At 37.9% G+C, this 288,358-nt stretch overlaps 4 protein-coding genes and 1 long non-coding RNA gene across 14 annotated transcripts; 2 read left to right on the top strand and 3 right to left on the bottom strand.

The window, feature by feature from the left end:
• Nucleotides 1-12,829: 12,829 nt before the first annotated feature.
• LOC129724995 (uncharacterized) lies at nucleotides 12,830-15,080 on the top strand. The gene is made up of 6 exons (XM_055680343.1): nucleotides 12,830-13,064; nucleotides 13,126-13,297; nucleotides 13,358-13,460; nucleotides 13,518-13,727; nucleotides 13,978-14,624; nucleotides 14,691-15,080. The coding sequence occupies exons 1-6, from the start codon at nucleotides 12,906-12,908 to the stop codon at nucleotides 14,894-14,896; spliced, it is 1,497 nt and encodes a 498-aa protein (XP_055536318.1). The 5' UTR covers nucleotides 12,830-12,905; the 3' UTR covers nucleotides 14,897-15,080.
• On the bottom strand, nucleotides 14,921-97,416 carry LOC129724993 (uncharacterized protein DDB_G0271670). 5 transcript variants are annotated; one of them, XM_055680339.1, is made up of 7 exons: nucleotides 97,251-97,416; nucleotides 96,278-96,734; nucleotides 71,252-71,715; nucleotides 61,666-61,919; nucleotides 61,485-61,593; nucleotides 41,103-41,723; nucleotides 14,921-15,564 (listed from the first exon to the last, which is right to left on the bottom strand). In XM_055680339.1, the coding sequence occupies exons 2-7, from the start codon at nucleotides 96,302-96,304 to the stop codon at nucleotides 15,312-15,314; spliced, it is 1,728 nt and encodes a 575-aa protein (XP_055536314.1). In that variant the 5' UTR covers nucleotides 96,305-96,734; nucleotides 97,251-97,416; the 3' UTR covers nucleotides 14,921-15,311. The 5 variants fall into 5 exon arrangements, with proteins under 5 accessions (XP_055536314.1, XP_055536313.1, XP_055536316.1 ...); XM_055680338.1 differs by having other exon boundaries at nucleotides 96,278-96,705; XM_055680341.1 differs by having other exon boundaries at nucleotides 96,278-96,645.
• A 32,584-nt stretch (nucleotides 97,417-130,000) lies between these two features.
• On the bottom strand, nucleotides 130,001-130,405 carry LOC129726080 (uncharacterized). Its single transcript, XR_008728238.1, has 2 exons — nucleotides 130,279-130,405; nucleotides 130,001-130,194 (listed from the first exon to the last, which is right to left on the bottom strand). It is a non-coding gene; the product is annotated as an uncharacterized LOC129726080 (long non-coding RNA).
• Nucleotides 130,406-130,529: 124 nt separating this feature from the next.
• Nucleotides 130,530-284,946, bottom strand: LOC129719478 (chondroitin sulfate N-acetylgalactosaminyltransferase 1). 3 transcript variants are annotated; one of them, XM_055670838.1, is made up of 6 exons: nucleotides 284,096-284,946; nucleotides 258,712-259,137; nucleotides 181,829-181,924; nucleotides 140,308-141,600; nucleotides 140,083-140,231; nucleotides 130,530-131,882 (listed from the first exon to the last, which is right to left on the bottom strand). In XM_055670838.1, exons 4-6 carry the CDS (start codon nucleotides 141,518-141,520, stop codon nucleotides 131,334-131,336), a joined length of 1,911 nt encoding a protein of 636 aa, XP_055526813.1. In that variant the 5' UTR covers nucleotides 141,521-141,600; nucleotides 181,829-181,924; nucleotides 258,712-259,137; nucleotides 284,096-284,946; the 3' UTR covers nucleotides 130,530-131,333. The 3 variants fall into 3 exon arrangements, with proteins under 3 accessions (XP_055526813.1, XP_055526814.1, XP_055526815.1); XM_055670839.1 differs by lacking the exon at nucleotides 258,712-259,137; XM_055670840.1 differs by lacking the exons at nucleotides 258,712-259,137; nucleotides 284,096-284,946 and adding an exon at nucleotides 255,537-257,679.
• Nucleotides 146,770-221,374, top strand: LOC129719479 (synaptobrevin). 4 transcript variants are annotated; one of them, XM_055670841.1, is made up of 4 exons: nucleotides 146,770-146,954; nucleotides 169,078-169,117; nucleotides 169,439-169,755; nucleotides 221,166-221,374. In XM_055670841.1, exons 2-4 carry the CDS (start codon nucleotides 169,089-169,091, stop codon nucleotides 221,192-221,194), a joined length of 375 nt encoding a protein of 124 aa, XP_055526816.1. In that variant the 5' UTR covers nucleotides 146,770-146,954; nucleotides 169,078-169,088; the 3' UTR covers nucleotides 221,195-221,374. The 4 variants fall into 4 exon arrangements, with proteins under 4 accessions (XP_055526816.1, XP_055526818.1, XP_055526817.1 ...); XM_055670843.1 differs by having other exon boundaries at nucleotides 146,779-146,954; nucleotides 169,472-169,755; XM_055670842.1 differs by lacking the exon at nucleotides 221,166-221,374 and adding an exon at nucleotides 180,795-181,689 and having other exon boundaries at nucleotides 146,779-146,954.
• Nucleotides 284,947-288,358: the final 3,412 nt, after the last annotated feature.

The following is a 288,358-nucleotide window of genomic DNA, read 5'->3' as shown; positions in this document are numbered from 1 at the left end:
GTTATGATAATGTTTATTCTGTGGTGATCAATTTGGTTAAATCGTTCGTCATTGAATCATCGGATACAGTAAAATCACGTTTTATAGTTAGTAATCAGAAAGTAGAAAGTTAATAATGCATACTTAATCGAAACATTTCTTCAGCCCGAAATTACATCTAAAAATCAAAACGCTAACTCAGAACGTAAAAATGCTCGAAAAGAGAGCCAATGTTAACAGAATAAAAATACATTGAGAGCTAACGCTCAGAAACTAGAAAAAATGTCAGGGCAATGATAAAACGGGTTTCGGAAGCTAAGCGGTTTCTTTTATGTGGGTTTTTTCAAAAAAAGTCGTTTTTACGCGGCATATTTTTGGTGGTTTTTCATTTTCTAATGTTGATTCAGAGTGTCCGATGAGAGTACGCAATCCTATTACTGAATATTCACTGATTGGGTCTAACCTTTCAATATATTTTCTTGATATTCAGCTCGATTCGCAGATAGAAATAACACTGCTATTAATTCTTTTTTAAAATTATTTAGCAGAAATGATTAAAAATGTACAAATGAAGTTATTTTCACGCGGATTCAGAATTTATTCAGTGTATATTTAGAATCAAGAAAACTGATTGTAAAGCATATACCTAAAAACAGCGTAAATGAATGCGAATATTTCAGAGAAGAAAATGTAAAAAAAGGTGGGATTAATTGTTAATGTAAACAAGCAGTCAATAACTCGAAAACTAGCTCTAAAATTTATATCAGAAATAATTCCTTATTCCTTGGCTTCAAAACACAAGAAACTCAAATTTCTTGTTTTTTTGTCATTCCCAAAACATGCAATCGCTTGGAAATGTCTTTGCGGGTAGCTCCTTATATCGAGTCGAGGCAAGCTGTTCCTGCGTTTGACATGAATCTTCATCGAGCGATTCCTTCGATACAGCGTTTTTGGCCTTCTTTCACGCATCATCATCGAATCAAAATCAAACATTTTTACACACTTTTATTAGAACTATTTCTGCTCTGCTCAACCTGTGCAAAAAAAAAATTATAACCGGTGTTTTAGACTGTTAATCGATTTATTAATTGAAAACCATTGTCAAAGAGCATGAATAGCATTGGTGGAAAATATTTTTTGGTCTGGTCCAGGATAATAATCACTGATTTGTTTGGAGTTACCATCTTGTTCTCTGTTTTCTCTAAAAAACATTTTAATATGAAAACATAGCACAGGTATTTGACTTATAAAACAAAATAACTTCCGTGGGTGGACACATTTTTCAAAACTCAAGAGCAATTTTTTTGAATGGACGTAAGCATTTTAGAAAAACTGTCAGAAAATGAATTGAAGGAAACTAATAACGCCGTATCGAAAATTTCACGTAGAACTACGTCTCTCAGAAAGTTTGGCTATGTAGTGGTGTAAAATGTAGGGTGTTCGATAAAGCACCTTATCTTCTGTTGCTTAGAATAAGATTTCCGAACCTCAACGAACGCAGCGCGTACGTGCGTATCGGCGGAACGTGTTCTTCACCGTTTGCGTTACACTCGGAAATGCCCCAGAAAAGCCACCTTGGCCCGCTATTATGTAATCTTTTCTTAACGATTTGTGTTCAACCATACAGTCTCCTGAGTACATGTTTGCTGACGCTCTCAAATTTTTTCGAGTGATTACATCTACTTTAGACTTCTGTGCAATCCAAGCTGATATCGACATATTGTTAAGCTGGTTTAACGGAATAGAAGTAAATGTGCGAAAGTGTAATGCTGTTTCATTCTGCAGAAAGAGACAAGTTATGATTTTTGACTAAAGGATGTCCACTGCCAGCATCAACCGAGTCAACACTGTGAATGATTTGGACATCCTTCTTGATACCAAGTTGAATTTTACTCTGCATGCAGCTACAACATATGCTATATTGAGGTTTATTAAAAGAAACACACAACAATTTGATGATGTATACTGTTTAAAATCACTCTATTGTTCTCTTGTGCGTAGCATCCTGGAGTATGGAATGCTTGTGCCGCAAAAACCAAACAAATTTAACGAGTACAACGTCAGTTTCTTCGTTATGTAGATAGTCCAGAATTTCTTAATCTCATTCGATTTACCGTACCACCAAGACTCACAAGACGAAGTGATTTTTTTCCAGATCGCTAGACACCGCACTCTTTTTGTTGAGAGCAACCCTAATGATGTTTGTTGTCGTAATTTTAACAATGTTTCGAACTATTATGACTTTAACTTGTCCAAATCTACCTTTAAACATTAGAATAGTCTGTACGATTTTTTTCGAAGACTTATAAATAAATAAATAAATGAAATGAAAATTTTAAAACAGAAAAAGGGAAAAATATGTCGGATTTCAACTGATAATAAGCCGATTATTTTTCAATGGATTACCTTCGTTCTAGCAGCAATAGATTGGAAAATCATCTATGACTCCGCCCAATTGCAGAAAATTAGAATTATTCGGACTTTTGTACTATTAAAATTTGTCAACCAATCTTTTTATTAATGTATGGCCACTACTGGAACGGTCTTTACAGCAGCGTCAGCGGTAGGAGCAGCGGCACCACTTCTTTCTTTAGTAAAAATTTGTCTTCATGCGCTGGCGGTATCATCAGCGATTGGTAAATAGGCCAGCCATTTTCTTCAGTGGACAGTTCAGCCGTATTTTAGTGACACACAAACGTTTTTGTGATGCTAGTAAGCAAAGCCAAGTGTCTACTGTGTTATTAGAGGAATGCCGTATTCCCACTGTCGACGACATCACAGAGCATCATATCCAATATTAAAAAGAAAAAACAAATTGTCTTTTTGAGGACAATTTTAATACTTCATTGAAGAGCTCATATTTTCTGGGGACCAGTAGTGATAGTGTTGGTTGCAGCATTAGCGGTAGGTTCAGCGGCACTCTCTTTAGTAGAAATTATTAGAAGGGTTGTGTGCAAAGCCACGATCGCAAGATTGACGTAGAATTACATAGAGCTGCACGTTGCAACACTTGCATTTTCTGAATTCAAGAGTGATCGCGAACACAAGATTACGATAGACTTTCTTATCTCAATGTTATTAACTTTTATCTAACACTATTTATTAGTGTAATTCTCTGCAAATAATGTGGTGGCCCTGAAAAAATTTAAAATGACAATTGAGGTTATCTTTGCCTATTTTCAAGTAACCGGAAGTCAGCATCTTGGATTTCGAAATGATCGTAAGCCGACCCCGATGCCATTTTGAATGTAAACATTGTCATTACATTATTTTCAAAGTTATTTTATTAGTTGTTATTGATTACTCTCGAATGCAACAGTGCATGTTATGTAACAAACAATCTTATGTAGTTCTACATCAACCTTGCGGTCGTAGCTGTGCACGGTCTAACTCAGATTGAAGGAAAGTCGAACTGCTCACCTCGACGGTCGACCAGAGATACGCTGGAAGGTCAGGTCAGTTCTATTAGATAGTGGTCCGACGATAACTTCTCGAACACGACTGGAACCTCGGAGACGGCCATGTTGGACAGGAAGATGTGCCAAAATGTTGTAGTGTTCAATCACAAGGTCATTCCGGTTTTGCCCCACACCTCGGTCCGAGCGTTCAAGTTTCCCGCTATGCTGATGAACCAACCGAAAATCGGAAAAGAAAACATGCAGCTCAGGTTTGAGATACTTATCAGTGATGGTAGCAGTGTCTATTTGGGATTCGTTGAGGAAGTCAAGAAGCTCAGAATACTTGTTTCTAATGGAACAAGCATTCTAGTTAGCAATTTTGATGGTTTCACGGACCGTATTTGAAAGCGATCAGCACTGCAGATTGCAGTTGCTCAGCTAGGCTTTTGCAGATCCGGAAAGTATTGATGCATTCCACAAGCAGTGAAACGTATTGCTTCATGGTGAGCAAGAGCTCGTTGTCAGCTGCTCCGGTTGCAGCTTGAGAGAAGGTCATTCCAGGCGAGTATCCTTGGAGACCCGGTGTTTCAGCATACGTACAGGCACCTGTGACGGGGATGGTGTTGGGTTCAGCGGTAGCGGGCCGAGCAACGAGATGGGGTGACAGGAGCCATCGACAGGGAACTCCGTCTTGTTGTTTGGGGCAATGAGGTACATACAGGTGAGAAAGAAGAAGACATTTGTCTATATTAGTAGCAAAAAAAGGCAAAAAACACGTGCTTGTGGGTTGTGACGTAGATCTCGGTCAACGGGCAAATGCCATTCGAAACGGTATTCCGAATTGTTCAGAAATTTTCAGCTTAAAACTTTCACAACTTGTGCAAAAATCTTGAAAAAATCAACCGAACAATGTTTTTTTGCGACAATGTTTTTGGAGTTCTTCGTTATCACAATTAACAGAAAAAGAAGCCCTTTGAACCTGAGCCTCAAACCATCTCCGTACCTTTTTATATTCCATTGGTTTGGGGGCACCTTACGGCAACCTGGCTGATTGTTGGTGGAGGCCCGCTTCCGAATTTCGATGAACTCTGGTTCGTAGCGCTCTCAGGCTACAATGATGTGAAAAAGAGCTCAAATGGACTACAGTTCCGCCAGGCATGTTGCATTGTTCTCCAGGTTTACGAAATACAACTGATCACGATATTTCCGAGTCTAACTGTGACGCGTCATTTTATGAATTTCAATTGGCTTGAATTCCTTTGCCTTCAAGTTCTCTAACAAAATGTCTACTGCCATATCAGGAATACAACGAAGGACTGCCTTGAAGGGTTTATACCTCAATATCGTGGGAAAAATATTTCACCTTATGTTTCTGCATGAGCACTTGCACCGCCTTGTAGTAGTTTAACACCTGAGTCATCAGTTTATAACCTTCAGTTCACATGCGAATATTGCATTCCAATCCATTATCTATATAGAAGTTAATTGCTTCAAGAAGTTCTTCCTGAAAGCTCTTAATTTAGAAGGGCAGGCTTTCCTCTTGTTCTACTATTTCTGGATCATCGGCGTTTTACGGACAGCGAAAATACATACAAGAATGGCGACAAATTGGAATCCGAGAACTACTGAGAGTTCATGATTCTCAACGCGACCTACAAAGTGCTTTCACCATCTCTCGCCGCTAGCAAAAGGTCTATAGGGAGTTATTAAGCCAGACCAACACTTAACACTTAACACTTCGGGCGATCCTACACAAGTGTCGCGAATATCAAATCTCTACGCACCACCTAGTCATCGATTTCAAGGTTGCTTATCGTGAAGAGCTAATGGTAACCGTGCGAAACTGACAAGACTGATTAAGGCCACGAAAGATAGTATACAGCGCAGTATGCAGAACTCGTATGTATGTCCAAGCCCTTTTGAAACATGAAAAAGACTTCATCAAGGCGACGATCTTTCCTGTCTCATTGAAGACGACAATATGTACTACTATCTGTCAAAATTTGGTGATGGTAAAATGAAAAACAATAAAGTTATTAACGTTTGAATATTTTATCATTTTCCCTCAAAACTTATTTTTGAGGATTTTTTTCTGTTTGTTGTTATAAATTATCGCTAAGAGCATGATACAAGTCTAACGCGGTGTTTTTGTGGTAAAATTAACTATTCAATCGATTGTACCTACCATGCTATCATACCTACCTATATTATTTCCCAGCCAAATAGCTGCTATAACTACACTCAAAAGTTTAACTTATTATTAGAACTTAATTTCTATTTTTAACAACGGCTTTTACCCGTTAACATTCAAGTTCATTAAGGAAACAATGTGTGCAGTAGAGAAAGCGAAAAATAAGCTAACTGGAAATATGATACAGATTTGGAAAAATATATCGCTTCCCGACGGGACTTGAGCCCGCAATCTCCCAACTTGAACCCGCAAAACCGCAATCCTGGATATTGCGGGTTCAAGTCCTGTCGGGTTGTAGTATATTTTTCCAAATCTGTATCATATTTCTAGTTCGCTTTCCCTACTGCACACGTTGTCTGCTTAATGAACTTTAAATTATTACTTAGAGAGTAACAAAAAAATAATTTCCTTCATGTAATAAATCTATTATTTAACAAGTAATAAAATTCTTCTCGTGTTGAGTAATAACCCTTGTTGTCATATAATTTGCACATGTTGCATGATCACGAGTAATCTAATAACGTTACAACTACTTTCAAAACTTTTACTCACTACTTGAAAAGGAAAATAAAAAATTATCCTCATCTCCAGTCGATTTACAACACACACTGTCGTGACTTGAATGAATCAGATCGCTGCATCAATACAAACACAGCAGATGATGTCTCGCTTACACATGCAACGTGGCTCTTGCTTGTATGTTCCCCTGCAAAAATGCATACAAGCGCGTAACTTTATTACTTTTTGGTTATTGGCATTTTAGCAGTAGCAACAACTACACTGAAACAGTTTTGAAGTGAATAAATAAGTGGTTAAGTGAAGTAACTGTTGGTGTTAAGGTCCAGCAAATAACATGAATGACACTACGTACAAAATTAAATGTATTCGACCTTCCGATGGTGAAAAGTGTTCGAAGCAGCTGCGGAAACTATCGGATAATAATATCTAAAACTTGAGAACGATAAAGTATTCCAAGTCATCGCAACTAACCATCGAAATCCGCATTTGTACGTTATGCATGTAGAAAAACTAGCTCTCTCTCTACGCGTCTTATTTTTGAAACCGTCTGATAGCGGGAATCGTCGTTGAGTTACGCATATTAGATTTCAATGGGGCCAGTATCAAAATGATTGATTATGGTATAAAAATAGCGAGTTGGATTTGTATCATGCTCTTAGCGATAATTTCCCAATCCGCACGAGAGTCACAATTAAAATAGGACTTTTTTCTTACTATCGTCTCCCGAACGTTTTAAAAATGATATGAAAATAGTTTTCGTAATCGAGTAACCATTACTTTTCATAGAAAAACTTGTGTTTATTTTCTCACAAAAGACACTAAGGCTATGATTAGAAAACAAATATTTATTTCATTTTGTCTCTGTGATAATTGAACTACAATTTATTTATTTTTCCCAGAAGGGTCACAGACGAAATCATTTTACTTGTGGAGCGAAAGTATTTTTTCATTAAGTAGTCACGGTGGTAATTAAAAGTACAAATGGCCTTTTGTCTTAGAATAGTCACCAAGAAATTAAGAGGCACATTTAAATTTTTCTTATAAATGCATAGTGACTTTTCATAGAAATAGTTTCCCCAGTTAGTCACTGTGACTTTTGTAAGAAAATATTTGTCAAAAGTTTTGTTTAATGGAATTTGTGTCCTTTTGAAAAAACTTATAAGTTATTAACATTGTCACAGTGATTTTTGAAATTATTTTTTTTTGGTTTAAATAAATATCAGGAAAAGTAGGGCTTTGACCAACCATGACCAACCACCAGCTTTGACCAATATGATTTAGACGTTTTCCTTGAAAATTTCCATTATTTTGTAACAAGATTACAACAGGAGTTACTTATAAACAGACATTTGCCTTAAAAGATCAACAAATTTAATTTTTCGTGTTTTCAAAATATTAAAAAATTCACATATACTATCTTAAACTTAATTTTTTTGAAGGCGCATGAAAATTGAAAGGGGTAGGCGCTATACTTTCTCCATGAAAATGGGATTGCATTTGAAAATAGCGCTTGGCATTTCATTTTTCGCAATTTCAACTTGTTCTATGGTATTACTTATATGTACACATTCAAGCATTTCTAAATTTCGTCGGCGAAATAAAAAAAACTAAAACATCAATGTTCGGGAGTTGGTCACGAATAGTATATTTTGTTTTAGAACTTCGTCACGAAAAATATTCATGAATGTGTTGATAAAAATATGTCTCGCGGTGACAATTTAAAACAAAAACAAAAACGCTTCTGGTTTCTCCTATAAATATCACCAAGTAAAAAATATGTAAATGTAGACAATTTCTAACAAACCACTTTGTGACAATTACTTAAAGTTTGTATAAGGCTCTAAGCCCCGCCTTATCGACGCTTTTTTAGCATTCCTTACCATTTACAGAACATATTCCTAATACGAGTAAAAATCTTCTCTTAAAGATCACCAACATATCATTTGTGCGGACTAGGTTATAACAATAACAGAAAAAAACACTCAAAATAAAAAAAATTCTGAGTGAAAATGACAAAATATTCAAACGTCCATAACTTTTCTGTTTTTCATTTTACCATCATCAATTTTTGACAGATAGTAATCGAAGTAGCGTGGACTTGCTCAGCAGGAGTAACCGAGTGCGATAGGGCTCTCATAAGCAGTATCGTAGCAATTGAAGAAGATGGGTTCGAGGTGGTGCTCCTCGGATCATTGGAAGCGTCAGATAACAACTGCAGCAGAGAAATTTGCAGACGTATTGTAGCTGGAAGTCGTGCCTACTACGGACTCTTTGAGACTTCGAGATCTAGTGAACTTCGCTTCCGTATCAAGTGCACCATGTACGACCTATACGGGCATGACACATGGATGATGCTCGAGGAGGACGTGCAAGCCCTGGCCAATTTCGAACGACGCGTGCTTAGTAGAGATGGTCGGGTATGAGAAATTTGTTACCCGTACCCGACCTGTACCCGACTCATCGAAAATTTTCAAACCCGTACCCGACCCGAACCCGAAAAATATCTATTCTAACTACCCGTACCCGACCCGTACCCGATAGAAAAAAACGCCGAAATTGCCGGTACCCGACCCGTACCCGACCCGTCCTGGTTTTTTTTTTAATTTTTTTTTGTTCAACATGCCTGGGTACCTCGTACATTTTATGCACTGATTGTCATATGTGGTTTCTCGAGATGATGGCCGGAGCCAGGCTAGAGCCGAGTGTGCGTGTGAACGAATGATAATGAACCCAGAGTTTCAGGCGGGTGGTCCACTATAAGAAATCGGTCCACTATGAAAAGTGCATGTCTGGTAAAGTTTAAAATAAACGACGAGTTTTATAAACACATTAAAGGGTCAAACGAATTTTAAAAGGTCAAAATTAATATAGTTTATAACTTGAGAAAAATTTGATAATTCACTGCATTTGCCAAAAACCTGTAATTTTGAGTATAGATTCGGTGTCATTGATAAATTCTAAAAATCAGTAAAAAACAGATATTAAATAAATAAATAAATAAATAAATAAATAAATATTTAAGAGCTTAAGTCTAAAATATGGGTGCAATACCATAGAATTTGATTTTTTATAACTTTTCAAAACTCGGCATACTGACGTTTTTTTGACATATTTAAAAATAAATATATCATTACTTTGAAACGCTCTGCAGCTTCAATGATAGCTTGATTTTTTTGGCCTCGAAGAAAAAGTTGATTTGTAGTTAGTTTTTATTACCTATTATAATATATAATATTGTTTTAATTTTTATAAAAACAATTTTTTTTGCGAAATTTGGTTGATTTGAGGAGTTGTGCAAAAACTACGTAAGCTGTTTTTGTAAAGAGGACGCCCTGTGGCGTTGCTTGTGGTTGAAGATTATATAATTCTGTTTAATAAAGAAGTTAGGGGAGAAGTGCTAAAAAATCATGAAAAATTAAGTCACGTGCTTTATGAACGTCTCCAAATAAAAAGTGGAATGGTGATTCGTGTTCAGTACCCCAAAATTAAGTATATACCATATTTTTGTCGTATTTATCGACACTTTTTTTTACTTGGCAAGCATTTGTATTAAGTAGCCCCACTATGCAATGCTCCGCGGTTTTCCTGACAGTTATGAAAAAAGCCCGACAAAAATTCCATTTAAATCAAAACCGTTGCAGGAAGAACTATTCAATCTAACATTAGAAAGCGATAGCATGATGTCATTCCCTTGGTGCATAGACTGCCGACAACTGTCAGAATAGGTATTGGGCGATTTCTCGTTGAGTGATGATGGGCGATTTTCTCTCCGATCTCACCGATTATCGACATTAAGAAAACACCCAGGCTTGAAATGATAAAAATTGAATTCTCACAATGCACGAAAATTGAATTACCCGTACCCGACCCGTACCCGACCAATTGAGAATTTTTCTAACCCGTACCCGAACCGAACCCGAAGCCTTGGTTTTTTAATTACCCGTACCCGACCCGAACCCGTAGAATATTTTTTGGCGTTACCCGAAACCCGACCCGAACCCGTCGGGTACGGGTCGGGTACGGGTTTCGGGTAAAAATACCCGTACCCGACCATCTCTAGTGCTTAGGACCAGTTTAGGCAGTATATATGAAACACGCAAAAGTTGGAGTGTGTGTAACCAAATCATTTATGAGCGAAATTAGCGCTTTTGCTGATTAAATTTGGAACCAGTACAACGCATGTGCGTTGGGAATAACGCATTTGATGCTCTAGCGTATTTTGAATGTATTGCATAGCTCCAAACCACTACACTTATAAAGCATCAACCGATGTTCAGTAGGCTGGCATCGTTAAAGCAGTGCAACCAACAAGCAATACTGATAAGTTGGGTACTGACTAAATTGAAGAAATTGTCATCTGATCGATTCACTTTCATAAATCAGGTAATTTGAAAACATCATTCAATCATTAACAATAAACAAAAACATTAGATTTGTCCAAAACATTTTGCATTTATTTATGACTCTGGTTTTATTCACATGCGTTCGGTTCTGTGTTACTGGCACCAGCGTCAATAACTTCTGCGGCAACAAGGCTCGCTATTGGCTGTTTCGGTTGCTGATGATTTTTAGGGATGCACGAGCTGTTGATACGCACCGGCTCGCGAGAGTAAAGAACGGTTTATTGAGCGCCTCGAAACTGATCGTTCGCCTGAAGTTGAAGTTTACCGAGACATTACGAGTTTTGTGTACATGATACATATTCTGATTTTGATTTCTGTCAATGTATTCCTTGAACAACGTTTGCGTTATGCGTATCACGCACTGGTTGTGCGAAGTCAGAGTAAATTCTGTGCGAATTGAAAGGACACATTGGATGATTAAAGCTTGAATTTTTGCTTGATAGAGTCGAAGAATAAACCACGAGCTGGCGCAACTCTACGGTGAACCCAGTACAGGTTACACCTCGATTTCACGCACATTCTCGTTTTTGAAATGTGCGTGAAATCGAATTGTGCATAAAATCGAATCAAAATTTTGATTTTTATAGCTCAAAATTAACTTTTGTGATCGGAAATGTGCAAGAAAACATGTAGGGGTTATCCAATTAGTATGTAACGTTCGAAAGGGGGGTTGAAAAGCTTGACAACTCATAGAAACAATATTAAGGGTCTAGAAAAGAGAGTGACATAGGAGCGGGTCGGAGAAGGTAATTATTTGCGTTACGTAAATAATAGACGTCCTCTAATGTGCCGTGGGAAACTCACCCAGAACATATGCAAAATGCTTGAAAGGAATTACTTTAAACAATGAAATGGGCGTGTGTGTATGTGAGTATATATGTGTATGTGTGTGTATGTGCGTATATGTGTGTGGATGTGCGTGTATGTGTGTGTATGTGCGTATATGTGTGTGGATGTGTGTAAGTATGTGCGTTTATGTGTGCGCGTATATTTGTGCGTATATGTGTGTGTATATGTGTGCGTATATGTGTGCGTATATGTGTGTGTATATGTGTGCGTATATGTGTGCGTATATGTGTATGTGTGTCTGTGTGTGCGCGCGTGCGTGTATGTGTGTGTGTAAGTGTGTGTGTGTATGTGTGTGAGAGTATATGTGTAACTCACAAATTTATTTTTACCCACATACTAATGCTAAGGAGGCATTGAAAACATCTCCTCTATCTTGTAACAGTACATGTTTTATATTAAAGTTTTAGTAAATTACTCCAAAAGAGATTGTTTGGGTACGACGTCAAATATTTTACGCGTTAGACACGTATACAACCTTGAAAAAGTTCGCTGTTTCGCAAAAGAGGTCTTGTTGTTACTGTCTCCCGGTTTTCGGCAGATTTCCCAGTCTATACGGACGGCTTCTTATTAGTGAACCATGTCTAATATATATAACCCTTCATTGCGCACATTTTAATGAAGAAAACATACGAATTTAAAATGTGTTTCAAAAAAGTGTGCGTTAAATCGAGGTAAAATGTACGTAAAATCAAAGTACGTAAAATCGAGGGTGCGTATAATCGAGGGTGTGTATAATCGAGGTACAGGTCGGAATCGATTAACCGGAGCTTTGAAAAATATTTCGCTCCGGATAATCGAATCCTCCGGATAATCGAGCCATTTTAATTTTTTAATTTTTAATATACCTCATTTGGAACAGTGAGTTTTCTATTATAGTGTGTTGTATACAATACATGTGCCGATGAAATTAATTAAAAATTGTCTTCAGACTGTTTGTCGGCGTTTGTTATACATATATACGTAATAATAAATTATGTTATATCGATTATCTCGAAGATGTAAAAACCAAATAAAATAAATCAAAACTACCATTTGAAAGACAGCTTTGCTTCGAGATATTAAAGGAAATATTTTTCAGGAAAAATAATAGAATTTGTTTTGATTTAGGTATTTTTCTGTTTTATTATCTTAAATGTTAGGAAGAAGAATTGAGGTGCTACATATACAGACCCTGTTCGATTTTGACAACACTCAGGATTTTTTTCTATTTCCTAAGTGACCTATAACGACCTAGACGCTTGATATGACCACTAATAGACTACTTTGCGGACTTCAAACCGTTATTAATTTCGCTTGATGAGTTTTGGTTCAATAATCCATGAGTATCCGGAACACCACCCCGGATTTTTTTGCCCGGATTTCGGTTCCCCTTCACTCGGAATGCAAAATTAACGATGGTTTTTTAACGCGGATTCCGGAATGGTCTTATCATCGCAACAAATCGTTATCAGTTACGTTTCAACCGACCAAGTGACTAATAAATCGATACCGTTTATCGCATTGTTTCGTGTACGTACAGGTAGGTACATTAATTCGACGACAGTCTGCTGCAACCTGTCAAACATAATGCGCGATAACATCAAATACTCTTCTCTTAAGTCGAAGTCAAAAATTTCCTTTTTCGCCACCCGATTGCTGTCGAAGTCGTTCTTTCGTAAGTATGGCATCCTCTGCGGTTTGCTACTGTTTGGACTTATCTATCTGGGCTATCACAGGGTATCGCATGTAAGTATGACCTTCGATTGAAGTGTACACTAGTTTTAATCAATTTAAAATTTTGCTTCAGCAATTTTATATCCACCGAACGCTTCCAACCTATCAACAGAGCATCCATTTTCAGCTGAATTCGAAAGCTGAACGGGAAAATTATCAACCGGACCAGTGGCAACCAATTGGCGATCCGGCACTAAGATTCCAAATCTATTCCGCCTACTTCGACGACAGGTTGGAAATTGTGGGTTAGTAACAGAAGTGACGTTTGGAGTTAGCGATCACGTTGATATTTTGTTGTGTTATAGAAAATTTGCCGGTTCCGAAAGGAACACTTCCGTTTGGGAGTGTTCGTGTGATCGCAGTTCTACCGTTAGGCATTCGAGGGAACAGTGTGTTTTGCAGCTTTCGGTATGTTGCATAGAGTGTGGGTCAAACAAAATTGATGGTTGTTTTTAAATTTTTCAGATATGAAGGGGAAGATGAAACCTACCAGGCACGAGCGGATCAGGTGGAAGCGATCCACGAGCACTTCAATATGCCATTCGCGGCCACGTTTGTTGTGTGCGTGTTAAGTGGGGATGCGACAGCAATCGACGTCACGCTTCCGAATGAGGTTGGTTTGAGTTACGCCCTGGAACCGAGTATGGTCAACGCGACCAGTTTCGTGAAGATTCAGTAAGTATGATTGCGAATACGGTATTGTGTATTCAACTCCTATACAATCAAATAAGTAGAAATTTGCGCTCGAGTGTGAAGAATTACAAATTGTTTTGGCTGGCAGTCATATAAAGTTCAGAATTTAAAATTTTTAGTCAATAATGCCAACTGTGAAAATTTGCACAACACGACACGTAGTATTGAATAGAAAAAGTAATCTCAAACTCGTAGAAACTAATTGATAACATTTTTTCCATCCCCCCTCTAGCTACAACAGGTTTACGGTCATACCTGAAGGGTATCCGAACTGGGAGGTGGCCGTCTGTGTCGGTCCGCTTCATCACAACTACAGTAACGCGGCTCGGATCGTGGAATTCGTAACATACTGGCGGATGCTGGGGGCGCAACGGTTCTATTTCTACAACAAATCCATCTCCGCCGATGTGAACCGAGTGCTGAACTACTACCAGGATCGGGACGAGATCGAGGTGTACCAGTGGAATCTGGAGGGCTACCAGTTCGAGCAGGAGCTTCGCTACGAGGGTATTTTCGCTGCCATCAACGATTGCATGTACCGAGCCACGATGCTGAGGCGTATCACATACACAGCTGTGGTTGATTTGGACGAATTTTTACTGCCAGTCGGGAAGCACGTGGGGGGACTGGAAAATTTAGTTCAGAGCCAGGACCGGTACGATGTGCACTCGTTTAACTTCCGGGCAGTGTTTTTCTACGGCAAGTACGAGGAAGACTTTTCCACTAAGCCCGATTGGGCCAACAATACCTACCTGTACACTCAGGTGCGGAACCAGCGGACCAGCCGACCGCTCGAGTACCACAACCGGAGCAAATACATTGCCAAAGGACGCAACGTTATCGAGGCGGGGAATCATTTTGTGTGGAAGGCTCTAAGCGGTATGCGATTTTTTTTGGTTCTACAATTTTTTTTTTTCGCCTCAATTATTGACGTAATAATCTCAGGTACGAAAGAGTATCGCATCCCACCAGAGAAGGGTTTACTCTTTCACTATCGAGACAACTTTATCGGGGACGGTGATGAATTCTTCGTTGAGGATAATACTGCTCGGGAGGGCGGGGACTATATTTGGATGGCCGTCGATTCCATTTGCCACAGAATTTTCACAGAAAAAAACGGCCGCTGTCCTACGGGCGAGGATGATGACTAGGGGCGGCACAACAAATTCGGTTGGTCTCATCGATTTTTATTAGTGATTCTAAGGTTCGTATAAGCTAGCTTATTACCAATATTGTAGACTTTAACTTATACTTTAGGTTGTTTTGCCTAATGCTAAAAGTAAAAAAAATTGAAAGCAAGAATACACTTTTTGGTTCTGTTACGCCCCTGTCGTAGCAATTTAGCTTTCCTTTCCTATTAATAATGTCTCATTCTCAGCAAAAAAAGCATCATCTCCTTCTTAATTTATTCGACTTTTTTTTCTCGCTTCATCGTAACCTTATTTGCCACTAAGTTTTTGCTTGATTTCATTTTTCACCAAGTCCATTGTTCATTTCGCCAGGATTAAAATTTCATTTGTCAGGGCTGACCGTCCGCCGCCGTCGCCGCCGTTGAGAATACATTGTTCAATGTTTTTCGACTGCTTTATCACCAGTGGTTTTCCCGGATGTTCCGTTGGCGTTGTCGTGGGAGGAATTGGAATTAGCACTACCACTCTCGGTAAACCGATCGTTAGCGGGGACGGAAGCGGGGGCAGCTTTCAGTTCACTAGCGATGGCACCATGCAGCTCTCCCACGGAATTGCCACTCTCCCGATCCAGCAGGTAGCTGGTGGCGCCTAGACCCGTCGGGGGCCTGGGACGTGGACTATAGGCAGCGCTAGAAGGGGCGAGAGAAGCAAAGTTCTGAATTTTAATGGTTAGGAATATTTTGATCGGGGTAAACGCACGGGACGAGGGGTTAGAGGAAGCTTAAAAAGCAACGTTAATTATGTCTTTGCTTGTTTTGCTGGCAACTCAAGGGACGAACTGAATGGTGGCAATTGAACAATTGAGGTGACGATTAGAGAAGTAAAATATCACCGTTTAGTGAACATCGTCGACAAATTAAAGTTATAGTAATAATGAGCTTTGAAATATAGCAAAGTTGTCAACTGTTATCATTTAATTGGGTAATTATTAAAAATTTATATAAATTATCAAAATGTGAACAAAAATAAAAAAGAGTAAAACGATAAAATAATAGAAATGACAGAAATTGTTAAATAAATGACAAAATTGACATAAAAAAATAAAAACTTACAAAGATTACAAACATGACAAATATAACCTTAAAATCAGAGAAAGGATAAAAATTAAGCAATGTCAGAAGAAAGTGACGACCCATAAAACCATAAAACTAAAAAAATGACAGAAATGATAAAGCTGGTAGAAACAATGGAAATGTCAAAATAACAGCGCAAGACAAAAGTGACCAAAAATTCTAAAAATGAGAGGAATCACGGAAATAACCAAAATTATAATAACAGACAAAATGAAAAAAGCATAAATGTCTTGAATAATGTAAATGACATAAATGGAACAAATAAAAATAATTACAACAATGACAGAAATGACGAAAAGTTACAAAAAAAAAACACAGAAGAAATAAAAAGCAAAAGTAAATACAAAAAAGATAAAAATGACAAAAGTTATACAAAAAATGTTCCATTAGGCAAACTAGCCGCAGACAAAACGGATTAAAAATATAAATAAAAAAAAGGTCACAATTTGAAAAGTATTGCAAAAATCACAAAACATGATGACCCCTAAAAAAAAGACGGAAACGACGAAATATGTAAAATAAAAGACTGAGATAAAAAAATAATGAAAACGACTAGAATGAATATATGACTAAATCAGAGGAATGAGGAAAATGACCAAAACGATAGAAGAACCCAAAATAGACCTAAATTGGAAAATCGACAATAACTCAAATTATCAAAATGACGGCAAATACATAACCGATGAATATCATAAAAAATTACCAAAATGTCAAAAAGTTAAGAATGACAAAAATGACGCAACTGACAAAAAACACTTGAACAATAAAAATTATATAAATAACAAAAATGTATCAGAAATTGACACGAATCGCGTATATTATAAAATAGGACAAAATTGACAGAAATGACAAAAAACAACGACAATGAGACAATAAACGTTATGTACAAGAATATGACAAGCATGATAATAAACAGAAAAGGTCCAGAATGACACAAAAGAAAAAAAAATAACAAGATAGATGAAAGCAGTAAAATAACCCAAATGATAATAATGATAATTTCTAATAAAAATCACCAAGGAGACAACAACGACAAAACATAATAAAGGCAAAAAAGACAAAAATCACAAAATGACCAAAACACAAATGACTAAAATTACCATATATATCATATGTGACAAAAGTGGCAGAATTAACATAAATGGCAAAAAAAACAATATTAATGAATCGTACGACAAATATGCCAAAACAGACGGAAATTACTAATACCACACCATGGACAAAAATTGTAAAACATACATAAATGACAAAAAATGACAGATGACATAAAAACTACAAAAATGAAAAGAACAAAGGCATTGGGGTTGTGTTCTTCCGGCCCATAGTGAAGGCATAACCGGTATTACCAAAGTACGCCCGAACAAGCTGCGTATTTTGGTGTCCGACTTCAAGCAAGCAAACGACGCACATAGGAGTATTCGACTCAAAAAACTGGCCAAAAGTCCGACACACAAAATACATGATTTCCATTATTTTGTATTGATTTCAGTTAAAACATACCCTCATGCTATCCAAGAACTCATCGGTGCCTTATCACATACACCAAAAGGTTATATTCCAGAGTTATTCCACAGGTAATTGATTAGTTTGAAAACTACGTGCCATTGTTCGGGTGGCATGTAAAATTGAAAAATTTTATCAAATAGTTATTTTTCTCTCACGGGATATAATGTGCAACATAAGTAGAATGTTTCGCAATACTTTAAACGTTAAATGCATAAAATAATCCCAGCTTGTTTACAAAAAAGTAATAGTGAAAACCGACCGGGAAAATATTGTATATAATGTAAAATTAATCTTATGATTTGGTAACCTTCCGGGCAAGTCCCGTCAAAACTTTATTTATTTACAGAAAGGTCAAAGCCTACTTAATATATACGGATAAAAAAATCTTCCTCCTGGTGCCTCTTTTATTTTATTGACATTTTGATAAATAAAGATTTATATTAAAATTGTTGAAACTTTGTCATATATCATGTGTAAAAAGACACTAAAAAATGCAGTAAGCGAATTTAAAGTGATTGTCATATCATTGGATTTTATATTGGAGGTGTGTCATGACGTGACGTACTTCTCCTAATAGGGGTCATTGATGTGTGACAACACGTGAAAATGAAATTTGTTCAAAATTTGCGTGACGTACTTGATGGATGTCACCTTGTTTTGTACTTTATCTAGTTTTATTGGTTGATTATTCGAAAATAACACGTTTTTGATGTAAATAGATCCAATTACTACCAAAATAGAGCGAATTGGACTTTTGGCCAGCTTTTTGGTTCAAATACTCCTATGTGCGACGTTGCTGCTTGTAAGCTCTTCGCGTGGGAGTACTATAGCTCAATCGGCCATGGAGAAGTAGTGTCTCAAAGCGGTCAAAGTTTCATCTTTTCGACGTGTTCCTATGACTCCAAAGAAAAAAGAAGAAGGTTTACCAGTGTGCATATTCTTAAAAGACGAGGAGGCCAATGCACTTTTTACTGCGGGTTTCAAACATTGCGTTTTTTTAATTTTTGATTTTTTTCCTCGACGTGTCACTTAAAGTTAGAATTCTTTTCTTTCCGATTTCTGACAGATTTTAGGGAAGTTTTTCTGCTTAAACTTTTGTATGCTTTCTTTCTACCTTTGAGAGATTTTTCAGGTTGATTTGGGATAAGTTTTTGATATTAATTTTTGGCCTTTTTCCCATGCTGCTATTGTTTCGAATTTTTCTGTGTCCCTGAGAACTTGTTTAACTGAAACAGTTTGATTGTCGAAACGTTTCATTAGAGATGGTCGTTTGATGTTTTTCAAACCCGTACCCGACCAGAACCCGAATTTTGTTTTCGGTTAAAACCCGAACCCGAAAATTTCATAGAATTTTCATAGAAATATGAAACCCGAAGCCGACCCGAACCCGAGATTTCATAGATTTTATAGTTTGGTTTCAAGTTTTCAAACTTAAGCCGACCTGAACCCGACATTTTCAAACCCGAATCCGAATATTTTTTTCCACCAAACCCGAACCCGACTCGTACCCGACACCCGAAAATTTTCAAACCCGAACCCGACATTTCTAGTTTTCATGTATTTTGAGTTAAATTTAGTTTGTTGTTTTTTTAATCTTTTCTAACTAGTAGATTTTTTTTCATCTTCCCAGCTTCTTCAGAAGCTTTCAACCATGTTGAAGTTGAATCCTTTTTGTTTAAGATCTTTTATTTGATTTCTTCGAGCGGTTCATTACTTCGTTAGAAATTATTTTTGTTTTGCACATTTCATGGTTTCACGAATTTTTTGAATTATGTTTTGACGATTACCTGGAAGCAGCAAGTCATTTTAAAGTAGATTATGGAGCCTATTGTTGTATTTTTCTCGCATTTATGAGTGTTATCAATCATTACAAGCATGAATTTGATCATATTTCTTTTAGTTTCTTCTAGACTATAAAGGCGTTTGCAGGGATTTCTACGATGGTTTGAAGAGAAGTTTTTTTGGCATTAATTAACATTTCAGCTCTTTTTTAAAAAAATTTCCAGCAACTTTGTAAATTATTTGTGTTTTTACAGCAAAATTGAGAATCTGTTACTTCTGGTGCGTTTTCTGTCCTTTTAGGCCAAATTTTGACTAAATTAAATTTATCAATTGCTTTTCTGGTCTGAATCTGTAATTATTTTTGTTATTATTTTGCTGGCATTATTAATGTCTAATTTAGGGATTAGACCACAACACCACACAATTTTTTTTTTTCATTTTTTTTGTAGAAAATGTCTACGTGAACAAAGAGGAGAGAGGTGGAGGGGGTTTCATCAATATCCACGGTTGTCCACAAGGGGGGTGGTGGGGGTTCAGGGGAATTTAAAACGATGATTTTTCTGTCCACGTAGAAAGTGGCCGGCAAATGCTTAATCTGGAACAGGCTTTTTTAAGAATTGCAGCCATTAACTGGAAAAGATACTGGATTGCATGCGATTGCATTACTTATGTACACCCATCATACTCTTTTCTTGTGACTTTCGCTGGGTCTGCTCTGCCGAGTTATGTGCTCGTAGATAAGGTGCGCTTGTTTGTACCTCGGGTAATGAATTGCCTTAAATGCAAGCAGTTGGTCCATGCGGCCATCCATTGTGGCAATAAAGCACGTTGTGACAAATGCGAAGAGCAACATGTGGATGATGTCTGTGATAAAAGTGCTTAAAAGTGGCTCTATTATGAGTAGGAGGTGGCTACACAGGTTGTTGGTTTCAGGAGTTGGATGTAGGACAAGATTTCATTCCCGTGATTATGTCTAACAACTATGGGCTAAACGCATCTACTGCGTATTGGGCTCACGAGCAGTAATGATTGCGTTTGTGGATTGAGGTATCATCCCGATCAGAAGAGCATAACTTAAAAATTACAAAATTCTATCAGCGGGAGATACAAATAACAGATTTTGATACGATTTTGTATGTTCCCATTTGCTTTTGATAACAAAATTGAATCTGAATGAGTTATAATGACAAATCCTGTAATGAAGTTGTTCTGAAACAAGTCTAACTTTTTTTTTCTCTATCAAAAGCTGTTTCTTCTAACAATGGTTGTTATCATACTGTTCTATCTTATTTTGTTAGAAAGCTGATCCGTTCGTAACAAAGTTTGATATGGATTTAATAAAATAAAAAATTACCAAATTGACAAAAATAATAAAATAATAGAAGTGACAAATATTAGAAATATAACAATGGTTACAGAATGATAAAAATGGCAAAATCCTCAGATGAAAGAATGACAGAAATGTGGCAGAAATTTCGTTGAATCATTCAAAATATAAAAATATGCAAACCATCAATTATTTAGGGATGCTAAACGTTATAACTAATAAGTATTGAAAATTTGATTCCTGAATCATTCTTTTCATCATTATTGTCGCAATTATTTCGATTATTAAATATTTTCAAACACAAACGATAACTATTCGATCTCGGTTTACTCTCTGCAATAGCGCTACTGTCAATCACTATAAATTACAGCGGTAAGATACACTGTACATTCCCTTAACTATTCCTTTTGGTAGTTCAACCACTTTCGGTCTGTATATGAAGAAGGCTGAAAATTTGTAGAATGCACACTGCTTTCGTTATTAAGTAACCCAATCGATGCTCAGTGGAAAATAATTTACTTTCGCTTTGAATAGTTTTGCCAAAACGAGCGGCAGTAAAGAAGATGCAACCAAATTAATTAGGCCATTCGAAGTTCTTATGTTGGTGACAAAATGTCGGCTCACATCCTTCTTGTCATTGCATCGCGTGTGTGTCGCGCGCGCAGATGTTATTCTGTTTTGCAAATTGATTTCGAAGCTCGAATGGCTCCGAGTTGTATTTGACTAGTAGAGTGCTTCACCGCCACGTATATGCACAAGATACTAATGTTGCGTCGAGTCTTTTAAATTGCGGCCAGGGTTTAGCAAAACAATTAAAAGATTTTCTCGAAACTCCATTTGCCTGCCTGTCTGCCTGTTGGTGATTGCTTTGGCGCAGTCAGTCAGCATCGCTCTTCTGCAATCTGAAACAGAGACAGAGAGACAGACCGGAAAACAGAGACAAGAGTTTTTCCCGATGCCGTAAGATAGAGGCACGGCCATCGCCACCAGCACCAGATGCCAGGGTAGTTTTCCAGTTGAAAAAGTACCGAGGATTACTGCTTGTAGAGAGTTAACTGGAAAAGCTGGGTTCTTTCGCTCTGCTAGCCTGAATTGATGCTACACACATTGTGCGCGACCGAGAAAAGGGCAACAGGATCCTGATGGGATAGATCATTGGAACGGAAAATGAATGCGGAAAATCAATCTTAAAATTCCGCAGCGCTACAAATTGCCGGTGGCAGAAAGCGATTTGTTTGGATTCGGGTCGGATTAAGACATCGCTGCGGGATAGTTGCCACGTTTTGCTGGGTTCGGGTGAGAAATGGTTCTGGAATGGAAATGTGGGATTGAATCTCGAATCCCAAGAGGCAACAAGAAGAATATACCCCATCTAGGTGGGCCGATTGTGGAGACGCATGGTGATTTATATGTTACTTATTTCATACTCGAAGAATAAATGTTCGGAAAAACTACGGTCCAATTGAAAAAAAAACCGAGAGGAACTTACGAACAAGTTAAAAGGATAACGATGCCATCAAAGTGAAGAATCAACTAAGATACTCATAAATATTTCTGGTGCTGTAGAAATCATCTGGACCGAGACTTTGTCCTAATTGCTTTGAGTGTTTGCATGAGATGAAAGTTTCTCTTCTTGGTAGAAGAGACTGTGCAATCAATGTGCCGAATTCAGCTACCAGTAACTAGATTGAACGAGTGATCTGTAAGGCAAAAAGCGTCACAATTTCTGATTCGACATTTACACTCGACGAAAATGTCAACCGAAATTACCATCCACTTCTCCTTTCGCAGCGAATGTGTTGATTTTTCTCAGTCAAGCAGGGGCGAAAATTCGTACCAAAGTCGATGACATCCTCGAATCTGTACGCTTCAGGTTAGTCATGGCAAATATCCGGTAGCAGAGGCGAAACAGAATAAATCGTGTTGTCATACCGGATCCCCGTCTGAAGCTCAATCAAGAAGCATTGGTTAAGGTTTGAAAGAACGTCACCTCGGCTAAAGCAAACCTGCACACCACTCGACATGCATACAAATGAGCACTCGACTTTCCGTAGACTCCCATGTATTTTTTCCCTACGATTATTGGCACTTTGGAACTAGTTACGTCAGCCGGAGTAAAATATGCCTCTTTGAGAGGGAAGAGAGATGAACAAAACAAAAACACTAATCACCATTTTTTCACAGCAACATAATTAGGCAGGACCCAAACTTGGGTAACCGACATCGACGGTAGAAAGAACGCTGCACATCTCTGTTTTCTCACCCAATTCGGGCGAAAATAATGTTTCCGGTCGGTGCAAACGGACAGCTCGACAAATATTTACCTTCGTTTCGCGTGCACATTTTACTGCAGTCCGGGATTTCTGTCACTAGTCACACTATACAGTGCGCTTCGGTAAGCGTTGCAGGTTGGTGTGTACAGATTCTTTTCACCCACATCAACGTCGTTGCCAGCATCTGGACGGAATGAGGACTATAGCGAAAGGGGGGGAAGTACATTCGGGCTGCCGGAATTTGCTCTTTGCTGCATTTTTTTTTCGCCCAGTTTCGGCATTACTTGTCTCGCCACTGGTGTGCAACGTCGACGACTGATCTGGTGCAGCAATGTAAGACATTTCGGTTGGAATGGTGGCAAAAAGCTAAGGGCCTTTCCTTATGGTTTGGTAGTAAAATTTTTGGTATTGTTTTCTTAGAGTCTTAGATAGAAATTGTTCGGGTTTTTTTTTCGCAAATGATTCTACCCGTGATAAACTGAAAATGTCGTAAATCTCATTCAACCGTTTTCGAAATCAATAAAGTTAAAGATTTTTTTTTTTTTGCAAATGGCAATAAGTATGAACTTTTACAAGCAGAAAATCTAGTTAACCTTAGATTGAGTAAAAAAACTTTCAAAGAATAAGTGATACAGTATCGAAAAGTGTTTGTAAAAGTTTGAACTGGGAGAAAAATCAAATAAAATCCGTAATTAATGTAATATTTCGCATGTGGTTATGCTGCCTGTGTAAAAATATATTTCAATTTATGTCCGGTTAATTTAGTAAAACTAGCCACAGTGCTAGTGGATAACCTCCCTTACCGGCAAATGCAACTTCGGCCCGCATCAGCAACATCATCAACAACAACACCACCAGCAACGAAGTGCAAAAGTAAAGAAGGCATCGTTGTAACAAAACAAATTTACATTTTATCTCGAGTGATAGGAAGCTCTTGCGGAATTCGGCTATTGCTTGACGTTGCGGTATTGCAAACGTCCTGAAGTAGTTACTGACTGGATTCTCCGTATGTCCGTATGTACATACAGTACGTGTACTACGTAGATCTCTAACCCAAGAGCTCTCGAAAGCGGGAGCGGGCGGGAAATCTAAATTCATTCTGTGGCTTCCGTCTTCTGTACAAATACTATCTGACGTTGTTGGTCGGAAGGTCGGTCCGTCGGTCGGTCGGTCGCTCGATGTCAGAACGACGACACACTGTAACTTTTTATCTTCACCTTGCAATTGCCGTCATTTTCTCTATTTCATAGAGTTGAAAGAAAGTAGACGAGGGTAGGTGGAACTTCCGAATCAGCTAATGCTGATGTCGGCCGGAATAGAGGAATGCATTTTTCAATGTCTCTATAGACTCTTGTGTGGTTTACCTACACCAGGAGAGCATCGAGTTCACAGCCTCAGACCACAGCTCGGGGTTTCTGTTTGAGTTTGAGTTTGAGCGCTACAGTTGCATTTTCCGCCTGCGGCGGCGGCGGCGGGTAAAGAAGTCGTACAAACAAGACGAACTGCACTATCTACAGGAGAAACACGTGTTTTCTTCTGCCTGCCATGTCACTTTAGCCGGAATTGAATTTATTAGCCCGAGTTTCTGTGCAAAGAGTTCCAACAATGACGTGTGCAATATTTTCTCCAACGAATGCAGCAAATCAACGAACGGCGGAAGGTGTGTTAGCTTTTGAGCTGCCTCACAAACAGATTTACATCTTGCATGGAACGATCTCATAAAGAAAGCATCCTTTGGGCTACTGGGCTGAATGCCACTGGTTTGGAAAGCTCGCCTTCTGAAGGGTATCTTTCGAGAAGTTTTTTTACGCAGCGTCGTCCGGCTTAGGACCGGAAAAGAACGTAAAGATGTTGAGGTACTTACTGTTTAACGTTGTAGATAGGAAAAGATAGTTATTTAGGTTTATATCTGTAATATTTCTTTAATCTTGAAACAGGTCTATTGAGTTCTTAATTGTTAGAACAGTCAAGTATTGTTACTAAATCGTTAATTGGGGAGTATCGTTTTTCAAGATGTTTTTAAATTTGTTTAATCTTTGAGCTCTGAACAAGGAGTCTTGGTCCCATTTCTAATGCTTGTTTTTTATTATACTTCTGTTATTATTTGAAAATGTTGTTTGAAGATGTTTACAAATAAAATAGAGTCTTGTAAACAACATATAAATAAAGTATCATTTTGCAATGATTTCACGAGAAATTTGATTTGAGATTTGTATATGAGACACAACTGCAAAATGCAGACGACGCAGGATGATTTTTGTTTTATAATTATCTCTACCAGCGTTTTTCGCCAATTTCAGCACTTCTGCAGCAAGATACTCCATTCTGGCTACCAAATCGACAGGTACTCCAGCACCAACGTGCATAATTTTCACTACGCAACAGTCGATGAAATCAACCTAAGGCGAGTTTGAGCCCAACCCGAGATGAACGAGACTTTGTCTTTACCCTGACTTTGCCTTCTTTGCAGAGCTGGTAGCGTCTGAGTGACTCGGAAATAAGAATGTTAGAGATCAAATGCTTGCAAAAAAGACCAACTTGAGACAAAAAGGAATCAAAAAGAGAGCAGGTTTCGACTATTCGTTGTTAAAAATTGTCCACGTGGACAAAGAAGGAAGGGGGGAGGGGGGTGAGGGGGTTTGGTAAATGCTTGTCCACGAGGGGGCACGGGAGGTCTACAAAGACGATTTTTGGGTCAACGTGGAATGTAGACGGACCCTAAGGTGTCTTCGACAAAGTTTATTCTTATAAAATGTGCTACCAGCAGGCTTTGCTTTGTTAATCTTCATCTTGAAGAGAAAACAGTTTTTTCCCTCTTAACTAATGTGAGCTTACATTCAATGTGCATCACACCATCTGCTGTAGAGAGAGCGCAGAGTAATAGTTTCTCTGGCGAAAAAACGCTCCTAATTTGACAGAGCAAAAACCCAGTGAAACTCTTGTAAATTGCTCAACCGCGCACGCAAGGAAAATGAAATAAACTGCTCGGCAATCAACTGAGCATTGCGTTACCGTTCTCATCGCTCCGGGGTGCGGCAAAACAGTATAAAATCGAACTTTCTGCAGAATACGCAACCGTGGTGAGTTGTAAATCTTCCTATAATATTAAATTCGAAAACGGTTAGGATATAGCTTCAATGTGGACCTTAATGTTTTGATATTTGGCCAAATTCTCTTCTCGTAAAGGAGAAACTAACGAAATCTACTCCCTCTTAAACTGAGAGAGCAAACAAATGTTTACCCCTAACACGCGATAAAAGGAACTCTGCGACTGAAATGCTCTACGCCTAAATGTGGATAGTTACTCTGTGTGAGAGACAGTCTAGTTCTCCAGGGGGTTTGGCAGGTGGCGAAGGAAATTTGAGCAAAATTCAAGAGAACGGAATCTACCTTTTTAAAAATAAAATTCGTTTCTTACTTTTAGATTTGGTTCAAACTTAGAACATTCTCAAACTTCGAACACTTCAGAATAAAAGTCACATTATTATAGCTAGAGTAATCAAACGTATAATTACTATATGCCATTTCGTTCCTTGGAATGTCCTTTACCCAGTAATGTATTGTATAGCTCTTCACTGTAGGACCACTCCCAGGGAACCAGCAGGTGTTGGAAAAAGTGACAGTCAGTGTTGAGATGGTTTACCTATCTATTCCTTAGTGATTACATTAAAGTGTTTGAAATTTAAATCATAGCCGAGTTCTGGATTTTTGTTAATTTTATAAACAATATGTTTGAATCTATATAAATAGCACTTTATTGTAACAACAATTAAATAACCAACATGTTAAATCTTCAAGATTTACGAGAACATTCATTTTTCGTTGAATTTTTAGTGCAAGAAGTTACATCATAGCTTAGGTGTTCAAAATTTGATGCAGTACGGTATATTTATCACAAATTTCCAACCTTAATTAATCCACCTAGCGGTCAGACCCAGCCTTTCTCATTCAATTTTTCATTTGAAAAATAGATTTACATGAACGCTTCAATCCAATAAATGTATATTCACTCATTAGGTTCTAAAATATTGATGTTGTAATCTTTACATATAAAAATGCAGTCAAGTCTGTCTGTCTGTCTGATCCATATAGGCCCGAAAACTATCGAACCGATCGACGTGAAAATTTGTATGTAGGGGTTTTTGGTGCCGATAAACGTTCCTATGATAGTTTAAGACCCCTCCCTCTTCTGGAAGGGAGGGGTCCCATACAAATGAAACATAAATTTCTGCACAACTCAAGAACAAACCAAGCAAATGAAACCGAATTTGGCCTGTGGATGTTTTAAGGGGTAACTAAAATGTCCATAATAGTTGGATGAAACACAAATTTGTGCACATCTCGAGAACTAATCAACCAAATGGAACAAAATTTGGCAGGTGAATGTTTTTAGTGGTAACAAATATGTTCCATAATCGACCTCAGTCAACATTTTGGATTGTAAGATGACAACTTCCGGTTTCTGGAAAACAGCCGAAAATGGCCGATTTCCACCCAATGTAATAATATCCGGATCTAGAATAATACACAGGAGCTAAAATCGACCACAGATAGCATTTTAAATTCTAAGATGGCGACTTCCGGTTTCTGAAAATAGCAGAAAATGACCAAATACCACCCAATATGAGTTTTTCTTTAACCAGTATGCCGTTCAAAATCCAGAAATTGTCTCCAAATGCCATTATGAAATCCAAAATGGCGACTTCCGGTGCCGGAAAAACAGCGGCAAATGACCAAATACTACCCAATATGGGTATTTCCGGAACCGTAATGATGCACTGGAGCCACAAATCGATTTCAGACAACATTTTGAATTGTAAGTGGCAACTTCCGGTTTCTGGAAAACAGCCTGGAATGGACGATTCCGATTAAATATTAGTATTTCTGGAACCAGAAAGATGCACTGAAGCTAAAAATTGATCACAGACACAATCTTGAATTTTAAGATGGTGACTTCCGGTGTCTGGCAAACAGCCGGAAAAGACCAAATACCATTCAATATGAATGTTTTTGGAACCAGAATTACGCCCAGATGACAGAATTTGATTTCACAGGCAATTTTAAAGTCCAAAATGACGACTTTCGGCTTCTGAAAAACAGTCCAAAGTGACCAAATATCACCCAATATGAGTTTTTCTTTTACCAGTATCCTAAATACCATTTTGAAATCCAAGATGGCGACTACCGGTTTGTGAAAAACAGCCTAGAATAAACAAACACTATACAATATGAGTATCTCTGGAACCAGAATGATGCAAGGAGCTAACAATTGACCTCAGGCACCATTTTGAATTGCTAAATGGCAACTTATAGGCAACAGTCGGAAATGACCGAATAATACTCAATATGGATATTTCCGTAAACGTGATGATGCATAGAAACCAAACATAGACCCTGGACACTATTTTGAATTTGAAGACGACCACTTTTAGTTTCTGGAAAACAACCAAAAATACCTCCCAATATGGGTATTTCCGGTGTCAGATTGATGCCAGAATGTCTGCTGATAATGACAGAATACCACCCAATATGAATATATTCAGAATTAAGGCGATTTACAGAAGCCAAAAGACGAGGATGTTGTCATTTCGATAAAACCAATCATTTCAAACGATTTGTAATTTGACTTTGATCATATTCTATGGCCGATTCGTCGTGCATTTGCAGACTTCAAACAAACCACAAGGAATCAATGAACTTGGGACGTTCAAATAGTACGACACCACATTTAAATCATGTGGAGGTCACATATATCGATCAAAGCAGGTATAGTTTGAAATAGTCTTTGAATTTCTCTTCTTTCCATAACTTTTGAGCCACATATCAAATTGTTATGAAGTTTGTTATTTATAAGTTTGAAAGATGACTCGTTCGTATGACACTAGTTATGTTCAAATAAGTCATGTAATCTTTGAGATAATAGACTTTCGATGTTTTATTAACAATTTAATACATAACGGTTGCTCAAGTTCGATTATAATCAAATGAAATGGGAACGTGTAGGGCAGCCAAACTTTGAAACCACGTGTTCAATCAAAATTCATCAGTTAACCCTTAACTAGCCCGCTCATCTGATAATAATAATCAAATCGTTTGTGTAGTTTCTGAGATAATGAAGTTTCGGGATTTTCACAAGTCGGCACATTACAAATGAAGTTACAGTTCGATTACAGTAAAAATCAATAGGGTCTTCTGAGGCAGCTAGACCATTCATTTGACACTAATTTTGTGGAAATCGGGTCGGCCATCTCTGAGAAAAGTGAGTGAGTCCAAGTAGTCTTCGGAATATGTTCCTTTGCATAGCTGAATTTCACATTTTTTAACATAACAGGCAAAGTAATAGTCCGACTGCCAAACAAATCAATAGGGTCTTATGGGGCAATTAGACCTTCCATTTGACACTGATTTTATGAAAATCAGTACAGCCATCTCTGAGAAACATGAGTGAGATTAAACAGTCTTTAGAACACGTTTCTTTTCATAACTTTTGAACCACAAGTTATGAAATTCAAAACTTAAGAGTTTTTTAGGTAGCCCGTTCTTTTGAGACCAATTTTGTTCAAATCGGTTGTGTAGTTTCTGAGATATTGATGTTTCATGATTTTCACATTTTTAAACATAACCTCTAAACTAAAAATCCGATTATAATGAAATTCAACAGGATCTTATGGGGCAACAAGACCTTTCATTTGCAAATAATTTCATGAAAATCAGTCCAGCCATCTCTGAGAAAAGTGAGTGAGAATAAAAATCTGCACATACACACACACACACACATACACACACACATACAGAAAATGCTCAGCTCGTCGAGCTGAGTCGAGTGATATATGCCATTCGGCCCTTTGGAGTACTTTTATACTTTCGGTTTTGCAAGTGATTGCTATACCTTTCTAGGAGAAGGGAAAAAATAAACAAATAAAACAACTTTTCAGAAGACACTACTACTATTAGTGCGTTATTTTGTAGAAATCGTAAACAACCAAAATATGCGTTTGCAACCAGGAAGAAGACACTTCAAAGGATTCAGAATAAACTTTTGAAAATGATTTTGAAGCGTCCTCCCTGGTTTAGCACGAACGAGCAACATAGGTTCACTAATGTAGAAACATTAGAAAATATGTCAAGCCAAATTATCAACAAATTCCGATAAAAATCGTTGGAATCCTCAATTGCAACGATTAGCTCACTTTATAGTCAGTAAGATTGTTTTAAGTTTATTTTAAGTTTTGTTTTATTCCTTTTTTTCTCCTTGACGAGTAGGTTTAATAATTTTCCTACAATAACATTAACTTAACTGCGAAAGCTAATAACATTCAATGATATAAAAAGACCGTACAAATATATATAATAGTGTTGATATGTTACCATTTGTGGCAGAACACACAATATTAATTCTGAATAGATATTAGTACATAAATAAATCACTACAAACATTCCTCCCCCCCTCTTATTGAAAAAAAAAAAAAAAACAAAATATGCGAGATGAAAATGAATTTCTTTCGAAGAAATTGTTTTTTTTTCATCATAGCAAACAATCTGTAAAAGCTTATGACCACTGCTACCAATATTTAGATGTATTGTGCTAAAAAAATAAAAAAAATAAAAAAAAACAATAAGATAGAACATTGAAAAATTGTACGAAATCACTATAAAAGTTAAATTCAAAACAGTTGATATTCAGGGCTAATCTACAGAAAAGTTGACAAGTTCATACCTACCTACCTCGTAAAAAAACCGCGTGATGAAAACCGCGGCAATTCAAAAATTCACGTTACTTCGAAAATCTACGTAAGAAAAACTGAATACATATTATTTGTGGAGTAATGGCCATTTTCCCGAAACGTTTTTTTTTTTTTCAAAGGTTTGCGGTGTTTACTATAGAGACCCAGCAGATCAACCGAAATCAAAAAACTCATATTATTCCGTTGGTTTAGAAGTGTGCCGGGTATCTGAACGATCATATTCATAAGTATTTTGTTTTTGATGCGAACGGGAACGTTTTTCCCGAAAAAACATGTTTTGAGCGCTAAAAATTGCATTGGACGCCATCCATAAATTACGTAACGCAAAAAACCCGATTTTTGGACCCCCCCATATGTAACGAAACGTAACGCCAACATCTACCCCCCCATAAAAATTACGTAACGCTGCAAGGGATTTCCTTGATTAAAATGCTCGTTTTTGGAGAGTCTCTGCAGAGATATTTTGTTACGTAACGCTGAACTTACCTCCCCCCCACCCCTGTGTAACAAATTGTAACGCTCAAGGATACCCCCCTCCCCCCTATGAGCGTTACGTAATTTATGGATACCGCCTTAACATTTTTTTTCGCAAAGTTGAATTTCATGTATCAAAAAACGATCGTTCAACGACTGAGGAAATAAACAACAAATATTCAAAAAACCTGAATTAATCCGCCTAGCAATGCAGAAACCTTCGTTATACTAACTATTACTACATATAAATTTATTATGCCAGTAAACCAAAAATCGTTTAAAATTAAATTTAAGAGATAGTTTACCAAAGGGTGAACCAAATACGATCATTGAATCAAACCTCGACGTCGTTTTCACAAATGGTTTAAATGTTATCACTGGAGTATGAGTTTTATTTTTCCGATCCCAAACCAATTTTTTTGCTGCTGGATAGAATAGAAACAACTGAAGAATTTTTGACATAATCGGACAGTAACGATAACAAGAAACATTCCAGAACAGCGAATATGTCTGTCAATTCATACTACATATTGATATAATTACCCATAATCCACTCTACTATTGATCTGATAATCCAAGTTTAAATACCACAACGGCTTCGTTTTCAAAAGTCGCAAGATCCAGAAAAGAACATAATAACTATAGATTATGGATTAGCATCGAATATTTTCTACGAATTGCAGCAAAGTTCTACAAACTTGCCCTCAAGAAATTATAGAATTATACTGGAACGCGTTAAATGCTTTGTTACCATATAAAAGTTTCTTGAATCATACGTATGATTATTTAAATAAATCAACAAAAATCTCAATATAATCTGTGAGGATCAAGTGCTGTTGAAATGCCGACACCCAGTACACATCAGATGCTGTTGATAGTTGTTAATTTAATTCTATTTTGAATGCATTTTTTAAAATGAAGGCTTCTCGCAAGACTCAAGGATTTTGGCTGTTTGAAGTGTACTCGTATCTCTTTTTGAAGACCTAGGCTATATGGTAAAATTTAGGTTAGTAAAAAGTAATTGAGGATAAAAGGTTCATTAATTTACGATCAGTTGATGAACTACACATAGTATGGAAATTATGCCAAATGACTTTTACTTTTGAGAAATAAATAGCAGTTGAAAAAAAAAAAGAGAGCGAGAGTAAGGGAGAGAGATAGATGAAAAGGATAGAGAGAGAAAAAATGGTCCAAAAAGTAAAATACTCCATCTCTAGAAATTCTTTGGTAAATAGTCTAAAATTCAAGCAACCAATAAAAAAAACTCGCTCAGTATGATTTTCAAAAGGCTGTGGAGCTTCCATTTGTACATACTTGTAAACACTAAAATCAAATAATGCGTTCAGTAAAAAAGGTGGCGTTTTTTTGTTTTTTTGTTTGATTTTGATATACTACACATATTTACGAATACCTACGTACATGCACACATACACACATACACATGTATACAGACAATGTTCATTTAGTCGAACTGAATCGATTGGTATACAACACTCGGACCTTAACGGATTCATTTTGTGTTCAAAGTAAAATATCCTATGTAAAAAAATACACGCAAAAGTTGAAGTGTGCGTAACCAGATCATTTGTGAGCTTTTTCAGGCATTCAATGATCTATTTTGAAACCAGTACTACGCATGTGCGTTGGGCATAACGCATTGGATGCTCTAGCGTATTTTGAATGTATTTGACAGCTCTGAACCACTTCGCTACGAAACGTCCTGGACCTGACAGAATAGCTCCAATTTTTCTGAAAAACTTGGCAGAAGAACTATCTACACCATTACAACACCTCTTTAATATGTCTTTAAAGAATGGAGTTTTTCCAGAACTCTGGAAAACTTCCTATTTAGTGCCAATTTTCAAATCTGACGCTTAATCTGACATTCGTAATTATCGTGGAATTGCCATTATTTCATGCATTCCAAAATTATTTCAATCAATAATTAATGAGAAAATCTTTCAGCAAGTAAAACACCAAATTACAACTCAACAGCACGGCTTTTACAAAGGCCGATAAACTATCACAAATCTTTTGACATTCATAACTTTGACTGTAATGGACAACGGCAACCACGTAGAAGCTCATACCTTTATTGCTCTTCAAGCTCGAAATATACGGAACTGAAACAAAATTTTTGGAATGGCTGCAGTCATACTTAACAAAACGAACACAAATAGTCCGCTTCCAAAATTCCTTTTCAAACCTAATAGAAGTAACTTCTGGGGTTCCTCAGGGTTCTCACCTGGGCCCTCTTCATTTATATTATACGTAAATGACATTTTCTTCTCCTTAAGTCAATACATATGCTTGTATATGCTGACGACATGAAGCTCTTCATAAAAATAATCAATGCAGAAGACTTCGAAATATTCCAGAATGAAACTAATGTATTCTACACTTGGTGCAACAAAAGTCTACTACAACTCAACATTGGAAAATGTAATTCAATAGCCTTCAGCAAAAAAACAGTAACACCACCTACAAACATTTTCTTAGGAAACCAACCAGTAGAAAAATGCAAAATCGTGCGGGACCTAGGCGTAGTCCTAGACTCCAAACTTACATTCATAGAACATTATAACACAATAATCAACAAAGCAAATAATATGCTGGGCCCTGTAAAACGCTTCGGCCATAATTTTTAGACCCATATACAATCAAACTATTATATATTACATACGTCCGACCGATTCTGGAATATTGTAGCATTGTATGGATTCCCTATATTGTCACACATGAAGAACGCATTGAATCTGTCCAAAAACAATTTCTTTTGTACGCGCTTCGTAAGCTAAATTGGACAGCATTACCCCCATCATCATATAAAGCACGCTGCATGCTTATATACATACAAGCACGTAAAGAACGCCGCGAACTATCAATGCTTTATTTTATCAATGACATTATTTTTCAACGCGTGCAATCTTCTAAATTATTATCGCAACTAAATTTATATGCACCCAGTCGTCAATTAGGAAATCGTAAAATATTTTCGGAAAACTCTCACAGAACAAACTACTCAAAAAATGGCCCAATAAATCGCATGATGCGTCACTATAATCAGCACTGCGAAAATACCGACATCACTATGGGCAGAAATTAAATCAAAAAACGACTAACTACTGGAAATAATGTAAAGAATATAAGAAAACATTGTATTATTTTAACTGTAGTCTACATTTGCTTGACGAAAATAAATAAATAAATAAATAAAGAAGCATGCAATCGCTCTAATTTTCTCCCTATTGCTCAGATCATTTTGAAAATTTGTGAAAATGTTCTCAAGAAGCTTTTTCGAAAACTTAAAAGATATATAACCCCTTATGCCATCCATACGTGGATGAAGCTCAACCGCTCATCGATCATATTTGATCGAGAGAAATAAATCAGACAAAACTGAATTCAGACTTCCCGAGCACGCGCTTTTATTTCAAGCGACGAGAGAAATCTTTCTCTCGCTCGTAGAATTTCCATGCATGTGCTACGAGACGAGACACGTCACATGCAATTTGCAGGTTGCTCTTTCGCTTCTCTTTCGGTTCGGATTGCGATGCGCAAGGCGATGTTTCATCGCACTACGAACTGAGCGAGACGCCCGTACTGTACATACTTGATACAGCTCGTGCGCTACAGCTCGTGAGACTTTCTCGTGTACACAGACTTCCTGTACACGCGCTGAAACGACGAGAGGTTTCTTTTCTTTTTTTTCTTCGGTAAGAGACTGCGGCGCACCACACGTTGTCTTATCGCTTTACGAACTGAGCGAGACGCCCGTACTGTACCTTAGTGAAACTGTATATTAGAGAAATGACAAAGCACTCGTCGTTGAGGAAACTGTCAACATCAAAACGGGCGAGCTGTATAATTTTGCATTGCCGTTATCCGTTTTGATGTTGACAGTTGCCTTAACGGTGAGTGTCTCTGCGTCTCTCTGGTGTATAGGCTGCCTACACCAGAGAGACACTCACCGTTAAGGCAACTGTCAACATCAAAACGGATAACGGCAATGAAAAATTATACAGCTCGCCCGTTTTGATGTGTACAGTTTCCTCAACGGTGAGTGCTTTGTCATTTCTCTAATATACAGTTTCACTACTCTGGTGTATAGGCTTCCTACCGTACCTACATACGATATATGCCGTCAGACCCTTGAAGAATTCACAAAACTATATTACTACGATCAGATTATCACGAACCTTCAGAACCTGATTTGCAATATCTATACACTAAGGTCGCTTTTACGCGGTTTTTTACGTGGATTCCGGAATTTACGCGGTATTTTTTTTTTCTTGCGGATTTCGGTTCCTCTTCACTCGGATTGCAGAATTTACGCGGGTTTTTTTTACGCGGATTCCGGAATTTACGCGGTTTTTTACGCGGCATGTATCCCCCGCATAAAAAGCGACTTTAGTGTACTCAATTCGAAAATTCTATCAAACATCAACATGTACTAGAAAATATAAACAATTTCAATGGTTTTACTATTTTTAACTCCCGAAAAACTTATGTTGTAATTTCAAACCACATTTTTTATCCTTAGAACTACAAAACAAAGTTCTATCATAAGATAGTCAAAGACATCTAAACCGACGAAAGGAACACTTCTGTTAACCAACGTAACACTCTGCATCCGGTGCATTTTCGTACCGTTAGCATAATAAGTATAGTAACAAAACGTTCTTAATTCATGTTAACAAAAGTCGGATGAATTAATCATAGAATTTTGAATTGATAAATAAATGAACTAGGTTATATCATAGATAATTCTAACGGTGTTTTGATGCATGCTGCTATAACACCGTAAATGAAAAAAACATAAATTCCCTGCCTGTTTCCTTCTGCGCAAAATCAATTTCCTTCTCGCACCATTAGCGCAAAGCAACATGCGAGGCAAGCTCGCGAGACGAGCTCACGAGAATTTGCACGCAAGCTGTCTCAAGTACGCGACGCCCATGCACCGCACTCGTTAAGTTGAGAGACGAGATATCTTCGTGTACGTCGCAATAAAAATTCCCATGCGACGAGACATGGCTCGTACGAATGGTAAGTTTTCTCGCTCGCACGCTGCACACAGCACGAAGCGACTGAATGAGAAACGAGTCTTGTAGCGCAAAGCACACTGTCTCTTCTTTGTGAGAGCGAGATTTCAGGAAGTCTGAAACTGATACATAAGGCCGTTAAGCTCTGTTTCGAGATTAGTCCCAATTCCCATAGAAATCGTGTAAAACAAATTCCCACGAGGTTCGCATTCAAAAGATTAGCCTTATCCACTATTTTGATCGGCGTAAACTGAGAAAGGCTTCGGTTCTGTAGTAGAAATCAGCAATAATTAAAGAAATGTGAGTTATAAAAATAAACTTCCTTCGTTGAAACTATTCGATTTATTATAAGAGTCATCCACAAATTATGTAAGGACTTTTTTAGAAATTTTATAACCCCCCTCCCCCCCATAATAAGGCTTAGTAAGATTTTGCATTACCCCCTTTCCCTCCATAAGTTTTATGTAAGCTTTTCTTTTTCAGGAAAAATGTGTTTATGAAGAATTTTGACTGAGATTTTTCTACATATGGCGTATTTGTGAAAAAAAAACAATATCATGTTAAATTAATAAAACAGAAAATTAAGTGAACGAAGTAAAATGCATAATCATTCAGCTAATGTGATTTCACGCTTTCCCAAGGTGAAAAATAGTTCAACTAATTTGATTTTTTTAGTTTTGTAAGTTTTTGTTTGTATTTTAATTTTTTCAATCTTCCGTAAGATTTTCTCGAATTCCCCTCTCCCCCTCGTAAGCATTCGTAAGAAATTTATCGCATATCTTCAGCAACTGTTTTCATCCCGAGAAATTCTAGTTTTCCAAAATTTTGTATTTCTACTGACAAAACTATAGGTATAGTTAGAAGAGCGCTTTTCCAATGGATTCAGTGAAAAAAAAACCTTAATCTCATCTGCTGAATTTCTAATTACCACCATTCTCTAAGTATTTGGATTCTTGGAATAAATTTAGTTATAACACACAAAACTTCACAAATAGTGTGGTGCTATTAGTAGTCTTATTCCTAACCAAACTGTCCATAAACCAAAATCCTGACATCTCAAACAACTTCAATGAAGACCAAAGATTTAGAAGCGGTATAGTTCACGAGATTAATTTAGTGCAAAATACTCGAAACTATAAACTCGTATGAAACTATATACCAACTAGATAGCCAAAAACCAGAATTGTTTTGGGAAGCTAGATTCGAGAGTTGAATTATGTTTGATATACTCGAAACAACTTTACTAAAGATCACAACTCCCTGGGTTATCGAAATCACGAGATATTGTGGCATACATCTGCCCATTTAGGATGAAGCTGCATCATTCCAACTGAGTGTTGCAATACTCGGTGCTCGGTGAAGCGATTTTGAACTCACGGCGGGTAGTATAATTCTACGTTAAAACTAGGTCAGAACTCGTGAAGGGGTCATCCACATACCACATGGACAGCTTGGAGGGGGGGGGGGGGGGGTATCTGTCTGTATAATGCCCACGATCCATCCAAAATTTTTTGAATTTATATGGGCAGTTGTCCACGAAGGGGGAGGGGGGGTCAAAATCGTCTAAAATTTGTCCACGTGGAATGTGGATGGCCCCAAACGGATCACTTAAAATCGCGATGTCTACTTTTTTCATATGAGTATTAAAAACTTCAAGAGTTAGTGGTACTGCTCGCTCCCTTGTCGCTTGAAAATGCGCTACGCCACCAACTTTGAAACAAAAAATAACACCAACTTGAAACTTTCAGGAAAATTTCGAAATTTTGTCAACAATCCTTGGGAGATTTTCAGATTTTTAAGTAGCCCGGAACATAATTTTTCAACATATTGTTTTAAACTATTACTATTGTACAAATATTTTTTCTCCAAGAACAATATTTTTATAAACTACAACTAAGAATGCATCTGCTGTGACAATTTCATCAAATTCGATGCACTATTTTTAAAGATATGTTTATTTAAAAAGAATATTGACCTAAATTTCAATTGACAATAACAACTTGAAAACTTACTCAAATTCAATAAAAATCCGTTGTTACCAGTCTACGACGAAATCGGCGCGTTTTGTTTTAAAACAAATAGATAATATTTTGAAGTGAAGCTTCGTCACACTTTTGGTTAACATTTGAAGACTCAACTAATAACGCATGGTGAAAATTGCACGCAAGGAATAAGATACTACTACACTTGTATCCGCAAACTTGCGTGCAGATCGCTCACATTGACTTTCTTCGATAACGCTGTGTTGCATACTTTGATGCAAGTCGAAAGTGATGGAAAATTGCATTCAATGAGGCGATAATCAGAAATGTTTTCTTCACATTTCTGATTATCGCCTCATTGAATGCAATTTTCCATCATTCTCGACTTGCATCGAAGTATGCAACACAGCGTTACCGAAAAAAGTCAGTTATTGTGGTCAATTTTCGTGGAATATTATGGAGGTGGAATTACGGGAATGCTCATTACCATTACATTATAAAAAGCTTCATTACTAGTTTTGATTGCTTTGATGCAATCCATCATGAATTCATTGATACCTTGTTTATATTCTTCAAATGTACGACGAATCGGCCATAGGATATGATCAAAGTCAAAAGACTAATCGTTTAAAATGATTGTTTTTTTCGGAATGACAACATCCTCGACTTTTGGCTTCTGTGCATCAACTTGATTCTGAATGCAGTGCTGTTTTCCTAGCATCAATCCGACTGGAATACCCTGGAAATACCCATATTGGGTGGTATTCAGTTATTTTGGTTATTCTCCAGAAACTGAAAGTGGCCATCTTAAAATTCAAAATGGTGTCCAGGGTCAATGTTTGGTTTCTATGCATCATCTCGATTACGAAAATCCATATTGAGTATAATTCGGGCATTTTCGGCTGTTTCCCAGAAGTTACCATCTTACAATTTCAAAATGGTGTCTGAGGTCAATTTTAGCTCCTTGCATCATTCTGGTCCCGGAGATACCCATATTGAGTGGTGTTTGGTCACTTTAGGCTGTTATCCAGAAACCGAATGTCGTCATCTTGGACGTCTGTGCATCTTTTTGGTAGGGAAGTTTAACCATCGTGAATATTTTTCTCTTGCTCTCAGAAACCTCAACATATCAAATTTGTTTCCATTTACTTGATTATTTCTCGAGATGTGCAGAAATTTGTGTTTCATGTGTAGGAAACCCCACCCTTCCAGAAGAGGGAGGGACTTCAAACCATTATGGATATATTAGTTACCCCTAAAAACATTCAAATGCCAAATTTGGTTCCATTTACTTGGTTAGTATTCGAAATGTTCAAAAATTTGTGTTTCATTTGTATGGGACCTCTCCCTTCCAGAGGAGGGAGGGGTCTCGAACTATCTTAGTCACCTTTTCCGGCCCCTAAAGCCCCAGTATACAGAATTTAACGCCGATCATTTTAGTATATACAAGCCTATAGGGATCAGACCGCCAAACAGACAGACAGAGCTGTATTTTTATATGTTTAGATGTTGGCTAAGGTTGATGCAATGTAAAGTATCAACCACACCACCAAGTGCTCGGCTTAAAAAAATTGTCTTATTTTTTCGTAAATTTTGGCATAACCTAACTGAAATTTCGGCACAAAATTTTACCGAGCTATCACTACCAAGAAATCGGATAATTTGTGCCTAAACTTCAGTTAGGTGAACCGAGATTTATTAAAAAATGTGACAGTTGTCATTTTTTTAAACGAGCTCTCAGTGGTTCTCGGCAATAAATTATCGATATTTGGCAGTAAATTTTAAGTGTGCCTTTAATTTGGATTGATTGAAATTACTTGAATCCACACTTCAATCTGAATAGCAAAGCTGTATTTCGGTGAAGCGTGAAAAATTTTACTGCCAATTTATTAGATCCCCATCAGACGAAAGTTTATGAGGTGATAAACCGATTGCAAAAATAATGAAACTCTATTGGCTCTGGATTTTTCCGATCTCGAACAGATGGTACGAGTTATTTTTCTTGAACGCAAAACGTAAGTGAGATGGACGAACTTTTCCGTTCGTACTATCGAATTGCATTTTGTCTTGTTTGTCAGAAGACTGCCACAGTTGATGCTTCATGCTTTCCCATTACTGCTTAGGTAGGGAGCCGTTCCTTCAGTGCAAGGTTGCAGAAATGTTTGTTCGGTGTGCTTTTGAGAAGTCAAGTGGGGCACTGTGGAAATTAAAGTTGAAGCATGGATATTTCGGTAGGATTTCATTAATGAACTCACTTTTCACTGTGTCTACCCCTTCATTCTAGCAAGAAAAATAACAGTTAGGTGTCGCTGGGCGCATTTTCCATCGGTAAAAGGAAAAGAAAAGTGCCAAAGTGATGTGCTTTGCCAGCTTCAGCATTTGTGCAATTGAGTACGATGTTATTTCCGCTCGTATTTTTTCTTCTTCTCTGCACCAACCGGTCCATTCCGCGCACACACACACCCACATCGACATGCATGCAGAGCCAGCAACATGCAATTTTCGAACTGCACTCTACGGCTGTCATGCAGCAAAAAGAAATCCTAAAATAGGATTCGTTCTCGGCATGGCAGCGAGTATTTCCTCACGCCTTCGAATATTTTTCCCCTGAGGGTGTGCGATGATGTATTGTTATGGAACGCCGCCAACTCCCCTCTCTTCCATTCGACTCTCATCTGCGTTTTTCAGTGGGTGGCCGCGTGCAACGCCATTAGCAAACGGCAAATGCACTTTTCTAGCTGGTGAAAGCAAATGTTCTTTTCTAAACGCTGCACCAGCAGCGAGACCGTTTTCAATGTGCAATCGTTGTACCGATTGGATAGGAATTTTCAGTAGATTTGATAAACGCTTGTGGAATTATTCGGGATAAGCTTATACTATTGTGCAGTTAAAAATATCACCATGCACATTCACGGTGCGCTGAAAATTCAAACGATTTCAACAAGAAAAAAAACTCTACTCACTTTTGCTGCCGATCGCCTCCCTCCGGCCGCTGGTATTCACCCCGATTGCCGTAGTTCTGGTTGCCCTGCGGATAGGACGACCCACCGGCGGCCGAAGAAGCCTGATGGTGATAGTCCTGGCTGCCACCACCACCACTCATGTAATTCCAGGAGCCCGGTCGGCCATGATCAGGCCGATCAACGGCTCCACCAAACTGCCCTGATGATGATGATGACGACGACGACGATGAAGACGACGACGGCGGGTAGGAAGGTTGTTGCTGCTGATGGTAACCCGGTCCAGTTCCGGTTGGTCCCGACGGGTATCGACTTGGGCCACCACCGGCCTGCGATGAGCAACACTCCGAGCAACATGGCCGATCCCGACCGCCGCTACTATGGTGGAATCCGATTGGTTGACTAGTGTGCGTTCCGCCTGCTGATCCCGTTGGACTGTCCGGATAACCGAAACCGCCGTGACTGGGCTGGTGATAGTGCGAGGACGAGGATGATGATGGTTGTGGTTGTGAGGGGTATTGCTGTTGGTGGTGGTGCGCGCCAGGTGCAGATGATGGTGCCGAACTCGGGGGCCGGCTTGCAAAATAATAACCACGTCCAGAATTATCAAAACCGGATGTTCCTCTGAGGAGGGAGTTTTTGTATGTGTATTTTTTATGTGTGTGTGTATGCGATTTGGAAAATGTTTTGGACGGTCCGTACGAGAGAAGCAGTTTTTTAATTGTAGTTTGATAAAGAATTTTTAGGTTCAATATAGCACGGTTAAAGCTTTGGCGTGCAGGCGAGGCTCTTTTTAGTGAATGCAAGTCGGCAGTCGTTAAAATAATCTACAGTTGCAGTGCTAGCTAACAAAAGCATTGATTCCCTTAAAGCGTGCGATTCTTAAACGTGCTGGTCAAATGTTTAGTGATTTTCTTTCTATCAATTTTTCAGAATGTTTCCAATTCGTTTCTAGAGTGCATTTTCAAAACCAATAAATTGTTTCTATTTAAACTACACTACAACAACAACAAGGTAGTACAAACCCCTCTTTTAATTTTAGGGACGAAGTTTAGAAAATTTAGAATTAAAATATATTGTTTCATCATCAAGATGTGGTGGCGTGGATGTTTCTGAAGGTAAAGCTAACTCGAAAAGAATGGGCATCATTAAATCCAATTTTCTCCAAATTCAGAAAGAACAAGAAACATTGAAGAAAAAATTAGTGACTTGAAGGTAATAAAAACTCGCAAATTAGTTAAAATTTAGAGGAGTACATTGGAAAACGATAGAAAAAACGATAAAAAATAACGTTACTCATTATTGTTATAAAAAATTCGAAGTTTCAAGAAGTGATTAGAAATTTGAAGATGTTTCGTTAAGGTAACACAACACTCGAAATGAAAAATCACAATTGTATTTGAAATAGACTCAAAATCAGTGGAATTATTCCAGCCAAAATCATTCCAGCTACAAATGTTCGTTTTGAATAAGGGGGAAGTTGTTGCAAGCATTTATTTTTGAATCAAACAGCAGGCAGGCCTTATCGAAACATTAAAAAAGTGGCAATAAAAGAAAAGAAAACATCAAAAATTAAACAAATTAAGATTGTTAAAAATCTATCCACGTTGAATGTGGATTACACCCAAGCAGCACGGCTAATCTTGTACATGCTAGAATTATCTGTTCAATCGATATTTGCATACATATTTTGTTTCAGATAGTTTTATCCTTCAAGTGGTGTGATTCGTGTAGAAAGCGACTGCAGGTTTTTGAGGCACTTGAGTACGAGACAGATTCAGCGAATTCATTAAGATAAGTGAAAGTTTTGTTTTGAATATCGGATTAGGGTGGGTTTTTTTTAAACTGTTTGCGGAACCCGGTTTTCCCAGACAAAAAGATCTCCTTGAGGTTCAATAAGCAACATATAAAAAATTTGATGAATTTCATGAAGGTCTAGAGGTGGTGCAGAGGGCCTAAAGGTCCAATTTGAAACGAAAGCCATTTTTCAACAAAACAGATACCTTATCGTTTTTGAGATATTTGCAATTTTAGTGTACACGCTTGCCATCTCGGAGTAGGTGATTATAAGGAAATGCACAAGGTGCCTGTGTAAGTGAACACGTTATGCCCCCAATATATTCTTACAATAGACATCATTGTTCCTTCAAAAAAAAAAAAAAAAAATCAAAAGAGAAAAAAAAGAGATTGGGAATAGGGAAAATATGAAACGACAAATGCTTTTTTCAGATTGAATACAAGCATTCGACGTTTCATATTTGTCTTTTTCCCATTGATTTCTTTCTCTTTTGCTCTCTTTTTGAAGAAACAATGATGTCTATAGTAAGAATATATTGGAGGGCATAACCGTTTTTGATATGTTGTTGGTTAACAACCTTGGTTTTTACATACTGCAAACAAAAGCGTTGAGAATTGTTCAAACTATTGATGACCAATAGATGAAATCAAGAAATTATGAGGCAGTAAATAAGATATAGTGTCGTTCCTGATTCACTGGCAAAAAATTAGAAATTGTTGCTTGGGATAAAAAATGTCAAAACCTAGGATCCTTTCTTATGTTTCACTACTCATTTATTCATATTAGATTTCGAAGGTCGTCTGGGGTAGATTTTCGGTCTCTGGGCATCCTGATTCCAGAAAAACCCACATTGAGGTATGTTTCGAAATTTTGGGCTTTTCTCAGAAAACGATCGTCGCTATCAGGGCTTCCAAAATGGTATCAGAAATTAGACTTGAACCTCTGTACACGCTCCTGTTTCCTTAGTGGTGCTGTTCTCGGCAAAAAATTGCCGAGACCCGGCAATAAATTTTAATCATGTCCAGTCTAATACACTTCAAAAACTAAGAAAAAAAAGTGCCAACTGTATTACAAAATTTTGTTTTTATATGCAAAACAAGAAGAGGACCCGAACGAACACATACGATTCGCATAGATTCTCTAGGATTCCTCACATTGGATTCGTGAGCGTTCTTGAAAAGGATTCCTGAAAAAAGAATCCTCAGGAATGCCCTGTGTATGGCTCTCAAATTGATACAGTATTTGATACTTTTCGGCGCTTTAGCTTGAATGTGAAAAATAGCCACCATAAACGTTGGTGCAACCATGAAATATTTCACTATCATGCATTGTTTAGTCTCCTTTTTTCCTTTATTCGTAAAAAAAATCCATCAGTCGCAATGAAAACGTGTTCGTTTGAATTTCATCGTTTCAATTTTTTGAAAATTTATTACTCTGAGTTCTGTTTTGTAAACTGTAATTTTGTAATGTCAGTTTGCGTACTGTACAGTAAGATTACGCGACTAGTAATGGGAAAAATTGCGTGACCGTGAACGATGGGCGTGAAATATTTCACCAGAGTATGACAGCTGTAGTAACGAGCTGTTTATAACCTAATGCATCTGAAATGGTGTTGAATGTTGAAAATGATTGGTTGTAATTTGTGAAGAATTTTATTAGTGAAACTGATTTTTACCAGCACTGATCCCAATAACGACAAAAAAGCAATTACATTTCTTCCAAAGTAGCTAATTATAGCATAATTATTGTCACTCGAACGGGGTTTTCCGTCGGATCCGTAGTATAAAAGAGACATCAAAAATTGCAAAAAAATCGTAACAACACAATATGTAGGGTCGGAAATCGTGAAACGGATCACCAAAAATCGCGATGTCTAATTTTTTCAAAAAATATTAAAAACTTCAAAAGTTTCACTCGGAAAGTTGATTTAGCAATTTTTATTGAATTTGAGTAAGTTTTTAAGTTGTTATTAGCATTTGAAATCGGAAAAAAAATTTTTTTTTTCAGGCAAAAATCAAAATAATAAATTTTGATTTACAAAAAAGAGTTGAATTTTTTTTATATTTTTTTAAAAAACTTGGAGTTATTACACAACTTTTAAATACTACAAGGTATACAGCCCTAGGGTTGTATGAAGTGGTGACGTGGGACTAAACACTGCAATTACTGTAATTACAGACACAATAAATACGTTTGTACAGTGATTTGCGTATTTTAATTCTTCAGCCTCCCTTTCGTTTTTCCAGAAATATATTCAACTACACTCGGAAAAACTTCATATACACTTGGTGATGTTGTGCCTGTAGTGTTTTTTTCTTGTGCAAACTATGATTAACAATTACAACGAAGTTAAAGTTCAAAAAGTTTCATTCTTGTTTTTTGCCTCATAAGTTTGTTTCATTTGCCAACAATTATATTTACTGTATCACGAAGACAACTAATATAAGAATAATGTTCTAATTATTATTTTATTTGTAAAGTTGAAATAAAAAAATATCTAACTATATTGAAATGTAAAAAATAAGATTCTGAATAAATCTTAGTAAATGGACAAAAAATTCACAAGCACTCGCCAGCTCTTACTCTTCTATAAATTAGTATTTTTAAGAACTTACTCATTCGGTATTATGTCGGTCATGGTTATCTAGTGAATATCGAGGATTAAAAATAAACAAAAACAACTTATAACCGTTACAAAAATGTTCAATTCTTGTTGAGTAATTTATGGTTTTTATGGTTAGCATATTCATGAGATAAACTACCATCAGTAGCAGCATTGCAGTTTCGATGGCACACGAATAAAAGTCGTACCAGCTACAATGATAGACGATGAGAAACTAGCGACGCTCATGTTTTCTTTCAAGACATCAGTTTCTATTGCGCTTTAACAGCAGGTTTAGAATATGTTCAAGAAACTTTCCGAAAACCTTTACCTTCGAGACATTAAATTAATCCAGGTTCATGAAAGCAAACATAAGTTGACCTCTTGGAACGGGAAACTCTGTCATTTTTTTGGGTATTGATGCAGGCAGAGAAAATCACAGGGAATGGTTGTCATCTATTCATGTCGTCTGTGCTAGGAATGCTCGCATGTGAATGGTTCATTGTTCGCGTAAATTTGTCCTTGACACGTTTTATCGATAGGCGGTAAAGCCTTGCAATAAAAAAATAATGATAACTAGCATATTACAAAATTGTTCAACATTTTATCTATCCAACAACATATTGGTTATTGTTATCCATCATGTGGTTGTACTGTTATTATCCTTTGAAATCTGACACAACATTTGCCAATTTCACTTACAATTTTACAGGATGCATACCTGTATAGAAAACAAGACGTAGTCCCACGTCAAAAAAAGTCCAGGATGGAGAAATGAAAAACAAAATTCTGAATGATTAAATCTAAAAAAAAACTCTAATTTCAACATGTTTTGAAATTTTTGTGTTCTAAATGACTTAAAAAGATTCGGACCGTCATTAAAAATTAAAACTCTCTTGGAACTGAACAATATAAATGCATCGGTCTGGAGTTATTTTTAATTAAAAAAAAAAAACAAGAATTTAAAAAAAAATAACTCGAAAACCTGCAAGTATGCACCGGCATTTAGAATGTTAATTACCAAGAGCTTTTTGAAAAATGGTGAAATCAGATTTAAAAAAAAAAATCTTCCGTAAAAAATTTAATTTTCATTTCTTCATCCTGATTTTTTTTTAAATTGCGTAATAACTTCAAGTTTCTTTGAAAAAAATTAAAAAAAAATGAACTCTTTTTTTTATATGGAAAAATTAGTGTTTATTTTTCTAGCCAAAAAAATTTTTTTTTTCACAGCGTACATTTTTATCAGGGTACGACTACCGGGAAAAACCGGGAGAATCAGGGAATATCAGGGATTTTATTTTTCGATCAGGGAAATCAGGGAATATCAGGGAATTCGAAAAATAATCAGGGATAATTTCAGAGGCTTGGGATTTTTTCACAAAGTATTTATTTCAGAGCATTCGATGTGGACGCTCACCAGCATCCCTACAACAACACTCAATAATAATTAGATTACTTGATTTGCTTTTTCCGACCCGAAAACGAAAGTAACAATCAATGCCAAATGAGTTCAAAATATGCAAAAAATAATCGATAATTTTAATTGACCGAAACTATGTCCTCCTACTTGGTTCAGCATACTAAGTATTTGTTCTTGGTAGAAAAAATTGTTGTACAGTAAAACATTCTGAGAATGTAACCTTGTACATGGCTCGTAACGGTTAGACAATGCAACGGTAGTGACTTTAGTGACCAAAATATCAAGAAAAAGTTACTTTAAATTTTTCGAAAAGTATCCAAATAAGTACTAACAAGTCATTCAGTAGTGCGCGCATTTTATGCTAATTACTACATTTTTGACGTAGGACTACGTTTTTGTTTTCTATACTAGATTACACTTTGTGAAAATAAAAATGAAACTAGCAAATGTTGCGTCAGATTTCAAACGGTTATAGCAAGCGAACGACTTAATGCATCTTAGTCATTTATATGTCGGTGGATAGATAAAATGTGTAACAATTTTTTGATATTATGTTCAACATTGTTGCTTTACTGCTTAATGGTGGAAAAGGTGAAAAGTTCCAAGGTCAAGCTTTCCCATACATTTCCCTTGTTCTTGGCTTGCTTCCCAAGCACAGATAACAATAACATGGACGAAATAAATTCCACTGCCTACTTATTTTGACTCAACAAAGTGTTTTGGTTTGTTTCTCTTTGTCTAAGCTGCGTGGCCACGCCTTAATGGTAAAAATCTACGCTGAACTCGATACAAAAGACTGCGTGTGGAAAATTCAGCTTCAGTTTAGTTTGTTCCACAATAGCGAGTGCGGTGCAGCTGTTAAGCTTTGCGACATTGAGAAACGAGAGCTGCATACGATTCAACTTCCAGGCACCGCGGAGCATGTTACCTGTATTCAGCACACGGCAGCAACAATAACCATCGTACGCTGCAGGATATTTTGCTGGCACAGCTACTGGAGGGCACAGCGGAGAGCAAATTTTATGCGCGGCCAACAAAATATTCATGGTGCGATTATCAGCGTTCTGTAGCACGAATTTCTAACTGAATATTATGGAATCGGTTCTTTTCAGAGCTATAGATGCTTGAAGATAAGAGTTATGAGAATTTTCGCAACTACTACTAATGTAAAATCTTCATGTATTCATGCATCGTTAGTTTTAAAATAACGACTATCAAAAATAAACGGTAGTGTTACCTATGAACAGTTTAGCGCAGCATATAATAATATTTAGTTTAGCATATATTATATATTTAGTCCTACGTCACCATTTCATACAACCCCTAGGGCTGTATACCTTGTAGTTTTTTTCGTAAAAACCAGTGGTTAGAGGAGATTTTTTTCCAGTTTCTTGCACTTCATCATCATCACGTTTACAATTCCTTCAGAACTTTTGACACACCTTCTAACATCGCCTGAGCAAGCTTCACCATCGCCATTGTCATATTCCAGTAATCAAAAATGGTGATTACTTTCTTGCAACCAATTGACAGAAGACTCAAAGACTTGCTCAATAGTTTGAATGTGTTCATAACTCGGAATATAGTGAGTCCAATTAAAGACGAAGTCACACGTTGATCTTTCGAATTAAATTTCTATTTTTAACAACGGCTTTTACCCGTTAACACATAAGTTCATTAGGCAGACAGTATGTGCAGTAGGGAAAGCAAAAAATGAGCGAACTGGAAATATGATCACACGTTGATGTTATCAAGTTTTTTTTTAGTTGGATTTAACTGGAACTAGCTTAAATGAGATTAAATCTATCATAAAAATTTTCAAAAATACCAAAGCACCTGGTGACATTTCAATTAAAGTTCTTTTTGAGAAATGCTCAGAAAGTGGTATCAAAAGAACGGGCTTGTTTTTTGAACCATTTGTAAAATAATTTTTTAAGGATCGGACATGTGGTTTAAAAGTTATGTAAAGAAACGTGTTTCAAACACTGTTTAAACTCACTCACTTTTCTTAGAGATGGCTGTACCGATTTTCATAGAGTTAGTGTCATATGGAAGGTCTTGTTGCCCCATGAGACCCTATTGAATTTTATTGTTATTGGACTTTAGCTTTGTCCGTTATGTATAATAATGGAAAATCAGGCTATGACAAGAAAAATGTTTCTAAGACTGCTTGAACTCACCCACTTTTCTCATAGATGGATGGACCGATTTTCACAAAATAAGTTGCAATAGAAAGGTCTAGTTGCCTGATAAGACCCTATGAAATTTTATTATAATCGGACTATAACTTTGTCTGTTATGTATCAAAATATAAAAGTTATGAAATTCCATTATCTCAGAAACTACACAACCGATTTGAACAAAATAGGTATCAAATGAATGGACTGTCTTCAAAACCCCTAAATCACGAATTTTATGGTGATTGAACATGTAGTTTGAAGGTTATGAAAAGAAATGTGTTCAAAAAACTTTTTTAAATTCACTCGTTTTGCCAAAGATGGCATGACTGATTTCAACAATCTTAGTTTTGAATTGAAGGTTTAGTTGCTGTATTGGTACCCATTACATTTGATTATAATACTGGTTGACAAAATCGAAGAAAACTGCTCTAAAGCTCACAATAGTTGCCCTAGAAATAAAAAGATTCACAGGAAAAAAATATTGAAAATCTATTCCCTTCTCTCAAAGATTTTACGACTTATTTCAACAAAACAAGTGTCAAACGAACAGGTTGTTCCTCAAACTTACAATTAAACAAAACCCAAAGGCTGTTTAGAATTAGCTGCTTTGATCAAAGTTCGAAATTAGGAGTCATTATGATAAGAAAACTATTTAATGAGTACAAATATTACGTTAAATTTCAAATACTATGGTCCATTTATTTCTTCAAATACAACATCAATATTCTAAAATCCAAAGAGTGGATATACCTTTATTGGATTATATTTGACAATTGAAGGATGTTTTCCAGAAACCGGAAGTCGCAAATTCGGATTTCAAAATGAAGTATGGAGCTGATTCCTGGCCTTTGAGCATCATCCCGGGTACTGAAAAACTCACATTGCGTAATGTCCCTTTTAGACTGGTTTCCAGAAACCGGAAGCTACTGTCTAGTAATTTAAAATAGCGTCTGAAGATGATTTCTGGCCTCCGGGTATCATATCGCTACCCCAAATCGTATTGGATGATATTTGTCACTTTAGGCTGTTGATCGGAAACTGTCGCCATCTTCGCCACCGAAATACCCAGATCAGGCAGTTCGGCAATTTTATGATGGATTTTATGATTATCAGGCTACCAGATGTGGTCATCTGGACTAAAAATACCACTGGGTATAATCCAGGTCTCAAGAACCCATATTGATTGGTATTTGCCCATGCAGTAATGTCAACTGCGTTAAAGAATTCAAATTAATGTATAAGGAACAAGATTTAATTATAAATTATTTGAAATCTACTGACTAAAGTTGACATAAACAATCTAAATATTTATACGCAGTATATGAGTACAAATCGTTTATACCACGATCAAAACCGAAATCGCATCATATATTTGAAAGGATTTAATGTTATTTGCATGTATATGTGTTAATGTATGTTGTGTGAATGTTATATTTTAAATGTTCGGTATAGTTGTGTTAACAAAAAAAAAAAAATAGAATAACAAATCCAGCAGAAATTATCAAAGTGTATTTTCTAAGTGTTGGTGTAAATCTATTAAAACAAATAATAAGCTCGAATGAGAAAGGCTGGGTCTCACCACTAGGTGGATTAATTTAGGTTTTTTTCAATTTTATCAAACTGGACGTGTTTCTCAAAAAAATATATTTTTGTTCAAGATTCAAGTTAGCGAGAGCGAAGCTAAACTGTTTTAATTACTGGTGAGAATTTTGGCAGGAACCAGTTTAAGTCTGATCCGTTTTAATTTATTGATTTAGGTGAAAAAACCTATGATAGTCGTAACTTAAATCAGTTTAAAATAAATTTGAATAGTCAGGGAAAAAAATTTGGAACTTTTTTGGGTATTTCCAGGTCGTTTGAGATGATTTTACTCTTTCATATCCTGAAGTCTGCTGATCTGTTGAAGACTTCTTAAAGGAAAAGATGTATGAGATTCTATGTACTTCTTAGGAAAAATTGCACTGGAAGTAATCATAATGAAATTCCCTTAAAAAGATATCGAAAACCAAAAATAAAAAATAAAAAAACATGTTTTCTTAGACTTCACGAAAAAACATTGCAACTTTATCAACAAAAAGTTTTCAAATGTTGTGTTTTTAAATAAAATTTATTAGACTCTCATTTTGTATCCGAACACGGCAACATTCAAGCTCATTTAGGGAGACAGTATATCTCCATTTCAAGTGTGCAAAAAATAAAAGAAATGTGTTAAGTTTTATGGAATGGTTGATTCAAGGTCATTATGCAAAAATCCCAATTTTGGTGCCGATCGGCTCACCCCCCGTCCTGTGAGACTCTCCCCTTTTTTGAAAAAAGTGCAATTTTTTGTCAAAAAGTCTCGTTTTCTGTTATTTATAGCTTCAAAAGCAAGATTTCTAGAAATAAATTGATACATGAATTTTGAAGAAAACTAATTGAGGATTCCAAAAATATATCAACTTTGAGCAACAGTGTTGCCAGAACTGTTGTTTTTAAGTTGAAAAATTAAATCGCATTTTCCGGCCAACAAGTATACTTTGATTTCATCAAATTCGACAATTGCATCGTATTGCTGAGAAAATTTTACCCTAAACGCACCTATTACTTAGAGGTATTATGAGAAAAACTCATGTATCAATTTATTACTAGACACATCACACTTGAGATGGAACGATTGAATAAGTAGATTTGAAGCCATATTTAATGACAAAACATGTTATTCGTAGTTCCATTCTGGAAAATTACACTTCCATTCTGGAAAATTACACTCGAAGATAACCAGTCTTACGAAACATGAGCCAGTTAGATATAATTAGATATCTAATTATAATGTAAGTCAATATTTGTTGTGTGATCCGCCACAACTCTAGAATATCTGAACCAATTTCTGCCAAACTTGGCTTATGTGTTCCTTATATAGAGTAGGTGGTCATAGAAGTATTAAAATAAGAAAGAACAAACCTTTGATAAGAAAGGGGTCTTAATTGATAAGTTTTTTTTTCAATCGATGAGTATGCATATTTTCTGGAGACTGGAAGTCGATGTCCAAACACCAGAACATAAATTTTAAATCTGAAGTAACGGGCTCTGGAAGGCTGTATAAAAGTGTGGAAAACGTTCTAAAATTTTCCAATATAGGTGAGAGAAAAATTTTGATCAGGAATCAATTGAAAGAAAAACAATTTTGTATAACCATAGAAACACGATTGCTATATACAAGGTTTGATATATTAATTTTCATAGGACGATATATTTTTGGAATGAATAAAAGTTATTAGGTATAATAAACTTTCAATTTATTTTTTTAAATAAATTATTCTCCTGCATGCTGGAGAGCCATCTTCAGCAGTTAATGATTCTGCTTAAATTAAAATCGGGACAAAAATTCTTCCTTGACATTGAACGGATGGAAACGGGATTTACGGGCCTGTTTTCATGTCACTAATAATACTATATCATATTCAGCCTAGGGGAACTGCTCCATTATTCATCTCAGCCCATATATTCATCTCATACAACATGCAAACATAATTGAAAACAGGAAAAAACGCATATTTTCTAACTAAACCAATCTGCTAATCCATGGAATGAATTCTTCTTAGTTCACTATAGATTTCTCATAAAGTAGAATCCCCAAAAACTCACTTAAAAGCTCTAAATTTGATATTATAGTCGGGCATCTGCACTCGAAAACTTATTCAATTCAATCATCCACCGCTACAACGGGACTCACTCAGCAGCCAACCAAAGTTTTTTCATCTCTAGCGGTCCACTTTTTATTCTAATCACTAAACAAAATCACTCACTTCACCAAGAATACTTTAATCTTTGAAATGTTCACCTTAAACTTTCAAGCAGAAATATATGAGATGTATTTCTACAATTCCTAAATTTCTGTAAACTGTATGTATTTTCATCCGTTTTCACTGCGTTGAAGAAAATCAAAAGTTGCCAAATCAGTTTCTGTTAATACGACAAAATCATACTGAAAATGTTGAATTATTCCGACATAATTGACATAAATCGACAGCACTGCAGTTGTTACCTAGGATACCAATTTTGTACGTAAACAACTACAGCGGATATCTGGGTAACCTACTACGACGGTCTACGGCTACGTTCATTCATGTTAATGTGATTTATTCTTGATTAACAGTTTGATGAATATGGGGGTGTCGTGAAGTGAATAATTGAGCAGTTATTCAAGTTTTGAGATGGATATGGAAGCATTGGGAAAAGTGGTTTGTTTTAAAAAATTCAGAACAAATCTAGCTAACCTTACTAAATATACAATGCAGAATGATTCCATAAGAACACGTATTTGTATTTTGTTTATTTGTTCAATGATTTCATGAAATTTTGGTGTTTAATCCGTGCGTTCTTCGTGAAAATCGGCTTAATAAGATGCATCGAGCAGTTCCCCTATTTAAATTTTACTTGTTCCTGACTGTGAAACAAGCTTGATTCAAACATGTTTTAAACTGAAGTTTTATTAGAAATTCGGAACCCTCTGTTTGGTAGAGAAGTATAGAAGCTTATTAACGTAAAAAGTAGAAGTGAATAGATTGAAAATAAACCGCAGTCAGGGTTTGATAATCATATATTGGCGATTATCAAATTACCACTGGAATTTGGAGTTTAAATAAATATTTTACATAAACACTGCTATAAATGACTTTAATATATTGGCCATAACATTTTGTTACCCTTAGAAAATAATTGATCGTTTTTTGGTTTTGTTTTTCTACTCGCTTCGCCTAGTTAGGTTCTTTAATTAATTCCGATAATAGCTGCGAGTAATTTCGATGCAATTTCACAAGTCTCCTATCACCACTTTCTACAGAGCAAGAACATTTCTGTAGCAGCAGAACTAGCAACTGCGATAGGGTCATTTCGATGCTGAGTAATTGGATCGACTTCAATTATTTTAATTAGGCTAATGGCAGGCATACTTCGGTCCAAACGTCCAGCAAATGCGTTAAATGAAACGAACTAATTTCAGCTTAATGACCATTTCGCGCTATCCTATACGATGAACGCTCAGTTACCCGCTCGCGTTTTCTCTTCGTAACATTAGGAAATGGTAATCCATATGGAAGTGGGCTTCGCTTGGATGGTATGTGGGTTGCAATCGTTCTTCTGTTACACGTTGGTTAGAATAACACAGGATAATTTACTCATTGAATGGTAGAGTATCGAGCGATTCGAGCATCCGTTAATCAGGTTTGGCCAGTGTTTGATAAACGAGCTCATGGGTTTCAGCTTTTTTCACATTTCATATTTTAATTTCGCTATCAGATATCATTTCATCGCATCAATACTTCCTATTTGTTCCCAGTTAGGTTTCCTCAACTGTTCGTTGAAATGAACAAATTACAATAATGTGTGGTTTTAGATGAAATTGATAAAAAAGCTAAATAAATCAATATAATTATAAAAAAATTTCAAATATGCCTAAAATTAAAGGCCCCTTTAGAAAGTAAAGATTTATAGCTTGCTTTTTCATAAATCAGTTTATTAGGCAACTATCACAAATTTCGAGAGCGTTCATAGTTAAACCGTATGCTATCAAAATGATGGATGCAAATTTTGCTTGATCGTCGCCTGGCCGTTCTAAAATTTTCGGAACCAAACCAATTTTTATAACTTTAGAAATTGCACCGTAAAGTGTCGCTTTTGCGCCTCGGTTCCAGCGAAACCACGAACAGGCTGTCATCGGCCGGAGAATCATAAAAAGTTTTAATCGTAGCGGAAGACTGTAAATTATGGGGGAAAATTAACGGCCCTCGACACCGCCAGGCCGGGCTTTGATTGGCACTACCAGAGCATTCAATTACGTGCCGAATTATCGTCGAAATGGGTATTCATTAGAAACTTTCAGCGAATTTTCATCGGAACAAAAGCATGTCATTAATCACAACCTGCTCGGGAAGTATTGATCTTCTTTGTGACGAGATCAGCCAGAACTGTATTGGAACTTTTCAAAATAAATAAGTATAAATCAAATAATAAATTAATATAAAACTGTTATACTCTAGCGTTATTCCCGACGCGGCATCACATTGTGTCGACAGTTTCCGCACTAGTTCCAGCAGGTAGAACCACTAGCCACTAGCATACTAAACATCACATTGCCAACTTTTCGCTCTCGAGTTGAATGAGTCAAAAGGGAAAACTTTCGACCATGCCAATTTCATCGAAAAGCTGTTATAACCTCCGACGTTGTTCTCGTGGCGGCCGGGTTATAAAACATGCGATGGGGCGGGAAGGGATAAAATCGGCGAAAGTTTGATCATTAAAAATGTGTTCGCAGCTTCCGTGTGGTGGCGCCGGCGATACTCTCCGTTGAAGAATCTCTTCCAGGTGCGCGCCCGCGCTAGAAGCTAACTAGCTTTAGTAGCATCCGCTTTGGAGTTTAGATAGTGTAGTTTGATGATTCACTTTTGTTTTTTATTGTCGTTCGCTGGAATGGGTTGGGTAGTTTTTTTTTCCTTTTTATTTAGCCTGTTCAACGCTTTCAACAAGCAATCGCCGCTTCTAGGAAGTTATAACTGTTCGACTTAGTTCGAGAATGAAACTCGGGTTGATTGAATCGTAGTGGTGAACATGAAGAAAAGAAATTTTAATTTGTTGAATTCATGAAGAAGCATGTGTATAATGATACTTTGATAGTTGAATATCTTAAATTTAATTCATTCTTATTTCCACATCTTTAATCTTAAATAAAATTTAAAGGAAAATAATTCAAAATGTTCATATGTTACTCAATTTGAAACATCATCCCATACTTTTTTAAAGGTTTGTTTCTCACTTATATTTTTACTTTTCAGTAAAAAAAAAGAAGAAGAAAACATAAAGTGCTGCTAGAAAAGTTCTTAAAATATTCTAAAACCAAAACGCGCCGAATGCGGAACCATATCGTTAAACGAAAATTACATTCAATTGCAATGTCTAATAAAACACGAGAATACAACATTGGATTCGAATTGACATTTCTCGCGTAATTTTTCAAAGGGACCTAAGTAACAATGACAGATTCTCTCATCCCTCACTTTGTTTCGTTAATTACGTCGTCATTATATATATATTTTCTAAGCTTTCTTCCCCTTAATCGAGAGATAGTAATACTGTCTTGCTTACTATGCATTGAGTGTTATGAAATATGGAAATAAAGCATTATTATTGATCAAAGAAAAAAGTAAACAAAGAGAGTCTCTCAATGTTAGATAGGTCGCTTTGAAAAATTACGCGAGATTTGATATGGATTTTGGATTAACGACTGAGGTCAAATTTAATAGGAGTTCGTATTCAGGATTTAATTTGAAATTGAGTTTCAGGTTGGATTTAGCATTTAAATGCAGATTTTCAGAACCAGTTAAGATTTGATTATATTAAAATAGGATTCACAGTTGTTTTTAGAACCTGGTATGAGACTGGGTTTTGAGCTGGATTGGATTTCGGTTTGGATTCATTATTTGTAAATTTAAATTAAGTTCAAAATTGGATTACTGTGTGGATTCTGTGTTGGTGACTCCACATATTGTTCGTCGCTCATATCCTGTTCCCATTTTGATCCTCTTGCTCTTCACCGTTTGATAGCACCTGAAAGTGATCTTTCCAAATCGTCGCAATCGTCGGTTTATTCGTAAGCAGGATGCCTTTCTTGTCATGACCACATGACCGGCACAGGAAAATTCCTGGTTCTGACTGTGTTGACTGGTCTTTAGAAGCTCTGCTCGTCATTCCAAGCAAAGTTATCTTCTGCGCTGGCGATCATATGCTCCTCGTGCTCACACTTCCTACGATGGTAGACTCCATTTCCGGCAGCTCTTCCCTGTTATGATGTCTAACCACAGTGAGCATGCGGCTCAATGAACGGTTCTTCTCGCCCGTCGCTCTCTGGCACTCAGCATCGAACCAGTTGTTATGCTGTCTTCCACGTGTTGTACCTACCACCTCTCTCGCACTTATTCCAATGGCACTGTAAATACTACTCAACAGCCCATCTATGTCTTCCACTTGTTCCTTCTACTGTTCTGCGATCCGTTGATCCAGCTCTCTGGCGTATTCTGCTGCCACGCCCCATCAGCTTTCAGCCGCTGAATGTTGAAACGTGTCGTCCTCTCTGTGCGAGATTTCAGCACGTTCGACAACCGTGTGCGGATCTTACAAACGACGAGATAATGGTCAGAGTCAATGTTTGGTCCCCGAAAAGACCTAACATCAGTAACATCCGAAAAGTGCCGACCGTCAATCAGTACGTGATCGATCTGGGAGCAGGATTCTCCATTTGGAATGGAGGAATGGCCATATGTAGTTCCTGTTTTCCACGTTTCGGAAACACATCTGGAGGCATCCAAATGGCCGTGGAGGAGGCCTTCGTACCTTTTAAGAGGGAAGCAGCGAGATTGGGGCTTGTCATTAACTCTGCCAAAACGAAGAACATGGTAGCTGGCAGAGAACGTGAGAGTCCCCGTGGTGTTGGTGCTAAGGTGGAGATAGATGGGGAACGATTTGAAGTGGTTGACGAATTCGTTTATCTTGGTACGCTTTTAACATGTGACAAAGATATGAGCCGTGAAGTGAAACGCCGAGTTGCAGCTGCGAACAGGGCCTTCTACGGACTACGTAACCAGCTAAGGTCCCGTAGTTTGCAAACTCGAACAAAACTAGCGCTGTATAGACGCTGGAGGAAGCTGATCGACGAGTGCTCGGAGTTTTCGAGCGTAAAGTTCTGCGATCGATACTTGGCGGTAAACTGGAAGATGTAGTGTGGCGCATACGCATGAATCACGAGTTGTACCAGGTATACAATCATGCTGATATAGTGAAGGCAATACAGCGGGGTAGGCTTCAGTGGGCTAGACATTTAGCCAGAATGCCTGACGAGAGAGCCGCCAAAACTATCTTCAGTAGAGAACCAGGAAGAGGCCGTCGACTCCGTGGTAGGCCCTGCACGCGGTGGATGTGCGCGGTGGAAGAAGATGCACGATCTGCTGGTGTACGAGGAGACTGGAGAACGGCTGCCCAAGACAGAAGAAGCTGGACATCTCTAATTCGTTCGGCCCTAGACCGGTGAACGGTCCATTAGCCAAAAAAGTAAAGTAAAAGTAAGAATGGTTTAAATTGTATTGAATGTTGCATTGGGTTTGAAATTAGATTTAGTATTCCAGTTAATATGGTTTACTGAACCATATTGCTAAATAAGATTTAGTTTGAATTTGAATGTAATTTAAGCAGTGGCAAACTCCGCCAGTTTGGAATTGGTTAGTAAAACGATGTCGTTTAGAGGATTGGCCTTTGGAGGGCTAATCATCAAATTTGCGCTATGTATAAAAGTAATGTTCACTATAAATCTTTTTCTTAATTTCATTTCAAATCCAACTCTAAATGTAATCTCAAATCTTGGAATAGAATCCAATCCTCAATTCAAACCAGAATAAAGACTCAGTTTTAATGCCAAATGCAAATTCTATCTCACCACAGCATAGTCGCAGTGGTTCAGTCTCCCAAAAAAAAAAAGTTAGTTGAATGATTGCCCAATTTCAAATCAAATCTCAGAACCAAGTACCATTTATAATCCACTCCCGCGCTTAAATTTCATTCTCAGCTCAACTCTAAACCCAATTTCATATCCGGTGCCGAAGCCCAAATCCAATCACAATTTCAATTGAATGTTCAATTCTAAATGCACAACCCTAATTCCAGCCCAAAAGTACTCCAATGAAGTTCCAAACCCATCCGCAAGTTTAAAATCGCAAACTCAATTCCATTCCAAGTTCAAACGCAAATTGAATTTACAACTTTGATTTGTCATTTTTAAATCTAAAATCAATTTCAATTCCAAATCCAATATAACAATAAGCTCATGAAGTTTAAAACCCAAATCCAAACCAAATATCGAATCAATCTCAATCCAACACCAGAAAAAAAAGTTTCTAATCGAATCCTAAATTGATTCCTAAATTTTTACCCGCTGGCTGTAATTGTTTAAAATCACCAAACATAGAATTTTCTGCGGAATCTACAAGAAATAATGTATTTAATACAGTGAACTCATCTTTTACTGCATAAATTAGTACTAAAATCAATTGAGCGATCACTAAAAACAACATGATTGAAAAACAATTGGAAGCGGTATTTCCAACAATCGAGAATTACATAAAATATTCTTTAGCCTGTTTCAAATAAGAGAATGAATTACATATTTAGGGTTTTATAAAAGAATGAAATACATATTTAAAGTTTTGTGGTAAACTGTGGTGAATGAAAGAAATTAAATTAATCGAAAAGTATAAAGCGATATTTCTGAGTTTATATTTAAAAGAGTATAAATTGTTGATAAGGTTAAAGATTTAAAATGAGATTGGATTTACCATTGTATTGGAGATTGGATTCAGAACAGTGTTTGAAACTGGATAATGGATGATTCGGGATTCGATTTAGGTTTGCGTTTTTCACTTCATTTATAATTATATTTTTATGGTTGGATTTTAGTTTAGAATGAATTTTGTTTAGAATTAGATTTTGGATTTGTGCGAGATTAGGTATGGATTGGATTTAAATGAGATTTGGATTTCAATCAATTTTAGTTATATATGGTATGAACATCATTAAATTTATTTGGATTCAGTATTGGGTTCGGAATTAAATATTATATAAGAATTTGGCATATATTTGACGTTAAAATGGGATTTGACTTGACTTAGTTTTTATAAAAATAGGAACATGGTTCAATCAAAATTTAAAGAATTTATTTGATTTAGGTATATAATTTGGAATTAGATGACCGATTATACTTGAGATAGAATTTGTTACCGATTACTAGCGTGTTTTTGGAATACACAATTGTTTTTAAAACACACTTATATTTTTTTTGAAAATTGGACAATGGTTTTGTTGCGAGATTAAATTTGTTATTTAATAAATCATTGAGTTTCAGATTGGATTTTGAGAATTGATTCAGGAATTAGTTTGGGGTTCTGTCGTGGTCTAGATTCTGGAGTGGATCCAGCATTGTATATGTAATCAAATTAAGGATTGAATTTCGATCCAATTTTAGATCGATTTTAGGATATGAATTTTAATGGGAATTCACCTAAGATTCGAGCATTGGGCAAATTTTATCACATACCAATCGTAATTTCAAGTTTCTTTTTGTTTGACAATTCATTTTTTCTCATACCTCACGTTAGATACAGAAAAAAACTTCCCATTTGTGCGTGCACCAGTTAGTAACTTTGTGAGTGTGACCACGAGTCGTGAATTAATAAGTTTTTCCGGTCCATTACGGCTTAAAGTCTATTACAAAACTTGTTTACCATCTACTCACCGGTCATGGATGCAAATGTATTTTTTGAATGGAGTGGAATAATCAACCTGCTGTCATACTGTCGGCATCAGGCCCCCAGAAATCTACTGGACTGATGTGATTTATGATACCATCAGCAAACAACAATGGGTGCCATCACATGAACGGATCCCAAATAGGGGTATTCTTCGGAAGATTTCACCATATGTTAGGGTGGGATGTAATTTTAAAAAATATCTCTTATAGACTATCGAAAGATAATCTGTTGTTTACGAAAACACCTTTCAAAATTGTTTCAGGAAAATAAGCTTACGACTATACTCTATCATTCAAAGCACGGATGACGGCAAAGCTTCTCTCCATACCAAAGGTTTCGGTTGATTCCGGCAGACAAACAATTTTTTTCTATATTTCAAACCCATCATCTACTAATAGTATCTACATATGGTACGAAATATTTTCAGGGATAAAAAAAACATCACTATGCCTATCGTCAGGGGGAAAAAGAGGATCCCTCTACTCATAGTCCTACAGATAGGCCGGTCGGCAAGTGACATCCGCCTATCAGCCGGCCGTGATGCCGACTGGCGGCATTCTCGGTCCCGTATGGGCAATAAAAAACGTTATCCTTCTGGTTGGTAGTGCGGTATAAGAGGAAGCAACTTTTAAAAGCACATCTTTACACTCTAACTAGCATACTGTACACAGCAAGGATGTAGAGCAGGTCTCATCCAGCGCAAGCAACCTTTAAAAGCTTACCCTGTCTACGCTACTGCTGCTACGTATAGAAGCATAATAATACTAGACTAGGATAGAAGGGGTCTGCAGAGAAATATATTTCTATAGAAGCACACTCTGTTGAATGAAGATAAAAAACAGCTATTTGGGGAAAAACCAGAAGGTGGATAGCTTGAAGCTGCGGTTGAAGCAGGTCCGGTTTCCCAACACGCTGAATTGCTACAAATTTTCCTGCTTATGCGGGTAGGATTAGTCACCAGCAGCGCCAAGCGAAGCTCTCGGGGCCATAGGAATTAGCGGGCGAGAGCTGAAGCGTTTTTTCGTTTCTCTCGTGGTTAGTAATAGTAGTGATAATACCTGTACGTTTCGTCCCAGGGCCGGAAGTTCTTGTTGTCGTATCCATAACCACCGCGATTGCGATCATCATAGCCAGCACCGTATCCACCGGATGATCCGTAATAGCGATCTATAATGGACAGAATTAGAGCGAAATGAGGTCAACCGTTGAATACGCGCAACCAAATCGATCAGTTCTAACCGCGATTGTAATTGGTGCCAGCGGGAGTTTGTCGGCCGCCACCACGGGCAAGCATCATGTAGTGTTCAAATAGCGGATCGAGATTATCGTAACCATTACCCCGGTAGCCTGGGTAGCCGCCGCCTCCCATCCGCATGCCCATATCGGTCGGGTAGTAACCTGGTGCGCCTCCGCCTGCCCTGTTGTCATAGTAATCCCGGGTCGACATCGGATAGTATCGGTCATCGTTGCGCTTCATGAAGCGATCGTCGTATCTGCGGGAAAAGAGAAATTATCATTAGCGCCGCGAAATGCATGGATGATGGAGTAATTCAGCATTCATTTACTTATTACTTAGTTGGTCAGTAATCGTTTATACAAAGTCACAAATTTCACTGTTAGAAAATGTTTCAAAATAGTGTATTCTACCCTCATTCCATTGTAAAAAAGTAGGAGGGTGGTATTCAAGACACGACCGCATGTCGTTGACTACCGTATTCTTAAAAAAAAAATATTCCATTGAAGCAAATAGTAGAGGGAATTGCAACGCTTCTTTTACAAAACTTCTGAAACAAAATTTCGAGTTTCCAAAAAGTACCAGTTTCCGATTATTCTCGTCCAGAATTCCAGCCATTTTAGTATTTTGCAGTAGCCATTTATTACTAACAGCCACCAGCATAACCGGTGAAACCGGCACGAGATAACCGGTACTATTTTGTCTTTCCTCCTTTCAGCTGCTAACACCTAGCGCTGTCGTGAAATTAACATCAACATAAACATGCATTTTTGCAAGGTTTTTTCCGCTAGCAACAGCAATTGTAAAACATAAAATTCAACTAACCGCTTCTATTATAAAACTGCTAGGCACCAAAAGGTGCCAGTTGCCGATTTCTTGTTTACTGGTTTCCGTCCAGAATTCCAGCCATTTTAGTATTTTGCAGTAGCCACCAGCATCACGGGTCAAACCGGCACGAGATGACCGGTACTATTTTGTTTTTCCTCCTTTTAGCTGCTAACACCGAGCGTCCGTATGTACCCGGTACGGTTTAATAATGAAACTGATGGGGTGAAATGTTCGAACGATACGTTTTATACCAAGGCTTCGTCAGATAATTAGAAAAAGGGAGGGGCTACATAGATGATGGAATGGTAGAGACAAATGTTTCTTGAAAGCTGCGCCGGCCGCTGTCGTAATATTAACACCAACACAAACATGCATTTTTGCAAGGTTTTTTCCGCTAGCAGCAGCATTTGGTAAAACAGAAAATTCAATTAGCCGCTTCTGTACCAAAATTTCGAGGCACCAAAAGGTGCCAGTTGCCGATTATAGTTTCCTGGTTAGTCCGTCCAGAATTCCAGCCATTTAAGTGTTTTGCAGTAGCCATTTACTACTAAAGCCACCAGCATTACGGGTGAAACCGGCACGAGATGACCGGTACTATTTTGTATTTCCTCCTTTCAGCTGCTATCACCTAGCGTCCGCATGTCACTGGTGCGGTTTTGGAATCAGAATGATGGGGCGCCGGCCGCTGTCGTAAAATTACCACCAACAAAAAGATGCATATTTGCAAGGTTTTTTCCGCTAGCAGCAGCATAAACATCGGAAACAGAAAGTGACAACAACAATAACAACAAAGTCAGATCGATTGTATCCGTTAGTGTCGACTGTGCTTGGGAAGAGAGGTAGTGATTGGCTGCGCGGTATGATTTAGACAACCGATATTAATTACCAATTTTTCAATAGTGTATCTCAAACAATAGTTTGTTTTTGTTACATAAAGTTAACCGTAAAAGAATTTCTGATCGATTGATGCCAAAACCTCGAAAATCTGATTATAGATGACTGCAAAATAAGCGCTCAAAACCTGACCACTTTTCTCTGGTTTTCCCTGGTTGAATTACTAGATTTTCAAATTCAGGGGCCTAACTTCGATATAGACGTTAGTCAACGTCAAAAATTCTTATTATTGACCCTATCCCGGCGAAGAGAAATCAGTTTTTACCTTAAAAAGTAAACTTCAAAATCTTATTACTCATCAACTATGTGTACACTTGACACAAACTGTATTGTATAATAAAGATCAATCTGTTCTCTAACCATACTCAATAGTTTCATAGTGAAAATTATCAAGTACAATTGTAAAACTCAAATCAAACTTTGAATGTCAGGTAATGATATACGGCATCACCCGCCGAATGGGAATGGGTTAACTTGAATTTAACAGCAAAATTTTGCGTTTTAAAGAGGCTCTCTTCAGTACTTTTACTTTTTTCGCAATGTATCCTTCAAGGTGGATAGCTCTTTAAACCTTCAGAGAAATGTGATGGACAGCTGACAACTGATGCATGCCAAGTGAGAGATAATAGAAACCCAATGACTAATTTTGAATGACGGATAAAGCTTGAATGATGAGAGAAGGATGATGAATGGCGAATATTTTTACGCATCAGTATTTATTTTTCTGCTCTCATATTTCAATCCTCAACAACCGTATGTGAAAAAACAGTGGCTTTTGTAGAAATTTACTCCTTAGTAGGATTCTGAACTATGCATTCTAGTTCCTGAGATTTGATGTTTTTCTTTTTTGAATCCATGGCATGTACAGAAGGGCGTTCCAAAATTTTCTTCGGAGGTAGCTCTATGAAATGATAATAATTTTTCATGAAACCTAATCCTTTTATATTTTTTGCAGGATCCTCTGGGTCCAAACTACGAGAAAAAAAATTGTTTCAGTTTGTTTATTGTCAATGTATATTCCTGAAAAAAATTCTATCCATTGAAAAGGAAATTTTTCAAGTCCAATCTGTCATTCAATCAACAAAAGTGGGTAACAAGCCGAATCCTTCGCCAACTGAACACCGTCGAAAGATGGGAGTGACTCTTGAATAACGTGATTTTGAGTTATACGTGATTTTCTGTGGAGAAATAAATTGCATTTTATGTTTTCCTATGCCAAAATGTTTATTTGCGGTATCAGATAGTAATATAAATTCAACTAAACTCATTTTTTTAACTCGAAAGCAAAAACAGTACTAATAGCCGAGGTCAGATAAAAAAATAATACAATAAACAATATCAAGTTTAGTAAAGAGGACAATGTATGTAATTTTACGAGAATGCGAAAAATTAACAAGGGCAGAAAGTGTGACTCAAACTTAGAAAAAAAAATCTTTGCCAGACGGGACTCGAGCGTGTTTTGGCCACGCTCCGGGTCTGCAGGCTGTACTTAGGGTATCTTCCGAAGCTCCATGTTAGCCTGGTATTTTTAAATGAAAACGTTGACTCGAAGAGGAAGATGGTACAAAACTTGAAAAAGAAAAACAATAAAAACGACATTTCAAGAGTGAACAAATTTTCGTATGTGAAGAATTTAGAGGATCACATCACGGAGAAGTCATTACAGTTTTTACAGCTAGATAGATTTTTTAAACTAGGAAGATCCCAAGACCTGGATAGAGAGAAATTATTATCAGTTATCAATAACCCTGCAGAACGTACCCTTGGAGTAGCAGGAAATTATAACGAATTTGGTTGTAGCAGAAAACCACAAAATTTAAACTAATTCACCAAACGTTTAATTGTTGGTTACCTAACTTTTTTTTTATCTGACCATAGTTATTGTTACAGTTTTTGCTTTTGAATTTTAAAAATCACGTTTAGCTGAATTTGTCATACTATCTGATACGGCAAATAAACATATTAGTGTGAAAAACATAGAATGCAATTTTTTATTTCACAGTAAATCACGAAAAACTCAAAATCACGTTATGTTGGAGCCATGCAGACTTTGACAAAGTTTTTCTCCATAAAATATATAAAATATATAAAATATATAAATTATATATTATATATATATATATATTATTATATTATATAATATAATAATTTATATTTATATTATATTATATAATAATCATATATATATATATATATATATATATATATATATATATATATATATATATATATATATATATATATATATATATATATATATATTTTGATGATATTCAGTTGGTGATAGCATTCGGCTTGATACCCACTTTTATCGATTAAATGTCAAAATATACTTGAAAAATTTCATTTCCGGAGGATAGATTATTTTTTTGAGAAAATAAATTGATGATTAACAAACCGAATCAATTTTTTTGCTTATAGTTGAGCTCTCAAGGAATCCGCAAAAAATATAAATGGATTAGGTATCTTGGAAAATAAATTCCTAGACATGTTTTTTGGATTAAACATTCCAGAACAACCGCTTTTTACAAAAAAGTCATCATCATCAGTCAACATCATTTTCTATAGCTGCCTCCGAAGAAAAGTTTATTCTTAACACCATTTCCCATCATATAGATGGATACCCCAGGATTTCACCCTTGGTGCACCCTAATGTACAGTCATACCTCGATACAAACTTTTTTTCCTAACCCTCTAGTGCCCAAGTTAATTACTAGACGGGCTTTGGAAAAATCACTATGAATCATAATAAACACTTTTCAAGTATTTATTGAAGCTTTTTAGAGGTTTGACTGAAGCCCGCCAAAAGGCGGCATTGGGCACTAGAGGGTTAAGTTATATCGAATTAGGTTGTATCGAAGTATAAACAAATTGTTTTCATTGATGCAAAATTGTTGATTGTTACTCAAAGGTTGCCAAAGGACTTTAACATGGGTTTATTCTCAGGCTCTCTACTACATACCCTTCCTTCAAGCTGAATTCTATAGTACCCTTGCTGACTTTCATCCTAACAAAAAAGTCCCTCTTATAATAAAACTGTTCTGAGTAACTTATAATAGTTCTCTTTAGAGAATTGTATTTATGACGCGGTCTTGGCTGGAGGAACGAGGTTTCGATAAGACTCCTTCCTCTTGACAAAAATATAAGTCCTACTAATAATAAACCTGCCCAGAGGTGTAGCATTGAGTGCATCTTCAGGAAATTGTGATTGTGACGCGGTGTTGCTAGGAGGAACGAGGCTCGATAAGACTCCTTCCTCTTGCCAAAATAAGTCCATCTTATAATAAAACTGAAGGATTAGAATATTTACCCTCTACAGGGAATTGTAATTGGCGATATTGGCACGAGGAACGAGGTTTCGATAAGACTCCTTCCTCTTGACATAATAAGTCCCTCTTAGAATAAACCTGGCCAGAGAGGAACGTTAGGTGTAGCCTCAGTTCAGGGAATTGTAATTTGGCGATATTGGTAGGATAGAAAGAGGCTCGGTATAGTAAAGCAGTAAGCTTGAAATGAAAGGGTAAACTCTCACACACAAGCACGGATACAAATGAAAAAGCGTATCATTCACTGCAATAGTGATACTGCCAATAATAAAAAAGTGCGGAGTTCAGAAAACACCTGGGCAATATCACAATAGATCAAAATGTCTCTGGTCGCAGTGATGAGTCCACACAGAGGAAAAAATCACCAACCATTTCTAGTTTTTAATGTAACATGGGGAACTTTGAATTAATTTCAAGGCTTTTCCAGAATTGGGGATAACCAATTTTTAGACTCTGATTTATGGTTTCCGGACTCTAGAGTTTGAGTTTTAAGTTTCTAGTTCCTGATTGTGGATTGAATTTTTAGATTTTAAATTTGAATTTGAACTTCTTAATCTAACAGCCACAAATTGGCAAAGGTGCAGTCCCCTAGATGTGGAGTGCAGATTTATTATTTTTGATTCCGGATTTTAGAGCTTGAAATATGAAATTTTTATTGCAAAGTAAGACTGTGATTCGCAGAACTAATTTTAAGTCTTGGTATGTTCCGTTCATACATTTCAAATCTGAAAAAGATTTTTTTGCTGAGGTACAATATTTGATTTAAACTTTTACTGTTTTCATAGGATATCGTACTACTTCAGAAGCGGTTTTCTTTGACAGGTTTTGCATCAGAATGCTGTCGAAAATCCGTTGAAATGAACCGCTGCCCTAATAATCCGAAAACCTATGCAAACTGGTGCTCTCAAGAAGTATTCTGATTTTGTAATTTATTTTTTATAAATTCTATTTTGATTTTCAGCTACAGCTGAATAATTTGTTTTATGTACTGCAACATATATTTAGGGTTCAGGATTCTTCACTGTCGTTGGTGGATTCTGAATATTATGTATTAGAATCAGTATTTCTGGATTTAAGCTTTCTTTACACGTGAACTCGGCAGTTGAGAAGCAGAATATGGAGGTCAGGATTTAAATACTAGATTCTGATCCTGCAAAAGTGGAAATGAATATCTTCATTTAGTTGTTAACGAAAGTTGGATTCAAAAATATTTAAGAGCCAGTTCGCGAGAGGCGCAACCGCGTGATGTTTTGGTGTTCTCCGATTAGGCTGAAATTTTCGGCGTTTGTTTGTCTATTCAAGGTAGGAAGTTTTGCAAAATTTCTATTTTTTTCATTGAGGTTAAGTTGGGTAAAACGGCCTTTGAAAATGATATGTCCAAAAACGTCCGAATACTTAAAAGTGCAACAACTCCTGCTAGACTTGATGGATTTTTCTGAAAATTTGTGTTATTATTCTACACTAAGAGTACTTTAAAACGCTTGGCCACAATATATGGCAAAGAGGTAACATGACGAAAAAAATGCATTATTCTTTTAAAAATTGTCAATTTTCAGGGTCATTCTACTCTTCTCAACATCGCTAGAAAAAATATCTGAATATATCATTTTGTAGAGCAACTCAAGAACTTTAATGTCATGTATAAGCCAAGTGTGCCAAATGGGGTAAAACGGCCCTAGAAGGTTTTTTCAAAAAACCGTCAAAATCACTATATTTCAAGCTAGATTTAATAGATTTTTCTGAAAATTTGGACAATCACTCTACCTTACCAGAACTAAAGTATTACCAGGTAAAGTATTACCAGAAGATACGCCATTAGGTTTCGAAAAATGCCGTCAAAATCACCAAAACTGCAAGAGCTCGGGTTAGACTTGACAGATTTACTAAAAATTTAGTTCATCACTCTAGTTAAATACGAACCCTTAGGCAAGATGACAAAAGTGACAAATAGATTTACATGACGAAAAAAATTTTCTTGGAAAATACTTGGCGATTTTCGGGGTGCTATTTTCTCTACTGGAAACAGTACAGAACCCGAAGTTAGCATTTTATAAAACAACTAAAGAGCTTTTATTTGATATCAAATCCAGATGCATCATTTGGAAACTGACTAAAGATGACTGAAATTTCTCTTGATTTTTTCACTAGGTTTCAAGAAAAGCATCAAACAATGTAGAAGATATCTTCGATATGACTTTTCCAAAAATAAATAATCGAGTAAGAATACCCCCCGTAAAAGAAGGAGAGTCAGGTAAAGACAAATTGTTATTGTATCTTTGAGTATCAACTACACTCTTGATATTACATTAAACTGTTTTCATAAAAGTTAATCTAACGTCGAGAAGAACCTATTTTAGTATTGTAGGGGCATTGGGGCAAAATTGATATGTTGTTTACATTTTTCGTGGATCAGACACCAACCAATCGATTCCTGAGACTTCTCTACTCAATATAAGACATAATTTGACTACCACTTTTAGATATTAGCGCATTACCAATAACGCTCAGACATACTCGATATTATTTTGCTTTGTGAAATATACTAAAACTATGCCAAAACCGGTTCCGTAGAAGATGCTATTATGTGGACAAACTCTTAGATTTTTTATACTTAGTCTTAAAACAAAATGTCGTCAAAAAACATCGAAAATTTTCGATTTCTTAAAAATTCAAAATGGCGCCGTTGTTGCCCTTTAAGTTGAAATATGTTCAAACTCGGGGGAGTTTGGTTTTGCATCAAAATACACAAAAAATTTATATAAAAACCAAGTCAGAAATAAGTCCATTTTTGTTGCACAGTGTTATTTATCGTTGCATTTTCAGGCACCCGTCTACCTTTATAACAAATCTTTGACAGCAAATTATTGTCGGAGTCTGTCGGAGTGATACGAATGTGACAGATGAACGATAAATATCAAAATATGCAGTCAAATCCCTCTATAGCGACACTTTTTATATAACAAATCTCGCTATAGCGACATTTTCAACAGTCCCTTCTGTTTTATACTAAAATTCTTCGTTTTATTGCGACATTTCGCTATCACGACCTTCCTCTATAACGGCATACCAAAACTAAAGCTTGTCATTCTTTATTGCGACAATAGTACAGTCGAATCTCTCTATAACGACATTGCTGAATCTATAACGACATTCTCAACGGTACGTTGTGTTATACATATGCAAACATTCTTCGTGTTATTGCGACATTTCGCTATAATGACAGTCCCTTGCGATTTCGCTATAAAGGGATTCGACTTTATCTACCAATATCGTATAATATTACCGAAATATTTCTCTTAAAAATAAAGTTGTCTAGCCCCTAGATATAGGCAGTATCTTAATGATTATTGTGACAGCGTGACAGGAATCCAAGACAACTATATTCTAATAATGACTAGTTCGGCACTTTGACAATAAATTTATGCCTATCTTTTGATTAGGGTTTCCACCTCTCCGGGTCTCACCCGAATTCTCCGAGTTTGGGAAGTGATCTCAGGGTCTCCGGGTGAACGCGAATTTTCTCCGGGCCTGGCAGGTAGTTTCCGGGTCTCCGGGTAGAAGCAAAATTTCTCTGAGCCAGCGAAATCATTTTCAATTCGCTCCGGAAACGGCATAAGTTCAAATGCACTTAATTGCCAAAAAAAAACTCAGAAATAAAGCAAAGTATCTCAAGAGTTTTCGGAATTTTTTAGGAATTTCGTCTCCCAGCTGGTCTCGATGTACGATGTTGGCCCAACAAGTCAGTCGTAGTATGTTCGAGTCCCAGCTCGGGAGAGACTGTTAGTGTCAGTAGGATCGTATTAAAACAAAAGTTCGAGTTCGAGTTTTGCTTTTTTGGCTTTGCTTTTGAGAATTTAATTCAAAGGAGATTTTATGGCTGTTCAGTTTACGGCGAATATTTATCATTTGAAGGCTTGCATACATGTCCGAGTTGACTGACAGTTCTGCTGTTTTCTCCGTAAATGCACAGCAAATAAATATCTTTTTTTTTTGTTTCAAATAAACATCTGGAATAAGTTACAAAAAAAAAAAAAATATAACACTGGTCGATAAAATCCAAAAAAAAACTTGCTCTACCGTTAAGAAACGTTGCCCTGAAAAGATAACAGCTTCTCAATCATCTTTGTGAATTTTCGTGTCCCTAATGAATGCTGAAGTGCATCAAGGCCGCACAGTTGTGCCGTGTCTAATAAATGTTGTGAAAAAAAAAGGCCGCACAGTAATTAATAGGTGGGTTCGCTGCTTCTACGTTGGTTTACTGGAAAACTCATTGAAATTTTTGAAAAAATTATCTTCGCTAAGGGTACCAAAACTCACAGGAATGGTCAAAAAGCTGTAATCTTCAATAATTCTCCAGTTTAAGGGCAAAACTTGTGTTTACCAGAGTAAACTTTCGTTTTTATCAAATTCGAAGTCTAGGGCAAAACTAATTTGCTTTATTTTCAATTTAGATTTGCGCTTCATTTGTAAACAGAGTCACGAACTATTCATTCTTATTGCGTTTTATGGCAAGATTAAAAGAATCCTTAGTTTGTTTACTCACCCCATCATCATGCCCATATAGTTCGGCCGCATCGAGTAGTACCCATCTCCTTCCCGATAGCTGGCCCGATCGTTGTACCCTTCCGGCCGGTAGTACCAGTTGCGATCGTCGTAAATCGACCCGTGGCCTCCATAGTAACCGTAAACTCCAAGTGGTCTTCCACCACCAACACCACCACCGCCGTACATACGCATTTCCCGATCGGAATAGCCAGTACCCCCACAGCCACCACACCTTTGATCCCGTCCGTACCGACCATACTCGTCCCTAGCGGCGCGATACAAGCTGCCAAACGTCGGACTGGAGGCCAATTGCTGTGACGACAGTGATGATGACGACGATGATGACATGCCACTACCACCGCCGCCGCCACCGCCACCAACGGTACTTTCGCCGGATAAGGCAGCACATGAAGCGGGTTGATGGAACAACGTCAACGAGGCCACCACTGCACAGGCGACGAGCTGTGAATTGAAAGAAGACATGATAATGGGAAAATTTTAGTATTAAATAAAGCTAATCGAGAGTTACTGAATGCCCGGGTGAATGAATAGATTGATTCAGCCTTCCCCCTCTCTCCTTGCATCCACCTGATTACAAGGTAGCAGCAGCACTTGACAAAACTGTCTGTGCACGGAGAAAATGCTATCCACTGGAATTAGCTTAACTCGATTTCGTTTAACAGTTAAATGGTTTATTCATCGCTTCTCACAACATACGGCCACAGGGTGGCCCTTCGGAACTTTGAATTATCAAACACAATCGGATCGAGTCGGTCAAAACTGGTGCCACCCAATTGCGAGCGATGGCAATTTCCCAATGCAATTACACTTCCAGCTTAGTGAGCATCGGCTCTCGGTTGGTTTTCAACAAATGCAGGTCAAAATAGTAACATGAGCGATTGTAATACGAATAATGCCTACCGAACCGTCCAGCAGCCGCGGTTGCTGTTACATCGCTCGACCGAGAACGTGATAAACAGGAAAAGCACACACCATGTGGAGAATGTGGGGGAGAATGAACATCGCAATAAATGAACGTCGCATTGAATTCCGACGATGCAATTACAGGTGCATTTAGTGAAAACTTTTCTTGCTTGATGGCTGCATTCTGTTGATGTTGATTCCGGTAGGGAAAGGTGTTGTCGTCTCTCCGGTCCGGTCCACCGCCGAGTGGGAAGAGGATTGACGTGCGAAGCAAAGCGAAAGTGCGAAAGCTGCTGCAGCCGAGCGGCTGTGATGCTTTTGGTGGTGGAGACGCTTGGTAGTCTGTACGCGATATATTGACACAATTTTCGATTGACCGGGAGGGAATGTGAATGGGAATGATAGTGATGTTTTGTGCATGCGTTATTGTATAGATATGAGAATGACAAAAGTTTGTTCGGTGTATGTGTGCACAGGAAAATAATTGCCTCAGATAATGAAAAAAGTGCAACTTGATGGTTGTCATTAGGTCAATGGGAAAATTACAGGTTGGAAGTTGGCCATTGCGATGGTGTAATAAAGGGTTAGTACTTGATGACGGTATGCATTTGATGGTTGGAAATTATGTTTAGTGTAATGGGAATAATGTTCAGGGCCATAAACATTATCACCGGTTTGTGAAATAAACATAGAATAAGCTGTTTTAATTTTTAACTTTTAGTGAAACTGTTAAAAGTTGAGTGAGTCGTATTAAATGCTTTTGAGGCGTGAAACGTATAGTTTAGGTCATTTTGAGATCTCTGGAATGGAAAATGCCAAAAAAGGAGGTTTTCCAATACAAACCTTCATACAAATTTGAAATGCAATTCAATAATCTTCTCCGAAAAACGAAAACTCCTAAATTGGAAAAGTTCCACCGCATGACCAATGACAGAGCAAACGTGTCGCTTTTAATTTTTCTCCAATAGACACAGTGTTTTCCCCGCAGACTTACCGACAAAAAACCGAATGATCAGCTCGGTATTCTGGCAGATTTTTTAACCATTACCGTTAATTCTAATTTGCGGGATTGTTTCCCCTGGCAGTGATTGCACTAAACTCGCTTCGAAAGTTGCTTAAGCAAGGTCGTAACCTCAAAGCACTCGTCTAATGAAATTGTATGTCGAAAATCAACTCAGTACCAACAGGCCTAATGTACGCTCCGGGATGGCTTGGTTAAAAATTAAATTATACGAATTTGTTAGCAGATTAGTTATACGATTTGAGCCTCCCGGATAATTAGGCCCATAGCGTTGATTACAAATATTAACTCATGCGAGAAATCAATTTCCTGAACGTTTTGCTACCGTGCGATTAAGTTTGCAATCGGCTTAGAAACGAGTCCATCCTTTCCCCTACTGCCACTGGTGTGTATGTGCTGCCTACGATAGAGCACCTTTCGAGAGGGAGCAATCACGACACATGAGAGTGTGACGACCACTTGGAGCTCCTTAATACCAGGAGTTCGTCATGCAAATGGCGTGCTGACATACGTTTACCGACTGAAACACGCTGCTGATAAAAGTTGTTATAATAGTACTGTGTTACTCCGCTTTGCGCTATGGGGTCGGAAAAGCTGGTGGTGGCGGTGTGCCGGTAAGATCAGATTATCCACATGCAATCCGTCCTACCATCGACCGACACCCCGAGCATCGGTCTGATGTTTCAGTGTGACCGCAAAGACTGAAGAGTCTCGAATGAACGTGTTTGAAGATCATTTCTTGGAAGTTCTTACAACAGATTTAATTAACGAGCGCACGAACTACACAATCTTACAGTACTAGTCCTCCTTTCGAAGCTTTTGTTGGGGCTGCTGTCAGCGTGTGTGAGCCCCGACGGCAAAAGTGGGGTAGGAGGTGGTTCGGCAACCGACTCGTTGCAACAATGTCGGTAGTGGAAACTTAGAATACCCTTAGTAGTGCTGCTCCCTGCTATACTCAGCAGGTGGTACGTTGTTTCAAACAAACAAAAAAACCGATGCGTATCCTCTAGGGAACAAACTCTAGGGAACTAATTTCATCACTTATTCAACATCAACCCCACACAGTAGCGCAGAACCTCTACGCGAATCGAGAGAAATGCTAGCTGCTTTGGGAAGATTGATGGAGATACCTTTATTCTTTGACGCGTCGGTCGCTGTCAGCGAAAATATTCGCTTCGCATTGTGCTGTGCAGTGGAATAAAAATGAATGCTTTTTTTTGAATATTTTTTAACCTGTTTATGAATTGTGTTGAAACGGTTGTATGCAAATGATAACAAAAAACTGCGGAAAATGTTTTCTACTTTTATAGCATTTATAGTATTCTAGGAGAAAAATCGAATGAGTAAAGCTTCTCTCGGAGGGAAGTTTCAACTCGAGAGGAATTTAAAATGAATATACACATTCAATTTATATTAGTTCGAATTCGAAAAAACGGAAAAATAAAACTAAATAGAGCTTAAAATATTTCTGAAGGTAAAACATTAGCAAAAAAAATCCTTAAATTCATGAGATATGAATTCAGCTCAAAATGTTAAAAATTGAAGAGAAATGATATGAACCCAGTTTTAGCTTAGAAATACAAATCATGATTCGAATTGTCGAAAAAAGTTGATTCTAAATTGAACTCAATATAGCGTGAAAAATTGTGGAAAACGCCTTAAAATACCAGAAATGGATGGAATGGAGCAAAACAATCTTATTCAAAAACGGTCCAAAATAGTAAGAAAAATATATACAAAATGCATATAAAGGCCAGCGAAGGTCAAATGAAAAGATTCTTCGAATTTGAGCCAAGAATGGCTAATAGCTTCGATTTAACAAGTAAAAATATAAACTTGAGCTCAAAGCACCTCAAATGCCCAAAAATTCGGGAAACTTTTCCGAAGATTTGAAAAAAAGAATATAAGGTGAATTTTTCACGAAAATCAATAAAAATGATTCATGATTCCAAATTATATAGACTTAGCAAAGAAACATGTTTGATTGTAGCCAAAAATTCCACCTTTGATCACGCCTTCCATCGCATGAGGAAGTAAAGCCGTTGGCGCCGGTCCGTTAATAAACGGGTCGTGAGTTAGGGTCCTGGGTGTGGAGTCACCTCCCTGGGCGTCGGTGATTGGCCACAACAGTGGCGGAAATAGACCGACGAAAAATAAGCGAGAATAAAAAAAAAAGTTCCTATCTGCTTTGATCGATTTTTTTATCGACCACTTTCATTCAACCACCACAACTCATTAAAAACCTATATTATAGACCGTTCCGATAATTATAAATACACTTACGATCAACCGTCATTTCAAATAACGTGCAGTATGCAACCAAACGTTGGTTGCGTCCTGGTGTTTACATCCAAAAGAAACAGATGCTGTCATTTTTTCTAACATTTAGTGTGAAATTTCGAAAATGCGTGGCATTTCTCCCGAGCAAAGAAAGCGAATTGTGCACAAATGGGGCACCGTGAGTGGTCTTTCTATAAGAAAATTAGCCAGAAAAGAAGGTATAAGTGTCGGAACAGTTCAAACCGCATTGCGGAAGTATTGTGAAGAGTGCACATTTACTGATGCCCCAAGACGTGGTAGAAAACCCGAGCCTGTTGATCCCACAATGGACAAAAAGGTTAAGGAATACTTCAAGCGGCATCCTTCAGTATCAGTACGAGATGTGGCGAGAAAGCTTGGATCCTCGGCGAGTAACGTTATGCGTGCCAAGGGAAGAATGGGTCTGCAGACCCGTCGGAAGCAGAAGCAGCCAAAACGAAATCCAAAACAAGCTGAATCTGTGAAACCGAGAGCTCGGAAGCTTTATGACAAACTTCTGACCAAAAAAATGGGGTGTGTTATCAAGGATGACGAAACCTACATAAAACTGGACTATAAGACTCTGCCAGGACCGCAATTTTATACATCACCTAAGGGAAAGGATGCCCCTGGACCAGTGAAAGCCATTTACACCGAAAAATTCGGCAAGAAGGTAATGGTTTGGCAGGCCATTTGTGAATGTGGGAAAATATCTCGTCCTTTCATTACGAATGACAAAATGAATGGTAAAATTTACGTGAAAGTGTGTTTGCAGAAAAGGTTGTTACCCATGGTTAAGCAGCATAACAATCCTCCAATCTTTTGGCCCGATCTTGCTTCCTGCCATCACTCTAAGGATGCACTAGGGTGGTATAAAACAAATAATGTCACATGTGTCCCAAAGGAGATGAATCCTCCAAACTGCCCTGAAATTCGCCCTATTGAAACTTTTTGGGCTTTGACCAAGGCAAAGGTGAGGAAATATGTCAAACCAGCGGACAATGTTGAAAAATTTAAAAAAGATTGGCTTGAAGTGGTAAAAATCGTCGGAGAACACACTGTGCAAAAGCTTAGGAGTAGTGTTAAGAGAAAAGTTAGAGAACTCGCGTATCCTACGAAAAATAATTCCATCTTGAATTGAAACTGGAAAGAAAACACTCATTATCTATATTTCAGAATAAAATGACCCGAAAAACCCTATATTTTTTGTTTTATTCAAGAAAGAAGATGTATTTATAATTTTCGGAACAGTCTATATTACAGGTTATTTACACAAGTTGATAGCGGAGGGATCCCGCTAGCCTTCTGAACAAAAACTATGCTTTTGAGAGGTACTAAAGCCGAACCATTACCAAAACGAAAAGACGCTCCGGAAAAACGATGAAAGCAGATAGGACCTTTTGAAATATTTATCTAGAATTGCACATAAAACGGGCAACCAGCTCTTTGCAACTCTTTGACTCTCTGCATAGATGTTACTATGGGCAAATGATGCCATTTTGTGCTCTTGGTTTAATTTTTTGGAACACGACTCATTTCTGGGAAGCTTTTAAAAAAATGCTATTTTGGGATGGTATTGATGATTACCGTAAACTGGGGTGACTTTGATGACTTTTTTGAATATATCTTAAATATTAAAAGAAGGTACTGAATATTAAATTGTTTGATATTTTTAAAATGAGTACTGGCAAGATCCAGTCACTACTTCAAAAGTTTAGCAACAGTTCCCTTACTAACACGCAGAGAATCCTGAGTAAGAATCCCCAGGATACCTTCAACTCGGTGACGGAATCGTGAAAGGTATCGCAAACACGATCCGGAGGAGGAAATGGCTGTCTTACTAGCGCAGTGTTGTGTTGGTGACATTTCTTAAACGCGTTCGTGTTCATGCGAAGAGTGTATTGTGTCTAAAGTTCATCGCAGGAACCTCTTCTCGAGTGCTACGCTGTACATATGCTTGTCGCGGATGGCCAGTTCTGCTGAGAGGCGGGAGCCGAGAGAGCGGCAACTGTAATCATGGAAACGGTTTGTTTGTGCTCGAGTGCGAGCGCGTTGGTGTGCTTGAATCATTGAATGCTGCTTCGGTGTCTAAGATAAGTGCATACATTTACAGACATGTTCATTTAACCTTCATTGAACCCTTGTGTGGAAAACCACACAAATGAATTTTGTTTTGATTTTTTTTCGAAAACTTCTCGATCGATTTTGATGAAATTTCTTGACAATTCCTAAACCATTAATCTTACACAAAATACATTTTCTCCAAGGGAAAAATATTTTTGGTTGATGAGATATTTAAAAACTTACGTGGTTTATCCTGGTGTGTGGATTTCCACACATACATCATTCGAATTTATTTTGGACAAGAAGCAACTTAATTTTGCCTCAAACATATTTTTTTCATTGAGTGCTTTCATACCTGAAGCTATAGGTACCAATTAATCCTGTTTCAAAAATCGAATAAGGTGTGTATGTGTGCGGAAGTATGTGTATGTGTGTTTATTTTCATTCATACGACCAACATATCTCGATTTTCTCAGCAACGGCTGAACCGATTCGATTGTTCTTAGTCGAGTTTGAAAGAGCTTAAAGTCTAGTTAGTTGATGGAAAATATCGTTTTGATCCGAAGGTTCATTGAAAAATGACGTAACAAAAGGTGATCAATTTATATGGAAACTGATAAACTAATTGATTTTTTTTTCAACAGTTTGACTGATTTTAGAAATGTATAAAGGTGCATTCTTGTAATTCGCATCAAAATCAAATCAATCAAAAGGCTACGTGGGACATGTGTAGAAGTATGTGTTTATTTGTTTCATCCCAGTGTGAGAATTTTCACACATATGGGTTACGAATACGCTAATGCTAAAAGTACCTATTTATTGTTTGCACAGCCTGGTTGAGCAGTGTTCAACATTTACACAGTTTTATGTCTACTGCAAGACAAGTATACTCGCACTTTTAGGTATATTGAAATAAATTTAGAATGGATCTCCCGAGATGGTCTAACAAGCCAGTCGTCGTGGGTTCGAGTCTCGGCTCGGGAGAAACTGTTAGTGTTAGTAGGATCGTAGCGCTAGCCCCGCAGTTGTTCGCAATTGTCCGGAATGTAGCACCAAGGCTTTGCTTACTTTGCTCAGCATAGATTTCAGAATATTCTTACGAACATTCCTAGCACCAAATTGCTTCATTTGGTCAAACCGATGTTAGGATTTTTTTTTGTTCAATTGCTCTCATAGCTTGTTTAATTGGTCTCATATCATGTAAACACGTTTTGTTTTGTAACTTTTGCATGAACCATCGGATCAAACAAATGTCCGATGATGACCTAATGGCCTTCAAGCCCTTCCGATTGCAGCCAAGGAAATCAAATCAATACATCCATTGTTGAGATAATCCAAATGTATTTTTCAAGATTGTTTTTGTATTTCTATATCCTTATTAAAAGACTTCCCGAAAACTCTTTAAATATCTTGGTAAAATTTTTTAACAGATGCTTCGCACTAGCACATTTTCCTACGAAATGGAAAAATGCCAAAGTCACTCCAATTTTAAAACCCGAGAAGAATCCAGCTGAGGCATCAAGTTATCGACCAATTAGTTTACTTTCCTCTATTAGCAAACTTTTTGAAAGAATGATACTCAATAGAATGATAACACATATTAATGAGAACTCAATTTCAAAAAATCGGTTAGTTAATCAGTTCCTATATAAGCTGACCACATTTCGTTACGTCATTTCTGAATGAACCTTCGGATCGAAACGATATTTTTCGTCAAATAACTAGACTTTTAGCTCTTTCAAACGCGACTAAGAACAATCGATTCGGTTCAGCTGATGCTGAGAAAATCGAGATATAATGGTCGTAAGAATGAAAATATACACACATACACATACTTCCGCACACATACATACCTCATTCGATTTTCGAAACAGAAACTCAATGAAAAAAAAAGGTTTGGAGCAAAATTAAGTTGTTTCTTGTCCAAAACAAATTAAAATGTTGTATGTGTGGAAAACCACACACCAGGGTAAACAACGTAAGTTTTTTTTGGGATGCAATGAAGGTTAAACTGCTGGTGGCTTCCGCGTGAGTGTTTTATCCCACGATTTCTTGAGCTAATTGTGTGCTGAGGCTAGACGGCGCAAAGTGCAGCGTTTTTATATATTTTCTCATTGTGGATATTCATATTTCTTACCTGAGAAAAGACGCGTGCCGCACAACTTGTTTGTCTGTTTCACGATATTTTTGCATTGTTAAAATGTTCTGAAATTTTGAACTTTAAATCTTATTGAAATTTTGAACTTTAAATCTTATTACTTTGTTTCGATATTCATTGTTTTTTCTTTGCTGTTAATAACTTCTCTGGCTTTTGAATGGTTATTTTTAGCTCCAAGCTAAATTTTTGTTATATAATCAAAGACGCAACACAATTCATTTTGGACGTTTTGGTTTAGGTGTGTGTGTGTATCCTTTTTTGACAAAATTTATCTTTTTATCTTTAATTAGGTATTTTTTGCGTTAACGATTGATATTAACGGCGAATATTCATATAGTTTTACCTACATATCAGCAGGCTGGATGTGACAATACCCGCGTTTGAAAATAATTTACTTTTCACAACTCGCATTCGAATATAAGTCACATGTCAAATGTGATGACGATAGCAACTTTATACCGTATAGTGGCCGCTTCAAACAACGTTATCGCGATATATATCGAATGTTCACAGTATTGTGTTTTATTATTAAAAATATCAACTTTATTGATTCTAAAATAACAAAAAAAGGAAGATAGGTTTTATTTTTAGTATAGTGATTAATCGTGTAAGTTCGGTTTGCTGTGACTGGTGATCTGGAGATTCGTATCGCGTAGCTTACTCTCACAGCACATAAAATAGGTGTCTGCGAATCAGCTCGTTGATTCGCGTGCGGGATTTAAAAATATCTGATCGTATTGCCTACCACGGCGAATCCTGATCTTTCCTATCCCATCATACTAACACAAATACTCTTCCTGTGACATCCGTAGAGATGCAGAGGTTAACTCAGTCTCATAACAACGATTGTCGAACTAACAATCCTCTTTCTATTTTTCCCCAACGACTGTAAGGACGTGTCCGGCGCCGTTATTGATCTTTTTAAAGTGAGAGTTACTGAATTGTTGTACATTGAAGATGGTATAACATCCCAAAAACTATCTATGTGGTTCTCTGTGCAACTTCACTAGCTCAGGTGAATCACGGTGGAGCTACTACGATATGTACGGTTGTCAATGCTCATGCTCATGCTCATGAGAAGCAATTCAGGAGCTATTTACATTTCACGTCAATAATCTTTATTGGCGGATGTCCAAGATTCATACAACATTTTAGAATATACACGTAGAGGAAAGGGGGTCTAGAATCACCAAAAACTAGCCCACGTGGAAGATGGCTTACCCAATATTGGAAAAAAACAAGTAGACATTCTGATATATTTGATATCTTGTGACAATTTGAAAAATTTGGCACAAAGAAAGATTTTTTTGCCAGTGTATATTTTTTTCTACAACCGCAATTTTACTACCTACAACCTTGCTGAAACACCGTTTCAATCAAACAAGGAAAGTAATTCTTATCCATTTTGGATAGGCCCTGTCGAACCAGCAGTCGTGAGTCTACATGAAGAATTGATATCATAAACTGTGAAATGTTTCAGCGAAATCGGAAATGACATGTCAAAAAAAAATTTACCTATTTTCCATGGAATGCCCCAGCTATAAGCATTTAGTATTCCTTTACAATGTTATTCTTTCGTCCATTTCTAAACTATGCATAAAATTTACACTCGAACTTACATAAGAGAGAAGAGAGAGATAATAAAAATTATACAGTGCAATAGAAATTTACTGTTCCTCCTGTTTCGGCTTCTTTGTATGATTTTTTGATCTATTTTGATGCAAAAATGAATTCGGATCCACCACAAAATTGTGCGGAAAAAATCCATCGGCCAGTTTTGCCTCAATGTTCTACATACTTGATGAAAACTGTAACTGTATTGGTAGAAACACTCCCAAGTAACAAAACTGGTTTTATCAAAGTTTTCTAGCGCTGTTTTGGCTATATTGAGCGCTATAAAACTTTGATAAAACCAAGATTGTTACTAGGGCTGTTTGAAGGTCATGTTGTGTCCGATTTCACCTATTTTGTTTAAAGATTGATAGAAAATACCATTATGTGGAAAAACTCTTAGAATTTCGATATTTGGTTTGGTAACAAAATAACGTCTAAAAAACATTGAAAACATTCGTTTTCGCAAAAATTAAAAATGGCACCATTGATGCCTCTTAAGGCGAAATGGGTCCAAACTCGGGAAAATTTATTCTTCCATCAAAACCCATAGAAAAATCGTACAAAAAAGGCAGAGTAAAAAAATTGTTACATTTTGTTATCAGATCAATGTTTTGGGGAGGCAGTAAAATTTAAATAGAATTGATATCGGAATACACAAATATTTTAATAAAACTATAAAATTTAGAAAGATAAAACTAAATTCATATAGAAATCAACAGTAAAAAAAACAGTTAAATAAACATAAAAATATATCGAGAAGGTTGAAGCCATGCAAAATTATCTAGTTATAATTATAAAGACATTAAGAAATGATTGAGAAAGGCTACCATGGAATAAGTCTCATGTTAGGTACGAAATATATGAAGTAGAATTCAAATGACTCTCATTCATTTTAAAACTCATTTCTGAAAAACTGTTTCAAACCCTATTTGGAACCCGTTCGAAATTTCATTTAATGAAAAAGTATTGGACTATTCAGTCTTGAAGTCACACCATTTAGGGCAGCCAAATTTCTCTCATTTTTTATGAATATAAATGTGGCTGATTCGATACAAAATGGTATCGATGGATAAAAACACAGCTCGTTCATAGTGTTCGTTCGTGGAAAAAAACAAGTTGAAAAACGGATGCTTTGGCTTAGAAATAATAGTAATTTCACACAAAGTGTAGCATACATGTGCTCAACGAGTAGCATACATGTGCTTCCTAAACGAGGAATATTTGATCCCAGCATAACAGCAATGCCGTCCTGTAGAGGGCTTCCTTCGCCAAGCTGGCGTAATTAATGTTCCATAACGGCATCAATTTCCTTCTGCTTATGTACGTGTCAAAATCAGGAAGCTTGGTTTACCTGCAACTACAACAGCAGCAAGAACAACAGAACAGTGACAGCCTTGTTTCACCCTCCCATAATGGCTGGCTGTTTTCCTTTGTTCTCTTTTCCACCATCAAAGCACGAGATGGGTTCTGCAGCAGCTGCTGCTCTGCTACCTACTGCTGGGTGAGAAAAGCCTTTTCGACAAACTTTGTTGTGGTTCACTAGGTGCTGCTTTTTGTTTCGTGAACCTCTCCTAAACGAGCGAATATGGTAAGAAAGAAACATGTTATTTTTATAAGCTGTCAAACTGAACTAAAGTGATCAACTTCTTGTGAGATGACTTTTAATTTTCTTTACCCGTACTGAAGAGCATACCCTTTGTGTCTCGCCCTGCTGTTGTACATTGAATAGTGATTGAAACTAATCACATAAAACATGTATTAAATTTTAATTTAGTTTCCACTATCAGAATAGATGAAGTAAATATTTTCTTAACAACAATATTTACTTGTCCATTCAATCCTGATGTTTGGTATAGTTTATGTAGTAACGAGAATTAAGCGTAAAGTTTCAAGCTATTTTACAGAAAAAATTTCAAATTGTTTTCGCTGTTGACGAGAAAATTGAACCAAATTTCTACAAATTAAACGAAGTTTCTGTCAAAAACAAATTGTTCACCCACCAGATCGTCACTAACAACATCCAAACTGGCTGACTTGTTACCAAGAAAATTACAAATTATATATGACATTGTGGAACTAATTTTGAAACAAGTTAAATTGTTAACGAGAGTTGGCAGTTAGTGCTTACAATGTACAAATGCAAGTCACAATTGTACATAATTCATCTGAGTGCTGATGCGCACCAAATAGCTTCATAACTGTAGGTGCGTGAACAATGATAAATTTGTTAGGGCGGAAAGCGTAAAATGAATGTGGCATTCTTTTTCTGGATGATGTATAACAGTCCGTACTAAGTGCTAGAATGTAACATCATATTGCAGTACTAAACATCGCACACAGTTAATATCCAGTAGTAACGGTACACCTCGAGCAATCCTTTCGCAATTGAATATTTAACGCATTGCACACATACACAACTTCTTGGAAACCATCCATAAAGACATATCCCATACGCTTTCCTGCTAATGGCACTCATCATGCTGTTACGATCCGGAACTTTCTCCAGTTGGTGCCACGTTCCGTGAGCTCGTGAAACACAGCCACGGTAATGCTTAATTTTACGAATATGTTGCACTTTATATCAGCACCGCCCGAGGACACACATATAACTGCCTTACTGGACCCAGCGGGAAACCGGATGCGGACTTGAAACTAGTTGCACTGTTTTGTGGTGCGAACACAACCAACCGAATGCCAGGGCCAGTGATGCCAACTGGAAGCACTTCTTGCTGGTGGCTTGGCCACAGCGATTCGTACGACGGACGGTCACGCTTTATTAACCATGCACAGATCCACGTACAACACGTTCCATCGGAGCGGCGCGCGGTGGCGGTTGCGTGAATGGGTTTTGAACGTTTGAGGAACCACATGGAAAGCACGATTGTGGCATGTGATGTAGGCCGAAGGTGCTAATGATGGGCTATTTTTCTTCCCATCGAACGATGTGATGAAAATGGGGAGCGAAAGAGTTTTCTTCCGTTCCGTGGGTGTGCGTCTGTTTTCGACTTGTGAAGGCGCAATTTCAGGTCAAGTTATGTTCAGAGCGGAGTAAATGTATTATTTTGGAAGGACGCCGGTAGAATTCAATTAAATTCTCTGCGTGTCGGCATTGTATTACGCTGATAAGAAACGGAAATCCAATCCTTCACCTTCGCTATCAACTGTCAGCAACCAAACGAACGCTTCTATTTACCATTTACAATCTAATCCAGGGCTCCATGGGCTGCCAGCAGCTGCCAGCGTCATTTGTATCCACACAAAAGCGTACAAACGATGCCTAAAGGCGAGTCCGGAGCATAGTCTGATGATATATTTCCATCAAGGACGAGCCATCATCGGTCATCCAACAAATGAACCATCGACCCAGAAGCATTTCGATGGATGGCATCAGATCGAACCGATGAGCTCGACGCTTCAGACCCAGAATCGAAACTCGGGTCAAAGGATTTCGTTTGCAAAAGGTATCAATCCAAATTGGTGTTGACTAGACTAACGAACGAACCACCGCTCGGTGCCTTGTGGACGGGTAAATGAGCACCACCGGTGGCACGTTTCACTGCAAACGCTAGCATTTCCGGTTCATATAGGATGGGCAGACTAATCCATCTCTTAGATTAAACGCGATATGAAGGAAATGTCGAGGCGCAGCAGATGAGCTATCGTTACTTTTACGTTCACTGGTATAAAAAAAAACCATCTCCATCACCATGATCATCTGGAATGAGTATAAGTCACGTCAAAATATAGGCTCCACTGTTTGAAGACATACTTTTACTAATCAGTCTGAAAGCTGAAAATCTCAAGAAAAAAAATCAATTTGAGTTATCAGCTGAACGTTATATTCAATTGGTTTGACATCGTACTGTGTGTTTTACAGCTTTATAGTAAATCTTGATTTTTTAGTATTTTATGGATCTTAGATATTGTTTTCTGTTGTTAATGGTTATTGTCTTAGATTACTTAAAAAGATGTTAATATGGAAACTCATATTATAAAACTCAGATGAACTCTTCTGATTGAAGAATTTTGATTTGTATTAGTGAAGTGTTGTACAATGACTTGATTTGTTTGCATCCAAAATCCTATCAATCGAGACGTGAATTTTCCAAATCACATCACTAAAAGTCTCCTGTACCCCTGTACCACATAATAAATTCGCCTTAAAAATCAACGTTTTCTCTAATGTTAAAAACGATGTATGCTTTATTAAGATTTGTTATGAGTGCAACATTGATCAATTATGCCGTTTGTTTAAAATTAGTTATTGCGACTGTAACCAATGTAGCATTTTTTAGATTCGAGCAAAATAGTCCAATGGATCTCAAAATTTCGTTAATTTTTCTCACAGTTAAAACAAAGCGTCCTCTGTATGAAAATAATAACGCGATGAATTTTTCTAACTTACTTCAATAATTCATTGAACAAATTTTGCACAATAAGTAGCGGTGGAATATACTCTGTGTTAGAAAGATATATTATTTGTGACAATTGTGAGAGAAAAAAGCAAATAAACTATTCCAAAGTCATCTATGACAAAATTTTATCAAAATGATTTTTCCATGTGGATTTTATTTTCCCTTTTTTTTAATTTTTGTTCAATAAAATCAACAGTTTAGCTCTGCTATGGTATGCTATGCTAAACGAAAAACTAGTTATGGTAATCTTTATGCAAAATCTCTTCGAAATTTGAAAAAAAAAACTCCAGGCAGAACCAAATAGAAATGCTTGCAACACCTCCCCCCTTTTTAAAAGCAAACATGCTGATTTTCACTAGTTTGAAACAATTTTGGCTAGCATTGTGATAACTTTACATGATTCTATGAATCATTATGATTTCAATTTATTGTGATGGTTAACGGTACTTCATAAATTTTCTAATAACAAAAACTTGGAAGCTGTTTTTACCACTGGAATTTAAATTTTAAATTTTATTTCAATTATTTAAAGACTGGAATGCTCAAAAATTCTTCAGTCAAAATTCTAATTACAAAAATCGTCTTATTTTTCTTTTGGTAGTTCAAGACATTTATTTAAAGGAAAAAATGCTCGTTTATTCTTTTGGTTTGCCAATTCCGAACAGCCGTGCTTTCCGCTTAATCCCTTCCATTGAATTTTGCAATTTTGCTGCCGAACGCCAGTAAAATTTTGACTGCTACTCGTTTTTCATGGATTTATTAATTTGTTTTGAGATTCCGTTTAAACAAGGCCCTATACGTTTCGTTAGGGCAGAGTTCTGAGCTGTTGGGAGGGTTTTTGTCTTTGGATAGCACAACTACTGGATTGCCTTCTTTCCATGGTGCTAGTCGCCAATTCCGGCCAGGGCAGCATAGGTCTATTAAGAGCCAGTTCGCGAGAGGCGCAACCGCATGTTGTTTTGATGTTTTCCGATTGGGCTGAAATTTTCAGCGTTTGTTTGTCTATTCAAGATAGAAAGTTTTGCAAAATTTCAATTTTTTTCATTGGGGGTTAAGGTTAAGTGGGGTAAAACGGCCCTTGAAAATGATATGTCCAAAAACGTCCAAATACTAAAAAGTGCAATAACTCCTGCTAGACTTGATGGATTTTCCTAAAAATTTGTTATATTATTCTTCACTAAGAGTACTTCAAAACGCATGGTCACAATATATGGCAAAGAGGTAAATTGACGAAAAAAACGCATTTTTCTTTTAAAAATTGTCAATTTTCAGGGTCATCCTACTCTTCTCAACATCGCTAGAAAAAATATCTGAATATGCCGTTTTGTAGAGCAACTCAAGCTCAAGCTTCCGCCTTAATGTCATGTAGGGGAAATAGGGGCATTTTGAGCACCCTAACTTGGTTGCTGATTTAAGCTTGAAAAACGACAAAAAATTTAAGCTGTCTCCAGTGCAAAACTTGAATTAACTATCTATAATTAAAGGTACACTATTCACAAATTGAAAAGATTATCGTATAATGGTGAAAAACACAAATTAGATTCAGAGTACGACCTATACGTCATATTGATGTGTCTACATACTTGATTCAGCCATTCAAACGACCGTAGAAGCTTATTTTGTAGTGCGCAATAATATTAATTTACCAACATCCGGGGACCAAGTTGGTTTTTTCAATATATTTCCTTATTTAAACAGATAAACCACTTTTGTTCTACAAAAAGAGATAACTACGGAAGAGTTCCACATACCGTATTAAACAATGCGTAGTTTCGCATAGAAAAGGGGTGCCCATATCGCCACGTGTGCTCATAATGCCCCTAATCCCCTTATAAGCCAAGTGTGCCAAATGGGGTAAAACGGCCCTAGAAGGTTTTTTTCAAAAAACCGTGAAAATCACTAAAATCACTATAGTTCCTGCTAGACTTAATAGATTTTATTGGAAATTTGAATTATCACTGTACCTTACCAGAACTACCTACTTCACCAGAGGATACGCAATTTGGGGTAAAACGTTCCTTGAAGTTTTTTTTTCGGAAAAAGCCGTGAAAATCACCAAAACTGCAAAAACTTGTGTTAGACTTGATAGATTTACTGAAAATTTAGATTATTACTCTAAGTTAATACGAACTTAAGGGCAACATAACAAAAGTGACAAATAAATTTACATAACGAAAAAAATATTTTTCTTGAAAAATACTTGGCGATTTTCGGGGTGCTATTTTCTCTACAGAAAAGGTGATTCTAAATCAACCAGTTGTTGCTTTTAATACAAAGTTTAACGTGTGCGTCAAATTAAATGATGAAACATTACGTTTTACTTCTGAATAAAATATGCGCCATTCATTCGATATTATTGATGGATTTGTCAATCAGTGGAAAATGGATTATGCATTACAGAATGTTCACTGATTCATTTAATTGCGAAGAGTCAATTTAGCTCACCACCGCATGGGCGTAATTCGTAAATAATTATCCGGTATCTCTTTCTTGCTTGCGTGGTAAATCGCAATGTCGTTTTTTTCCTGGGTATATCTGCACTGACCCAGTGGAATATAGAAATTCGCGCACTCGTGGGTCAGAATTCGCCAAACAAAGCGCATGCGCAAATGCGTTGCTATGACAACATTTTCCCAGCGCATGCGCAAATGTGTCGTTATGCGCAGTGCAACTAGTTCGATGATCGTTTTTGTCAGTGGCACTTTTGATCAATTATAAATTGATGATGAAATGCAATGTTCATCCTTTCAAGATGAATTGCTTCTGTCGCTTGAATAATCAAATTGTTTTCGCATAGTTTCAAGGTTATCTAGACATGAAATATATCAAAACTAGAAAACGTTGTTAGAAATACGGTAACAAAAATTGGGTGCACTGCATGCGTTTTGTTTACCTTTTCATGGCGTATTTTGACCCACCTCAAATAGTTTTATTTAAATCGTTTAAAAAATTACAATAACAATTTGATTAAGTAATTTTATGCTGGCTCCTGAATACCAATCATGGGAAAAGTACTTCACAGGTACGTAGTATTGTTATTAGGCGCGTATTATTGAACGCGCGTGGCTGCCCCGGCTGGGCATTTCATAAACAGTTTTTTTTAATACATAGTGCAAACTTCTGGAAGACAACTTAAAGACAAGTGTCTTTTGAGTTTTTATTGTTGAGTTTTTTATTTATTTTATTTCTTTTGTAAAGCAAATTTAGACTACAGTTTTAATAATACAATGTTTTCTTATATTCTATTCATTATTTCCATTAGTTAGTCGTTTTTTGATTTGATTTCTGCCCATAGTGATGTCGATATTTTCGCAGTGCTGATTATAGTGACGCATCATGCGATTTATTGGGCCATTTTTGAGTAATTAGTTCTCTGGGAGTTTTCCGAAAATATTTTACGATTTCTTAATTGACGACTGGGTGCATAAAAATTTAATTGCGATAATAATTTAGAAAATTGCACGTGTTGAGAAATAATGTCATTGATAAAATAAAGCATTGAAAGTTCGCGGTGTTCCTTAAGGTGAAACCACATTGCATCCAAAAATGGCCGACTTCGAGTCACCACTTCGAATTTTCGAAAGCATAAGACTCGGAAATAGTTAATGCATTCCCTGTGAAAATGCTATTTTATGTTTGCTGTGGTGAAGCAAACATAAAATAGAATTTTCATAGGGAACGCAATAAGTATTTCCGAGTCTTGTGCTTTTGAAAATTCGAAGTGGTGACTCGAAGTCGGCCATTTTTGAATTCAATAAGGATTCACCTTAAGTGCTCGTATGTCTATAAGCATGCAGCTTGCTTCATATGATGGTGAGGGAAATGCTGTCCAATTTAGCATACGAAGCGCGTACAAAAGAAATTGTTTTTGGACAGATTCAATGCGTTCTTCATGTGTTACAATATAGGGATTCCATACAATGCTACAGTATTCCAGAATTGGTCGGACGTATGTAATATATAATAGTTTGATTGTATATGGGTCTTGAAAATTATGGCCGGAGCGTTTAATGAAACCCAACATACTATTTGCTTTGTTGATTATTATGTTATAGTGTTCTATGAATGTAAGCTTGGGGTCTAAGACTACGCTTAGGTCCCTTACAATTTTGCATTTTTCTACTAGTTGATTTCCTAAGAAAATGTCTGTTGGTGGTGTTACTGTTTTTCTGCTGAAGGCTATTGAATTATTTTAATGTTGAGTTGTAATACAGTCCGCGAAATAAATATACCGTACATGCGAAAATTTTAAATATTTTCAATTTGGGAGTAAAACCATACAAAACATTATATGAAAGCGGTTCTCCACACTAAAATACAAGCACAGAAATTTATTTTATTTTATTCCAATTTCATTTTGTTATTTAATATGAGGTTTACGTAATCAATCCATACGAAATAAATAAACCGTACAATTCAAATTGTCTGCGTTTCCTCTACTACTCGTTCGTGAAACTAGCGTTAATATTTTGTACGTCCACCTCTGACTTTAGCTACATCTGCCAAACGTCGGGGCATAGAAAGAGTCAATGATTGAAGAGAATTAATATCGAAATACCCATTCTTCTTGAATAGTAGTCTTCAATTGTCCAAGTGATTCATACTTACGTCCATGTGCATAAGCTAACTGTGACAAGAACTCCCAAAGATTCTCGATCGGGTTTAAATCGTGGCTTATAGCAGGCCATTTCAAAACAGTAATGTTTCGTGATGTTAGAGATAATGTTGTAAGTCTGGAACAGTGGGTCTCCGCGTTGTACTGCTGGAAAATCCAATTTTCACTCCACAAACTATCACCAAAATTGATCAAAACGTTGCCTAGCAGATCAACATGCTTCTCCGAATTCATTTCATGAGAAATAAAACAAATTGGTGTCTTTCCGAAATGCCCGAATGCGGCCCACACCATAACTGAACCTCCCTGAAAGTTTCTGAAATGACGAGTTTCGGGTTCTCGGCGAATATCCCTCCAATTCATTTGGCAACCATCAGGACCACCCAGGTTAAACTTCTTCTCATCGAAGAAGATGACGGATTTCCACTCATCCTCCCAAAACATGTCCCGTTCCGCAAACTCAAATATCGCAGTTCGGTTCGGTGTTTTCAAACGTTGCTGGTATTGAATGTGAGTATTTTCTTTTAAAATCTGTAGTATTCTTCTCTTAGACACTGAAAAGACATTGGAGCCTTAATCTGGCATGTACTCAAGTTTTTATCAACAGACAGGCGAGATATTTGGCTTTTGTTTCGAAGATTTGAACCAGATGGACGCCCGGATCGTTTGTTGAAACCATAGTTTTCGGGATCCTTGAGAAAATTTACTATGGTACCTTTATCACGGTTCAATTTCAGAGCTATTTTGCGAATATTTAGTCGATATTCTTTGAAAGCCGTGATTTTCGCTCGCCCTTCCAAAGATAATGATTTGCCTCTCGACATTTCCAGCAAATAAAACGAACAGCGATACAGAAATTTATGAAAACTATTTCCGATAGATGAGAAAGATTAATTTTAAAGACGGCTATCATTATATACCATGCAAACATACTTACTTTTATACTTTGTATGGGTTATAGCTGATTAAGGCACATGTACGGTATATTTATTTCCTTCTACAAATTAAAATTGTTTCAGTTCACCTTAAAATTCACCAAGTACAAACATGTAAACAAACATTGCTATTGTTTCTTATTCGCGCAATGCACTACTGTACCGAAAACCATAAAATGTTGATAGAAATAACCTTGTGCATTATTGTAATAATACATGATAGTTTTGTACGGTATAATTCTTTCTCGCACTGTAGACTTTTGTTGCACCAAGTGTAAAATACATTAATTTTATTCCGGAATATTTCGAAGTCTTCTGCCTTGATTATTTCTATGAAGAGCTTAATGTTGTCAGCATATACAAGCACATGTATTGATTTAAGAAGAAAGGAAATGTCATTCACGTATAATATAAAAAGGAAAGGGGCCCAGGTGAGAGCCTTGAGGAACCCCAGAAATTACCTCTATTGGGTTTGAAAAGGAATTATGAAAGCGAACTATTTGTGTTCATTTTGTTAAGTATGACTGCAGCCATTCCAAAAATTTTGTTTCCATTCCGTATTTTTCGGGCTTGAAGAGCAATAAAGTATGTCGATTCTGTCAAATGCCTTGCTAAAGTCCATATAAAGAGCTTCTACGTAGTTGCCGTTGTCCATTACAGTCAAAGTGAAAGTTATGAATTCCGAAAGATTTGTTATGAATTCCAAAAGATTTGTCTTGTGTTATAGTTATTGTTTGTTTAACTCGTGTTATTGAAAAACATCTCCAAAACCAGGAAAAATTGAGTTTGTGTTCGAAATGTAGTTGAATTATAAATGAAAAACAACTTCTCACAAATGTTGTATTTTGAGTTGTTTTCTGTACTGTTTTGATAACATCATAAAGACGATTTACAGATGAGCAGCGGCAGTTTATATTCAATCACCTATAAAATACACTTATGCTATAGAATAACTTCTCGAGAACAAGAGTATAACAACACAAGTTTTCAATTGCGCTTATAGTACTCTTGAATGACTACTGTCATTGTGAATTATTTTCTAACATGTTTTGTGTGTTACTTGGGCGAGCTCTACACTCTCTTCGTTTTAAAGAAAGTAATTTTTATCTTAGCAAATCACATTTCAGGGAATTTTGTAAAACGTTCAACATTTTTATTGATTTGCTTTTATTATAGGAAATATTCGGGGTTATTCCGGGGCTATGATAGCCAGCTCAATTCTGTTGTTTTTTCTGAGAAGCTGAGAAAATTTCTCAATCAATAGTGTCTTAAAAACGTCAAACTAGAGAAATAAGAAGTGAAAGAAGAACTAGAGAAAGAAGAAGTACAAATGCGAAATCAATGTTTTTTGAGAACTGAAATGCAATTTTCTCTCTGAAATGTGTGATAAACATGGGTTTGGTTGTTAACCAAATTAAAAACTGAAGTCTACTCTAGAAGTCGTTCTTTAACACCAAGCACCTAACTTTTTTTAGTTTAGCTGCAATTTCACTTTAAAAGCAATAAGCTACGCCTTTATTCAACGACACGTCTACGTAAACACAGTGAAGCAGAAAATTGTGTTTTTACAACACTGAATGAAGGTGCGACTTATTGCTTTTAAAGTGAAGTAGCAGCTAAACTAAAAGAGTTACACACCCGACGAAAACAAAATTCAAATAAAAGTTTGGTCGTCAATGATATTTACCAATTTTTTCGAGCGATAATTGCTTCAGAAGTTCAGTATATGTATTTGTTATAAATTTTACTTTCCTAAGAATCCGAAAAAAAATTCAGACACATTTTCTATTTAAAAAAAATTTGAAAGGAAAAATCGGAAAAATTAAAAGTAATGTACCGTGCTGGATCGAAACCCGTACAGTATCGAAATCCGTACACCTTCATGTTCTCTTTCTAAAAATGAAAATTCATATGATAGTTGCATGTACATATCCGTTGAGCTGTTGGCATTCTGTTAAATCAAACTATGCGCCAGTAGGCCATGAAATAAAAATATTAATAATGAAAAATCAATTGTGTATCGGTTTCAGTTGTCATTTCGTAACATCGTTAGAGGATTCACTAAGGAAACGTTCTATAGATAAAAACGTTTTTCAAGTGGGATACCGTGCTGGATCGAAACCCGTACAGTATCGAAATCCGTACACCTTGATGTTTTTCTTCAGTTTTAAGCATTATAAAAATGAAAATTCATATGATAGTTACATGTACATGTCCGTTGAGCTGTTGGCCTTCTGTTAAATTAAACTGTGCGCCAGTAGGCCATGAAATAAAAATAATAAAAAGAAAAATCAATCGCGAATCGGTTTCAGTTGTCATTTCGTTGTATCGTTAGAGAATTCACTAAGAAAACGTTCTTCAGATAAAAACGTTTTTCAAGTGGGATATAAGTGTTTTACTCTGTGAATCTTTTTGAAATTGATAGGAAAGGTAAGTCTTTGTCATTTTCAAGCTGTATATTGTCTGGTAAATAGTGAAAACTGTATTTATTCGACAAAAACTGTGCCGTACGGATTTTGATCCTTATTAATTGCTTGAATAGAAATCCGTACAGCGTGTGTATCGTGCATATACTGTTGAACATTCTTGTTGTTTTCAGCGTATAATGGAAGAAAACAAGTGTAAATATACGGCAAACAATTTCGAAGGAGCTGTGACTGAGGTGCGCAAGGAAAAGTCGTACCAGAAAGCTTCGAGAGGTTCCGGCGTTCAGGTTTCTTCGATAAGGGGTGCCGCAACGAAACGCTACGAAGCATGCACTATTGCAGCTGATATAAAAAATGAGAAAACCGTATGAAACTTTAGGAACCAATTGGTCCTCAAAATATATTTATTCGTAAATTTGAAGATAAGTTATAAATAAAAGATGTTCATTTTTGTACTTCTATATCCATACGGATTTTGATTCATTGCTTTATGGAATTTGATCCAGTCTATATCGCGTGTGTGCGGATTTCGATTCAAAAGTGTACGGGTTTTGATTCAGACAATAAACTGTGTACGGATTTCGATTCAAAACATGTTCTATTTAAACATGATTTTTTCGAGTTTCAGAGTGACTTAAATCATTTTGCTTGAAAATACTGATAAAATATAAGTAGACCTATAAGTAAACTTGTCAATTTAAAGCAATATGTGATTTCTTAATTTTATATTGACCGTCGAAGATTATCATGTGCTTAGGTGTACGGATTTCGATCCAGCACGGTATAAGTGTTTTACTCTGTGAATCTTTTTGAAATTGATGGAAAAGCTAAGTCTTTGTCATTTTCGAGCTGTATATCGTCTGGTGAATAGTGTAAATTGTATTTATTCAACAAAAACTGTTCTGTACGGATTTTGATCCTTGTTAATTGCTTGAATCGAAATCCGTACACCGTGTATATCTTGCATATATTGTTGAACTTTCTTCTTATTTCCAGTATATTTTGGAAGAAAACAAGTATAAATATACGGCAAACTATTTCGAAGGAGCTGTGACTGAGGTGCGCAAGGGAAAGTCGTACCGGGAAGCTTCGAGAAGTTCCGGCGTTCCTGTTACTACGATAAGGGGTGCCGCAAAGAAACGCTACGAAAATTGCACTATTTCAACTGATATATAAAATTAGAAAACCGTGTGAAACATTAGGAAGCAATTGATCCTCAAAATATATTTATTCGTAAATTTAAAGATAAATTATAAATAAAAGATGTTCATTTTTGTACTTTTATATCTACACGGATTTCAATTTATTGGTGTATGGACTTTGATCCAGTCTATATCGCGTGTGTGCGGATTCGATTTAAAAGTGTACGGGTTTTGATTCAGACAAAAAACTGTGCACGGATTTCGATTCGAAACATGTTCTATTTAAACAAGATTTTTTCGAGTTTCGGAGTAATTTCAATCATTTTGCTTGAAAATAGTGATAAAATACAAGTAAACATGTCAGTTTAAAGCAATATGTCATTTATTGATTTTGTATTGACCGATAATTGATAATCTCGGCACATTTTTCTCCACTTGCGCGGGAAACTCCACAACAAACGACAAAGGGGGAGGAACACAATCAAACTGCTTTTGTGCGGATCCGTGTGTGGTGTTGCTGATTTATTGATTAGATTATCGACAAATGGTGACGGAGTCAAGAAGCATGACTCCGAAAGCGGAGAGGTTCAACATAAAAATTGTTATTTGTAGCATCGATCCTTCCTGTTGCTGTTCGCTTTGGTGACTATTTCAAACTGTTGCTCACACATAAAGTGGGTGGTAAAATCTAGTACGAGTGGATTCACGTTGTTAGAGACAAAAAAGAGTGTCCAATAAAATTAGATTTGAGCTTTAGTTCCTGTGTGTCCTTATTGGTGAGGCTCGTGTACCGCAAGTGGGTGATAAAGTGGTAGAGAAGAGGGGTTCTTTTGTTGGTGTGCCGATGTTAACCGAGAATTATTATTTAGAGCTGCTGTATATCGTTCGTTTTTATGCCTACCGGAGAGATTTTGCGAAGTCAAGCTTTTATGGTATAAACCTGCTCGCAAAACAATCAACAGTCATGTGGTGGAGTGGGGTTTTGTTGTTTGAGTGAATTTTAGTGGGTTCCACTAAATCAAATGACGATGGCAAGCACAAATTTGTTTGACAAAACACATTTAACGATGCTATCTGGAGCTCGTTAAGTTTGAAATATTAGTAATCGAGAACGCTTCAAGGTAAATATTTAAATATCTGACCTGACAATGAAATCTAATCTACAGCTTTGAGGCCAAGCAATTGTTGTGTACCGTCATAAACGACAACCGACAATAATAATGTACAGATGCCCAGTTGTAAAAGAACACCAATTTTCTAGCAGCAATGGTTCCTACCCTGGTGGGAGTCCAAAACATAAACAGAAACAGATCTGAGCACTTGTACGGCGCCATGGCACCTTCACTTTTTCACTGCTAATTGCGCTACCAACCGGTGGTAATTTTCCCACATATAAAAAGAAGCGCACCTACCTTTCCGAAAACTACATCGACAGCCATTGTGAACGGAGCTGTGTAGAGATGCTGGAGATTGTGCCGGTTGCAGACTGTTTTTTCGGGTTCCTTCCGTCCTTATTTCTGCTTCTTTTCCCTCTGCCGGTTCGTCGCTTTGCGAGCGAGGGTATCAGAGTTTTTCCACCGGCAAGCGAGTCACGCTAGTCACGGCACCGGTCCGACCCGTACGATATGATATGATGGGAATAAGATCACACGAAAATATGCAACACTTTCAATGTTAATACGATATCACTTCCACCGGCACGTGAGGCGGTTTTTACACTGAGGTTTGTGCTGAAACTGACGTTGAATTCTACTAGAGACTTGCCGTCTACGCGGGGATGCTTTGAAGTGTGTATTGGAGGAAATTATAAAATCCTTTGCAAAAAGCCGCTATTCGTAAACTGTGATGAAAAATTTATCAAAATTCCCACTAGAAAAAAACGCGTCAAAGCAACCCGCGAGGGCGGTTGATGTTTATTAATTTTGGGAGATTTAGTGTTAAGAGGCAAACCCGAAAACTGCTGCAATTTCAATACGTTGCCGAACCGAACAGTGAGCAAAAACATAAACGAAACATTCCGAGCGTTCCATAAATAAAAAACACAATCCTTCCAGGCGACCCTCGTCACACGAACTGACCGCGGGTGTTACATAAATGACCCTCGGGACTATTTCACGCCGATTGTCCCCTTATTTCATCGGTTAACTAATTATTCACAACAGCAAAAAAATTTGAATGGTCACTTTTTTTTCGTAAATGCGAGGCAATTGTTTCAATTCACTAATGGTTCTTTTTTGTTACTGTCATTTTTTGACTGCTTCAAGGTGAACTTTGTTTTGTTCTACACAGGTTCAGTTCCAGTAACAGCGCAACCCACAAAGGTTACTAGCACAGGTTTTTTGTTCGGTCGCGAAAAATTTGAATTTCAATTGAAACCGTCACTACCTTCGATTTGTTTGTTGGTCACTTTGGCTAGTGCTTTTTCACCGGTTAATTCTAACTCGAAAGCCCGATAACAAAACCACACCAAATAATGTTCACCATCCACTCAATCTGGCGAGCGGAGCACGAGTGAAACCAGAACTTTTCCACCAACTCTATTTTATATAATGGATGCTTTTTTGTTTAGAAGAGTTCCATTAAAGCTTTGCACTGCTTTTCCTACGAGGCTCCAATCGTTTGAACTCTGGGCGGTTGGGTCGTGTCCGAATGGAACAGCGGGGAAGACTGGTGGTCAAATACCTTTTACCTCTTCAGTACCGTAGCCGAGTTCGAACTCGAAAACACCAACTGTGCGCTTGGCCACCCACTAGTGATCATCAGCTCATAGGTTCGTAACGAACACGAGATCATTATTATTATTATTATCATTAACCAGTGTTGATGCTACCTGCCGCTGCCTGGTTTAATGATGGTTTGGTGAATTTGTAATTCCATCCAGCTTCGGTCGCGGTCTGTTCTCTGCACGGTACGCAGAAACAGCAACGACAACCTCCGAGAGCAACATTGTACCAACATTCAGCAACAACACCCGGGATGGAACAAAAATGGGTGTTGAATTGGAATCGCGTAATTAACGCATGGTGACTTGCAGTTGTTATTTGCTTTTTTTCGCCTTTAGCTAGAGAAAATTGGGAATGTTTGAAATGTGATTGTCGGCAGACAATATGTACTTTTGTACCGGGTATCGGAATCAATGACCTTCCTTTCAAAAAAGATTTATTGAAAGGGGATTTTTACTAGTATTCGATAAACTTTTTTTAAATGTACAATTCGTGCATGCTTTTGATTGTAGTTCTAGTCGACTGATTGCGGCGTCACAAAATGGCATGATTTTTTTGATGTTTTATCGTAACTTCCCTAACATTTATCAGATTTTTTTTTCAAATTCAAATTTGGGCTTATTTAATGTTTTTGACAGACAGAATTTTTATATTCTTACACTTATCTCATCACTTGCTCTGAAAAAAGTTTGAAAAACACCTATACTCATCTCATCACTCCGAATTGATTATTTTATTGTCAAATTCACCCAAATTTTCAAGGTGAATGTTTCTACCTCTCGATTTACTCGAGTAGACGGAAATTTAACTTATAAAATATGATAAAATTTGACGGTTTATTGGAAAAATAAGAGTGATGAGATGAACAGAGGTGTTGACATGAACATAGAAGTGATAACCCTATTTCTGATTGTCTGTTGACATTTTCGTTATTTTTGAATATTTATTTCATTATTATATTCATGACATTCAATATAATAGTAATTTTAAACTTTTTTCATTTTTGAATTTTTATTTCGTTCCTAGTATTCTTGCCATTGGAAGTGTAAATATTTACCACTCGCTTCTTGCCCAGCGTCAGCGCTGCGTGTAGCAATATTCGGATCACACTTTTTGCTTCTGTTTTGTGCTGTGTTTCTGCGGCTCGCAGTAAAATTGTTACACTTGCTGCTTAAACCACAGCTGAGCGAAACGAGTGGTGAATTACTCTAGTGAGAGTACACGCAAAAGTTCAAGCTTACATCATCCGATGTGTCCTCTCAAAATGCACATTGAATGCTCAGGCTATTACACAAAAAATGTATTAAAAGGATAACGCAACAGTTGCGTAATGAATACATTTACAGAGATTGGAATCAGAATATGTATAATACACACAGAATTGTAGTGTACGGTAGACTTCGGTTCCGAGAAAACGATCAGTTTTAGGGCGCTCGAAAAACCGCTGGTTACTTTCGTGAGTCGGTGCGTATCAAAAGCTCGTGTATCCCTAATCACCGTCTGCAACCGGAACAGCCAACAGCGAGCCTCGTTGCAACAGAATTTACTGACGCTGGTGTCAGTAACGTGGAACCGAATGCATATAATTAAAACCAGAATCGTCGTTGGGTGCAAAATGTTTGGAACAAATCCAATGTCTTTTTAATTGTTATTGATTCGATGATGTTTTTAAATGACCGGATTTGTGATAGTGAATCGATCAGTTCATATTTGCGTTAACCTAATCAGTACAAAAATCATCCGTATTGATAACTTCTTGCACTGCTTTAACGATAGCAGCATTCTGGAAAATATTAGCAATACCAGTACGAATCATCATGGCAATACTAGCACCGGTTAATACTTCAAAAGTGTTTTGATTTTGATCCATCCAATACATTGAACATTCGCTAGAGCACCAAATGAGTTATGAATAACACACATCCGTTGTACTGGTTCCGAAACAGTACAGAAATTGGTCTAAAAACACGCAACATTGATGTAGTTACACACAGTCCAACTTTTGTGTGTACACAGAAGTACACCGCCGTGTGCACTGCTGAGATAAATTCGATAGCATTCGCAGAGCAAACGTGCGTGACAGGCGGCTGGTTTTTTTTCAGTTTCAAGATACAAAGCGCACAACGCAATCTACTTTTATACCTAGATGCTCTCTTCATTTCATATATGCCTAAGAGATACACAAAAAAAGCATTATAGAGAACTTTGTTATGTAGTTATTGATCGTATTGTCTTTCGTGTGAGAAAGCGCACTTTAGTTTACTAAAGAGTGCGGCAGGAAAAAATGCGAAATTGTCGATTCGTGTAACTAATTACTTATTTCTGTTGACAGTGTGTTTGGTTACGTTTATTTTTAAGTGGTGCATCAGAACATCGGAATTATTTTATTGCAAATTTGAGAAAATGAGCGTCAAAGAAGGTGTTACGAGTTTGCTGCTCGCCCAGAAGACGCCGAAGGAAGTTTCCAGGGTAATAGGATGTCATTTGGACATAGTATATCGCATCAAAAATCTGTACAGAATAGTCCTAAGCATGGGAACCTGGAAAGTGAAGGTTCGCGGTTTGCGCGGACGTCAAACGTGATCAAATACGTGCGCACAAAGATTCTTTACAGCCCGGTACTTACCCTAAGGAAACTTGCCGAAAAAATCCGAGATTTCTGTAAAATCGATGCGATGAATCATTATATAAGACTTCATGTATCACATCATCGGATTTAGAATTAAACACCACTTCAGTGGGTAAAGTGGCTAAAAGTGACTCTTTCATTTCAATGAAGAAGTTTTCGGATATTCCGGAAAAAGTGGTATTTAGGTTCCAAATCGAACATCCGGCGGCTTCCATAATGTGTTGCTTGATGGTGTCCAACGGTTAAAAAATGCCGCCTGTTTTTAATGATGCTAGTTTCAAAATCAAAACCGTAAGTATCGTTTTTTGAGTGCTACCCTGCGTGACAGCCATCTTTGCTTAGGATCAATACGTTGTTTTATAGCAGGATGGAATGCGTCAAATCGCACCCAACGATGACTGATGGAAAACATCAAGTATTGGTCCAAAGATTTGGAGCTGCCTACAAGTTCGGTACGTAACCCGTTGGATTATTCAACTTGGGCGTATGTTGTAACACAAACGTGCAAAACATTTCATTCTAATTTGAAGGCTTTGAAATCTGTCATAACGCGCACGGGGTTGTCAATATCGGAGGACTGGGTTTTAAAAGCATGCTTTTTATCCGGCGTTGTCCTGAAGATGTCATTGATAAAGATTTAGGACACATCGAGTACATTTGTTTAAAAGAACCGAATAAAGATAACTTAACCCGAAAATTTTGATATTATTGTTGAAAATAGTTAAAAATGGGATTTGAAGTTGTGTTTCACGCATTTTCGCATTTTTTCCTGCCGCACCCTGTATCTCTGAGATTCCACCACGATGTTTTTTTTTGCACGCTCCTTAGATACACACAATTCGTTGCTCTCTTCACGCTAAGTGCGTCGTTTTGCCCACCAGTGTGAGAGCAGTTGTTTTTGCACTGAAAGATATTCTCATATACGCTAGTGATTCTCTGAGGAGAAACGACAAGCCTGCTTCTTGGATAACAACTTGATCTCAAGACTTTCGGTCTTCTTGGTTTCCTGTCTTTTTAAGTGTTTAACATTTTAGTTTTTACAGTTTCTACCTGTTGGCTTCTTGCTTATATGGATATATGACCTTCGATTTTCGCTTTTTTATTATTGTTTTGCCTACTCTGTAACGTTTTGACTGTTTGAATTTTCTGTCCTTTCTACTTCCTGAATTTTTGACATTTCAACTTGTCCACTTTCTTCTTCGTCTTTCAGCGCTTCTATGCTCAATTTGGGATCATTTTCTCTTTCGCCTTTTTCAGCAATTCTGTGTTTAATTTGGCATCGTTTTTTTTTCAACTTTTCTATCCTTTATCTAGCTTTCAGTAGGGGGTTTCAGCAATTCTGATCTCATTCTGGGATCCTTTCCTTTTGTGGCTTATGAAGGGATTTTAGCTATGTTGGGCTCTATTTGGAATCATTTTCCTTTTTTAGCTTCTAGAAGGACTTTTTAGCGATTTTGAGATAAATATGGGATCATTTTCTATTACGGTCTTTTCTGGTCTTTGAAAGCACTTTTCAATGATTCCAAGCTAAATTTGGGATAATTTTGTATTTGGACCTTTTCAGGCTTTCAGAAGGGGGTTTCAGCAATTCTGAGCCTTTCAGACTTTTCAGTTTGACTTATCGATTTTTGTGTTTTATTTCATGATTTTATGATATATTTTTCACCTTATGAATTTTAGAAGTTTCAACCATACTTTTTATCCTTAAAAATGTCAAACTTTTTGACATGTTGACTTTTGGGCTTTTGATTTTTTTAACATATTGATTTCTCGAGCTTCCAACTTGTCTGCGTCGGAAGGAGGGAATAAAGCGGTCGGGCATAATTCTTCGGTGTAAACCGCGTTTCCGGCTCGGGAGAGTTTCGCTCGTATGAAAAGTTTCGGAATGTAGTAATTTCGCGAGGTGTATCCAGTTATTTGTTCATACCAAGTAACAAAATAGGTTATATCTAAGTTTTCTAGCGCTAGATACAACCAAACCATAAAACCTTCAATGCCGACCACGCAGTTATAATAACCCACTAACAACAGCTATAAACATGTGTCATGGCTAGTTGGCCCAGCTTTATTGAAGTCATCAAAACTTCATATGCGCTCTACTATAGGACCAGATGTTTTCAACAGGCCGATTTGTTCACCATAGAATGACCTCGAAATTTTAACTAAGATATATTCTCCAAATTCAATGTCAAGCAATAAATCTTATCTTGGCTTTCTTTTCTCAATGACAACCTTATATTCCGACAGTGTCGTGAGAACAGAAACGTGTGAGTTTTCTCTCTATAATGATTAAATATTATAATCATTCAAATCGTTTTCGTGCATGTAAAAATACATGCCGTGAAATATTTATGGTGAAACCAGTCACAAATTTTATCAAAATTTCTGCGCGCCGCCGTCATTTTGTAGAAAATATATATTTAATCAAAATTTAATTCCTCTGAACTAAGGTGATAAGTAAATAAATGCCATGATTTGTCATGTTTTGGTAAATATATGACCTTATTCATCATGCGAATTTCAAAACTGGTATCGAAGATATTGTAAAATCAAATGCTGATAAAGGATTGAATTTCATAATGTTGCATTATTTCATTCAAGGCGACATATTGTTTTCGGATAAACCCTCGAACGCACTCTAAATTCTCTATCATAACTCATTCTCTTAATTTGATCAAAATATAGCATATATTAAACCAAGTAAGCCTATCATGGTATTAATTTGACTAAGCTACGATCATCAAGTTTTATTTCATCCACAGTTATAGTCTGCAGGTTTTTAGTTTTATTTCATCATCAGAGGGACTATCAAACAACTTCATGTGTATAACGGTTGGCATAGGATGGCTGTAAATGATACTTGCGGATAATATTTTATGGCTATCAAAAAAAACTTCAATGACTTCAATTCAAGTCGATATAAAACAAAAACAAAACAATCCAAAGTCTTCGAAGCATTTAGATTATTATTTGGGATGTCACACTATGACCGTTTAGCTGAAGATCTCGTTCGATCGAAAAAAAACGTGATGTATACCTTTCAAAGAACTGCGTCGCCGACGTGCATTTGCTTCCTCGAATGTACTCGGGATTGACAATGATTACAAGTGGCAGAGGCTACTATGCGCGCATCGTACGCAGAGGATCGCGGTGTTTGGCAAGAAAGATACTCATGGTTCGTTTTTGTAAAAATGCTAGCTTCACGTGCTGCATTGTTATATTCCGTCATGACGGTGACATGAAAACACAAACCTTCCTTTCCACCGCAGTCGCGGAGATGCAGAGATAAACTCAGTCTGACCAGCCGAAGATCGCCCCGTTGCTTCTATAATAGAGCGTATATTTTTCAAAGGTTCGCGCCTGTCGAAGTGCATCTCTTTCTCAAGGATACTCTGGAATAGTAGTAGAAATATTTCGCACCACGGTTATACAACTCTTCTTTTCCGTCGCACTCGTGGAGATGCAGAGGGTCCGACTCGGTCTCCGACAACAACGGCTGTTACATCTCCTTTCTTAAAACATCCTTCCATATCTAACGATCTTAAGAACATAAAAGTTTTCGATCCATACCAAGCGGTAGCTACTGAATTGTTGTATACTGATGCACGCAAACCAATCACTTGTGCAACTTGATAAGCTCAGATCGGTCACAGAGGAGCAACACAATGTCATCTCACGGCAGTAGAGAGGTATGTGTATTTGTATATGTATGTATGTATTTGTGTGTGTGTATTTGTGTATTTGTGTGTGTGTATTTATGTGTGTGTGTGTATTTGAGTATTTGTGTGTGTGTATTTATGTGTGTATGTGTGTGTATGTGTGTGTGTATGTGTGTGTGTGTGTGTGTGTGTTACCGCTTAGTATAGCATAGCATATTTGATCGCCCGTGTGTTGCCCGCGATTGTCCAGAATCAGCTGAAATTGCACAAAGATCCGTCAAGATGATGCTTAGGAGTAGCAAGCCATTTTCAGTGTACAACTCCTGGTGATCTTTCTTTCACTGGTCAATAACGTAACTGGGCACGCCCAATGCAGATCAATAGAGGAAGAGAAATCGGGAATGTTAGTTCAATACTTGTTGCTACTAGATTCTCTGCATCATTCACAAGTATCAAAGAAAGGAATTAGTGTTAGAGGAAAGGAATTGATCTGGATCCATTGACGTTGATGGTGCGATCTACAGAAATTCGAGCACGATATGGTTACTTCTCATCTCCCAGATGGTCTCGAGGTACGATACTGGCTTAGCAAGCAAGTCATCGTAGGTTCGAGTCTCGGCGCGGGAGAGACTGTTAGTGTCAGTAGGATCTTAGCGCTAGCCCCGCAATTGTCCTGTACACTCAACAGTTGGCTGCGAAGTCCATGTATAACCAACAGAAGGTCAAGTTCCGAATCGGAATGTAGCACCACCAAGGCTATGGTTACTTCTCGGTCTCTGGGAAACCGGCCACCAGGAGACGATATAAATAGAACCACGCCACAATCGCTGAATCGACATACAGAAGAATCGAAGTTTATACACAGAGAACAGACATTCATGTTCATATTAAGAAATTTGAAAATCGTGTGTAAAAATTTGAATCAAAATACGTTAATACACTAATGACATCTGTCTTGTGGTGCCCCAGTTGCACTGCATAAATATTGCCGTATCGATATTAGTGCTTGGTTTGTCAGTACCGTGAGCGCCACACAGCGGGAGCGTTACCACTCACAGTCAAATGACGGTTGCAAGTTTTTACACATCTTTTTAAAATAAGATGAAAGTCTGTTCTCTGTGATTTGTAGTTATTTTCGGCATCTTACCAATCGTTAACAGTCCGTATAACACAAAACTTCGCTCTTCATCCAATTAACTTTTTAAATTTTCCTAGAAACGAATGGATTTCATAAAACGCAACAACCGCACGCCAAACGCAAACTACGCAAAGTACTGGTACCATCTCAAATAACCGATAGAGCGAGTAAGGGAGAAAACTCTCGCGAGCGAAGTTTCTGACCAGAGAGCCACAACGAGGCACACCCAAGCGTTATACGATGTAATGTTCATTGATGCGTGGTCATTGACCTTCAAAACCGCTATATTACAATAGTCACAGTGAGCGCAGTCAAAATAATGGGCGCGAAACTGAACTGCCCTCTCAAAAGCAAACAGGAGCGTGCCGACCACTGGTATGACGAAAAAACCAAAACACCCACTTTATTAAAAAAAGGGAACCGGCAAAATTCCACGTATCCAAAGCCCAAAAACCCTTTCAAATAAAAAAAGGAGAGTGCATATATACACAATAAAACAAACCCAGATGTCTATTCACAAAATAAGGTGCTCTAAGAATATCAAGTTACTAAAAATCATGTGTTCTTCTGAAATAGTTCGAAACTTGAACACGAGTATAATTCCTCTATATGTGCAACATTCAGTTCAGTTCAGTTTGACGGGTCTGCTAGCTAATCCCAAGTAACAATTTAAGTCGTGTATTGCATTCTTTTAGCGGCTTTCATGACCAATTTCGCAAAACTGCTGTTAAAACTAGAAATACTATCAGAACCTCCTGATAACCGCTATAGGTTTGCTTTACAGCCAGGTGGCCCACCCTTGCCAAGCTTATTGAAGCAATTATAAGAATGGCAATAAAACTGCTTTAAAATCACATGGACAGAGTACCGCATACTCTAAGCAGCTGTCATTACCTCTTTAAGAGCGTAATAAGTTTGGTTGCATTACTGCGCTCTGCTACTTGCCAGAATAAGTCCTATTCAACTTTTCATTGCTAGACAGCAACCGTAATAAGTTGATTTGTTGTGCCGTTCCTGCACACACACCAGAACAGCACGCCACTCTTTTTAACAAGAAAATCTCTCATCGCGGGAGAAATGTTTCACCTGTGTTGGTTATCATCGTGCAATCGATTTCATTTGAAGGTGATATTGTAGAAAAATAAGTAATAAAGAGGGGTTTATGGTAGGTTTCGTAGCTCTCAAGCATATGCGCATGAAATTTTGTCGTGCATTTTGAGAACATAGACGCTTAAAATTTATGCGCCATCAAAATAGTAAGGTGCGGCAAAGGTTGGATGCCTGTATTATTAGAAAAAAATATGGTAAATCCCTGGGGCCTAGACAACTTTATTTTTATGAAAAATCTGACATCACACCGACGATAATGCTAAGCTTTGATATAGGAGCAACGATACATGCTTAGTTTAATTGAATATTGAATATATTTCGAAATATATCAATAGTATCTTGCCCCTACCTTATTTTCAAGGACGCATAATTTAACGACATAGGAAATTATTTTCAACCGTAACAAGACAAAACTGGCGATAAAATTAAAAAAAAAAACTACCGAACAGTACTAAGTACTAATACTAAGTTTGCCGTGTTACTTTATTAGATTTTTGGAGTTCTACGTCATCAAAGTTCACAAATGTGCTGCAAGATGCTCTAAAGCATTTTACACACATCTTACGGAGACTGCGACAAAATTCTGCATCACACTAAACCAACTAAGTCGCTTTTGTCTCACCTGAATGTATGTCATTGCCTGCATATATTTGTTTACAAGTTTGTCAGGTTAAAACTGGGCACTTATTACAATTTTATGAGATATTTTTCATAGCCAACTAGTAGTTTTTTAGATTTTGAATGACCGCAATAAAACTGGTTCCTATGTTATATGACAGCAAGCTGGAGTGGTTTTATGGGGCAATAGATAGTAATAATAAAACCAATAATAAGGCAAAATCGCATTGACTCTTGCCGGTTTTATTGTAAGTTTTATAAGAGTTTTGTTGACAGTTATCAGTGTTCATTACGACTTGCTATTTTTGGCAACGGGTTTAACCGCCATAAAACCGTTGGTAATATTCGTTGCTGTAATAAAACCGTTAGAAAACCAAGTAGCTATAGAATTGTTACTTGGGATATGTATTCCATTGCGGCCAGTTAGTAGCTTTGTGCAGTATCTGAGGTCCTAAATATTGTAAATGTACTGGTAAGAGCGGCAAACATAATTAGTGGTAGTGTAGTTTCATATATACAGTGTACGAGACACCCGACTGGGCGGTAGTTGCGACGTCACAATCAGAATTTTTGTTCGGTAAGTTCGTGATGCAACGTCATCACTTTCCATCTCCGGAATTCAAGGAATTGATGTCTGACTAAGCTTGGTGTGGTAAGCGGATTTCCAACAATCAGTATACACTCAACTCTCCTTCACTCGATGTTATGTGTCTCGATAATCTCCTTATTTCGATGGATATCCAGAGTATTTGGGTCACTATACTCATATTTTTTCCCTTCGAAATCAAGTTAGGGAGAGTTAACTGTAATACCATGGATGTTTACTTGTATGAGTGACACAAGCGATTTCACAAATTTCTACTCATATTTAAATATTTCAATTAAAACGGAACAAATACTGTTTCATTGCATCATTGTTTACTTTCAAAGAATGTTTAGCAATGTCATTCGTGCTAACGGAATTTCAACGTGGCCGCGTAGTCGGCGCTCGTGAAGCGGATGCTACGATTGCCGAGACCTGTAAATTGGTTGGAGTGTCGAATGCTACGGTTTGCAGAGTTATGCGAGAGTTCATGAAAGGGAAAACATACCGTTAGAGGAAATTCGAAGACTGTACGAATCGATCCCTAGGAGGATTCAAGCGGTCCTTGCAGCTAATGGTGGACCTACTCCGTACTAATAAATAAAGTACAGTAATTTGAGATAGCTCCTTTGCATATCCGAAATCCTAAACACATCCGCTCCTCTTTTCAGAAATGGTTTTTATGGCATACTACTTGTACAGAGTAGTGTTTATTATTTCCGAAAATCTTTCTTCCACACAAATGGTTACATCTCGATGGTCCTTGACGGATTTTCAACCTTTGGGTTCCAATGAACTCGGAATTAATTCTAGTTTATTGGCAACATATAAACCTACAAGAAACTAGATGTCAGAAAAAGTTCTAAGCGTTGCAAAAATGAACATTTTGACACACTCCTAAAATCCGGAAGATTTCCGGTGTCCATTGGCCGCATCAAGTCCTCACATAATATTTGAAAAGAAGAAGGATAGTTTTCCAGTGAAATGAAACCTGTTTCGTCGAAATTGATTCATTTTTCGTAAAGTTCTGACCTTTTGAAAGTTGATAAAATTTTGCCTGTCTCAATGCAACTTTGTCCGTTATGTACCAAAATGTAAAAATCACGAAACTTCATTACCACAGAAACTACACAACCGATCTAAACATATTTGGGATCAAATAAACGTTTTCAAAACCCTTAACCAGTGAATTTCATAATGATTAAACTTGTAGTTGAAGCACATTAGAAATTATGAAAAGTAATGTACCTACTGCGAAGACTTCTAAACTCATTCTCTTTTCTCGGGATGGCTGGCCCGATTACTGCGTTCTTAGACTGAAATAAAAGTTCTAGTTGCTCCACAGGTCCTTGATTGTTTTTCACAGTCAAACTTTTACATTAATCATTATGTATCAAATTGCAAAAATAACAGAAGTTTCTTAACTCAAAAATTGCATAACCTTATTTGAACAAAACAGGTGTCATACGAACGGGCTAAATTAAGAAGTAATTTATTTCATATTAATTTAATATGTGGTTCGAAAGATTTAGAAAGAAACGAAACCCAAAGACCGTTTAAAACCAACTGTTTTGAACAGAACATGTGGCCTCAACATCATTTGATAGTGTACTAGTTGAACGTTCTCGGCATTGCTCGGACTTGCATTGTTCGAAATTAGTAATCATTTCATTCATTTTACTACTTCTTTAGCACAACTCACTTCAAAAATATAACGTTAAATTTCACCCATTATGCCCATCATTATGAATTTTATTTACTTGAAGCGCAATATCTCTATTCTTGGAACGCTAAGAGTGGAAATACCTTTACTAGGTTGTATCTGGCAATTTTAGGATGCATTATAAAAGACGCAATTTCGGATTTCAAAATGAATTCTGAAGTTGATTCCCGGCCTTTGAGCGTCATCCCGGTTTCTGAAAAATTCACAGCGTAATATATTCGAAACATATTTTTTCAAATGTAATTGGAATGTGTGTGTGTGTGTGTTTTTGTACATGTTTGTATGTGTGAATGTATGTTCGTATGTGTGTAAATGTTCAGTTTAAAACGTTCGGTATGAGTCCATCAGAAATTAACAAAACGTTTTTTTTTTATTCAAATTCAGTTTTTGGCAAATCTGTTTCAACGAATAATAAAATACGAATGAGGAAGGTCAGGTCTCACCGTTAGGTGGATTGATTCGTTTTTTTTAGCATGCTCGTGTCTATACGACCTTTTTCGGTGATTCGGAATTTTGTTAGTGATAAATTCTATTTTTGCATTTTTGTTGGTGGTATTAAACTTATTTTTCAAAAATTAAATATTTCCACTTGATATGTTTATTATTTCACAAGTTTTAAAATAGCATTGACACGGATAAAAATGTTGTAAATATCAAAAAAAAAAAAAATGAGAAAAACATTAGCCCCCTCTAGATTTTTTATAGTTACGCCAAAGATCACTACGTGTCCGTCTGTCTCTCTGCAGCTAGAGGTTTGTATTCCGGTTGTGACTTTCCAGCAAAGTGCTCATCCAAAGAGAAGAACTTGTACATAGTTCTTCTAAGTCCAGTTGACTGCACACGGGGGTCGTTGTCGTCACTGCCAGCCATTAGGCCCGTTGTCGACACGAATTGATTAAATATTTATTCAAAATTCATCCTGTCCATTCGGCAGCCCTCCGGAAACGAGCAGCCGAACGAACAAAGGTAGCAGCAAAGCTCTATGGGGGCTATTTCCGGTTCTGATTCTAAAGCGACCTATCTTCTTATACTTGCTTCAGTGCCGGCCGTATCGTGAGGAGGCAATGTCCTGTGGCAGGCTTTGTTGTGTAGCAAATCTGTGGTGTGGTGAGGTGTAGCGAAGCGTCAAGACAAGACAAACAAAAGTTGTTCTTTTTGTAGACGCAGCAGCAGAAAAGAATACATTGTAGATACCAAGTTCCAGCGAAACGCACAACAGCTTATTTATGCTTTTCTATAATAAAGAGTTTTGCGATGATGAAACGCATTAAGTAAACCTAATATATTTTGAAAGTAGATTTTTGCCTCTTGGTTATTCGCTGTTCCGCAACGTTGACGCCAGTCGATGATGATGCTGATGATGACAAAGATGACAGCAGACTTATCGGCAGGAGGCACGCGTCGATGCCATTATTGTGCAAAAACTTCTTTATGACATGTAGATTGGCCTGTCTTTTGAACTCAATCAGAACTTTTTCCCAACACAACGGGTACGGAAGTGGGAAAATGGAAATTTGTTACTGATGGGTAATACACGATAGGAAAAGTTTCCATCCTTTGTATCCTTTGTGGGTCGCTTAGAAGTTAAAGTGTAATAAAAAATCTCTGCTGAAGTTTACAACAGTATTTAGCTAAATTTGGCACAAATGTGTAACCTAGTCATCTCTTGGTGATGTCATTTGTGAGAAGCAAAACCAGAAAAAAAGCAAAAAGCAGGAAGGCTTATTATGTCGCACGTTGCTATCTCTGCAGTCTCTGCTGTTGTTAATTTAGAACTCAGTTTCATTATCACATCGGAGTTCATCGGAGCGTACCGTGTGGTTGCAGATGAGTAAACTTTTCAACACGTAGCGCCGCGTTCCCACCTGTTGCTGATGACCTGTGCTGTGCCGCTGGATGAAGGCGTTTTTTTCACGCGCTTGTTTTTTACATATTCTTATTTTGTCGATTGTGCTTAGCTGATAACAGGAGGGCGAGAAGCGAATTACTTTTGTTAGAACCGTGACTAGTGACTCCGACGGTACTGGGGTGCTTATCGACGATGGTAACTTGTTTAATGCCCGATGCGGCGCGGAGACAATAAACCACCGGATGTTGAGCGAGTTTATGGAGCTTGGTTCGTAATCATTTTTAACATTCGAACTATTTTTATCTCTAATAATATCTATGTTATAACCCACTCCAAAAGCGCCGGTGGGAGTCAGTATGGCCCAATCTAAAAAGACTTACATGCTAGTGCTGGCTTCGTGTAGTAGGCCGGTCAACAACGGACCAGATCTTTAATTTTTTGAAGAGTTCACACTAAAAACTGAGCTTGAAATCAAATCTTGCCCAAAAAATTTTTTCAAATATGTAAAATCAAAGTTAAAATTAGAAAATTTTCCTTCGGAAATGCAACTGCATGACAAAGTCGAAGAGAACTCGGCAGACATCTCCGATCTATTTGCTGATTTTTTTCAACAAAATTATACAACTTTTTCAGAATCTGATCGTGACTATACATTCTTCACCAACTTTCCTGAGTTCCCAACTATTTCAATATTGAACATGTCAGCGCACGCGAAATTGAAGATACTTTAAAAGCTTTGGATGCGTCTAATGGTCCGGGACCAGACGGAATTCCGCCAGCATTTATGAAACATTTAGCTAAAGAGCTAACTTCCCCACTGTTCTTGATTTTCAATATGTCGCAGGAATCCGGTTGCTTCCCGAAATTCTGGAAAAAAATCATATCTAGTGCCTGTGTTCAAATCTGGCAAAAAATCTGACATTAGCAACTATCGAGGCATAGCCATTCTTTCTTGTATACCTAAGCTTTTTGAAGCAATTATAAACAAAAAGTTATTCCATCAAATGAAAAAAAAAAAAGAATTACTCCAACGCAACACGATTTTTTCAAAAGGCGTTCAACCACAACTAACTTACTCGAGTTTATTAACTTCTCTTTGAACGCAATGGATAAAGGAAATTATGTTGAAACCTTATATACTGACTTCAGTAAAGCTTTCGATTGCATTGATATACCCCTGCTTCTCTTCAAGTTACGAAAAATTGGAATTCATTCACAATTACTCAAATGGATTGAATCATATTTGACAGATCGTCAACAAACAGTCAAATTTAAAGGTAGACTTTCGAAACCTATTCAGGTAACCTCAGTAGTTCCTCAAGGCTCTCACTTGGGCCCTCTACTATTTATATTGTTTGAAAACGACATTTCCTTTATTCTAAAACATGTAAAAACTCTTATTTATGCCGACGACATAAAACTTTTCATTGAAATTAAAAACGATGATGATGTAAACATTTTTCGTAACGAGATAAAATATTTTTATATTTGGTGTAAAAAAAAAACCTTTTTCAGCTAAACTTAAAAAAAAGTAGTTCTATGGCTTTTAGCAGAAAAAGAAACATACCAAGCATTACTATTTCCTTAGGAGATCAGGTAGTAGAGAAATGTGAACGAGTTAGGGACTTGGGAGTCATACTCGACTCAAAATCACCATCCACTGATTATTACAATACAATTATCAATAAGGCTAGTAACATGCTCAGTTTTATAAAACGTTTCTGCTATAACTTCCAAGATCCATACACAATAAAAACACTTTATAATTCCTATGTCAGGTCTCTTTTAGAATACTGTAGCATTGTATGGTCTCCGTTTTCTGCAACACATGTATACAGAATAGAATCAGTGCAAAGACAATTCCTGTTATATGCACTTCGTAAACTACGATGGACGTCATTTCTCCTACCATCATATGACGAACGCTGCAGACTTATCGTCGTGAATTCGCAATGATGTCATTTGTTAACGATATCGTATCTCAGCGAAATATTATCAAAACTCAATTTTTATGTGCCTTCTAGAAATTTACGAGCTCGGACTTTGTTTTCTTTAAATCATCAACGAAACAATTATGCTAATTACGGGCCCAATAGTCAAATGATGTTAGTGTATAACCAACACTGTGAAGCAATTGACTTCTGTATGTCGAAAACTACATTAAAACAATATTTTAATTCAACGCGCCATTTATATCGGTAGAAAATAATTATTGTAATAATTCGAATTAAGTGAAGTAACCATTATTCACCATTAACCATTGACTAGTATAAATAACATATAGCATGTAATTAGTTATAAATATTTGTAGTCTACTTTTGTTTGACGAAATAAATAAATAAATAAACTCTATGGCAGATTCTTCCAAACGTGCCGTGTGTCCCTACGCACCATCTATTCATAGATTTTAAGCCACATGTGATCATGGAATAGAACGGGACAAGCTCATTCGAATACCGCAGAGGACTTCGATAACCGATCCTGCCAATTTATCTACTTTGCCGATGACGTAGACATTATCGGCAGAACACCTCCTGTCATCGCCTCTGACAGAGCAGTACACCACACTGAAATTCGAGGCAGAAAAGGTGCGTCTGAAGATTAGTATGTCTAAAACGAAGAAAATGCTGGCTGGCGGAACCGAGCACGGCAGGGCTTGCTTAGGCAATAATGTGTCGATCGACGGTAATAAGTACGAGGTTATTGAGGAATTTTTTTTGTGTTTGTTTATTTGACACGGCACAATGCAACTCGGCTTAACGGTGCCAGATACAAAATTATAAAGAATGCTGCTGTTTATTCGAACGGGCTAAAATTTTTTTCCGGGGTGGCGAGGCAGCCTCTGCCCTTACTACCTCAGAAAATAGGATATCCGAGTTCACGCTTTCATCTTCACTGCTCTCTGGTACGATTTGCGGTGGTTTCCGCTCTTGCCCTTGTGTCTTCTTTGGTCTGTTGTGTTTTTTGTCCCCGGTGGTGAATTTGTCGGTTAGCTGTAACGGGTTCGTTCCAGCTGCTGCTTCTGCTACGTTCGTCATTGTTGGTGTCTCCGCTAATGGTGGTGTCTTTGCTGACGACTTCGCGGTTGGAGCCTCGGCTTCGTTGTTGGTACCGGCTAGTTGAATGGGAGCGGTTGAAGTGGTGTTCGGTTGCACATTGGATGGTAGTGGTGAATTGCCTTTCGCTGCTTCAGTGCAGGATTTTCCAAAATGCACCTCCTTAGTGCAATATTGGCAAGTTGCTATCTGATTTTCGTAGGAAACTCGACTCAGAAATGGCTCCGAGAAATCATTTAATACAAAGCCAACATAGCTCGGGATTGGTCGGTGTAAGCGCATTCGTAAAATACGTACACCGCTGTAAACACCACCAAAAAAGTTTTTCCACTTATCGTATCTAGTAGATACAACTTCTCCGTATGCCGCCATTTGCTTACAATTCGCGTTTGATTCGACATGAATCGGCAAATCGTGCACTCGAAATTCGATGGCATCGTCTTCAATGTGCACTGGGATGGTAGCGATAGCGTGTTTAAAGCTATTCAGCTTCACGAACTGTTCGGCTATTTCACGTCCCCCGTGGAACCTTATCAGAATACAGTGCCGTACATGGTGCATCTGTATCGCCTTGCACAGACTAAAATCCTACTTCATTCTGTCTCTGAGGAGTTTTTCTACCTCTTTAATTGGCGGTCGTATTGGGCATACTCTGAAATCGACACAGTCAGTATCCCCGCGCATTTTTTGACTATTGTTCACTTCCATACTGCCGTGAGATGACATTGTGACGTAGATCCAAGTGATCAGTTTTTCAGTACGGCCCAAAAACGAAAGAATTCTTCGTCACTTTTGTATGGAAATGTGTGCCAACGTCACTTTGTTTTTTTGATTTTATGCAACGTACAAATAAGTAACAACGAATAGGAAGATACCAAAAGATAGGTCTTCGAATAATGAACAAATTGGTATCAAAAACTCATATTCGAGAAAGTGGCACTTACGTCACTTTGTCATCTCACGGCAGCATAAGTCACACGCGGCGAGCAAACCACTGCGAAATAATAGCAAATATAGTAACGTACGGCAATCTTAATCGAACAAAAGGGTATCGAATGCGTATTGTTCTCGCGATCAAGAGCACATGCGTCTGTTCTGGCTGGAAGATGAGCACGAACTGTTATTGAGGAATTCGTCTTCCTTGGCTTACTGGTAACTTCGGACAACGATACCAGCCTTGAGATACGGAGGCCTATTTTCTCAGAAGTCGTGGGCTTCACAAGCATCTGTAATCGAATAGACTAAGCCCTAAAGTGTATTCTGTACAACACGCTCATAAGACGTGGGTGTGGACAGTGCTCGTGGGGGACGTGTTTTTTGAGTTTTAGAATTTTTCGTTCAGATATCGTCGGATTCTTTCCAATATTCCTCTTTTCTAATAATAAGCGAAACTTTTTTATAGAGATGCCCAGCACGAGAAAAATGGCTTCACAATACCGATGAACTATTTTGAAAAATCAATCGAAATGCCAGTAGATGTTAAATGGATTCAAAAAAAAAATAGAGAGAAAGCAAATAAGGATCAGAACTAATAAATCACTCCTGAAAGCGAGTAGAAGCTCTAGTACAAAGTGTTGTTGAAGTTGGGTCGAAATTGTCAGAACGCTTCCAGACGCATAAAAAAACGTAAAAATAAACACTTCCGAATACCAGTTAGTAGAAGAGTGGCAGGGTCGGGGGTTGATGTGGGAAGTATGGAAGTAGTAGTACCCACTCGCAAAATATCCCTGTGGGTAATTACTGCTACTTACTTACTCTACTTTGATGGCGACAGATCGTTGAAATCGTATGCCGACTCCAGAATACGCCTCCACAAAACTCGGTCTTGGGCTGCTCCTCTCCAGCGCGTCCGAGGTCTGCCTCGAAGTCGTCGGACTTTATCCGGTTCTCTGCTAAATATTATCATTGCCGGTCGCTCATCCGCCATCTGTGCTACGTGGCCAGCCCACTGTAACCTGCCGTGTTTCATCAGCTTGACAATATCAGCGTGTTTATATACTTCGTGATTCATGCGCCTGCGCCACACTCCATTTTATATTTTTCCTTCGAGTATTAATCGCAAGAATCTACGCTCGGAGACCTCAAGCGCTCGTCGATCGGCCTCCTTTCACGTCCACGATTCATGTCCGTAGAGCACCACCGGGAGGATCAGAGTCATATAGAGCGCAAATTGCGTAAGGACCGGTAGGATACGGGACCTAAGCTGGCTACGCAATGCGTAATAAGCCTTAGTCGCTGTTGCACTCAGTCTCTTCACCTTGCGGCTCATCTCGTTGCCACATGTCACGAGAGTACCAAGATAAACAAATTCGTCGGCCACTTCGAAAGTATCCCCATCTATCTCCACCGCAGCACCAACACCCGTAGAACTACCACGCACTCTGCCAACCATCATGTACTTCGTAGTTAACGTAGGACTGCCATAGTTTTATCGCTATCGGAAATATTTTGGAAGAGTGATATTTCTGATCCGAATTTCTGATCGATTGATGCCAAAACTTTGGAATCTGACAGTGATGACTAAAATATTAGCGACCGAACCCTAACCACTTTTTCCATAATTGTGTTGCTAGGTTTTCAATTTGTAACCCTAACTTCCTTGACTTGATGTACTTCTATATTTAAAAAGTTTTAAAAAAAACTGGTCACCAATTAGTTGGAAAATGGATACAAAATGCTTCTAAAAGTCAATAGAACCAATAGAAAATAATCTAAATTGGGCTTGAGTGTATTTTTCAGCAGTAATAGTTTTTTTTCCTTTGGTGCTACATTCCGATTCGGAACTTGACTTTCTGTCTTTTTCGCAGCCGACTGTTTAGTGTACAGGACGATTGCGGGGCTAGTGCTACGATCCTACTGACACTAACAGTCTCTCCCGAGCCGAGACTCGAACCTACAACGACTGGCTTGTTATGCCAGTATCGTACCTCAAGACCATCTGGGAGATCAGTAGTAATAGTAACGGGGCTAAATCAGTTCTTCAGAAGCCGCTGCATGACCATTTCAACAGTATTTTAAAGCAAGTAGAAATTATAAACATAACCAGTGTAAAACTATATATATTCAATATTTGAAATTCTAATATTCTATATTTGAAAAAAGCAATTTTAATTCTACAAAAAAGAAGCAGAAATATAAATGGGTATCAAATTGATTTCCGATTTACCGAAGAAGAGGTTCACAAGGACGAAGAAGTTACAAAACCTAACAAATAATATCAATTCTTTTTTTTTTTTTGTCGCAAAACATTTACAATCTTATTTTGAAGATCATAAAACTTTGCAGAATGCAATAATGTGCAATTAGAGTTAAAACTACTGAGAATAAGTCCGAAAAATGTTAAAGTGCTTCTAAATCCGAAAAATGAGAATGGCTTCTAAAGCCAAAAAACATGGGAAATAAGCTAACATAAAACTACTAAGAACGAAGAAATGCATGCAAATGCAAATCGGTAAAAATCGGTAATAAAATCGGTAAAATCACTTGAAAGGCCAGCTATTGAACATAAATTTGCCTAGTATTTCTCGAAAAAAAAAGCAAATATCAGAGAAAGCCAAAATTAAATTTATTGTTCGTTTAAAATTTTTTATGAAAGCAAATAATAAGAAACAATGCAATGGATAGAAAAATGATCACAAATGATGCTTAAATAACTGCCCAAAAAATCTTAAAGGTTGAAACAAAAGGAAAAAAAAAAGATCGTCGGTTTTGCTAAAAACCAAAAAGTCACCAAATATCCACCAGATATCAAAAAAGCCAGAGCCGTTTCTGAATTATACCTCCACAAAACAGGCTTTTACTACACCCAACGCAAACGGGGAATATTTTATTACTTTTGGGCAATTTTTTATTACTTTTTGTGTCTTATGACTGCGCATTATACACAAAAAGTAACAAACAAAAAGTCATAAAAATTATGACGGCCACACGCTTGAATGTGTTTCTGCAGGAGAACATACTGCCAAGCACCGCAATGCATGTGTTGGCAAGACTTAACTCGCTGCATTTGTATTGATGCAACGATCTGGTTCATTTTTGTCTCCCTTCATCCACACATAATCAGAATCTCAACAGTCAACCTCAAATGTCCAATTAGAAACACTTTCGTTTCGTCCCCCAGTGTTTACTTGAAATGGAAATATGTAATACTGTCTGACCAGAGTTGTCGAAGTTGCGAATATTGTTCTGGATGGGCACGAGTTTTGTATATTCAAACAGGTCCAAATGAGTTTCCATGAACCAATGATTATGTGCTGTTAATAGCTTGCAAGAAAGCGAATGTTTTTCTTTTTCTCTAACGCAGTTTACAGATCGTGATGTCATTTTAAGGCGCATTTCAAGTCTTTGAAATCATCAACGTTTGCATACTCTATGACGGGGAAAATGTTGCTTGGCAGCTCTTGTCATATTTTTTCGCTACTCCGTATGCATACAACAAGCGAACTAATCCACGCCCACCGGATGAATTGGAGATTGAAAAAACTTGTAACATGTGCAACTTATGCGACGGTGTGTGATTTTTTTTGACTTGAGGTGGAAAGGGAGCATTTTTCGACAGAAAAAACGTTGCATTTTGAATTTTGAATTTGTTGAATTTTTTTGAATTTTGTTGCTTTTTAAGTAATGAATTTGTTACCTAAAAGGTAATTTTGCTATAGCTATAGCTTATAAAGGCCCGTAAAATCCCAAACAGAAGATGATCCTTAGTTAGGTTTGTGATTGCTAAAAATTGTTCCTAGAGACCAGAAGATAAAGAATAAAGTTTTACATCGATAAACGACAACATTCAACATTGCCGATAAACGGCAAACAAATTAAATTACGAAACTTGCAATGGGCGTATGAAAATTGTAAAGAACAGAGCAACAAATTAATTAAGGTCAAGACCACTCAAAACGTCTCCACAAACTAGAAAATGGAAGCCCTAACCACATCTTCAAGAGGGGTCTAAGATTGCTAAAAACATTTTCAAAAACCAGATTAAAAACAGCAATTCCAAGCGAAATCGTTCTGAACATACTGGAAGTAAAAACGAACATTTTTGACTCTAATGAAACATAGTTTTCCACTAGAGAACACATGACTTATCCTCAGGTATGTGCACCATTTCACCTCGAGCGTTATTTTATGAAAGTAGGAAGATTTTTGTTTCAGCAGGAGAAATCTTTAAAAAATATTTCTCAAAAGCTTTGATTTCTACTAAATGTTTTCCAAGACCCCCTCTATAGCTACGTCAATGGAAGTTAGTTGAGTGGGAAAGAATATACTTTCGTGGACAGACAGAGCCTAGATAAATCGTCATCTATCGTTAAAAGCTCAAAGTCTGACCAACCGGCACTAAACGGTGACCCAATTGTTAATTCATCCAGCAGCGATTATCGGCTCTCAGGTCGTTGACTGTCAACATGAATGAGCACATTCCACATTTTTCAAAACACCTCCCAATATGTACTCAATGAGTGTGCAGAGTGGAAAACTTGCTTATCATTCATGCAACTTTTTATTTATTTTACAGCTGCAATGTCCACTGGTGGCAGTCAACATCCGCGTAACGTTAAAAATCGCCAGAAGTCACGCGATAATCGATTCCACGGTTGACTGAATTCGCACCTATTGACGCCGCCCGAATCGAACGTAACGTGTGCGTGTTTAAAATGAGTGAACACTTTCACATTGGGAAATCAAAGCATGTCGTAATCACTCCGAACGAAAAAATCCGCTGATTATCCGTAGTACCTGTCGGGTGAAAAAAAAAACATGATGAGCTTTCAAGAAGTAAATTGTCCAAAGTGTCATCCTCTGATGTGATGTATGACATTTTCCCAGAACCTTGAACACATCATGTTGACCCCCACGCAATCGTCCAGTAATTCCGCGCGTGACGGACGGTGACTGTGATGCGCGATGTTGATGACCTTCGCAGAATAGTTTTTATCTTTGCTCTGAATTTCAATTTTCGGTCATTTAATTTGCCGTTTGCTTACAGTAGCGGAACGGAAACAAAAGCCGATCCACCGGAAAAATTATGCGCTACTGGTAGCGCGACAGGTTTCGACGCGAAAAGTAGGCACTGTGTTTCGGATTAGTTTATCTCGCTCAACGATCGCCGTTGGACTGGGTAGAGCCTTAAGTCCGGTAACGTACCAGATAATGCTTAAGCATAAAATAGTCATATATCACCTAAAATGAGTATTACTGAAACACCAAAATCGTCTTTGTGTTTTGTGGAAAACAGTCTAAAATGACCAAAACGAACTACAAAAAATCACTTCCAACAAAAAATCAGTGTGCATCATGTAGTCACGATAATAATAAATATATTGCATTGAAAAGTCATAACACAACAATATTATTCCTTTCTTTCTCAATAAGGTGAGGCCTTCAAACCAAACCAATCGAATATAATTGCGCTGTATTGCGTGTTTTTTGCACCATTTATTGCAATCGTGACCAAGTATGGCACCGTAAAGATTATTCCACCTCACGATGAAACTCATTCTTCTAGTGGATATCTGCATATAAAAAGGACCACTGCCGGTAGTCTGTCAAACGAGAAACATTCTCTGGAAGTTCGAACTAGAAACACAGGAAAATGGCTCTAAAAATGATTCTTCTGTTGGCACTTGTTGCCACTTTCGTTTTGGTTATTGATGCACAAGGATTGTCGAAGGTTGGTGACGGTCTCAAAGATACTACAAAAAATGCCGGATTGGGAAAAGTTCTCGGAGGAACAGGTGACGGGTTTGGTGCTCCACCAGTTGCAGGTGGTCTGCTAGGTTGAGGAGGATGAACACCAAATGGATAGAAAGGATGAACACAATGTAACAATCTGCAATGTTTCTGGTACCCGAATGAATAAACAATATTTAGCAATTGGATTTAATTTTTTTCTTTTTTTTGTCTATTAGATATCACAAAGCATCCGAAGTTCTCTTATCATATCCAAAAAGTGAGTTGTAAGAGTAAAATAATCCTGAATACAAGACGTTTCAGCGAAATCATTAATTAATCAAACATTATCTAACGAAATTTTGCTGAAATTGTAGTGAGACTGAAAAAAACCTTCCTGAGCTGAGATACATTTGGTAGAAACGAGCTGTTGTTCAATGAGCTTGCTTTTTCTTCTCTTTTTACCTAAAACAATATGAAAAAAGTGCGTGCACCATGTCACATCAGAACAAAAACTTCTCTACTTCTTTTGTACACAATACTTGTAATTATAAAAAACTTTCAATTTCGTTTTATTTTTATTCACAACATCAGTAGTTCATGTCCTATCAATTTTTTATATACTTTGAATTACGTTGCATATCGATATATATAAAATACACAGTGGTGGGCACCGTTCCGCTAGTTCGCTAATCGCTAATTAGCGACGCTAATATTTGGTTAGCGATTTAGCGATTTCGCTAATTTCTGAGCTGGTTAGCGAACTGATAGCGTCGCTAAAATTTTGGCCTTCGAAGCGCTAATCGCTAAGTCGCTAATTTTGTAGTGAAGCGACAAAAAAAACTATTTACAAAAACTGTTAGTCGCTGATGGCGTACATAAATTGCTCCAATTGACGGGCATACTCTACTGTGAAAGTTACTTTTGGAACATATGTTTCAATTAAACAACGTTCAATTGACTTATTTGTTTAGAATTCCTCTCTTCACGACACAAGTGCATGTCAGTCTTTTTACCCTAGAATGGGGTTTCAGTTATCGCACAAGTCACAGGAGCACTCTGAAGAACAAGCTGCAATTGCAATGCACCTTAAATTATGACAACTTCGGTTCTACTTTTCCGATTTGAATAATATTTGTGTTTTTGTAAAAACATTCCTTAAAGTATTCATTCCACAAAAAGGCAGAACCACTTTTGTTGCTCCTTGTTTTCATAAAATTCTCAAGTACGAACACCGTTTTTTGAATTTTGAACCTCTTATTGTGAATATCACTCAAAAGTAAGCATTTACGTTTGTTTTTATCAGAAATAAACATAACTATATGACAATCTACGTATTAATAAGTTAGCGATTAGCGATTAGCGAAAGTTCCGCTAATATGGATTTAGCGTTTAGCGATTATCGAGCTAAATTTTCCAGTTAGCGGATTAGCTATTAGCGTCGCTAAATTTCCAGTTAGCGATGCCCACCACTGAAAATACAATATATACTACAGACGATTTTAGACCTCTGAATATCATCCCAAAAAACATCCATAATGGGTGATATTGAGCAATTTTGAACTGTTTTTTTCTAACACTGACGCTATATTGGATTTGAAAACGCCATATAGAGTTGATTTTTGGCCTCTGAGCATCTCAGTTCCGGAAGCACCGATATTGGATAGCTTTTGACCATTCAAGGTGGTCTTCCAGAAACCGGATATCGCCATTTTGGCTTTGATAATGACATGACTAGTCTTGGTATTCGCAATATGGCAATGGATGCTATTTGGCCATTCAAGGCTGTTTTCAGAAACCACCCGCATTTTGGATTTTTAAAATAGCACCAAGGATAAATTTCTAGCCTTTGTGTATCATCCCGGCTCCGAAATTATCCTTATTGGATGATATTTGGCCATATTAAGCTGTTATAAATGTCTATAAACTGGAAATCGCCATCTTGAGTGTCGAAATGGCGTATAGAGTGGGTTTTTGGCCTATATTTATTATCTTGATTCCTGCATAGCTATTTGACCATTTCAAACTGTTTCCCAGAGAGTGGATATCGCCATCTTGAATTTCAAAACAACATTTGGTATCGAATTTGGGCGAATGTTTGATGCTTATTTCAAATCAATTTTCAAAATAGAATGGCGACTTCCGTTCCGGTTTCTAGAAAGTAGTATCGAACTGTACGAAACATTCATAAATTCTTCAAGTAATGGCACACTAAAGTCTTTTTAAGTGGTTTTTTTACGTGTCTTCTTTACAAGGACTTCGGAGTTTACGTGGTTTTTACGCAGGTTTCGGGATTTATACGGATTTCCCAGAAAAGTCGTTTCTCACGCAAAATGTTTTACTTGATGAGTTTACTTCATTCATTTACTGAATATTCACGGATTCAATTCACATTTTTTTCTTCATTTTCATTTTGTTGATTCGTTTCTTGAAAGTATTTAGTAAATAAATGATAAAAAACATTGAACAAATAAAAAACCCCTCCTAAAAAACTTTAGTGTGCTTGGTTGGCGCTTAGATACCGGAAACGGTTTCATGAAGGCTTGGTTGATTCGATGATAAAGCTCAAATACTTTTGTCTACTGTCTACCGGTATCTAAAAAGCTATTAAAAGCTTATGAGAATGTAAAATGCTAGCCAATAATTATTTTTACAGAGCGAATAAAATACCTTAAAGTGAAAATTGGTGTCCGATGTAATTTTGCAGTCCGAGATAACGAATCCACCTCCTAGAGCCTGAGAAACAATGCCTAAGAGATTGATAGAGATTGTGTAGACAAATTCATCGCACCATTTGTACGAAATAATTTTCTTAGAAGAGGGTTTTTATTCAAAGTTAAACATTTTCCGGTATTCTGCATACATAATGAATCACCGTTGTTTCTATTGGTGACTATTGTATATAGAGATTAATACTACACCCAACGCAAACGAGAAAGATTTTGTTACTTTTGAGCAACATTTATTACTTTTTGTGTGTTATGACCGCGCATTAGACACAAAAAGTAACAACAAAAAAGAAACAAAATATATGTGTTTCTACAGAAGAACATACAACCAAGAACCGCAATGCATGTGTCATTGAGACTTCACTCGCTGCATTTGTATTGATGCTACAATCAGGCTCACTGGTCAGCCCAATATTCCAGTGTTTACTTCAAATGAAAGTATGTAATACCGTGTGACCAGAATTGCAGGAGTTGCTAATGTTGTTCTAGATGGGCACAAGTTTTATATCTTCAAACAGGTCCAAATGAGCTTCGTGAAGTGTGTGTGTGTGTTTTCAACTGTTTTGCAGTGTGTGCGTTTTCAATTGGTTTGCATACTCTTGCAAGAAAGCAAATGTTTGTGTTTTTCGCTAACGCAGTTCACAGGTAGTGATATGATTTCAAGGCGCATATGAAGTCTTCGTAATCATCAACGTTTGCATACTGTGTGACGGGGAAAAATGATGCTTGACAGCTCTTGTCATATTTTTTCTCTACTCCGTATGCGTACAACGAACAGAGGGGAACTGGCAGCACGGCTACATTGATTGTACGTGCTCTGAAACTGCTCCTGCAAGTTATTGTTTTCCATGTGATTTCTGTTGGCAAATTTGCTGAAAAGCGAAAATAACTGTTCTTCGATACTTTTTCTACATGATAAAGTGAAGTTTATTAAACCTTATTAAGAGAGTGTCCTTTACATGAAAGTGATAGATTTATTTATTGAAAAGCCAGCAGGGTTGTGTGGGTGTGAGTGTAAGCGTCGCGTTGGTTAGCGCCAAAGTATTTTGAAGTTAAAAGCAGAGTTGCCAAAAATCTGTGAAAATCTGTGATCAGAGAAAAACAATCTGTGATCATATCGGGGATATAAATATTTGTTTAAAAACAAAGCGAGATTGATTGAAATGCTTTAAATTAACATTAAATTTTCCTCCACTCGATTGAATTAACTATTTTGCTTTTAAAATTGCATTGAAACTTACTTCTCAACGAAGTGTTTTTCAGGTTGGCATTGAGACCAGATAAGCAGCGTATCAGAGAAAGTGGCCATGATTCAGTCAGAAGAAACTCATTCATACGTTAGATACGGTAAACGTCAAAGTATCGTAAATTCAATCATAATGAGGTGATTCAAACAGGTCACCTCTCTGCTCACTTCATTGAGTTAACTAAGCAGCATATAGCGCGAAAAACTAGCATTCTAGATAGAATCAATTGTAAACAATTTCGAAATTTGAGAAAAGAATGACTCCGGATAGTCGCACTATTTTCTACGGATGAATATTCGAGCCTCCGGAAAATCGTACCTTCGAATTAATGAGTTTGACCTGTAGAAAAAAATGTAGGTAATTTGTTATTTCCGGAATTTTTGGGAAAAATCTGTGAAAATCTGTGATTTTCCAAAAATATCTATCATCTGTGATCACAGATTCTGTGATTTGAAAAAGGAAAAAAATCTGTGATTTTACAGAAAAATCTGTGAAAATGGCAACTCTGGTTAAAAGGTATGATCGACCGTACAGTATTTCACTAACACCAATGAAATTGTTTCGCCAAGCCATTCAATTTTCAATTTGAGGTGACAAAATTGCAAAATTTCGCGCCAAATTTGAAGTGATGACCTTTTTGCGGAACAGAGAAAATAAAATCTGGATCATTCATGAAAAATCTGGATAATTGGACATTAATTCTGTCTACCTGGATACATGTTCAAAAATCTGGATAATCCAGCTAAATCTGGATACCTGGCAACGCTGATCACCACCGTCAATGTTTAATCACAACGTTTCAGATGAGTATTAGTACCGCGCTACGAATTGTTTCATAGAGAAGGGGAGAAGTAAGATCAGCGTTCCGTAACAAAATTTATTGGTTGTGACTGAAAGAAATAATGGGTTAAGGCTAGCGACCAAGAAAAAGACAGATGACAAGAAAGAGAGAAAGAAAGACAGCAAAGAAAAATAGAAAAGCAAAAAGTTGAAGTAGAAGAAAACCAAAAAGGGATCAGGAAGCAAAAGCGACATGATTAAAACCTAGGTTTGGGTAAAAGAGATAAACTAACAGAGAGTTGAAAAAGGATTTTTTTACCCTTATTTCACATTGATGATTTTCAATATACCTTGCAACTTGATTCGAATCGGAATGTAGCACCAAGGCTTTGCTTTTTTTGGAAACAAAATGAGAAATACACAAAAAAACGATCAATAATGAAAACACAAAAAAAAAACAAATCGTCGGTGTGCAGCTAGAATCTGGAAAAAGTTGAAAGTTTTTTTTTATTTGGCATGAATGTTAAAAGATTCCTCAAGTTCGACTCGAAACTTATCGAATTTCATGTCCAGCGACAGTCGATTTTTCTCTCATGCCGTACACAATTTGCCCTGACATCGACTCTAATCTCTATTCCGTCGCAGCTAAGATTTGTCGTATGTTCAGAGCGGTCATGGGAACGCAAGAGCTGCCGAAATGAGTGTTCGCTTTTGGAAAAAGTGCGAGAACGATGAGCAAGTGCTCTCCAGCGCAGAGAACAGTTAGGCGGCATCTTTGAATTACGCAACGCTTAGAGATGGAGACCCCTACCATTAACCTTAAGGCAGAAAATATACCGTCTGTAGGAGGAATCATGCATGATTTTGAAAAAAAAAAAACAAAAACAATCAAGTTTTTTTTCGTGAAATACACAACAGGGATCATGGGTAGAGTAGCTCTGATAGAAAAGCAAGTAATCAGGAGTCTCACCTTAGGTGTCTGGTAGTCTGGACTGATAAAGACTCCAATATAAACCATCCAGGAAACAAAGCGATAGGCAACTTGTTTCTGGTGATCATAATAAACAAACATATAGAAGCAGTAATTCATGATTCATATAATCTAATGTTTTTCGATCATTTGAATATCTCGTTTTGAACAAAATGAGCTTTTTGATAAAGAAATGAACTCAACAACATATGTTACGTGGCAATCCTATTTTTTCAGATTTTAAGGGGGGTTCCTTTACAGTGTTACATAAATTTTATGGAGGGGGAATAGATGAAATTTTTTTTGTGTTACGTAATTTATGGATGTCACTTAACGCGAAAAACGACATGCAAGATTTCGTAGCACCGATAATGCGACGATAGCTGTCAGGTGAAAGACTAACTTCCATGTATCGATTGTACATTCTACGAATCCAGGGGTATGAACAAATTCCAAACGACTGATTGGAAGGCCTAATTTGTCCTATCTGTAAGAAGGAACATCGACTAGACTGTAGAAAACATAGAGGTATCACGTTGCTGAATTCTGCGTTCAAAGTGTGCTCGCGTATACTGTCAATGAGATTGAGACCGTTAATGGAACCTTTTCCCGGTGAATACCAGGCTGGTGTTCGAGAGGAACGCTCCACGATAGATCAAATCTTTACCCTGTGACAGTTCCTAGGTATATTCCGGGAGTACAATCTGCAGACTCCCCTTCCTAGTGTGGATTTTCAAGCAGCCTACGACTTAGTCAAGCAAAATTAGCTGTGACAGATAATGCCAGAAAACGTTTTTTCGACAAAAGTGATGAAGCTAATTCGAATGACGCCGGAGGGATGAATATCATGCGTATGAATAGTGGACGAGACATCAATCACTTTTGTGACATTGGATGAACTAAAGCAAGGGAATGCGCTGTCAAACCGTCTGCTCAACATTGCCTTGGAAGGTGAAGTACGAAGAGCAACAATGGGAACAAACATCTCGTCATTACAAATTACTTTGGCGTCGTGCACAAATTACGTAGCTCATGAAGAGGGGGAAAGGGGTTGAGTTTGCGTTACTTATTGTTACATATGGGGGAGGGGGGGAGGTCATAGTTGAAACACGTAACTGTAATTTTCTTTCAAAATCTGAAATTGGGGGTATAGTGTTACGTAATTTCAGGGAGAGGGGTCATATTTAAAGTTAGTTATCGTTACATAGGAGGGATAGGGGGTCTAAAATCTGGATTTTTAGCGTTGTGTACTTTGTGTACGATGCCTAACTGAAATGTATATGTAAACAATTTAAGAGATTGTGTTACTAGAGAGCCTATACACTTGAGAGCCGACAAAGATCTCACTATGTATCTGGCTCAGTTAAACATATAATGTATCGTGCCGTGTCAAATATACTATTATTGATTAAACAAAAAAGATCTCACTAATGCCCTCTAAAGGCTTGAGTTTGCTAAGGCATATGGGTCATTTCATACGAAGTGTTCTTATCAGGCTTTGAAAAAATTCCTATTTCGATGTCGATTGAAATACCCTCCGCTCTGTGGCACCCCCCTTCCGTTGCAAAGAAGCGCGTTTTTTGTTCAAAACTTTATTTTCTTTTAAAATTCAACCACGTAAGACATCCGAGAAATACTGATAGATGGTTTTTGAATAAAACAAAATGAGAAATCCAGAAAAAGCTTCGACCGGCTGCAATTTTCTGCAAGTACAGCCATTCTCATTTGAAATTTGATAATTCCATCGTATTCTTTGTAAAGTTTCACGTGAGAAACAACTATCATTCCAAGGTAATATGAATCAATCTCGAGATGATTTGTAAGATTTTTCTGGTTATTGAGGAATCTAAAATATCTTTCCTTTTTTGCAGCATAACTTTTGATTAAAAAATTTTATTTCTCTGGAAATAAATGAAAGAAAAAATGGTATCACGTTGTTTGGAAAAAATGTAATTGGATTTCTTGAAAAACAGACAATTTCTAAAAATCATTTATTGGTTGTTCTTTGGATAAAAAAGTTAACAGACATATTCCAATAAATATGATTGTTTGATGGTACTTATGATGAGAGTCATTTCACGGTGAAATATATTTTACTCACACGCTCGCTTCACTTTTTTAAGCCTGTTCCCGATTCCACCTAAAGTGAGCGACAAAAATTAGCTCCGTGAAGTGAGATTGACAGTGAAGTGAAAATGAGAAAAGGACAAGTGAAATAAAAGAGTTTCCTAGCCCAAAATTTCTAAGTCCCTGAAAGTCTATTGAGCTGAAATTTTGTATGAGGACATTTTTCGAGAAGGCCAAATTTTTGAGCCCTGCCGCTAAACGAAATTCGAAGGTAAACTTTTCCCCTTACCTTCCATTGGTCGCAGCTAAAAAAATTGTAAGTCCCACAAAGTCGAAAAAGGATTCGTCTTGTTACTGGGAAATAAATCCGATATATTATCATTAGATCATAAACCAATCGATTTTTAAACCTTCCCCATCTTCTTGGAATCATTTCACCGTTCAAAATGGTCGTGAAATAATTCCGAAGCGAAACGTCACTTTTTCCGTTTTCACTTCAGTGATATGACACTCATACGCATATTTCACGGCAGATGTCACTTTGTGACATTTTTCTCACTTACGTGAGTCCCGTTATAGGGCTGTGTTCACTTCACTCTGATTTCATCGTGAAGTGACTTCCGTAATTAGCACCGATATAAAATTGAAAAATTCCATACAGGTTTCGTAAAAATGGTATCTCGAGATTGACTTATATTACCTCGGGGTGATAGTTATTTCTTAAGTGGAATTCTCCAAGGAACAAAGTGAAATTATCAAAATTAAAATAGTAATGGCTGCATTTGCCAAAAAAATGTAGATTTGGTGGATGTATCTGACAACACTTATCGGGTTCGATTCCCGATCAGGTCGAGGATCTTTTCGAGCTGGAAATTTTCTCGACTCAGCACTGGGGCACGGTGTATCGTTGTACTTATCCTACAACATGCAAAATGTGCCAAAAACAATATCGATAACGAATTCTCTCAACTAATCTAGTTGATCGAGACCGCATTAGCCCCCCAGGCTAGCGTGCGATATTGTATTGTATATGACAACACTTCCGGTCAAAAGTTGTTCAGACATCTTATGCTTATGAATTTTAGGGAAAAGAAAAAAGAGGTTTGCAGTAAAGAGAGGAGTCCCACAGAACGAGGGTATTCCAATCAACACCAATAGTAGGATTTTTTTCAAAGTGGACATAGATGAATACTTCTTCCAACTTTGAGCCAAATCCGTGATGTTCGATGTAAAGTTTGTGCGTTTTCATGGTCACTTCGTATGGAATGCCCATACGTAAACAAACCGAAAAAATTTTGAAACCAGGATGCAACTAATATCAACCTTTTCGGTTCAGATGGAAGACACATAATGTGAAAACTTGGTTCCTATAGTAAAACATGGCGGCGGCAGTCAGATTTTTTATGATACAATAGTAGCCTCCGAAACGAAAACTATGGAGTTCATCGATTTGAAAAAAAGACACTAAATGTGAACTCTAATTCAGCTGAACGTTAGCCGTGCCGTCAGAGTTCCTCGAAACATGTTTCGAAATTTTTGTATTCCATTTTTTCAAAATAAATTCATAATCGAAACAACTTGGACATATCGTGCAGTATATTTTAAATATTTATTCACTTTTTCAAAGAATATACCAATTGCCTCTTCATATCTGACATGTGAAGTGCATCCTGAAGTACCCTCAAACTTGAGATTTTCAATCATCCAGCTATTGGAATGTCCACTGGTATGGTTTCTGAAATATGCGCAGCTGGTGGAGTATCGATGATACCAGTATCGCTAATTACATTGAGAATGTAGGTACATAATTAAAAATTATAGTAAGGCAAAATTACAACAATAACTTTAGGTTCAAATACTTACGTATCAATATGCGGTCTCATGGAAATTGGTATTTGCGCTGCGACAGGGCTAACCACCGCCAGGGTGGCCACTAGTGCCAACAATACAATAGCTTTAAGAAACATGTCTCAGTTTTGCTTGTGATGATATTCTTTAGCAGTGCTCTTCTTAAATAGTATTCTTAAATAGTATTTTTTACGTCATCTCCGTCACGAAGGTCGTGATGTTGTGTGGCTGTCATCATGTCAAGTGTGAAAAAAAAATTCAAGTCGTAAACTTTTGATATCTCGAAAAATTTATTACTTCTCTACCGAACATGTTCCGTCACGATTGCAGTGATCGTTTTAACGGCCTTTTCTGTTTGATAACAGACTCCTTCGTACAGTCAATATAGAAATCATTCATTAACAAATCATACACGTTTTTTGGTCATAATGGAACTAATCACTGCTCGCTTCAGGTCACCAGAAAATGAGAATGGTAGTAACAGAACAAATTAGCCTATTTTCTACGTTCTAGCAAATAGCCTAATGACTCTCTCTCTGCTCTATTTACAACCGTAGCTTGAACTGATCATCATAGTGTAACAATCAAAAATAGATGGTTTTGGGATTTAACTTACTAAATTGCGTTCAGAACAAATAACAAGAATATGCTGTACGCTCTTAAGTCTCAAATATGCTTTGAGCAAAACCCTCTGCTCCGTAGGATCGTGGATTGTACTTAATATGTTCTTTAGATTCTACCGTTCAGTTCTAACTGTCTCGAATATCTTTTCTTTGAAGACTCATAAAGGGAAATTTCATTTCTACTAGTTTAATTCTATAATATATACAAAAAGGTTTTATTTTGTAATGTTACTTTTACAAATTCTAGCTTTAATCTTCATGACCAAGTCATGATCGTGTCAAAAACCAGTCAAATAATTCATTCGATTCCAACGGACTAGAATCAAACGGCAAGCTGAAACCTTGCCGCCAGTATTCAGGAATGCATGCACCAATTCAAATTTCCTACTCACTACTAGACTAAAACTCTATCCTCCAAATACTTTCCTGATGGTGTATCATAAAGGATCATGTACTCTTTCTGTTCGCATCGGTAGTTGTAACTTTCTTCGGCTCTTCATTTTTGTGCACCGTTTTGCTGGAATTGGCAGCATGCTTCATTCCACCGAGCATCTTACCCTCGTTCGCGACAATATCATCCCGGAAGGCCAGAAAACCCAGCTGAGCATGAGAGGCCTCATTGAGGGCCCGCGATCGTATGCACGCCCGGTACTGATCGACCGACAGCTTCTGGCCGGCCGCAACTCCGGTGCAAACCTTCGGATGCCAGATGTGGAAAATGCCTGGATCCGTCGCCCGGATAACCTTGATATGCGATCGGACATACTTCCGGTACAGCATAACGTCTTCGCCACCCCAGCCGATGATTTCCTCGTCGAAGCCACGCACTTTGAGGAAGTCGGATCGGTACTGGCAGGTCATGCCGTATCCGAAATCCCGCCAAAAACCAGAATCCTTCGAAATCAGCAGCTGATCCGTTTCCGGTGGTACCTCCTTGCCCTGCAGGGTGTACACTACGTGCGGGTTGTACAAGCTAAATACCACCGGGTAGTAGACCTGTGAAAATGCAGAATAGAAGAAAAGAACAAAAGCTAAGTATGTTATAGTTAAAAGTGTTTTGAGGTAATGTGCTGAACAATTTTGAAAAAGACTAAAAATCAAAATTATTCCACATGAAAATCTGTCGGAAAATAAAAAATTTAGGTCCAGCGAACAACAACAATAATATTGCGCTAATAGCGGTTTCGATCTACCGGATTAGTTGAGAGAATTCGTTGTCGATATTGTTTTTTTGGCACATTTTGCATATTGTAGAAAAAGTACAACGATACACCGTGCCCCAGTGCTGAGTCGAGAAAATTTCCAGCTCGAAAAGATCCTCGACCTGATCGGAAGTCGAACTCGCCATTACAACCGTGTGGGAGAGCTAGCCGACTGACATCGCTAACCACAGAACCACGGGATCCAACGAATCAAGATGAAAATTAGGGGAAAAATTACCATTATGTTCATTTAGTTCAACTAAATTAGTGTTTATTAATAAAGTTGATGTAGGAGAATTTATTAGACGCAACTGAATAGAAGTTTTTTTTCACTCTATTACTCTATTCTATCATATTTTTTATCATAAGCATCATATTCCATCGTACACTATCATGTTTCATTGTTGTTGAGCTTAAAAACTTTTCGAAAAAAAAGTATTCTCTTCAATTTTTTTACATTCGCGTGTTGGTACTTTGTCGAGAATACATACGAAAAATCATGTTTTCACTTGAATTACGAAAATTTAAGGTACGAAAACGAGATAACTACCTGGAATCTAAAAAAAATCTACTCGGAGATCGAAAACTGAAAAAACTGCATTTCACCTCAGATTCTAGATACATAGATATCTAAACCAAACAATAATATGGGCACAGATCTTCGCATAAAGCGTTTGGCCTAACCTTACTTTTTGACAGTTACGGAAGATTTGTTTTCAAGATGTTAAAATTTGTAGCAATAAATCGTTTTTTTTTTGTTCCTGCGAAAATTGGAATTAGAAGCGCATGAGAAACTAGTTATATTAAACACATTTCTATAGGAGTAGGTCAAACCCTAAAAGTACTAGAACAAGAACCACTTGCGGTTCCATAGAAAATCTAAGTCTGCAAAACTTACTTTTCAGAACTGTCAACTAACGCCACCGTGCAACGATCCATAGATCATCAGAGCATGAAAGCTCGTTATAAGAATGAATAACTAGTGTATCTAGAAAGATGCTGCCTTTGTTGGAAGTGAAATCTGAAATGGATTGGTTTAAATACGGTTGTTTAGCTATGTACAAACTTCTGACTTTATACACACTACTGAGCCGATCGACGTAAAAAATTGTATGTAAGGTTTTTTGGGGCCGGTTAAGGTTCTTATAATGGTACGAAACCCCTTCCTCCGGAAGAAGGGAGGTTTCTCATACAAATGAAACACAAATTCATGCACATCTCCAGAACTAATCAAACAGACAGAACTCAATTTGATATGTGGATGTTTTGCGGGTAATAATCTTTCAAATGATGGTTCGACACCCTTCCCATTTCTGGAAGGGAGGGCTTCCACACAAATAAAACTCAAATTTCTACACAATTCGAGAACTAATCAAGCAAATAGAACCTAATTTGGCATGTTGCGGTTTCTAGGGGCCAAAAAATTTTATGATGGCTCCACATCTTTCCCCCTTCTGGAAGGGAGTGCTTGGTACACTTGGTGATTGGTACACAGATTTCTGCTCAACTCAAGAACTAATCAGGCAATTAGAACCAATATTGACACGTGAAGGTTTTTGGGATCAAAAAATATTTTTATGATGGTTCGACACCCTCTCCTCATCTAAAAGGAAGCGCTACTTTACAAATCATACACTAATTTCTGCATGACTCGGGAATTAATCAAGCAAATGGAGCCGAATTTGACATGTGAAAGCTTTTGGGGTTGAAAAATGTTTTCATGATGGTTTGACCCCTCCATAGTCTGGAAAGAGGTGACGCCATACGGCGAGGATGTTCTCATTCCGATTAAACCAATCATTTCAAACGGTTTATTTTTTGAGTTTGAACGTATCCAATATCCGATTCGTTGCCGGGTTTTACTCGCTCTTTCTGATTTTTATGTATCAGAACGAATGTAATTTTCAATGCAAAACGTAATTTTTCCAAAATGTTTATCATTGTCCTTCGATTTTTAAATGAAGGATTAAATACTGCTCGAAATGTTTTCAATGACAATTCACCCATATATAAGGCAATCTACGGGTAACGTTTGATTGCTTGTACGTTTGTTATTGCTGTTTTTCAAGTTGCAAAACCACAACACAGCCAAACACGAGATCTTTTAGTGTCAGAAAATAAATCTAAAGGGGTATTTTTTTGTTTGTTTTTCACGCTTTTCGATCCGGATTGCATCCACGTTGCGACCGTTCGTACTTCGTACAAACCTGAAGCTGTCAAAAGTTAAAAACAGACTGAAATTAGCTGATCGCAACTAGCAATACTCAGAGGGAGAGATTACAGACGGTGTCGGAAACTCCAAGTGAACCGTCAAATCGAGGCTCCAAGTGTGCAAAATAAACAAACTCAGACGTGTTACTTTTCGTACTGAATGTGTGTTGCAATCAGTATAAATGTTGTGAATCACGTGCAATTATGGTATGAACGGAAAATGTGTTCGTTATGCTCGTATTATGAGTGATGTATTGAAAATTAAAAAATTGCATGAACAAGCTTTGAAACTCAGTAATATATCCCTACAAAGTTTCGGAATTTCATTACACTTTATTCGCGTTGACGGTGTAGCTGATATTTGTTTGGTTTTTGCGTGTAAAAAAGAAGGAAGGGCGAACAGCCTTCAAAATCTTTTTCAACGCAAATAAACCGAATAAATAGTGCGTATGAAAAGTCATGCGAGATTGAACGTGGTTGCAAAATTTTTTGAAATAAAATATTAATAAAGGGTTGTCATGTTTACTGCTTTTCTTTTTGCGTATCTCTTTATAATACAGTCTCTAGAAGGGATATGCGAAGAGAATGTTGTGAGCTAAACGAACATGTCGAAAGCTGAGCCAAACGAACAAGAAAGCTAACACATTGAAAGGTGTTGCAATCAGGTACAAAAATTGCTTTATCACAGTGATTTTTAATTGGTGGTTTACGAACCTTTTGTATGGTCAACAAAATAATGATCAATTATGGTGAAAGTTTATAACATTAAACATAAACATAAAATTTAACACCTTCTCGGCTTTTGTAATGCACTTTATTATACCCCAGGACTTCCACCGTCACCATCAGTCATATGAGTCGAATGAAAAAGTTAATCAACATTGCGCTCTGGGAAGAGATCTGGCACCTCTGACACGTGAAACCTAGTTGCCAAATTGACGGTTTTTTTTCATCGCTTATCTCTCTTTCTCTGAGTATCTCTGAATGCAACTGTCTCGTGCAGGGGGGATTTACTGCTGTCAAATTACATATATGTGTGCGTTATCACAGATCAACTCTAGTCCATGAAGCTTGTTGGTCCATGAAGTTTGATAAATAACCTGTGTGTCGATAAAACTTCATTACTTTTCGCCAAATACAGGTTACTGCCACAAAATTTCACATTCAATAATAAAAGCTTTTCGCGATATCTCGAGTTGTGCCAAAAAAAAGAACGTTCCAATTACATTAAATTTTAGTTCGATCAAAATGGTAAAAACCTGGGAGGGAGAAACGAATACTACACTCAAAACAGAGAACACGCACATGCGTCGTTTTCTGATAGCGTGTAACTACCTTCTTGCAGTAACGCATGCATGACTCAAAAGAAGGAATACCTTATGTGCAAATATTACAGACTAATTTTTCGAGTCTGTGTTTATTTCAATTTGCCGTTGTATAAAAGTTTTTCGAGAGGTTTGAGTTCGACCGTGATGAAGTGTGTTCGGAATTGTAACCAAAGCGCAAGTTTAATAATCGAAGTACGCTAGCATTATTATTACTTAAAGCTTATGAAATTTATTATTTAAAAACAAACCAAAATATTTTGTAAAACGACAATGAATACAAAAACTGTTTGCGATGAATATTTTTTCGAGCAACGCGATACCTTTCAGTTATAACAATACTCATCGCAAAAAATGCTTTTTTTTTCCTTGGTTCAAATTGACAGTCAATGACAGCTCATTCTGGTTCATTTTGACACTCACACAGCTTCGTATCCGTTTCTCCCTCCCAGGTAAAATCCAAAACAAACAGACGTCTTATTACCATATATGTTGGTCACGGTTACACGTTATTTGACAGAGAGACTACCCCTGGTCTCGTGTATCAATACTCAGAGGGAGAGATATGCGAAGAGAATGTTGTGAGCCAAACAAACATGTTAAAATTCGAGCCAAACGAACAAGAAAGGTAACACATTGAAAGGTATTGCAAACAGGTACAATAAAGGATATATTTATTTTCACACGTGTTTCATGTTCTATTGCTAAACAATGAATTGGAAATGCTCCGAAATTGTTTAATCACAGTGATTTTTAACTGGTGGTTTCAAAACCCTTTGTATGGTAAACATAATAATAATCAATTATGCTGAAAGTATACAACATTGAACATAAACATTGAATTTAACACCTGCACGGTTTTTGTGATGGACTTCATTATTCCCCAGGACTTCAACCGTCACCATCAGTTATAAGAGTCGAATAAAAAAGTTAGTCAACATCGCGCTTTGGAAAGAGATCTGGCACCTCTGACATGCGAAACCTAGTTGCCAAATTGGCGGTTTTTTCATCGCTTATCTCTCTCTCTCTCTCTCTCTCTCTCTCTCTCTCTCTCTCTCTCTCTGAGTATCTCTAGTCTCGTGGATAGACCCAGAGGGGATTCACTGCTGTAAAATTTCATATATGTGTGCGTTATCGCAGATCAGCTCTGGTCCATGACGTTTGTTGGTCCAGGACGTTTGTAACTATAAACAATAAGGGGGGGAAAATCACTACACAACGTATTATTCATAAAAGTTTTCCGCGATTTCTCGAGTTTTGATAAAAAAACGCTCCAATTCTATAACATTTCACATCGATCAAGTTAATGACCAAAAACCAGAACAAGCAGACGCAATGATGCCAAATATGTTGGTTACACGATGTTTGACAGATAGATCCCCCCTGGATAGAACATTTTAAGAACTGACAGGTGTCACGGATCCTGCTGATGATTATGTTTTTTACGTGCGTTGTGTCAGCGATTCGTAATAAATTACCCACCCTTTTGACAACTCTGCTTACGTCAGTTTGAAGTCTTCATGGAGTTTATCAAAAAAGAAATATATCTGGCAACATTTTTGTTGCCAATTCAGCAGAACACACATCACATATTACGAACACATATTATAGCGACCGCCATTGGCTCTGACGACTCTTTGATATTGGTTTGGTTTTTACTTGCGAAAGTGAAGGAGGGAAATATTTTTGCTTTTGTTTTCACACATAAACAGACAGTTGCATATGAGAATTCGCGTAGGTGCGAACAGCCTTAAAAATCTTTTTACTTGTGTCAGGGCCAATTATGGTGGGTAAAAAGCTGGATTGCCCACCCCTTTGGTATCACGCCATGTTTCAAGGGCTAACATCTCAACATATGGGGCCATCCACATACCACGTGGACAGCCTGGGGGGGGGGGGGAGTTGTGTAATGTCTACGGTCCTTACAAAAAAAAAAGAATTAATATGGGTAATTGTCCACGGGGGGGCCTTAAAATCGTCAAAAATCTGTCCACGTGGTATGTGGTTGGCCCCTATGTGTAAACGAGTTGGCATAACACCGCTTCTTTTTATACATTACAGTTTATTGTCATTGCCTCCCCAGCTGGTCTCGAGGTAAGATGCTGGCCTAACAAGCCAGTCGTCGTAGGTTCGAGTCTTGACTCGGGAGAGACTGTTAGTGTCAGTAGGATCGTAGTGCTAGCCCCGCAATTGTCCTGTACACTTAACAGTTGGCTGCGAAGTCTGTGGTATAGTAAACAGAAGGTCAAGTTCCGAATCGGAATGTAGCATCATGGCTTTGTTTTTTTTTTCATTGTCATTCACTGTTACTCGGTATAGGGATGCCAAAGGTTCGGGATTGCCTTATCGTACCAATGAGGTATATACAGGTGGGGAGAAGAAAACATTTGGCTGTGTTAATTGTAAAAAAAGGCAAAAAATACGTGCATTTGGGGTGTGATGTAAATCTTGGTCAACGAGAAAATGCCATTTGAATCGGTATTTCGCATTGTTTATTGGCACAGGAAAGCATATTCAGCTTAAAACTGTCAATACTGGTGAAAAAATCTACCGAACGTTGCTTTTTTACAATGTTTTTGAAATTCTACGTCATCACTGTTAAAAAAACCCCCGCGAAACCAAAGACTCAAACCATCTCCGTACCTTCATATTTTAATTAATACCGTGCATGGGCGAACTGTCATTTAACACATTTCGAACAGTTTTTTATTCTTTATATAAAAATCAAAGGACAACGATACATTTTTCAAAGTCACATTTTGTTCAGAAAACGCATCTTTTTTAAATGATATATAAAAACTGGTATAGCTTTGGAACCCAATTGCTTAAACTTGCTTAATGACTACGCTCAGAAAAAAATAAACACAAGGCAGCAGTTGACTAAAGCGCTAGAATTGGGTTTTTTAGCTATTAACGGATTTCTGATTTTTGTATATCAGTTAAAAGAGTGAAATTTTCTGAGCAAAACGTGATTTTTAAAAAAAATTTATCATTGTCCTTCGATTTAAAAAAAAATCGTTTTGAATCGCTACAATGACAGTTGGTATATGGGCGAACTGTCATTGTAGCGATTTCGAGCAGTTTTATTTTGTATTTTATAAAATGAAAGTCAACGATAGAAATACTTTGAAAATCACGTTTTGCTTAAAATATGCAGCACTTCCAGATGATATAAAAAACCGAAATAGCTAAACAACCCAATTGAGGTTTGGTTTGACTGAAAACTCAAATCGCACTCGCATTGGCCCTGACACAAGTAAGAGAGATTTTAAAGGCTGTTCGCGCCTACGCGAATTCTTATATGTAATTTTCAATTTATGTGTAAAAACAAAAGCAAAAATATATCCCTCCTTCACTTTCGCAAGTAAAAACCCAACCAATATCTCTATTTCAAGAAGTAAATGTGGAGCTGACGATTGAAAAATGTACTAACTGGGGAAAAAAATAATTGAAATTTACGAAAAATATAGTCCAGCAGGTGGGACTCGAACCCACAACTTCGAATTTCCGGTCAGATGCGCTTCCGATTACACCACCGCAAGACGTATAAGCCGATCTCGCTAAATAGCTATTTTGTATCGCTTCAAAATGACAGTCGAGAACTAACAGCTGATTATGTTTTATTTTGGAATTTTCAAATTTTTCCAATCCTCTCTCCCAGTTAGCTACCATACATCACTCCCGCTGTCACTGGAACCCGAAAACTGGTCAATTTACTCTTATATTAATTCGAGTGAAACAACCAATCTAGCTTAGCTTAGCATAGCTTGAGTGAATCAACTGAATTGGGTTGGAAGTGACCAACCATTTCCATTGTACAAGTTTCAGTGACTCAATACTTTAAAGGATCAATAACGGCGCTGACCACGTCCTTGCAATCAGGTGAGAAGAAAAAAAAGATGTAAGCGTGACCTTTGCTAATCGGACTCCGTATTAACCTCTGCATCTCCACAAAGGTCACAGGAGTGGAGTTTTTGTTAGTAGGGAAGGGTACGTTGAATCAGGATTCAGCTATTCAGCTATTCCCGGAGAAGCTTGTATTTGGTACCGATTTCGAGTAAAACAACCAATTGTTGGCTAAAGTTATTGAAAACACTCAGATAACTTTAAGCAGATTTTTGAAAGTTTTGAATGTTTTTTGTCAGTTTTAGTAGGAATATTTATTTTGTCGTAATTCCAGATACAATTTCATGAAAAGATAAGGGCAAAAAAGTTAGTCACGTCTTCTCGAAGGTTCTCAGTACTGAGTGTCCCCTTTTTCCATAATACAGTGGAATTTCGATTTTATCACGGTCAAAAAAACACTTTCCGGTAAATCTAACGTAACTTTGGATTCGAGGAAATAATGAAGGTTAGTATTTTTTATCATTTAATTTTTTTTTTAATTTTGATCAAAACAAACTACTTCTTCAATTGTTTCAGTAAAATTGACTATAACAATATCCAGTCGACACTGACCTTCTTGTTGGGTTTGGTATTCCAGCGGCATCTATCTAAAAATTTTGCACTAAACACTATATCTACATCACACATGAACAGCAGCACGTCCTTCTCCTTATTTACATTGCTGCTCCAAACTTTTTCAGCACCAACTCGCAGGGCTTTGGCTGTTGAGTACAAAAAAAATAAAACATAATTAAATCAATCGTCCCGGTTAATGTCAATTTCAAAAATTAAACTCACCTCTCGAAAACGTCTCATTCAGTGCGAGCAGTTTCAGATTGGACGAATTGCCGCCGGAGTTCTTCATCCCGATCACCCGGCTCATGATGGACCGCGCCTCCGAGAGGCCTTCCTCGCCGAAGTACACCACCGTCAGGTGCACCCGTCTGTCGTGCTTCAGAGCGATCTTCACGTACTTGTCCATGAAGCTCTGGAAGGTTGATGTTCGCCCGGACAGGGGCAGAATAATGTGAATCAATTCCTTCTCCTGCTGTTTGGGAAACGCTTCCATCTGAACCGTTTGCAGGGGTGCAAATGGTCGCATTATGATCAACTTAGTCGTTCCATGATTGCCATGGTCGTGGTGCTGCCCGCTGCCGGAACCGGCTTTGCCAGCTTCCTTGGTGCGAAAGTACAACTCATATTGCGTACCGGTAGTCGGTTCATTGCGGTATATTCCTTCGGTAAAGTCATCCAGCGTGTATTTCAACATATTCGCACTTATATTGCGGTTAAGCGTTTCAATCGCTTTGTTCAGTGCGCCTAGAATATCTCGGCGTTTATAACCAATAGGTTTTTCTACAACTCGCTTTCCCAGGCCTAGTTCTATAGGATAAACTCTGCTGAATGTGAAATGATTGAACGGAATTAGCTCATATTCGTTGTTTAACGGAAGACCATGCAGAATTTCAGCCGATCCGACCTGTCTGCGGATGAAAGCAGAGCAGTCATGCACGGTTGGTGTTTGTGGTGAATTTGATCCACTGACCCCGGCACTGGTGTTGAGCAGTTCACCCGAAGGAACCTGCTGTACAGCAGCCTGGACAAGAGCTGCCGCAGCCTGAGCACCATTTTTGAGCTGCAAAATTTGTAGCTTCAACGCCTTGATCTCGGCCGTCAACTTCGCTACCTCCTTAATGTTTTCCTCTTCCCGTTGCTGCAACATCTGCAGATAGCCATTCTGCTGTTCATCATGCGCCAACCGATTGGATGCCGACAATGCGGCGACTGCCGCTGGTTCTCGATTGCTGCCGGAACTGCTACCTCCAAAGTCCCCCTCATCAAGTGCCGACGAGCTTCCCGACGACGGCACGTTAACGTTGACGAAACCGTTCTCGGTTGCAATCAGACCACCGAGACCGCACCGGGTTAGGGCCAGCAGCGAAATAAGCGTCACCGACGAGATCAGCAGCAGCAGTCTGGCCAGCAGTTTAGATCCCGCCATACGAACCATGCTGCCCAGCAAGAAGTGATGAGGGACGGGACGCTCATCGAACAACACCAGCGACGGTTTGCGGGGGCATTAATTACGGGCTGCAAGTGGAGAAGAAAAGATTCTCAGAATTCATCATTTTATCATACTATTTAAAAAATAAATAGGAACGGACATGTACACTATATGGCACCCGAAATAAATTTGTTTATTCCCTTTGGATGGTTGATCTTTCTCGGTGAAATATACACACTATGTTTGTTTCAACATGACGTTTCGGCATACTGTTATTCAGCCATCGTCAGATCTAAAATTTTATTTCAACATTAGTTACACAACACGTACTACACAAATTTTTTTTTTAACTTTAACTTACATGACAAAACAACATTCTTCTTCCAGTGCATATTATTGCATATTAACCGTTCTCTCGTCACCCACCCGCCGTATGTGAAACGCCTCCGGTGGGTGACGAGAGAACGGTTAATATGCAACGCGAATGTGGGGGGATGGATTCAGCCTACAATGGTTTAGTGAGTAAGATCCGAGCAATATCTCATACCGTAACAGATAATTAAAAGTTACCAACACAGGGAAAGTATATGAGTAATAAATTCAAAAAAAAAATTGTAACAAAAAAGTCAGTACGCAAACCACACTGGTGGAAGAAGAATGTTGTTTTGTCATGTAAGTTAAAATTAAAAAAAAAATCACAGGAAGGTTGTATGCAAAGCCACGACCGCAAGGTTGAAGTAGAATACTTTTACAAGAAAGATAACCCGGCTTCTTGCGTGTCAGTCATTTTTTCTAGTATATAAACATTGACCGTTCAGTGGCAGTATTGTAATTTCTTTTTGTTTGATATTTTGAATGAAGTTCATTGAATATTTTTAAATTTTGTGCAAATGAGAAGTTGAGGTGCTGCCGAATTGTAATATGCACATTAAATACGACATCATTAAACGGGAACGGAACAAAGGCTACGGTTATGCAGAACGCGAATGACGGCGCGATGCGATTCGCCTTACCGTGGTGAAATGTACAGCTCTTTTTAAGGCGAAGTAGAGCTATACATTTCAACACATTTCTTGCCAAATCGCATCGCGCCGTTATTTTCGTTCTGCATAACCGTAGCCAAATACTAAGCGACGCAAACACGTAAAAATAGTCAGAGTATGCATGTAGATGACGATAATTAACTTTGGATTATAGCGCGAAACGAGAAAATATTAACTCTTCAAATATTTATTTGTGTTCTTCAAATTTCAGTTGTTCAATTTAATATCCGATGAAATGTCTGTGTTTCATATCAATGAAGGATGGCCCAATCATTCCAAAGCAATTAATGATCCAGTTGTCCAACAATTCTATCGCCGAACATGATGCAACCTTGGACGATCAGCAGACTGTCTCGGCGGATAAAGAATTGTTGGACAACTGGATCATTAATTGCTTTGGAATGATTGGGCCATCCTTCATTGATATGGAACACCACCGACTGGAGAACAGGATCTTTCGATGTTTCAGTAGCGATCATTTCAGACGTCACAGGTAGACTTGAAGTAGAATCACTGAGAACGGTGTTGACATCGGCTTCCATTTGGACAGAAGCAATGACATACTCTTCGTCAGTTGTTGAATGGCATTTCATTAGTCGTGAAAGGAGGTCAGCGTGTCCAAAGTCTTCAGTGCGCACAAACTGGATGTCAAAATCGTACAGCATTAACGTAAGCGCCCAGCGTTGAAGCCCGTTAGCCGTGTATACCGGAATTCCTTTTTTGCTCCCGAACACCTTAAGAAGTGGTTGGTGATCAGTCTGCAAGGTAAACTTCCGGCCGAATACCATCTTATGAAACCGTGTTACAGCAAAAACCAGTGCCAAAGCTTCTTTTTCTATCTGGCCGTAATTTTGCTCCGCAGGAGTTAGAGATCTTGAAATGTGCGAAATAGCCTTCACTGATCCATTCGGAAAACGATGCATAATAACAGCGCCCAAGCCATTTTTGGATGCATCACCTGCGACGATGATTTCTTTGTTCGGGTCAAAATGTGTCAGCAACAAGTCGGAAGTGAGCAGCATTTTGAACTTGTCGAACGACTTCTGACAGTTCGCAGTCCATTCCCATTTCACGTTTTGTTTCAGTAAATAATCCATGGGTGCTGTGCTCTTAAATCTTTCATCTGCTTGACAAAACGCCCATAATAATTGATAGCTCCAAGATACGATCGAAGCTGTGATACGTTGGTTGGAGCTGGCATTTGCGAAATCGCGGTTGTCTTCGCGGGATCAGGTCGTAAGCCGTCTTTGTCGATGATATGGCCTAGGAACTTAATTTGTGATAGACCAAATCGACATTTTTCGATCTTCAGATGAAAACCGTACGTTTTGATCCGCTCCAGGACCTCATGAAGGCTTCGATTGTGTTCTTTTTTTGTCTTACCAGAAATCATGATATCGTCTAGATACGCAGGCTTGGTGGAAACAGCGTTGACGACGGATTTTTCCGGAACGGGCTTCTCTACCAACTTGATGTCCTGCTTTAGATTGTTGAACCGATGACACTCCTCGACGAGATTTTCCAAGGTTAGCTTTGTGCCGTCTGCTGGCGGAGCATGCTCTTCAGCTTCCAATTTGCCGATCAATCGAGTTCGGATGTCTGCATCGCGGGGAGATTGTAGACCGCAAACAAAACGTAGCGCCTTGAATTGGTCATCGGTGAGCTTGGTGAGTTGGAATGCTTCGCAATGCTTGTTCACAGAGGCAGCATAACTTGAAAAATCGTCTGCTTCGTTCTTAGTATACTGAAGACAACGGTAACGATCGTTGAACAGCGAGGTTTGATGACCAAAAAGTTTCTTAAGTTTCTTCACCGTTTTGTCCAGGCCAAAATCGCGGGGATGTCTTGGCAGGATACTATTTACGTATCGCTCGTGGAACTGGGTGCCGATTTTTCTTAAGAGTAGCCTCACCTTCGCTGGATCGTCTAGATTCTTGCCGTCGACCTTGAAGACATCTTCGTAGCGAGCAAACCACGCGTCGAAGAACACTCCACCGTCAGGATCGTAGTAAAAATCTTCAATTCCCGTGGCCAACGATTCGATTATCTTCTCGCTTCCCGGTTGGCTGGCTTGACCGGTTCGCTTGAGGAGTTGAATCTGCTCTTGTTGGCTACCAGTTCGGTTAGTCGGAGAATCGCGTTTTTCAAATCCTGGTCGGACATCTTGCAAGAGTCTTGAAGCAGCTTAAAATTGTCCTCGTCGCCAAGAATTGTTGTAGTCTCCAACAAATAAAAGACTAGTTGTAGCTTTAACGTCTATATTCTTTGGAGGTTGGAACAAATATGAATAGAGAAAATTGTGCTGTCAACCAGCTTAATAATTCACAGGCTTCTTAGTTAAAAGTCTTCGAGTGTAATTGCTATGGAACAGTCTGTTTATTATCTGAAGAAGCTCTTATATAGGCTAAATGATGCATTCCCAATTTACTAGGTCCATAACTCTGCCGACCGCGCTTAAGAAAGCAATCGTATAACGACCAATCGGAGGTCGAATTTTGTGTTTTGACAAGGCTTAAGAATTTTCAATAGTACAATAGTTCGAATAATAAAATTGCAATTTCATGCATTTGGTAGAAATCTTAGAAGATTTTCTAATCGATTGCTGCAAAAACGAAGGAAATCCATCGAAAACTAACCGATTTATTAGCATTTGAAATTGGACATATTTTTCACTTTTTTCAGTTTTAGATTTTCATTTCACATCCCTATGTAACCGAACTTCCTGAGAGAAGTATTCTACTTCAAAATTTGTGTAGTACGTGTTGTGTAACTAATGTTGAAATAAAATTTTAGATCTGACGATGGCTGAATAACAGTATGCCGAAACGTCATGTTGAAACAAACATAGTGTGTATATTTCACCGAGAAAGATCAACCATCCAAAGGGAATAAAATTATACGGTGACTAAAACCTCAAATAAATTTGTTTATTATTCATTGAAAACCAACTTTCAATTTCATATCAGTTTTCAATATTAATTGTCTGTCGCAATTTGATCAAGATGCAGATAAACCCAAAACAGTACCACGTGATATAGTAGGAAACCAGTTATTCAACAGAACAGAAATAGCCAAGCCCCAGTATTAGATCCACCCTATGGTGCTTCAAACCTCTCATTCAGAATAATAGTTCGCTGCGCTGGTTGCATAACTATTAGGCTAATGCATAAAGGAATTCAACGAGCAAACCGTCGCCGCCAGATGTTTACGCAAGCGCTAACTGACCCGTTTCAACCGCTATTCGACCGGTTCAGCCTTTGACAGCCGAACCTGCAGCCATCACCACTACATTTATATTACACTTAAGCGTGTACACCCGTACCCAAGTATGATGACAGTTCTACAAGGTATGCTATTCACGTCGATGCATTAGTATTAGTGATCGTTATGAACTTATTCCAATTTTGTATGAAATTTCTCGCCAAACATGTGAAAAGGGCCCATGTGCCATATGTAAACAAGCCAAATTTTCTCGCTTTTTGATCAATACAAGCGAAATTTACTCTTACCAATAAGATTTATTGATGAAAGAATTTACCCTTAATCAAACAATCTAATTTGTACGAGTAGATTAAGCTTGTATTCATTGAAAAACGTGAAATTGTGGCTTGTTCACATATGGCACATGGGCCCTTTTAACATGTTTAGCGAGATTTGAAATGATTTTGCATTTTAAACTAAACTTATAGAACATACTTTCCTGAAATGTTATAGAAATGATGTTGAAACATGTTTTATTTGTGGGGAATACATAAACATGCTGCGGTTTAGGAAAAATATGCTGTTTTTCATCAATTTGCCGGTAACCATTTTGCACTTTTCGTTATTTTCTTGTACTCTAATAGCGCTTCTAAATAGAGTCGCTCATGTTTCATACAGTAACAAAAGTCATGAGCTATGACAATGACTAAGATTATGCTCCAACTATTAGAAATATAGCATTTTTATATATATTATTTCGACATATTGTCGCAATTTTTCACACTAAATCTAAATTAATATCAATTTCTAGTGTGTTTCAACTGGAGATTTACTCTCCAACCAAAAAAATCAGATATAAAACAACATAAAACGAGAAATTTCCAAAAATGTTCTGAATTCCATACAAAACGCGAAATTTTTCATAACGAGATTTGTTTGTGTGCGTGGATAGACAAAAATGTAGCATACCTTGTAGAACTGTCATCATACTTGGAGCAACAGTAACGCAGCAGATAGTGTGTTTCTGTGTTTGTGTTCGTGCACAAAATCTTCCCGTTCCGTCACAGAAAAATAGCCAGCAGCTTTCGTTCGGATTGTGCAGTGATAAATAATTTGATTAAGTGCATCGTTCGAGACCGATTACCGTCCAGAACCAGCAAAACCAGTTGCATTTAGCTCGTCCTCAAACGCTCACGGTAAGAAACATTCCGATTACTTCCGCTAGCCGGTGAAAATTCACCGTTTTCTCTTTCGGTGCTGCGCCACTCTTGAGCTGAGTCACTTTGTCATCATCGTCGGAGTGATGTTTTTACGTGTCAAAAAGGTACCGTTTTATCTTGGCGATCCGCTTGCTTGCCTGCATGACACGATGTTAGTTTTACCAAATAAAACCGTAAGGCTGCACTTTGTGGGAAGTTAGTAATTGATTGCTCTACTGTTTTTTTTTTTTTTGCATCGATTGCCATCATCGGGATGCGGTAATTCTAATTACGCTATGCGCAAGGCAGTATGCTAACAGGTCGAAAGCTGCTGCTATTGTGACTGTTGATACTACCAGGGCAGTTTTTCGCCGGTATCACTGAGGCCCGCAGAAACGGTGCGGATGTTAACTTCCAAAGATTCTTTGTTTAGAACTTACGAAATGACTCATCTGCTAGATTGTATTGTGCTCATAAATTATCATAATTTACAGGCTAAATGACTTTAAACAATGAAATGATAGGCAACAAAGCCACTTCGTAACAGCATATCTATAAAGTTCACTTTCGGCTGATTGAATGGTATGATGTGACGACAGCATACCTAAGTGACCTTCCAATTAAGAACCTAATGCGTATAGGCATTTACTCTGCCGGTGAATTACATCACTCAATTAGCTATCGTTTCGATACCGCACAATGTAATGATGCGTGTCGATTATAATTGATTTGTTGTGCGTACATTCAGCAATTTAAAACCAATATTTCAATTTTAAACGTGGAAGGCTCACTTTCATCAGGTGAAAGTTGCAATGAGGTTGTTCAGTGGTATTTCATAAAGTTTAGTAAGGCCAAACAGTTTTTAGTTGAAACACATTGTTCTAATCTAATCTTCCGCCTAGTCACTCAATATATCATCAGTACTGTATTAATATTTACTTTGCACTGTACCTTGTTATGGAGGTTTTTAAACGAAATGAATATATTCACCAGCTAAGCAACGATTACAAAGAAGATGATTCATAAACAAACAATTCTCTCTATAGATTGCCTTGACTTGAGCGTTTTCAGTTCCAGTTCACATTTTGATAAATTTCCTCTAGGTTCTAGACTATTTCATTGTTTTCATTTCGTGCAAAACTAAACACTTCCTGCGTTGTCTAAAATGGGCAAACACTGTACTGATATAATCGCAATCGTTAGAAGTCTCATGCTAATGAGTTAAGTCACACATCAGACCAACAGAAGTAGCACTTGAATGGGTGCTTGGTTAGAGTTATTGATATGAACAATCGTAGCAGAATCTTCAAAGTCCAAATTCAATTTTGGATGTGGCCATAGAAAGTAATGAACCGGATCCGGCAGAGGCCGGTTCAATTGCGACAATAAAAATGATCATAAATTAGTAAAAAAGACCTGCACTGTTTTAGATTTAATAAAACAGTGTGAGGTAGATTCGTCAGATCACGTTTAACGTCTACCTATCTGACTTTCAAGAAATTGAGTTTTCCAATAAGCAATTCCGCAATTGAAAATGCTAAAATCTGGAACAAACATTCTTGATTCTGATGAAATTGCATACATTTTCTACTAGATATACATGACAGACGCTGAATTCATTGAGATTTCAAAGTTGCGCTCATCTACGTTGCGCTTTTTTGTACCGAATACAACAAATACAAAAAAAAAAAGAAAACCGTACCGAATACAACAAATGCAAACCCTCCCAGCTGGTCTCGAGGTACGATGCTGGCCTAACAAGCCAGTCGTCGTAGGTTCGAGTCTCGGCTCGGGAGACACTGTTTGTGTCAGTAGGATCGTAACGCTAGCCCCGCAATTGTCCTGTACACTTAACAGTTGGCTGCGGAGTCTGTGTAAAATAAACCAGAAGGTCGAGTTCCGAATCGGAATGTAGCCCCAAGGTTTTGCTTTGCTTTTTACAACAAATACAAATATCAGGATAGTTATTGTTATATTCTAGAAAATATGGAAAATCAGGGAGTTTTAACTTAAAATCATTGTCGTCGCCCTGTTGATATTTGTGCCATGGTTTAAATTTAAAGTATCGTGTGGTGCCCGTTCACCGCTCGACCTTCTTCACCGCTCACTTTTCTCTTCAAAAAGTATTTTAAGAGAAATGTAATGCATTACACTACATTCATTGCATCAATCGATCGTTTGGAACGTCTGTAGTAAATCTCGTGTCAAAATACAGCGGTATTTATCTTCAAAGAAGCGGACAATAATAAAATTTGATGTCAAGGTTTGACGAAATGTCATAATTTTGTTATTGTTGACATTGCCGACAAAAAAAAATCGTGTTTTACTGGTTTTTTCTAGCAAATCATCAAAATCAATAATTCTGATAATTATTATTCAATATATGCTGAAAACATGGGTTTCAGATTGACTGAAAACGAGAAAATAGTTAAACTAAACCCAAATTGCAAGAACTAAGAAAAAAAAGAGAGCCTAAACTGGAACAGCGTATATGTAGCACCTCTATTTGGTAAGACGTTTTTCATGGTACTAAAATTTGAATAAAGATGTTGAACAATTTAAAATACCATTTGATGTCGATTTATATCGTGTGAACCATAACTTCGGGCCTTTTTGCCTTTCTCCTAGAAAGGTATAGCAATCACTGAAAAAACCAAAGGTATAAAAGTGCTCCAAAGAATCGAATTTCGTATATCAATCGACTTAGTTCGACGAGCTGAGCATTTTCTGTATGTTTGCGTGTGTATGTATGTAACGGTCTTACAATCTCACTCAATTTTCTCATAGATGGCTGGACCGATTTTAATGAAACTAATTGCAAATGAAAGGTCTAGTTGCCCCATAAGTCCCTATTGAATTTTATTGCAATCGGATGTTTAGTTTCGAGGTTATGTATCAAAATGTGAAAATCACAAAACTTCATTATCTCAAAAACTACACAACCGATTTGAACAAAATTGGTATCGAAAGAACGAGCTTATCTTTTGAACAATTCGTAAAATAATTTTATAAGGATCGGACATGTGGTTCAAAAGTTATGTGAAGAAACGTGTTTCAAGGACTGTTTGAACTCACTCACTTCTCTCAGAGATTGCTGGACGGATTTTCATAAAATTAGTGTCATATGGAAGGTCTTGTTGCCCCAGGAGACCCTATTGAATTTTATTGTTATTGGACTTTAACTTTGTCCGTTATGTATAATAATGGGAAATCAGGCTATGACAAGAAAAATGTTTCTAAGACTGCTTGAATACACCCACTTTTCTCAAAGATGGATGGACCGATTTTCACAAAATAAGTTGCAATAGAAAGGTCTAGTTGCCTGATAAGACCCTATTAAATTTTATTATAATCGGACTGTAACTTTGTCTGTTATGTATCAAAATGTAAAAGTTATGAAACTCCATTATCTCAAAAACTACACAACCGATTTGAACAAGGTATCAAATGAACGGAATTTCTTCAAAACCCCTAAATAACGAATTTTATGGTGATTGAACATGTAGTTCGAAGGTTATGAAAAGAAATGTGTTCAGAAAACTTTTTTAAATTCACTCGTTTTGCCAAAGATGGCATGACTGATTTCAACAATCTTAGTTTTAAATTGAAGGTTTAGTTGCTGTATTGGTACCCATCACATTTGATTATAATACTGGTCGACAAAATCGAAAATAAAGCTGCTCTTAAGCTCACAATAGTTGCCCTAGAAAGAAAAAGATTCACCGGGAAAAAATATTGAATATCTATTCTCTCAAAGATTTCACGATTTATTTCAAGAAAACAAGTGTCAAACGAACAGGTTGCTCCTCAAACCTACAAATAAACAAAACCCAAAGGCTGTTTAAAATTAGCTGCTTTGATCAAAGTTCGAAATAAGGAGTCATTATGATAGAAAAACTATTTAATTAGTACAAATATTACGTTAAATTTCAAATACTATGCTCCATTTGTTCCTTTAAATACAACATCAATATTCTAAAATCCAAAGAGTGGATATACCTTTATTGGATTATATTTCGCAATTGAAGGATGTTTTCCCGAAACCGGAAGTCGCAAATTCGGATTTCAAAATGAAGTATGGAGTTGATTCCTGGCCTTTGAGCATCATCCCGGGTACTGAAAAACTCACATTGCGTAATGTTTGTCTCTTTTAGACTGGTTTCCAGAAACTGGAAGCTACTGTCTAGTAATTTAAAAAGGCGTCTGAAGATTATTTCTGGCCTCCGGGTATCATACAGCTACCCCAAAACGTATAGGGTGATATTTGTCACTTTAGGCTGTTGATCGGAAACTGTCGCCATCTTCGCCATCGAAATACCCAGATCAGGCAGTTCGGCAATTCTATGATGGATTATATGATTATCATGCTATCAGATGTGGTCATCTGGATTAAAAAAGCCACTGGGTATAATCCAGGTTTCAAGAACTCATATTGATTGGTATTTGCCCATTCAGTAATATCAACTGCGTTAAAGAATGCAAATTAATGTATAAGGAACAAGATTAAATTATAAATTATTTGAAATATACTGACTGAAGTTGACATAAACAATCTAAATATTTATACGCAGTATATGAGTACAAATCGATTATACCACGATCAAAACCAAAATCGCATCATATATTTGAAAATAAGATTATTTAGTCCCTAGATAAGTAATGTCGCTGGCGTCGCTGGATTTTTATAGGTTATGCATAAAGTTGATCTGCTTGGGAACGTAACGTCAAACGTCGTTACACTGAACGGAATCGTCGAGTCTTCATTAGAAAATTTATTATTCAGAAGTATCAGACGGGTGAAATTGAAAAAGTCATACGATATACTCGATGCACTAATAATTCACGTTAAATGATATGATTCGCTATGCACACTTGTAAAAAAATATCATCAATGAAATATTTTGCATTTATATTTTCAGTGATAGTTGTTGATAATTTACAACATGAATTCAAGCGCATATGTGAAAGAAAATCATCCATGTCAGCCCCATCAACCCATTCCCGGCGGGTGATGCCATATGGCAAGAGTTTGAAGGTCATTTTTCGAGGTAAAATCTGATTACTCTCCGCCGGGAACAGGTTAAGAAAATCATATAGAGCAAAATCATTTCAAATCGCCTGGAAATACGCGAAAATTTAATCGACCATTTTTGATTCGAATGAAACTTTGCACAAGTATTTGGCTTAGCAAACTGAGCATTTTTCACAGGTGGAATTTTTTACAGCCATTAGTTACATTCTAAAAGGGCGTATGTCTTTTGGCATTGGTTTTATTCGAAGCATTGTAGCCCAGAAACCGTTGCTTGTATCGAAAAACTGTCTGAGAATAAGTTGTAGCGAATCAAAAATGAATCATAAAAAAAATATCCACTGTACAAAAAAAAAAATTTATTTGACCAAAAAAAAAAAATAAACATAAAATTTCAATTTAAAAAAAAAGAGTTGAATTTTTTTTATTTCTTTTTTAAAGAAACTTGACGTTAATACCCAACTTTTAAAAAAAAGTCCAGGATGGAGAAAAGAAAAATAATTTTTTTATGGTAGATTATTTTTTTTATGAAAATTCTAATTCAAACATTTTTCAAAATATTTGTATTCTGATGATTTCAAAAAATGCAGAGAGTCATTTCGAATCAAAAAGCTCTTGGTAGTAAACCTTCTAAAGGCATTGGTTTTCGAGTTATTTCTAATTTAGGCTCGAAAAATTAAAATTATTTAGGAAAATACACGTTTTTCTTAATTTGTCCATGGTTCTCCAGCAAAAACCATACATTCATTGAAATGCTTGATTGAAAATATATATTTCATTCTTTGACAACAAAACGATTGGGCGAACGGTTCTCAAGAAAAGAGTTGAATGTTCTAAGTGATATAAATATATATAAGAATCAAATATTTATTTTCGAGTTTTATTATCTTAGGAACATATTTTTTAATGACATAGATACTTTACAGAACTAGCTTCACTTTATATTTTATATACATCATAAGTAAATGATTCGTCATCTTTTGAAAACAGCTTCGTTTGTATCTTATTTTCTGAAATCGGAACAAAAGAGTAATACTTTTGTGTGGCAACTATTATTATTGAATTTTTAAAAATATTGCTCCATTCTGTTACTCCTTGTTCATATTCTTCATATGATACCCAACTAAATGACATTTTTATGAATTTTTATTACTTTTCTGATTAGACCAATCATACAATTCTTTTGCGCTTGCAATGGGATGTTCATGTTCTTTAGCTAAACTTGCGTTTCCTGCCATTCGTTTTAATATGCCACCAATTGCATCGCATGGGCCTTTACCATGAGAAGTCGCAAAAAAATGCCACTCTGCATCGACGTTATATTTTGTTGCAAAGTTTTTTCTATTTTTATATTGTGAGGCAGCTCCATCAGACATTAACACCGCTTTTTTCAACTCTATCGTTGTTTTCAAAAAGCTCATTAATTTGGCAATGAACACCTGAACCGCAACAGTATCATGATGGAGTACTTCCGATATTATGATGAAGCTGATATTCTTAAATGTTCCAGATTCTGAATAGTAAACAACGAAGGGATGAATTGTGGCTTGACTATTATTCCAATAACTACACGAATCGCAAATTGATAAAGACTAGGGTGGTTTACCGGTAAAACAAAAACCGGTAAAACCGATATTTTTTTCAATACCGAAATACCGGTATTGGAGAGGCAAAAATACCAGTATTTTCGGTATTTTCTTTAAATTTAAAAAAAATCACCAAAATAATTGTAAGGCTAATGAATGCCACCCACTTAGATAGGCATTACAAATCACATGACGATGTATATAATAAATACATTTAGACAGAAGCAACATTGAATATGAATTTACTCTCACCTATTTATCAATTTTTGTTATCTTTTTGCTTGTTCTGCATGGATTCAGACGATGTGTTCATGTGTACCGATAATATGTCAAAAAACTTCATATTAATAAAGCAAAACATTTTTTTTTTTTAGTAGAACGGATAATCTCTTTACACTCACATACTCACAGAGGCAACTCGTAGGTATTGAACCTACCAGTTTAACTACAAATTATGAAAATCAAACTAGGCAGCAGTAATCACAATCATGTCAGCGAAAATACATAAGTCATTATTCATTTTGTGCTGTTTAAAAATATAACTAAAAAAATAATAAATAATTATAAATTTGGATTGGGAATTTTTTTTTGTTGATACAAAGTATTTACAGGATGAAATAATCAACCAATAAAGAATTCATCCTAAAAACTACTGTTTCTTGAGAAAATGAGATATTTGAATAGATGATATTTGAACAATGCTTCGTCGCCCATACCGCAGCGGGCTTTTATTAGCAACTAGCTGAATGTTCCCGGATTTGCTCGTGTTCAAATTTCTGCTTTTTCTATAGTTTCCTATATTTTTATATATTTTTGGCCAACCTCTCATTTCAAATATTTATTTCTATTTCAGTTACAAACTTGTGCATATGCCACATTTTTCGTTTCTCCATCAGGAGCTAAAATTAATAAAATAATTATAATAATATATAATGTTGACGAACTGCTCGAAGAGCATCGAACAGAATATAGAAGCATTTACCTTCGATTCCTTCGCAAAAAGTAAATTCTTGTCTGATCGTCATTTCTTTTTATTTCTTTTTTTTCTTCATTCATATACTCTTCTCAACAGTTTCAAATATTGTTTTTCTAAGAATTTTAAAGTTATTCACTAATTTGAAACTAAGTTTTGCGATGTGAATGAAAATTGAAATATAAATCTGCATGTTATTTTTGTTGTTTTTGAGTTTCAAAATTATGTTCTTCGTAATCATATTCATTCATTAGATTCATTCATTGAAGTTTTTCAAACACTGTTAAATTTTTCCATTTGTATGTGGAACTTATACCACAAGAGATCAAAACAATGGTCGCAGAGGTCCAAATCTTACATAAAAACTGGACCGTAATGAAGTATAGGTACTCATAAATGCAAAAACATAATTATGCAGCGACACGTCCATACATAGATGCAGATGCAACCTGAGACGCTAAGCAAAAAATAAATTTCAAATACAAATTAGTGTAGGTTACGTCTTCGGCAGGTTTTTCCATAAAACTGCGACAGTAAACCGGACGAAGAAAACCACTGCCGGAGACGTTCGACACCCTATATCTTTGATTATTTTTCAGTTTTATTTTTAAATAGTACAGAGAGAATGACTTGCGTTTTATCGCGGACAATCATCATTACTTCCCCAAGATATGATTTTAAGAATTTTGTGGTTGGAAAAAGTTGGTGGTCAAAGTCCACGAGTCACCACTGGTTTGTATTAATCCAAAAAAAAAAATTAAAAAGTACCGGTTTTTTACCGGTTTTACCGGTTTTTATTTTTATGAATACCGAAATACCGGGTTTCCAAAAAGTCGGTAATACCGACCACCCTAATAAAGACGTATTAAAATGAGCTTGACTGTTCAATATTTTTAATTTTGCAATAACGTTTTCGTTTAATTTGCGTAAGCTTGATGAGCACCGATGATCAAGAACCCTACAGCATTTGGGCTTGGTGTATTCCATTTTCACTTTATTCATCTTCACAAAATGCAAACTGTTACTAACACATCTGGAGTAGTGCAATCGTATTTATATACGAAAACAGATATTATAGGTAACCCAGTAGTTATTGGTTGCGTACTTTACAAACAGTTATTATTAGTAAACAAGCAAGTAGTGTTGCACGACAAACATATTTTTTTATAAAACATTCGGCAAGGGGGAACGTGTAGGTGGGCTAAGGTTTAGCGCTTGAGTTATTTATCCAATCGTTTTGTTGTCAAAGAATGAATTGTATATTTTTGATCAAGCATTCCAATGAACGTATGGTTTTTGCTGGAGAACCATGGACAAATTAAGAAAAACGTGTATTTTCCGAAATATTAATAATTTTTCGAGCTTAAATTAGAAATAACTCGAAAACCGATGCCTCTAGAATGTTTACTACCTTTTTGATTCAAAATGACTCTCTTTTGTGCACTGTATATTTTTTTTTATGGTGCATTTTTAATTCCCTACAACTCATTCTCAGACAGTTTTTCGATACAAGCAAAGGTTTCTGGGCTACAATTCTTCGAATAAAACCTATGCCAAAAGGCATACGCCCTTTTAGAATGTAACTCATGGGTGTGAAAAATCTCTCTATCTGTGAAAAATGCTCAGTTTGCTAAGCCAAATACGTGTGCAAAGTTTCATTCAAATAAAAAATGGTCGATTGTCGACCATAGGTCATTTGGCGCGATCTTGCTCTATACAAACATGAACTGTTTTACGATTCAGTTTCACACCGTTTCACTTTCGATGTGCTCATCTATAATCTTTCCCATAGTTGATAACAATCATTTTAACTGTTTAGTGTTGCCCTTATTAGTTTGAACTGCGCAAGCAAAGGGTGATAATCAGTTCTAAAATGATATACAATCGTTAAAAGCTAAAGTCAAGCAATGATAACACATTTATGTGCGAGCAATTTGGTTCAGTGTAGTCTGCTTTTTCTTTTGGCAGTTTTGGCCCATAACAAGGCTCAAAATAGAGGTAGGTCTACTAGATCATGATTCTAAAAGCAGTTTTCAAGTCGAACCGCGACAAATCGACTCTAGTGCTTGGGATCTTTTGTGCAACATGATTTGCCTCGAATACAATGGGCACACTAGCGACATTACTTATCTAGGGACTAAATAATCTTATATTTGAAAGGATTTAATGTTATTTGCATGTATATGTGTTAATGTATGTTGTGTGAATGTTATATTTCAAATGTTCGGTATAGTTGTGTGAACAAAAAAAAAAGAATAACAAATCCAGCAGAAATTATCACAGTGTATTTTTTAAGTGTTGGTGTAAATCTATTTGAACAAATAATAAGTTCAAATGAGAAAGGCTGGGTCTCACCGCTAGGTGGATTAATTTAGGTTTTTTTTGCAGAGGCTTGCGGTGATCCTGATAGAGACTCAGCGGGTCAACTGAAATCAAAAAACTCATATTAATTCATTAGTTCAGAAGTGTGCCGTGAACGATCGCTTTTATGAGTATTTTGTTTTCAGTGCAAACGGGAACGTTTTTTCCAAAAAATGCACGTTTTGAGCGCTAAAGATTGCAATAATTTTTTTTTGCGGCAAGATGTAACTGTATGTTTCAAGAAGTGATCGTTCATAAACCGGCGAATTTATTAACGAAAATTAAAAAAAAGATGAAGGAAATCGGTTTACTAGTTTTCCCGCAATCAGGATCACGGCAAAGTCATTTTTTGAGAAACACCATTCCGAGATAAACGCGTATAAAGTTTCAAGTTTAGCTTATGCGGCCGTGGCGAGGCGCGCTGCAAATCGCTTTAACTTTCTCCTTATTGCTCAGATCTTCATAAAAATTTGTGAAAATGTTCTCAAGATGTTGTACTTCAAGATAGTGCAATAAAAAAAATTCGATTTTTTGGAAACTAAAAAGGTATATAACCCCTTAAGGTGATGGTCTTTCATGCCTACTGTTCAATATTACCCTGAAAGGTGTCATTAGAAGAGCGGGGATTAACACGAGAGGCACGATATTCCAAAAGTCAGTTCTACTGTTTAGCTTTGCCGACGGTACCTAAATTCTGGCTTGGGCCTTTGTGAAGATGGCGGATACGTACATCTGACTAAAGCTGAAGTCAAACGGATTGGGCTGGTATTCAACGTATCGAAGAGGAAGTACATAAAAGGAAAGGGCTCACGTGAAAACAGTGATAACCTCCCACTCTGAGTTCAGGTTGCTGGTGATAAAATCGATTGTCTACGAGTTCGTGTACACGCAAAACTTTTCCTTATTACTTGAAAAGCAATAGCGCAAAATTGCCGTTTGGGTAACAAACCTATTACTTTAAAGGCAATAAAATTCTTCCCCAGTCAAGTAACAACACATACTGACATAAATTTAGCACGTGTTACGGGAGTACGACTATCTAATAATGGTCGTTTCAACCACATGCAAGATTTTTTCTGTCGAAAACTGCTTACTTTCCATCTCAAGCAAAAAAAAATCACACACCGTCGCATATGTTGCACATGTTACAAGTTTCTTCAATCTCCAATTCATCCGGTGTGCGTGTATTAGTTCGCATACGGAGAAGAGAAAAATATGACAAGAGCTGCCAAGCAGCATTTTTCCCGTCATAGAGTATACAAACGTGGATGATTTCAAAGACTTGAAATGCGTCTTTAAATGACATCACGATCTGTAAACTGCGTTAGAGAAAAACATTCGCTTTCCTGCAAGATATCTAAAACACATTGGTTCATGGCAACTCATTTGCACCTGTTTGAAAATACAATACTCGTGCCTATCCAGACAATATTCGCAACTTCGGCAACTCTGGTCAGACAGTATTACATATTTCCATTTCATGTAAACACTGAGGGACGAAACGAAAGTGTTTCTAATTAGACATTTGAGGTTGACGGGTGAGATTCCCATTATGTGTGGATGAAGGGAAGCAAAAATGAATCTGATCGTTGCATCAATACAAATGCAGCGAATGAAGTCTTGCTAACACATGCATTGCGGTGGGTGCTTGGCTGTATGTTCTTCTCCAGCAACACATACAAGCGTGTGGCCGTCATAATTTTTATTACTTTTTGTTTGTTACTATTTGTGTATAATGCGCAGTCATAAGACACAATAAGTAATAAAAAATTGCCCTAAAGTAATAAAATGTTTCCCGTTTGCGTTGGGTGTACCTGGGCTTACTGGTAACGCTTCGATAGAACAGAATTTGCCGTCGCGCCAAGTTAACCATCTACAAGACGCTGATCGGACCGGTAGTTCTCTATGACCACGAGACATAGACTCTTGCGGTCTTAAAGCGAAAAGTGTTTTCGATGGATTGCAGATGGAGAACGGAACGTGGAGAAGACGAAGCCGCTGCGGGATCGTCCACACTGCAGCAATGGACCGTCTATTTAGACTGACGTTTGGCCTTGTTTCCAGCTCTGATTGGTCGAAGCTTAAGTTTAACAAAGCTCTACATTTTTTAATAGTTCAACATTTCGCGGCACATAAACACAATTTATAGTCTTTTGATGGCCGCACAGCTAATTTTCCAATCGATTGTTGTAAAACAATCCGTTGGAAACTGACTAAGTTTTAAGCATTTGGAAGTTGACAATTTCGTGATGCTTTCTACGTTTTAGGTTTTCATATTTGCACCTTTATGTTGCCGTAAGATGTAGTTCTAGGTCGAAAACAATAACAGCAAAAAAATCCGAAACGGGTAAAGGCATACGCAGGATGTCCTGATTTCCTGAATAAGTCTGTCGAGTTCGAGTTGATGCATTTTTATGGTTAAGCTTCACTGGACATGTCTGAGGCTACTGAAATATACCCGATTATTGCAATCAGAGACCACTCTCAAAATCGATGTTACATGCAAAAGTTCAAGTCTTGTACAATCACTGTACTACCCGATTCGCACAAATTTTACACTAAAATCGCACAAAAAATGTGTGAAAAGGATAACGCAACAGTTGTACTGCGAATACATTGACATAGATTGTAATCAGAATATGTATCATATATCGACACTTTATTTCTCACATCGAGTGTATTAGTGACTGCTACTCATAGAACAGTGCAAGCAATGAACAACAACTTGTGAACTTACTAGATTTATATAGCTGAAATACTCGATCGACTTATCTCGATGCATTTGGTCATTCAAAAGTATCATTGAATGAGTTGCAAAAAATACAGAAACAAAATTCTGTTCACAACATTTTGTAATCAACGCTAGCTTCACCGAAAACCCTCTATTCCACAAAGCCTCAAAAGCGTTGCTGATTTTGTATGGAAACACTTGTAAACTGTATGTAATTATTATTTGTCATCCTGTGCACGCGGTTTTTTTTTTCAAGCGACGAGAGAAATTTCTCTCTCGCTCGTAGAATTTCCATGTAAGTGCGACGAGACTAGGCACGTCTCATACAAATTGCAGGTTTCTCTTTCGCTTCTCTTTCGGTTCGGATTGCGACGCGCAAGGCGATGCCTCGTCGCCTTACGAAATGAGCGAGACACACGTGCTGTAAATACTTGATACCAGTGTTGTTTGTCTCACTCATACTGTCGGTGCGTGCTTGCTGCTACTCAGGGGAATGCATGAAGAAGAGAGAGTAGAAGCAAGGAGGAAAGGGCAGAAAGGAGGAGAAAGGTTTTGCTTCCTGCTCGCTTTGCAATGCTTCTTGATACCAGTTGAAACTGTTTAAGTGAAGTAGTTTAAAGCTGCCAAATACATTGAAAAAAATAAAAAACGCTAGAGCATCAATTGCGTTACGCCCAACACGCAATCATTGTACTGGTTCCGAATTACATCAACAATTGCGCTGAAAACGCACAATTTTGTACTGGTTTAGCACCATTCAACTTTTGCGTGTTTGTGGTGTTCTTTTCTTTTTATTTATTTTTTTTGTGTGGGGGGGGGGGGTGGAAGAAGGGACATCAGGTAAAACATTCCGTATATTCGATACTCAACTGAGTTATGGAACAATTCAGTTTCGGAGCTAAGGTTATGACTGACTTGTTAGGGGTATTTCGGGGCATAAGGATACTCATCAAATAGTACGGATTAAAAAACGGCCTCGTTGGCATTCGGCCATTTTGCAATGTTTTTCAGCAACCTGAAATTGCCATCTTGGATTTCGAACTGGCGCCTGAGTCGATTTCTGATCCCTGGGTGTCGGAAATACCCTTACTGACGTTCGGCTATTTCAAGGTTGTTTTTCAGAAATCGGTAGTCAGTAGCAGAATTCAAAATGGTTGACTTTCAAGCCTGCCTTTCAATCACTCACCATCTTTGGATTCAGAAGACTTTACTCTTAAAATGTAGAGCTTGAAGATCGAAGAACTAAGTTAAAAAATACCGTGGGAGACTGCTAATATCAGGTTTCCCTGAAAATACTACTTTGGTGAATTTAAATTCGGTTTTCTCAAAATCTGTGCATGGTAAAATGAATATTCCAACGAGTATGCATTAAGGGGACCTTATTCTAAAGATGTAGAGCTAAAACTTGAAGGACGATTCTGTTATTTGAATATCTTGAAAAATTCGTAGTTTTGTGATTTTGTATTGAAATAATCTGGAAACTTCACTAAATTCACTCTTTTATCTATCATGACATGATTCGGTACATGGGGTGTTTGATACGGATTAAAATTCGCAGCGTTTTCTCAATCTTTTTGTAAAATTAGAAAAAACACAGACATATTTGCATTTCACAAAAACAGGGAGCGGTATCTCTACCAAAACATAGAGTAACTATAATATTTCAAGTTTTCCCGTATTGGCCGTGGTAGTGCTGAGCATGACTATTTTCAAGAAAAAAGTTCCATCCTGGGTCTTTACGGGTTAAACAAATGATGAAGCAGAAATGTGAGATATATTATAAAGACAGAGATGTTCCAGTCATTGAAGGTTTAGTTAAGAGCTATAATAAACCATCTTCAAAAACAGAGCAGTTTTAAATCCTAACTTATTCAACCTCCTCTTAAAATAGGCAGAACATGATCCATTGAACCGGATGTAGTAAGTGTACTACTTAGTATTTCGTTTATTATTCGAGACCAAACAATTATTATCCTACCTTGTACGCTGTTAGAGAACATCCATAAATGACGTAGGTTTTTTTCAGGGTATTTGACACCCCATTCTCCCACCTGAATTGTAGTATTGCGTCACGAAATCAGACAACCCTCTAGAGTCTAGACTCCCCCCCCCACATGACACTTTTTTTTGCAAATTTTATTATCAAAAACAGGAACTTTTTGCTAATTTTAAAGAACTGCTACAAATATCAATATTGAATTTTCAGTTTTTGCGAAACTTTGACCACAAGAGCAGGCATCCGAATGGTACAATCTTTTTTACTGTCGTTTAAGGATACGTTTTCTGTTGCTGTTTGTACTTGATACCTACCGCGCTAGCAGTCCGGTAGTCGCATTTAGAACGTATTGGCAACAGAGCATCACAAAAGGAAACGGAAAATGTACTTTGTGTGTCGATTCGGCATTATTTGTAGGATGTCTTCGGAATTGCGAATATAGAAAAGAGAAGAAGCTGTTTTTTTATTTTATACAAACGTTTGTGTCCGCACCATATAAACAGTGCGTTAAGGTAGCAGCCCGAATCCACCGGAGACATTTTCCCTCTCTCTTTTTTATTTGCCTATGATTAATGTCGGGTTACGGCTGGTAAAAAAGGCTGTGGGATGAAAAAGCGTAAGGAGTAAAATACAGACTACTCGGCACCTTACCGACAGCCTTCGTGCAAAAAAAAGTAAACTCAGCGTTAGAGCGGCTGTGCACTGAAGGATGTGTGTATTGCTTACCGAATGTTATGTAAAACCCAGGGGAATGGCAACATGCTATCTCTTTCTATGTTGAATGAGTGAAGAGTCTTCCCGACTTAAGTGAAAAGTATATGGAACTTTTGCCGGGCGCCTGCCTCGGGGCTTTATTTTCAAATAAAGCCCCAATATGTTGGCTAATGTCAAACGTGTAGAGTTTAGATAGGGCTGCCATTCCCTTGGTAAAACCATACATGCTATCGTCGACATGGGAATAAGGTGAACAGCAAAGAAAAAAATCTTTCGTGTATGGAGAGGCAGAGTTATAGTCGCAATATATTTTTTCTGTCGGCTATCTTTATTCTGCCAATACCACTACTGTCATTGAGGGACCAGGGACGCCCTCGGATGTCATCAAAACACTGTCATCGCTTAGTACATTTTTTTACGGTACGCACACAATATCTGTGTGCAGACTCCAGAACATCGAATTGTGTTTTCATGCTGTAAAAGTATTAACAACGAAGAAGGGTATATTTTTGAACCAGATAGTTTTTATTCATTTCTTAAAATTCTACACAATGCTATTTTTGGAACGCGACAAATGTCCTGATATTAATGAGTTGAGTAATAAAATGTTAAACGTTTTGAAAGTTTTCTCATTGGAGTCATCAAATTCAAAAATTGGGTACAGGTCGAGAATCACTATCAACTAGTGCAACAGAACTGTTTATCTGAAGAGTTCATAGACGTAGTAGTTCACTGAAACAATTCTCATTCTCTCCCTCATCACTGAACTGATTAGCATAAACAAGTTTGGAATGATGATACAATTCCGTCATAATAGAGAAACACACAGCGAAGACAATGAATTCCGTCCAGTTATCTACTTTTGAATTGACATGTATGTTTCTAGTGGCTATACTTATTATCCAAACCCATCTCATCCATCTCATTTTGTACGACAATTTCTTACTCCACATTGCCAATGCTAGTTAGTTTCAAACTTGATGAAACAAAATGTGAAAGTAGTATCTGTAGACTTCTCTCCCCCACAAACCTTGATGATCCCGGGGTGACATGGCATCGATGATTATCGATGTTTTCACCAATCTGTATTTTCACCGACTTTACCACCCATTGCTACTCGGTTGTACCCATTACAGTTCTAATTTCATTTTCAGTCGCAGCCCAACTTCGAAATCAAAGCAAAATGATCATGAGTTAACATTTTCCTGGGCCATTGAAACTAATACTCGGCTTGAATAAATTTCCTTTTTATAGCATTCGGCATAATAAAGACATCGCAACTTGCGCCAGCTCAGAATTTTCACCTCGCGGACGAGAACATTTCCAAGCCCGTTTCATAAAATGTAAGAAATGCTAAATTATTCAAAGCGCCACTTGTATACTTAACGAATCACTGCGACGGGAAAATCCGTTGCCCACGACAAGCAAGAAAGTGCAACGATAAAAAAATATAAATAAATGAAGAAATCTCCAAAACTCCTCGAGCGTCGCGAATTCAAGAGAAAAAAAACCGGGAGGTATTTTCGACTGACCGTCCGTCTGCTGCCGCGGAACCACGCCAGGAACGCTCTTTGCCGGAGAGAAAATGAAAGCAGGAAAACGGAGGCGCATAATTAAACCGGAATAAGCCTGCTGAAGTCATTTCCTCTCGGCGTCCTTGTTTCAAGGACGCGAGCGGTACGCTCGGTGGACCGGCAAGGAAAAGCTTGATTGTTCACGATCTTCGCCGAAGGAGCAACTTAATTTGGGCAAAATTTATCATTATTTATATTGCACGCCATCTGTGAGCAGGCTGATGGAAGCGGAATTCGCGTGGGGTTCGGGAAGGGTTTTGTTTTGTTTTTCTTTGTCTTTTTGTCAAGGTTTTCCCTCGCTGTCGGGATTTCAGCGGGCTCCTGTCGCCTTGTTATAGACTTGTAGCTACAAGTTTTGCTTTTTTGCCTTCACGCAGGAAAAAGTTTTTATTTGTCGGTTTCGGAATCCTTGTCAGTCAATTTGAGTCGAACTTGGGACGGCCGGATTGATCAACTTTTTGGGATGATGCGAAATTTAATTGGTGAAATTGTTGGCTTTGGGCTGCCCCAACTTTGCGAAAAACACGAACGAATTACACGGTGATTCTGTCGATAAAACGAGGTTAGCTCCAATACCGGATTAAGCTTTGGGATTTCCTTGCATCGGGTGGTAGTTTTCAGCCAGGGTCAAATTGTGGGACAGCTTTCGTCCCGGTATGACTAAGTGCCTGGTTTCAGCACTGTGTCCACGGGCTGAAGGTAAACTTGCGTAAATTTTATGACCTTCCCCGTTAGGGGAACAAAGGCGAAAGCGGCTTCATTTGGCCGGGATGTGCAGAGAATTAATGATGAGCCATAAATGATAATTGGGTTTTCGCTTCTATCAACATTCTGAGAGCAGCAAGAAAAAAAAAAACCGAATCCGTGAGGTGAGCCCGCCGAAATAAATCAAGCGGAGGAGGCTCGAGGCTACTGGCTAGTGGTGAATCGGAGGAACATTATCCCATCAGGTGACGAACGTGACTTCATTTTGGACGGCAGAGTAATTTATAATTCGAGCATTTTTCGATACTTTCTGTTGACATCGATTTGATGATGATGATGGTAGGTGGGGGACCGAATTTCGAATTTGCCGTGAGCGAGTAAGTTGAAAAAGTGCTAATGACAAGAATCGTCCATGAGATGATTGTTTGGTAGCTTGGAAAAACAATCGATCCTTCACTTTGAATGTTTTACTTGCTAGTAAATGTTGGCTAACGAATAAGTTTCGATTTCTGTTTTTGGTTAATTTTTCAAAAGCTGGTTAGATCTTTTCTTTCTGATTTTAAACGACATTTGGAGTCACTTCGTTTACATGTTCAGATCCTCAAAACCATAAGCCTTCCAGTGACTTGTGTCATGATTTGGAATCATTTTTTGTTGTTTTCTGTCAGTTTTAATTGGAGAAATATTTTTCCTATTAATGCTTTTGCTGAGCATTTTGGATGTTCTCTGTAATAACCAGTCAGAGATATACATTGTAACTCTCTGTTTGCTCGCCTATACTATCTGAACGAAGTGAGTAATTGATTTTCGCACATTCTCTATTTATACTAAGCCAGCAAGCAGGGGAGCTGCGTAGCCGCAAGGTTACAGAGTCCGCTTTGTCAAGCGAATGGTCATGGGTTCGAATCTTAGTAAAATCAGGCCATCCGATGTCAAAAAAGACTTAAGCATGGGTTTATTCTCAGGCTCCCCACCAGTTACCCTTCCTTTACGCTGACATCTACGAATACCTTTGTGTGACTTCCACTTAACAAAAAATTAGTCCCTCTTATCAATAAAACTGGCCAGAAGGACGCACGACGAAACTTCTCCAGGGAATTATAATTAGTGATATTTGGCAAGAGGAACGAGTATCGGTATAATAGAACAGTAAGTGTGTAAGGAAGAGTAGCACATTACACACAAGCACTGATGAACAATAATAATAAGCATGCCACTTCTCAATAGAGGTATTGCTATTAACAGAAGTGCGGGAAACAGCAGGCACCCGGGCATATCTCACAATAGATCCACGATTCTGATCGCAGTGAGGAAGCCCATACAGGAAAAAAAAGGCCAGCAAGCAGTCGAAAGCAAGCGAAGGGGAAGCGAGTTCATGATTGGTTGAGAGCTACTTTCCACTAGTTTATCAATTGGTGGTCAAAATCCGTTTAGTGGTATTAATATAATATGCATTGCCACCCGATTACGCTAGAGTCCTAAATTAAAAAAAAAAACTTACCAAATTAAAAAAAAAATCTTACATAGAGATCTTCGCATCGATTCCAAAAATATACGGTTCGCAGGCAAATCTGCACATCTAGTATTCTTGATTCAGCCACCCTGTCACCTAATCCTCCTAAGAGTAATGGAAAATGCACATGAGCAAAATGAAGTGGTGAAGTCTCAGAAGTAATAATCTACTGTACTTCCGAGACTTTGTCGCTCTTACAGACATAATCAGGGCTGTCAACCATCCAATCTAAACTGGATATTTAATTTTTTTTTCGGGTGATCCAGTCAAACAGTGGAATCACAAAATCTCCCAGTTTTTCTATGTTTTTGTTGGTTTTACACAAATTTTTTGACTGCTAAAATGTTTTTGTTTATTAAGAAAATACGTTCTTCCAACTTATTCGAAAAATTTATTGGCATTTTGATTAAAAAAATCAGGCTCCTTTCATCAATAATTCAAATTCAGAGGCGAAGTTTTGACGTAGAATTACGTCTTACGGCAACATATACAGGGGACCAATTTCAATACAGGGATCCAATTTCAAAAACCACAAACAACGAGAGCGTCACGAAAATTGTCTAATTTAAAACGTTTTAAACTCAGTCAGTTTCCAACCGATTTTCGTCGTTTTTGCAGTAATCGATTGGAAAATCAACTAAGCACCCGTTCAAATGCAGAAAGTTGTAATCTGATTGTTCATCATTCATTTTTGTACATCCGTGTTACGGAACTGAGAAAAACTGTAGGAACTGGAAATAAAGGCGGGGCTTATCATAAGATTGCTCTAAGCCAGAATGAATGAGATGTATTTTTCGTACATTAGTATTACGACATACGAAGTAAATTTTTTCGAACGTTGTAGAATAGTGTAACTGGAAATAATTAAGTCACACCTCTTTTTCCAGTTAAATCATTCCACAACGTTCGAAAAATTTATTATGTCAGAGCGGATATCGCACGCTATCTGCCCATGAAGCATTTATGCGATAATTGAATGAAAATTGCAATTGCAGCTATCAGTCTTTTTCAAGGCTACTAAATATATTTGGAAAAGCATGAGGAAGGGATATTACTAAACTGCAACTGTGGTTTTGATGCTGCTGCAAAGGCACAGCAGTGTGATGTTTATTACGATTTGTTGATACTGCGCATAACAAGCGGTATATACGAAACTATTCCGATTTCAAACTGAAAAGTTCGGAACATTCTGCTCACGATGGTGAGTCCGTTTTAGAACATTCACAACACTTCATTAACATGGATGTAACGTCCTGAAGAAGACGGTTATAGTTCGACATCACAGCAGAACTTCGATCTTCATACTCATGTAATAACATACGAAAAGTATACGGAAAAATATACCGCTTCACACCATTGAATTGATAAACCCTAATCGAGTGTATTTCCAAAGCTATTGCAAAAAATTTATTGACATAAGCCAGGCTGCCGTAATTCTACGTTAACCTTGCGGTCGTATCTTATAAACAACCTCTTTAACTTTTTTCAAAGATTGTCGATAGGTACATGAATTTCAAATATTTATTCCTATTCGAGAACAAATCATGAAATGGATCCAGATGGCAAGTTTCTCTCGATCATAGACGTATTTTTGAAAGTTAATTGGTAATGAGTGTTTTCTTAAAATATAATAGAACTTTCTGATTTGTGAATATTTAAAAGATTTTAAGTAATTTGATAGACTTATCAGGCATGTCAAAAAAGGTACCCAATCATTTCACCACATTTTCGAACTGCTCCAATTAAGGATACATAATTCTATCCGTATCCGCTATTTTTTGATTACAAATTTATAACACATATTTTTCTTCCAGCATTATTCAGCTTGACAGACTCGACGCAACGTTTCAAAAGACACGTCTTCAACGCCCCCGAGGGTTCACACCGGCATGATTCAAAGCGACACGGTAAAGCTGCAAAAGGCAAAAAACATAATGTCGAAAAAAGTCTATAAGTACCCAAACGAAGCGCGTAATATGATGGTGAGCGTGGGGCAAAGAAAAAAAAAGACGAAAACGCACCGGAGCGGATGTTCTCTATTTTCGGCTTCCGATTCTTCGCATCCTCAAAGACTCAAAGACAGTGGCGTGAAAAAAAGTAGGCTACCATTTAGGTGGAAGGAGTCATGGGGCACGATTGGCGATAAATAACAGCACCCCCACTGTGGGGAGTGTCATGCCCCGTAAGTGACTGATTGAGGCCTATTCGACGCAGAATGGCTGCTTCAGAAAACAAGACTCGAGCAAAGTGCATGATTAGGGATAAAATTGGTGTGCTTTTATTTCCGGGAACTGGCTGGTGTTTGTTTTAAGGATGGAATGCTATCCGAGTTGAGTGTGAACTTGATTCACTACTGCTGAATCGAAATTGGATCTCAAGTACCGGCTGCTGACGTCTTTTGCGCCAGTGCCTGTTGGTACCCTTTTTTATTTATGGCGTCGTGTTTCCTTCAGATTACGGATACCATCTTGACGATAGGAGAAAAAGGATCGTAATTTGTAGCGTTGTAGGAATATAAATCACAGCCATTTTATGAGCACGGTACATGTAGTTAAATTGAGCGCAATTACCATTAATTATCCTATTATTTGCCCCAAGTCTAGCCGTTCATTCAGGCAGTCTGTTGGGGCGAACCTCCTTCGTACGGTTGCTGGGCAAGGAATGGCACCGAAGTAACATATTAGAATTATGCCGAATAGGTTATAAAACAGTGACGTGGGGGTCTGACTTGATGAATAATTTGCTTCTTGCGCGTAGCCAAAGAGTCCTTTCTTTAGTGGAGAAAAGTTGGCCCGGTCATTACTCCCTAGTTGAACTGGGTTTTAATGGTTTAACAAATTTGCGATAATCTTCTGCATACGTCTGTGCCGATTAAATGTCTGCTACTGTGTTTCTTGAATATTAAATGGTTTTGTTTTTTTTTTCAATTTATTTACAGATTCTTAAATAATGTCTGCTCCAGAAGGAACATCAAACGGGTATGTATTTAACGCAAGCTTTCATTGGCTAGCTTCCCATCTCATATCAGTGCAGCACTATCAGTTAACTCTGAAACTAATCCCTTTCATGGCACTAGCTTTGTGCTGTTGATAGAATAGAACTCTCTTGCGCGTTGCTTTTCTCATCCTAGTGAAAAGTAGCCACAATCACGACCCTATAAAGCTTTACACCATAGTTACATACGTGTGCCTGTTGAACTTATCACCACCAATAATCAACTTAATAACCGACGGCCCCGTTTATCACCTACCAAAACCACACAAACAAAAACACTCAACCCGCCCGAAACTCACACATAGTTTTCCTAAATTACCACCCCCGCCGACCGGTAGCACCCAGCCGACCGGAAGCGCCAACAATGCCACCGGCAACCGGCTGCAGCAGACGCAGGCCCAGGTCGACGAGGTGGTCGGCATCATGCGCGTCAACGTGGAGAAGGTGCTCGAGCGGGACCAGAAGCTGTCGGAACTGGATCACCGGGCCGACGCGCTGCAGCACGGAGCTTCGCAGTTCGAGCAGCAGGCCGGCAAGCTCAAGCGGAAGCAGTGGTGGGCCAACATGAAGATGATGATCATCATGGGCATCATCGGGGTGGTTCTGCTGATTATCATCATCCGTGAGTACTAACTACAGAGTTTGCAGATAAGCTTGTATGAGCCTGCATGTGTGTGTGTGTTTTTTATTTTCTTGTTTTATTTTCATTTCTGTCACTAACGCTTCTCGCCGGCTCGAAACGGCAGCTGGGCTGACTGTCATTAGTGGATGTAATGTTCTGCTCGATGGGCTTTTTTTGTTGCTCGGAAGTATCTAACAGAGGGGAAAAAGATGACGCTTTTTAATTAGATGCATGTAGCAAACTAATGAATTCGCCCTGATTTCCTTAGCTTGGCAGCAACGCGATCTGCGTCGTCGTCGTCGGGTTGGTAAACAGCGAACTTAGGAATATCCTTTCATTACTTTCAAGCGCTCTTCTGTCCCAGGGAAAAGGTGAAAAAGGCATAGGACTCGCTCTCTGAATGACAACTATTTTTTCTCAGGTGTTTACTGAAGGAAATTTGTGCACAAGCGTGAGTGAGTGTGCGTAAATAGTTTACAGTTTGCTCATCCCTATTACTTTTGCCCAGGGAAAATTAAAATATTTTCAATATCGTTAACATTGTACAGATCAGCGGCAACTTGTTATCGTGCAGTCAACCTGTTTGAATTATTAAAGATGAAAATAATTCCATTATATTATTTATCCATTGTGCCCTTTCTTGTTAAGCTACTTGATGGTGAAGCTGATTATTTCCGGCAATGGCCACTTAATCATCATTTGAATAATCAGGACTCTATTGGGCGTTACTTACAGCTTTACCCATTTCATACCCAACAGTAAAATAACGCGTTTTTTGCGAGCTTCTTTTACGTAGTGTGACGTTAGTATGTATAAAAAAAACGTTGGTCTCAATGTGACTTAGGCTTTTTTGCGAATTACGCGGTTTTTACGTAATATTTCATGCTAAAAGGACTCAAAATCAAAAACAGAAAAAGAACGAAATGAGCAAAATGTGATCTCAAAAAATTTTAAGAACAGCTGGAAAATATCGGGCAATGAATAAAAACTGGAAAAAAAAGAAAAAATACTGAATAATAGGAATTTATAAACAAGCGAAAGGGGGGTGTCTTAACTTATTCTAACTTTTATATGTATTTCATTGTTGCTATCAAAGAGCATTCTGCCAGAACATTTCAAAAACGAACAACCATTTTAATTGACCATTCTTGACTTCCTTGACAGATTTTCCTATGGTTATAAATTTTAAAAGGATGAAAAATTAAATTTTGTCCTTTCAAAAAAAATATATACCGCTGGTCAACTTTGTCAAACAAAATTTTGTCTGCCCCTGATTTCATCACCTTTCTAACTTGAATTTGTCATCATTTATCTTTTTTTTTTGAGAATATGTCAGGGTGAACTGTTTTTATTTATATTCAATATTTTAGCGCTTTCGCACAACTCTGTATAGAATAAAATCATTCTGGATGTAGTGTTTTTTTGGATTAATTTACCATCTCCATTGTACGTATAACAATTCAGTAGCTTCTGATTTTTGTAAAGATCTATAACAGCGCCGGCTACGTTCTATGGTCGTATAGGGAAGGATGAAAGGAAGTGTTACAAATTGTTATTACCAGAAACCAAGTTTAGCACTGCATCTCTAACGACTGTTAAGGAAAGGAAGGAACTTGATAAGTAACGGATTTTTACACTTTTATGACTTCCCTTTTACGATGAAATTACATATTGCTCTTCATTACTAAGCCCCTTCAGTTTCTCGTTCCAAGTATCGGCAATTATAACTGCCTGGAGAGGATTTTAGCGTGAGGTTAGAATCAAAGTGGTACACTGGGGAAGAACGTGAGAATAATCTCATGCCTAAAAGCCCCTCTGACACCGAACTCATGATTTAAAATGTTTTAGTCTCAAGCGAAAAGTAAATAATTTTAAAAATCATTTATCATCATTGGAACACAGATATTCTTGAAAATATCAGAGCTATAAAAATGATCCGGAGCACAATTCTCAAAAATAAATTGTCTCACATTTCTCCATCCTGGACTTCGGCTGAGAGTATTAATATTTATAGGACGAAGTTATACAGGGTGGCGAAAACCTGGAAAATCAGGAAATGTCAGAACAATTTTTTTATAGGCTAATGCGTTTGGTTTCATATCCTATCGAAAACTTTTTCACTGGTATTTCAGAGTTGTGTTAATCCACGTTGCACTTTTTTGTGCAGAATGCTCAAAAACATCAGAGAAATTAATTTTATATTTCAGGGAATATCAGGGAAAATCAAAAAAATTATTCTCAAAAAATCTCCGCCACCGTGTTATATTAACTGTCCGACGTTTCGTCACTGATCAGTGACATCTTGAGGGGACAGAATATTTAATTCTCTCTTCGTCAAGGTAGTTTACAAGCTTATCGTCAACATCAATGGATACCATCTAATTTATTCATCTGATACTTGTGAAGGTGGTTACAAATGTTATTTGTATCTTCATAAATTTTTTTTCGTTTTTATGAAAGCAAAACTTGAATTCTCTCATAATAGTAGAAAGGTGGTATCCAAGACACGACCGCATAGTTGACGTAGGACTTTAATAATTTTATATTTCCCTTTGAGGCTCTGTTTGATTTAAGCTCGTTTTACTTTTGGCTTTTGGTTAGATTATGTCTAATCACATTTCTTAGTTTTCTTGATTATTTCAACCAATTTAAGCTCAACATCCTCCAAAAAAGGTATTTGGGTTCTTTATGTTGCCGAAGCGGATGACCGGAGTCGGTAAAACGGTTCCTGGAATATGAACGGAACATTTGCCGGTAATATAATGATCAGGATCTAAGCAGTACTAAGCCTCTAAGTACTTGGGTAGTAATATCAAGTATCTAGGTCGTCAGCCTTAATTCATAAAACGACACCTCAAATGAATTGGAACTAAAACTAGTTCATTGGTGGAAATATCTATGAAAAAAGTCATGAAAAGAGAACCGTTCATTTTTGGCATGGTTCAATCTTGGCATCAGAAAAATTCTGCCGTGTCGCAAAATCGAACGGGGTCTGTATTTTGATTATTTATTTGCAGCACTCTATTTTAGAAGAAAAAACATTCTCTTTAACATTGATGAATACCATTCATTCTAATACAGTCAATTTTCTTCAATACGCGAAAAGGAAAGCTTCTATACAGACCCAAATTGAATACGATTTAGTAGAAATTAAACAATATTTATTTGTCTTGTGAAAGATGGCTCACTCTCCGATCACCAAGCGGCAAAGATGTCACATAATAAAACTTTCCTGCAGTTACAAGTTCGTGGACAAAGTAAAGTAAAATAAAAGTATATTCACAGAAAATTTGAAATGGACATGAGAAAAACAGAGTGTAGAGTTCAAAAATAAACAACGCATTTTATCTGTACAATGAACCTGATTTATATACCCTGCTATCTGCCTCTACCGACACGTACAGAATTTTGCTGTCCCCGGTGGCGCAGCGTGTTTTGCGGCACCTAAATAATCATATTGAATTCTGATATTTGCCACTACATATACGAAACAAGAAAAGAAGAAGACAATTCAAATGGCAATTCGATTGTGTTCCAGATCGCAAAACGAAACCTACGCGTTAACCCAACACGCCCCACTGTGCGTCGACAACGGCAATGTAGTCTTCACTTGGCTTGGCTGTACACAAATGAATATCGAGTTCTACTGCACTGATAGACAACGAGGGACCAGCGCTCTATTCATACATTGCTCGGTGCAGTGCTGTTGCCTGTGCCAGCATGTTTTCCATCAAGACATCAGTTTTAATAATATTTTGACAGCAGAACGTTAAACTGTTTGATAGTGGAAATGGTTACGAACTTTCCGAAAAAGCTTCACCTTCAAGACATCAATATAGTCTAGGCTCATAGAAACAAACGTTAGTTGACCTATTGGGACGGGGAGATTCTGTCAAATTTTTTTTGCCACTGCTATACAGGATATCACAGCAAGCAGTTGGTGTCTATTCATGAAGTCTGTGCCAGAGGTGCTCGCATGTGATTGGTACATTGTTCGTGAAAATTCGACCTTGAAACTTTTATGAAATTTCCACTGTTCAACAATGAAATGATAATGATAACTGAGTAATCACAAAATTGTCCATCATTTTATCAATCCAACGACATATTGATTATTGCAATCCATCATGTGGTTACATTAGTATTACCGTTTGAAATCTTCCATTCCAACGTTACACCTTGGTTTTAGTTTCCGCAGAATGTATCTCGATATAGTGCGGTTAGACGTAGTCCTACGTCAAAAATCAAAAATAGTCATATATAAAAAATATGCTCTTACAAACTCATGTTTTTTTTTCTTTTTCTGTAAATGTCTTCCTGAACGTTCCCAATTATGACTTTTTCAATAATTGAAGAGTAAACTTTTTGGCAAGCTTTCTCGAATAAAAATTAACCATGACTGTAACGTTTTTTTTACGCGGTCGATATGTAGCGCGTAAAAAATATCGTGTAAATTCCGTTATCCGCGTAAATCTGAAATCCGCGTAAGAAAAAATCTATTTGTAAGTTTTTTAATCATTTTAGCTAAATACTTTCGAAAAATAATCAGTGGCAGTGTCATTTTCTCCTGCAAATCCTGAACTGAAAAACAAGAAAAAATATAAAAAGGTTAAATCAAATCAGTGAATATTTAGTAATTGGATTAAGTAAAGTTATCGGACACGCTAAAAAAACCCATTGAAAATATGCCGCGCAAAAACGACTTTTCGTGGAAATCGCGTAAAAAACTGCGTAGAAAAGACACGTGAAAAATGCGTAAGTGTATATACTAGAATCCATACACCGCACAGTACGTTGAATGCGTTGAATGTATGGGACAAAAATCAAAACTGCATAATAAGATCGCAAGGGAGTCCTAATCACCAAATATTTAATCCTACACTTGAAACCATTTATTGTTCTATAAAAGTTATCCAAACTAATGAAGCCCTAGTTTTTATGTATTACAGGTCGGACTCGATTATATATGATTTGATATACAGGGTGCTATGGAGCTCACCTAAAATCCTTTAAGGGGTGAAAAAGGATCCTATTTGATGAAAAAAATCTTCTATGCATACGGCCAAAATTTACCTACTGCAGAGTTATTCACTTTTTTCAGTTTTCGGTTATGTTTGCCTTTAACGAGGTCTGTCTTGAGGCTCCCCATCCCAAAGTACAATTGAGCTGAAATTTAGCATGGAAACTTTTTTCGGAGAAGACGAAACTTTTGAGTCCTTCTGCTAAACTAAATTTGAAGGTCAATTTTTTCTCAAACATCCCATTAATAATTTAATTCTCTTCTTGTCAAGGTGTTAATAGCTTATCGTAAGCTTATTGTAAACAATAATTGGGGCGCATAAATTATTATTTAAATGTTCATGAATTACACATGTCTTTGCCAAGGCAAAACTTAAACTCTCTCATAAAAATCAAAACGAGTAACATATTTAAAAAAACTTGCCAGCATCGTACCTCGAGACCATCTGGGAGATGAAGTTGACTAACCATTGATCATAAAAAAAAGTTATTCTTACTCCATGATCGGACATGAAAAAACGAGAAAAAAAGATAAAATTCTCAAAAAAAAATGTTTTTTTGAGCTAAGAGATTTGCTAGATTTATGCGATGTCTTCAGCAAAGTTGAAGATTGTGTTGTAGTATCGTTCCAGAAAAAATGTACACCGAAGTTTTTTTTCTTCTCAAAGAAAAAGTTTGAAAAACATTGAATTGAATTTTTCAAAAAACTCGCTTTTGATGATTTTTTGATTTTTTTTTCACAAGCACTATACAATGTTAGCTAAACATTGGTGCATGTTCGTACCTAGAGAATAAAAAATAGAGAAGTATTCATTCAAAAAAAGCGTTTTTTACAGTGTATTTATATATTTTTCTGAAGGACAAAATTATCTACAATTTCACTGAAGACAATATATCAATAAATAAACCGGCGCTCGGCGCAAGATTTCAAAAGTTCCGAACTTGCCAGGGGCACCAAAATTCTCAAAAATGATTAACAAGCTTTTAAATTTGATATATGCAGTCATACCTCGATATAAGGCAACTTTATTTTTATTTTCGTTACGTTATATCGAGTTACGTTATATCGAAGCACGAAAAAAATTATTTTTTTATTGATGCAAAATTCTTGATGGTTACTCAGAAGTGCGCAAAAACTTATTTCCCTCCACCTAAAAGTATAAATGAACCTGTATTTTTTCGCTTTAAGCCAATTTTCGTAGACAAACATAATCAGTCACAAAACATTGAAAAAAAAAGTCAATTTTACCCCATTTTACGGTACTTATTGGTTTCGAAATTTACTTAAAACATTTATTCGGAAATTATACATCTCAAAAATAATGGTTGTACTTTAATTTTGGGAAATTGAAAAAAGTTACGTTATATCGAGGTAAAATTTACGTTATATCGAGTTACGTTATATCAAGGTTGCCTTATATCGAGGTTACCTTATATCGAGGTATGACTGTATTTAGTTTGAGGTCAAGGACAAAACTTGTGTTGAACAGTGTTATTAACAATTTTTAGTTATTTTTACGGTAAGCTTCCAAAATGAACACTTCAAGTTTTCAGTTAGCCCTCACGATTTAAATTAACGTGATTTTTTTTCGACATGAGACAACACAAACGGGGTTTGATTTGTCATATTTCACGAACAAAGCCTATCATGATTTCGAATCTCAGTAGAATCAGAACGTTGGGTGTCAAAGGGGCTCCCTTCGATCTCCCTACTTGACCTTTCTCTCAGGCTGAACTCGAGAAAAACAGTCACAAAATATAATGAATATTTAGCACCAATATTTAGCAGGTAACTAATGAGGTTTGGTAAGAGTAGTACAGTCTAGCTAGATTCAGGTGTGTAGAGGGAAGGGTAAAAATATGAAAATCCGTTTCTGATCACAGTGACAATTAACTTTCCTTTCCGTAAGGGTCGTTTGAGATGCAGAGGTAAACTTGGTGTCTGGCAACATTTATCAAAACACTTCCCTCTTTTCTTCCCTAACTGACCGTAGGGACGTAACCGGCGCCGTTATCGATCTTCGCATTTCTGTTTTCACATTTTGTCTAAAATATCGATATCGAATCACATATTCTAACTCGAAGTTTCGAAATGCTCTATAAACAGGTTGAACATGTCAACAAGTTGCCATTGGTACAGCTTGAAAATTTATACTTGTCTACGGAACAGTGTCCGGCAAAAACTGTAAAAATTGGTTAATTTTGCTTCTTTCAAAACAAAAAACACGTGATAAACTAAATTATTGCCATTTCATTTTCACAGTATACTAGTAAAGGCATTCAACCGCACCGCATCACGATTTTGCGGTCAAGCAAGGTAACCGAAGACTGAAATTAAAGTTGTTATTTTGTGTGATTGCAAAAATGTGTGGTTTGAGCAGGGAGTGTGTGTGAGCGAGACTTTGATGGTGAAATTTTTTTTCAGCTTTTTTGAAGTTTGATGAACGAAATGTAAATATCGGAACCGTTCAGTTCTAGTTTGGTAGATTGAATTTAGAGTATTTATTTAAAAATTTTAAAAGATTGCACCAGAGCCTAACATTACAGTTTTTATTGTTTCCTCCTGCTTCTTTCCTATCTTTTATTCTATCAACTTTTTAGTTGTGAGGTGAACCAGACAGGCTTTTGACGTAGGATTGCGTTTTTGTTATAACATAATACGAAAAATGAAACCACCGCAGATGTTACATCAGACTTTAAACGATGATACCACTTTAACCACATACTAGATTGCATTAATCTTTCCCTCGATGGATTGACGAAATGTAGAACAATGTTTTAATACGTTATTTATCATTATTTCTTCACTGATTGGCAATGAAGTTCATGACAATTTTTAAGGCCGTATTTACACATGAATACTAGGGTGCCAATCATCGTATGGGAAAAAGTGACCAGAGAATTAAAAAAAAACCTATACAAAATGTTCACCTGCTCGAAAAAATACCCTGTGTAAAATTTCAGCTCAATCGGACCTAAAATGGGGTGGCGCAAAGCGATTGAAGTTTGGCTTTTTTGAAAACCGAAAAATCACCCAATAAATGAATAAATGAATCACCCTAATGAAACATAATGTATTCGATGCTAGTTATAGTGTATATCATTAAACAAGCTATTTCGAGAGAATAGTGGTCAATTTCAAAAGATAAATTCTAAACATTGTGAACTCCGCCTTCCACAATTGAAAAAACAACTAAGTCCCAGTGAGTAGATTTTTGCAAAAAAATTTTTTTTTCAGATGACACCAATTCTCGACGTTTCATGCGTTTTCAAGTCATTTGGCATCGAAAAAAAAATTTCGGAAACCGAAATTTCACGTACCCCCCCCCCCCCTTGGGTGATTTTTCGGTTTTCAAAAAAGCCAAATTTCAATCCCTTTGCGCCACCCCATTTTAAGTCCGATTGAGCTGAAATTTTGCACAGGGTGTTTTTTCGAGCAGGTGAACATTTTGTATAGGGTTTTTTTTTAAATTCGAGATGACCATTTTGGCTGGCACCCTAATGAATACCTATTACAGTCAGGCTTTTTTAACGCGGTTTTTTTATACGCGTTTTTTACGAGGTTTTTTACGCGGACTTTCTGAATTGACGCGGTTTTTTTTACGCGGATTTTTGAATTAACGCGGTTTTTTTTACGGATTTTTGAATTAACGCGGTTTTATTTTACGCGATACCGCGCTAATTCAAAAAAATTTTTACGAATTTCCGAATTAACGTGGGTTTGGAACCAGAAACGTTTAAGTGTTTATCTAGTAAAAGACTTAGTCCAAAAAATACTCTCCGCCCACCGAAAGATTCGGAATGACCGTCAAAGAGGACAATTAAATACTGTATTAAATACTGGTTCTAGAGAGTCTCGAGTTTTTTTCTAAAGCCCTTCTTGCTGGACTACTTTACGCAGATTTAAAGAAAAAAAACGTGTTTTTTTACGCGGATTTTTGAATTAACGCGGTTTTTTTCACGCGGATTTTCGAATTAACGCGGTTTTTTTTTACGAGGTACGTATCCCCCGCGTAAAAAAAACCTGACTGTATGTAGAAATGTTAATATGTATGTAGTGAACTGTATGTAGTTCAGAAAGGCAAAGATTGCCTGTAATAGTGCTCCAAATATTGGTTGAGATGTCAGAGCATCAGTTTTAATCTTGTTCAAATAGAAATTTCGACGGATTTAAAATAATGATTTTTAATATAAAAGGAAACTGATTTTTCCTACCCAACCGTAATCCTACGTCAAACTCGCGGTCGTATCTTGAAAACACTATCTTCTAAATGTTTAATCCTACTGTAATAACTTCGATTTCATTCATTCACAGGTGTAGCAATGAAATACGTGTCATAATTTTAACAACTACTTTTAACCGCCTAATACAATTATTTTCATTTATTTTTTGTTCGCAGACCCATTTTATCAAGTTAGTTTTGTTCTATACTTGCACTTGCTCAAATACTTAAACAACCAAAATTGTACCTAAATTGTTAGAAAAAAAAATCATTGACTATTTATAAATTGATTTTCATTATAACCTCTAACAAGCGATACTGTAACAATATTTTTTACGCTTTCATAACTTCTGCATATTAACTCCAGTGTACAATAAATATCGGAAGCTTCATCGAGTGGATTGGAACATTTTTTTACGAATATTTTATAAATTGCTAGAATTTAAATCTTTAAACGCAACTCAACGCCACTTTATCGAAACGCCTCCTGAAAAATGCTTTTTTGTTCTCCTTACAAAAAAAAAACAACCCGTTGCGAGAAATCCTTGTAATTATTTTTTCGTTCGCATCTATTTCCTGCAGACATTTCTTTGCCTGCCTGCTCGGGATTTCTTTCAACACCCGGCTTGGTACATCACAGCAGGGTGGATTAATTTACATTTTAATTAATGTGATTTTTCAAGTGTATACTTGCACAGTGTGCCGCTTTATTTTTTTCCTACTCGTTTATTGTAAACTGATGCTTGAGCAGAGCAGCAACTTGGGTGTTAAATTCACTACAAAAAGAAGTTTACTGTTTGTGTAGTTCCGTTTACTGAATGTACGATAAATCGTACAGTTTTTTGTGGATTTCATTGAAACGTTCAGCAAAATTCACTGAATTGATTGGTTTGACTGCGCTCCATTTAAATTAGAGGGTCAACTTGGGGCAAGAAGTGCCTGCCGCAGCAATCTTACTTGTTTTTTCGTTTCAGCCAAAATCGATTTGGCTGATTTTCTTGTTTTCCGTTTACAACTGGGCCAACAGTGTTGCAGAAAGTTAGCCTCACTCCTAGCTATGGAAAAGTTTCGATAGTCATAGACAACGCAATACATATAAACTGTTTTACTAAACTGTGGATCCTGTAGTTCCTAGTTAAACCGATTGCGAGTTGCAATTTTTTGATTTTATCTTTCAATAAAATATGGTCTGTATTTGGGTATCATACGTGACCAAGTTTTTTTTCCTGCTTTCAGTTAGTGTTTATATTGAGAAGTTAGTCTTCCGATTCCGACAACTTTTCGACTGCGTTGACTGACAAAGCTCCGAACGCGGTTCGATTTGATTTGCCTGCAGCTGTTTATTCGAATGAAGAACCGTTTTTTATGTGCCCGTCGATTTACTTTTCCCCGGGACAAGTGATTTTGCACGAAAATTGGATTGGAACTTCTGCATGAAACGATCTTTTTTATTGATTTTCAGTTCATCACAGTACGTATAGCGAATTAAATCGACGAGATTGCATTTAGCTTTTTTATAACCTATGAAAAGGAAAATAATATATTTTACGCCCTGCTAACCTAGCTGTAAGTCAGTTATCGTGCACGCTTCTAACCTGGTTGTGGAAATTTTTAACTCGCTGCATGAGGATCCGGCAATAATGTTCAGCTGCTAACTAGTGTGAGTGATCAAACCTAGAATTTAGTCCTAGCACTGGATTGGATTGCTAACGGTGGAATAATGCTGTTGCTAAAAGCTGTGACATTCACGGAGATTGATGTACTTTCTTACGCTCTTTTTCCCGTCTTTTTTTCTAGTTTCTATAATTTACTAGACCTTTTCCAGTAGCAACAAGGTCCCCTCCATACTTCAAAAATGAAATTGAAAACACCAACCGCTCTCGTCCCGCCCATTGACGATAAAAATCTTCACTCAGATATTTAGCATTATGCGCCGTTTTGAAAGCAATTCTAAAGAAGAAAAATCGGACCCATCTATCGTCACGTTTCTATCCACGAGGAAAAAGCAACAAAATATCCACAGCAAAATAAATATAATCCTTCGTCGTTATCACTCTAAACACCCACGGGTAGACTCTTGTCCTTGTCTTGTCACGATAGCAGCAAAGAGGAGGACGTTGCTTTTGTTACTGCACAAACTCCGAGGCAAAGGGAAAATATCCTCTTTGAAGATGATGGCACAGAATCGCGTATACTCTCGAATGTAGGAAATAACGAAAATTCACCAGTCCCACTCCATATCCTTTCCTCTCTTCTGCTAGCTCCACTCAATGGCGGATATCACAACACTACGATCCTTGTTTCCACCACCCATTCTCCCTTTCGACATTCCACCCGATTAGATAGTGGTTTCCCTAGCAGAGCTGCAGCAGTAGAGTTTCGTCGTTCCGATTTAGGTCGAACGCAGGAGTACACGTCCTGTTCAAAACAGTTTAGACCTGCCTGTTTCCGGCTTGGATGTGGTTAGGGTGTAAGTAAGTAATGCCTATGCAATCGCGCACACACAGAGTTTACAGACCGTAGGTCGAACTATTATTCAACTTATCACAACAGAATATCTTCGGTATCGTTAGGAAACCAGAAAAGAAAATCTTCGCTTTTTGTAGACTTTTATGTAATTGTTATACATACAAAAATAATATTACCATTTATTATATATTAAAACTAATTATATGATATATTGTAAACCGAAGCTTTTGTGTTGTCTTTCTGCCATTTGTGAATGTTCCCCCACGCTTTGTACATATCGCTTAAACATACCCGAAAGCCCGTATTTTTTGAGTTTCTGGATGCTAACTGCTAACTAGGCGGAAAATAATGCACATACGTACCAGTTATTGACGATCCGAGGTAATTTTGTTCTTTAGGATCCCTCACTATCGATGTTCATATTCGACAAACACAATTGGAGTTGATGTTTAAATTATCTGTAAAGAAACAAGAAAGATTTCAGTTGTTTAACCGTTGTTTTACTTTATTAGGTAACAAGACTGAATTTCAACGCTTTATGTTGATTGATCGTTACTAAGTTACCCGACGTCAGCGACGACGGAATGAACGCGAAGTTGCTGCACAAAAATATTTGCAAAGCAACGAAAAACTAATATCTCGCGTGATTTTTCAAAGGGACCTAAGTAACAATGACAGATTCTCTCCTCTCTGACTTTGTTTCGTTAATTACGTCGTCATTATATATATTTTCTAAGCTTTCTTCCCCTTAATCGAAAGATAGTAATACTATCTTGCTAACTATGCATTGAGTGTTATGAAATATGAAAAAATAACATAATTATTGATCAAAGAGAAAGTAAACAAAGAGAGTCTCTCAATGTTAGATAGGTCGCTTTGAAAAATTACGCGAGATATGTCTGTTTAGACGGCATTGGACCTCCCATCAGAATAGTTCACGTTTTTCGGTTGATCCGGGGCAGGCATGAGTGGTTGTAAGTTATGGCGATTTGTTCGCATTATTTTGCACCGAAGAGTCATTGAATTTCCTTAATCGGCTGATTGGGTGTAATGTTTCCGTTTTGACCTGTCTTTTTGCTGATCTGCGAATGTATTCGAGGAAAACGATAAAAAGGTAAAGATTTTTCAGCCAGAATAATCCGATGTAATCTCATAATTTTGAATCCGCTGAAACTTTGCAAAGATGTTCCTATGGGCTAAAGATGTCGTTTTGTGCTATTATTATTTTTTACAAATTGAAAAACCAAAAACAAAATAATACTCGTATGTATACTTACAAACAGTCAGCATACGTCCCAAGAGATGAATGAATTATAATTTAGCATCTCTTTAAAATAGTAAAAAAAAACTACGTCCCCCTTTTCAGATTCTTTTATTTTACCATCTACGTCGTGCCGTCTTGGCATTCACGTTAGTCCTCTCCGTAGATTTTTAAGACAACCATACAGGTTCCATTTCCCTCGGCAAAGCCAAGGGAAAGCAAAAGTCCCGATCGTGTCGTACTGAGCTTCAATTTCTGGTAGGTCGATTTCATTGCCCACTGCGTAGTGGCCTTTATTGCTTTGGGAGGTGTTTTGCCGAATAGTCAAGCTGTTCTCCCCCCCCCCGAAGAAAACGAGAAGGAAGGCATAGTTCGATTAAGCAATATGTTTGTGTCCCAGCTTCGTAAAAACTTAAACCAATCAACCACATATTTTCAATTGATGCAGTTAAAATGAGTTTTTGCCTCTAACTAAAATTTAAAATTTCACATAAAATTTTCATCCAGCGTAATTCAGTTCCACCCATGCTGTTTTGTTTTGACGATGAAGTGGGCATTCTATCTGAAACTGTGTTTCAGCAACCTTCAACATAATTTTCAATTGACTTGAAATCAATTAACAACAATGTCTTTCTTCAAGGTTACCAGTCATCAATAAAACAAGAGCTGAAAGAGAATTTTTTACTAACATTAACCACTTTACACCATCAAATTGATTGACCCGAACCATGGTCATGTACGCCACCAGCTAAGGTCGCACGAACAGAATTTTTCCCTAGCCGCACATCGGCAGTATGCAACACGCAACAATTGCACTTTTGGTATCTGCTTCTACCCGACTTAAGAACAACTCAATTGTCTTTCTTTCAAGCCGCATTACGACACAATACGTGTTATATTGTTGCATCTCTAAAATCTTCATGTTTATTTTACAGCTAGCTATGAATTCAGATTTATTCTTACATAATGTCCGACATTGGACCGGGTAGAGTCCGGGATAAGTTCAGTCCAGTCCGGTTCGAAGTTCGATCGAACCGGAACCTTCAAAGTCAGATTTATTTTCGGCCAGGACCTGAAAAGAGCCATGCGAACCAGGTCATGCTTTCGGCGTGCGGAAAAATTCGGCAAAATTTCAATCCTTTTTTTTTGCAAAATCAACGTGTTTAAATGACTAACATGAATTCACTGTTTTATTTGCATTAATGTAGAAGCGCCTTCACGTTCCCTTTTGAATTTTTGCAAAGATCATTTCTCTGTGTTGCTATTTTCAAGGAAATCACCTTTTTTGATGCCACTGATAAGAATATCCCTTTTTTGTAATGTTTAGCCCTTTTCGAAAGTATTTGGTAGACATCAACCCGTAAAGACCCAAGACGGAACTTGTTTTTCGAAAATGCTCGTTCTCAGCACTGGAACGGCCGATTTGGGAAAACTTGGAAGTTTATTCAAGGGGAATAGATGCTCTAAGTTTTGGTAAAGATGCCATCCCTCTGGACCCCTCCCCGTTTTCGTGAGACGCAAAAAGGGCTGTGTTTTTTTCTAATTTTTCAAACAAATTGAGCAAACACTGGAAATTTTCCTACGTATTAATTAATCCATGTATCAAATCATGTCAGGTGGATGAAATATGGTATGTAAGAGTAAATTTTGGAGTTTCTAATTTATTTCAGTACAAAATCACCAAACTACGTATTCTCATAAAAATTAATAAAAGAAAATCGTTCTTCAAATTTTGAGCTCTACATTTTGGAATAAGGGTCTCCTGAATCAATACGCGATGAAATATTTATTTTGGCATGCAAATATTGTGAGAAAAACGAGCTTTAATTTTCTAAAGTACGTATTTTCATGGAGAGCTGATTTTCTCAGTCTCCCACAGTAGGTTTCAACTTGGCTCTTCAATTTTCAAGCTCTATATTTCTAGAGTAACGTCTTCTGAATCCAAAGATGCTGAAAGATTTATTCTATCATGCACAGATTTAGAGAAAAACGAGTTTGAATTCACTAAAGTACGAGTTCTTATGAAAACTTGATTTTCCCCAAATCTGTGCACGCTAGAAAAAAATTTTCACCATCTTTGGATTCAGAAGACTTTATTATAAAAATATAGAGCTTGAAAATTGAAGAGCTAAGTTGAAACCTACCGTGGGAGACTGAGAAAATCAGGTTTCCATGAAAATACGTACTTTGGTGAATTCAAACTGGTTTTTCTCAAAATGTTTGCATGTTAAAATATATATTCCATCGCGTATGGATTCAGGAGACCTTACCGCAAAAATGTAGAGCTTAAAATTTGAAGAACGGTTTTGTTGTTTGATTTTTCACAAAAATACGTAGTTTTGTGATTTTGCTACTATTCCCCTTGAATAACATTCCAAGTTTTCCCAAATCGGCCGTTCCAGCGCTGAGAACGAGCATTTTCGAAAAACAAGTTCCGTCCCGGGTCTTTACGGGTTAAACACTTTTTACAAAACAACTGTGTTTTATGCGAAGCTCAGAATTTACGCGGTTTTTCACGCAGAGTTTCGGAATATTCATGATTTTTTGCACTTCATGTAAAAAACGTGAAATAAGGGATTTTTCAAAAACTTGAGTTTTAAAACAAAAAAATAATTTTCGGTTATCCATGAGCATTTCCATAAAAAAAACCGGTAACCATTTTTGATCTATAAGTTATTTTGTGCTATTAATATTTTTTTTGTATTATGACAGATTTGTTATGAGCGTCTAGATAAAAATGGTATTGATGATTACAAATACAGCCTGGTTTTTTACACGGGTTTTTCAATCAACACGATTTTTACGCGTTAATTCGAAATCTACGCGGACTTTCAAATTAACGTGGGTCTATTGAGTGTTTATTAAGTAGAAGACTTAGTCAAAAAAAAAACCCCTCCGTCCTCCGGAGATCCGAAATGATCGTCAAAGATTTCAAAAGTCAATTTTAAATATACTGGTCATAGAGCGTATCGACTTTTTTTTTCAAAGCCTTTCTTGGTTGTTTACTTTACGTGGCTTTTTAAATAACGCGGTTTTTCGAAATAACGCTTTTTTACGTGGTATGTATTTCCCCGTGTAAAAAAACCTGATTGTATTTTTAGAGCCGGGTTGGTTTGTTTGACCAGTGTGACATCTTCGACAAAGCTGTGGATAAAAAATTGCGTCTCTTTCAGATATACACATAAAAAACTATTTCAAGAATAAAAATTTACAAAAAATTACAAATTATTTATCTTGAAAAGATCACCTAAAAATGTCTCAAATATTCCGCTCTTCAAAAATCTGATATTTTCCTATCAAAACTACATAATGTTAGCTAAATATTGATAGTTGATTGAACATGAAAAAACACAAAAGCAAAACATGATAAAAACACAAAAGCAGAGGAGATATTTTTTTTTAATTTTTATAGGCCAGAAGGGATAGTGAAAGTAAAATTTTCGAATAAAAATCAAATACAAACAGCAAAGAAAAATTACTCCGGATAATCGAGTCTAAAGTTCAAGATAATCAAACCCCGGATAATCGAGTCCGATCTCTAATTGTTTTTGAAAAATGAGCTCGTTGAGATAATTTTATTTTTTTTCTGATATTTTTTTCTCAAAAATAATTAATTTTTTTTCCAAAAAAGTTGCGATTGAAATAAATTACTGATAGCGCTAAATGACATCTTTAACTCTTAGGCTCATCTGTGCAAAAATCAGTCATATCAAAAATGATAATTAAAAAAATAATAAATTTAGAACATTTTTCATGCAATTTCTCCCATTCAATAAATAAAACATTTGTAAACAAATGATTCCGATTTCCGACCAGATCGTACCGGAGCTCGGATCCAACTTTTTGTTCCGATGTCGAACACTATTCCTACATACGAAAAACATCCTTGCGCAGGTAAGGAAATGAGAGAGCATGAAATAAAGACGAGGTCTATTTTATTATGTCAGTGCGTTGTCCTACGCATTCATGCAATAACTGAATGAATTTGCAATTGCATAATATGTAAGGGCTGTCCACGATGAAATTGCCACACACAAAATTGATTCGCAAAATTCGAGTTTTCATCCGATTGCCATCAAATTTTCAAGGATTGAAAAATAACTATTGAACTTCATTTTACCATTTTACTCGTATTTTATTTACTGTCCATACGCAAATGCCCGCACCTTGCCCTTAACCCCGGCCATAAGATTGTGCACAACCTGTGAATCAACCGTTTTTTGTATGTAAACCCATACTTTCTTCAGTTCCTCGACTGTCTTCACTACCTTAGGTTGTTTAAGAAGGTGCTGCTTCATAATCGCCCAGTACTTTTCGATGGGGCGGAGCTCCGGAGTGTTGGGAGGGTTGAACATTTTCGGCACGAAATTGACCTTATTGTCCGCATACCACTTCAGCACGTCCTTAGAGTAGTGGCATGAGGCCAAATCCGGCCAGAAGATTGTTGGGACGTTGTGGACTTTTTTTTTGCAAATTTAGACATCTTCTGAGTGCGGACATGCTCCGGAATGCAGCGTTCGGGTTTCGGTTGAAGGCCCCAACTACGCGGTTATGATTTTTGGTGTTGTACGGAATACTTTTTCCTTCACTTCTGGGCTTCCGATCGGTGGTCAATCGTTCCTAGAACCGCTTAATCACTCGCGACACCGTGGAATTCGCGATTCCCAACGTTTTAGCGATGGAACGATGCGAGAGATCCTTGTTCTCGTGACGAATGCGCAAGATTTTATCACTCACGAGCTGTTCTTTCGACTCCATTTTCGCGAGTTTTGATCACAGGACTTTAAAACTTGCAGGATGTAAATAATGCACTATGAGCTAAGTCCACCCAAATTTTCATTGAACTCTACCCAACGGATAAAAAGTTAGTGCAATTTTATGCTGTGGCAATTTCATCGTGGACACCCTTTATATACGAAACCAATCCAATTTCAAACAGAAAAGTTCGACACGTACTGCTAACAATGCTGAATTCGTTTTAGAATGTTCACAACATCTTGAAAAAGATGGTTATAGTTTGACGTCACAGCTGAATTTCGAACTTCATATATTCTTTCGAACACAATTTGTCTCCAGTCGCACATCGGTAATATGCAATACTCAATGGTGAGTCGTTCGTCAAACATTAAATCAGTTCAAGATGAATGACTTTTTCTACAAGCATCGTAGCGCCTTACGGTCTTCAAAAGAGTTTTTCTCAGGAAAATTTGCTCCAAATAAAATGTATCGATAAATATTTAGACGCCAACTGGACATCTCTAGAGAATAAGTTTGGAAAAAGTGGATTTTCCCATATAAAATCATATGGAAACTTTAAAAATCGGGCACAAAAATATAGTGCACTGATCGATCTGAAAAGTTACACGGTTGTTATACGACCCATAAGGAACAAGAAAAGTATGTATGTATGTATGTGTATGTAAGTAGTAGCCACCATCAGTTCAAGGCTATGCTTACGGATGCAAGAAGATTGACTGTAGAATCGAATTTGCTAATCTGACAACCTTCACGTTTATGTTGTTCCGAAGGGCCAAAAAGGATTGAGTGGACCCGCAAGCAAACTCTCTTACGCGCTTTCCACGGTTAGTGAAGACTTCCTCTCCAACATAAACATCCAGTTACCTAATCAACAACTTCGCCGTACAAACTGAACTTGCCTGATGGTTTGTTTGTTAGAAGGGTGCATTAAACATTTCTCAGGCCTTTAGGGAGAAAAACATAAGGAACAAGAAAAGTGCATAAAAAATAACACCATCGCTTTTTTCATATAACCGTGTTTCAGTCTAATGTCCATCTGCTACTGTCTTGGGCAGCCGTTCTCCAGTCACCTCGTACACCAACTGATGGTGCATATTCTTCCACATCCACCGAGTGCGAGGCCTACCACGGAGTCGACGGCCTCTCCCTGGTTCTCTGCTGAATATACTTTTGGCGGCTCTATCATCAGGCATTCTGGTCACATATCCAATCCACTGAAGCCTGCTCCGCTGTATTACCTTAAATGTGTCACTTAGAGCAAGCGCACCGGTGAGTTGCCATTTGAGTTGCTATTTTCACAACGCTGGCCGTTGCTGTTTTGGATAGCAACCGATGTTCGCACCGGTCGTTGCTATTGGGGATTACCAATTCATCTATTTCTTTTTAACGCCGGCAGTTGCTAATTTCTAAAGACCGTCAGCTAGCATTAGCAAAATGTTTGTGTGTGTGGTATTCCCCAAAAATTCTGCGCATCTAGTAATAACCAATTTATCTGTCCGTCAATTGTTTCTGGAATGATCTGCGTTCTTTCTGCTTCATAAAATATCCCCTTTATTTTAAGCAACTCTGTTTTAACTTTGTTTCCATTCTCTCAAATTATCGATAGCACAATTCTGTTGCAGGTTTCTTCTTTTGTGCGTGCATGGATTTTTTTATTCTTGTATGTTTGATTGAAGTAATTGCGTTAGACCGTGGAACGTTTCGCAACGTTACCTTCAATGACTATTGTACTCAAAATTGGCAAACTGTCATTAATTGTATTTTGTACTTTGTGCTGTCTCGATTCCTACAATTTGCCATTAACATTTGCAAATTTTCAGGCAAACAAAATTTAAATGTAGAACGCGGAAATTGTTCTCGAGTATTTGGTTGAGTGACGAAGAAAATGATTTCGCGAAACTAATCTTTTTATACGCGAGTATGAAAAGGATTTTTGGAAAGATTCGGGGTGGCTCTCAGCCTGGAAAACGGTAAAATATTGACCAATATGCTGAGAAAGTTTGCCATCCAGCGTTTTACCAATGTTTTTTTTTTCGGTAACGCCGCTTTCGAATTCGTCTTACGTTGTTTTCGAAGATTAAAACAGCTGTAGATGCGAAAAATGATTTTTTATTCTACAACCGGATGCAACGGAAAACTGAGACTAACATGCCTTCAAAAGAGTCAGCAGCAATAGTCGGTAATACTCCTGAGCAATTCGCTCAAACCTTCCAGGTTTACTGAAATAATGACAAGGTGGACCAATCTTGTGAGGACTTGAGCTTTATGCTTCGTGTAGATTAGAGTGCCAACAAAAATGGTCATCTCGAATTTCAAAATAAACTATAAATGTTTACCCGCCCCAAAAAAACACCCTGTGTAAAATTTCAGCTCAATCGAAATTAATATAGACTGGTTCACGCCGATACTTGCGTCCTACGACGTGTTTAACCAAGGCGAAGCATTTCGTCTTCCGGGGCCGACAAATTATGTTCGAAACACTCATTATTGTTACGAACATTTACTATCGAGCACAACAAAACAAACAACAGTTTGACATTATTCATCAAATAGCAACGATGCTATCGCGCTGCCAAATTTATTAACTCGCTATTACCCGAGGTGGGATTGCTATTTCCCAAACCAACATAGCAACGCCCGGTGCGGTTGCCGCGTTATGGTGGGAGTTGCCAAACTAGCTTTAGACAGTGGTGGGCACCATTCCGCTAATTCGCTAAATCGCTAATTAGCGACGCTAATTTTCAGTTAGCGGTTTCGCTAATTCTGAGCTGATTAGCGAACTGTTAGCGTCGCTAGAGTTTTGATCTTCGCAACGCTAATCGCTAATTCGCTAAATTTGTAGAGAAGCGACAAAAAACTTTTTACAAAATTTGTGAGTTGCTCATGGCGTACATAAATTGATTCGAATGATGAACGTACTTTACGGCGAAAATGACTTTAGAACGTATGTTTCATTCAAATAACGTTCATTTGTCTCAACTGTCTAGTGTTTCTCTCTTTACGACATAAGTGCAAGTCAGTCTTTTTACCATAGAATGGGGTTCCATTTAGCGTAAAAGCCAGCATCCTGAAATCATGGTAACTTCTCCGATTCAAATAATAATTGTGTTATTTATGGAAAATTTTTTGAAGTAGATTTTTTTACATACAAGCAAAACCAACTTTGCTGCTCCCTGTTTTTAACAAAATCCTCAAGCACATACTAACAGACGTAATATTGGAACCTAGCTCCATTGTCACGAAAAAAAAAACTATCATTTCAAATTTCTACTGAAGCGATGCGCTACCGGCTTGATTACTCCGCTTTGTCATTTTTTCCGCCTCTCACTCTCTACAGACAACTTTCCATCTGCATGGAATTTCGCGTATATGTTTCCGGTTTACAAAAAAAAAATGACAAGAGAATCGTCGATAGTTACCGCGGAATCTCCGCCGTGAATGCAGTCTCAAAACTGTTCGAGTTGGTCGTGATGGAACCGATTTTTTATCATTGTAAGCCTCTTATCTCTGATACGCAGCATGTATTCATGCCAAAGCGTTCAACAACAACGAATCTTCTAACGTTCGCCTCATTTGTAATGGATATTATGTCTGAAGGGCACCAAACCGACGCTATATACACTGATTTGTCAGCAGCCTTCGATAAAATTAACCAAAACATTACCATTGAAAAACTCGACCGAATGGGATTTAGCGGAAACATTTTACGCTGGCTTCAATCGTAGTTTGCGGATCGCCACATCATGGTAAAAATTGGAGACAACAGATCGCAAGAATTTCATGCTTCTTCCGGAATCCCACAAGGTAGTCACCTCGGGTCTTTAATCTTCATCCTCTACTTCCACGATGTGAACTGCATTCTCAGTCGCACCAGAATATCTTGCCGACGACATGAAAATTTACGCCAAAGTGAGGTTCTCAGAGGATGCTCTCTATCTACAACGTCAGTTGGAAAATTTTACCAAATAGTGTGACATCAATAGGATGGCTCTAAATCCGGAAAAATGTTCTGTGATGTCGCTGACCAGGAAACAGCGACCCGTTATGTTCGACTACCACCTTGGGGCTGTACCGATTAAGCGTGAAGCATTTGTAAAATATTTAGGAGTGCTGATAGATAGTCAACTCACTTTTAAGGAGCATATCTGCTATATCGTTGCCATAGCCTCGCGAAATTTGGGAATGATGATGAGAATAGCCAAGAATTTCAGGGACGTGTACTGCAAAAGTCTATATTGCTCATTAGTTCGCTCGACGCTAGAATACTGTTTGGCAGTGTAGAACCCTCATTACTCTAATGGTGCCAACAGAATCGAAACAATTCAGCGGAGATTTGTACGTTTCGCTCTTCGACATCTACCTTGGAACGATCCTCACCAGCTCCTCAGTTATGAAAATCGCACGCAGCTCATCGGCCTTGACTCTTTGAAGGTAAGACGTGATCTTTAACGAGCTATGTTAATTGCTGATACCCTAATGACGAGAACCGACTGTGCTGTAATACTGGGCAATATCAATCTAATCATTCATTCCAAAGTCGTTCGGAATAACTTTTTTCTGCGAATTCCTTTCGTCGTACAAATTATGGGGCAAACGGAGCTCTTAGTGGACTTCAGCGCGTTTTCAATAGTGTATCTTCTGGTTTCGACCACCATCTACCTCGCTCTAGTATTAGGAGTAATTTTTTAAATATTTTGATATAGAATCATTAGGACCAGATTGAGTCTGTTGATGTTGAACGAATTAATAAATAAAATTTACAGTTAAACCACAGTCATCGCGTGACAGCATCGTCTAGGGAGCTGGCATGCAGTCTCATATATTTTTGTGGTTCTCAGTTTGACACATGCACGTACACTAGCACTGCTTTTTTTTACGGAAACTACTGTTATCTCCCAAATGAAGAATTGATTCAGAATTTGCTAGAAATGTCTGTTGGTCTGTGTCTCAAGTTTGAAGATCGTATAGCAAACTTCGAACCTCTCATTATAAATAGCATTCAAAAGTAATTATTTTCGTTTGTTTTTAAGAGCTATAAATATGGCCATATGACAATCTACGTGTTAAAAAATTAGCGATTAGCGATTAGCGAAAGTTCCGCTAATATGGGTTTAGCGTTTAGCGTTCAGCGATTATCGAGCTAAATATTCCAACTAGCGAATTATCGATTAGCGTCGCTAAACTTTCAGTTAGCGGTGCCCACCACTGGCTTTAGAAACTTCAATTTAGCCACTGGTGGGCTTGCTCTTATCAGCTTATGTTTATATACCTGGTGCAACTCGTGATTCATGCTTCTGCGCCACACTACATCTCCCAATTTACCGCCAAATATCGACCGCAGAACTTTACGCTCAAAAGTCTATTTTTACTTCTCCTTAAACTTTAGGGGATTGGTGTCTTCGGGAGAGTTGTACAGAAAACTGATTAGAATTATCTGATATTATCATTTAATTGCTTATTAAATGTAATACTAACTGAGACAAAATAACTTTTAAATTTTACGAGATATTCAATTTCTGTTTTCGGCAAAGCTGTAGAGCTAACGATTCCATGGAACTTTGCCGAAGACACTAAATTCCTATAGGCTATCTTAAAACTAGTTTTTTTACTTAAATTCTATCCTTACTGCTTCTAGGGAGCTGGTAGCCACAAGGTTACAGAGTCCGCCTTGATAAGTAGATGGTCGTGAGTTCGAATCTTGTTAGAAGCAGGCCATTTTCAATTATCGAAGGACTTAAGCATGGGTTAATTCTCAGGCCCCTCATCACCACCATCACCACTCCCTAGAATCACCTAGAGATAGAGAACATTTATATGCTTCTGAAATAACTTTGCTCTTGCGTCGATAGAACCGCGATACACACATACCCTTCACTCCGTTCTCGTAATGAAAAAAATCACAGGAGGGTTGTGTGCACGACCACGAGCCACGACCGCAAGGTTGAAGTAGAATACTTTTACACAGCTCTACTTACGGCTATACATTAACCTACGGCCAGGCGAATCGGTTCACGCCGCTTTTCGCGTTTAGCCTGGCAAAGGCCTAATGCGCACGGCCAACACAATAGAAAGGCGTTTTTACATTGAAAATTAGACACGGCTTTACTGGAGTAAGTGTTGGCAAATGCATCTACCGCTATTACCGCCGCTATCGTACGAAAGCGCTTCGTTTCATGTGGGGAATAATATCAATTACGAAAAATGACGCGCGTCTAAGCACACCCGAACTGTTTCGCCGTGCCGCTTCCATTTACTTCCTTATAACATCCGCCTCATGGAAGTACCGGCTGCACCTACCGCTGAAGCTGTTACCATACTGCTACTGGTACCCAAATCTATTAACTCTTCAAACTAAGTGTTTTATTTGTCCTCAAAAGAACAATTGTTCAATTCCATATCGGATATAATGCAATCGCATCTCTGTAATATTACCAACAGTAATATTCTTCTGAACAAAATGATCCAACTTTTCCATTAGAGGATATGCCGGCTGATGTACGGAAAAAATCTCGCCCGATCGCTCGCGTTGGCGTTCGTTCTCAGGCAGAGGCCTGAGACGTGGTGACCAACCACAGGGCAAGTGATTTGTTTGATTTGAAGGCAGCCACAGGCGCAACCCGGACGGTACATCCAGCTCACCTTCCGACTAATGAATGTGAAGAAACACTCTTTTACCATTCCCTAATGTTCTTCAGACATATTATTCGACAATTCGCATATGATTTTTGAATCCAGCGAATAAACACCGATTGTGCTCTCACACACGCAACGGTTTTAACCCGTATCTTATTGCGGTTTGTAACATCAAGCGATTTCGTTTGCTCGCTGTTGCGTGTTGCATCATGTTGCAACTTGGCAGCTGGGAGACGACGAAATTCTGTTCATGCTGATTGATTAAATCGACTTCATATTAGCTCTGCATAGTCGAACTAACTGCTTTTGTGAATGCGTTCTAACAGGGCAGTTTATTATTCGAAGTCGGTTATGCTGATCGCAGCCTTTGCGCTGCCCCTACCGTGGGGGGTTTACGAAATAAAGTAAAAATTAGACAACTACAACAGAATTTGATTGCATCCCGCACATAATTTCTGCGTTTGCTGATGCCAGAAAATTATTAACCTTCAATTATTTGCCTTGAAAAAGGCATTTTGCGGTTCAAAACCGGTTGCTGATCGCAACCTTTGAGCTGCCCTAACAGTGGGGGAATTAAGATACACGGACAACATGCACTGTGGAAGCTATTTTACATTCAGTGAATTAGACGGGCGCGACAAATTGAAATTGCTAGGATCCAACACAGGATGCTTGCTTGCGTTGTCAAAAAATTATTTATTTTCAATGACTTGTTTATTTGTCTTGAAAAAGGCATTTTGATTTTCAAAATTGGATTTCCTGATGGCAATCTTCATGCTGCCCCAACACGGGGGGAATAATGGCAGTCTGGCGACACACGCTGAGAAGAACCGCGCTGCTCCTGAAACGTGGTGATCAACCACAGGGCTAGTGCTGTTGCTAAGGAAGGACGACTGCTGTTTTCGCTGTCTAGAACTATTATGAGCGGCTTCGGCTGTAACAGGCTCTTATATAGGCCAAATAGCATGTTTTCAATTGCAAGGTATATGATTCTCTCGACCGTGCTTGGGAAGCAATCATATAATGACCGATCAGAGGTCAAATTTTTCGTTTTGACAAGGCTTGACTATTTTCAATAGTACAATAATGCGAATAATAAAATTACAATTATCTTCTGTTGGGAAGAATCTTAGAAGATTTTCCAATCTATTGCTGCAAGAACGAAGGAAATCCATCGAATACTAACCAATTAATTAGCATTTGAAATTGGACATATATTTCACTTTTTTCGGTTTTAGATTTTCATTTCACATCCCTATGTAGCCGAACTTCTTGAGAGAAGTATTCTACTTCAAAACATTTGTACGTCTCTGGGATTGGGTTCTGGGTAGACGAACGCGCGCGTCGTCGCTCTCTCGCAGTCGATAAAATTAGAATCGCGATACTACATACGGTGAAATTTCGAAAAGGAATGCGACAAACACATTAACACAAAATCTCCTCCATACCCGTGATATCCGGCTCTCTTGTAGCAACAAGTATCGAACTAACTTTCCTTTCCTTCCTTTCTTTGATCTACGTTCTGGACCGGCAGGCGTCGGTACTGATCAGCATGCAGGGATCATTGGAGATGCACATCGAATAGCTAAAAAAAATCCCAAGCAATAATTGATAAAATTCCATGTGCAATTCCGGTTGATCCTGGTTAGTAACGAAGTGGCCATCGGTGGTGATCAATCAATTATCAATTAATTATTGAATTCTATCCTTACTGCTTCTGACTTGCGATGTTCTAGAAAGTTTTAGATAATAACAAAATACAAATTTTTCAAAAAACAGAATTCAATACTGTTGAACCAACTCTCAGATAGAGCGATTTTGAAGTAAAATTATGTCAATTTTCAATTTTCAATTTTTTTCAAATTTTCAATTTTCATCAAATTATTTAAAATTGTGAATGTTTGTGAAGCATTACTCAACGTCATTTGTTTTGGCATGTTTTGAGGTACAATCACACATATTTTTCAAAACCGGGACTCTTCGGGAACTTCGTATTTCCATAGTTTTAAAATGTCGCTTTTTAACTACTTTGTTCTCCTGAATACTGCCCAAAAACAAGTTGTTTCACTTAAATGATATCTCAAACACTTCTGATCAACTTAAGATGTATTAAACAGTTTAGGTAAAAATCCAATGCAAAACTAATAACCGCATAAGATATTACATCAACATAAATGTATCTAAAACATCAAACGGTTATAGCCCCCAGGGCTCAAAGCTTCACCTTGAACAAAGCTATCATCCATCCTCATGCAAAACCCAAAATCGAAGTTGGCGGTGGTGCCTTGAGCCTCGAGCCGTAAGCTAGAGCAATCTGTCAATATTGTTACTAAGCTGTTTACGCTCAAGTTGTGTTGTTACAATCAGTGCTTTACACGTTCACGAGTGGACGCTATGCCTTCCAATGACCGGACGGAAGAATTCTTCCCTCCCAACCTCACATCTCCGATGACGATTTTTACGTCGTGTTTTGAGCACTCGTCACAGGTTCGTTCCAGCTTTTCATGGAACTCATCCTTGACGTAATCGGATTTGTTGTTTGTCGGTGCGTAGGTGTTAAACTGTAGTTGAAGAGTTTACCCCTGCATATCCGGTCATCTACGGACCTCCACCGGATGACTCTTGTTTTCTAATTTCCCAACACTACGAAACCGACACCCCGGTCCGCTGCTTTTCCGACACTGTGGTAGATGTAGTACTTGAAAGAAGTGCGTGTAATAGGGTCTACTACACGGAATTCCTTTCTCCGTAATGTGGCCACCGAACCTCCAGAATCGCTGCGATTTCAACTCCCTGCCGCTGTAGTTCTCGAGCAAGCAAGCCAGCTCGTGCCTTCCCAGTACCCAATTTCCAATCGTTCGCCGTTTTCGGTTTCCGTGTTCGTAGCCTAGGTCGTTGTCGATTGTTCCGTTCCATATTTCTTATTTCGTTTTTCGTGGTTAGGAGAGGTTTCGGTAAGCTACCTTCCCAGGATCGCGATATCTACATCCTAAGATGGCAATCTTAGGTGTAGCTGGCGGGATTGTACAGCATTTCATGATTCAGCTGCCCGCTTCGGGTCATACGCTATTGTACGCCGCCCGTAACATGGGGATATAGTGAATACGGTTAATTTATACACAGCCATTCTTAAAATATCTAAAAATCAAAAAATACCTATTATTTTTTTCTGGTGTGATTTTAAAGAGCCAACTAAATTCTTGACATTTTCATTTCACAAAATACACCATTCTGCCGAATATGCCTCAACAATATTTTCAACTTTGCTCTGCTCTGTTTATGACGTTTTTGATTTGAAATTGCATCTTTTTCAAACTAAAATGTCTTGCAACATTGCAAAAACAGCAGTCATAAAAATTTACAACAAGAAAAACTTTTGAAATACGAAAAGAATTTATCAAAAATTTTAAAAACGAAATTTGATGACGAGAAAAAGAAGATGGGCATACTTAAAAGATAATTGGAATGTCGTGAGGAGTTTACGGCAATTAAAAAAAATATAAAAGTAAGCTGCGGGAAAAACCATGATATTTCACAGGCTCAATAAAAAAAGATGATTACAGTACTCTTCACTCCTTACTGTCGAAGCAAATATCATAATCTTGAAAAAAAAACTTTGGGGAAACTCTAAACGCCTGCGTATCCTCGGTAATAGATTCGCGGATTAAGTTTATTAAGATAAAACTCCACTTCCATATATCTCTAAACACCGAAGAATCAAATGACTTGCCACTTTCATACGTGGCGCCTGGAGTATCATAAATTAAACTACCATATACATAGACAGTTTCAAACTCCATACATCAGCAGAAAACAGAAAATGAGCTTCTGCATTGCACTGCAGGCAGGAGCAGGGAAAGAGCGAAGGGAAGAAAAGTCATTTTTCATTTTTGCCGTCGCCGATGATCTGCACTGCTGTGATCAAGTTGGATCCTAGCGCTATTCAGAGCTCCCCTAGGCCGTTAATCATCACTCTGCACAGTGGTGTTGAATGTCAAATTGTCGAAGTCATTCAAAGTCCCATTATGAACAAGTTATAAAGTTGTTGAAGTAAGAATAACAAATGGTTTAATTGCATAATTGCATAAACTTCAGTTTTTGGTGTGTTTCGAGTTGTTTTTCTTTTGTGTGCATTGTGCCAAGTTTAGGGTTGTTGTGAAGAATTTCGTTTCAAGTGTGGGTGGAGCTCACTCGGACATCACCCTTGATGTGACAGCACTGCTGCAGTAAACGCTTCCAGCACGCGAAAAGCGAAAATCAGCTAAACAAGGTGACATTTATGAGACAGTGAGTTATGAACTTGGTGGTTTTGTGTCACTGTTGACGGAGCTGGCGCACGGCAGAATATACCTACATCTCTCCGTTAAATGAACTGTTCAGTTACTATCTGCTAATGATAATGGAACGCTGTTACGATAATGTTCTTTTTGAAGACGTTATCAAACCGTCACACAAATAGAAACTTGCTCAACTGCTTTGCTGGTATGACTACGAATGGGCAAAAGACTTGTGTTCTGTCTACAGCTTAATTTCTCGCTTCACTTCATTCAGCTTTACAGCTATTGCATTCCTCCGGCAGGATTCACGACGTCATTAGGATTTTTCAATGAATATAAAATTACTCTCCGGCATACCGGAGGGGTAGAAAACGCATCAACTCTCATTGCAATGCTAAAGCCATTTATTCTGCAGCACTTTTTCCCGGCGTTTCGGACTCCACCGATCGACCGAACGACTGACAGACGAAGCCAAGCCGATAACTGGGTAGAAAACGGCTCGAATGTTGCACTGCAGCTGTACGGAAGCCACCGGCTGCCTTTCTGACTGGTTGCGATTTTCCCAATAATTTTCCACTTCCTACTTTCTGCCTTCAGAAAGCCACATTCGAATCGGTCCGTGAGGTTGCAGTAGAGCAGGCAGCCTCCGAACAGAGAAACGATATTGAGCAAATACACACACACACATTCTCACAGTACAACCCAACCGCGCGTCCCGTATCGCTTCCGAAGGAGGCGGTCAGCATCGAAGCGGAATGCTCCGGGGCATTGCTCCAACTGAAAGGTCTCATCTAGTCTCGCCCGATATCGCCAACGCAAAGGATGCCCGGGAAGCGGGATGATAATAATAACTTTTTCATCTCACTCCGGTTGTGATGCTGTCGGAGGCTGCTGTATGCAACAGAAGTGCATCCAGTGCAGTTCAAACCGAAAGAGTATTTGTTAATTGCTTTGCAGCATGCAATCCACCAGGGGCGAGGAAACCTTGCCAGTGAAATAGAGAACTCACGCGATATGTTTGGATGCTGATGTTCGGGACAATAGTGCTTGAAGTTTTGGGCAGCTACCGTTCATGCTTGGTTAGAATGATATTTAGTTTTGGTACCGTCGAAGGTAGGAGGGTACATTCTCGATCTAAAATTCAACGTAATTTAAATGATGAGAACATTACAAGATAATGACATAAAGTGCCGTGGAGTATATTTAATAAAATGATATGTCAAAGAATATGACATAGAAATTACGTTAAATTAAAATGAATATACCTTGATATTGTCACCACCCTCCCAGCTCGAGGTGCATACAGGTCTAATAACATGGTGTCTAACGCATGGGAAGATCTGGAGAACCTTAAATCATCAAGAAATTTGTTTTCAACTGAACTAGAGAAGTTGAAGAATATTAGGAACAAGTAGGAATTTCTTGCTATTTGAAAATATTTTAACCTAAAGATTATTATAGGGGCAATTCTCGCTGAAACCAGGCCACTAGTGACACGAGGTGATTGATTTTTTTATTTAAGTTCGATTAAACGCAGCAAAAAATTAATAACTGCACATAAATTTGTTCCATTTGGTGGACCCCTTGTTCGCCAAGGGGTGAACAAATTTTTAGAAAAGTGAAAATCGAATATTTTTATCGAGCTATATTTCAAATATTTGTCCCAAAACCCTCTACAAACAGCATTTCATTATACAGAAAACATCTAGGGCTTCCATGTGAAGTATTCAAAAGTTTGACCGCCATCTTGGATTCGCCGCCGTTTTGAATTTTATCATTAAAACGCGTTTTTGAACAGGTTGCCAACCACCAATTCTGAGACAACCATTGGAAAGCTGAGAAAAAATCCTACAAGATACATTTGAACTGTGCACTGCGTGGCGAGCAGCGTATGCTGTTATAACGATAGCACGACGCGCGCTGAAAATGTGAAAACTCGGTATAGAAAATTGGCTCGACGGCCATATTTCTTTCGCGACACACCTGATTTTTCAAATGTATCTTGTAGGATTTTTTCTCAGCTTTCCAATGGTTGTCTCAGAATTAAAATCGGTGGTTGGCAACCTGTTCAAAATCGCGTTTTAATGATAAAATTCAAAATGGCGGCGAATCCAAGATGGCGGTCAAACTTTTGAATACTTCACATGAAAGCCCTAGATGTTTTCTGTATAATGAAATGCTGTTTGTAGAGGGTTTTGGGACAAATATTTGAAATATAGCTCGATAAAAATATTCGATTTTCACTTTTCTAAAAAATTTTTCACCCCTTGGCAAACAAGGGGTCCACCAAATGGAACAAATTTATGTGCAGTTATTCATTGTTTAGTGCGTTTAATCGAACTAAAATTAAAAAAATCAATTTTCAAAGACCTCGTGTCACTAGTGGCCTGGTGCGAGAATTGCCCATAGTCATATAGTAGTCATATGCTTATGACACATTCTCTGCGAAGCTACACCAACAAACCAATTTTTGAAATGCATATTTCAGCAATGTAAATATTTTTCCTAGATTCTACAGTGTTTGAACCTTCCAAAAACGTAAATGTCAAATTTATAGTGTTAAAGAAACTGTAGAATTCTAATTGCAAAGCTCAAGTAAAATTAACAAAAAACAAGCGTTTTTGGTTACATATTTTTTAGATGGTTACAAATGATCAGGAGTATGTATTTATAATACATTTTTTATGTTATATGACTGTGAAATAAGTGCTTTATTCGATGCCTAAAGGGTTTTGCAGTGAAATTTCAAATATGTTGATCTTAGGCCAATATGAAAACAGGGGTAATTTAGCGTTGTAACGTCACGAAAAAAGTACAGTTTTTTACTTCATGGGAACTCCTTACACTTAATCAAAGTGATATTTTGTTTTCTCTTTATACTCAAAAATACCTTTAATTTGATACTAGAGGATCGCAGCTAGGTTGAATACAACTTGAGTTACAACCGGGTTTATTCGTCTATGTTTAAAAACATACTTGATGCGTCTAAATTAGTTCACGTTACATCTGTCATATGACAAAGAATAAATTTTGTAAAATGGATAAACGTTTTTAATTATTAAACTGTGGGTCATCCATGAGTACCGTTACATTCTAAAAAATTCTTATATTATTCTATTTTATTATATTACAATGCATTGCGTGAGGGGGGGGGGGGTAATTAAAAATTGTCAACTTCCGCGTTACGTAACATGCGAATGCTCCCTAAGAGAAAAACTATTTACGCAAGGTAACCGTATTAATGAAATGAATACTTCGTCCGCATCGCTCAAGCCAATCTTCTTAATTGAGATGGTTATAGCAATTACGGGACGTTACATCACCACATTTAACGATGTGAAGAACATTCCCGAACGACCAACGCCATATCGTGGAATAAGCCAGCTATTTATTTTTGGGGCAAGTCTAGATGAAAAAATCTTCATAGCATAGCATAAACAGTTGCCCCTATAGTTGCAAATTCGTAGTTGGTGCCAACAACAATGCTCTGTTTGCGAGAACAAATAACCCCTGCTCGTTAGTAGCGTCATGAAATTTGGGTTCTAATTACATGTTGCTCCACAAGTGTCAGATGTCTCCAGGGAATTGCCATCGCCCTGGCCACGTCCTCGCAACTGTTGGGATGGGAAGACGAATGTTAGTCCAACATTTACTTAAGAGAACCGCAGAGAACTCTACGTGCCTTCATAAATGTCACATGATATGGGAAGTATTAGTAGGAAAGGAATACTTTGGAACTCAGTCGAGTATATTGAAGCTTTATAGTACCTTGCTTTCTGGAGATTTACTTGTTCGATTCTTCGATTATACAACGTTTGTATTGGTTAAATAGTTTAACAGTTTTTTTTTTTATTATCAGTTAATAAGTTGTGAAATCCAATTTCATTCGTTCACATTTGGCGATTTTCTTCTATTATTACCTAGACTTAAAATTCTTATTAAGTTATTATAATTATTATTATTATTAGCAGTAGTGAATCAAACTCTTGATGGAGAGAGGTGTTATTGCGTTAAGTCTATATGAAAAAATCTTCAGCGGCAAAAATGCACTCGAATTTTCTTGAATAAGTAGTGTAAGTTTTAAAAAAGCAAGGAAATATTACGGGAGCGAAAAAAGCTAAAAACCGGCATTTTTGTGTGATTATTATAATTTTTGAAAGGTTTCTTGTATTTATTGGAATTAAGGACATATTTGTAAACTCGTTTTTAATATAAATGCTGAATAAACTGCTAACGTACTCAGACATTGTGAAAAAAACTACAATAAAAATAAATTCAATATGTTTTACACATAATGTCATATAAGACACTTTTAAGAATATTTATGATACATATGTCACTTATGAAAAGAATTGATTTGATCATAACTCACATTCCTTCACTGAAAATCTCCAAGTTTAAGTTTAATTCTGCATTCCCAAACATTAAACGACAGAGTAAATTTGTTACGTAGTTTATGGATAACCCCACAAACCAAGTGCATAAAGTAGAAGTAGAAATATATAAAATCAAATATTGAACTATTTCTTATTAAAATGTTTAAGAAATATGTGATAAATAATGGATATCGACTGATTCATTTTTTTGTGACGTTACAACGGAGTGAGAATACCCCTTGCTGAACGTTGTAACGTCACGAAATATAAAAGCTTCTCAAATATAGATGTTACCAGTTATAGCCACTCTAAACATGGCAAAATGTTCGATTATCATTTGTTATCAAATCGTGGAAGAAGAAATTGTTATAAAATTCCAAACAGAGCAGATTTTTTGACTTTTGTAAGAAAAGTCCCGAAACCTCAATTTCTCGCGTGTTGTAACGTCACGCTACATTTTCACTCTCCAAGGTAATATAAACAAAGTAAACAAATATCTTATACATTATTCTTATAGGAAATTTTGTCTACTTTCCGAATCTGTAATAATATCAAAGGGTTTCATGAAAAACATACAAGTTAGAATTAAAAGAATGCCAACAGAATAGTCAAAACGTTGTAACGTCACGGTAGAATGTGTCTTATAATATACGATTCAATTACTCAAAAATTGAAGCACAAAATTTTACTCATAGCAAATTTTTAATTCTTTTTGAATATTATTTTTCACGAATATACTGCTTAATATATTTTTTCGGATCTCATGAATATTTCTTTTAAATAAAGCTAACATCTATGCATTTTTATATCCATGAGATTCGTTTTTAGCAAGGCTTCTGATTCGTACAAGAAACTAGTGGAACCATCTGGGAAAGCTAGTACTTATCTCCATCCTTCGAGTGCTTGTTTCTGCAGCTTTACGAGTAATTTTAGTTTTGAAAAAGTGCATTTTGTTCATTAAAAACCTCATAAACTCTATGGAATAATTGAAAATTTGCTGACGGTATGCTCGGTAGAATGATGTATTTTTTAATTATAAAAAAATGTCCAGAGCATAGTAACCCTCTAGAATCACTTCAGAAAAATTTATTTGATATTTTTGGATTTTTAGAAATCTTAAGATTGTCTGCGTATAAAACTACCTGCATGTGGTCGATTTTCAAAAGATAGAACCAAAGTGTCTTCAACAAAGTTTTTCTACATAAGATTGCCTACAACTTTGCTGAAGATTTCACTTTGATTTGACAAGTAATTGAAAAAAATTTATCTCACTCTTAGGTGAATTAATCGAAAATATATTTGCATCAAAAGTTGACCCTTGAGATCTGCTAAAACTTTGTCGAATACTATAGCATTCAAATGGCGTTCTTATACTCAAAAGGCTGACGATCATGTTTTTCAAGTTCTAAATCACTGTGTTCTAGTGATAATTGAACAAACCAGACGATAATAAAAAAACTAAAATGTACATTGCATAAAAAAACTGAAATGTACATTGCATGATCATGACTTCAGAATTGCATATAATAATTTAAGTTTTAAGAAATCTGAGATTACGAATTTTAGCAAATTGAAACTTTAGTCAATTCTCTAAAAGTCATCTCCTGACAACTTCTCTTTAACATTTTCATTGTTCAAATATATCGATTTATAATAAAGGTTAAGAATTTCAGCCTTTTTCAAATATTAGTCTAGATTTATTTTCGATAAATAAAATAAAGTAAGCGAACGGAATCGAATCTCAGAAGAAACAAAACCGTTCGATATCAGAGGGACTTTACGCATTAGTTCCCATCCCCCTACCTGAATCTTCCCTCACGCTAAATTCCAGAAAAAAAGTTACGGACAGTTGAATGAATACCTCTCCAGGTAGTTATGATTGCCGATGCTTGGCTGAGTACCTAACAAGCCTCGGGAAAGAAGAGCAGTAGAGGTTACATATCGGCGTGTAGAGATGAGGGTAAAAGTATATAAAACCGTCACTAAGCGCGACGGTGACAAAAGTAATCATCCGTTCCGTTATAGTGGTTAGAGATGCAGAGGTAAACTCGGTCTCTGGCAACGATCGTAACACTTCCTTCTTTCTTTGCCTAACCCGTTGTAAGAACGTAGCCGGCGCCGTTATAGATTGAAGAAGAAAAATTAGTTCATTTCTGTATCCTTCACTACATATGCAGAATCTCTCACGTTTTGCTCCAGCCTAAAATGATGAATATAAAATCCCACTTATTTCGTCCCGTTTTTTAGTTTGGACCCCACTGCGAACAGTAGTTTTTTTTTAACTTTTTTGGCATTGTCCGGACGTTTTTGCTGTTCGCACATTTTTGTTGCCCTTTTGAAGTGCTACTTATTGGGAAGTAACTTGCTCCGTGTTATAGTGCTTTTTGTCTTCTACAGACTTAGTAACCTACAGCCTTCCTTATCGAGCTTATCATATCTAATGAAGGCAATCACTCTAACAGCGTATAACGTGCTATATATATATATATATATATATATATATATATATATATATATATATATATATATATATATATATATATATATATATATATATATATATATATATATATATATATATATATTAATATATATATATATATATATATATATATATATATATATATATATATATATATATATATATATATATATATATATATATATATATATATATATATATATATATATATATATATATATATATAACGTCTATGATATTATCGAAACTTTAGACCAGCGCACAGTGGTCTAATAAGGCAAAAAGTGGAACTTAATTCCATAGCGCCTTTTACCTTCATCCTAGCTTAAAAGTGTCTTCGGAACAATTTTTTAAATGAATGACCCGCATAATCGCAAATTGTCAAAAAGTATGGAAAGTTTACAAAGTTATAAAGTATATTACATGAAATCTACTTAAAAGTTAGTTTTTTGTACTTAACTTTTGTTAGTGGCATTTTACACGAAAGTATTGTTCGGAGAAATTGTTAGGGCACATAAAACACACATTTTTGCCAAAGTCATATATCTCCAGGACTTTTCCTTACAAAGTAATATCATATTTTGGCTTAATTTTTTCGATAACTTCAAGCACGTATAGGTTAAAAAGGGGCAAGTGGAATCATGATACCAATACTTTTCCTTGAAATTAAGCTGGAGTACTATAATTCTTTTAGGTTCCATTTGTCCCAATCCACCCATATTAGAGTAAGGCGAGCATATGTTACAGTAGGTGCTCATATATCAAAAATACTAACTTTTTTGTGTTAAGAGATAGAGGAATGGTTTATTCGGCAAAGTCTTATAACGTATAAAAATATGGAACTTTGCTGAACAAACAAAATTCCCATCTTCATTGGGTACAGAGTTACAGAGTATATTCTATGAAAGTTACTTAAAAGTTAGTTTTTTGTACTTAACTTTTGTTAGTTCCATTTTACAAGAAAACGTTGTTCTAAAGAAGTATCTGGGCATACAAAACACACGTTTTCGTTGAAGACCACTTATCTCCAGGACTTTTCCTTACACAGTTATAGCACATTTCCGCATAATTTTTCGATAACTTTAACAACGTATAGAATAAATATTAGGTGGATTGGGACAGATGGAACTTATAACAGTTCTGAGCACTCAAGCTAAACTTCGAGAAAAAGTATTAGCATAATGATTTCACTTGCCCCTTTTTACTTTATACGTTCTTATAGTTATCGAAAAAATAAGCTGAAACATGCTCTAACTTTGTAAGGAAAAGTCCTGGAGATGTGTGGCCTTCAGCAAAAACGTGAGTTTTGAATGCCCAAATGCTTCTTCAGAACAACGTTTTCTTGTAAAATGCAGCTAACAACAGTTAAGTGCAAAAAATTACCTTTTACAGAAAATACTCTGTAACTCTGTATCCAATGAAGATAGAAATTTTGTTTGTTCAGCAAAGATTAATTTTTTTGCACGTTCTAAAACTTTGCCGAATCAACCATTCCTCTATCTCTTAACACAAAAAAGTTATTTTTTTTATTTTTAGTATAGTAAACTTTTCATACTTTTTGACAATTTGCGATTATGCGGGTCATTCATACAAACAATTGTTCCGAAGATTTTATTAAGCTAGGATGAAGGTTAAAGGCGCTATGGAATTAAGTTCCACTTTTTGCTTTATTGCACCACTATACAGCGGCTATTAAGTCTGGAGGAAACTTTTGTGTAGTAGAAGCCTGAGAATAAACTCATACTTGAAGTCCTTTTGCCAACAAATGGCTTGGTTCTACTAAGATTCGAGCCTATCACCACTCGCTTGTCAAAGCGGACTCTGTACCCTTACGGCTGCGAAGCTCTATTTAGCTGTTACCTTACTCAATTTACTGTTTGGAAACAAAAAAGTGTAATACCTTGTGATTAAAGTTGATGAAAATGCAAATATGGGTTTTCTAGATTGGCATCAGTTTTGCATTATCAAACAGGTCCATGAAACGATGAGTGAGTGTTTTCAACATGGCTCGCATATGCTTGCAAGAAAGCAAATGTTTGTGTTTTCTCTAAAGCACTTTAAATACTGGGGTGACACTGCGCATTCCGTTTCGAGTAACTCGAACAAAACTAAATGATCGCTGGTGGGCGTTATGTTTCGTTTTTCGTATTTTTTTTTTCGACTTTGCGGGTTAGATGAACCGGAGGACAAATGACAATGACAGCTCCTTTTGAGCTTTAAGTAAAACTGGCAGAATGTGCCGTACTCGAAAATAGCGAAAATCGTTCGAATCGGTCTGGTCTTTTGACATACTATTTCCAAAAGAAATATAGTATATGAAAAACCTCAGAGAAGGACAATAGGCTTTAGTTCGGACCTCCGCCATTGTTGGCAATAACTCGGTCTGTGTAGAAGTTTTGTATGCCGATTGGGAAGTAAGGTCGTACGCGACCGTATCCCCATGTTAGGGGTGGCGTACAACAGCGTCTGGAGCGGGTGGCTAAATCCCGCCAGCTACACCTAAGATGGCAGCCCCATCGGCAGGATGTAGGTATCTCGACCCTGGTAAAGACCTAGGCTACGAACACGGAAACAGAAAACGGTAAACGATTGGATGATTGGGTACTTTGAACGTCCGATCTCTCAATGAACCGGCGAGAGCTGGCTTACTTGCTCGAGAACCACAGCGGCAGAGAGTTGAAATCGCAGCGATTCAGAAAGTGGTCAAGTTCCGGAGAAAGGGAATTCCGTGCAGTAAACCCTATTGCACACACTTCCTTTCGTAGATAACCGTATATGAGTGTTTAGAATTAAGGGTAAATTCTTCAACTACAGTTTAATCAACAGTCCGGTGACGTCAAAGATGAGTACAATGAAAAACTGGAACGAATCTATGACGAGTGCCCAGAACACGACGTAAAAGTTGTTATCAGAAATGCAAACGGGTAGGAGGAATTCTTTCGTCCGGTTGTTGGAAGGCATAGCCTCCACTCCAATGAAAACGGCCTGAGGCTGATAAACTATGCCGCGGCCAGAGGAACGGCTCTATGTCGCTCCTATTTTCCACGTTTAAATATTCGGAAACACACCTGGAATATCCAAATGGACAAGCCTGCTCCCAGATCGATCACGTACTGATTGACGGTCGGCACTTCTCGGATGTTACTGAAGTTAGGTCTTTTCGGGGATCAAACATTGGCTCTGACCATTATCTCGTCGTTTGTAAGATCCGCGCACCGTTGTCGAACGTGCTGAAATCTCGCACAGAGAGGACGACGCGTTTCAGCATACAGCGTTTGAAAGCTGATGGCGTGGAAGAAGAATACGCCAGAGAACTGGATCGACGAATTGCAGAACAGCAGGAGAACCGAGTAGCCCTCAATGAGCTGTTGAGTAATATTTACAGTGCCAATGAAACGATTGCGAGAGAGATGGTAGGTGCGACTCATGGAAGACAGCGTAACAGCTGGTTTGATCATTGATGCTGAGTACCAGAGAGCGACGGACGAGAAGAACCGTGCCAGAAGGTGCATGCTCGCTGTGGCCACACGTCAGAATCGAAGGAGATACAGGGAGGCCGTCGGAAGAAGTGCGAGCACGAAGAGCAGGTGCTCGTCAGCGCAGATGAAACTTTGCTAGAAACGCCGTCGGAGCTTCTATAGAACAGTCAACAGAGTAAGAAGCAGAAATTTCCCTGTGCCGATCATGTGCTCATTAGGGTGGGACAAAAAATAAATGTTAGCTCCCATGCACTTTTCGTGTTCCTTATGGGTCCCATAACAACTGTGTAACTTTTCAGATCGATCGGTGAAACGCCCGATTTGCGCCCGATTTTTAAAGTTTCCATACGATTTTATATGGGAAAATTCACTTTTTCGAAACTTATTCTCTATTCCCAGTTAGGTCCTAAAAATATATCGATACATGATATTTGTAGGAATTTTTTCTGGGAAAAACTCTTCTGAAGACCGTAAGGCTTCAGAATATATATATATATATATATATATATATATATATATATATATATATATATATATATATATATATATATATATATATATATATATATATATATATATATATATATATTAATATATATATATATATATATATATATATATATATATATATATATATATATATATATATATATATATATATATATATATATATATATATATATATATATATATATATATATATATATATATATATATAACGTCTATGATATTATCGAAACTTTAGACCAGCGCACAGTGGTCTAATAAGGCAAAAAGTGGAACTTAATTCCATAGCGCCTTTTACCTTCATCCTAGCTTAAAAGTGTCTTCGGAACAATTTTTTAAATGAATGACCCGCATAATCGCAAATTGTCAAAAAGTATGGAAAGTTTACAAAGTTATAAAGTATATTACATGAAATCTACTTAAAAGTTAGTTTTTTGTACTTAACTTTTGTTAGTGGCATTTTACACGAAAGTATTGTTCGGAGAAATTGTTAGGGCACATAAAACACACATTTTTGCCAAAGTCATATATCTCCAGGACTTTTCCTTACAAAGTAATATCATATTTTGGCTTAATTTTTTCGATAACTTCAAGCACGTATAGGTTAAAAAGGGGCAAGTGGAATCATGATACCAATACTTTTCCTTGAAATTAAGCTGGAGTACTATAATTCTTTTAGGTTCCATTTGTCCCAATCCACCCATATTAGAGTAAGGCGAGCATATGTTACAGTAGGTGCTCATATATCAAAAATACTAACTTTTTTGTGTTAAGAGATAGAGGAATGGTTTATTCGGCAAAGTCTTATAACGTATAAAAATATGGAACTTTGCTGAACAAACAAAATTCCCATCTTCATTGGGTACAGAGTTACAGAGTATATTCTATGAAAGTTACTTAAAAGTTAGTTTTTTGTACTTAACTTTTGTTAGTTCCATTTTACAAGAAAACGTTGTTCTAAAGAAGTATCTGGGCATACAAAACACACGTTTTCGTTGAAGACCACTTATCTCCAGGACTTTTCCTTACACAGTTATAGCACATTTCCGCATAATTTTTCGATAACTTTAACAACGTATAGAATAAATATTAGGTGGATTGGGACAGATGGAACTTATAACAGTTCTGAGCACTCAAGCTAAACTTCGAGAAAAAGTATTAGCATAATGATTTCACTTGCCCCTTTTTACTTTATACGTTCTTATAGTTATCGAAAAAATAAGCTGAAACATGCTCTAACTTTGTAAGGAAAAGTCCTGGAGATGTGTGGCCTTCAGCAAAAACGTGAGTTTTGAATGCCCAAATGCTTCTTCAGAACAACGTTTTCTTGTAAAATGCAGCTAACAACAGTTAAGTGCAAAAAATTACCTTTTACAGAAAATACTCTGTAACTCTGTATCCAATGAAGATAGAAATTTTGTTTGTTCAGCAAACATTAATTTTTTTGCACGTTCTAAAACTTTGCCGAATCAACCATTCCTCTATCTCTTAACACAAAAAAGTTATTTTTTTTATTTTTAGTATAGTAAACTTTTCATACTTTTTGACAATTTGCGATTATGCGGGTCATTCATACAAACAATTGTTCCGAAGATTTTATTAAGCTAGGATGAAGGTTAAAGGCGCTATGGAATTAAGTTCCACTTTTTGCTTTATTGCACCACTATACAGCGGCTATTAAGTCTGGAGGAAACTTTTGTGTAGTAGAAGCCTGAGAATAAACTCATACTTGAAGTCCTTTTGCCAACAAATGGCTTGGTTCTACTAAGATTCGAGCCTATCACCACTCGCTTGTCAAAGCGGACTCTGTACCCTTACGGCTGCGAAGCTCTATTTAGCTGTTACCTTACTCAATTTACTGTTTGGAAACAAAAAAGTGTAATACCTTGTGATTAAAGTTGATGAAAATGCAAATATGGGTTTTCTAGATTGGCATCAGTTTTGCATTATCAAACAGGTCCATGAAACGATGAGTGAGTGTTTTCAACATGGCTCGCATATGCTTGCAAGAAAGCAAATGTTTGTGTTTTCTCTAAAGCACTTTAAATACTGGGGTGACACTGCGCATTCCGTTTCGAGTAACTCGAACAAAACTAAATGATCGCTGGTGGGCGTTATGTTTCGTTTTTCGTATTTTTTTTTTCGACTTTGCGGGTTAGATGAACCGGAGGACAAATGACAATGACAGCTCCTTTTGAGCTTTAAGTAAAACTGGCAGAATGTGCCGTACTCGAAAATAGCGAAAATCGTTCGAATCGGTCTGGTCTTTTGACATACTATTTCCAAAAGAAATATAGTATATGAAAAACCTCAGAGAAGGACAATAGGCTTTAGTTCGGACCTCCGCCATTGTTGGCAATAACTCGGTCTGTGTAGAAGTTTTGTATGCCGATTGGGAAGTAAGGTCGTACGCGACCGTATCCCCATGTTAGGGGTGGCGTACAACAGCGTCTGGAGCGGGTGGCTAAATCCCGCCAGCTACACCTAAGATGGCAGCCCCATCGGCAGGATGTAGGTATCTCGACCCTGGTAAAGACCTAGGCTACGAACACGGAAACAGAAAACGGTAAACGATTGGATGATTGGGTACTTTGAACGTCCGATCTCTCAATGAACCGGCGAGAGCTGGCTTACTTGCTCGAGAACCACAGCGGCAGAGAGTTGAAATCGCAGCGATTCAGAAAGTGGTCAAGTTCCGGAGAAAGGGAATTCCGTGCAGTAAACCCTATTGCACACACTTCCTTTCGTAGATAACCGTATATGAGTGTTTAGAATTAAGGGTAAATTCTTCAACTACAGTTTAATCAACAGTCCGGTGACGTCAAAGATGAGTACAATGAAAAACTGGAACGAATCTATGACGAGTGCCCAGAACACGACGTAAAAGTTGTTATCAGAAATGCAAACGGGTAGGAGGAATTCTTTCGTCCGGTTGTTGGAAGGCATAGCCTCCACTCCAATGAAAACGGCCTGAGGCTGATAAACTATGCCGCGGCCAGAGGAACGGCTCTATGTCGCTCCTATTTTCCACGTTTAAATATTCGGAAACACACCTGGAATATCCAAATGGACAAGCCTGCTCCCAGATCGATCACGTACTGATTGACGGTCGGCACTTCTCGGATGTTACTGAAGTTAGGTCTTTTCGGGGATCAAACATTGGCTCTGACCATTATCTCGTCGTTTGTAAGATCCGCGCACCGTTGTCGAACGTGCTGAAATCTCGCACAGAGAGGACGACGCGTTTCAGCATACAGCGTTTGAAAGCTGATGGCGTGGAAGAAGAATACGCCAGAGAACTGGATCGACGAATTGCAGAACAGCAGGAGAACCGAGTAGCCCTCAATGAGCTGTTGAGTAATATTTACAGTGCCAATGAAACGATTGCGAGAGAGATGGTAGGTGCGACTCATGGAAGACAGCGTAACAGCTGGTTTGATCATTGATGCTGAGTACCAGAGAGCGACGGACGAGAAGAACCGTGCCAGAAGGTGCATGCTCGCTGTGGCCACACGTCAGAATCGAAGGAGATACAGGGAGGCCGTCGGAAGAAGTGCGAGCACGAAGAGCAGGTGCTCGTCAGCGCAGATGAAACTTTGCTAGAAACGCCGTCGGAGCTTCTATAGAACAGTCAACAGAGTAAGAAGCAGAAATTTCCCTGTGCCGATCATGTGCTCATTAGGGTGGGACAAAAAATAAATGTTAGCTCCCATGCACTTTTCGTGTTCCTTATGGGTCCCATAACAACTGTGTAACTTTTCAGATCGATCGGTGAAACGCCCGATTTGCGCCCGATTTTTAAAGTTTCCATACGATTTTATATGGGAAAATTCACTTTTTCGAAACTTATTCTCTATTCCCAGTTAGGTCCTAAAAATATATCGATACATGATATTTGTAGGAATTTTTTCTGGGAAAAACTCTTCTGAAGACCGTAAGGCGCTATAGACTGTTCCGAAAATTATAAATACATCTTCTTTCTTGAATAAAACAAAAAATACAGGATTTTTCGGGTCATTTTAATCTGAAATATAGATAATAAGTGTTTTTTTTCCAGTTTCAATTCAAGTTGGGATTATTTTTCGTAGGATACGCAAGTTCTCTAACGTTTCTCTTAACACTACTCATAAGCTTTTGCACAGTGTGTTCTCCGACCATTTTTACCACTTTAAGCCAATCTTTTTTAAATTTTTCAACATTGTCCGCTGGTTTGACATATATCCTCAGCTTTGCCTTGGTCAAAGCCCAAAAAATTTCAATAGGGCGAATTTCAGGGCAGTTTGGAGGATTCATCTCCTTTGGGACACATGTGACATTATTTGTTTTATACCACCCTAGTGCATCCTTAAAGTAATGGCAGGAAGCAAGATCGGGCCAAAAGATTGGAGGATTGTTATGCTGCTTAACCATGGGTAACAACTTTTCTGCAAACACTCTTTCACGTAAATTTTACCATTCATTGTGTCATTCGTAATGAATGTACGAGATATATTCTGCTTCCGACGGGTCTGCAGACCCATTCTTCCCTTGGCACGCATAACGTTACTCGCCGAGGTTTCAAGCTTTCTCGCCACATCTCGTACTGATACTGAAGGATGCCGCTTGTAGTATTCCCTAACCTTTTTGTCCATTGTGGGATCAACAGGCCCGGGTTTTCTACCACGTCTTGGGACATCAGTAAATGTGCACTCTTCACAATACTTCCGCAATGCGGTTTGAACTGCTCCGACACTTATACCTTCTTCTCTGGTTAATTTTCTTATAGAAAGACCACTCACGGTGCCCCATTTGTGCACAATTCGCTTTCTTTGCTCGGGAGAAAGGCCACGCATTTTCAAAATTTCGCACTATATGTTAGAAAAAAGGACAGCATCTGTTTCTTTTGGATGTAAACAACAGGACGCAGCCAACGTTTGGTTGAATACTGCACGTTATTTGAAATGACGGTTGATCGTAAGTGTATTTATAATTATCGGAACAGTCTGTACGATGCTTGTAGAAACAGCTATTTACCCCAAACTAATTGAATGTCTGACGGACGGCTCACAATTGAAATTTTCCAGCAACACTGCTACAGCATGCTGCTATTGCAGACTTGCTTAAACATGAGAAATAATTTATAGAAATAATTTCGCGTTGAATTATTTTTCAAAGTGTGATTTTTGCTAATAGTATCTTCGGGGAAGCCTCCAAGATAAATTTAAGCGATATCATTTCTCATCATATGGTTGAATTTGCAACAGCAGCAGGCTGCAGCAGTATTGCTAGTAAAATTCAATGGTGAGCCGTCCGTCAGACATTCAATCAGTTTGGGGTGAATAGCTGTTTCTACAAGCATCGTAGCGCCTTACGGTCTACAGAAGAGTTTTTCCCAGGAAAATTTCCTACAAATATCATGTATCGATATATTTTTTGGACTCAACTGGGAATTTATAGAGAATAAGTTTTGAAAAAGTGAATTTTCCATATAAAGTCGTATGGAAACTTTAAAAATCGGACGCAAATCGGGCGTTTCACCGATCGATCTGAAAAGTTACACAGTTGTTATAGGATCCATAAGGAACGCGAAAAGTGCATGGGAGCGAAAAAATAACACCATCGCTTTTTTCCCATATAACCGTGTCCCAGTCTAGTGCTCATTGCAAGAAATGCTTACGGATAAACCGACGGTTGCAGCCAGGTTTTGGGCGCTATTAAATGGTGAAGAGCGAGAGGATCAAAACAGGAACAGGATGAGGATTATGAGCGGCGAACAAGCTATGAAGTCACCAACACAGGAGGAGGTTGAGAAGGCGATCAGTGAGCTTAAAAATGGCAAGCTGTACTATGCGATCCACCAGATCATACTGAGAATCTGGGGTGACATTGCGCATTTCGCTTCGAGTAACTCGAATCGAGAGAAATCAAACTCGTTTCGAGGTGGAGTTGGTATTGCGTATTATTTTCGACACCCCAATTTTATTGCAGTTTATTTCGAGCAAACATTGACTCGAAAATAAATGTCAGATTTGTTTAGGGGCTGGACAACTTTATTTTCATAAAAAATATTTCGGTAATATTAAACGATATCGGTTGATAAATTTTGATATTTTTCGTTTATCCGACACACTGATATCACACCGACGCCTAATAATAAATACTTTATAATATTTAATATTGGAAATATTCCGCCATATATCAATTGTGTCTTGCCCCTAGAGATCGGTATTTTTCACGTTTATAATAAAATTTGTCCTTAAAACAACATATTAATCTTTGAATGTTTTACTACGATTCTTCTAGTGATGAAAATGGTTTTAGGAATATACAACGACGTAAACAATAAGATATGAGTATTAGGCTTACATTAAATGAAACACAGTTATTTTCTGATGCAAAAGAAATTTTTTTTCATGGTTTCGTCAACATTTCAAGATAAGGCGGGGAGCATTCAAACCTATTTTGAGTACAATATTTCATTTCCAACCAAACTGCACTAGTACAATTCCTGCTCCGTTAAAGTTAGCCCCTACTTTGAATCTTCTCGATAGTGGACCCTAACAAATTAACGTTTTTCGCTCCACAGATGTTTAGTGAAATTATTTTTGTTTTAGTCAACAAACTTAGTTACAAACGAACGTCTTCAACTTATCGACCATTTTTTATCACTTTCGAGGTAAAAAATGCTCGATCAAACCATTACGTAATGCCAGTTTTGCTCGAAGATCAACTGCAATAATACGCCATCTACTCGTTTCGAGCTCGAATCGAAATCGGCAATATCAAATGTGGTCGAAACGAACAAAAATCACTCGAAACGAAACGCGCAATGCCACCCCTGGATGGATGAACAAATACCGAACCAATATCAACCAGTCGAAAGGCCTCATGGCCAATCTACAAGAAGGGCCATCGACGGAATTGTTGCAACTATCGAGGCATTACGTTGCTCAACTCCGCATACAGAGTGCGCTCCCGTATCATGTTCTTCAGATTAAGACCGTCAACGGAATCCTTCGTTGGCAAATACCAGCCTAGTTTTCGAAAAAGGCGTTTCACGACGGATCAAATTTCTATCAAAGTTCCAGGGATATAACTTGTTATTTAATGTAATTAATCTGAGTCATATGACATGTGGATGGCTGGCGAGACATCAACAAACAATATCGCACGCTCGCCTGTGGGGCTAACGCGGTCTCGATCAACTCGATTATTAGTTGAGAGAATTCGTTATCGATATTGTTTTTGGCACATTTTGCATGTGTAGGCTAAGTACAACGATACACCGTGCCCCACTGCTAAGTCGAGAACATTTCCAGCTCGAAAAGATCCTCGACCTGATCGGGAATCGAACCCGACATCACAACCGTGTGGGAGAGCTAGCCGACCGACATCGCTAACCACAGAGCCACGGGGACCAAAACGGCGAGACATCAGCCGCAATCGAAACGGTAGATTGACTGAAGCAGGGGGATGCGCTCTCCAACTTACTGTTTAACATCGCCCTTGAACGTGCAATATGAAGAGTAAATGTGCAAAGACGGTACGATCATCACGAAATCTCACATGCTCCTTGGTTTAGCAGAAGGGCATTGATATCATCGGTATCAACCAAAGGTTCGTGGAAGAGGCCTTCATCCCGTTTAACAAGGAAGCAGCCAGGTTGGTACTCAACATTAACTCTCCCAAAACAAAATACATAGTAGCTGGCAGGAAGCGTGGAAGTTCCGGTGGTGTTGCCGCTGGAGTGAAGATTGATGGGGAGCGATTTGAAGTGGTTGATTCATTCGTTCTGCGAACAAGGCCTCCTACGGACTGCGTTGCCAGATAAGGTCCCTAAGTTTACAAACTCGCACAAAACTTGAGCTGTATAAGACGACCGGTAGGATAACGGTTGCCCTTTACGGAGCATGGACACTAGAGAAGCTCTGAGTATTTGAGTGTAAGGTTCTGCAATCGATACTTGGCGGTGAATTTGGATGGAGTGTGGCGCAGACACGTGAATTGCGAGTTGTACCAGGTATACAAACATGCTGATATAGTGAAGGTAATACTGGGAGAAGATGCACGAGCTGCCGGTGTCCGAGGTGACTAGAGAACGGACAGAAGAAGCTGGACATGTCTAATACGTTCGGCCTTTGTTTACAATTTTACAATTTGTTACAAAAGGAAGAGTGTAGGCGCTGTCAAATATTTTGGTTTAAAATGTTCCACCCAGAAAAAAATCTAGAAGTCTAGTAGGAAGCCTTTGTCGGAAACTACCAGTGCGGTTACTGGGATAGCATCGAACCAAATGTTCACTTTGCTTCAGATCTTTGACAAGTTCCGAGAGGTAAACTTACATACTCACCAGTTGTTTATAGATTTCGAGGCGGCGTACGATGATGTTAAGCGCAACGAGCTATGGCAGAACGCGGTTTCCCAAAAAACTGATTAAACTATTGACGGTCTCTCATCATTTGTCTGGATAGCGGGTTTGATTTCGAACCCGTTCATGACGTTGGGTGTTTTGAAGTAAGATCAAAGCCTCATATCCTTCTTCGCTTAATGGATGATATTGATATCGTCAGTATTATTTGCAGAGTAGCGGAAAAGGCATACGTGGCTTTTAACCCATTCCCGCGGCATTACCTGACAAATAAATTTTGATTCAAGTATAACAATAATACCTACTTGAAAATTCATACGGCTCACACGGTTAGAGAACGAATAGCTCCATAACATGCAATGCAGTTTGTGTCTATATAGTTGATGAGTAATAATACTTTGAAGTTCATTTTTTGAAGTAAAAACTGATTTCTCTTCGCCGCACATAGGAGTAAATACGTTTAAAACCTGATCAAAAGTGAAAAATTCAAAGTAAATCAACTTTGTATTGTAGTGTTTCATTTTGAAGTGTGATGTATGCTTGATCACTTGACAGCTCCTCAACATCCAAAAGTTATGTTTACGGTCTTAATGAGAGGCTTGAACCGACCGCAATTCAACAGTTTTTTTGTGCATGATAATGACACTTTGATACCGTGAGCTAAAATATAATGTTCCGAAAATAAACAAGTGATATTCAAATTAAACAACGATGGAGATTGTTAAAAAAGGTTAATCGAACAGAAATGTGTACTTAGAATGTATGCTAGTCTCTCTAAATACCTGAATGTTTGTCAAAATCAATATCATAAAACCCAAAATATTTGTTTTTATAAGTTAACTCAAAATGGGATAAGTTGTTTCCGGTAAAATCCGGTTGAACGCTTTATATTACATGGAAGTGCTAATATTTTTGGTTTTAATGGTGAAGAAAAACCTTCCGGATGCTTCCGGTTTCGTGTTTTATCGCTATGTGAAAATAATCAAGAAATTCTTATTTTTTCGCTTCTTGGATAGTTGTAGCCTTGGTTACTCAAATGTAACTTTGACAAACGACTGAAATGTGTACTGAAAAGTCATTTCATGATAAATTCAAGTATTTGGATGAATTTCGACCCGACTATGACTGAATTTAAATTTCATTATAAGAAATGTCATTCATCACTTTAAGGTGGGTTGCGCCATGCAAGAAATTATCCAAATTCAATCATTAGTTGTTATTATCGCAATATACGTTTTCAGTGCAAAAAGTACTAAGTTAGTAGTCCGTGAGGTAGAGCAGGCAGCCTCCGAACAGAGAACAGTGATGGAAACGAAACGAATATGATGCAATCTTCGTTTATTCATCACATGTACACTTCACGAAGTGTACAGGCCGTGACTAAACTTGAATCCTCTCAACCCATAATGAAATGATGATATGGTGCATAGGTTTCTGGGAGAAAACAAACACATGACTAGATTACATCAGCTCTGAGAAGCGATTCGATCGTTGCGTTTGTCTCTCCATAGGCCGGTAGTTAGGGGAAGAAAGGATAGCAACAAGAGAATATCATGTCGCCTGAACAGCAGCAGAGGTGTGGTGCGGTGAGAGGGAATGTGTGGGGGAAGGGACTACTTCGGCAGTGGTTGAGTTTAAGCGAGAGTAGGAGGGCATACACTGTCATTTTCTTTCTTTGTCTGACAAAAAATCATATTCATGAGTCCAATGAATAAGGATATAACAAGTTCTGATCCCTCTGTGTAACAGAGACGAATAACTTCATATACCGAGTTGTGCCCATTCAGAACCACGTGTTGTGGTGTACACTAATGAAAAGAAATATATCGTAAAGAGGAAAGCAAAGAGAGTGCACCAGCACCGATACTTTGTTTTTCGCATACTGACGACGATGTCAACGCATCTTAGGCTTGTTTTATGTGTATTCATTAATCGCTAGAGGTAATTTTTTTCCTTCGCTGGTACTAACACGCCACGTGGCACGAATGTAGGTGGAGTGACCAGTGAAGTTAATGTTCAGCAGAGAGCCCCACAGAGTTCGGCGATGTCAACGCATCTTAGGCTTGTTTTATGTGTATTCATTAATCGCTAGAGGTAATTTTTTTCCTTCGCTGGTACTAACACGCCACGTGGCACGAATGTAGGTGGAGTGACCAGTGAAGTTAATGTTCAGCAGAGAGCCCCACAGAGTTCGGCGACAATTCAGGTTTTGAGCGGAAATTTAGCTATGATTTTTGAGTTAGTACTCCAAAAGACAATTCCAGAACAACAAATTCTATTAAAGGTTTTCACAACAAACTAAATTGGTTGTTACAAGAAGCAAAGAAAACAAGTTCACTACCTCTTCCAAAGCAGATTAACAGTGTTTTCGACGATACTACAGTTAATATTTAGCATAATAGAAGTAAAAATGATTTTCCGCTACAATTATGAACTAAGATTACAAAACGTTCTGAACAATTATACAAAAAATTAATTACATTTAATAGTTTTGGTATATCAAGACAATTTTGTATTGCAATTTTTTTTAGCAATGCTATATCCTAAATTAAATACTCTAATATCTATTCCTGTTGAATTGAACAACCGCTTCCATTGACTCGCATCATGGTTTCAACTGTTAACAAGCGCTTTTCCAGTATCCTTGTCAAGTGAACCTCCTGTTTGCTTTCGTTGATGATGGAATGCGGGAATGGGAGGGGGGAGGTTTACTGTGTCAAATCACGCTTTGTCCCGAATGTTCTCAACCGGACATGGTGATTGCTTTCGCAATTTGTTTGTCAGTTTCGGCTGTCGTGTCGTACCAATCGTTTAGCAGCATAGTAGATTTGCATCTCTCTCTCTCTCTCGCTCTCAAGCTCGAACGGGCACGCGAGCCTCAGGAATTCACGAACTCATTTGGAGCGCGTGCTGGTCCCATAGCAGGAATTGACCTCAATCACTCGACACTGACTAGAATTCGGGGGGATGGAGGGCAAGCGGAATGGCACAGTGACTGTTGTTTGCTTTGAAAATCCCTAACGTACTGCCGCGTACGAGGATAGCAGCAATGGTAAAGATTTGCAGTGCGACTATTCACACGGTTGGCAAGCAAGCAATCTCCGGAATTGAATTTCACGCCTGGCTATGTTTTTCCGCTGCCAGTCCAGGATGTACGACTCTCGTCCGCAGCATAATAGTACGGTGAAGGAAAAACGAGCGCACTAAGTGGTAGTTATCTGCGAAGTTGTCCTTATTATCCCTACCGGTCGCTCGTGCAGGGAAAGAAGAGCTCGCATTAGTTGAAGCTCCGAACTGTTAGTAGTTGGGTCCTGACACGACTGAAATGTTGGTATTCTCGGGTTGCGTTTGCACTCCAGATATGAGCAGTCAGTTCCACAAGAACGGGGACGATTTTCTTCTGGTCTGTCAGTGAAGCGTGTGACACTCACATACGCAGTTATGCAAATGAATGCTTGAGGCGTGTTTTATATCACAGAAAGTTGAACGAAAATCCGACTTTATTTGTTATCGAATTACATTCTCTTTGATCGCATATCAACTCAATGCTGTTGTTTTTCTTTTTCTCTATATTTTCAGTGTGGCTCGTTCCGGATAATTCCCAGTAAGACGGGAATCGATCATATTCCTTGTTTCGTGGTAAGTCGATGCTGAACATTTAAATATACCCTGATTTTTATAACTATCTACGGTGACGCGAGAATTTGAAGGGTCTTTATTATGTTGGTATAAACGATAATCTTTTAACCAATATGTTATTCCACTATTAAAGCAGTTGTATAAAAATCCCATCGAATTACGTTATCTACAGTAGAATTGAAAGACATCCAAGCTGGATGGATAAATGTGCTCCAGCTCGCATCTAATAAATTTCATTTTTATCACTCCATGGTAAGCATATTTTACGCCAGCAGCAGACGAACTTTGAGAGGTGCTGCGAAAATTCCATAAATGTGATATATTACAAATCAATCCACTGCGAGCCCCGGGATCCCCGGGGAACGCAGGTTCTCGGTCGGCGATAGCACGCTATCATTCATGCAAATTCAACCAACGCCATTACAAAGAAAATGTTTTTCCTCCTTCGCTCAACAGAAGCGCCACACGCTTGAGCACTTTCTATCGATTTTCGGTTTTCTTTTCTCGCTTATTGCATTGTTCGGCGAAAATTCGACGGTTAGCCCCATCCATTCATCTTCGATGCTGCCGCGCTACCAAACCTGAAGAACAAATCCTGCCAGTTTCAGTGCCTCCGATCACGGGAGGGAGGAAGAGAAAAAAAAGGTCAGTGCCACATACAGGGGTCGAAAGCTTTACCATGTTTAGTATTTTCCATCTTACAGTACGTAGGTGTGGCTACCGGATCTGCCTGCTATATCTTCTCTATAATTTTACCACTCTGCCAGCGTTGAATTCGTTTCAGCGAAGAATGGTTCCCTACGGAATAGGAGGGATTCGGACTGAACACCATTCGTCGGAAAATTATGGCGAATGCCTGCACTTCGCGCAATTGTTATTAACCGCAACGATTGTATTTTCGAAGATCGAAAAATTTTTCTGTAAATAGCGTTGTTAGGTCCGTTTGTCTGTGCCAGACTAAGCTACCCATATTCGCCTGCTAGTATGGGGGCGTTTTGTGTGGTTTATTGTGTTTCAAGAGTGCGATTTTAATAAAACTGTAATGGACTTTAGTTCACACCCAGGCATTTCATTTCGCAGGGCGTAAATTTGCAATTGTTCTGTGGATTTATGCTTCTGAAATAAATCTTATCCGTTCTTTTGAATAAACAACCCTTAACACGACTCTTTGCCCTTCGGGGGTCTGCTCGAAACTGTCCTCTCCTGTCTCGATGTTGCTTGATTGCACTAATGGTAACCACAACAACTGGACCCATGTTCAGCAGCTCGTAACAAAATTGAATTACAGTGAAACTTATTCCCCGATAACATTATTCCTCTAAATAAACTTGTCAATTGGCCACCGTTGTCACGCGATCATGTCTCGGGATAATTATCTCCGATAATATCCACTGAAACGTGCTGTGCTTGCTTTCGAGGTCATTACTCGAATTAAGGGAACAATAAAAGGCTTTCATGTTGATGGTGGATAGAAATACAAGCAACTATTGGAGGCGATGGAGTACAATATATTAGTTTTTATTCACACTGTGAAAACAATTGAAAAGAACGGTAATGGTTAGGTTAGGTTAGGATATTAAAATTAATGAGCAATATGAAAATGTTACGAAAAATAATTGAAATTGAACTTGAAAATTCTATGGAAAAAAATGATCATCGTTCTATTTGTAAATAATATAAACGACGTTAAATTTACATGCAGGGTGGCGACTACCGGGAGAAACCGGAAGAATCAGGGAATATCAGGGATTTAATTTTTCGATAAGGGAAATCAGGGAATATCAGGAAATTTGAAAAGTCATCAGGGAAAATTTCCGAGGCTTCAGATTTAGTTCTGAATTGAATTCATTTCAGTGCATTCGATGTGGACGCTCACCAGCAACCCTACAACAACACTCAATAACAATTAGGTTACTTAATTTGCCTGCATGCAAAAAATAATCGATCATTTTTTAAATGTCTGAAACTATGCACTCGTACTTGGTTCAGCAAACAAAGTATTTGTTCTTGGTAGAAAAATTTTCCTGAAAAGTAATTTTCAAGAAGAACGATCCATTTTAGCATAGGCTTTTTTTCAACTCTACCCCCGCGAAGTGATAAAGCACAGACTAACAGACATAACACTTTGAACAAATTTTCAATAAAATCATCGTTTGAATGATTGCAGTACTTTACGTTAGTAACACTAGCACCATCTGCTGCCGTGTTCGCGCTGCGACTTGTTTTTCGACATCAGCGCCAGCGTACGTGCAGGTGTCAATTTGTGAACTATGAAATATGTATGAGATAGCATGGCAGCGCCTTAAACGGCGTTATCGCGCGATGACTGTTTTTCGATTATAAATTTGAAATGATCGTTTTTTGCGACGATGGAGCTGGGTTCCAGTGTTACGTCTGGTAGTCTGTGGATAAAGTTTTCCTCGGAAAATGACCTTCAGACTCTTCTTACTCAGCAACCACATGCACAATTTGCACAAACAATATTGTAAATTAAAGATCGATCTGGTCTCTAACCGGTTTAAATATTTCCTTCATTAAAAATTTCAAGTATATTTGGTCAACTGTAATCAAAGTTCAGATTGCAGTTGAATTCCCGCGGGGAATGTACGGGAACTTTTTGTTATACAGTAAAACTTTCTGAGAATGAATTGCAGGAAACTGATGATACCTTGTACAGGGCTCGTAACGGTGAGATAATGCAACAGTAGTGACTTTAGAGATTGGAAAAAAAATCAAGAAATAGTAACTTTAAATAGATCTCCCAGATGGTCTCGAGGTACGATACTGGTCTAACAAGCCAGTCGTCGTAGGTTCGAGTCTCGGCTCGGGAGAGACTGTTAGTGTCAGTAGGATTGTGGCGCTAGCCCCGCAATTGTCCTGTACACTAAACCATCGGCTGCGAAGTTTGTGTATCAGTGGCGTAGCTATGGTTTGGTGGGCCAGGTGCGATACGGTAACAAAAATGTGGGCCCACAATGAAAATGACTGAGCAGTTTTTTCTTTCATGTAAGTTTTTTATACTTATTTAATCCGTTTTCCGCGAAATCGAAAATAAGGTTAATTTATATACTCTCTTTCCGTGCTTTTTAATTTGCAAAATCCGAAATTACATAGTCACGCGCGAACGTAAACTATTTCCCTCGCTCTGTTTTATGTTAGAAACACAGCAATACAGATAGGGAAACTGTTCCATTATTCATCTCATATTTTCTAACTAAACCAATCAACTAATCCATGGAATGGATTCTCATTAGTTCACTTTAGATATCTCATGAAGTGCAATCCTCAAAAACTTACCTGAAATCTCTGAATTTGTTATTATAGTCGGGCATTTACACTGAAAAACTCATTTATTTCGATCATCTAACCAAGAAAACGAAATCTACCCATTACTCTATACGGCTACAACGGGATTCATTCAGCAGCCAACCAAAGTTTTTTACATCATTTGCGGACTACATTTTGTATTAATCGCTAAACAAAAACACTCACTACACTAAGAATACTTTAATTTTCAAAATGTTCACCTGAAATTTCCAAAAACAAGCTTTAAATTTGAATAACTCCGACATAATTGACATAAATCGACAGCACTGCGGTGAATACCTAGATTACCAATTTGCGCGTAAACAACTACAGCGGATACCTAGGTAACCTACTACGACGGTATGCGGCTACGTTCATTACCAAAGTGATTAACTGTGTGATGAATATGGGGGCGTCGTGAGATGTATAATTAAGCAGTGGTTTAGGTTTTGAGATGAGTATGGGAGTGTTGTGAAAAATGGTTTGTTTTACAAAATTCAGGATAAAACTAACTAAGTTTACCAGGTTTTTCATTGATGGGCGATTCTATGAAAGCATGTAATCATATTTTGTTTCTTTGTTCAACGATTTCGTTCAAATCTGGTGTTTACTCCATGCATTCTTCGTGAACGTCGGCCTAATGAGATGAATAATTGAACAAATACCCTAGACAGCATTTTCAGCATCGCAAAAAATCGCTCCTTTGTTAGGGGCCATCCACATACCACGTGGACAGCTTGGGGGGGGGGGAGTTTGTGGAATGTCCACGGTCCTTACAAAAAAAAGAATTTATATGGGCATTTGTCCACCGGGAGGGGGGGGGGCTAATAATCGGTAAAAATCTGTCCACGTGGTACGGGATGGCCCCTTACGAGCTTCCACGTTGCATCGAATGTTTTCTGCGATTGGAAAAAAATCAACTCCGGCGTCAGTCGAATCACAAATCATGTTAAAAATGAGCATCGGTACCACGTTTACTCTGTCCGTGTGGATCACGAGGGCAGAGTGGCGAACACAAATACATGAGGTTGAGTTCAGATGGGCATGTTGACCGGTTCGGTGTTCCAAGATTTTGGGGCCCCTTTGAGTGGTGGGTCTGGTGCGGACCGCACCAACCGCACCCCTCTAGCTACGCTACTGCTGTGTATAAAAACTGAAGGTTAAGTTCCGAATCGGAATGTAGCACCAAGGCTTTGCTTTTTAGTAACTTTAAATTTTTTGAAAAGTATCGTTAAGTTATAGCTCCATTAATTTTAAGTTACTTTATAAAAATACAGTTTTTCTCTATCTTTGAAAACAACCGGTTTATATTGGAAAAACACATTTTGCGCTCTAACTTTTTTATTTCAAGTTTCATCTTAAAACTGTCTTTGAACGATTACGATAAGAGTTTTTTAAGAGAAACAATTGGCAATGCTGATATCGTAAATATCTCAATTTTACTTAAAGTTATTAATATTTCTCATCAAAAAATATGCGTTTTTCATAAGTATGTCATTCTTTTTGGGGCAAACATACGAAAATATCTCTTGTTCTCATTGTGAAGGGCATACTTGACTCTATAAATGGAGGAATTTTTAAAAATATGTTATTTTTTAAATTTGAGTAATTTGAAAACAAAACAAAAATTTCAATAATTTTATACATTATGCATATAAAAGCACCCAAATTTATTTTTTTGTGTTTTTTTCTTATAACTAGAAATAATTACCTTTAATTTGATCCAAATACTACAAGGTATACACCTCTAGGGTTGTATAAAATGGTGTCGTGGGACTAAACACTGTAATTAGGGGATTTTTTGTTCCAAAATATACAGAGTCCGCAGACAGAATCAATGTGTTTGCTCAGAGACTTACGTATTTCTATTTTCACCCTTTCCCTGAAATCTCTTTTTAGAAATATTTCCAAAAACACTCGAAAAAATATCGTTTATAAAGTCCCTCTACAATTATGGGTCAGTCAACGTGGCGTCTGAATGTTCAAAAATGGGTATAAAATCGAAAAAATTATCAGCTACGAATGTTTAACTATCTATCTCTGTGTTCTGATGTGTACTTTTTAGCAAAAGACACAATTATGGGTCACTTTTAGCATTCAAAATCATTTAGTCTATAAAATCGCCAGAATAAATAACGCATGTTATTTTATTGTTGTAAAAGCTTGATAATAAGTTATTTTATTTAGTCTTGCTGCATTATCATGTAAAAGTAATGAAAATAGCCAGTTTATAAGACCCACAATTGCGCACCGCAAAATGTAACATTACTACAATTATGGGTCCCTTCACTTATTGCACCGAGCAGAATTATAGTTTTTAGTGACTATTTCAACTTTAAACCATTTTAATCGTATAAATGAGGTTACAAGTGAGTTACAAAAAATACCACTGCTAATGAAAATTGTTCAGTTTCGTGAGAATAGACGTATTTGCGTAAAAGTGACCCATAATTGTTGCTGACCCACAACTGTGGAAGCACTGTATTTGGCGATATTATGCCTGTAGAATTTTTTGTGCAAACAACATGTATTTGACAAAGCACAAGCTCATCGTTCTTGTTGAAGAAGCCAAGAATTTCTCGAAATGTGTCAAAATCGAAATTAACTCTATATCCTCAAAAACCAAATTCAATAATGCATTATAATGCTTACGTTATCATTTTTTTACGTTATCATAATGAATGGTTTTGTCTTATTTAACTCTGCTTAAATCAAATTTATAATTTGGATCTTACTTTCAAAATAATATGGGGCCCTTACGAAAGTTCATTAATTGGCAAACATAAGAAGATATGTTAAACAAAATTATCAACAAATTTTAGCAAAAAATCGTAGCAATCAACAATTCCATTTTTGGTTTTTGCTTAACAATTTTTTTTCATTTGCCTACAATTACATTCGCTCCACTGGTACTGTTGCTTATACCAGCATGTTTTCTTTCAAGGCATCAGTTTTTATCACGTTCTGACAACAGGTTTAGGAATTGTTCAAGAATGGGGATTGTTTCAAACTTTTCGGAAAACTTTCACCTTCGAGACATCAAATTAGTCTAAGCTCATGGAAGCAAAAATAAATTGGCCTATTGGGACGGGGAGACTCATTTTTTCGATATTGATACAGAGAATATCACAGGGAACGGTTGGTGTCCATTCCCGTCGTCTGTGCTAGGAATGCTTACATGTAATTGGTTCATTGTTCGCGTAAATTTGTCATTGAAACTTTTTATCAATTTAACTGCTTAGCAAAAAAATTAGAGTGATAACTAGCATACTACAAAATTGTCCTTCATTTTATCTATCATACAACATAATGGTTAGGGAACATTCATAAATGACGTAGCATTTTAGGGGGGAGGAGGGGGTTTGCAGTTTTGTGACGAAATGTGACGAGGGGGAGGGTAGGGGGTCAAACCAAGCTACGCAGCAAATATGAAACTAAGAAAAAAAGTGTTTTTTTTTAATTGTTCTATTTTATCACTGTTCTGTCTGTTAAGGGTTATTTTTATTATTTTCTATTTTTTTCTTGTTCATTCATGTGTTTTTGATAATAAAAACAGGTAAAAAATATCATTAGAGGGAGGGGGGGGGTGCTATAAAGCTACGTACTTATCTAGAGGGGGTCTTGACTTTGTGACGAAATGTTACGATGGGGGAGCGGGGAGTCGAAAAAAACCTAAAAAAAGCTACGTCATTTATGGATGTTCCCTTATTGTTATCCATCATGTGGTTATACTGTTATTAACGTTCGAAATCTGACGCAACATTTACCAGTTTCATTTCCAGTTTTATAGAATGCATCTCAGTATAGTAAACAAAGACGTAGTCCCACGTCAAAAGATTGAAAATCGATCAACTGTTTTTTTTTTATTCTCGCTTATTTTCCGTCGTTCTAGTTCCGCAGCTGTTATTGTGCCAATCACCGACGCCCAGGGAGGGGACTCCACCCAGGACCCTAACCCACGACCCGGTTATTAACGGACCAGCGCCAACGGCTTTACTTCCTCATGCGATGGAAGGCGTGATCCCAGAGATTCTTCGCCTCAGAAAATCTCGCGGGGTCGGCTAAGATAGAATCTAGACCAGTTGGGTTGGTTGTGAGTGGATCACACCACCACACAACCATCGACATGAATTTCGGCGTTGGGATTCGAACCCAGGCGTCGAGCGTGGTTGGTGGAGACGTTACCAACCACGCTAGGCCCACAGTCGTTTTTCATGGTCACCCTTTTTCGAAGTTGGTCAGGCAAAGTCCTTCAATTGTGCAGGGATGTATCTATGTTGAAAATAATCAAACTCGTATTGTTTCGTTGGGTTGTTGGGGGGACTAGCTCTAGCTAAAAACTTTGAGTAAACTTGAGATAGGGTAAATTACCAATTCTCGTTAGTCTATGTCGTTTGTCACATTTTAAACTGTCATCCTTCTTTAGTAAGCTGCCTAATTTCATGTATTATTTTTCTAGCATACTTTCCTACTTTTTATCTTATTGGAAAAATTAAGAAAAGACACAAAAAGTTCAACGGAGCTTCTAAATTTAGTTGTAAAAAAGTCACTCTTACAGTTCCTTTTTGGTCAAGCCATTTCCATTTTAGTCAGAATTTGGTTTAGTTCGTCAGTAGCAGAGAGAGAAAAAAAGCTTGTAAAACTACACTCGTTTCATCTAGTTTCATTGCTATGAATTGCAAATAAACGTTCTTCGTTATTCCGCCATTCAAAGTACGAGCAAATTAATACTAGTGATGTCATATTTGTATTTTTGTATATGTATTTGCTGCGCTTCTGTACACACGATTGTCGAGGGATTGATACATGTTGTCGTTTACTGTTTGAGAACAAAAGGGATCGAGATATTTGCGCAGTGCGCAGCGTGTGCAGATGCTCCAAATTTACCGCAAAATATGCTTGTTCTATAAATCTGATAACTATATCTATTTGATTTATAAAGTAATTTCTTTGTGTGGGAATATGCAAATAGCAATAAGAGTTTTTACAATTCAATAAACATCAAAAAATGGTTTCACATGTCATAAACTCTATTCAAAAACGGATACGTTTTGCAACAAAAACAGTTCCCTTTTGTTCTGGCAACAAAAACACCAGCAATATGCCGTGCTGTCTGCTGACGAAGTAAACCAACCTGTTGGATGTGTTAGATAAGTTTAAGTTTCATTCATCCCGTAACCTCTATTAATTGTGAGTGTTCAAAGTGCGTAAGTTATTTGCTTTCGCTAGTAAGACGGAACTAAGATTATTTGAGGGTGAACAAATGTATAGTTCTCGAGAAAATTGTTACCAAATATCGCTAGCGGCGAAGATGTGTTTCGTGAAAGTTTCCTTCGGCCGGGTGAAATATCTAGATGTGTGAAAGTGGCAGTTTAATTTTTTTCAAAAAACAATAAATATGTTTGGGTTTTAAATGAAGTGATTCATTCATGCGAACAGAAAAACTTCAACGTTCAAGGTAAATTAACATACATTGAGTTTCTAAGTGGAATAAGAGCAGTAGAGCTTGGCAAACTGAATCTTGCCCACAATGCATATCACCTGACGAAGCCGTCAGTTACCCTATTTACGATGTGCATTGCAAATTGTTTCTCTTGAAAAGCTCTAAAAGTTGTTCAAAGACAGTTTCGAGATGAAACTTGAAATAAAAAAGTTAGTGCGCAAAACGTGTTTTTTTTAATATAAATCAGTTGTTTTCAAAGATAGAGAAAAACTTTTTTCTACAAAGTTACTTAAAATTAATGGAGCTATAACATTGTAGAACAAATTTTTCTTCTATCTACTACTTACTTTTTTACTTTACTACTTTTATGGCGACAGATCATTAAGATCCTATGCCGAATCCAGAATACGTCTCCACAAAACTCGGTCTTGGGCTGCTACTCTCCAGTCTCCCCTTACACCCGCTGCTCTGGCATCCTCGTCGACAGCACACATCCAGCGCGTGCGCGGTCTGCCTCGAAGTCGTCGGCCTCTATCCGGTTCTCTACTAAATATTATCTTTGCCGGTCGCTCATCCGCCATCCGTGCTACATGGCCAGCCCACTGTAACCTGCCGTGTTTCATCAGCTTGACAATATCAGCGTGTTTGTATACTTCGTACAGCTCGTAATTCATGCGCCTGCGCCACACCCCGTTCTCTAGTTTGCCTCCGAGTATTGATCGCAGGATTCTCCGCTCGAAGACCCCAAGCGCTCGTCGATCGGCCTCCTTCCACGTCCACGATTCATGTCCGTAGAGCGCCACCGGGAGGATCAGAGTCCTATAGAGCGCAAATTTCGTACGGATCTGTATGCTACGGGACCTAAGCTACGCAATCCGTAATAAGCCCTATTCGCAGCCGCAATCCGCCTCTTCACCTCGCGGCTCACCTCGTTGTCACATGTCACGAGAGTACCAAGATAAATAAATTCGTCGACCACTTCGAAAGTATCCCCATCCATCTCCACCGCAGCACCAACACCCGTAGAACTACCACGCTCTCTGCCAGCCACCATGTACTTCGTTTTGGCAGTGTTTATGGTGAGTCCAATTCTCGCAGCTTCCCTTTTGAGAGCCGTAAAGGCCTCCTCAACTGCTCTACGGTCAACACCAATTATATCAATGTCGTCCGCAAAGCCCAGAAGCATGTGAGACTTAGTGATGCTGGTGCCGCTCCTCTGCACACCTGCCCTTCGTATCGCGCCTTCCAAAGCTATGTTGAACAGCAAGTTCGAGAGCCCGTCACCTTGCTTCAGACCATCTAACGTCACAAACGCGTCCGAAAATTCGCCCGCTGTCCTGACGCATGATGTGAAACCGTCGAGCGTCGCACCTATCAGTTTGATCAGTTTAGTTGGGAAACCATGTTCTAGCATTATTTGACATAGCTCGTTGCGTTTCACTGTATCGTACGCCGCTCGAAAGTCTATAAACAGATGATGTGTCTGCAGGTTGTATTCTCGAAACTTGTCGAGGATCTGTCTCAAGGTGAACATCTGGTCCGCTGTAGATCGCCCCACTCGAAAACCGCATTGGTATTCTCCAACAAAGGCTTCCTGCAACGGCCTCAGTCGCTGGAACAGGATACGGAAGAGAATTTTGTAAGCGGAATTGAGGAGGGTTATGCCTCGATAATTACTACACTCGAGTCTATGTCCCTTCTTGTAGATAGGGCATATGAATCCTTCCAACCAGTCCGTAGGTAGTTGTTCCTCAGACCATACCCTTAGGATAATCTGGTGAATTTCACTACACAGCCGCTCGCTCCCAACTTTGAAAAGTTCGGCCGGTAAGCCGTCCTTCCCAGCGGCTTTGTTGTTTTTTAGCTCTTTGCAAGCCTTCTTTACCTCGTCCAATGTTGGTGGGTTATAGCTTGTCCGTCCTCCCCAATTTCTATCCTGTTCCCCTCGACGACTCTCCTCCCTTCCTCGCTGTTCAACACCACTTCGAAATGTTGCTTCCAACGCCTGGTCACCTGCGATTTATCGGTAATCAGGTTCCCCTCCCTGTCATTGCACATGGCAGGTACTGGCACGGTCCGGTTCCTGATTCCGTTGATCGTTCTATAGAAGCTCCTCGTGTTGTGCCTGGTGAAGCAATTCTCCGCCTCCGCGAGGACGCGATCGTAGTGCTCACGTTTCTTACGGCGATGAAGCCTCTTTTCGGCAGCTCTTGCCTCCCGGTATTTCTCCCGCATCTGACGCGTTATACGATTAGCTGATACTAACGTGTTGGCGTAGGCTCGATTGTTTTCCTCCGTCACCTCTAGGCACTCAGCATCGAACCACCCACTACGCGTGGTTCCCGTTGTCATGCCTATCACCTCTCGCGCTGTTTCGCTGACCGCATCATGGATGTGCTTCCACTGCTCGTTCAGGTCCACTCCAGCTGGTCCACCGATCCGTCTATCAACTTTCCGAGTATACTCTGCAGTAACTCCTTCCGCTGATAACCTCTGGATGTCCAGATGTATCTTCCTCGCCGATCTCGATTTTAATACATTGGACAACCGGGCGCGAATCTTGCCTACCACGAGATAGTGATCCGAGTCGATGTTTGGCCCTCGAAAGGACCGCACATCTATGACGTCTGAGAAGTGCCGGCCGTCGATCAGCATGTGGTCGATCTGGGAGCAGGCCTCTCCATTGGGGTGTCTCAAGGTGTGCTTCCGAATATTCAGACGTGCAAAATGGGTGCTACAGATGGCCCCTGGCCGCGGCGAAGTTCACTAGCCACAAGCCGTTGTCGTTGGTGGTAGAGTGAAGGTTTGCCCTACCAATAACGGCACGAAAGAACCCCTCTCGTCCGACTTGTGCGTTCGTATCTCCGATGACGATCTTTATATCGTGTTGTGGGCACTCTCCATACGTTTTCTCGAGGAGCTCATAGAACTCCTCCTTTACGTCATCGGTTTTATCGTTTGTCGGCGCGTACACGTTAATAAGGCTGTAATTGAAGAATCTGCCCTTGATCCTCAATACGCATAGACGGTTATTAATAGGCCTCCACCTAATAACACGCTTCATTTGGTTTCAAAGTAGTACGAAACTGACGCCCCGTTCCGCTCTATCGCCGCCACTGTAGTAGATGTGATACTTGAAAGAAGTGCCCGCGGTCGGATCGACCGCCCGGAATTCACGTTCCCCGGTCTTAGGCCAACGCACCTCTTGTATGGCTGCTACCTCCACTTTTACCTCCACTTCCGTAGCTCTCTGGCCAGGATGCCCACGCGTGCCGGTTCGAGCAGAGTCCTAACATTCCAAGTACCAAGTTTCCAATCGTTGTCCTTTTTCGTTTGCCTAGGTCCATACCGATTGTTCCGATTCGTATCATTCTCTGGATTGTTCGTAGTATGTTTATTTTCAGCATGCTGCCTTACTAGGGCTGCGATGCCTAGTCTCGCGACGGGGCTGCCGTCTTGGGTGTAGCTGTCGAGACACCGCATTTCATAGTTCAGCCGTCCGCTCCGGATCAGTCGCTGTTTGAGCTGCCCCTGACCTGGGGAACAGACGCTCAGGCCAGCTGCTCTCCAAGGAGAACAACTCCCCTTTCCCTGTCAGCATACACCAAGTTCCCACCGGTTCACCGATCTTCCCTTGGTTGCTCGTATCCCAGCCGGTACCACGTGGAGGTAGGGATAGGAGTTGCTGGGCATTATGCTATGGACCACACTGGGGTCTATTTTATGCCAACTAGTACGGGTGTACTGCTGGTACGCATTGCCCAGCCGTTTACCAACCTTTTCTTCTATCTACAAAGATAAAAAACTTAGATACTTGATTGCATCGGAAATGTTGGTCACCCTAATTTTTGATAATTTTTCAATAAGCGCTTTATCATATGTAACAACTTTGTAGAAGAAACTTTTTCTCTAAAATGTTGCTATAGAGCTCTAGACCTAAACTTTCCTCAAATTTGGTTCCTGGACCATTGTGCAGTGATTTAAAAATAATATTATACCAAGAAAACTTGTAATCGAATTATATGAACATGACATTGAAATGGGACTAAAATAAAATGTAAATGTCACGAAAATGATGGGGATTAGTGACACAAAAATGGCATGACAAAGTAAAACTCGCTGCCCCACAAAGTTATTTCGCTAAATAAACTTCTCAGTTGGTGACCGTTGTCACGCGATTACGCCTCAGGATAATTTGCCCTGATAATATCCATCGAAATACCTTCGAGTTCATTACTCTAATCGGGTGAACAGCGTAAGCCATGTTAATGGTAATTAAAAATAAACATTGAATAACAGCTATAATAACTATTAAAAGCGAAGGTGAACGTTACCATAATTTTTCACTATTTTAATTTCTTCCATGATTTGCTTGTTTTATTTAAACCGGAACCCTAAGTTAAATTGTATTAATTTCAATTTGGCCCATTTAGCAATTCGTATAAAACAAAGTTGTGTATCGTTTTACAACAGGACAGAACGCTTCAAAATCGGTGTTGGAGTGTAGCTTTATTGCCTGAAGTCACTGGGGACGTTTCAGAAGATTATCGTGAACTTGGACCCTGTCATGAAGTTACCTTCGTTTCTATTTTGTTTCTAGGTTTAACATAGTTCGGACTATATCCTCCTTTATACTGTGCCATCCGACAGTTATTTACGTTGAGACTTAGGTATATCGCTTCGTTTCGTTTAGAAATGACATTTTTCGTACCTACCATAAAAAGCTTACAACGAATTCACCGCAAATGAATTAGACGTATACTTCCACCGACTTCGAACACTAGCAATAGCTATTGCATCTATCATCCGAAATGAAGATGGAACGTTAGCAATTCCCTAGCAGCTCCCCGGTCGACCCGTTTGCCCTTTGTTTTCGGAGAATTTCATCTTTCCTCACACAGGCCCACACACAGTAAACCCAACTAGTCACGCATAAGCGGAAGAAAATTCCCATCCGGGCAAACTTTTCCACCTCTGGCAAATTCTTTTGGCGGTGGTTACGAACCGCCCAGTCGTGATCCATCCTCACGTCGTCGTCGTTGCGAATGAGAAATCGTTTTACACTTTTGCTAGCGCAGGATTGTCATTCATTCAGTGACTCGACAGAATTCCAGTGTTGTGATGGTGACTGGGCGGAAATCTTCCACCGGAGAAGCGTGAAATTGTGTGCCTGTGCCTCTCGAGAGGAGATAACTTATTCAGTTCGGTGGTAAATCACTATCTGTTGCCGAGTGAGCTGGGAATCTGCACAGGAGTTATTGCTGATCGACTAAGAATAGCTATAATCATTTATTTGGAAGTATTTCTTTAGACAATAAATAATGTTGCATGTAACCATGCATCTCCATTTGCCTACATTCCAACAGTCGAATATATTGGCTTTGGAAATAACTTTTCGTGAAATTGGAAATGAAAATATAACATTGTCAGTTGCAATGGTGTGTATATTTTCCAGCTATAATCGAAGTGCAGATATGCTGTAAAATAGTTATCAGTGTATATTTCTTATCCACGTATAATTCATAAACCAATCACTCAAAACTTTGAATTATCCACTCGCCCTTCCCCTTGTCTATTTACGTATTTCGCTCCCACAACCATTACATCCAAAACTATTATCAGCAAACTGCGTCACTGCGGTTATTCGGAAGCGATCCGAGAGCATCCCCCGAGGCGTGTATGCCACAGAAACTTTCCACTCTTCCTAATAACGCTCATAATACTCCATACGTTTTCCATCCCCTAGATACAAATTATTTCGATTGGGGTTTGCATAATGTCTCCACTTTTGCCGTTCCCAACAACCGACTAGAAGCCGGAAACCGTATGAAAACAAGCATAATTCCTTAGAATGCGGAAAACACTCCTAGCTTATATCGTAAAGCGATCAACTCGGGGGAATTGCATCCGCTTCTATGGTCTGAAGGCAGCGTTCGTTTGTTTGTTTGTGTGTGCCGGGTATGTGTGTCCGCCGTAGTAGGTGTCAACCGGTCCATACGGTTACAGTCAAGTGAAAGAAAGTTTTATTTTCATTTCCTAACCTTACCCGCCGTTGTGTCCTCTGATGCGTGGCACCACTTTTGTTTGACCCGTGTGCCCGGGGATGCGGATGCTGCCTGGTTGGTTGGTTTATAGTAATCAAATAAAAAAGACATTTTCCTTTCCGGACGTTGTTGGTGGAGTTGTTCGGCGTTTGCAGAAAGTTGTACAAATATATGGGCCGGCCTTTGAAGGTCGAAAGCGGAGTAAAGGAAATAGAATCAATGTGAGACCCGTTCGGGTTTGGTACGGTAGGAGGCTTCGAAACGACATAAATTCCGGACAGCAAGCCGGATGGCAAGTTTTCATCTTATTACAATCCAAACGATGTTGATTCGGTTTGTGATTCCACCGAGAAGGCCAACTTTTCCGTATACCAAGTGATTGGCTTCGTTATGGAAGTAGTTGCCTAAAGTGGTTACACATTATACTGAGTCTAGTTTTTCTCGAGGTAATGACTGTGGGGCTTGTTTCTACAATTGGATGATTTCCTTTTCCCTTAACATGGCTGGTTGAAAGTTATGTTGCGGCAGGGAAACGATTGCCAGCTGTGATTCTACCGAAATTCCTGTGCAAACTGTTTGCGTAAAAAAATCGATAGGCAGGAACGAACGAGCGGCGGCTAGCAGCATGTGAACGAGAATGATTTACCGACGGGAATGTGCCGACACATCGCAGCTCACGTCAGGATTTAACCATGACGAGACGCTTCGTAAACAACGGCGAAAAACGGAAGCATATTTTCATCCGCCCGTAAAACCCTGTTCTGATGATTGATGGTCACGATACCGGACCTATTTTATTGGCTCAAATCGTTCCGTTCCGCATTTTTTTTCGCTGCTGTCACTTTCAATCTCGTACGCAGTTAGCCTACCGGGGATTCGTTTGTTTGCGGAAAAGTTTCAGTTGCTTAACATGATTAATTTTTTTCGTTTTTTGTTAAGTTTAGTTTCATTAGAGAAATGGATACAAAAAAGTGCAATCACTATCTGAACATTGATCAATTCTTGATAATATCAGCACCGCCCTAAATTTGTATCCCGCATAACTGATAGTTAGTTATATTTCTATGTCACATTCCGAATGGCGTGCCAACAATCCCCACACAGCGAACTGTTTTCTGAATTATACCTGCTGCATATTTTATCCGGCCGAGTAGGAACACAATGGAACGCGTAATAAATTATTAACTCGATTTCCAACAATTACGAGCAGACTTCAACACCCACATCGATGAAATTGTTGCACTGCTTTACTTTTGCGAGAATTGTTTGGTCTACCTAATCGTTACTTGTAAAACAACAAATTGTCATGCGTTTCTCCTGAATTTCAAAATAATTTTTCGACATAAATTTTCATAAGGTGGGCACAGCACGCAAAATTTGGTTATTTTTCCACAAACGCGTTGGAAATATAATCAAGAAAAATCCCCCGGTGGAATCGCTTTTTCATTGCTACAAACAGTAACTACCATTTATCTTATCTTCGTTGACGGTGACGCGGCAAAGGATGACAATTTTCCTTCCAAATCCCTTCGCAGTTTATACCGTATTACAGGAGTATCTCATTTTCGGGTGGATTTTAAGTAGCACGTGCGCTGTTTACATACACATTTCGAGCTGCCACTGTCATGCCGTGCCAGCGTGCAATGTGTGGCATGAAATTTAAAATAGCTTTGAACAGGAAGTGCGAGCTTCAAGGCATTACCGAACGGCTGAACGTGTCTTGAATATTTATTTATAGGTGAGATTTTCCTCCGACTGAAAGGTCAGCCCCGTGTAAGCAAGAGTTCAAATCGATTCGACCGTCGGCTCCGTCGGGGGTAGACGATTTGCTTAATGGTGCTAAAACTTGTCACGTCTCGAAAAGTATTTGTACCTTTGACCTCCAAAATTAATTTCTATTTTTTATGGGCCAGAATTCATCCACGAAAGTAAAGCAGAACCACAAACTTCCATGGCTTACAAGCCTTGGCCGCCGTGTCATGGAAGCAATCTGTATGGAAATGTTCGTTCCATCTTTTCTCGTTTGTTTTCTCCCCCCTCGTAAACTTTTTCCGGTACTTCCGCCACCAAGCAAAAACCGCAGGACGACAGCAAGCTCATCAAAATTCAAACCTCAGCAGTACCGCCACAAGAAGTAATAGATTCGAGGCTGCTGCGGCTGAAACAAGTGATATCCGTATCATGTACATGTGCGATTATTCTGCCCTGCGAGAAGCGGATTTTGGGGGTGCGAATGTATATCTGAAATCACGGAACGGTTAGGTCGCTCGGCTGCAAGTGGTCTTCAGTTAACTAATTCCGGCAAACGGAGTTTTTGCCTGTTGCCAAAAGTGTACGGAAGTGCGAAACTTTTTTTTTTTTTGAGTGACGACGCGCACGCATGCATACACGAGAAGGTGTTCATGTTTGAAGGCAGTTTGTCTGCATGTTTGTTTGTCATGGATAACCAGTAGCCTGCTAAGGTATTCTAGTCAGGAGTAGGTGCAAAAACGTGCGCAAAGCGTTGAATTTTTCTCGTGAACTAGTGGGCTTTAAGAACGATCCTAAAGCTTTAATATGACAACATACAACTTCAGTGATGTAAAATATTGTGTCGTGTTTACGAAGCTCGATTATAAGACTGAAGACTTGCGAGATCTGTTTCCTTGTGCCAATCATATCTCTTAAAAAACTAATTTTTCTTGGAAAGTTCAGAAACTAATATTTCCCAAGGTTATTCAAAGAACCATTCCAAGCTCAAATAAAAATTGCAACTTTCATCTCTACTAAAATTTTTTCTGAGGATGAGTAGTAGAAAACTGATTTTATGACTTGAAAAACATATACACTAAAAACTGGTTTCTATTTTCAATAGTAAATATAAATTTTCAACTAAATTTGCACCAAAAAAGGCTGCTATGATTTTTTTTATAATTCCACCCATATCAAAATGATGTCATTTAGAAAGTTTTAATATTTCTCGCAAGACACACTAAGTATTTTTCAGTACTTTTCAGAAAAAAATCATTTTTTTTTCAAAATTATACGTTTTGACTGCAAATAATGATTTTTTATGTAATTAAAATTATAAATGCTATCGAGATTTTTCATTCATATTTTTTTATTTTATTTATTTTTGTGTAGGTAGTACCACCATGATATTGGAAGTTTCAAAAAAAGAATTTAACTGCCAACTATGTATTTAAAAATAATGTTAATGAAATGTTTTCTTCAAAAACCTTGAAAACGACTTGTCCGGCAACATTTATTATGTTCATTAATTAATATTTTTCAGTATTTTAGTACAACACAATTATTATTTCATATGTGCGGATTCTTTTTTTTTTTTTCTTTAATTGGCAAGTATATTTCTACACCCTTTTAATATCAGAATTTCTTCCTTTTCCTTTTTTGTGGATTCATTGATGTTTGCTGTTGTGTTTCAACTAAGTGTATTTATTTTATTTCCAAATCCTCGTGAAACATATACTACATTGATGTACAGTTGTTTTCAATATAGTCGTTAAAAAATGTAATTATGAAAACAGTTGAAAATCAGCGCTCTGATTTCATTTTTTATAAAGTAGGGCAGGACGCCTGTGTATTCAGACAAAATACTCGAAATGTGTTGGGTGAAATTCAAACAGTAGTATATCAATCTGTTCTCTATCGTTTTCTCTGTCAGAACTTGTTTTCTGATTGTAAAACTAAGTTAGCAAACTGTAACAATAATCAATTAAAGTTACCAATCGAGGGACACTATTCCAATCACCCCGAACCTATTTTAAGCAGTTTCCATATGTTTTGCAGGCTTTTCATTTCAGCACCCGAAGTGGCTCCTGAATGGCTGCAATATAGGTCGATTTGCTTTAATCGGTGATTGTTCACAGATTGCTTTGTGATTAACGGTATTTCTTATATTCGTAAAACAGCTAGACAATCAAAGTTTTCGTTTCCATCATTGAAATTGTCGATATTGATCAAAAAGCAGGAGTTTGAGGCCTGTTCTCTGCGACTGATTAAAATAGGCGCTACTGCTTAAGCCGTTCCTTACCCTATTTTGAAAAGAGTTTACGATATTTGTTTCAACATTTAGTTTTATTATACCGTGAGGCGCCCTAATTCTGTGCAGCTCCTTATTCCGTACATTTTGTATCAAAATGTGAAAAAATATCAAATTTATCAAAACGTATGTATGTATGTTAGGGTGGGGAAAAGTGATAGATTTTCCAGAACCAAGTTTAAGATTGCAAAAAAAAAATAATTTCGTTTTTGATGCATTAGGTGAAATCTTACATTTCTACAAATATGAAGAAAATATATCTAGACTTTTTTGCAGTCTACAGCATATGACACGAAGGCTTTTTTTTCTTTTACGGAAATGCTTGTATCGTCACAAAACAGAGACTTCTCACATCCTAGTGGTAAATCAGGAAGGTCAGGAGTAAAAATAATATATAAGACTGGGCCCATGATACTTCCTTGAGGTACACCAGCTCTAACAGGCAATCTATCAGATTTTCTATTCAAATAGTTAACCTGAAGAGTGCGGTCTGTCAAGTAACTTTGTATCATTTTTGTGATGTAAAAAGAAAAACGGAAATTGGACTTTTTAGCTATCAAACCTTCATGCCAAACACTGTCGAATGCTTTTTCTATATCTAGAAGAGCAGCTCCAGTGGAATAACCTTCAGATTTATTAGTACGAATCATATTAGTTACTCTAAGTAACTGATGAGTACTCGAATGCCCATGGTGAAATCCGAACTGCTCATTTGCAAAAATTTAATTTTCACTGATATGTGTCATCATTCTATTAGGAATCATTCTTTCAGAAAGTTTGCTTAAAGAAGAGAGTAAACTAATTGGACGATAACTTGATGCTTCAGGGATGAATCTCTGTCTAAAATAATCAAACCCATATTTTTGCGTTGGGTCGTCAAGATGAACAGCTTTAAAATAAGGTGACCATGAAAAATGACTTTTTTCGATGTATTTTCTTTACAAAAATTCTTCTCTGCAAATTATTTCTCATAAAAAACTCTAAAAGTCGTTCAAAAACAGTTTCAATGTGAAAATTGAAATTAAAAAGTTAGAATGAAGAAAAAAAAATTTGATCTAGATCGGTTATTTTCAAAGATAAAGAAAAACTCTACAAAGTTTTTGAAATTAACGGAGCCATAACATTGTGGAACAACTTTTTTTTCTATCTACAACAGCGGTTCTCAACCTTTTTTTGTCCGCGTACCCCTTGGCGATATTCGTCATATCTACCGTTCCTCCTGGCTTGGAATGTTTTCGCAGAGCAGTGGTAGATCATGTTGTGGTAGTCTAGTTCAAGTTTCAAATGAAACTATTGTTTATTTGATTGCCATAGTCATGTTTTAAGGTGGAACGAGACGGAACCTATTTATTTTATCATAGTTAACAGTTTTTTTTTCTTCACATATATCATAGTTAACAGTACATGATTACCAATTTTTTATTTTTTTTTTTTTGTTGCCATAAAATTCAATAGAATCATCATTTTGAACATTTTGATATGCTAGCGCAGCCTACTGCTGATAATGCTGACAACACTGGCTCACAACTTGACACACAGAATTGACTTGAAACTAGAAAAGAACAAAAACCGGGATTTTTCGAGGCGTTACACTTTATAGGTAGTTTCAAACCATTTCGATCAATTTTTCGTGTAAATTAGTTATGATCGCGATGTTTATTAGTGTCGAGAGAATAGAATACTTAGTTTGAGTGGTTACGCGGCTGCTTCGTACCGGTATTTGTTGAAAACTTACACGGTAAAACCACAAGTGCAAAGTGATTGAATCAGGTGAGTTGAAAAATTAACGATATTCTATGACGCATTCCAAAAATTCGGTAGTATGCAGGAGGAAGCAATCAGTCATCCCATGGTCATCCCAGGGTTTCACGTTAAGAGCAAGTTTTAAAAACAAATGGAGTATTAAAAAGAAAAATTGCTTTGTCCGCCATTTCGAGTACCCCCAAGGGTGCGCATACCCCAGGTTGAGAACCGCTGATCTACAAAGAAAAGAAAGTTAGATAGTTTATAGAACTTTATAGAAGAAAGTTTTTCTCCAATAACTCTATAGAGCCCTATACCTGAATTTCCACTTAAATTCAGTTTCTGGACCATTGTGTATTCTGAGCTTAAGTTCATCACTCTAGGTTCAGTTTGGGTCAGCGAAATTTGATTCACTTGCAAGATTACAGTGCCGTTGTTCACAGTAATCGGCTGGCTTCTGGTGTAAACATAAGAAGTTCCATTTAGGTTGAAAGAGAGAAGATAAGTAGTTTTTGCCTTATTTTCTCTTGATTTGTTGGGTAACATATAGGGTAGCGAACGGCTTCGGCAGTGGTTTTCTTCGGCAGGTTTTCTGCAGCAATCTCATGCAGAAACCTGCCGTAGAAATAATCACCGCCGAAGCCATTCGCAATTCTATCTGGGCTCTAAGCGCTTGGTTTTTTTGTCTAAGATGATCAACGAAAGTAATTTAACTGATTCCGGCGGGCTCGTTCCCTTTACTCCGTCTGATCTCCAAGAAAAAAAGTTCAAAAGTCACTGTTGACTCTCAAACCTCGCACTCAGCATGTTAAACTGTATTTGAAGGAACGCCAGGATCGTGGGTTGTGTTTTTTCGGCCTAAGTTAAAACAACTTCAAAGAATCTGGCTCGGCTGTGACTGAGACCACATCTCAGAGCGTTGTTCATCATTCAACAAATTTTGAAGATTGCAGGAACACAGTTGTCGGTAGAACACCTTCTCACCGTCAAATAAAAACAGCAAGGGTGCTGTGTAAAATTTTGAATATTATTCAGAAGTAGAAAGATATTTTTTTCTTAATCGATCTGGCAAGAATACTTATAAAAGCTTGTTGTTTTTTCAAAGGTTCTTTGATTGTTAGGTATAGAACACATAAACTGTTTCTCAAACACTTGATTCAATTGAATTCCGGAAGCAACTTAAACGTCAATGGTTGCTTATTAAAGTTTTGGGTATCCGAGAAATTCCATAAAAAATGTCCTTATTTTCTACAATCCTTATTTTTATTTTGACTAAAAATTTACATATGTTTCCATGGGCAAAAGGTACCATTTCAAACTTTCGGTTTTTTCGAATCACGACTTTTGATTTTTAAGAATCTATGTAAAAATGTCATGTTAAAAAGCATTACAAATATTTTTAGGGACAAACGATTTGTTGAAAGTTGTTGATAATATTTTTGTCTATCTGAGAAAGGTATACACTAAGGTCTTTTTTACGCTGGGGATACGTCCTAAATTTTGACCGCGTAAAAAAAAGACTTTTTGAGGTGCAAATATAACGAAAAAAACCGTCATAAAATGTTTAACCCTCATTTGAATATGATAGTGGTAAATCTGGAGACCAAAATTCAACATTTTAAATTTTTAGTATTCACACAAAAAATTGTGAGATATTTTTCAAAACAGGTATTTGATTATATTTAACATAAAACGTAAAACGTGATTGGAATGAGGTCGATATCTTTCACCGTTTTTGAGTTTAAAAAAGGAACCCTCGTAAAAAACCGTGTAAAAAAGACCTCACTGTACTCTCCTAAAAAATTGATTTTTGCTTTTCTAGATATTTTTTTTTTTTTTTTCTCAAAAAAACATATTTTTTTCTTTCAGAGTATATACTTTTTTTTTAAAGACAAAATAATCAAAACAACTCTGCCAGAGACGTCACAGCAGCCAAACAAAGCGTTTTGACTTTAACAATAATTGTAATCATGAATACTTTTTTTGACACAGCATGTTACATACTAGATGGTCGGGGTTGATGTTTTTCAAACCTGTACCTGACTCGGTCTTGTGTTTTTTTTTTTGGGTGAAACCCTAACTCAAAACCTTTTTTTTTTCGATCAAACCAAACCCAAGAATTTTATCTCTATGAAACTCCCGAAACCCAGATTTGAAAGATTTTATAGTCGGGTTTCAAGTTTTCAAACCCAATTTTTAAACCCGAACAAAACTTGAACCTGACCGTACCCGACGCTTTCAAAAATTTTTAAACCCGAACCCGCCGGCTACGGGTTGGGTTCGGGTTTCGGGTTTGAAAACCCGAAATTTGACCATTTTTATTACATAGTTTCTGAAAAAAGAATCCTAATTTAAAAAAAAAAACAATAGCAAAAAATGCCATATTTTACTCGTAGAAACATCTATGCAAAGGTTAAGACATATTAAAAATGACAATGAAAAAAACTAAAACTGGAACATTTTTTTATGAAATTGATCTATTCTGAACTTAGTTTCTTGTCATTTTTTATCTTATTTTTTGTTTGGGTTATTTCTTCATTTGGGTTATTTATTTTCAGTCATTTGCATTCTACAGAAGCGTTTTTATATCACTCTGGTTCTAGTTTTCGATCATTTTTGTTTTTGGTTATATCTGGAATTGAAAGGTGTTTTTACACCATTCTGTGTTTTTTTCGGGATCGGAGCTGGCATCGCTGGCGACGTGTGTAGACGCTTTATTTATTGCGTCCGTGGTAATTGCGTTTTATAGTGATATATAGCACGATAAATTGTGAATTTCGTGTGGTAATTGTAGGTGAAAGTGTTTCGAGTGTTATAACAGTGTATTAAAAGTGATTTGGAAGTGAAACGATCTGGAAATTCAAAGTTTTATTGCCGTTTTTTACCAATTTGTCGCCTAGCAAATGGCTGCTTTCAAAGCGCAGTGTTGTGTTGGTGACTTTCCTTTGATACGGTAGTGTGCAAGCATATTCTCCGCCGACGGCACGATCTGCTGAGAGGCAGAAACTGAGAGAGCGGCAGTTGTAACCATAGAAACAAGTTGCCTATAAATGTTTGTGTGCGAGCGGAGGCATGTTTGGTTTGCTGAAAGCTGATTCAATGACTAAGATAAGTGCATACATTTACAGACATGTTTGTTTATTTATAAATGGCTCGAAGGTAGTAGTTTTCACCGACAAGAATCAAATTGTTTTTTTCTATATTTCGTGTTGTAGCGTGTGCAGTATAGTATGAGTTTTTTAGCGATGAATTTGTGCGTCATTTAATGGCGAATTCATCTTTCTTGTGTGCTACCACAGCGTAGCATTTTCGTACTGTTCTGTCATTCATTCATGCACCGCTTGAAAAGGTGTACCACACGATTGCTGTCTATCTATTTTGCGATATTTCCCAATGTTAAAAATGTCTTGAATTTCTGAACTGAAATATATCTGATGACCATGTTTTATTGTCCATTGTCATTCCTTTTCTATTTATGACTTCACTAGCTTTTGAATAATTATTTTTACGCCATAGCAAAGTTTTGTTAAACATGCTAAATTTTTATAGACGCAGATCCGATACGGTGAAATGAATAATAATTGTTCTGGCATTTTGTAAAGGGTTTAGAAATACTGTAATGTTGTGTCAAGCTCGTTTCTGCGACTGTGCTACGCCGTCCTGGACTACACTTAACAGCTCGAAAACGAACACGCAAGCGACGCTACACTCAGCTGTCATATTTTTATTATGCCATTTGAGAGCATTTGTTTCGTTATTAGTGTTTTCAGACTGCACCCTGTCTCTTTCGTGTGTAGTCCAGGATAAAGTGTGTAGTCGGATACAGAAAAAGTATAGTCCGGAAAGTGAAAAAAAGGACAGGACAAAACTGTAGTCCGGGTGTGAATGCGCCGCGGAGATGAGTTCGACATTACATATGCTTTTACGCATGTCGTTTGACAAAAAGGTCCCCATCGCTCAGCTTAATAATGAGCCAACATAACGCGTAACATTGTGGTTGTGGTTTGTGGAATTCGGAGTATGGTGCATTGTTGCTAGTCGAAGTCGAAATCTTATAATTCAATTTTTTCGATTTTTCTAGTTTTTGAGCAGAGGTTTTTGTATACTATGTCCCAATAATGACTAGTTCGGCATTTTGTCAACAAACTTAAGATATATATTTTGGTCAATCTGCGTATCTGCATTTTTCAAATTATTGGAGCTTTGGATGCATGAAACTTTGCCAATTTTTCTATTTGATAGGCAACACTCGCATCGACAGCTAATAGAGAATCGGCGTGAAATATCGTGCTCCCGAGCGTCTCCGTCGGTAGTCGTGGATTGAGCGGTCGTGCACAATGCTTTGTTAAAACGCGTCTCCGGTCCGGGAGAGTTTTGCTCATATAAATGTTTTCGAAATGTAGTAACCCAACTTTATGATATGTTAGTTCGAATCGTCCACTTAGTGTGGTATACCATTTTGCGTTTCACTAGGATGTACCACACTTACCTGTGCGTGACCTAACAACACTCTTTAGTTTATTACTGCTTTAAATCGGTCTCAAATCAAAAAATCGGTCTCAAATCAAAAAATCGCAGACGAACAGTATACAAGAAACGCCGTTAGTCGACCTGCTAAGCTCAAAGCCAGATGTCCGGGTGACCGAATATCTAGAGACTTCGCGTCGATACCTTTCATGAGGTCGTATTTTCTACAGATTGGTTATAAACGTGTTATAATTTTTATATAAATAGGGTCACTCCACGAAGAAGTGATAGGAGTCGCGAGGCGTTAACGTGGACTCACCTCTCGTAGCTTTCGTAACATTGTGTAGTCAGCTGAGATCAATCAATGGGAGACACGTTACGGTAGTTGCATAATGACTATATAAACAGATGTTAAAATATTTGAGTCGGTCTTGATTGAGTCATAGGTCCGGTATTCTCGCGTGCACTTTATTTTTGCGGTGTTACTTCATCTAACATATTGATCGCGTTATGATTTCCGTAGAAGGTATGATAAACTCGTACGCGCGATATTTGTTATTATGAACCCGGTACTCGAACTCAGCGCATCGTTTACCAAAACGAACCTGCTGCAAACCTCACCCTTTTCTCCAACATCCCAGTGATATCTCGTGGAAGTGCAGAGGTGTTCTCGGCTTCCAATAAAGCGAGTATTACGTCAACATATTCCTATACACACTCCTTCTCTGACCTGCATTCGGATGCGGCCGGCGCTGGTATTGCCTAATATAAAGATTAAGGTCACCAGTTTTCACACATTGAAGATGAATGTTAGTCCCAAGCATCATCTGTTGGTTCTCTGTGTAATTACAGTTGATCTGGCAATAACGGAGTAGCAACCGCGGGCGGTCAATCATGCTCATGCTCATGCTCATGCTCATTCTAAGTTTTTTCGGGATCATTTTCATCTTTGATCATTTTCACTTATTTGATTTTGATTTTGATCTTGAAATCACTTTCTTGTTATCGGTTTCAGACCATTCGGAGCATTTTTTGCAATTACACAGTGCAACAAAAATTGACTTTTTTTCTGCCGTGGCTTCTATATACTATTTTTTTGTGTATTTTTATGCAAAACTAAATTTCCCCGAGTTTGAACATGTTTCAACTTAAGGGGCAACAATGGCGCCATTTTGAATTTTTTGAGAAACCGGTAATTTTTTATGTTTTTTCGACGCCATTTTGTTTTAAGACCAAATATTAAAATTCTAAGAGTTTGTCCACATGTTAGCATCTTTTTACCCATCTTTTGAAAAAAAAAAAACAGATCTTAAATCGGACAGAAACTGAGCTCAAAACGGTGATTCAACGAAACCGGTTTTGGCATAGTTTTAGTATATTTCACAAAGCAAAGTAATATCGATTATTTTTGAGCGTTAATGGTAATTCGCTAATATTTTAAAGTGGTAGTCAAATTATATCTTATTTTGAGTAAAAAATTTTGAGTCTCAGAAATCGAATGGTAGGTGTCTGACCTACGTAAAATGTCAGGTAAGCATATTGGATATTCCTTCTCTCCCCCTAAACTTTCACGTTATTCATTGATGACTCCATAATGATTTCTGGCCTTGTGAAGCGTTTTTTCTACCATTCTGAGCTCAATTGAACACCCGAATCAATGTTCAACTCTAAGAGATGGCGCTGAGTGGTAGTGGTAGTAAAATCGAAATTTCAACGAGCATTTTGCTTAATGACCGAAAAAAATGCTATTAGTTACTCTGTTTTTATATTATTCTAACTTTCTAGTACTTACTTTTGCTATATTCAATCTATTTTAATCAAATAACTTGATTTTGCTGTACTACTATATTTAGTCAACGGAGCTGTATAAAAAAATCAAGTTTTTTGATAAAAATAAATTGCATATAGTAAAAGTAACTACTAGAAAGATAGAATAATATTAAAACAGGGTAACTAATAGCAGTTTTTCCAGTCATTAAGCAAAATGTTCGTTGATATTTCGATTTCACTACCACTATCACTACAGCGCCATCTCTTAGAATTGAACATTGTTTCGGGTGTCCCATTCGAGATCATTTTCTTGTTCAAGTCATTTTTGTTCTTTTAAAGAATTTTCAAGCCGAGTTTCGAGTTAATTACTGTTCTTTAGAAACGTTAGCAAAACGTTTAATCGTTTTCTTTATATCGGTTTTTGGGATTGAGAAACATTTTGGGGGTGATACACAAATTTCACATTCGCCTCGTCATTCTGTGTTTACATGTGGATTATTATTTTTTAGTCAAGTTTGAAAAGCGTTTTTTTATAAAAATCGATAGAAAGATAGATAGAAATTATAGAAAGAGCACTAAAATCTTTACCTTCGAACTTCAGTTATTTTGCTCCATAAATTAACCAGTTATGCAGAAATTTGTGTTTTTTAATATGGAAGAGGTTAGGGTATCATGTCAAATTTGGCTCTATTTGCTTGATTAGTTCTCAAGTTACGCAGACATTCGTGTTTCATTCGTATCCTCCTCCTAGAGGAAGAGAGGTCTTGGACTATCTCAATCACCTTTCCTGGTCCCAAAAACCCCTAAATTCATTTTTTCACGCCGGTCGGTTCAGTGATTTTCAAGTCTATATAGATCAGACAGACAGACAGAACTCTCTTTCTATGTATGTGGATCATTTACTTTTACATTCCTGGCCTTAAGAAGCAGTTTTTCGCCATCCTGAGTTTGATTCAGAATAATTTTTTAGCCGAGTGTTTTGTTTTCTGAGCTTAAGTGGAGATCATTCTCATTTTTGGTCATTCCTGGCCTTTATTCTTTATTCTTTATTTGTTAAAAATTCATCTGACAAAAATAGTCTTAATGAATATGAACTAGTCAATGTGATTAAAAACTACGACGAACTCTCATTGCAAATTTATATGATGGGGTGCCGAAATTTTAAAGATCTTTCACTTTGGAGAATGCTCGGATGCAGTGAAAACTGTGCGGTGAAAACTAGGTTATAACAATCCAGTAGAGCGAAGAAGACGATGTGAGGCCCGGAAATTCAATTTAGAAAGGATTTCTGGTGAGTCGATTTTGGAGTTTGAAACTTTTGCTACGAACACCGCTTGCTGAACTTCTCTGCGTTGTGCAATGTGTCAATCCCAAGCAGACGACAACGATCAGGGTATGGAGGTTAATCGGGTCACGCCACGGAAGATTTCTTAACGCAATCCGCACGAATCTTTTCTGCACTCGCTCAAGTCGCAAATTCCAAACTAGTTGTTGGGGGCCCCAAACCAATCTGGCATTTTCGAGGAGTGGCCGAACGCTAGCACAATACAACGCCTTTAAACAATGGGGATCCATAAAGTCGCGAGCAATTTTCGATACGAAACCAAGTTGTCTCGTCGCTCTAGCGATTATGTTGGTACGATGTAGATTGAATGTAAGTTTAGTATCCAATAAAACTCCGAGGTCACTAACGCGGTCAACTCTTGTTAGGTCTTGATTATCGATTTGATAGTTGAATACAATTGGATTCATTTTTCGGTGGAAGGTCATCACTTGACACTTGCTAATGCTAATCGTCAACCGGGTTTTGCGACACCAGTAAACAAACTTATCCAAAAGTCCCTGAAGCCGCCGACAGTCGTAGATAGAGCGTATTATCAGATACAGCTTGAGATCGTCTGCGTATACTAGTTTACAGCCAACATCCAACAGTAGGGAAACGTCATTGAAGAACAGTGTAAACAGCAATGGTCCTAAGTTGCTACCTTGTGGAAGACGTGTTTGAAAACTGAGACGAACAGCAGGAATTTTTTTTTTTTTTCTTCACATAACATTTATTTGACACGGCACAAATACAATTTAATGTTTAACGGCGCCAATTATATCTGATGACTTAAAAACTAAAGCAAATTTTTTATCCTCGCTGCCGACTACGAGCTGAAATTAAGTCTAACTTAAAACTAGCATGGGATTTCCAATCAGTGTTTTGTTGTTCAATGGTCGTCTGATAATCGTCGAATGGCATGTATGGATTCGTTCTGCTGAGCCACGATGTCGTGAGTTGGGACAGAGGCTCGTAGTCCTTGGGTCCTGGTTCTGTTGTGCGGGGTCTGGTTGCTGGTTTTGTGCTTAAGGTTCAAACGTGTTCTTGTCGTTTTGTTGGGTGTAGACGGAGGGGAACGGGACTAGACTGGGGCGTGGATGGATTTCAGGAAAACGTATATAAGGGACATGTAGGATAGGTCACGGCTCGCCAAGACATCACGAACAGGAACAGCCGGCTGTCTACCCTCGGCCTGCAGGGAAGCTATTAATTTAGACCTGGCGTCACGGTGTACAGGGCATGACCAAACCACATGCTCTATGTCGTGATAACCTTCACCACAGGCACAGATACCACTTTCCCCGAGCCCAACACGACGGAGGAGCGCGTCAAATCTATAGTGATTGGACATAAGCCGGGACATCACGCAAATGAAATCCCGACCTACATCCAACCCCTTGAACCACGGGTTCGTCGATACTTTGGGGATTATGGAATGTAACCACCTTCCCAATTCCCCTCTGGTCCAAGCATTTTGCCAACTGATGATCGTATTCTGACGTACAAGTGCGAAAAATTCATTAAAGGCAATTGGTCTTTCATAAATATCACCGTTTGTTGCGCCCACCTTAGCCAAAGAGTCCGCTTTCTCATTACCCGGTATCGAGCAGTGAGAAGGGACCCACGCTAAGGTAATCTGAGTAGATTTTTCGGATAAAGCACTCAGATGTTCCCGTATTTTCACCAGGAAATACGGAGAGTGCTTAACATCTTTCATCGATCGGAGAGCCTCAATGGAACTGAGACTGTCCGTAAAGATGAAATAATGGTCCGTGGGCATTTTTTCGATAATCCCTAGGGTGTACTGAATTGCAGCTAATTCTGCGACGTAAACAGAAGCAGGATTATCGAGCTTATGGGAGACGGTTAAATTGTTATTGAAGATACCGAAGCCAGTGGACCCATCAAGAAGTGATCCGTCAGTGTAGTACATATTGTCGCAGTTGATGTTTCGATATTTATTGGAAAAAATTTTAGGGATCTGCTGCACGCGTAAATGATCCGGGATTCCACGAGTTTCTTCTATCATGGATGTATCGAAAAACACAGTAGAATCAGAAGTATTTGATAAGTCGACACGATTTGGAATATTCGAAGAAGGGTTAATATTTTGGGACATGTGATTGAAATACAATGTCATAAAACGGGTTTGAGAATTAAGTTCGATTAACCTTTCAAAATTTTCAATCACGGGACGGTTCAAGACCTCACATTTGATTAGAATACGAGAAGACAGGCTCCAGAAGCGGTTTTTCAATGGTAGTACTCCAGCTAAAACCTCCAAACTCATCGTATGGGTCGACTGCATGCAACCTAAGGCGATACGCAAACAACGATATTGTATTCGCTCCATTTTGATCAAATGTGTGTTTGCTGCGGAGCGGAAGCAGAAACACCCGTATTCAATAACAGACAATATCGTTGTTTGGTAAAGCCTTATAAGGTCTCCTGGATGGGCTCCCCACCATTGTCCGGTTATTGTACGAAGAAAATTCACTCTTTGTTGACATTTTTTCATCAGATACCTCACGTGACAACCCCAGGTGCCTTTAGAGTCGAACCAGACACCAAGATATTTGTGTACCAAAACCTGAGAAATCGTTTTACCCATTAATTGTGTTTGAAGCTGAGCAGGTTCATGCTTCCTAGAAAAAACTACTATCTCAGTCTTCTCCGGAGAGAATTCGATACCTAGCTGTAAAGCCCAAGCAGACAAATTGTCCAAGGTATCTTGCAATGGTCCTAGCAAATCGGCAGCTTTGGCTCCTGTAACAGAGATTACACTGTCGTCTGCAAGTTGTCTTATCGTGCATGAATTTGCCAGACATTCGTCGATGTCATTTACATAAAAGTTGTAAAGAAGGGGGCTTAAACATGAGCCCTGGGGAAGACCCATGTAGCTAATGCGAAAAGTTGCCAAATCGCCATGCGTAAAATGCATGTGCTTTTCGGACAACAAATTGTGCAAAAAATTGTTCAAAATTGGAGAAAATCCTTGTCGGTGAAGTTGACCCGAAAGAATGTCAATAGAAACGGAATCAAAAGCCCCCTTAATGTCCAAGAACGCAGACGCCATTTGTTCTTTACGAGCATACGCCAGCTGAATATCTGTTGAAAGCAACGCAAGACAATCATTCGTCCCTTTGGCACGGCGGAAGCCAAATTGAGTTTCTGATAGTAGACCATTTGATTCGACCCAGTGGTCTAAACGACGGAGTATCATTTTTTCCATCAATTTCCGGATACAGGATAGCATTGTAATCGGCCTATAAGAGTTGTGATTAGAAGCTGGTTTCCCTGGTTTTTGGATGGCGATCACCTTCACTTGCCTCCAATCCTGCGGTACAATGTTTTGCTCCAGGAACTTATTGAACAAGTTCAACAAGCGCCTCTTGGCATTGCCGGGTAGATTCTTCAACAAGTTGAATTTGATTCTATCTAATCCAGGCGCGTTATTGTTACAGGACAGGAGGGCAACTGAAAATTCTGCCATCGTAAAAGGTGATTCTATCGCGTCGTGGCCCGGAGACGCATCGCGAACAATATTTTGCTCAGGAACAGAGTCCGGACATACTTTCCTGGCAAAATCAAATATCCACCTACTTGAAGACTCCTCGCTTTCGTTGACCGTTACGCGATTCCGCATTCTTCGGGCTGTGTTCCAAAAAGTGCTCATCGATGTCTCCCTCGACGTCTCGTTCTCGAACCGACGCCAATATCCACGTTTCTTTGCTTTAGCCAAGCTTTTAAGCTTGGTATCAAGCTCCGAATACCGTAAATAGTCGCCAGGTATACCTCCCGTCTGGTAGGCCTTAAACGCGTCGGATCTTTGCGTGTAGACATCGGAGCACTCTTGGTCCCACCACGGAGTGGGAGGCCGTTCTTTGATCGTTACGCCGGGATATTTCTTCGTTTGGGCTTGCAACGCGGCGTCGAGAATCAAGCCCGCGAGGAGGTTGTATTCTTCAAGTGGTGAATGATGTTGAATCGACTCGACCGCTTTTGAAATCATTTCCTCGTATAACTTCCAATCGACATTTCGTGTGAGGTCATACGGAATGTCAATTGGTCGCATGCGAGTTGACCCGTTAGTAATTGAAATAAGAATAGGCAGATGGTCGCTACCGTGAGGATCGAGGATTACCTTCCATGTGCAATCCAACCGTAGCGACGTCGAACATAAGGATAGATCCAAAGCGCTTGGGCGCGCTGGAGGTTTCGGGATACGTGTCATTTCACCGTTGTTTAAAATAGTCATGTCGAAGTCATCGCAAAGGTTATAGATTAAAGAGGAGCGGTTATCATTGTATGGGGAACCCCAAGCCACGCCATGAGAGTTGAAGTCTCCCAAAATCAAACGTGGCGAGGGAAGAAGTTCTATTAAATCAAAGAGCAGCCGTTGCCCAACCTGTGCTCTGGGAGGAATATATATTGAGGCAATACAAAGCTCTTTACCTTGTATTGTCATTTGACATGCGACAACTTCGATGCCTGGAATCGAGGGGAGGTTAATACGATAGAAAGAATAGCACTTTTTAATCCCTAAAAGTACTCCTCCATATGGGGTGTCTCGATCAAGGCGAATAATATTAAAATCATGGAAGTTGAGATCAATATTTGAAGTAAGCCAAGTTTCACAAAGGGAAAATGCATCGCATTTGTTTTTATTTATCAAAACTTTAAACGAATCAATTTTTGGTAAAATACTTCTACAATTCCACTGTAAGACAGAGATAGAATCCTTCATATACGCAGTTGAATTAGGCATCGAAGGATACAATCGCTGCAAGGAGAGGCCATTGGGCAGTCAACTGCTTCAAAAATGATCTAACTGTTGGGAGGAATGCTGTAAGAAAAATTTTAATTGGATCGGGTACATTGAAAGTTTCAAAAATCCAGTCCACAATGTCAGAAAATTTCACTAATCCAGAGTTTGTTTCATCAACTGGGAGTGTAGAAGGAGCAACTGGGGTTTTAGATGTTCCTGGCAGTGCTGGGAACTCCTTCTGGGACTTTAAATTTGCCAGCCCAGGAGGAGTTTGCTTCGGTTTTTCCGCAGCACTGTTTGGTTTGTTTGTAACTTTCATTTCACTTTGAGAAATCTTAAGACCTTTTCTGGGAAGTTTAGGAGAGGAAATATTTTTCCTCTTTCTAGACTCCCCAGGATTGGCGTAAGATGCTCCCGCTGGTGAATCGTCAGAATCGGTTTCCTCAGAGGGCAACAGATCGAAGGGGTTCGAAGTAACGGGAGAAGTGGTAACGGTCTTCTTCAGCATGTCAGCGTAGGAACGCTTTGAACGCTCTTTGAGAGACCGTTTTATTTTATCCCTGCGCTGCATGTACACCGCACATGTCGAGAGCTCATGCAGATTTTCTCCGCAGTGAATACACTTTTCAGCGTTAACACTGCAAGAATCTTCCGCATGAGACTCCCCACACTTGCCACAACGTGCCTTATTGCAGCAGTAGGCGGCTGTATGGCCTAACTGCTTGCAATTCAGGCAGTTCATGACGCGGGGCACGTAGAGCCTCACAGGGAGACGAACCCGGTGGATCGAGACGTGGCTTGGTAGTGCAGACCCGGCGAACGTAACTCGAAACGAGTCTGACGGAGTGTATACTGTTTTGCCACCGATGATCGATGCTGACCGCAATTGCTTGCAGTCGAGCACCTTTACTTCGGGACACGTTTTGTTCTTAAAGCACCCTTTGGCACTTTGCAGTATACACTCGACGGACAGACTCGAATCGGTTATGACACCGTCGATCTCCACGTCTCGTGCGGGTATGTAAACGCGATACTCGCGTGTGAAGAGCTCAGAGCAAGCTATATCGTTGGCCTCTTTCAGGTTACCGACCACGACACGGAGCTTGTTAGGCCGGACCTTGGAAATTTCGGTCACGCCCTTGTACTCCTTCGTCAGGTCTTTAGAAATCTGCAAGAGGTTCAACTGTTTCGATTTCGGTCCCGCCTTTGGCCGAAAATAGACAGTATAGCTGCCCTGGGCTCCGTCTGGGTAAAGCCTGGGGCGAGGGGGGACTGAAGAATGAACAGGGGAGGGGGTAACAGAAGGGTCAGGGTCAGAGGGGTTCGGGGATGGTGGCGCGGGAGGCGAGGGATCTACATCCATCGCGCTATGTTTAGCGCACTAGCGCTGACAAGAACACGTACCTTTTTATTTCTCCCTTCCAGTAAGGTTGGTTGTCCGATCGTTCGAAGTAGCAGCCGTTACAGCCAGCAGCACCAATACAGCAGCACCAAACAGCCACCAGCAGCGAGCCAGGTGTGAGATCACTCCACACAGCGATACGACTCGCTGACACTGATGGCTTCTTCTTTTTCCTCTTTTGTGTCTCGTCCACTGCTGTAGCACAATCCAGCCAGCAGCCAAATCGGCTTACGCACCAGCTGGCAGTCACGATGCGAAACAGTTGCACAAAGGAACGACCTTGAACCCGGATTTATTTCACTCGACCAGGCAAACAATGCCAACACTTGTTCACACGTCTTTTGTTTTATACTCTATCGGACCGATCACCAAACACGTCCAGTACTGATGCGTGTTCGGCACAGAATGAACAGCAGGAATTAATGTATACTCGTAGTACTCTATCGCATAAGTATGAGCTAAGCCAACCGACAAACCCCTGCGATGCACCAAGCCGTAAGATTTTTTTTAGCAATATTGTATGGTCAATCCGATCAAACACTGCTTTAAAATCTGTATAGCTTACGTCTATTTGAGCTTTTTGTTCGATGTGCGATATGCAAGTCGACGTGAAGTCAAGCAAGATTGTACTTACTGAACGACCAGGCATAAAGCCGTGTTGGTCATTAGAAATATAACTCTTCGTGCGTAAGAGCATAAACGTACTCACAATTATTTCGAATAATTTAGATGCAGCAGAAAGATTAGTGATGCCTCGGTAGTTCCTAACGTTTCGGCGGTCCCCGTTTTTAAATATCGGGAACATGTAAGAATGTTTCCAAACTGTGGGGAACTTGCCTTGCTCGAAAGATTTGTTATAAATATGGCAAAGGGGTTCGGCTAAAGCGTGTACCCAACGACTTATTATAACTGCGGGGATTCCGTCGGGTCCTGCAGAGTACGAGTTTTTTAATTTTTTTGCAGCAGCTTTTATCATGTCAGAAGAGATGTGAAATAAATCTAGGTCTACCAAATCGACAGGAACAGACTATTTTGCCACACTGAAGAACTTTAAGCTCTTCCAATGGTATTCAGTTATTAGGAAACGTTAAAACTGCAGTTGCTTTTTTGTGTGATAGGAATAAAAACTGGACTAGAATAAAAGGAACCGCATGGTCACCTATGCATAAAGAAGTTAATCTTCAAATTTATAAAACCAGTGAAACCAATCCAACTGAATTACAGATGACCACAATGCTAATTCTAATTTGTATGGCATAAATATCATCCCACAGGACGGCAACAGACTGTGATTCACCGTCGTGCTGTGTGAGATTTCTGCCTAGTCACCTAGTCAACCTGGAATGTCTGTCGAATCGCCGAATGAATGGCAATCCTCTGCCAGTTGGACTATAAAACGATTTCTCATTCGCCGGCTCGTAACCAGTGGCAGAAGAAATCCATCGGGAGGCATGAAAAGTTTTTCAAGTGGAATTTTGCCACCGGCCTAGAGCTTGGCTGGAATGGGAAAATGAAATTCTTCGAACTTCACAAAGCGTTCCATCCTAATTTCGGATGATAGATGCAATTGCCATTGCTAGCTTTAAAAGTTGTTGAAAATTTACATCTAATTCATTCGTTTCCGGCTGTTTTATGGTTCCCAAAATTTCGTTTCCAAAATGTGGAACCGAGCGATGAAAACCGTAGTATAAAGGACTATCGAATGGTGTAGTATCAATAATGGAGGAATCCGGAATGGACTACCAGCGTGTGATAAAGTTAACAACCAATGGCTTTATTTAGGAAGCGTGGCACACGACAGGGGCCAAAGTTTACGATAGTGATTATTACTTCATTAAAATTTAAACCAGCGACTTTAGGCGGGGACTCCACGGAAGAAAACATAAACAACTGGCAGGTATGTTTTTCACTCCCGAGCCGTTTTACTTTCTGCTGGAAAACCAAAACAATAAACAGCTTTGTTTTATATAAACTGCGAAGAAATTCGCTAAGCGGGCCAAATTGAGGTTGATGCGAAAGAACTGTGTATTTTACATTCAGATTTTATCCACAGTAGATTGTGATGTCAAAATAATTATTTTACTTAAAGCATCTGAGCAATCATTGAAATGCATGAGTAATTCGTTTTTTTTTTGTATCATAAACACTTTCCTGTTCAAGAGCTTCTAAATTTAGTGAAAAACATCCAAACTCGGTAGTCTTTTTCGTAATGACTGTGGGGGCAATACCCCCAAAGGAGGAGAGATACGCTGCTCTTCATATTGCTCCAGGAAGACGATGCTGCTGTGCTGTTTGTATAGCGCAAATTGTTGCGGAACGTAACCGAAGCGAACGCAGCGAAACTTTGTCGATATTTCTCGCATTTTTATGCAATACCGGCTTCTCACCTCGTTCCGCAGGTACTAAGCTCTTCTCCGGTATTACTTGCACGACCCAAACCAGTTCGCTTCTTGCTGAATTGACGAAGTCTTGCAGCGTGTTTTTTTTTTGTTCCTTACGGTAGAGGGGAAATTGTGCTTTTTATTTCAACATAAAAATGTTTCACGGTTCGAATGAAAGAAGTGAAAAAAAAAGATAGTCGAACATTTTATTAGACAATACTGTGTCTGAGAATGGAAGGCAAAATTAGCAAACGTTTTTCCCGGGGTGCATCCGGACAGAGCACCGACCGGAACCACCAACCGAGCGAAAGATAGAGAGAGAGGCATGAATAAATAAGGCAGTTTCAGATAAGGTGAGGAAACTAAGTATACGTTTCGAAGTTTTGACGCCGCACTGGAAGCTTTGGGGGGTCGGCGCCTGTGGGGGATATTCAATGCTAAAGAAAAGTTTCCAAAGGAAAATCAGCTTATGTTGCATTTCTATCTCTTTTTCTCTATCGCTTTTTCACCCACGCGTGTAACCGAGTACGACGAGCTGGGGAAAGCAGAAAAAGTGCCGTTGTCGGTCGAGCAACCCCCGCCGGGGGTGAGTTTCCTTATGAAGATCAACTTATGTTCTTGTCGCTGGTGACAAGCAAAAGCGTGTTTCGCAAGTGTACTTTTGATGCTGGTTGTTGCCTTCAGTCTGTTTCTTGTCAGACGACGAGACGGAAAGATCCAGTTTCCTTTACTCATGTAAATATTTTTTCGTTTTTTAATGTTCTTTACAATAGAGTTAGGTTTTGTCGATACTTACCACTCACAACAGGCGGAGTTGTTGCACTTTCCTGAAAGCTTTAATCACTCGTATTATTCAATTGCCGGTCACGAGTCACGCGACTACTCTATTATTCCACTATCGCTGCTTAATTCAGTTAGCAAACAGAAAACGTATGCTTTTTCCCCCACTTTTAACTTCACTTGGTTTCACTTATTCGCTAGAGACTCACATGTCAGGCTCTGCTGCCGGTTGGCTTGGCTATCCGGAGGAATTATCTTCCCTCGTGTGCTGCTGCTGTTGTGCTGCTTTCGGTAATTTATGGGTTCATTATGAGTTTCATTTTTTTTCTCCTCCTTCTGGGATTTCACTGCTTGCCACACAATCGCGGTTAGGCTTGAACGCAACAACACAAAGTATTTCGAAGCTTCCGTTCCGCAAGCAACAATTATGTTATGCTGACGTCTGAAACAAAACGAAAAAAAAATGCAGAATGTGGTCAGTCTATTAACCATGCGTCTCCACCAGGTTACAAACTAAAGCCCAATAAGACGTTCGCTCATCATATTCATTCTATTTTTACCAACAATAACACCCACAGCATTGTGACGCACAGGTGAATGAAAAGCACTCAACCCACCCGTTCTTGCGGTGACCCAAATTTAGTCGGCTTCTGTGCCAAGTCCGACTGTACCCAACAAAAAAAAAGCACAGAGGAAAGGCGGTGATACAGGCGTGGTAAGCCTTTTCTGCCATTTGTGCAAGCCTCCAAAAATAATAGCACTGGCACTATGAGAGCTGATGCTGACAAATGTGCACCAACAATGGCAGAAAAGAACACACATACACACACGGGAGCTTCACAACCCCACATTTTACTGCAGTATGCAGTATTTGTGTGTGTATTAGTGTGAAGGTGGGTGGTATTGCGGAATGTCAACGTGCCAACAGTGCAGTAAAGTTGCAGCTTTTCGGTTAGACGGCATTTTCTCATTTTTTTCTGAATACGAAACACAACGCGACTTTTGAAGAGCAGACGTGAATGAGGACGAAATCAATGCTGCGTGTTGGAACTTCAACTCTAAATTTGCCACTTTTCGACCGCTAATATGAATAGGATTCGGTGCCGGTTTATTCCTCTTCTAGCGTGGCTTCGACCGGCGAATGGGAAACTTTTCATCCGTACAAGCAGGAAATGGTAATCCCGGGTTTTCGTTGGGAAAAGTGTAATTAAATTTGTGTGGGACTGCTTCAGGTTCGGTACGGGGAAAATAGAAGAGGCACTTAGAGAATGCTTGAGTCGGAAACTAATTGGAGAAGAAATTGGTTTTTCCGCAGGGCTCCGCAGCAACGACATGGCGATGCTTTGCCCATGTGATGTTGTTAATATTGGCCCGGAAATGGTACACGTATTATTTGTCTATTTGGGATTTTGGCTAAAGAGCTCGTCATTATCTGGCACATAATTATTTTACGAAGTAATCCTCTTGATGAATAAATAGATTACGGTTTTCGGGTATCTTCAGGGCTTGCCTGGACCTGGAGTGAAACAAATTTGCACTTATAATGTGTTGCGGTTGGTCAATCCTTAATCATAATGAGAGCTAGAACCAAAATTTTCGAAATTCTAATGGCTAATGGCTTTTTATACTATAATACATGTTTTGGAATAAAACACCGCTGTTTTGCCATTGTGTTTGCTTAAATTGCGAAATCTAACAATTTCTTCGTAATGACACTTCAACGTAAGAGTTTGATTCAAGAGCTTACACCAAGCTCCGGTTGCTTTGGAGCAAAATTGCAACGGACGGGTTTCACCCCAGTTCGATAGAGGGCCTGGCAGCACCCTCTCAGATTTTAATGAAACTTTGTGGAGGTTTAGGCCTTACAAATTTGAATGCAAAACATTATTTCCCCGTGTCGCTCGCTTCGAAAAAATTAGGAGAAACAACCTCTTGGAAGCTACTAGTAAGAAGACTCCCTTAAACTTAAAAAAAAAATGCACAAGTGTGCCTTACCCCAGCAGCATCTTCATTGTTGGCTTGGATTGAGTTTAAGTCATATAATCTAATACACTTTCGATATTTACTAGACAAACCTTACCCACACACTCTTGTGCATGGCCCCAACAGCCTTCTTATGGTATATCGGTGCAAATCGGATCCACATCGCGTAGTATAATATATTGCATTTCACTAAGATTAACCACATACACTAGTGCGCGGCCGTAACACACAGTGCATAATGGTTCAGAAACCAAATTTGCAGGGAAATTTGGGTCTAGAGCTATTTAGGAATATTTTAAAGCAAAAATTCTTCTGCAAAGTTGTTAATAATAGAGCGCTTATTGAAAAATTATCAAAAATTAGGGTGGCCCAAGTTTTCGATGAAATCAAGTTTATAACTTCTTTATTTTTGTAGATAGAAGAAAAACTTGTTCCACAATGTTATAGTTCCATTAATTTTAGGTACCTTTTACAAAATTTCTAACTTTACAAATAACCGATTTTTATTTCAATCTTCACCTTCAAACTGCCCTTGAACGACTTTGAGGGTTTTTCAAGAGATAAAATTTTGAGATAAAATTTTTCAAGAGCTAAAATGCTGACAACTTGCAGATTTCAATTCTAACCAAAGATTTTAAAGTTCTTCTAACTTCTCTTGTTTTGGAGATATACCGTTTTATATCAGACTTGTCTTCAAAACGACGGAGTTATTGCCAAAAAGTATGAAAAAATAAAAAATAAGTTTAAAGATACTGGAAGGGGAAAACGTTTCAATCAATTTCCTAGAGTGATTAAGATAATAATTCTTTCTATGCTGATTTCGTCTGCTAGTTTTTGTTTAGTGGTGATCTGGGGATGTACAAGAAATGGTATTCTTTTACATATTTTGGCAATAAATCGGCTTTTGTAGAAGCTATCTTTTTGTGTCTTCTACAATGTTGTGAGTTTCGATGAAATACAAATATATTCTGAGCATTTTTGCCTTTTAAATATTTAAAAACACTTTATTTTATTGACTGGTCTTTAGGGTGCCAACTAAAATGGTCATTTTGAGAAACCCTATACAAAATGTTCATCTGCCCGAGAATACACCCTGTGCAAAGTTTTAGCTCAATCAGACCAAAAATGGGGTGGCGCAAAGCGATTGAATTTCGGCCTTGAAAAATCGAAAAATTAACCCAACGGAATGGGGTGTATAAAATTTTGGTTTTCGAATTTCTTTTTTGGTGCCAGGTGGCTTGAAAATGCATGAAACATCGTGTCGAAAGACCCAGGGCATTTGCCCCCTTTGCCCCCCTCCTTAAATCCGGGCCTGAACATTAATCACAGTTTTGCTGAAGACTCTATTTCTCTAAAGTGCAAGACCGAACTAAAACATTTTGTCATTCTCTGATACTTTTTATACACTAAACATCTTTTGAAGAAAGTATGTCAACAAAACCAGTATTTGGAGGGTAAATAAAAAGTAGGAAGGTTGTATCCAAGACACGACCATATGACGTAGGACTACGGTTTTTTTTCTATATTTCGTTACTTCGGAGAAATCGTCTTCTACCGATCCTTCGCACGCTTCTGGAAATTGCGCTTATACATCATATTGATATGACGAGACATTGTGAAAATTGAAATGTTCGTACAAGTTCTTAATATATTCGTTTATTCACTAAACGAAACTGCTTTGCAAACTTCTATCGCTGTAATACAAATATCTGGCCTCTGTATGTCACTGGTACGGTCTTAAAATGAAAATAAGGTTTCTTTCGTTACATGGAAAGAGGGCGGGGCGCAGCAGAATAGGAAATGGCAAGGAAATTGAAACATTTTTCAAAGCTGCACCGGCCGCAATCGAAAAATAAATTTGCATGGTTTTTACCGCTATCAGCAACGTTTTGTAAGAGAAAAAAAATTCAACTACCTACCTCAATTACATAATTTTGGGGCACCAAAAGTTGTGTGTTGATTTTTGTTCTCTAGTTATTTCGGGCAAAATATTCAGCTATTTTTAACACCTTTGTAGCTACCAAGTATGTACTTCTTATCAGCCGCCAGATATAGGGCACGAGATGACCGATTCTTTTTTGCCTTTTTTTATGGTACGGTTTTGGAATGAAAATGATGGTAAAATGTTTGAATGGTACCTTTCATGAATTACCGGTAAGCGTGGCGTGAGTACTACAACGAATAAAACAACAACAACAAAGTCAGATCGGTTGTATACTTTAGTGTCGGCCGTGCTTGGGAAGTAAGGTAGCGATTGGTTGGTCGGTATGATTTAGACAATCCATGTTATTTACTAATTTTGTCAATAGTGTCTCAATCAAATGGTTGTTTCTATTACAGCAACTCAACCGTAAAAAAATTCTGATCGATTGATGCCAAAACCTCGATAATCTGATAAAAAAAATTCTGAAATATAAACGCTCAAACCCTGACCACTTTTCGAGTGTTTGAATTTCACTTGCACTTGTTCTGGCACTTAACTTCTAGATAAACGTAGTCTTACGTCATAAAAAGTTTACGATTTTGTGCTCTCGTACCACTGTGCAATAGCATACAATTGTCTGTTAGTTTGAGTCGGTCTCAAGTCTACAATTTTGTGCTCTAGTGAAAAAAACCACACACACACACATTTGTGTATGCCTTCGAAGGCATTCTTGATATCTCGATTGTGATTCTCTAATCAGTCAACTGAACAGAGAATAAACCGAAAATAGCTGAATAGAGTTATCGCTCAACCTTTGAGACATGTAAACTAGAAATGGTTAGGTTTCGGGTTTTCAAACTCGAAACCCGAACCCGACCCGTACCCGTATGTTCGAATCCCGGCTCGGGAGAGACTGTTGGTGTCAATAGGATCGTAGCGCTAAAATGTAGCACCAAAGCTTTGCTTTGCTTTACTTTTACTTGAAGATGTTAAGATGCTCCAATACCACAGAGAAGTAACATGCACGTTTTTTAAGGCATGGTGACAAAAAATGTAACCTTTTCACTTTTCCCATCGGATAGAAGCAGATCGCAGAAGATGCAGCACGCAATAGTTTGTCACGCTGTTGCGTATTGCATATTGCAGCTATGCGGCTGGACGACAACATAATTATAGCGCAAAACCCTTTAGAAGAAATATTAATATTCAATCATTTACTTGTTTTGTCCCGAAAAAGGACAATTTGTTGTTAGATTTAGAATTGGATGTGATGCTGATTGCGTCTGTGTACTACTCCGACAGTGGGAATAAGGAACTCTGATAGCACAGTGGAAGCTGTTTTCAAGCAGGCCCTTCTCTAGCTTAAAGAGTGCATTCCTCGTTAGCTAGGTGTGACTTGATGTTGTTCGATTTTGGCAACAAGACAAAATTGAAATTTTTTATGATGCCTGCCGGACTGAAGCGAAAATTCGATTTAACGCTTGGATGGTTGCTGGTGGCAACACATCCAAAATTTTTATGTTGCCAAAATTGAACCGTGCCAAAATCGAACGAGGTCTGTAGATGGTTTTCAATATTTTCTCTGGAAAAAGGCCAAAACACCTGACCAAAGCGTCGGTCAGTAGTACACACCCGTTTTGAATCCATGAGAGACTGCGTAACCGGGACTTAACTAATAAGTTAAAAATTCGAGTAAATAAAACTGGTCTGAGTAATGTATAATAGTTCTCTTCAGGGAATTGTGATTATGGCGCGATATTGGCTGGAAGAACCAGATTCCGATAAGACTCCTTCCTCTTGACAAAACATAAGTCCCGCATATGATAAAAGCATTAAGGGCCTCTTCAGGGAAATGTGATTGAGACGAGATGTTGGCATGAGGAACGAGGCTTCGATATAACTCCTTTCTCTTGGCAAAATAAGTCCTTCTTATAAAAAACTAAGCATTTGTAATTGGCGACCTTAGCACGGGGAACGAGGTTTCGATAAGACTCCTTCCTCTTGACATAATAAGTCCCTCTTACCTTAGCAAGAGAGAAACTTTATCAAAGAAAACACAATAGGACGGATTTCGCGCCAAATGTACCCGCGGTTGGCAGCACCCTCTCCGAATTGGTTGAAACTTTTTGGGTGTGAAGACATCACCTAATTAAGCATCTCTGCATACTTACTTTTTCCAAAATTAGTCTAGACTGTCTTCTGAAAAGGGCGAAACTTTTTTGCCAATTATTTGTAAATCAATATAATTCAAAAACGGTAAATTCTACAAAAAAGTGTTCTATAAGTAACTTTTAGGAAATTGTCTGAATTTTCATAAAAAAATATGGAAAAAATTTTATATCAAGTCCTACACTGAAAAAAAAGCAATTTAAACACAAAACATCGATTTAAAAAAAATGGTCATCTCGAATTGGCTAAAAAATTTTTTGGTGAAAGACAACATTGTTGGCTATATTTCGTTCATGCATCGCAACTTGAGCATATTTAAGGAAAAAAAGTTATTCTCTAAAATAAAAAATGAAAATGCAAACTAAAACCAAGGTATATTATTTTTTTAGTGTAAAACACCTTGCTCCTCCAAACAAACTGTCGAAGAAGAACTCCTTTCACAATTAGAGGAAAATATTGACGAAGATATGTATTATTTTTCAGCAGTGGGTGACCACTGATCGTTGCAACTTGGAAACCATTATTAAACCTGTTAACGAATTAATTTCGTATTTCGTTGAGAAAATTGATAAGCTTATAACTCATGACTTCATTTACAAAAAACAGTCTTCATTTCTTAAGGACAGAAAAGATTCGTTGGCTGAAGGTGAAATTCTTGTGATTTGCGACTTTTCGGAAAATTACTCATTTGTTATCCAAAATGCAGCTCAGGGTTATCATTGGAATAATTCTCAAGCAACAATTCATCCATTTGAAATTTATTATATGAGGGATGGTAAATTTAAAAATGTAAGTTTCATTGTAATAATATGTGGCTGCCCAGCTATTCATATCAAAATTAATTGATTTCATGAAACAGAAAATTATTTTCTCAAGAATTATTTTTATGTCAGATGGAGCAGCTGCTCATTATAAAAACCAAAAAAAAAAGCGAGCCTGTGTGATTTCAAATTAAGGCATATATTAGAAGTAGAGTGGCACTTTTTCGCAACATCACATGGGAAAGGTCCCTGTGACGCAATCGGAGGTACTCTCAAACGAATGGCAAAGAGAGCAAGACTTGCCCGAGATTACGGAAATACTATTAAAACTCCAAGAGAACTTTACGAGTGGGCGGTTCAACAAAGAGACAAATGTGTTATACAAATTAAATTTCTGCTACATATGCAAAGAACAGTACACAAATATGTCAGAGGAACTGGAAGAACTATTCAGTGAAGTAAAACCTATACCTGGAATACAGAAATTTCATAGTTTTGTACCTTTAAGTAATAATCAAATAGCAGTTCAAAGATATTCTTGTTCAGAAGATGACCCGAAAATATTTACTGTATTTAGTAGTGGTAAGAAATAGATGCTAAGTGATTATGTTTGAAAATAAAACATTTGAATTATAAAGTAAAAAAATCGATTTTTCTTCCACACTAACACCATTTTCATAGGTAAATTTATCAGGTAGGTTCATAAGATGTGAGAAGCATTCACATCTGTAATACAATGAACTTTAGGTACATGCATACACATAATATATTGAAATTAGGCATTGAGTTTTACTTGTTTTAAATTGTTTAAAACTAAAATAATCAAAACATAACAAGTATTTCATTCCATCAGGTTGTTTTACACTGAAAAAATAATATTTCTTAGTTTTAGTTTGAATTTTAATTTTTTATTTTTGAGAATAACTTTTTTTCCTTAAATATGCTCAAGTTGCGATGTATGAACGAAATGTAGCCAACAATGTTGTCTTTCACCAACAAATTGTTTAGCCAATTCGGAGATGACCATTTTTTTAAAATCGATTTTTTTTATGAAAATTCAGACAATTTCCTAAAAGTTGATAATAGAACACTTTTTTGTACAATTTACCGTTTTTGAATTAGGGTAAGGAACGGCTTAAGCAGTAGCGCCCATTTTAATCAGTCGCAGAAAACAGGCCTCAAACTAACAAATACCGTTAATCACAAAAAAAATCTGTGAATAAATATCATTTGAAACAAATCGACCTATATTGCAGCCATTCAGGAGCCACTTCGGGTGCTGCAAAAAAACGCCTGCAAAACAGATGGAAACTGCCTAAAATAGGTTCGGGGTGATTGGAATAGTGTCCCTCGATTGGTAACTTTAATTGATTATTGTTAAAGATTGCTAACTTAGTTTTACGATCTGAAAACAGATTCTGATAGAGAAAACGATAGAGAACAGATTGATATGCTACTGTTTGAATTTCACTCAACACATTTCGAGTATTTCGTCTGACTACACAGGCGGTTCCTAAAGCTGCTTAGAATATGTTCCCTACCCTATATTGATTTACAAAAAATCGGCGGAAAAAGTTTCGCCCTTTTCAGAAGACAGTCTAGACTAATTTTGGAAAAAGTAAGTATGCAGAGATGCTTAATTAGATGATGTCTTCACACCCCAAAAAGTTTCAACCAATTTGGAGAGGGTGCTGCCAATCCTTGAGACGATTTGGGATGAAATCCGTCATAGATTAAATGTCTCTGGTCGCAGTGATGATTCCACACAGAGAAAAAAAAACGCTTTTTTTCTTTTTTTGTGAACATATTCTTTTGGAAAAACAAAATTACTATCTATAGCACTGCCGAAGGTGTCACATCGGTCAAACAAACTGTTCTGGATATAAAAATATTTGTAATCTTCAATACCATTTTTACGTAAACAAAATTCAGCCCACAAGAACATCTGTACAAAGATTCAGCCAGATAAAAAATGGCCGATTAAAAAGGTTGTTTTTTCTTAAATTGTTCAAAGCGTTTGACAAGAAAAGACTTCTTCAACGGCATCGAACACGTAGTTATAGTAAAAGACTTCAATTGCGTGCTACGACCCTGCAACTTATTCATTCAAAACACGAGTCCTTCACTAAGAACTGCTGTCCATCAAATGCAGCTTATCGACGTGCGACATAAGTTATGCCCGCGAGATGCTGATTACACGTTCGTAAGTGGAAACGCACGATCCCGTCGCGATCGAATCTACGTGAGTCGCGATCAGCTACAAGCTGCACATGCTCATGACTGCTCTTTCTCCGACCACAAAGCACTGACTCTCAGACTCTGCCTTATCAACTTGAAGCACAAAACATGGTTAGTACTCACCGACGAAAATGTATCCTTTTTCACACGGAAATCACGAGCTGCTTTCGATGAGTTTCACAATTAACACCAAAGATCACACGCCGAGCTACGACTGACATACGATGAACATACCTGAGCCCAGTAATGATAATAACCACCAGCCGAATCAAAGCTGAAATGTTGACACTACAACGCAATTTCTCACGAATGTTTATGTACATAAACAAGACATATGGGAGAACTGTACAAAACGCATTAGTTAGTCATTTACGAAATTTACAGCGTTTCTTATCATCTTAGGCGACATCGAACGTAGGAAGATTGTAGGATCTAGAGATGGAGATGGAGGAACGGCTTAAGCAGTAGCCATAACTTTGATTGTCTAGCTGTCTTACGAATATAAGAAATACCGTTAATCACAAAAAATCTGTGAACAAACATCATTTGGAACAAATCGACCTATATTGCAGCCATTCAGGAGCCACTTCGGGTGCTGCAAAAAAACGCCTGCAAAACAGATGGAAACTGTTTAAAATAGGTTCGGGGTGATTAGAATAGTATCCCTCGATTGGTAACTTTAATTGAATATTGTTTAAGTTTGCTAACTTAGTTTTACAATCTGAAAACAAGTACTGACAGGGAAAACGATAAAGAACAGATTGATATACTACTGTTTGAAATTCATTCAACACATTTCGAGTATTGAACAGGATCGCGCCAAATGACCTGTGGTCGAATATCGACCATTTTTGATTTGAATGAAACTTTGCACACGTATTTGGCTTAGCAAACTGAGCATTTTTCACAGATGGAGAGATTTTTTACACCCATGAGTTACATTCTAAAAGGGCGTATGCCTTTTGGCATAGGTTTTATTCGAAGCATTGTAGCCCAGAAACCGTTGGTTGTATAGAAAAACTGTCTGAGAATGAGTTGTAGGGAATTAAAAATGCACCATAAAAAATATACACTGTACAAAAAAATTTTTTTTTTAATTTTTTTTTTATTTTTTTTAAAGAAACTTGACGTTAATACGCAACATTTTAAAAAAAGTCCAGGATGGAGAAATGAAAAATAATTTTTTTATGGTAGATTAATTTTTTTATAAAAATTGTAATTCAAACATTTTCCAAAATATTTGTAATCTGATGATTTTTAAAAATGCAGAGAGTCATTTTGAATCAAAAAGCTCTTGGTAGTAAACATTCTAAAGTCATCGGTTTTCGAGTTATTTTAATTTAAGCTCGAAAAATTATTAACATTTCGGAAAATACACGTTTTTCTGAATTTGTCCATGGTTCTCCAGCAAAAACCATACGTTCATTGGAATGCTTGATCAAAAATATACAGTTCATTCTTTGACAACAAACCGATTGGATAAATAACTCAAGCGCTAAACCTTAGCCTACCTACACGTTCCCCCTTGCCGAATGTTTTATAAAAAAAAAAATGTTTGTCGTGCAACACTACCTACGTGTTTACTAATAATAACTGTTTGTAAAGTACGCAACCAACCTGTTTTTGTATATAAATACGATTGCACTACTCCAGATGTGTTAGTAACAGTTTGCATTTTGTGAAGATGAATAAAGTGAAAATGGAATACACCCAAATGCTGTAAACCCTTTCCTGATCATAGGTGCTCATCAAGCTTACGCAAATCAAACGAAAACGTTATTGCAAAATTAAAACATTGAACAGTCAAGCTCTTTTCAATACGTCTTTATCAATTTGTAATTCGTGTAGTTATTGAAATGATAGTCAAGCCACCATTCATCCCTTCGTTGTTTACTATTCAGAATCTGGAACACTTAAGAATATCAGCTTCATCATAATATCGGAAGTACTCCATCATGATACTGTTGCGGGTCAGGTGTTCATTGCCAAATTAATGAGTTTTTTGAAAAAAAAACAATATAGTTGAAAAAAGCGATATTAATATCTGATGGAGCTGCCACACAATATAAAAATAGAAAAAACTTTGCAAGTCTTTGCAAGTTCAAAACAAAATATAACGTCGATGCAGAGTGGCATTTTTTTGCGACTTCTCATGTTGAAGGCCCATGCGATGCAATTGGTGGCGAAAAAAAAACGAATGGCAGGAAATGCAAGTTTAGCTAAAGAACATGAACATCCCATTACAAGCGCAAATGAATTGTATGATTGGTCTAATCAGAAAAGTAATAAAAATTCATCAAAAATGTCATTTAGTTGGGTATCATATAAATATAAGGTGAAACTAGTTCTGTAAAGTATCTATGTCATAAAAAATATGTTCTCAAGGTAATAAAACTCGAAAATAAATTTTTGATTCTTATATATATTTATATCACTTAGAACATTTAACTCTTTTCTTGAGAACCGTTTGCCCAATCGTTTTGTTGTCAAAGAATGAATTGTATATTTTTGATCAAGCATTCCAATGAACGTATGGTATTTGCTGAAGAACCATGGACAAATTAGGAAAAACGTGTGTTTTCCTAAATAATTATAATTTTTCGAGCTTAAATTAGAAATAACTCGAAAACCAATGTCTTCAAAATGTTTACTACTAAGAGCTTTATGATTCAAAATGACTCTCTGCATTTTTTAAAATCATCAGAATACAAATATTTTGAAAAATGTTTGAATTAGAATTTTCATAAAAATTAATCTACCATAAAAAAATTATTTTTCATTTCTCCATCCTGGACTTTTTTGTCGTAGAATTACGTCTTACGGCAACATATACAGGGGACCAGTTTCATTACAGGGATCCAATTTCAAAAACCAAAAACATCGAGAGCGTTACAAAAATTGTCCATTTTCAACCGTTTTAAGCTCAGTCAGTTTCCAACCGATTTTCGTCATTTTTGCAGTAATCGATTGGAAAATCAACCAAGCACCCGTCCAAATGCAGAAAGCTGTAATCTGATTGTTCGAACGATTGTACTATTGAAAATTGTCAAGCCTTGTCGAAACGCAAATGTCAACCTCTGGTTGGTCGCACGATGCTTCTTTCCCTAACAAGGTCGACAGAATATACCTAGTTGACTAAGAATGCGCGCTTTGTGTTTTATGTATAAATTATTCCATGATTGTGCCGATACCACACGGACGTTGGTTGCTGATCGTGAAGAAGAAAGAAAAGCCGGGTTTCAATTTCCGGCTGATCGCGCTGGGCGCGTTGATGCTTAAGCACCTGACTATCTGGCGGCTGTTATGGAGTTTTCGGTAGCTGCAGAATTATTGGAAATGGCAGGCAATTCTACTGAAGAAAACGGGAGAACTAGAATCATCGGCGAATGGTTATCCGAAATGATGATAATTGAACAAACTTGCCAGTTTGTTACTGATGTCAAATATAATCATCTTCTTCCTTCAAGCCGTGCAACACACGATTCATGTTATATTGTTGCCTTTATAAGGCTGTCGTAATTCTACGTTAACCTTGCGGTCGTTTCTTATAAACAACCTTTGCCACTTTTTTTAAAAAAGTTGCGTATTAACGTCAAGTTTCTTTGAAAAAAAATTAAAAAAAATTCAACCCTTTTTATAAATTAAAATTTTATGTTTATTTTTAATTTTTTTTGGTTAAAAATTTTTTTTTGTACAGTGGATATTTTTTTATGATGCATTTTCGATTCGCTACAACTCATTCTCAGACAGTTTTTCTATGCAACCAACGGTTTCTGGGCTACAATGCTTCGAATAAAACCTATGCCAAAAGGCATACGTCCTTTTAGAATGTAACTCATGCGTGTAAAAAATCCCTCCACCTATGAAAAATGCTTTGTTTGCTAAGCCAAATACGTGTGCAAAGTTTCATTCAAATCAAAAATGGTCGATTAAATTTTCGCGTATTTCCAGGCGATTTGAAATGCTTTTGCCCTTATTCGTCTGAGCACACAGGCGGTTCCCAAAGCTGCTTAGAATATGTTCCCTCCCTACCCTATATAATGTATGTTTATGGTAAAGATTATCCCAAAATACCCGATTTCCTATTTTTGATACAAATAACCATTGCTACCAAACAAGCTCGTGGCCAAAGCAGAAGCCTAATGTGCTCTGTAGCGCTTCATTGTGCATTCTACCCCAATTGAATTTTGATCGTTTTTAGGTAAAAGTTGGGTTTATTTGAGAAACACGAAGTAATTCAAAAGCGATATATGTGAGTATTTTAGGGAATTGCTATCTTACCCCTCTGGTGCATTCTGGGTTCTTCCCTGTATGGCGAGAGGACCCCTTTCTATCTTCCAACTAAAAGAGCGAAGGAGAAAGCTAACCGTTATCTCTCAGCTACAAACGGAACAGCATCGAACGATTGCCGAAGCACACGAGATCGAAGCACACATGGTTGATTAATTCTTAAATTTTTACTCTGAAGAAAAGCGAGTGAAAGATGAGAACACTTTCATTTGCGAGAACTTCATACCACCAAATGACCCGACAAATGACGTGTGCACCAGCGAGATCACCAGGGCAGAGATTCTTGTTGCAATTACAGCTAGTGCATCTCGGCTATCCCCCGGTAACAAGCTTGCCAGATCTACGGATTTTTACGTAAATATACGGATTTGTTTTACTTCTTCGGAAGTACAAGTATAACAAGTAGATCATTTCTTACTTAAAATGAAATTCAACAGTTCGAAATTTCATGGCAAAAAAATTACGTGCAAAATAAAGTATATATTAATGTTTAAATGATTTTTAGAGTTTATAAATACTTCCAATCGAGAATCAAACTAAGTGCATAAAAATAAATTCTGGATCTCTTAAACCGAGAAAAAGAATAATCTAGACGATCAAATGTTAAAATACTCTATTAGCGAATCATTTCGATTTGGTGAACAAAACTGGGTTTTACATACATCCAGAGATGCAAGATGTTTGTGAAAAATGTCTGCAACTGCTCGAAAAATCGGAAAAATATGCTTGAAATCTGAAAAGAATCTATCCGTGATTCGAAAAAATTTTGCTCTCGCAGGCAAAAATCTGCACACATTTTGAGAAAGTCTGCATAAATATAGGTAGACTCTGACAAAATTTAGCAAAAAAGCAAAGCAAGGTGCTACATTTCGTATCGGAATTCGACCTTCTGTTTTACTATACACAGACTTCGCACCGGACTGTTAAGTGTACAGGACAATTGCGGGGCTAGCACTACGATCCTACTGACACTAACGGTCTCTCCCGAGACGGAACTCGAACATACGACGACTGGTTTGTTAGGCCAGCACCGTACCTCGAGACCAGCTGGGATATTTATAAAATTTAGCAGAAACTAATAAAAATCTGCAAATATCTGTGAATCAATAAAAATCTGCACCGGACTCTAAAAATCTGTGTTTTGCAGACAAATCTGCACATCTGGTTTCCGTGCATACATTCGTTTCCAATAAATTGTCATCACCAGAAACGGCATTTAATTTGATTTAATGAAAAGGAACACCCAAACTGTGGCACATTTTATGCCACAATAAATTAGAACACAAACTAAACTCATCTAAAATCGCAAAACTGTCAAGAAATTCCAATATAGAACGTAATGTATTTGTTTTATTATGCAATAATAATAAATCCCTGTCTAGCCCAGCCAGAAAATTATGTGTATCAAACAGATGTCATCCCACAGCACCCACAGCAGCCCGACCCATCAAGTGTTTAATTAAACATAAATCTCGAACCTACTGCAGCACTCCTATAAAACACTCGGCGAACACCCCTCACAACCCACACAGCCCACCAAGAGGTGCAGCACTCCATCGGCAGACCGCAGCACGGGGCTATCAAATAGCCATCGGCTCCGGGGCCAAACTTTGCCGCCGCATCTCGGAAAAACACTTGTCTCACGTCGCATAAAAGGATAGCTATTTGTAGAATTATTGCACACACACATAAAAAGTAAACGCTCGCTCGATTAAAACTGGCCATCCTCCTGATCCAATGGCGGTTGGCGGTAGTAGCGTAGCACGTGGCAGTCCACTACCAACGAGGTGCCAATGAAAACTGCTAATGGTGTCGTTTCCCTACCCGGCTGGCAAGCACAAGTAAGCCCTTGCGGGCACAGCAAGAAGCTCAGTCGATATTCTATTTCTGGGCAAATTGCCAGCCGCTCCTTCAGCGCTGCTTTCCCAGCAGACCTTCCGTTTTCTTCGCTTTTCATCCGAAGAAAAATTGAAATGAACAGATTGCCCGCTTTCCACACTTTCGCCGACCGTTTGGCTAACTGGTCTAGTCGGATTGAATGCGAGAAACTAAATTCAATCTAATCACCAAGCCACAGCCGTTTTCTTCGTGTGCCGCGCGGGTAAAGTTATGCCAAATATTTTTGTTGGAAATTGCGTCCGTCAGGGGTTTTGCGTTATCTTGCCCGGAATTGGGGTTCAGTTCCGATAGACACGGTTTGATAAGTTTATATCGGCCTTCAGGTAGCCGTCTCTCGGGTGTCAGGGCAGGGCTCACGGGAACAGGAAAGGTCAATCTGATAACAGCGTCGGAGTTCTGCTGGCTGGCTGTCACACATATTCAACTGGAGTCCGGTTGTTTTCAGAGTCCGGACAGGAGTTACTTTCTTTGTGGATGGTAAATTTATATCTGTTCGTTTGCTGCCAGTCATGTTAGTTGTTTTTTTTTTTTGTTTCTTGCGTGTAGATAAAGGTATATGAACCTGCATTTCCATTATCTAAATAAGTTATGAACAATAAGAATAAAACTGAATTTTTAAAGCTCCAATAGTCGATCTAGTTGAGACGATGAGACAGGAAAAGTCTACTTTGAATAAGTTTCGTTCTAAGAAATCTGTACAAATTTGAATAACTACTACTATTCTACTCGAGCCCAGTTGTGACGGTTGTGACGAAAAAGGAAAGATATTCTTCGAATTTTAATTACGATTTTATTCTAATCGTTGTGACAATAAGCTTCTACCCAAACCATTATGGTAATAAGCTATTACTCAAATGCTATATAGACCCGCTTTTCTACTAATGCACTAATGTGAATAAAATATTCCGATTCACAGCTGATGACGCCAACAGAAATTCAATCCAACAGAGTTAAAAATATAAATAGATAACCTGACACCTTCAATTCAAGAAAAAAAAAAGCGTTAAGCTTTTAATAAACCTCCTAGAAAAAAAAGCACCAGACAACGTTTTCGACCAGAATTGCAGAACAAAAAAAAAACGGTGAACACATTTTTCAACAAAATTTTTTATTCAAACACGTTTATAAATAGAAACTTCTTCTTGACCGGTATAATAGTTTCAACCGAGTTCATCAAGCTATCGCTGCCACCCTTGTCTAGCATTTCAATGGAGATGTAACGAAAAGAAACCTGGAAGCCAAATTAACTAAAAGTTGGTTCAAAAATTACAGTGTTAAAACCACATGCACAAACAAAAACACATGTTTCGCCTTTCTCCTAGAAAGGTATAGCAATCACTTGCAAAACCGAAAGTATAAGTGCTCCAAAGGGCCGAATGGCATATATCATTCGACGAGCTGAGCATTTTCTGTGTGTGTGTGTGTGTGTGTGTGTGTGTGTGTGTGTGTGTATGTGTGTGTATGTATGTGTGTGTGTGTGTGTGTGTGGTGTGTGTGTGTGCAGATTTTTATTCTCACTCACTTTTCTCAGAGATGGCTGGACCGCTTTTCATGAAATTAATTGCAAATGAAAGGTCTTGTTGTCCCATAAGACCCTTTTAAATTTTATTGTAATCGAATTTTTAGTTTAGAGGTTATGTATCAAAATGAGAAAATCACGAAACATCATTATCTCGAAAACTACACAACCGATTTGAACAAAATGGATTTCAAATGAACTTTATGAAGATTGAACTTGTGGTTCAAAAGTTATGTAAAGAAACGTGTTCTGAAGATTGTTTAATCTCACTCATGTTTCTCAGAGATGGCTGGATCGATTTTCATAAAATCGGTGTCAAATGGAAGGTCTAGTTGCCCCATAAGACCCTATTGATTTGTTTTGCAATCGGACTATTACTTTGCCTGTTATGTTTAAAAATGTGAAATCAGGCTATGAAAAGGAACATATTCCGAAGACTACTTGGACTCACTCACTTTTCTCAAAGAAGGCTGACCCGATTTCCACAAAATTAGTGTCAAATAAAATGTATAGCTGCCTCATAACACCCTATTGAATTTTACTGTAAGCGGACTGTAACTTCGTCTGTAATGTATCGAAATGTGAAAATCACGAAACTTCATTATCTCAGAAACTACACAACCGATTTGAACAATATCGATATGAATTGAACGAGCTAGGTAAGGGGTAACTGATGAATTATGATTGAACACGTGGTTTAAAAGTTTGGCTGCCCTATACGTTCCCATTTCATTTAATTATAATCGAACTTAAGCAACCGTTATGTATTAAATTGTTAGTAAAACAACGGAAGTCTACTATCTCAAAGATTACATGACTTATTTGAACATAACTAGTGTCATACGAACGAGTCATCTCTCGAACTAACAAATAACAAACTTCATAACAATTTGATATGTGGCTCAAAAGTTATGGAAAGCGAAGAAATTCAAAGACTATTTGAAACTATACCTGCTTTGATCGATATATGTGGCCTCAACATGATTTAAATGTGGTATCGTACTATTTGAACGTTCCAATTTAATTGATTCCTTGCGATGTGTTAAAAGTCTGCAAATGCACGACGAATCGGCTATAGGATATGATCAAAATCAAATAACAAATCGTTTGAAATGATTGAGTTTATCGAAATGACAATATCCTCGACTTTTGGCTTCTGTACATCGCCTTAAGTCTGAATATATTAATATTGGGTGGTATTCGGTCATTTTTAGCAGATTTTCTGGCATCAATCTGACACCGGAAATACCCATATTGGGAGGTATTTAGTTATTTTGGTTGTTTTCCATAAACTAAAAGTGGTCATTTTTAAATTCAAAATGGTGTCCAAGGTCAATGTTTGGTTTCTATGCATCATCTCGATTACAGAAATATATTGAGTATTATTCGGTCATTTTCGACTGTTTCCTAAAAGTTGCCATTTAGCAATTCAAAATGGTGCCTGAGGTCAATTGTTAGCTCATTGCATCGTTCTAGTTCCAGAGATACTCATATTGGATGGTATTTGGTTATTTTAGGCTATTTTTCACAAACCGGAAGTCGCCATCTTGGATTGATTTTATGAAAATGATTTTATGATGATGACTTCTGGCAGGCACTTCGTACTATAAATTTCCCCGTTCACGGCCAGCCCGGAGCGAAAGAAGCTCGGCTTTGACATCCGCTTCTCGCTGATTGTCAGCCACAGCAGTACCTTCTTTGGCGTCATATACAAATTACGTAACGCATGGTGGAGGAAGGAGGGTTGAGTCTTCTTCGTTACTTATTGTTACATAGGGGGGGGGGGGGGGGGGGGGTCGTAGAGATAGTTACGTAACTACGATGTTGGCTCGAAATTGAAAATTTTGAGGTGAGTCAGCGTTACGTAATTTTAGGAGGGGGAGTCATATCGAACGTTTCTTATCGTTACATAGGAGGAGGAGGGGTCTGAAATCTAGACTTTTAGCGTTACGTAATTTGTGTACGACGCCTTGGGGAACTTGGTGTGTGAAATAAATTTCAACTCGGAGCTCACTTCCTTCGTGGGAGAAGTGAAATACGAAGTACCCTGCCAGTCGTTGCCATCCAGGTTGTGATAGGTCTCGTCGTCCATCACCACTGCCTCGTCGCGATTCGCCGGGAAAATCGACTTGACCATCTTATTCAACCGCTGTCGCTGCGTCATTGCCTGCAGCTCCGATACCAGTGGACGGAACTGCCGCTTCCTAACATGTATGTCCATGTTCTCCAGATACTTTTTCACTGTTTTACCGCATGCACCAACCTCCCGGCCAAGTGCACGCAGCGATGTAGCCATTTTTTCTTCGGTCTTCCTTTTCAGCATCTTTTGAAGCTTCTTGTCGCTCAGGGTCGTTGGCCGTCCGGAACCGGGCTTTTATTCGATGCTCTGATCGTTGTCCAATAGTGTCAAGATGTTGTAGATGCCGAAACGGGCATACCCGGCGTCCACAAAGTGCCGCACGATGTCCGTTTTTGACGCGGCGGGGTACCGTTCTTTGAACGCATACACTTCTGAACGGAGTAGTTTCACTTTTTTCGCCATCACAGTTAGAGTTTGTCTGATAGAGCTGTCAAATTTTTTTTGCTTACTCATGGGTTACTATGATTGAAAATGCATGAGTAATTTCGTCAGTGAGACTAAAAGTAAACCCATGGAAAATCGGCAATTTTTTTCCATTTTTTTACCGCAAACGTTATATTACATCGATCGTTTGAATTCCTCTGTTCGAAAGATATTTCAACCACGCAACTTTCTCCAAGTTCTTTGAAAAAAAAAACTGTTTTCAAAATCTAAACGGCTTGGTATAATCAACATAAGTAGGATAGGCGAAGTTTCCTTCAACTGTGAAATGCTGTAACTTTGTCCAATGTTGTTTGATTTTAATAATTTGAACCATTCACCTGAAAAACTCTTCAAGCCCTAGGTCACTGGATGTAGGAAATATTCCTGAGTTCCGGTAGGCATGTCAAACTTGCTTAGGAATGTTTTTGGTAATGGGTTACCAATTGAGCTCTAATTGAGGGCCATAACGATATTGCTACTGATTCTTGGAGGGTGCTAAAGCGCAAGCCCATAAAGAATCATGTCCAGCTTATCCTATCTGCAGACGAAGCGTCAGCGAAAAAAATCACTGATTGGAAGTACAAGCTGAGCTACAAGTTCGGAGTAATATATCCTCGGAAAATCAGGGCTAATAGAAATTTTGCAAGCTCCAAGTCCGAATCCACAGAAATTGGTGATGTTTTAGCTTCACAACCGAGTGGTAGTAAAAACCAACCGAAACAGCCTGTTCGGTGGTCAATGACTGAGGGCGAACAACACGAGCACCCAAAAACACCCATGAACAACCATCGGGCAAAGGAAAGCGAAAGAAGCCCCCAGGAACAAAGTCAGTCCGAAATAAACGACAAGAACATTAAGTTAATATAAGTGAGCCTGCATCACGCAAAAGGGGCTAGTGGAATCCTTTGCCGCAGGTTCACCAAAGAAAACTTCAACGTGGCTATTGTGCAAGAGCCATGGGTGAACAAATACTACAAGGTATACAGCCCTAGGGTTGTATGAAATGGTGACGTGGGACTAAACACTGTAATTAGGGGATTTTTTGTTACAAAATATACAGAGTCTGCAGACAGAATCAATGTGTTTATTTTCAGCCTCCCCTGGAAATCAATTTTTGTAATATATTCAACAACACTCGAAGAAATATCATTTATATTTGGCGATATTATGCCTTTAGAATTTTTTTTTGTGCAAAAAAATATGTATTTAACAAGGCACAAGCATATCGTGCTTGTTGAAGAAGCACCAAGAATTTCTCATAATGCGTCAAAGTCAGAATTATCTCTATATCCTCAAAAACCAAATCCAATAATGCTTACGTTATCATAACGAATGGTTTTGTCTTATTTAACTCTAACTTAATCAAATCTGGAGGAATCATCGCAGGTATTTACAAATAAAATAATATCCCTTTATAACGGAAGCTGTCCAATCCAAACGCGCGTATCTAGCAAAGACGCAACTTGGTGGAACAAAAATCTAGAAAAACTAAGGAATGTAACTAGAAGGTTGTTCAACAGAGCCAAGCTAACCTCAAACTGAGATGCTTACAGAGAGAAAAAGAAATCAGGAAATCACGCAGGAGGGGATGGAGATTGATGTGTAAACAAATTAAAAGCACCCCTGCAGCTGCAAGAGTACACAAAGCCCTGTCCAAAGACCACACGAATGGCAACGGTGTAAAAGGGCAATAATTCCATTCATAATATGCAGGCGATGATGTGACGTGATGAGTTTTGTTTTTAGATCGAATTTGTGCTTTCAAAGGACAATGCAACAAACTGTTGCAGCAGACGCCGCGCGAATTTCATCGCAATTCGATTTTTATGCAATTGTTGTTATGCAGGATTCAAACTCAAATCTAACTCAAGTGTAATGCACTGTTAGTAGGGTTTACGTGCAAACCGAAAACAAATGTGCAAGCAAGTTTTAAAACTCACTTGGATACGAGTGCAAAGTCACACTGCCTACTCTGGTTTTCATACATTTCATTTAAAAAAAAAGAAAAAGATAGTTAAAATGCGCTAATTTAATAACGGATAAAATAGCGTCGTAACAGTAGAAAAAATCACTTCAATCGGGATTGAATCTCCAAAAATGTATTGAATATCTTGACCACAGCGTCAACGCTCAACGCTCTTTCAACAACACTGAATCGATATTGAGGAGAGCTAGGTTTGGTAAACGGCTGGGCAGTGCGTACCAGCAATACACCCGTGCCAACTGGCTAACTAACATAAAATAGACCCTAGTGTGGTCCAAGGCTTAATGCCATATCCCTACTTCTACGTAGTACCAACTGGAATACGAGTAACCAACGGAAAATCGGTGAACCGGTGGAAACTTGGTCGTATGCTGACAGGAAAGGGGTAGCTGTTCTCGTTGAAGAGTAGCTTGTTTGAGCGTCTGTTCCCCAGGATAGGAGCGGCTTAAACAGCGACTGACTTGCAGCGGGCTGGTGAACTAGTAGCGAATTTCTTTATTCCATCAGCTCACCTCGTTTTGTCCTGGAAGCAACTGAACTGCTGTCAAAACTCTTCTTTATTCGCTCGATATTGACCCAGTATTGACCTGGCGTGCTGCCCCAAGTGCACTGTAAAATTTGTCAGCTTCAACCCGCCATCGCACGTGCTTAGTTCGTGAACAATTATCTGGCATCTCTTTCTCATATGCGTCGTAAATTGCGATGTCGTTTCTTTATTACTCGGCAGATTTGCCCGAACACAATGGAATAAAGAAATTCGCTATTCGCTAAGAAATGAAGAAATTCGGTAAGAAATGCGGTGTCTCGCCAGCTACACCCAATACGGTAGCCTCGTCGCGAAACTAGGCATTGCAGCCCTAGTAAAGCAGCATGCTAAAACCGAGTCTAATGCGACGAAGCAAAATGTTGACGATGTACCTGATACGACCGGTAGTCCTCTACGGAATCAATATAACAACGCTTCTGGTGGAGGGCCTTAACGCCCTTGGAGTTTTCGAACGGAAGGTGCTGCGGACTATCTAAGGTGGAGTACAGGCGGATGACGCATAATCGCGACAGTGCAAGAATCATGAACTGCACGCGCTGCTTGGAGAGAACCCCATTGCATAATCGGCGAAAATCGATAGGTTGCGGTTGGCCGGTCACGTCGCAAGAATGCCGGACGACAACCCTGTGAAATCACTTCTCTTCAGCAACCCTGCACAACCACAGATTGATAGAGACTTGCGGGTAATGAGTCTCTGGATCGTCTGGGAAATTGGCGGAACACAGACCAAATGCTTGTTGCTCTGATAAGAAGTATGGAATGTATTTATATTGAATACAATCATTCACTGGAAAATTCTAGGGGGGCTTGAAACATCCTAGGGGGGGCTGAAGCCCCCCTTGGCCCCCCCCGTAGTTGCGCCCGTGAATTTTCATAAACATTTTCTAAGTATTGATTGAAGCTTTTTAGAGTTTCAACTGGAGACCGTCTAAAGGCGGCATTGGGTACTAGAGGGTTCATAATTTGAACACCATTCAACTGGAAAACTCTTCAAGTCCTAGGTCACCGGATGTAGGAAATATTTCTGAGTTCCTGTAGGCATGTCAAACCTGCTAACTTAGGGATGTATTTGATAATGGGTTTCCTGATAGAAATGCTTATCTGCATCATTGGCATATAAAACCTTTCTGAGGCGAATGGTTCATCAAGAATAGGAATCGGCCAAGAACTCAACGAAAAATGGCTATTTTTCATGCGGTATTCACCAGAGGAACCGGTAGTAATGAACATCAAAATATAGCGTGAGACACCTCTATCTTCAGGATTTTTTTATCAGAAATCTTTCCGAATACAGATTTCTCAGTATAGGCTGCATTGGCTGCTTTCGGAACAACCTGGATGTCCCTAAGGAACCCGTAGTGGGGACATTTTCATTTCTGCATCAAAATATAGCATGCGACACCTATATGCAGCATTTTTTATCAGGATACTTTCTAAAGGCATGTTTTTGAAACAGATTGAAAGCGAGTTTCCATTCAACTCACATCCTAATCCGTACAAAATTATTCGATGAAATCATGACCAAGAGGTTTATTTAGAAATGTTGGAGCAAAAACTACCAGTGTCTGCACAAAAGCCGACGGGCGCAGATATACCTACGTTCCGGAAAGGCGGAGATCCGAAGCACACCTCAAAGCTGGTTCCGTAATGGTTCAAGAAAAAGCGTAACAAGGCTATGGAGTGGCCCGCACAGTCTTCCGTCATCTATTTGATCGAACTTGTCTAGTCAAAAATTAAGGTCCAAGGGCAAAAACCAACCGACCTCCAGCTGCTGCGGTAGGTAATCTCAACTGAATGAGGCAAAATCACCCCGGAAACCACATCAAATTGCATCCCGGAAAAAAGCTGTAGAAAATTACCCATTGAGTATTTTCTCGTAAAAATTTGGGTTTAGGCAGTTTAGAGTGTATTGTTTACACTGTATTGTTATCGCTGTAAGTTTTCCGAAAAGTGGAAGGATCATAAGCGTGTCGTGAAAGCCTTTAAGAGGAATCCCAGTGTTTTAGCCAGAGATGTGGCCAAAAAGTTAAATTTGTTCAAGTCTTTCGTTTAGAGAGTCAAGGACCGGGAAAATTCAATTCATACAAAGTGCACAAGGCTCCAAAACGTGACATACGAAAAAGTACGGTAAGAAAGCCACGGGCCCAAATACTATACTCCTAGATGCTGACAAAGATTCATTGTATCATGATGGATGATGAAACATTGAGACATAGTTTGGCAAGAGATCTGCTCATGTGGAAAACGGAGAGCGCCGTTCGTGACTATCGGGACTGTGAATGGGTAGGTCTACCTCAAGGAGTGTTCACAGAAGCGTCTGCTTCCTCTGTTCAAAGAACATAAGGGCACTTCGATCTTCTGACCGGATCAAGCTTCGTGCCACTGTTCAAGTTGTGCCATGGAGTGGGACGGGGTAACTTTCGTACCTAAAGACACGAGACCACTCCCCCCAATGCTCCAGGACTTGGGTCAAATCTGAGGAGGACATTTAACAAAAGTGGATTTCTGTACAAAAGAAGCTGTAGCCAAATGTTGTACAGAACCTCGGGAATTGAGTTGAGCGCAAGGTGCAAGCATACGGTTATGGTATTGAAGTTGAATGAAATAGATTTTCCAAAAGTTTACTAGATGGATTACATTTCATTGTCTGAAAGTTTGAAAAGAATCTGTCAACTAGACAATTCTCTACGGCGTTTTTCCGTGATGCAATTTGATGTGGGACACCCTTTACTCTTCCTGAGAATATCATCCACAACCCTAATATCATAGTGAACGCAGCTTTATCAGAATATGCAAAACAGTAGGAAAAGCATCACAAAACGGAATCTATATTCGAAGGTGTAGTTGAAGTAAAAAAAAACAAATTCTGCTGGTATGTAAAATAATGTTGTTAGGAATATTCTTCCAAAAATGTTGGGAAATAGAATCAGAGAAGCAGAGCTGAAGTAAGAGCATTTTCAAGCGTGATATACCTTGAAAAATCTCCGTCGTAGTTAAACTTTGAACTCGATTATCTTAAAAATACTCTTGTAGTTTGAACGATAAATCGAATAATCGATATATTAGTATCAATAATTAACAGTATGGCGCTTACCGTTGGCTTTTTGAAATGTAGGGTTTCTCGATGGCAGAGTTAGTTTTGATTATACTGGAACTACGTTAGTTGTTCTTGAGTACTCTCATAAATATTTTCCAGTTATTAGGCTAAATCTTCTGATAGTAGACTGACAAAAGTTACTGCAAGTCAAGAAATATCTCCTGACACCTAATTCAATTATAATATATTAAGAAAATTCTTCTAAGAATAGAATATATAATAATTTACTGGGTAGATGATGAAAGTCTTCAAAAACATTCTGGATGTCGTACCAAACGAAGAAAAGCTGTAATTTTCGTCATTTCTACACTGCTTCGCATTATTCCATCTCTGAGCTTATTAATTATTCAATCATGATGACATTTCCGCGTACAGTTCGCTGTAAGTCAAACCCAAACGGCGATGATATTACGAGAAGACACTCACCCGCCAGCTTTTCCTCGAAAACAACTCCTCCAGCAGCCTCCACAACCACAACGCACAACCGTGGCTCACACTGCTCTTCCAACTGCTGCGTGGTATTATTTTTCTGTCTCGAAAACACGTCCCCTCCGCCGGGTCGGGAAAATTGATAATGGATCTTTCGCCGCTCTGTACAATCTCGGGTTCACAATCAATAATTTCCGGGAGGCATCCTCGCGCGCGTTTATTTCACCAGTTGTTTATAACATTTGTTTTGCTCCCGCACACTAATCGAACACAACAACAAAAAACCATCAACAGCAAGATGCTGACTGAGTACTCGTATTACTGTTTCCCAGTAGGTACCCGACAAGCCTGCCACTTACTAGATTCCCGAACCCCGTCCGTGGATTATTGCCCACATGAATGCCTCTTGGCAGGAAGAAGCCTGCGGGATCGAGAGAGGAGCAACAGAAGATTGTCAAACCTCGGAAAATTGATTGCTTCTGTCCTGTCGCCCGCTGCTGGCCGTCGTCTGCCGCGCACTTTTCCGTATGTGTGTCAAAACCGTTTTTCCTCAATCACTACAGCTTCAGTTAAGCTTTAATCACATTGTATTCACTGCACACTCAGGAGGGGTCTCGAGAATCGCGTCGTTCGAACATTTAGGCAATCGCTAGCAAAGCACACGTGCGACGTTTTGGGGGAGTGGGTGATGAGGCCTTCTTCCTCTTTCTCTGGTTCACATTTAATGGGCCTTTCGTTCACTTTGAACCTGGGGAAGGTGGAGAACAATTTTGACCGTGTCCAAACGAACCTTCCCCACAGAAGAGCCGGATGAACCGAAACGGGCGAAAATCTGGCGAAGACTGAACGCCGTCCGCCGAAAGGCTCGAGTTTTCTTCTTGTGCCCGCTGACCGGATGGAAAGTGTTTGGGAAGCTTTCGGCTCGGAAGGAAGCTTTCCGATCGCAGCAATCTGATGAAACAGAACGAGAGAGCCTGAGAGTCAAAATGAAGCGAAACTCTCGCTTGGCGCATAGTTGCGAGAGTTTCGCAGGATGTTTTGATTTTTTGCGTGGAAAATAATTCGTCAGCTGTTTTATTATGACCTGACGAAATAATCAGGTAGGTACCTACAGTTCGAAAGCAAAATAATTTCGATTATTATTTTTTAACAACGATGCCTCGTAAGATACCTCAGCTTCGAATTTGCTAAATTCGATAGGTCGAGGACAAAACAAAACCAGCTATACATTCAATCCATGAGTTCAATAATCCATTGTGAGGTTAAACGCTTTTTGTTTATCATCAACTGTGCGAATATCGCGCACCTGAGCGAAAGCTTTTCTCCAAATGGTGAATTCTCGCTTATTCTCAACAATCTCACGCTGTCTCCCCGGAGCTCGACGCAGCTTTTCAACCTTCCTACCGGCGACTGAAAACGACACTCTGAAACGAGAGAACGTTCGTTCCACCACGTGCTGCTACTCTTGAGCAGCTCTGGTTGTCTGTCGCACTTTGTTGGTGGTGATGTTCGCTTCGAAGGATTCGTTCGGGTGTAAGTGGCTTTGGATAACTCGCAATCCTGAAGCTTCTCTATTTAGGATGAAATGCGACCTTGACATCGTTTTCGGCCGAAAGGCAACGGAACATACGGAATGTTGAACTCAGCCTCGCTGCTATTGATTGAGTTTTGCTTCCTACGAGCGACGGTGGGGATTATATTCATATTATTCATTGCGGAAAGTCGTCAGAAGTACGGTGTTGTGCATTGCATGCCTATAGGTGATATTCATGAATTCCTGTTAATTTTCTCTTTGAATGAGATTTGTTTTGCAATGAAAATCTAGGTAGTAATAATTGGGTTTTCATTCATTCATGTTTCAATTGTTTTGTAAACATCAATTTTCATGAGAATGTTCCTTCTTGATTTTTGGGATTAATTCTGATCATAGTAAAATGGAAGTTTGCAAGTTCTGTCAAGAAACGAACAAATTTTGGTTTATCATGAGGATTTTACCGAAAGCATCAATATACTCACATGAATCATGTTTCTCTACTTCACTTTGTTGCATATCATTATTTTTTACATACAGATCGGGCTCGATTATATATAGTCTCCGATTTTTTTTCACTATATATAATCGTATCAGAGAAAAAAAAAGTTTTATATGTATTTTTCATAAATGATTTGTTGTTTTCGAATAAATAAGAAGAATGTTATTTTTGATTCATCCCCCTAAAAGTCAGAAAACACATTTCTTACAAAAAAAACATATATCTTGTAGTAATTCCCGATGTAATTGCAGTAAAATGTAAAGAAAAATTATTTTAAAAAATTATAAAAGTATATGTAGATTTGTCAACTTGTATGTATAGGTCGGACTCGATTATACGGAGTATTTTTTTCTTCTGTATTTCTATAATGTACTTTTGTCTTCCGGGTCATTGGGAGTTTTGGGGTTGTTCAAAATTGTAACAACAATGCCTCGTTCTGTTTAGGTTGGTCGTTTTTAGCAGTTTTCTCGTCGTTTTTTCAACCATTTCTTACTGAACAACCTCCAAAAGCGAGGTATTATGGTTTTTAGTTGCCGATGAGGACAACCACTATTGGTCAACCGGTTTCGACTTTATGGTCGGAACATATTTCTGTAATATAGTGGCCATGATCAATGCAGTACACTAAGGTCGCTTTTTACGCGGTTTTTTACGCGGGTTTTTTTTACGCGGATTCCGGAACTTACGCGGTTTCCGGAATTTACGCATTTTTTTTACGCGGATTCCGAAATTTACGCGGTATTTTTTTTGCGCGGATTTCGGTTTCCCTTCACTCGGAATGCAGAATTAACACTGATTTTTTACGCGGATTCCGGAATTTACGCTGTTTTTTACGCGGTTTTGTTCTACGCGGCACGTATCCCCCGCGTAAAAAGCGACTTTAGTGTACTTAGAACCACAAACTGGCCTGGTTCGGTGGTGTTCCGGATACGCCTGGATTATTGAACCAAAGCTCATCAAGCGAAATCAATAACGGTTTGAAATCCGCAAAGTAGTCCATTAGTGGCCATATCAAGCGTCTAGGTTGTTGTAGGTCACTTAGGAAATAGAAAAAAAAATCATAAGTGTTGTTAAAATCGAACATGGTCTGTATGTGTAACACCTCAATTCTTATCAATATTTAAGACAATAAAACATATAAATACCTAAATCAAATCAAATTCTATTAATATTCTGGAAAATATTTCCTTGAATCTCTCGAAGCAAAAGCTGTCTTTCTAATGGTAGTTCTGATTTATTTTATTTGGTTTTTTCATCTTTGAGATAATCAATATAACATAATTTATTATTACGTATATGTGTATAACAAACGCCGACAAACAGTCTAAAGACAATTTTTAATTTATTTCGTCAGCACATGTATTGTGTACAACATACTATAATAGAAAACTCACTGTTCTAAATGAAAGATAATAAAAATTCAAAAAATAAAAAATGATTCGATTATCCGGAGGATTCGATTATCCGGCGCGAAATATTTTTGAAAACTCCGGTTAATCGAGTCCGACCTGTATTTAATTTCTACAATTTTTAAAAATATTTTTTTTAAAATTATTTTTATTTAGGCATTTTTGTTTAATTTTTAGTTTTTCTATTTTTAAATTTTTTTAAAAAAATGTTGAAATTTAATATTTTTTAATTTTTTTAATTTTTTTTTTATTTTTTTCTCTTTTTATCAAGCGTTGCGTATTTTGTAGACATTCTCTTACGATATATTAGCTCTAGATAAGTCATATTTGAAATTCAAAAAAAAAAATGTTTTTGCTTCTATATATAATCGAGTCTAAAATTATATATAATCGAATCATATATAATCGAGTCAATATATAACGGTGTCTTTATATTATCGAGTCCGACCTGTACTGCTAACTTAAATGTAAAAAATGTGTTATTTAAAATGAAATCTGTTTTATGATGAAGGACAACGTTTCATAGAAAATGTCCCAATTTTAATGAATTTTTGTTAAATTGTCATGTTTGATTTGTTTGAAACTTGGCACAAATTTTTCTTTGGACTAAACATGACATTTTGTGCTCTTAATTTTGTTTTTTTAAACCCCAATAATTTTTTAAAGAATGATTTATGTAGAAAATGGTTTTAAAGATTACAAATATTTCAAGAGTCAGAACAGTTCTTTTGATCGGTGTGAGGTAGGGCGGCAGCGAAAATGGTCATGTCAAATTTCTAGAACTTCCTAGAGTTTATTTACCTAAAAAAAAGACCTGT

This window comes from Wyeomyia smithii, chromosome 2, assembly GCF_029784165.1.
Source record: "Wyeomyia smithii strain HCP4-BCI-WySm-NY-G18 chromosome 2, ASM2978416v1, whole genome shotgun sequence".
NCBI classification, from domain to species: domain Eukaryota; kingdom Metazoa; phylum Arthropoda; class Insecta; order Diptera; family Culicidae; genus Wyeomyia; species Wyeomyia smithii.
Note: the sequence above shows the minus strand (reverse complement) of the source record. Positions and strands in the feature narration are given on the sequence as shown.

Coding starts and splice junctions, on each gene's coding strand:
- LOC129724995 (XM_055680343.1), top strand. CDS start 12,906: ATGCGCGATAACATCAAATACTCTTCTCTTAAGTCGAAGTCAAAAATT. Junction 13,298..13,357: donor CGACAGGTTGGAAATTGTGG/GTTAGTAACAGA, acceptor GTTGTGTTATAG/AAAATTTGCCGGTTCCGAAA. Junction 13,728..13,977: donor ACCAGTTTCGTGAAGATTCA/GTAAGTATGATT, acceptor TCCCCCCTCTAG/CTACAACAGGTTTACGGTCA.
- LOC129724993 (XM_055680339.1), bottom strand. CDS start 96,304: ATGGCTGTCGATGTAGTTTTCGGAAAG. Junction 61,920..71,251: donor TATATGGGCATGATGATGGG/GTGAGTAAACAA, acceptor CTTTTCCCGCAG/ATACGACGATCGCTTCATGA. Junction 61,594..61,665: donor TGGCACCAATTACAATCGCG/GTTAGAACTGAT, acceptor TGTCCATTATAG/ATCGCTATTACGGATCATCC.
- LOC129719478 (XM_055670838.1), bottom strand. CDS start 141,520: ATGGTTCGTATGGCGGGATCTAAACTGCTGGCCAGACTGCTGCTGCTG. Junction 140,232..140,307: donor GAATGAGACGTTTTCGAGAG/GTGAGTTTAATT, acceptor TGTACTCAACAG/CCAAAGCCCTGCGAGTTGGT. Junction 131,883..140,082: donor ATACCAAACCCAACAAGAAG/GTCAGTGTCGAC, acceptor GCATTTTCACAG/GTCTACTACCCGGTGGTATT.
- LOC129719479 (XM_055670841.1), top strand. CDS start 169,089: ATGTCTGCTCCAGAAGGAACATCAAACGG. Junction 169,118..169,438: donor CCAGAAGGAACATCAAACGG/GTATGTATTTAA, acceptor ACTCACACATAG/TTTTCCTAAATTACCACCCC. Junction 169,756..221,165: donor TCTGCTGATTATCATCATCC/GTGAGTACTAAC, acceptor CTATATTTTCAG/TGTGGCTCGTTCCGGATAAT.